Genomic DNA, 243,793 nt, shown 5'->3' with positions numbered 1-243,793 from the left:
TGCTACTATTTTGGCAACGGCAGGTAGAAAACAAATTCCTCTCCAGTTTTCGCACTTTGTAAGATCTCCTTTTTTGGAAGCTTGACGATAATTCCCTTCTTCCACTATCTGTGGTCCAGGCTTCTTTTATGAGCAGTTCGCTTGCTGACGTTGGCGCTGCTTGTAAAAGCTCTGCGGGAATTCCATCAAGTCCTAACGCTTTGTTGTTCTTAATATTTATACCTTACCATAATATTTATGTTGTAATATAATTAAATTTTATACTTTTATAAAAACTATTTATATTATTAGAAAATGCTTTTAACAAAAGGTTGTCCATACTAACAAAGAAAACAATTAGACATTTTCTGTTTTTATTCGAATGTTTGGTATTTCTAATGTTTCGTAGAAACCATTTTTCGTAATAGTTAAGTTTTTGGAAATTTAGCTAAAAAGGCGATTGGACAAAATAAAGTAATACCTTAAATAATTTACAGTCACTGAAGGGGTTATTAGTACCCCTTATATGTTTATTTTTAAATACAGTGCGAACGTAAGCAAAATAGTGAAGTATTTAAGAGCAGATACCGGTGAACATTGGTCTTAATGTTCTAAACATCAAAATGGGAGGGAAAAACAGAGTTCGCCAAATTATTCCACATCGATGTGCGGTTTAAGAAGGAATCTCTATACTTAACAGTGAGGACGAAATTGACCTCAAGGATGAACTGATGAGCATTCCTGGAAATGCAAGCATTACTGCTGAACCATTTAAGGTGTGAAATACAACTGGCTAATTCGACAAAACATTGTTTGTAAAAATATCTGTAAAATAACGAAAGGCATGAAACATTGCGGTTGTGTTCGAGGGATGTAAATTTTTCGGTTATAGCTCTTTAGATATCATTTTTAAAGTTATTTTTTGGATCCTATCCGAAAGACTTACACTTATTTTAAGGGGCACTTGCCAGATATGCAAATTGTATTCAAGCTTTTAATGGATGAAAGCTTTTTAAATCACAGTCAGATCAGAAGGTGTGAACATTCCTTTCATAGTCGGGAAAATCCGAAGCATCTAGCAGCGCTTTTGGCAATGTCGAATATGGGATCATTCCATAAGAGGTGATCTGTGATACACATACAGGGTATTGAAAATTCATTAGGCAGTAAAGGCAGAGTGCATAGGATCATTGTCTTGTTAAAAAACAAAATAATTACTAAGGCCATGCTCTTCAACACTGTCCTTTAAACTACAATTAAAGTTATATTGGCCACGCCATTTGCCACCATGAACCCCAAACCTAAACGCTTTCATCACTATGATAGTAGACACGAAGCAAACATTGCACGATTCAAAGTATTACGGAAGTTCTGCGAGAAAAACGCAATTCATTCCGGAAGTGAATAGAATATGGAATTTTCCAAAACGCATTTCAACAAACCAAGATAATTTTAAAAAAGGGTCTGCGCACTAAAATTTTTACCGATTGTATTTGACATTTCTTCGGTCAAGTTTGGAGCACTTATTTTGTTCTTCTTTCAGAATTTAACCGTTAAACCGGTGATTTTAATTTTCTTAATAACATAACGGTTCTAAGTGTAAACTTATACAAGTTATCAACTTTTTTTAAGTTCTTTAACAGTTTCATTATATTTTCAGCCATTTGTACCAATTCTGAACAGATAACTTAACTCTTTGGATTAAGGGACATTTTGGTTTAGTTTTTATTTGCTAATGCTTGAAACGTTGATTAGACCTTAAAAAGTAAATTTGATCTTTTGAAATCTTAAGGTACTTCAAAACACAAAAAAGTTAAAAGATCAATAAGTATTGCTAATACTTTTTTAACCTGTGTTTTAGTTTTTTCGTGTGCCTATGTTTGTAGTGTAATCGAGGTAAATGCACTCAGAAGGTGTATTTTTGTTAAGTTCTTAAAATACATACATATAAATTAAAAAACCTTCAACAATTGCATGAAATTTGCAAAAACAAAAATGCATTTGCCAATACTTTTTGGATCTACTGTATTTCATAATTGACTTTGGGGTGTTAAGGGGTTTCATAAAATGCAATAAATACATACAAGTTCTTGGGGGGGTTTATTAACTTCCCATAAGAAGTTATTGTAATGGGTCCGATTTGTCAAATTGAAAATTTTGATATTTCTCGACGTTTCAAGGTCCCTACAATCGAAATAAAAGATTTTTAGAAAGCTGTCTGTGCGTGCGTGTGTACGTACGTTCGTACGTTCGAACGTTCGCGACGTTTTTTCGTCGTCCATAGCTCAAGAACCAGAAGAGATATCGATTTAAAATAAATTTTGTTATACAGATAATAAGGCAGAAAGATGCAGAAAGGGCTCTCAAGAAAATTGCGTGGGTGGTTTTCTTACCAAAGCAGTTTGAAAAAAAGGTGAACATTTTAGTTAACCCTAAATATCTTACGAACCAAAAACGCTAGAGACTTGACTTAAATTTTATATAATATATTGTAACGTGATATCAAAAAAATATATTTTTTGAAAAAAATGCAACCAATTGTTTTTTTATAAATCAAAAAAACTGAAAAAAAAAATGTGTCGTCTCCAAAATTTTACGACTAAAATATGATTTCATCTCCAAAACAATTTTGCGCAACGAAAAATAATGTTTTTGACATTTAGTAAAATTTTAAGAAAAATCGAATTGACAGTTTTTTTTATAAAAAATAAAAATCTAAAAAACTCGACTCAAATATCTTTTCAAAACTTTGAAATATTGGCTTCAAACTAATTTTATCTTATAAGAAATATTGCTTTCAACATTCAGTAGAATTTTGAGAAAAATCGAATTGACAGTTTTTTTACAAAAAATAAAAACCTAAACAAAAATTTATAAAAGTTGGTAAAAATTGATTTTCGGCTCTAATATCTTTTCTAAAATTTGAAATATTGGCTTCAAACTAATTTTATCTTTGAAGAAATATTGTTTTTATCATTCGGTAAAATTTTGAAAAAAATCGAATTGACAGTTTTTTTCCAAAAAATAGAACTCTAAAAAAACAATGCTAAAACTTGGTAAAAAATTACTTTCGACTTCAAACTTATTTTATTTCACATATTGTTTTCGATATTCAGTAATTTTTATATAAAAATCCAACAGTCCGTTTTTTCATAAAAATAAAATCTACAAAAAATGGCACGCAAATTTGGTAAAAATTGATACGAGTACAAATAGACAAACTTTTAAGCAAGACAAATCGACAGACGGGAAGTTATCAGTTTGGGTCGCATCCCAGCATCTCTTTTTATATTTTGTTTGGCGAGTTATTTTACGGAACTGACTGTGTCGCACGAAGTTTCTGACGTATTCATGTGTCTTTTTAGGCAAACAAATTGATATTATTCAATTTCAATTAGGGCATATATATATTCTTTTCTTCTTTACTCAGTGCAAAATAATACTAAAAACCGAGTACTTCGAGTTAAGATAGTGTTCAAGTTAATAAGAAAGATACACAAAAGTAGTCGATTTTAGAAAGACATATGCACATACTTCATTGCTGATATATCAGTTTTGCAAAAAAAAACTTGATTTCCATTGAACTCTACTTATGTTATGAATGCTACTAGCCTTTTCTACCGCAACGCCTTAGTTTCATCCAAAACCAAGTGCATAAATTAATCAAAATTCATGTTTAATTTTTTTTGCCTTACAGGTTTAAATATTAATTCCAAAAATGATAGCTCGTATATATTTATTTTCTTACAATGAGCGGTACGTTTATGGAATAGGAAATAATCAAAAAGTTGGCATTGAATGTTTCGAAAATATGCGTGTAAGACCTCCTAAATGTTGACATTGACATTTTGCATTGTTTTGAAAAAGACAAAAAATACTTTAAGGAAATAATATACAAAAATATTTCACATACCGTGACGTGTACATTTGAGTGAGCAAGTGTTACACTTTTGTAATTAAATAAATATTTAATATTAATTAAATATTTTACAACTACATCCTATAGAGCTATGTACATATAATTCTCTGTTAAACAATTTGTTCGGGTCGATCAAAAGAAGCTGTTTTAGTGTTATTAAGAGCTGATATGCTTTTATATTTTCAAATACATTAAAGATTTGATTTCTTATTATTTTATTTTTACTTTTATGACCTGAAATGTCAATTTATTACATACAATATTTTTTTCAAGAGGTAACAAATTTCAATTAGTAAAAGTTTACTTATTTTAACGTAAAGATAACGTTTCGTATAAATAGAAAAAACAATTGATTTTTTGGTTTTACTGCAAAACTCTACACAAAAGTAGTCTCAACCTGACATAAAGACTGAATGCGTAAACCTAAAATACTCGTATGTAATACAAATGAAGTTTAAATGCAATCTTGAAGTGAATTGATTTTTACTCTGATATTGGTAAAAATTGTAAAAAATTAAATTAAATAAGAGAATTAGTTTAAAGCGTGTTTTTGATCTTTAACCCAAAAACAGCAAAAGTGATATTTTTGTTAAACTAATAACTAATTGAAAAACACAATGAACGTTTCATATCTATTAAAATAAAAGCTTTGAATTTCTTGAGAACTGAAGTGTGTCAAAAAAGTTTCTTCTCAACTTATTTTTTTACCTTAATTGTTTTTATTTGATATTTAGAGAAATTATGCACCTATTTCCTTAAATTCAAGGATCAAAAATTTTTCTTTCTCCAATTTTTAAGTTTTGTTGAATCCTTTAACACAAAATATTTTCTAGCATCAGCTCACATCTACAAGTAAGCAGACTGAAAATTGACCTTGAAAAAATTACGTCAAGTAGCCATATAGTTCTTAATATCAGATTCTTTCTCATTTTCCGGGTTTTTGAATTCTTGTAGCGTTTTTCGCATTAATAGAAATGGCAACAAAAAAAGGATATAGTACTTTTGGAAAAAGCTACGTTTCAAAACATTTTCGCGAGAGAGCAACAAATACCCTTTAAACTATTGCGTTTGAGCTCTTAAATATGGCATACATATTAAGAAAGCTGTTCGAATCTGAGAATACTTTGAAATGTAGGAAATCGTCATTCTTAAATAAAATGAAAGGAGGATGGGATGCGACTCACACTGATAACTCCCCATCACGTCTGTCGATTGTCGATCTTGCTTAAAAGTATGTAGGTTTTTGTGTAGGGTTAAAAAAGTTGTCAGTCGAATTATTCTTAAAATTTTTTAAATTACCAACAATGTTTTTCATATAAAGAAATAGTTTAGTTCAATAATCTAGTTTTGTTAAATAGATTTTTATTCGAAAACAAATGTTTAACAATTTTAGTACCATTTCTTAAATTTTTATAAATTGTATGAATGAAATAAGTTTGAGAGATATCAAGAACCGAACATCAATTTTTACAAAATTTGAGTACTTATTTTTGTAGATTTTATTTCTTTATGAAAAACAAACTGTTGGATTTTTATAAAAATAAACTACTGAATATCGAAAACAATATTTTCTGTGCAATAAAAAAAGTTTGGAGACAATATTTTTAATTTTTGAAAAGCTATTTGAGTCGAAAGTAAATTTTTACCAAGTTTAAGTTTTTTTTTCGGTTTTTATTTTTTGTAAAGAAATGGCAATTCCCTTTTTCTCAAAATGCTTCAGAATGTTGAAAACATTATTTTTTAGAAGATAAAATTAGTTGGAAGCCATAATCTCAATTTTTTGAAAAGATATTTGAGTCGAAATTAAATTTTTACCAACTTTGAGTAATGTTTTTTTTTGGTTTTTACTTTTTATAAAAAAAAACTGTCAATTCGATTTTTCTCAAAATCTTACCAGATGTTAAATCATTTTGTATTCGTCAAATTTTCGAGGTGACAATTTTTTTTTCAGTTTTTTTAATTAATAAAAAAACTGTTAAATGGATTTTTGTCAAAAAAATATATTTGTTTGATATCACGTTACAATATATTATATAAAATTTAATTCAAGTCTCTGGCGTTTTTGGTTCATGAGATATTAAGGGTTAACCAAAATGTTCACCTTTTTTTAAACTTCGCTTTCTGCATCTTTCTACATTACGTTAAAAAAATTTATTTAAAGTCGTTATCTCTTCTGGTTCTTGAGCTATCGACGCACGACGAAAAAAACGTCGCGAACGTACGGACGTACGAATGTACGTACACACTCACGCACAGACATCTTTCTAACATACTCTTATTTCGACTCTAGGGACCTTGAAACGTCGAGTAATGTCAAAATTTTCGATTTGACAAATCGGACCCGTTACAGTAGCTTCCTATGGGAAATTAATAATTTTATAACTCATAATTGTCACTTTAGCTCTTGATATGTTTAAATTTAATTTTAAGGTGAGTAAAAGAACGGTGAGTAAAAACTCGTCTATACGTTAAAAGTGTGAACCTCCCTTCCACCCTTGATTAAAAGTCTGGATCCGCCCTTTTTCTAGTTAAGACAAATGTGGTATTATGAAATATTTTTAATTATTTTTTTTGTAAGTGAAAAGAAATTGAGCCAACAACTCAGCAAATTTCGATAAAATATTTAGCATAACTGAGAGCACGTTATTACAAAATAGTGTGTTCTTTACAAATGGTAATATTATGACGTCTTCCGGAACAGCTGCCTTTTAAGAAATGAGTTTTTAATTTTTTTTAAACTTCTCTTTAATAGAATTTTGTGGATTTCTTCAATTTTTCTTTTTAAAGTTAATTAAACCATTTCAAAGGCTTTACACTTTTAAATTTAAAATTTTTTACCGTGCTCCAATTTAAAGTTAAAAAAGTCCTGATTTTGTGATTTTGCAGTACGAAAAAAGCTGGATTTCAATAAATCATAAGAGATCAATTTGATAAAATATTCAAAGATCAAAAACCTCTCTAGTCATGAACCAATAGAATTTCAAAAGGCAATACGATAAACCTATATTTATTTATTCGCCCCAATTTTTACCTTATCAAATTTAATTTTTATTTTCTTAAAGGTTATTAAAAAAAAACATTGCAAAAAAAGAAAACAGCTGTAAAAACAGCAAACAACAGCAATAAAACCATGATAATAAATATAAAAATTAATCCACGAACTGTTTATCAAAATTTAATTACTCGTATCCAAAATACGTTAACATTTCACAAATCAATTACACATTGTTAACATTCATAAAATAAAGTTCACAGTGGTTTTATATTAAATAAGTCATAACTTAATTCGTGTAATTTATTTGATATTTCAATAATAATTAACTACATTTGTATATCAAATTAGTTTGATGATGACAAATCGCCGTCGTTGTTACTCTGATAAATCAAAAGCATCCAATCAAATCACACCTGTTGATCAAATTGATATTAACTGGGCTGACACATGAGATAAAGTCGCAAGCCCCTTTCTTTACTAAAAACAAATAAAAATATGCTTGATCTATAAAGCGCTGAACTTCATGTGGTCCGGTGCCGGTGGTGGCGGTGGAGGTATCAAGACAAACTTGTTCAAACTTATCAAACTTATTCAGCTTATTTCGCTAAGCGACTTCAGTCGTGAACTTATAACGGCTGGCACAACTTGTGCTCCGAGTCTCAATGTTGTGAAGTAGACGATCTTTTTATTAAAACCAACAACTTTGAGACTATCTACTCGTTTATTAAATTATTGGATTAAGTGAACCAAAACAATCATGACTGGTGTTAAAATAAGTGCTTCGGCTGGGACGCCTACGGCCACCATAACGACAACATCTTCTACACCAACAACGGCACCTAATACTTTTCAATCAGAAGATTTCAGCTTAGACGCGATTCTAGTTCGAATCGGACAGTTCGGAAAATTCCAATTAATCAATTACCTTCTAATATGCATTCCTATGCTCTTCAATGCTATATTCTCCGTAACATACGTCTTCACTGCCAGCACAGTGGTTCATAGGTTCGAAAATTCTGTGTTCTAATCAATTTCTGCAATTTCTGTGATCTTGATGATCTTCTTCATAAAATTCATATTTTATTTTGTGTTCATTTGGTCAGATGTCGTGTTCCAGAGTGTGACGGACCTGATAGTGCTTATCTAGAACCATGGACGGAATTTTCAATCCCAACTAAATCAGGAGGTGATTTGGATGATTGTAATCGCTACGTGCCCTACAATAGCAGCTTCCAAGCTGATTTCTGCTACGCGGAGAATTTCGATCGAAATAACGCTGAGAAATGTGGAATTGATTTTATATTTCGTGATAAGGAAGTGTCCATTGCTAATGACGTAAGTTCGGTTCCGTCGCTCGTTGGGGTTCGATTGACGATCAAAGTGCAACCATTATTTTAACTAAAAATAGAATTATTGATAAATCTTTATAGTTTAATATTTATTGCTCGGACGAATGGAAATTATCGATGGTTGGGACGATCAATAATGTTGGACAATTTATTGGAATACCATTGGGTGGATATTTTGCAGACAGGTGAGTGAGCGAGGAATTAAAATCCAGATGATGGTTAGTTCAAGATCCGAGAGAAATCATATTCCGGTTATTCAATATAATTTATTTATTTTCGTTTTGTTTTCGTTTCTGTTTGTGCCATTTAAAATAAGTTTGTGAATTTTATGCAAATTAGCAAATCGTTTTGCTTGTTATACCGCTTTTCAAATTTTGTTTCCGGTAATTAACTTTGAAGAATGTGTTTTAGTTGATATACAAAAAAAAATAAGAGTATCGGTGATTTTTGTAGAATTGTATAAAAGTGAATTTCAGCAGGTTTCTATATATACCTAATTAGATTTTACGATAATGTGCATGTCATAAGATATTTGTAGCAATTAGTTTTATAAATAACAAAGCAATTGTTAAATTTTCATAATGTCTGAACGAAAGTTACTTTTTAACACTTGGGTGCAAAAATAATTATTTCATTATATTTATTTGTCCTGGATAAATATATAATGCCGTGAATTAAAAATTTGTTTCTTTTTGGGAAGCGTATTGAAAGTTGAAAACTATTCGTCTGAAAAAACAAGCAATGAATTTTTAACTTTTGCATTGAAAATTATTGTATTGACATTGAAGGTCCCTAAAATCGAAAGCCATAGTTTCAAAAAAATGTAAGTGTGTCTTTCGGAATACGGTTTTACCGTCGGTCATATTTTAAGGGACAGTAGAGACGTCAAATTCAATGAACTTTATTAAAGAAATAATAAAATCAAAATGTGCAGAAAGGACTTTCCAAAGGTATTTTACGAGAAAATTGATATTGCCCCTACACTTATTTTATGAAACGAAAAATAAAGTGGTCGGTATGTGGTAAAATGTTTACAAAATTCTGTTTTCAATTTTCAATTCAGATTTTTTAAAAGGTTATTTATCGTGAGGCTTTTTTTATAAATTAATAAATATAACCTATCATTTGAAAGTGAACTTGAAATTTGTATTATCGGTTAAAAGAATTCGTGGCATTTACTTTTTGAAACTGTTATAATGTAAATTTTTACCACAATTACGTCGTGAGGTCAAGTTTTAGACAGCTTTGTGTAATGTTAGCTTTCATTATGCCAATCTTAGCTATTTTATTCCTCAAGATCTGACACTTTACATATCTCCAGAGAAAATAGTTTAAAGGTGCAATATTGCACTAACGATATAGCAAATTAAAAGAAGGAATATGTGAAATTACGTGATTCCCAAAATGATTTCTGAAGAAACCCATTCTTTTGCTAGCTGAATATCTTGCAGTGACTTTTTGTTAAAATCACAATTTACTAAGCCCTTAGTCAGATAACAAAGAGCGAAAATCGTAAACATTGAAGTAAACATTCTGGTTTGCTTTAAGAAATATGGACCAATGATTCCAATAGCCCATAAACAACACTGTTTAGTTATATTTAATGGACCTCAGGTTGCTCATTCGGCAATTTTGTTTATAAACTTTCCATAGGAAATTATTGTAATGGGTCCTAATTGTCAAATTGAACATTTGACATTTTCAACGTTTCAAGGTCCCTAGAGTCGAAATAAAAGATTTTTAAAAAAATGTCTGTGCATGCGTGTATACGTACGTTCGTTTTCGTCCATAGCTCAAGAACCAGAAGAGACATTGTTATACAAATAATAAGGCAGAAAGTTGCAGAAAGGGCTCTCAAAAAAATTGCGTAAGCTTTTTTTTTTTACAATAATAGTTTTAAAAAAAAGAGAACATTTGGGTTAACCCTAAATATCTCACGAACCAATGACGCTAGAGACTTGAATTCAACTAAATATTATAAATTGTACGTGATACCGAACCAGCATATAAAATACAATCAACGGTTTCTTTTTATATATAAAAAAAGAGGATGGGATGCGACCCACACTGATAACTTCCCACCCGTCTGTCGATTTGTCTTGCTTAAAAGTTTGTATATATGTACTAGTATCAATTTTACCAAATTTGCGTTTTTTTTTTAATAGATTTTATTTTTTATGAAAAAAACGGACTGTAGGATTTTTATATACAAATTACTGAATATCGAAAACAATATTTTCTGTAAAATAAAATAAGTTTGAAGCCAATATTTTTAATTTTTGAAAAGCTATTTGAGTCGAAAGTAAATTTTCACCAAGATTTAATATTGTTTTTTTTAGAGTTTTATTTTTTGTAAAAAAACCGTCAATTCGATTTTCTTCAAAATTATATCGAATGTTGAAAACAATATTTTCTATAAGATAAAATTAGTTTGAAGCCAATATTTTATAGTTTTGAAAAGCTATTTGAGTCGAAAATCAATTTTTACCAACTTTTTTTAAATTTTTTTTTAGGTATTTAATTTTTTGTACAAAAACTATCAATTTTACTAAATGTTAACAACAATATTTTTTGAAAGATAAAAGTAGTTAAAAGCCAATATCTACAATTTTTGAAAAGATATTTGAGTCGAAAATCAATTTTTACAAACTTTTATACATTTTTTTTTAAGGTTTTTATTTTTTGTAAAAAAAACTGTCAATTCGATTTTTCTCAACATCTTTCAGAATGCTTGAAGCAATATTTCTTATAAGATAAAATAAGTTTGAAGTCTAACTTTCAAGTTTTTTAAAAGATATCTGAATCCATATTCAATTTTTACCAACTTTTGTTAATTTTTGTTCGGTTTTTAATTTTTTTATAAAAAAAACTGTCAATTCGATTTTGTTCAAAATTTTACTGAATGTTGACAACAATATTTTTTGAAAGATAAAAGTAAATTAAAGCCAATATCTCAAAGTTTTGAAAAGATATTTTAGTCGAAAATCAATTTTTACAAACTTTTATACATTTTTTTTTAAGGTTTTTATTTTTTGTAAAAAAAACTGTCAATTCGATTTTTCTCAACATCTTTCAGAATGCTTGAAGCAATATTTCTTATAAGATAAAATAAGTTTGAAGTCTAACTTTCAAGTTTTTTAAAAGATATCTGAATCCATATTCAATTTTTACCAACTTTTTTTTAATTTTTTTTAGGTATTTAATTTTTTGTACTAAAACTATCAATTCGATTTTTTTTAACATTATACTAAATGTTAACAACAATATTTTTTGAAAGATAAAAGTAGTTAAAAGCCAATATCTACAATTTGTGAAAAGATATTTGAGTCGAAAATCAATTTTTACAAACTTTTATACATTTTTTTTTAAGGTTTTTATTTTTTGTAAAAAAAACTGTCAATTCGATTTTTCTCAACATCTTTCAGAATGCTTGAAGCAATATTTCTTATAAGATAAAATAAGTTTGAAGTCTAACTTTCAAGTTTTTTAAAAGATATCTGAATCCATATTCAATTTTTACCAACTTTTGTTAATTTTTGTTCGGTTTTTAATTTTTTTATAAAAAAAACTGTCAATTCGATTTTGTTCAAAATTTTACTGAATGTTGACAACAATATTTTTTGAAAGATAAAAGTAAATTAAAGCCAATATCTCAAAGTTTTGAAAAGATATTTTAGTCGAAAATCAATTTTTACCAACTTTTATTAATTTTTTTTTAGGTTTTATTTTTTGTAAAACAATTCGTCAATTCGATTTTTCTCAAAAATTTACGAAATGTTGAAAACAATATTTCTTATAAGATAAAATAAGCTTGAAGGCTAAATTTCAAGTTATTGAAAAGATATTTGAATCGATATTTAATTTTTACGAATTTTGAGGAATGTTTTTTTTAGATTTTTATTTTTTATAAAAAAAACTGTCAATTCGATTTTTCTCAAAATTTTATCAGATTTCAAAAACATTATTCTCTGTTGCTCAAAATTGTTTTGGAGATGAAATCATATGTAAGTCGTTAAATTTAGGAGGTGACAAATTTTTTTTTTCAGTTTTTTTGATTTAGAAAAAAAACCGTTAGATAAATTTTTTTCAAAAAATATACTTCTTTGAGATTACGTTACGGTTTATTATATTAAATTTAATTCAAGTCTCTGGCGTTTTTGGTTCGTAAGATATTTACCGTTAACTAAAATTTTCAACTTTTTTTTAAACTGCTATGGTAAAAAAACCACCCATGCAATTTTCTTGAGAGCCCTTTCTGCATTTTTCTGCCTTATTATCTGTATAACAAAATTTATTTTAAGTCGATATCTCTTCTGATTCTTGAGCTATGGACGACGAAAAAAACGTCGCGAACGTACGGACGTACGGACGTACGGACGTACGAACGTACGTACACACGCACGCACAGACATCTTTCTAAAAATCTTTTATTTCGACTCTAGGGACCTTGAAACGTCGAGAAATGTCAAAATTTTTAATTTGACAAATAGGACCCATTACAATAACTTCCTACGGGAAGTTAAAAACTGAAAAAAAACTTGTCACCTCGAAAATTTTACGAATAAAATATGATTTCATCTCCAAAACATCTGGTTAAATTTTAGTTAAATCAAACTGACAGTTTTTTATAAAAAATAAAAACCTAAAAAAACGTTACTCAAATATCTTTTCAAAACGTTGAGATTCTTTATACTACTTTTACCTTCTTAAAAATATTTTTGTCAATATTTAATAAAATTTTGAGAAAAATCGAACGAATATCTTTTAAACAATTTGAGATTATGGCTTCCAACTAATTTAAACTTATAATAAATATTGTTTTCAACATTTGGACAAATTTTGAGAACTGAAAGTTTTTTACAAAAAAAAGCCTAAAAAAGCAATACCAAAACTTGGTTAAAATCTCAAATAATTTTTCAAAAATTAAAAATATTGCCTTCAAACTTTTTTATTTTACAGAAAATATTGTTTACGATATTCAGTAGTTTCTTTTATAAAAATCCAGTCCGTTCAAAAAATAGTACACAAATTTGGTAAAAATTGATGTTCGGTTCTTGATATCTCTCAAATTTATTTCATTCATCCAATTTGTAAAAAATTAAGAAATGCTATTTAAATTGGTAAAAATTTGTTTTCGAATAAAAATCTATTTAACAAAACTAGATTTTCAAACTAAACTATTTCTTTATATGAAAAACATTGTTGATAATTTTAAAATTTTTAAGAATAATTAACTAATCCAACACGAAAACCTACAAACTTTTAAGCAAGATAGACGGGATGGAAAGTTATCAGTGTGGGTCGCTCGCAGCCTTTATATCGAAAATACATTTTTACCAATTTTTAACAATGTTTTTAATTTAGTAGTTTTAAAAAATGTCAATTCGATTTATCTCAAAATTAAAACAGTTGTCAAAAACGTTATTCTTCGTTGAATCAAATTACTTTGGAGATAAATCAGTTTTTCTTCGTAAAACATTCGAGTTGACAATTATTCTTTTCAGTATTTTTGAATTATACGAGTAAAAGAACAGTTGATTGATTTTTTTGCAAAACTTAAAAAGTTTGGTATCATGTCACAATATATAATATAAAATTTAAGTCGCTAATCTTTTTTGCATCTTTCTGCATTATTATCTGTACAACAAAATGCATTTGAAGTCAATTTCTTCACAGGTTCTTGAGATATGGACGACAAAAAAAGCTTTCCGAACGTACACACTCACTTACAGCCATCTCTCTAAAAATCATTTATTTAGATTCTAGGGACCTTCGAACATCAAGAAATGTCAAAACTTTCAATTCCACAAATCAGACCTATTTCAATAACTTCCTATGGGATGTTAATAAAACAAATTCGATTCAAAACAGATTTTGTACTCAAATGTCTTGAGAACACGAATAAAAATATTGACCTTAGACTAATGTCATCTTCCAAAAACCATTTGTTTCCATTTTGCTAAACATTTTAGAAAAATAAAATTGTCAGTTCTACCAAAATCCAGAATATCTTGACAAAAATCAGTTAAAACTTCAGTTTATTATTGTTTACTTAACGAAATTATTTAAATGATAACTTGTGTTAAAGTAAATAATAGAATATATTTTGATAAATAAATATAGCATTCTCATAAAAAAAAGGAATAAAGGTAAAGCATTCTACATTCACGAAGTACGGGTAAATATTGAATCTATTTATTAAACAGAACACAATTGCTTTAAAGAAGACTTGTAACCGTCTTTTTAAATTTTCTTAATTCATTTTTCATTCGTTCTAAAACTTTTATACTAAACCGAAAAGCGTCATTCGTTTTTGAATTAAATTCTTCAAAATTAAGAAACATCTTAAAATAACACTGATGGGAAATTTCACTTTCCTATGGGTTTTGATGGCCTTTATTCAAATCCAACTTGAAAATCACTCTAACATATCGGGTTTTTAAAAAATCAATAAAATTCGTAAAGGTTTTGAAAATCTATCTTCAATATTCATTTCAAATAATATCTTAAGTAACGAATCAGTCGTTTAGAAAGAGCTATTATATCAAGTTTTTGAAATATATTGATAAAATATAAATATATTTCTAGGGAAAAGATAGTTTAAATGAAAGTTGGGATGCGAAATCTTCATTAAAAACTAACTCCAAAGCGTATTTTTAAAAACCACGAAAACATTCAAATTCAAATCAAATGAATAGTCATTTTAATGAGAATCTACGAAAAGTTAGTCATATACTAAAATGGTTTTAATTGTATCTAAAAGAAAAAATGTTCACTTTTAAAAATCATCATACAACTATGTTGTAATTTACCTTGACTAAACATCCTTTTTAATCGGCACTAAAAACAAATTGTGATAGAAATTATTTGTATAAGACGAGATACAGATTCACGAGAAGTTAATCCTTTGAAAACGTTTTATTTTGTTTACGATTTTTTTATCACACCTCGCTGTATTTTTGTTCAGGAAATATTTTAATTAAGAGTTTAATCCGTAAGCTCTGATCTAACTGACACTCTACCAATGTCAATGTCAATGTTACGAATTATGCTTCTATGGGAAGCTAAAAAATACGAGTATACCTATTTTTTCTCATTATTTTATTGCAAACAATAAACTAAGAACAATGATTGCAAGCAAAAGTATTTTTAAATGACTCGTGTTTCGTATACCTACTTATTATTTGATCTTATTGAATTGTTTAAGTCGCTTGTTTTAATTTAAGTTAGTAGTGCGATAATTCGAAAGTGTTTCTGAGAAGTAAAGCCACTTAAGAACAAGCATCTATAAGATAAGTGGTTTAGTTTAATTTTAAACTTACAAGTGGAAAACGTGCACTTATTGCGTGTAGCTTGGTAAACGATTTTTCAATTAAGTAGTTTGTTTTCATTTAAGATAAAATTTGCCCATTAGAATGCATCTAAGACAAAATCTGCATCCAAATATCTGTTTTTTGAATTTTTATAATAACTAAACAACTACGTTTTTTGCTTTGTTTAAACCCAGAAGTGTTTGATTAACAAAATTCTAAAATCGCGAAAATCTAAAATACAACAAATAAATCATTCACAAGATCCAAAACCCAAAAATGAATTGCATGATATTTCACACATTATTTCAGTTTTTCTCCACGTAGTATTTTTTTTAATTATTTTATAAAAATCTTAAAACTATCTTAAAGCTAAACAAAAATTCTTAAAAAAATAGCTTAAATTTCAAAAACTTAAAAAAAAAATATCTTACTGGCACTATGCGGGTGTTCTAAGTCAATCCATTATCTTATAACTACTGCTTTCGTCCTAAGAACAAGTTTAGTACTAAATAACGAGAACTTGATCTAAAACCAAAATAAATTAATAAAAAAAGTTGGTATCTTTATCATTGTTTTTTATTTTATATAAAACTTAAAACTGAATAAAAAAAAAAGAAAACCGAAACCCATTATGCTTAAATTATTATAAATTAAATTAAATTATAATACTAAATCTACTTTAAACTAACCAAAACCAATAAAAGTACTTAAAATTACTTAAAACTACTTAAAAACTAGAACAGCCACACTGGTGCCACCCTGACTGTCCCTAACCTAATCCTTAAACCTATGTAAGCCGGCCAAGCCCAAACGCCCTAGACAACTCTAAATGACATTCTCAATTTCAAGCCACCAAAACTGGTTCTCCTGCTTCACCCTATCTCTTCGGTCCCTATCGGAAACAGTCCTACTGAAGGCGCTCGGCTCCGTCCAGTGCGAGGACATCTCGACTGTAAAGGAGTCGCCTAACTACTGTTTTACGGCCGACGTGGTAGATTAGCGGAGCCACCTCCCTATCCCATATCAACACTCGATTGTCTAAATAAAGAAAAGCTTCGGATGGAATGTTGCCACTTGAACGTGCACTTTCGTAGTACTCATTGTTGGGGTAGTTAGCTCCAAAAATTAAGCTGTTAGTCGACGACATCGCTCTCGCAATGTGACACCTACTAAGCTTCAGCAACAAATTATCTATTCTGTTTATGTTGGCTCTGTTCTATAGAACCTGGTTGGAATAGTAATGTTTGTACTCCGACTCTGGCGTTCTGTGTAATCCAAGGCGACGTTGCAGACATTGTTTCTCAAACACCCGAATCTTTTCCATTTCAGATGGGGCAACGTTGACCCATACCGGGCTCTCATAGGCAATCATCGGCCGGATAATGGTCATGTAGCAAATCACCTTCACCCTGCTGTCAAGACGGCTGCTAAGAAATAACCGTTTTGTCAGAGAAAAGGCTCCCCTCATATGTCTGTCGAAATACAAGTACTGATCCAACCAGATGCCAAGGTACTTTACTACACTTTTAGGCTACACTTAGAGGCTCCATATACGGCGTAGTCCTTAACAGAATAGTTTCGCATTTCTGAATGTTGATTTTCAACTTCCAGTCATCGCAATATTTCTGAATCTTGTGCAAGTCACCATGCAAAAGTGTCTTGATAACCTCAATTTTTGGGGCCGTTCTGTATCAGATTTAGGATTGCTATTAGATCACTGGTGTAAATAATGAATAAGATCGGCAAGTTAATCGCTCCCTGTTGAAGACCATTTTTAATATTAAAGATTTTGGTAGATTTGACATTGCCAATTTTTACAATAAACCGTCCGCCATTAAGTATGTCATAAAGCATAATATACAACAGTGGCTTACTTATACCGAGTCTGTTTACCTTTAGATACAAACCCTCTAACTATACGGTGTCGAAGGCCTTCTCCAAGTCAACCAGACAAGCACCCATACATTGCCTTTTAAATTTGTTCTATTAGATATCAGAAACAAGCTTAGACGCAGCATGAATCGTGTCATGTCCAGCCTTAAAGCCGAACTGATTATCCGGAATTATTTTGTTATTCTCAGCCGACTTGGACAGAGCTTACTGATACTTGGCAGAAGACTCATCGACCGGAGATTCGCCGGATTGGAGTTGTCCTTTTTCTTTTTTCGGGAGAGGATGTACCATAGCTGTTTTCCAACGGACCGGATAATATACATTTTTCAGAACGTTGTTGAACAGAGTGGTATAAATGTCCACAGCTTCCTGCGGTAAATGTCGTAGTACAATGTTGGATATACCATCGACCACTGCTGACTTCTTTTTCTTCAATGAATCGATCCCCACGTAGTATTTTTAAGGTGAGATCAACAGAATCTCAAAATTTGAACTATATATAGTTTTTCGGGAATTCAATTTCGGGTTTAAGAGGTTTCTAGTTATTTAATTTAAGAGTTTTCGTTATTTCTATGGATAACTGACTTTAGGATTTTAAGTTTTTTTTCTATTTTGGTTTTCGAGATTCCGTCCCCAACACATTTTTTAAACGAGTTCCTTAAAGTAACATTTAGTAATCAAAAATGTCTAAATTTTGGTTTGATTTTTGTTATTTTTTTAAATTTATAAACCTCAATATAGCGTAAATAAAATTATTAACTTATTTTACAAGAATGTTTCTAAATCTGAAAATATAGGTAAATATTTGTTGTACCTTTTCTTTTTTGTTACAGGAGCAAGTTAGTTGTACGAAGATGTGCATTTAATTTAAGTTACAAATTTGAAATCTTAAAATGACAATTTTTGTATTTTTTTAGGTATGGCCGCCGAACCATGTTGGCAGTGGGAGGTTTTCTGAGTGCAGTGATGGGAATTATTCGCTCCTTCTCAACGGACTATTACATGTTCCTGGCGTTTGAGTTCCTTGACAATGTTTGTGGCAGCACTCTGTACGCAACAGTATTTATCCTCTCCCTAGAACTTGTCGGTCCAAAGGTACGAGTTCCGGCCTGTTCGATTATTACAATATTCTATGCCATTGGTGAGGTGCTACTTGCAGTGGTCGCTAAATACTATCCAAATTGGCGAACTATCCTCCGAATACTATACATTCCTGCATTGGCCCACATTGCCTTCCTGTGGATTCTTCCTGAAAGTGTTCGATGGTTATTGTCACAAGGTGAAGAAGAAAAAGCCACAAAAGTTCTTCAGAAAGTAGCAAAAGTTAACAAGCGCAAACTATCCGATCATAGTATTGAAAAACTTCTTTTGGCAAATAAGTTCAAGTTAGCTCAAGCTGATGAAGGAAAGTTTCCAATTAAAGAAGCCTTCAAAACACTTTTCTGGCGGATTGTCAATTGTGCTCTTTGTTGGTTCACACATGTTCTAGTCTACTATGGACTGAGTTTGAATGCTGTTTCACTTGGAGGCAACAAATATGATAATTTCATATACATCTCCTTGGTTGAGATTCCAGGATTTTTAATACCGTTTCTAACAATGGATCGATTTGGCAGACGATATTCCTTGTTTGGATATCTTGTAGTGTGTGGAATTTGCATTGGAGCTACGATATTTCTTCCAGTTGGTAAGTTATACATTTTTAAGTCTTGAAATGTGTTTCGTTACAAGTTTTTTTAATTTGAAGGTATGTATGGCATTCAATTGACACTGTTCCTTCTTGGAAAAATGGCAATAGCTGCATCGTTTCAAGTTTTGTATTTTTACACTTCGGAAATATTTCCAACAAATGTTCGAAATAGTTTGTTGTCATTTTGTTCGATGTTTGGGCGGATTGGCTCGATGGTGGCGCCACAGACACCTCTTATGGTAAGTAAGGAGTACTTTAGTACTAAGAATTTTGGAACACATCGAAAAGTTTTGATAATTGATGATAACTAATTCTATTTTTTTAAAGGCAAAGTATTATGAACCCTCGCCTGCGATTCTTTTCTCGGCATGTGCACTCATTTCTGGATTCATGGCATTACTATTTCCCGAAACAACTGATGTCATTTTACCTACAACAATGCTCGAAGCTGAAGAAATTGGACAGAAAAAAAAAGCTAAGGAGGTTGAAACAGGAAACACGTAGCTGTCCATGATATTATTAATATTATAAACATTTGTTTATATAGATTTATGTTAACTTAGATTCCTTAAAAACATATACATATTTACATGTGAATATATTACCTAACTATATTTTAAGTTATTTAAATAAGCTCATTTAATGTAAGTTAACTTTTAAGTAATTAAAGTAGTTTTAAGACTTTGTTAAACAATTATTGTAATTTTTTTGACTGGAAACAGTTTTGTCAATCACCGAAAATTGTACATATTTTTGTTAACTAATTTAATCTTCATTTAATCTTCAAAGAGCAGTAGTATGGAAGCCAACTGCTGTAAAACATCCATTTCGTCAGACCAAAGGCTAATCTGGCGCAGAATTTATATGTCTGTAAAAATATAAATACTGACCTAACCAGATCCCGAGGTACTTCTCTACACTTTTGCTCGTTAATCTCTGCCCGTGGAGATCAACGATGACCATCGTGCGACAATTCTTGCAAGTATCCCTTTGGGCCCTAGCCTACAAAGCCCAGAACAAAATTCTCTTCCATTGCTGGACGTTTTGTTTCAGTTTTTAGTTTACATTGGTAATAGGATCTACACCTGCTGACTTTTTGTTCCTTATTGAGTTGAAGATGAGCTGGAGCTAAATTGAAGTTAATCACAAGAGACTTGGCCCCGTTTGCTGGGCGATTATGACATTTGCCAAGAAATCGTCAATGAACCGCAATCAATCGAAAGTGATGTATTAAGGCTCTGTATTCCAGGTCTTGGTTGGGGAGAATCTTATAACATTCAACTTGTACACTTGCAGAAAAGCACCCCACTGCCTCTACCTTTTCCTTTAGGTGCAACTATTTTCATGAAAAAAGTCACTCAAAATCTTAAAACCAACAACTTCTTAATGTTCATTCTAAAAACTGTGACATACAAACATATGTTAGTATTCTGTACTTTAAAAATAATTTTGAATATTCAACTTTGTATTCATATAGAATTTTGTGTCAACAAATTTTGACATCGAGAATTTTAAATACCCCAAACCCCCAAACCTTAAAAAAAGAGGCTGGGATGCGACCCACATTGATAACTTCCCATCCCGTCTGTCGATTTGTCTTGCTTAAAAGTTTGTCTATATGTACTCGTATCAATTTTTACCAAATTTGCGTACTATTTTTTGTAGATTTTATTTTTTATGAAAAAACGGACTGTTGGAATTTTTTTTATAAAAATTACTGAATATCGAAAACAATATTTTCTGTGAAATAAAATAAGTTTGAAGCCAATATTTTGAATTTTTGAAAAGCTGTTTGAGTGGAAAATAAATTTTTACCAAGTTTTAGTATTGTTTTTTTAGAGTTTTATTTTTTGTAAGAAACCTGTTCATTTTTTCAAAATTTTATCGAAAGTTGAAAACAATATTTCTTGTAAGATAAAATAAGTTTGAAGCCTAAATTTCAAGTTTTTGAAAAGATATTTGAATCGATATTCAATTTTTACCCATCTTAGCAGACTGTTTCACTTCTAGAAGAAATGGGGAATAAGAATCAATACCACGAAATCGGAACTAGTCTGCTTCCGAAGGTTCAACAACGGTAGAGGTCGATCAGTGACAAGGTGCAGAAGCATTGCTATCTCACTTTTAGATGAATCAGTGATACCAGCAAAAAGAAATGCCTAATATCTGGTTATTCAATTCAACCCCTACTCGAGAGCTGTCTTAAGAAAGGCTAATTTGGCACTGCACCGCCTTAAACCGTTCCTCAAAAGAAGAACGGGACTCAGCCATCCAACCTAATTGCTAATTTACAAGCAATTGTAACGTCTCATCATCGTCTACAACTTCCCGGTGTGATTTACAATTTCAAAGACAGCCATGAAGGAACTTCTCGTTTTTGAAGGAAAATCCTACGGAGGTGCACTGGACTCTGCTTCAACTTCCAGAAGCACAGACACTTCAGCAACAAAAGAGTCTACGACGAAGCCAAAATAATCCCCTTGAACAAGTATCTGTTCCAAACAGCCAGAAAGATCACAGGAGGCCTGAATAACCACCAAAACGAGCTAATTAGAAGAGTGAACTCTCAGAAACTTCACCCTGAACCCAGATATCTGTGTCCTATGGATATACTGAACGAGGAAATTGATCCCACCATCGAAGAAGGTGATCTTCAATATTACGCTGACACGGAGTCAGCTTACCACCGCTACTAACAGCCCAACAAACAGACAACCGGGCCTGGACACCTCAAGGATTTATTCATTTTTCATTGATTTATTTTTATCTAACAACAGTAATATTTTACTTTATTCTTTAATTTCTAAGAACACTTAATGTATACAGTTAGGCGCTTTAGTGCCAACAAAATATTTCATCATTTAATATTTAATTAAACCTAAATTTAGAATTTATTTCGCAGCTCATGTTTCAGTTGAAATGAAAAGGGCTTGTAAGTTTAATTTAAGACAATTGAAATTTATGAAAAGTTCAATAAAAATAAATAAAAAATGTAAAAAAAAAATTTTTAACAAAACAAACAAAATGTAAAAAGAATAAAATAGATACAAATATACTGTCGGCACTTTGATTTTATTTTTCGGCGGGATTTCATTATGTTTGAAGATAAATTCTTTAGATACAGAAGAAAGTTCATGAGACCCAGCTCAGTTATCTCCGAAAGCTGATTTTTAAATCGGATGTAAATAGTTGAGAATATATAACCTAAAACTGTGAGTTACTGCTCATATTATAAATATGCGTCGGTTTTCTCAGTTCGGATCATAGATTCAGAAAGAACAAATAAAACTACCGTAGAATTACGTTCTAACTCAAATGTATTTACTTTTTAAAATGATTATTTTTTGATCTTATGTGTTATTTGGTTTATTTCCACCTCAATGTCTTATTCTCATTATTCCTCATTTACCCCTTCCTCACTTCTTACCAAAGAATATTTTAGCCATCCCAATATAGCTTCTAATCAATCCTATAAATGATTGTAAAAAAAAAGTTTGATCCCCAAAATTGATAAATTGCCAATTTTATCAATACATATTTGTTTTACAACTTTAAGATATACAATTTTAAAATGTTAGTTCTTCTCTTGGCTCACCTATTTTCAAAATGGCTGTGATCGAAGACGGTTGTGTAAATAGTTCGGACAAAGATTCCCAGCAATTTACCTTAGATTCGATTCTAGAACATATCGGACAATTTGGAAAGTTCCAAATACGTAATTTTGCACTACTAATTCCACCGATGTTATTCAATGCATATTTTATGTACTCATATATTTTTGTGGCGAGTCCCGCAGTTCATAGGTTTGAAAATAAAGAGTGTTTGTTTTGTCTTGTGTTCAAATTTTGTTTAACCTTAACCAGGTGTAGAGTACCAGAATGTGATGGGCCTAACAGTGTTTTTGAAGAATCTTGGATAAATTTCACAATTCCCAGAACTATCGATGGGGACTTGGATAAATGTAAACGATATGTGCCTTACAATAGAAGCTCTGATATGTGCTTTGCGGATAACTATGATAAAATGTCCAAAGAGGGTTGTGGTAAAGACTTTATATTTCGTGATAGTGAAACTCCTATTTCAAAAGACGTGAGTGATTTTGTATAGTAAAACCCGGATAAGTTCCACGCCTTAAATGCTCTGCTTTGATGGAACCGCTTATTTGTACTTTTTTCATAATTATATTTAAACATTTTTTTACAAAATTTATAACAAAATATAATTTAGGTAATGAATCAAAAATTGTTAGAATATCAAGATTTTTGTGTTTGAATTTGAAACAAGTTCTCTTTTCTATAGCTGATTTAAATGTGTCCTTCCTTAAAAAGTGTTTAAAAGTAAAATTCCTTAAAATCATACAAAATAAAAGGCAGCTAAGTGAAAGGTACTTCTAAGATAATTTGTATATACAAAATGCTTTAAATTTTGTTTTTTCAAAAATAGGAGGCATTTTAGGTGGTAAAGGCACTTGAGCGAGAGGGAACTTATCCGAGTATTATAAAGGAAATCTTTATAACTTTTATTACAGTTCCAGATTTATTGCTCAGCTGAATTTAAACTATCACTGGTTGGTACTGTAAGTGTTGCAGGACAATTTATTGGTGCTCCTGTTGGTGGATATTTTTCAGACAGGTTAGAAAATAAGTAAAACTAGGCTTGTTTTAAAGTAAGTTTACACTTTATAAGTCTTATTTATTAAAATTCTGTATTACTCATTTGCAGTTTGGAATAAACCTTATTTATAAAGTATATTATTATAAGTTTAAGATTCGCCATGTTTATGTCAAATATTTAACATAAAATGCAGGATTAGATCACACCAATTTGTTAATGTATCCGAAGAGTCTGTTCAAAAACGGTAGTAAAAATAAAACTATGTTCGAAAATTTGAATACCACTTAACTTAATATATCATTTTTTCGAAATTCCTTAAAGTAGTATTTATAGGAAGGTTGCACAATGAATATTTGATCATCGCTCATTGTCATGGGATTAAACCTCGTTTTGCATTGCATTTTCTTTTTTCCTCTTGTAGTTAAGGAGTTCAAGGAAGCTTAGGGTGTCAATTTAGTTAATATTTTCAGTACTAAAGGTGTTATAACTTTACTCAGTCGATAATGCAATTTATTAAATCAGGCTGTAACAATTTGATGGATTAACAATTTTGGTTTTTAAAGAAAATTCATAACAAGTTTCTTTAACAGGTACGGTCGTCGAACAACTGTAGCCATCGGAGGTTTCCTCAGTGCGTTTTTGGGATTAATACGTTCTTTCACCTCGAACTACTATTTCTTCCTTTCGTTGGCATTTGTGGAACACGTTTGCGGTGGTGTAATTTATGGAACTCTCTTCATTATTGCACTCGAATTGGTTAATGAAAAAGGACGGGCGCTTAGCTGCTTATTTCTAACAACATTCTTTTGCTTCGGTGAAGTTCTTTTGGCCTTGGCTGCTAAAAATATTTCCAATTGGCGATGGATTCTCCGAATTGCCTACATTCCAGCTCTAGGCCACATATCTTTACTATGGCTTCTTCCAGAAAGTGTCCGTTGGCTTCTATCGCAGGAAGATTATGAAAAAGTTGCTAAAATTTTAAGAAATGCTGCCAAAACCAACAAACGCAAACTTTCCAATTCAACAATAGAACATTTATTTATAGAAAATCAATACCAATTGGGAAAATCCAATAAATGGGAATTGGAGTTTCCAATCAAAACTGCATTCAAGACGTTTCCCTGCAGAATTTTGAATTGTGCACTGTGTTGGTTCTCCAATATTTTAGTCTATCATGGACTGACTTTAAATTCACAGATCTTAGGGGGAAATAAGTATGATAATTTTATGTACTCAGCACTGGTAGAAGTTCCAGCAAATATTTTACTGTATTTCACGTTAAATCGATTCGGAAGAAGGTATTCACTTTGTATATATTTGCTGATTTGTGGAATTTGCTTGGGATCTTCAATTTTTCTTGATAGTGGTGAGTTTTGTTGAAAGTAACTTTGACACAAATCAATTTTGGTTTTGTTTTATTGACAGATTTCTACATACTACAACTTTCACTGTTTCTTGTTGGAAAACTGGCCATTTCGTTGTCATTGCAAGTTCTGTATTTCTTCACTTCTGAAATATTTCCGACAAATGTTCGAAATAGTTTGCTGTCATTTTGTGTGATGTTTGGAAAAGTTGGTTCAATGGTAGCACCTCAAACTGCACTTTTGGTAAGTTCCGTAGTTTTTAAAATGTCTATGAGCCTTGTATAAAATATCTGTTTTTGTTTATTAAGGCAAACTACAATAAATCTGCACCAACGATACTTTTTTCAAGTGTTGCCATTGTTTCGGGACTCATGGCCTTGTTGTTTCCTGAAACGACTAATGTTGTTCTTCCTGCAACACTGGATGAAGCTGAAAATATAATTAGCCATTCAAAAAATAACAAGTGATCAAACTTCAAGCCCTGTGCCACTAAGCGTAACTTAAAATTATAAAATTATTTAATCGATGTGGAAGTTAAAATACTCGTCACTAAATGTTTTTTTTCGTGCTTATAGCTCTAATTGATATTACGTATCTTATCTCAATAAATCAAATAAAAATAAATTTTAATAAAGAAGTTCGTTTCGTTTAAAATTATCGTTATAAATATCATTTTTAATAACATGTTTGTTATTATATTCATTAATTTTTTAATGTAAGGTGTTAGTAGATTTAAGTAAATAACAGCTATTTAAAATTTTTTTGCGAAGTAAAGAAACTATATGGCATGTATTTCATTTGTAAAAAAATGCGAACTTGAGGTTATTTTACTCAAACATAATATCACGATGGTTGAAAAAAGTGGGAACACTGATTCCGTCCATCTATCTTGCTGTCAGCCCTCGCCCTGACACCATAAACCATTATTTTGATTGAGTTTAAACTTGAAAAAACAAAGTTATAAACAGATTTGCATTAGTCGTTTTTTAACTTTTCTTAACATCAAAAATAACATTAGCCCCCATACAACTTTGTTGGTTTAAAATCGATAATTAGATAGATATTAATGAAATATTCTCTAGTTTCTTTTCTTAACTTTGCTTTTAAAAATATATTTTTGCATTGCTTCAAAAAGGTACAACGCATAGAACAATTGTTGCGTTTTAAATTTTCTCATGAATTAATACACTGATTTAAACATTTTTTTTTGTCAAAAATCGATTTCAAAAACTGGTCAAATAAAATAAATAAAATTAAAACAAAATCTATGCAAGCATTTTACAAAATACTGCACCACAAAATCCTGAGTCACAGAATATTGAATCATAGCATCACGAATCACAAATTGTGCCGTTTCAATTGTAGATCAACATGGATGGATTTTATGTTGTTTATTCACACGCTCAAAATTAATTTTATGGTTTATTTTATACAATTTAGAGAATAGAAGATCTGTTCTATAAATTGTATTGTTTGTGAGCACAGAAGGGGCCTCTGCTTAGATAGTTTGCTAGTGTTTATTCAAGTATATTTTTAAATATTCTTACTGGGGCTAACATTTGAAGTTAATTTAAAAAAAAATTCGAGCTCGAGATTTTAATCAAACATGATATTGCGATGGTAGAGAAGTCGAAAAAAGTGTGTCCCGCGATTCCGTCCGGTCTGTTTTTTCTGTCTGTCCACGCTCCTATAGCCTAAGCCATTGGGTCGATTGAGTTCAAACTTGAAAGTTAAGTTTTTTAAATTCGTTGTTAAGGTCAAAACTAACAGTGGCTCCTATACAATTTTTTTTTTCGGTAAAAAAAAGGAAATTCGAATTTTCTGAAAAAAAACAAAGCGATAAATTTTTTTTTAATTTTCTCTAAAATTTTATTTTTTAACTTGGCTTTAATAAGAAAAACATATTTTTGTATTGCTCAGGAAAGGTACCGCTCATAGAACCGTTATTTTGTTATTTAATGTTCTCAGCAACCGATTTCAATAATTTTTTTTTAAATAAGCTCTTATATTTATAACAACATTTGATTATCAAAGATGCAATTTCTAATTTTTGGATTTTTAAAAAAATATTGAATTTTTTTTCAAAATTCTGTATCTCAAGAACGGGTCAACAATTTTTTACGAAATTCAAATGTAGAGCGTAACGATTTTCAAAAAAAAAAATTGAAAAATCAAGTTTTTTTTTAATTATAAAATGGCATTTAAATTTTTGAAGACAAACTTATCTTTCAAGTAAAATTACTTTAGCTGTGTCAAATGTAGCCCCTTCCCATCTCACCAGATCAAATCCTGTGCATCAGCTCATAATGTTGACAAAATTTTAATTACAGTCCTATATTTTATCGAAATTAATATATTTGGTAGACATTTATCTATTTTTATAACTATAACTATTGTAAATACCAACGATGGCCATCTAGCGCCACTGCATCGGACTAACGAATATAATATATATTGGTACGTTTGGATATACGAAAAAAATAAGCTGAACATAATAAGGAATGTGATTGGATTGAAGTAAGTACCTTCTACCTACCAATAACATTCCTTCATTATCATCATAAACATGTCTTTATTTATCTATCTGCAAAAAGCTGACCACGCCAATGAACTATTCCTTATCAGTTTTAGACACCTACCTAACTACACAACCAATAGGCGATATTAAGCTTTACAATTTAAACATACAAGTTAACATTCTAGCTCAAACATTTCATAAATAGCATTCAGGCAACGCAATTCTAAGGGATACAGACCTGTCATAAAACCGATCGTCAAACCGGAAAACAGTTTTACGATATCCTTAACCAACAATATGAAAAACAACATCCGGCACCGATTCCAGGAAGGACTAATTATTATCAGTATTCAATATTAACAAACCAACCCCTAAGAAAAACGAGAACGCACAACAGCGGGGTAGAATATGGATTTTATCAGTGATCAGTTAGAATTCGAACACCAAGCTGATCACAGTGTTCTTGTAAATTTGTGTATTAGTATTTTAAGTTGTAATAAAATTATTTTAAGTAAAATGTAAAAACTCGTTAAATTAATTAACATGTTCTTCATCTTTCTTATCTTCAGATAATTTATTTTCCTTTAGGTTCTTCCAATATGAAATTAAAATGAAGCTATCCAAAGGAAAAAGCTTTGAAGGAACTAGTTGAATACACAAATAACTGTTTTCGTTAAGTATGCTTACAAGTATTTCTCATTTCCACTATGATTTGTCATAGGATGAGTTGTGTCTTGGGATGAATCAAAAGTTTTTTGACAAATCAGTTGGCATTTATATCTGAAGATTTATTTTACAGGTATATTTTTAAATCTTATATAGGTACTTTTTTAAACAGACTCTTTGCATACAGGAGCAAGTTTGTGCTACCCAGTCGTGCATTTTATTTATTATAAGCGCATAGTTAATTTTGGTTATTTTGTACAATTTGGGGAATGGAGCTATGACATTGATAATAATTTTCGAGCACAGAAGGGCTCTGCTTAGATAGAGATTTTGTGTTAAATTTTTAAAGTATATTTTTTAATACACTACCTGGGAGTAAAATTGGAATTAAATAATTTTTTTTGTGATGATTTGCAGCGGATACGTTCTTGAATTTTATTTTCCATTGTAATAGTGACATCTGCTTATGAGAATCAACGAGAACGATGTTTCCTACTATATCAATTGAATATTCATAATATTCATTACGAAGAACATTGCTTTGATTCCTTTTATTTTTAACGATCTTTGATTGGCTACACGTAAAGCCAAATCTTTCCTGTTCAAACAAAATTTGAAATAAATGTTTGTTTTAAAAATGATTAAGAAGAACTCGCTTGAAGTAACATTTCATTAAGAGATAGAAACTTTTAATTTCTTTGGTGCGTTGTCGGTTTTATTGTGTTACTTGAAGGGGGCTGTTGCGTATTTGAGCATATTATTTTTCAAAATGATTTTTATTTTAGCAATTCAAGAAAATTTATTTTTGAGGACATAGTTGAATATATTTTAGTTCCTTAAAATAACTTTTAGCAATACAAACAAAATTTAAGAAGTATAAAATATATAAAAATCCATTTTCGGTACTTTTATTAACTTCCCATAGGAAGTTATTGTAATGGGTCCGATTTGTCAAATTGAAAATTTTGACATTTCTCAACGTTTCAAGGTCCCTATAGTCGAAATAAAAGATTTTTAGAAAGATGTCTGTGCGTGCGTGTGTACGTACGTTTGTATGTCCGTACGTCCGTACGTTCGCGACGTTTTTTTCGTCGTCCATAGCTCAAGAACCAGAAGAGATATCAACTTCAAATAAATTTTGCTATACAGATAATAAAGCAGAAAGATGCAGAAAGGGCTCTCAAAAAAATTGCGTGGGTGGTTTTTTTACCAAAGCAGTTTGAAAAAAAAGTAAAAATTTTGGTTAACCTTAAATATCTTACGAACCAAAAACGCTAGAGACTTGAATTAAATTTTATATAATATATTGTAACGTGATACCAAAGAGGTACATTTTTTGAAAAAAATCAATATAACGGTTTTTTTTTTTAAATCAATAAAACTAAAATAAAAATTGTCACCTCGAAAATTTTACGACTGAAATATGATTTCATCTCTAAAGCAATTTTGTGCAACGAAGAATAATGTTTTTGACATCTGATAAAATTTTGAGAAAAATCTAATAGAAAGTTTTTTTTTAAAAAAATAAAAATCTAAAAAAAACATTACTCAAAGTTCGTAAAAATTGAATATCGATTCAAATATCTTTTCAAAAACTTGAAATTCAGGCTTCAAACTTATTTTATCTTATAAGAAATATTGTTTTCAACATTTTGAAAAATGCTGAGAAAAATCTATTTGACAGTTTTTTTACAAAAAATAAAAACCTAAAAAAAAATTTATAAAAATTGGTAAAAATTGATTTTCGACTCGAATATCTTTTCAAAACTTTGAGATATTGGCTTTAATTTATTTTTATCTTTCAAAAAATCTTGTTGTCAATATTCAGTTAAAGTTTGAAAAAAATCGAATTGGCAGTTTTTTTACAAAAAATAAAAACCTAAACAAAAATTTATAAAAGTTGATAAAAATTGATTTTCGACTCAAATGTCTTTTCAAAACTTTGAGGTATTGGCTTTAATTTACTTTTATCTTTCAAAAAATCTTGTTGTCAACAGTCACTTAAAGTTTGAAAAAAATCGAATTGACACTTTTTTTACAAAAAAAAAAACCTAAACAAAATTATAAAAGTTGGTAAAAATTGATTTTCGACTCAAATATCTTTTCAAAACTTTGAGATATTGGCTTTAATTTACTTTTGTCTTTCATAAAATCTTGTTGTTAACATTCAGTTGAAGTTTGAAAAAAATCGAATTGACAGTTTTTTTTACAAAAAATAAAAACCTAAAAAAAAATTATAAAAGTCTGTAAAAATTGATTTTCGACTCAAATATCTCTTTAAAAATTTTAAATATTGGCTTCAAAGTAATTTTATCTCATAAGAAATATTGTTTTCAACATTTGGTAAAATTTTAAAAAAATCGAATTGACAGTTTTTTTTACAAAAAATAAAACTCTAAAAAAAACAATACTAAAATTTCGTAAAAATTTACTTTTGACTCAAATAGCTATTCAAAACTTAAAAATATTGGCTTGAAACTTATTTTATTTCACAGAAAATATTGTTTTCGATATTCAGTAATTTTTATATAAAAATCCAACAGTCCGTTTTTTCATAAAAAATAAAATCTACAAAAAATAGTACGCAAATTTGGTAAACTTGATACGAGTACATATAGACAAACTTTTAAGCAAGACAAATCGACACACGGGATGGGAAGTTATCAGTGTGGGTCGCATCCCAGCCTCTTTTTTTATTTTTTGATTTCATTTGTTTGAAGATAAATTCTTGAGATATAAGAGAAAGCTCATGAGGCCTTGTCGGGCACTTTTTTTTGTTGAGGTACACATAACTTTCAGCTGTTTTAATAAAAGACAGTCACTTTTTGGTTAAACAAAGCCATTCCTGAAAAAAATATTATGACTTGATGCAGTGAATGTAAGCTTTAGATGTGATTTCGAGGGAACATTAATTAAATCAGCTGTAGAGTTTTGATTTTCACTTTCGATAAAAATTAGGATTGCAATTTTCTATTATTTTGGGTATAGGACTCGATAACGTGATAAATACAATTTTAGATGTTGTAGAGTTAAACCTCGTTACTTTTATGGAAACGTACTCTAAGTGTTTAATATCTGATGGAACTCACTGTATCATAATTTCTTTCATTCATTAAAATTGTATATTATAGCCAATTGTTTTCTAAATAATTGTGTATAAATAGCTATTTAAAAAAAAAAAACAAAATTTTGATCACAAACCTTGATATCGCTTGACTACCTTTGTATATGATTATCAACACCGTGTATTTTTTGACGTTGTTGTTGGAACAATATCAACTTATCTGGCCTTATGATAAGCTGCATTTATTTTTATTTTAAACCGAATTGCAAATACAAGTAAGAAATTTAATCACGTATGGCTATATTCTAACTTTATGACCGTACCTACTTATTTAGGTATAAACCCAATATTGCTATAACAAAGTGTTTATACAGATTTTGGATTATTTTATTTATTTTAAAAATGACTGAGGTTGAGAACGGTTGTGCAAATGGAACTTCAACTCCGGAAAATAAGGATTCAGATAGTTCGGGCTTGGACTCGATATTACTTCGTATCGGACAATTTGGAAAATTTCAAATACGTTCTTATGGATTAATTATACCGCCGATGATTTTTAATGCATACTTAATGTGTGTTTACATTTTCTTAACCGGTTCGGTTGTTCATAGGTTTGAAAAAAAAAATAAAAAAAATAGTGTTAGTGTAAAATGTTGATAATTTTCCAATTCTCACTTTAGATGTAGAGTGCCAGAATGTGACGGACCAAACAGTACTTATGACGAACCATGGACGGAATTTTCAATTCCCACGATGAAGTCGAGTGGTGATTTGGATAAGTGTAATCGTTTTGTGCCCTACAATAGAAGCTCTGACATGTGCTTTGCTGATAATTATGATCAAAATTCCAAGGAAGGTTGTGGCATAGATTTTATTTTTCGTGATAAGGAACTTTATATTTCGAATGACGTGAGTTTAAAATCCATACAAAATACCGGTTGTATATAAAATGTATGTTTTTTCTTTTATAGTTTGATATTTACTGTTTGGATGAATGGAAGTTATCATTGGTTGGGACGGTAAGTGTTGCCGGACAACTCGTTGGTTCTCCACTTGGTGGGTTATTTTCGGACAGGTTAGTCAAAACTTTAAGTTTTAAGAGAGACAATTAGAATTTTTAAAGATCAATTAAACCTCCAATAGAAGAAGCAAATTTGTCATAAGCCAAAATAATTAGGAAGTTAAAACTTAAGTTCAAAACCAGCATTAAAAATTAACTTCAAAATTTATTTTTCAAAAGCATAAGAGAAATTAATTCAAGCGGTTCTTAAAACTAATGAAGATTATTATTAATGAGAATTTCAGGAAACATAAATTGACTGCGTTTAATCTCAGGCAGATAGGGTATCCGGATACCTTTTTGTTAGTGATTTACGTGTAAAACAACATCTGATCAAAAACAGTTGAGATGTCAAAAAAGGAATCCAAAGGTATCCGAGAATTTCTGAGGTGTGTAGGTATCTGATAGAACAGCTGATTCAACACACTATTGAATTTCAAGAAACTTGAAAATTAATTTCAGCTTTTTGTATTTGTTGGTAAACAAAAAGATACAAAATGTTAGTTGAAGTTGTATTTGAGGATGTTCTGTACATAATAGACAGAATAGACTAAATGTTTTATCTTACAACAATTTTGCCTTCTAAGCTAAAATGTTTCTCTTCTTTTTGTGAACAGCTAAAAGTTGTTTTTATTTTTTGACAGCTATCCAACTTTTTCAACAAGGTATCTATAAATCCACCTATCCAACACGATATTGAACTCAGCCATAGTTTGATAAGAGTTTTTAAGAAGAGCTTTTATATTATTTAAAAAGCCGCAGCTTTGGTAGCTGTCAAAATTGCAGCTGTCAGACAAGTAAAAACTTCGCATTACTAAAAATTAAATCAATATCAATAAATTTATTTTAAGAATATTATCATTTATCAGTCATACTTCGCAAAACAACACCCGTGTTTTTTTGGCATTCTATAAAAAGTATAGAAGAAAATTCCCAAGGAAACCCATCGGCAGTAGCCAGATTTTTGTATTTTTAAATTGGTACAATTGAAAGAAGAAATGTCAGAATAATAATAGAAAAAACAAAAATAACTAATTCCTAATATACCTGAATCGAGTTGAAATAAGCATGATTCAACTCAATTCCGCTCGGGGATTGGAATCGAGTCAAAATTTGTGAAGAAAAATCTGTGTGGAGGAGTTGGTTTTACAGATAATGCATTATAGTCTATTTATTTGCATGTTTGTGTACAAAAATTATAGTTTTGTTTTAATCAAATTAAATAAAAATTGCACATTAGTAGGTACTAGGTACCGTATATTCTTATATGTTTCTGAACTTTTCACTTCTTCATTGTTTAACACGAATCAAACTATCCCACTTGCACTTCATAAGAAACATCGAAACACCATTTGCATTTAAGAAAGTGCTGTCAAACATAATCGTTTTTAAATCTTATTGTGCGGTGGAAACACCAAAAAAAATTATTTAATCTAAATTGAGAAAAGCCTTTGGTTAAAACATAGCAAAACTTTATTATCTTTTCTATCGATTTCTCTTGCAAAATAAGCCCAGGTAGTCCATTTCATTAACAAAACTAAATAATATCAACAGTAAGAGATTGATTTTGTTCCTCATTGGGAAATACATGATTACAAATGCACAACTATTCAACGAACACAACCATAGAGCTACAAATGCAATATCAATCGAACCAACATTTGAGAACGAAATCACATAAGATCCATTCGAGACTCGTATTAATGTCAAAAACCCATCGGTAGTAAGATTGTACTCTAACTTTTATCGGTAGTATTCATACTGCGGATATTGTTTTTGTTTTTCGTGTAAAATTCTACTATACTATTGATAGATTTAAAAAAAAAACACGGGTAATGACTGTTGAAAAGCCTTCCCAGACTATTGGCTAAATTGTATACAAAACTATTAAAAACGTTTTTGATTTTAAATGGTTTAGACTGTGTTGAGAAACAAAGGTTTCCGGACCAAGCTATCTCTCGAAATAGTGAACACAAATATAATTATTAACATTCAATGTTTTTTCCTAAGAAATATTCACTTTTAATTTTTATAAAAGAATTCTCTTATTAGAGAGCCTTCATTCCTTATTGCTTATCATTTGGCTTTGGCAGTCCAAACTTCTTTGAAATATTTAACAATGCATTGTGGAATAGTGTTGTCTTGAAATTCATTGAATAAAATAGATGCATTTTAAAATTTTCTTTTCGGAATACTTTGTTTTTGAAAATGAAACACATTCAGGTTTAATAAATAAGTAAATTAAATTAAATTAAAACAATAACAAACAAAAATTACTGATAATAATAAAAATAATGAGTATCTATAGTTCAAATTAAATTCCGATGGCTACATCCACTTCATGGGGTTCGCTATGGTCAGCTTTCATGTTGTGTTCAACATCAGTTTTATTTCCTTCAATAATATCCTTATAAAAATTCAGCATTTGTAAGGATTTTCAATTCCATCCAAAGTGTTTTTGGAGTAAATTATCAACATCATTAAGCTTTGCATCCTTAAATTTTACACCCTAAGGAAGTCTTTTTGGAGCCATGGAAGAAAAAATGTTGCCCTTCTTTGCGTTTGGTTTTGCTTCTCCAATATCTGACTTATAAAAGGGTTCACCCCGAACGCCAATTAAGCCTAGTTTTCCTCTTTTTAAAAGAAATGTTTTTGATGCGTTGAATTTAAAATGGCAATTGTATGGTGGCTTTGTAAATTTTAAAATTTCATCTTTAAAGTCTAAAACCGGACAATCATCAGATCCCAAGTTTAGTACAGTTTCGTGTTCCTGGTAAATGGACAAAAAATACTCATCAACAGCCACGATGGTTTCCTTAGCCTTATTTTTTTTAATCGATTTGAGCAAACACTCTATCAGGTGGTATGTAGGAGTGTCCAGGAATGTGGAAAATCAATTCGAATCACACATACCTATCATAATCAAGTTTTTATTTATTCTGCAACCAAACGAATAGTTTTAATGCCTTCCAAATTTGTAAAGCAAAGCTGGTAAAATAAAAAATGTTATATTTTTCTGACAGCCGAAAGACATTGTCAACAAATCTTCTTTTTCCTATCTTAAGAGGTTAAAAAAATGCTTTTCCCCGCAACTTATGAATTCGAAGTTTTGTCATTAGTTGAACCTTTTCTTTATCTTCTCTTTAAATTTTTAAAAGTTCCTTAATTTGAAGACATGTCGAGCAGACATTTGATGAAGGAGGTTCAAAACTAAGATTAAAGCATATGCTTAGTTGAGTTGATAGCTTTGAATGTAACCTTTTCACAATTTTGTAATAAAAGGATCGCCAGGTAGCTACCTACTGTCGTTTTGCGGTTCTGCTCCTACAATAGTGCACTTCCATGGTTTAATATTTTTTTATAAAATTAATTATGAGTTTCTTAGTATCTCTTAGCTAAGAGCTTTTGTGGCCACTACCACGTTTCTCCGAAGGAACTATTCCTGTTTTGAAATGATTATTGAAAATATTTCTTACTCGACTGTAACTCCAATAATATTTAAAAAAATACTTCTGGCAAACTTTAATGGTATTTTTTTGTTAAGTTACAGAGAACGGTTTCTTGGCCCGTTCTTAAAATTTCGGTCCCAACGTTCAGGCTTTTAAATGTTGCAATAGCTTTAAAATAAAATCATCCTGGAAAACTTTTGACGGTATTGTATACAAACCACTTGAAAAATATAATGCATCTGCTGTTGTCAATTTTCTACATTTATAAGATCCACCTTTATGGTTGCATGCAGGCATTATTGGCAATTGTTTTCTTTTATACCTACATAGTGAAGAAAATGATAAACATGCTTAATTTTGTCTTAAACGATTTACTTTCCGCTCTACTTTAGCTAGCTGACGCTTTGTATTTTTTCGTTTTAATTTTTTAACATCTTAATATATCGAACTAAAAATAATTATTAAATCCATGCGCAATAGTTTGACAGTAATCGATTTTCGCAGCAAAACTTGGAATACAGCTACTTTTTTTAAAAACAGGAATAGAGTCGTTTTGATGCAAAAATGCTTACGGAATACGTTGTTTTTGATTCTAAGCCTAGTATTCAAAACAAAATATCTGTGGAATAAGAAAACTTTTGAAAGTTTCAATCACATTGAAAGATAGATTAAAAAAAAATAAGATAACTTTGTTTTCTAGAAAAGTAGAATACGTTGCTTTTGATTTTAGGAGACACAAGTGACCTATGGTTTCGTACTGAAAAATAGGTCTTTTGATAATAGATTTTTTTAAATGTTATTACAAAATTATATGACATTAATATTAAAAATTGTATTCTATTTAATCTTAATCAATTTTATCAGGTTTGGTCGTCGATCAATGGTTGCCATTGGAGGATTCACTAGTGCAGTTTTTGGTATAATACGATCCTTTTCCCCAAGTTACTATATGTTCCTGATCCTGGGATTTCTCGAGAACGTTGGCAGTGGTATCATTTACGCTACTCTCTTTATTATTGGTGTCGAATTAGTCAGTCACAGAGCACGAGTTCTCAGTTGTTCGATATTACCGATGTTTTTTAGTGTTGGCGAAATTCTTCTAGCTATTATTGCTAAAAGTGTTCCCAACTGGCGTTGGATTTTGCGAATAGGCTATACTCCAGCTTTGGCTCACATAGCTTTGATATGGCTCCTTCCGGAGAGTGTTCGATGGCTTCTGTCGCGTGGGGATGAGAAAAAAGCCGCTGAAGTTCTGAGAAATGCAGCTAAAATGAACAAACGCAAAGTTTCTGAAGCAACAATTGAAAAACTTATTCTGGAAAATCGCTACAAACTGGAAAAAGAAAATTTAACAACACAATTTCCCATCACAAAGGCATTCAAGACATTCCCCTGGAGGATCATCAACTGTTCGATTTGTTGGTTTTCCAATGTCTTAGTCTACCATGGGTTGAATTTGAATTCTGTACTTTTGGGCGGGAATAAGTATGACAGCTTTATGTATTTGGCGTTGGTTGAAATTCCAGCATACGGTTTGTTGTCTTTGACACTAAATCGAATTGGGAGACGATTTTCACTGTTTGGATGTTTACTGATCTGTGGAATTTGTTTGGGAACCACAATTTTCATTTCGAAAGGTAATGGCTTTAAGAAAGGTGAACATTTTCATAGTTTTTAGTTGATCATGATTTTTTGTATTACTAACAGAGTTCTACGTTCTTCAGCTTTCACTGTTTCTTGTTGGAAAGATGGCAATTACGATTTCCTTCCAATGTCTGTACTTTTACACATCTGAAATATTTCCGACAAATTGTCGAAATGGCTTGTTGTCATTGTGTTCGATGTTCGGACGGATTGGTTCAATGGTGGCACCTCAGACGGTACTTCTGGTAATATAAATGAAAATTCATTTGAAAATTTAAACGATACTTTAATTTTTAAATTCTTACTTTTTTAATCAAGGCAAAATTCAATGAATCTGCCCCAGCGATATTATTTTCAATTTGTGCTTTAGTGGCGGGATTTTTAGCTTTATTGTTCCCTGAGACCACCGATGTTATTCTTCCTTCGACGGTAGATGAAGCCGGTGAAATTGGTCACAAAATGCTAGATGTAAAAGATAAACAAGGAGCAAGCTGAGAAGGAGAGGGTTATAGTTGTTATTTAAATAAGTTATATAGGTACCTTATAGAAGTGTACAATACATTTATTTTTAGTTAAATCTCATAAGAAAACATTATCTTAGGAAAATTCTTTAAATAAATACATAAATACATTTTACAAAAGTCTTTGCTCTCCATTAGTAAGGAGTTATTGGTAAAGGTTCTCAACCTTATAATATGGGTTTTCTATGGTTTGACAATTGAAAAGTTAGAGTCAGAACATTTAAATTTGCTTAAAAAAAAAAAACTGTTCGCCAAGTTTATAAAGCACTTTAAGGGTGCTAAGTGATGAAACGAAGATAATCCTCAAAGCCATTAACCAGTCACCATTAAATCTATTGAAATTGACTGTTTGGCGTGGTTTGCATGCATAGTTCGAAATTAAAAAGAAGCTGAAATTACGGTCAATGAAGAACTCTTTTTCCAGTCCTAAAATTAATCATCTCTTCATATACTACACATTGTTCCAGCAAGACGGTGCAACCTGTCATATCAATTTATTGCTAAATCCTTTTGGTGACAACTGTATTTCCACACTCTTAGATACTTTTGTGGGTCTATGTTGAGTTATTTGTCTATTCCGACAAACTAGCAACTCTTGAAGCATTGAAAGTCAGTAGTCAATGTACCATCATTATTTGAGTCGTTCTTCTTTTACATCTTTTCAAAATTTTACAAAATCTTGCCTAATTTTTGTACATGTATCTGCATTTGATTTCTGTAAAGAAAAGATATTCACTTCTGCATTAAAGAAAATTCGAGAAATGCAGGATTCAAAAGTATAGTAAAGACTTAAGACACTCTATATAAAGACCGGAAACCAATCTGCCATTCTGGTTTGTCTACAAGTTGAAACACGCTTGCCACTTGAAAAAAATTTGCATGACCAAAACTGAAAATAAATATGACCAATCGTACTAAAAAAGGAACAAAATAAGTTATTGTAATCGGTAAGATTGGTCGAATTGAAAATTTGAGAGGGTGTTTTCTTAACCGCAGCAATTAAAAAAAATGTGTTAACCCAAAATTACTCACGAACCAATAACGCTAGCTACTTGAATAAAAATTTGTATTATAAAATATATTGTAACGTGATAATAGAGATGTATTTTTGGATAAAATAAAAAAAAAACTGACACAAAAATAACTGTCACCTCGATTATTTAACGAACAAAAAATATTTATATCTCTGAAATAATTGTATGCAACGAAGAATAACGTTTTTGACATCGGGTAACATTTTAAGAAAAATCAAACTTATATTTTTTTTTTAAACATACAAAAACTTTAAAAAAAATGACTTGAAGTTAGTAAAAATTTACTTTCGGCAGATATCTATTCAAAAATATTGGCTTCAAAGTAATTTCTTTTAATAATATTGTTTTCGACGTTCGGTAATTTTTTTATAAGAATCCAACAGTAAGCTTTTTCATACAAAAAAAACTAAAAAATTTCGTTAACAAAACTAGATTTAATCATATTCAAAATATTTCTGGTAATTTTTAAATTTGTTAGAATAATTCAACGGATAACTTTTTTAACAAAACACGAAAGCCTGCAAACCATTTGATCAAGACAAATCGGCAGACGGGATGGAAAGTTATCAGTGTGGGTAGCATCCCAGACTCTTTTCTTTAACATCACAATATGTTAACATTATAAGGAGATCGAATATTATCACTTAATAAAATGTACATAAAATTGTTTAAAAAAATGTTTTTGCGGTCCAAACGCAGTTCTCATCTTGAAGCTCTTTGGCCAGCATTATATTTTTATTTATTTATTTATTTTATTCAGAATGCCTTATGAGATGAATCTCGTAACATTCAAATTATTAATGGTATTAAAATTACGTCTATCTTTCGTTTTAATTTAATTAATTAAAAAATGTCCACTTAGCAGCAGCTGAGCTGTGAGGAAGTAACATGAAGTTATAAACGAACTTGCCTAATTTTCGAAAAAAATATTTATTTAAACCGTTTTGATGACAAATGGAATAAGAAATGACCATACGACCAAGTAATAAAATTATGACCAAATTGTCAACCGTGGCTGAAACGTCTACCTCTATGCTAATATCAATTCCCCGCTGCTAAATTTAATTCACAATGAACAGTGCTTACCTGGCCCAAAATGGACAATTTGCCTTTCTTATTTTTATATTTTTTTTAAATTTATATTTTAAAAGAAGAATGAAGTAATATTGGCGAAGTATTTCGGAGACAGTTATGACCACCATACGTTTTCAAAAATATACATTTTTGGCGTAAAATAACCATAAACTATGTTTGTGATTCTTAATGAGGCGGCACCTAGTGGCTTCGGTGACATTAGGTGTTGCATTTGTTTGCTTAATTTTTTTATGTCAATGCCTAGAGGTTTTTCTGATTGAAAGTGGCAAGAAATTGTTAATTTGTAACTTAACTACATTTAAAAGTGTGTACTTAGTATAATACACTTTCCAATTAAATAAAAAGTTTATAATTATCTGAACAAGACATTTGTTTTATTATGTAAAGAAAACTTGAACAAATATTAGCAAATATATATAACATTTTTTTTTTAATTTTAAATGTAATATAAAGAGTTCTGATCCAGGTAAAATGATACGTTCAAAAAATTATCTTTTTTGAATATTTTAATAATTCTTTTTTTGATATCTATTTCATATTTATATTTTGATAATTACAAAAAAGTTTAACAATTTTACTATAATTTAAATTTTTCAAATAAAAAAAAACAAATAAAAGTGTGACATCACCTGAATTAAGAAAAAATCCCACATATCATCAATTCTAAAATCCTCATCACATCACTTTAATAAAAACAAAAAAACAGCAGCAACTGTCAAAACAATTAAAAACCCCGCATCAGAATTGTTATTGGATCTCACATTATTTATGGACCTAATGTTAAAATTTCAAGAAATTGTATTGTATGACAAATTTAATGAAACTTAATATTTAAACTGCATCGCATTAAAATATTATATAACATGTATACAATAATTGTTTTATAACTACATTTGCATTTGAATGTTTAATAAGCTAATTTTAAAAATAAGAATTACTTCTGCTATTTTTTTTGTATAATCAATGAAATTACACAAAATTAAAAATTTGGATTCAGATGAATGTAAGCCCACCATAATAAACGTCACACATGAAGTTTGGTTACCAAACTCATAAAAGTATGCAACGTTTTAATGAAACTCAATACTTTACTAAAGCTATGTATACATTATTGGAAGATAGTCCAATATTTTCAGATTTGTTGTAAACATTTTTAATACAATTTAAGAATTGTTAATTGGATGATTTTCTTACCAACAACACCAACCAATTTTTAATTGGCAGACAAACTTCGAGCAGGAAACAAAATTGAAAACTACAAAAATGGAAAGAAATAAAAAGTCACCGTTTGGTAAAACAACGAAAAAGAAGTCATAAAAAAAAGTTGAAAAGGTTTGGACGCATTAACAAAATTAACTTCATTATTGATTCACTTTTTTACATTTTTACTTGGGACATATAGGAACTATATATATGGCAAGTTTTACATTCGTGCAAAATTTCGAACTCGAGATTTTAATAAAACATAATATTACGATGGTAGAGAAGTCGAAAAAAGTGGGTCCCGCTTTTCCGCCCGGTCTGTTTTGTCTGTCTGTCCACGCTCCTACATCCTAAACCATTGGGTCGATTAAGTTCAAACTTGGAAGTTAATGTTTGAGCAGATTTGCGTAAGGCGTTTCTATCATTTTTTTTAAGATCAAAACTAACAGCGGCCTCTTTTTTGGTCAAAAACCGAAAATTCGAATGTTCTCAAAAACAAACTGATAGATTTATTTTTAATTTTCTCTAAAATTTTATTTTTTAACTTGGCTTCTTTTCAGGAAAGGTATCGCTCATAGAACCGTTATTTTGTTTTCAATTTTCTCAGCAACTTATGATCTGATTTCAATAATTTGTTTTTTGAATAAGCTCTGATTATTTTTTGTATTTTTAAAAAAAAGTTAATTTTTTTTTTTAATATTATTACTAAAGGAATAAGGTTGTTTCACACATATTATACTTGCCTTTGCCTATATAAAAGAATAAATACTTAGTACAAGTTAAAGATACGGGCCAGAACGAGTATATGTATTTTCTATTTTATTCCACCTGCCAATAACATTCCTTCATTATCATCATAAACATGTCTTTATCTATCTATCTGCATTAAGTTGAGCACACAAATCAATTATTCTTTATTAGTTTTAGACACCTACCTAACTACACAACTAATAGGTAATCGCTTTACAATTTAAACAAACATGTTCTGCCTCTTTCATATCTTCAGATAATTTATTTTCTATCCTGGTTTTTCTTATATGAAATTAAAATAAAGCTATCCATAGGAGAAAGCTTTGAACGAACTAGATGAATACACATACAATTGTTTTCGTTAAGTATGCTTACAAGTATTTTTCATTTCCATGATGAAACGCTCTAGAATGAGTTGTGCCTTAGGATAAATCGCGCGGTTTTTTTGACAAATCAAATTGGCATTTTAATCTTTGAAGACAAGCTTATTTTACAGGGATATTTTAAAATCTTATATAGGTACTTTTTAAACAAACTCTTTGCATACAGGAGCAAGTTCGTGTGACCCAGTCGTGCATTTTATTTTAAATGGTTTTGCATAAACAGTTTCTTTCACTTCTAAAATAAATGTTTAAATTCTCTGTATTCCAATGTATTGTATGTCATTTTTTGTTTTCTAAAGTCTTCCAACTGTGTAAACAGACAAATTTGATTTTGAAGAAAAAAAATTGCCCAAAATTTTGATAAAATCATTCAACTGTATAAACGGCCAATTTTTACTTCATACAACTTTTCACAATTCAGACAATATTGGATGTTTTTCCAATAGTGTGTACTTTGCTTAAAAGTATTAATTTCCATTGACATGTAGGCAATCTAATATTACTAAATGTTATTTTCGTTTTTCATTTAGAATGTGCTTTTAATATTATCATTTTTAACGGAACTTAAATTCAATATGATGACTATTTGAAACTTAATTTATTACATGTTACTACTTTTTAACCAATGAATTCAAGGAGTTTAGTAAAAACTAAAAGAGTAGTTTATAAAATGGAAAGCTTAAGTTTATTTGTTTATTGGAACAAAAATTATACTTTGTGTTAAAGCAGAAAATTACTTACTTTTATCTTACTGAACTGATATATGAGTTTGATTTGAAAATAAGAATTAATGTTAGAGAATAAAGACAATTTTCAAAATTCAAAATGTGTTATTAAATAAAAGAAATATATTCTGTTCGTTGTTGTAGTATAATATAGTATAAGAAATATCTTTCCTCTCAACCATAATCTTTTTCTTAAGCGTTTGAACATATCGAGCCCTTCCCGCAAATTTATGGTAAGCACCAAAATAAATTTTATCGTAAACGACAAATTAAAAGCTTACTGCTGTTTCTTGAAATAACTTGTACCCATAGTCGGTTTTGGAAATTATTAATTTTGCTTAAGTTAAGAGATGACAATAGCCTTTAAGGCTCTATTGGTTATAAGCAAATTTTAATAATTAAGTTTTCTTTTTGATTGAAAATGTTGCTTACGATAAAATGGCGGGAAGGGCTCGATATGTTTGAGAATGTACGGAGATTTGTAACACAAAACCATGTTGCTGTTCGCAAATGAGATTCTTACTAAAAAATGCAAGAAAGCTTTACAAATTGCCTGTAGTTGCTTATATCCGACATGTTACCTTTCTTAAAAATTGGTGTTAAAAACGACTTCTTCCATATACTGGAAAAATTTGCTTGTTTTTAGAGAAAGTTTAAATAAGAACGTAGGGGGTTTAACTAAGGCATTACTACACTTTTTTAATACTATCTGGGGAATACCATCGGGACCAGCTAAACAGTCATCATTCAACGCGGCTTAAAGATCAAGGACCGTACTCTTTAGCACAGGCATGTGACTACAGCTAGTTTTCGAAAAGGAGTGAAGATTATGTAAATATACTTCATCAACTTCTTTAGGGCTATTATCAAATGACTCACGAAAATTTTTTGCGAAAGCGTTACAAATATCAATTAAATTGGTTAAAGAGTTCAACATTTGGTTTCTTTTTGTCACATTTTAAATTAAGTATTCAATCTTTGACGACGTAAAGTATACAATTTAAATGTTAGCTTGTTTTTTAGTTCTTAATTTCTTTATGTTTTCTCCATTTGAAAACGTCTTTCTTTTCATGGCATTAGCATTTTTGGATCAAGATGGTTTCTTACAATGTAGACTACGTAATTTTCCTTAAAAAATAACTAATAAGAATGTTTGTACGAGAAATATAAGTATAATATTTCGCCAACAGTATATTTTCGTGTTATTGAGTGATTTTCCTATTTAAAGTTATTTTGTAAAAGAAAAGTTCAGTTAAGCCGATTTGACTGTTGAAATTTGTACGTAAATGTGTCAAACCCTCTTCAATTATATACACTTATTATTTTTGCTCCAAAACATATTTAATTTATTCTACACTTGTCAACCAACCACTTTTCAAATAACAGTATTAATGTCGTTTTATTTTATTTATTTAAAACGCTCTTCAGTGCACATTTAATCAGCCCCACAAATAGAACGTTATGTTTTGGTTAACTCTTATTGGTTAATAAAAACAGTTTAAGTAAAAAATCTAATATATATTTTGTTTTCTAAAATCTAAAATATGAAATTTTATATTATATCTAAAACTGAATTTTTCTACAAGCTGAAAACAATTTCAGCCCGTGATACTCAGAAAATTTCATCCGTTTTAACTCAAAATTGTATAAGTTTTGCCAAACTTTTAGAACATAATGTTTGTATTTTATTATGTAAACTAGTAATTTAATAAAATCCGTACAAAATCAGATAATGGTATGTTTACTTTTCTAAACATGCAATTAATTATAATAAAACTATTAAGGTGAAAATAATAAACTATTAACACATGAACAATTAACCAAAAAATGAACAACATGTTTAAATAATATAAGTTGATATGATACTGCAAACTAGTATATATTCGTACATGTAATTTTTTGAGGCAGAAGATTTGAAATTTCAAGTGCATTAATATCAAATAAGAGTTGTGGCTCATTCTTTCGGTGAAATATTTTGATCATTCGTGAAACAACTGAAAGCAGTGATAAACCCGACTTTAACTTTAATGGCACTGAAAAACTTTGTTAAAATCCACATCATTTGACTATTTTTCTGTGAGAACTTAATAATCACTATGGAAAAAAAAAACTATTAATGTGTTATAAACTTTTATAATCAGCTTAAACAGTGTGTTTGAATCTTCAAAGGTATTACGAATAATTACTAAATTACCAAACAACAACATCTTAGTGCAGAATATGAAAGAATTGAATTCTTGAGTTATGAATTTATTTGGTAGGAGAGCTTGTATTTTTTTTCTTAGTCATTTCAAGACTTCAAAAAGAATATTTAAAAATGACGGTGACTAAAAGGAATAGTATTTACGCTGATAGTATTCGTAAGAGTTCCGGAAGAGATTCTCAATCAAGTTTGGATGAAATATTAGTTCGCATTGGAGAATATGGTAGATTTCGATTGTTTAAATACTTCCTATAATGTATTCCTGTGCTTTTCCGAGGAATCTTCAGTGAATTTTATATCTTTACAGCAAGTTCAGTTGAATTTAGGTATGATATTGTCTCAGTTAAATGAAAAACAAAAATCTATTTATTATTAATCAGGTGTCATGTACCGGAATGCGATGGCCCTAATAGTACGTCAAGAACCATGGACGGAGTTTTCAATACCGACAACTTCTAGCGATATGTTCCATTCAATCGAAGTGCTGCACAAGACTTCTGCTTTAGCCAGAACTTAGATCAAAGTTTTAGAAAGAGATGTGGAATGGATTTTATATTTCATGACAAGGTACAAGGAAGTGACAATATCCAATGATGTAAGTATAAAATTATTCTTAATGGTTTTTTAAATGATAAATGTTTGCTAGTAGTTTGGAATTTATTGCTCTGAAGAACTAAAATTGTGAATGATTGGAACAATAAACAACCTTGGCAAGTTCATTGGAATTGCTCTGGGTAAATATAGAAGAAGCATGTGTTTAAGAAAAAATATCAAAACTCTAACCCAGTTTTTATTATAAGGTATGGCCGTCACACAACAATGGCTATTTGAGGCTTCCTAAGTGCCTATGCAGTACTCATTCAATCTTTCTTAACGAATTACTATATGTTCCTCAGTCTTGAATTCTTTGATAACGTATTTAGTGGAATACTCTACGGAACAATTTTTATTTTTGGCCTCGAGTTGGTTGGACAAAACGCTCGTATTCGTATTTGTTCATTACTGGCAATATGTCTAATTTTCGAAAAAGTTAGTCTCGCAATTGTTGCTGAAGTGTATCCCAATTGGCACTACACTCCTGCCTTGGCTCTTATCATTTTCTTGTGAATTCTCCCCGAAATTGTTCGATGGCTACTTTCACAAGGTGAAGAAGTTAAGACAGCCCAGGTTCTTTAAAAAGATGCCCGAATTAATAAAAGAAAGCTATCGAAGAACGCTGTTGAACAATTGATCATAGACAATCGTCAGAAATTATCCCAAGAACAGGGTACTTTTCCGATCCGAGAGTGCTTCAAAGTATTGTCTTGGCGCATTTTACTACGGACTTAGTTTGAGTTTGATCACACTGGGATGGAATAAGTATGATAATTTTATGTTAACGTCGTTAATAGAAATTCCTGGACTTTTGGTACCTTATTTGACAATGAATCGGTGTGGAAGGCGGTATTCGCTATTTGGTGGTTTGATCATTTGTGGAATCTATCTAGCAGCAACAGTTTTGGTCGATTCAAGTGCACTGCAACAAATTGTCCACAACTTATTTAATTAAAAAAAAAAAAACAATCTTTCAATATTTCATTTCAAATATGTATAGTTTACAGTTTGTATTGTTTTTGATAGGAAAAGCCGTTTCAAGTTTTTTTTTCTTCACTTCCGAAATATTTCTGACAAATGTTCGAAATAGTTTGTTTTCATTTTGTTCAATGTTCGGAAGAATCGGTTCTATAGTGGCACCTTGAACACCACTTATGGTAAACATTTGACAAATATTGTAGTTTTCTTAACTTATAAACAATTTTTCGTTTCATTCGGCAATTCTATTCTCATCATGTGCCATATTATCGGCTTAAATGTCTTTGTCATTTCCTGAAACAACTGATGCTTTTTTACCAACAACCATGCAAGAGGCTGAAGATATTGGATACAAACGAAAGCATGACGATTATGAAAACAATAGTCTACCACATCAAAAACAGAAAATTTATAGCGTGTCTTGATAGATAAGTTTGTGGGTTAAATAGGAATTTCGATTTTTATTTATTAAGTAAATTTATAAATCGATAGAACCACACAATTATAATGAGGTCGAATTGGAGCGTTATCATGTTTAATTTTGTTGAATTAAAATTCAGTGCAGATAAGCGAATTTGACTGTACACGAATAGTTGTATGTTAAACTCTCTTCAGTTAAATTCATTTATTATTATTTTTTGTTCTATTTGTTGTTGTTCCAAGTCCCATTTATTCGCCGCTTGTCAACGAAACCAACACGCAGTCACAGTTCGGTGTTGTTGTCATTATATTTTATTTATTTATAGTCTCGGACGCAAGGTTGCTCGAAGATCAGTTAAAAAATGCCACGATTTTTCTTACTACAAGCTTATGAAAAGACTAAGTCCATGAAATCAAGTCAAGAGATTAATAGTGGCCTAACCATATCTTTATTAAAACTGTATTTATTGGAAAATAAACGAAAATTTGTCCACTTGTATGGCAGAATCACAAACAAGCTTCAACTTCGGCTTCACTTGACCTTTACGAGTTCAACCATATTAATTCAATGCATGCTATCATTGTGTGGTTCGACCTCACTTTTCGTTTGAAAATCGTTATGTTATGTAATGTCACTCCAAACGGAAGCTCTAGTTCAATTATCTGAAAATTTGCTTGGTCTGACAGCTCAAAAAAATGTCAACAAACAAAATATTTGCTCTTTGGAGGGATGAAATAATAGAAATGTCATTCAAAACAACCTCGAAGCAGGGCCACCGTAACCCAGACGAAGCCGAAGCTGAAGCGTGTTTGTGATTCAGCCATTACTCTCACACATATTATTGTTGAAACTCGAAGTTAGGCCAGATGTTTTATAATTTTACTTCAGATGACATCAATTAATTTATTTGAACATGAATTTTACAATTTCTGAAAGTTAACAAAGTTTTAACTGAAATAATTTGTTTAATATGTACACTGTGATGAACCTCAAAGAAAGTGAAAGTGTGTTAATGAACTTGTTTTCCCTTTGCACGTATTTTTATTTGTTTTATTTCTTTACGATGAACAACAGCGTATATATTTATTATACTTTTTGTTGAATAACAAAAATTAAATAATTTGTTGCAATTCGGCAACGTTAAAGCTAAATTAATTAAGTAAGCCAACAACAGCAAAAACCGTAAAAAAAGAAAACATAAACCCAAAAATTTTCTGTTTGCTTTGTTTAGTTTGAATTAATTTTAGAACCTACGGTTTCCGTAAAGGCGGAACCTTATTTAAAAATATGTTTCGCCTACCTTACCATATTTATATTTTCTGAAACTAGGCTCCGCTGTTAACGCAGAAAACAACACCAGCGCTGAGATCAAACGCGGAATGACTCTTGCTAACCGCTGTTTCTTTGGACAATTGAGTAGTAAAGTCCTCTCTCGAAGGACCAAAGTGTCGCTATATAAGACCATTATTATCCCCATCCTGCTATACAGTGCAGAAGCATGGACGAGAGAAAAGTAGTAGTAGAGGAAGACCGTGGATCAGGTGGCGCGCACAAGTGGAAATTGAGCTCACCCAACTTTGAGCACGAAACTGGAGACATCTAGCTAGGACCCGAGCTAAATGGAGAAGTTTTTTGGGTGAGGCCCTAGTTCACACATGACTTTAGCGCCACCTTAAGTAAGTAAGTAAGTAAATTAATTTTCTTCTATTAATTATTTGTGACGGAATTTAGAACGATGATGAATATAATATAACAAACCTGTTATTTTTTAATCGTATTGCGAAAAAAAATCAAGCTATGAGCCTTTGTTTTGAATCTTAACGTTTTTGAAAATGTCCTATTTCTTTTTTTCGTTGTACTGAAAATAAAAAAAATGCAATTAGTATTTAATTTAATAAACGACCATATAACGCTGAAAAGATATTATTTGAAGATTTTAATACACGAATTAAACTAAAGTCACTTTTGTGAAACTTAAATGTTTAAAACCTAACTTAATTTCAGCTTTAAGAAATATGTTGTAAGTGATTCATTATTAGTTTATTTTTAAAACCATGTTAAAAATCATTAAACTTACTTTATTTGTGTCATAAGAATCAGTTTAGTAGATACAAACGTTGGAGACGGAACCCTCAAATCCGTATTCTCAAAAACCCAAAAATCCAAAATCTCAAAAATCTAAAATCCATAAAATTCGAAATAAATCAAAAGTTCTGATATTCCAAAATCGCATTCTACGTTTTAAGCAAATTCCAGAATTAGATTTTCGGGATTTTTTACGCCTACCGAATGATATAATATAATGAACAATGTTTTTAAGCTAAGTGAAAGTACAACAAAATCCCTCAGACTATAAAAGTTTATTTAAAAACAAATTTGAGAAAGAAAGTTTTATATTTAAATAAAGCCACCAAATTACTTAATACGACGCGTCAGTACACATCGGATCAACCCGACTAATAGAACGTTTACTATAGTTTACTCTTATCGGTGAATTAAGAAAAAATTAAAATCTTTATATTGTTTATACTTGAATCTACTTTGGTTGTGCTTTGTTTTTGTTTTCTTCAAATAGATAATGTTTGTTTTATTCTCTGAGGAACTTTAAAATAACTCACCTTCACCTCAACCTGAATAAGATTGTTTTGGTTATTTGTTGTTGTTAATATTTATGTTTGGATAAATATGTTTCATTGTTTAACATATTGTTCAATTGGTCAACTTCAAAAGTAAAGTTTGAAACGAATTAAGGTTAGTTTTGTTGCATGATTTGAATATATGGCACAGTAATTTTATTAAAATTAAATTGTATAGAATTCAAAAGACTGTGGCGTGCGTTTCTGTTGTATTGCTATGAATGACAGAGGGTCAAAGAGGCCAGAAAGAAGTTGTGATAAAAAACAAACAAAAAGTACCTAAGAAATGAGCAATTACATTTTATTAATTTAAAGTCTAATAAATCATTTTACAGCAGTTAGATTAAAGGAGAAATCAATAAAATACATGACTTATGGGTCAATGTACCTGGTTTTCTTGTGGTTCAATAACCAATAGCACACAAGAGTTGCTAAATTTTACTTAATTTATAAGACATTAATCTTGTGTCACGGAAACAGTACTCTTTTCATTATCCAAGGTGGCGTTTTCAAGAAAAGACTGGTAACTAAATTGTGTCCACTTGTAAATATTGTCAAAGTCTTCTTTTAAATACATTTTCAACTTTGAAGGGAAGAAGGTACTTTCGAGTTTCTTAATGTTTTGTATTGGCCGTAAATGGTGCTAAGACGTCTTTCGTATTTTATACGTACTACAAAGTTTGATCAAAATATGGAATTCAATTATTTATGCTTAAATAAGTATATTTCTATTGCAACATATAGAGAAATATAAAAAAGATTCGCTTCGACGTTCCCGTCCTTTTGTCTGTCTGTCGGTCAGTATATCCTTGGCCCTATACAAACTAAATCATTGGGTCGATTTAGTTCGAACTTGTTCATTAAAGTCTTAAGCAGATTTGATTTAGAAGTTTTCTGCATTTTCAGTTTTAATAAAAAAAAAGGTTAGGATGCGACCATCACTAATAACTTTCCATCGGTCAGTTTGTTTGAAACTTTAACAAAATATTAATAACAATATTTAAGTTTGACTCATTAGTTTTGTATCATTTTCTTTTTGCTTTTTGAAGGTTTTCGTGTTTTGTTAAAAAAGTTGTCAGTTGAATTAAATTAACAAATTAACTAAAAACTTTCCACAATATTTTCCATATGATGAAATAGTTTAATTTCAAAATCTGTTAACAAGATTCTTAATTCAAAACTATTTTTTTTTAAATTTTAGTATCATTTTACTTTTACTAATATTTATGTAGGTTTTTATTTAAAAAAAAACTGTGAATTCGATTTTTTTCAAAGTTTTACCAGATGTCAAAAACGAACAAAAGAGCTTCTCGAACGTAGGGACGTACAAACGTACGTACACACTCACGCCCAGAAATCTCTCCAAAAATCTTTTATTTCGATTCTAGGGACCTTGAAACGTCGAAAAATTTCAAAATTTTTAATTCGACAAATCGGAATGATTATAATAACTTCCTATGGGATGTTTAATTATTATTCTCATTAATTAATATGTAATTTAAATTAAAAGGGAAATTTATTATTAAATAAAGTACAGGGTCAACCACGATATCTAGAAATTAATTATCTAGAAAGTAAAAATCTCGAATATGAAAATCTCGAAAACAAAAATCTAGAATAGAAAAAATCTCGAAAACAAAAATCTAGAAAATACAATCTCGAAATGCCAAAATCTAGAAAAAAAAATCTCGAATGCAAAAATCCAGAATGCATTTAACTGTTAAAAAATTTAAACATACATTCTGGATAACTTACTTCTCCTTAACAAACTTAAAAATGACAAGTAAAGTTTTCAATCATATAATTGCACATTGCTACTCATGCAACTATTTTTCTTGTTCAGAAAATAAAATATTGGGTAAACTGATGTATTTATGTTTTATTGATTTTTAAATGTTAAAAATGCAAAAAAAAATCGATTTTTTATTTTTTTTAATTTTGGATTTTTGTGGATTCGAGATTTTTGCATTCTAGATAATTTTTTTTTATTTTCGTCATTCGATATTTTTGGCATTCTAGATTTCGTCATGATCATGGTTGTGAAGTTCGGGTTTTTTAAAACATAATAAATTGACATATTTTGAAAAATAGAAATAAAAATAAGTCTTGAAAGCTTGGCAATTTTTCTAAAAGATGTGGGATATATACATATTTTTATTGTAGGAGGTGCATATCGGTGGGTAAGTTTTGGTGAGTAGATGTTGGTGAGTTTTTTAGGTGTGCCTGAGCCTCAGGCGAACAAAGTTTGAAATTTTGTGCTTGGATTGATTTGTTGGATATATTGGTTTGAGTTTTTTTCGTGTACTTTTTGAAGTGATCGTGGTTAAGGCTCCATTCATATTTGTGTATGATTTTGAGGTTTTTATGTACCTATACATGCTTAGTGTAGTACCCGTGGCATGATGGTTAGTGCCTTGGGCTGTCATGCAAGGGGTCTTGGGTTCAATTCCTGCCTGTGCCACCTTAATTAAAAAAAAAAATAATTTTCGCGGTTACTGCCTTTTGCGAGGAATTGACAAATCCTTCAAGAGTAATTCTTGTCATGAAAAATTTCTTTCTCAAACTAGCCGATCGGATTCGGCATAAAATTGTAGGTCCCTTCCATTCCTGACAACAGTACTCGCACACAGGAATGGTTGAGAGTTGTAAGTCACTAGGCCCTGGTTCACAACGGACTGTTGCGCCACCCCATTTGATTTGATTTGATACATGTTTAGTAAATGCATTGAATTTGTAAAGTGGTGCGTCTTTTGCAGAATGTGCAGCATACTCATTACCACGACTTGGAGTGTGACCAGGAGTCCACGTAACCTTAATTTTGTTTGGCATCATAATAATCTTGTTTCTTATACCAGAAATTAGTTCAGTGTTTTTACTAGGGTTTTTATTGCATTTAAAACCGGTATACTATCGGAGAATATAACCTATTTACTGTGGTTTATAGATCAATCATTTTGGTAAAATATGAAAGGGTATTAATATTGTGTACATGACATTTTTTATTTGAAAGGTACTTAATAATATTGACTCCCGCAACTAAGGTTTTTCAAATTTACCTGTGTTTTTTTCCAATTCTATTTATTGCTTAACATTAATCTTAGGTAGGTAGGTAGGTAGGTAGAAAGGGTGATCTCAAGGCAACCTAGCCTGAGATACAATTAGCGCTGTAGTGTGCCGTTTTGACACCAAACACTCATTTAACCTGTGATAGAAAGGGAAAGATTTATAGAGAAGCTTCATACCGATTATGTTAGAGCCATTTTGTCGCATTGAGAAAAAAGATTTGGTCTCTAATCTTTGTCTCATCAAGTTCGTGAAAGCATTCTTTTGCAAAGTATTTCATTCTTTTGTTTGCCAGAGCAGGACATTTGCAGAGGAAATGGTTTATCATTTCACTTTCTCTTTAGTCACTTCAGATACCCAACTTCTCTGCATGAACTCCTATAGGCCAATGTCCGGTACAAACCGCAACAATCTTGGCTATGTCTTGCCTTGGCCTGCATAGAAGATCGTTTGTACTGGTTTTATTATAGGTGGGCCATATCTTCCTAGATATAATGCAGTTGGGTAAATTGCTCTACCTTCGGTTTGATTCAGTTTGGTAGATAGTCAGCCCGTTCATTTCCCACGATACCACTATGTTAATATTCAAGCTTGCAAGCTCATAGCGACATTGCTGGACCAATTTAGATGAGGATATGGCCTAGTTAATGGCTTTGACAGCTGCCTGACTGTCTGTAAAGATAGCCGCATTTCGGTTTTGGTTTGGACTTTGTTTAATTATCTTACATGCCTCCCTTATTGCCAGCAGTTCAGCTTGAAAAACGCTAGCAAATTCAGGAAGCTTAAAGGATTTAGCTACATTTAGGAACTCAGAAAAGATCCCAGAACCAACTTCGCACTTAATCTTTGAGCCGTTAGTAAAGATGGTTGTGTCTAAACCTATCGACACGATGTCATCCTCCCAATCTTCTCTGGATGGGAAAATAACCTTAAAACCATTACTAAGGTTCAAAGTAGGAGTGCAGTAGTCAGTGTCTACCGAGATAATATCTGAGGAAATCAATTTCGTTTTGTTACTGTGACCATAAGGTTTTGACAACCAGCTGTTTGATTCATTCAGCCTAAGAGCACTGTAGGAAACTATGTATTTAATAAAAAGGTCGATTGGTAGAAGATCCAAAATAACGATTAAGGCGTCCGTTGGGCAAGTAGTTGGGCCCCTGTGGTGCCCACGCTGTTATAGCCTTAATGATTATTAAAATGTGTTAGCTATTTGGTAGCACTTGTCTTTAGCAATAAAAGTGATGTACTTATCTAATATGACGCAATATCCTCCTTCTGGCTTAGACATCCAACGTGGTAACATCATTGCGAAATAAAAGCAACCATTTTAAAATACAATTGTAGACGTGTTCTTTTCTTTCACACCACGAGTACAACAACTTGGCGACGAGGATTCGAATTGAAAGAAAATTGATACAAATTTTAATTTCATCGATTGAGTACATACATAATCATACATAATTACGAAATATGATTGGTGGTGGTGTTGCTGCGGGTGCTGCTGATGTTGCTGCGGGTGGTCTTTCTGCTGTTGCTGCACCTACGTACGTCGGCGGAGTGCCGCCTAATTTCTCCATAGAATTCTTTGACGAGACTAAAAGTAAATTCGAACGCTGGTTGCAACGTCTTGAAGGAGCGTTTACAATCTTCAATGTCAAAGATTCGGTGATGAGACTCAATTACTTGCTACATTATATTGGGCCAAATACTTTCGATTTACTTTGTGATGGAATCTCCCCAGCAGTACCTGAAACCAAGACCTACGACGAGTTAGTCAACGTGCTCAAGGAGCATTACAATCCGCAGCCTTTAGAAGTAGCGGAGTACTACAAATTTCACCATCGGGAGCAGTTGGAGGGAGAGTCCGTCCGTGAGTACGTAGCCTCGTTGCGTAAAATGGCCATACATTGTAATTTTGGTACTTATTTGACAATTGCACTGCGAAACCAACTTGTTTGTGGCATTCGAGACAAACGAATAAAGGACCGATTGTTGGAAACAAAAGACCTAACGTTCGAGAGAGCGATCCAAATTGCTACGAGCCTAGAAATGTCACAACAAAATTCTACTCAATTAAACGAGACAGCAATTCATAAAAGTTCAATACATTCAATTAACTTTCATAAAAAAGATCGGAATGCTAAGATCCAGAGCAACCAGACGACGAGGAACAACAACAATCAACACTCATCAGAGAAGTTACACGTGTCAAATTTTAATAAAGGCCAAAGCCAAAAACAAATACATTGCTTCCGTTGCGACGGCCCCCACCTTGCGAACAATTGCTCTCACATAAATACTATTTGTAACTTCTGCAAGATTCGCGGTCATCTGTCAAAAGTGTGTTTTAAAAAACAAAAAAAGAATAAGAAAAACGGTACAGTTAACCACTTAGAAGATGATTGCGAATTGATCAGTGAAGAACCAATAGTTTATATTAACACAATATGTGAGAGTAATGATTGTACAAAAAAAATGTGGATTAACGTGTACATTGAAAATAAATTAATTAAAATGGAAATTGATAGTGGGGCCGGCGTATCGGTTATTAGTTATAATGAATTTTGTAAGAACTTTAGTGATATTCCGATTAAAAGTACTAACATTAAGTTAAATACATATAATAATTCTTCTCTTAATGTTTTAGGTGTTGTTGAGGTTGTTGTTGCTCCGCAGAACTTGAAAATTGAAAAGAGTTTGCAGTTGTATGTTGTTGAGTCAAATAAAAACGCGCTATTTGGAAGAGAGTGGCTGTATGCATTTAATGGTTTACCATTGACGGAGATATTTCGTGAAGAACGCGATACAAAAAATGAAAATTGTTACCAGGTAAATGAAAAAAATTTTAATGTTCAAAACAACTCCAAAGTTTCATATTTACCACCGCAACTTTCAATATTAATTCAAAAATACAGTGCGATATTTGGCGAAGATGTAGGCGAAATTAAGGGACAGCCGGTTTCAATTGAATTAACGCCAAATTCGAAACCTGTGTTTGTTAAGCATAGGCCGGTACCGTTCGCGCTTCGGGACTCCATCGCGGAAGAAATAAATAATTTAGTTGCTCAGGGTATTCTTATTCGTGTTGACCACAGTGATTGGGCAACTCCAATCGTGCCGATAGTAAAGGCAAATGGAAAAATACGCCTCTGCGGAGATTTTAAAATTACTTTAAACAAATATATGATCGCGACTGAACATCCTCTCCCCACAATAGACGAGCTTTTTAATGCAATGAATGGCGGTGACAAATTTTCGAAGGTTGACCTTCGCCGTGCTTATTTACAGTGGAAGGTGAGGGAGGAGGATCAGGAAAAATTAACTTTGTCTACGTTTTTAGGTCTGTTTAAATGTACGCGATTGTGGTATGGTCTTAGTTGTGCACCTGTAAAATGGCAGAAAAAAATCGAAGAAATACTTGCTGGGATCGAGGGTGTGGGAGTTTTTATTGACGACATTTGTATCACTGGTCCGGATAATGAGACACATCTCGCAAGATTAGAAACAGTATTTTCGCGTTTGTTTTCATTTGGATTACGTGTAAATTCTGAAAAATCACATTATTTTCAAGACTCGATTGAGTACTGTGGTTTTAAAATTGATAAAGACGGAATTCATAAGACCGCAAGTAAAACAGAAGCGATTGTTAAAGCCCCTTGCCCAACAAATGTATCTGAGGTACGATCTTTGCTAGGTTTAGTAAATTATTATGGACGATTTTTTCATAATCTGTCAGAGATTCTTGAGCCATTGCATGCATTGATTAGGAAAAATAATAAATTTAAATGGACATCAGAATGTGAAAGTGCTTTTAAAGCAATAAAAAAAGAAATTATTTCAGATAATTTTTTGGTGCATTACGCAAAAGATAAGCCGTTGTGTTTGTCGACAGATGCTTCGCCAGTGGGTGTGGGGGCAGTATTGTCCCACATATATCCAGATGGCACTGATAGACCCATCCAGTTTGCTTCACAAACGTTGTCAATTTCACAACGTAAATGGTCTCAAATAGACAAAGAGGCCTACGCTATTATATACGGTCTTAAGAAATTTTATCAATTCCTTTTCGGTCGTCATTTTATTCTATTTACAGACCATAAGCCACTGGTACAAATTTTTGCGGCCGATAAAAGTTTGCCACATATGTCTGCTACACGTATGCAACACTACGCGATTTATTTGCAAGCATTTAATTATACAATAAAGTACAAACGTTCAGAGCAAAATGGCAATGCTGACGCCATGTCAAGACTGCCGATTTCAACCAATGATTCTTTTAAGCTTGAAGAATCTGATTTATTTGAAATAAATCAGATAGAAACATTACCAATTACGGCAAAACAGATTGCAGAGGAAACGTCTAGAGATTTGTTACTGAGTAAATTATTGAAAGGGATTCAAAAGGGGACTCAACTTCAAGCTCACGTACGATTTGGCGTTGACCAAAATGAATTTTCTATACAAAGTGGTTGTATAATGCGAGGTTTGCGGGTCGTTATCCCAACTAAATTTCAAAAAAAAATTCTTGAAGATTTACACTCATCACATTTTGGGGTAACCAGAATGAAAGAACTAGCACGTAGTTTCTGTTGGTGGCCAAAAATTGACCACCAAATTGAAGAATTTGCAAAAAATTGTTCAACTTGTTGTAAATATCAAAATAACCCACCAAAAGTAGAAACCCATCATTGGAGTTATCCATCAAAACCTTGGGACCGGGCCCATTTGGATTTTGCAGGTCCGTTTTTGGGCGTTTATTTATTACTTTTTGTCGATGCGTTCTCCAAATGGCCTGAAGTCCATATCTTGAAAAATATAACGACCGATACAACCATTCCAATTTTGAGAAAAATTTTCGCTACTTTTGGGCTACCAAAAGTCATTTGCACTGACAATGGCAGTCAATTCACGAATATAAAATTTAAACAGTTTTGCGACTCGAATAATATCGTACACAAACGAACTGCACCATATCACCCTGCCACAAATGGTCAGGTAGAGCGTTATGTTCAAACGATAAAAAACAAATTGCGTTGTCTTAAAAACAAAAACGAAGATTTAGAAGTCAAATTAAATAATATTTTGTTCCAATACCGAATTACACCGCACCCTGTTACAAAAAAGTCCCCATCTGAAGTATTATTTAATTATCCTATTCGAAATAAATTTTCGTTATTATTGCCAGAGAAAAAAGATAATGTTCAACCATTCAATGAAGATATTAGTAGTAAAAGTTTTTCAAAGGGAGAAAGAGTGGCTATTAGAAATTACATTGGCAAGGAAAAATGGAATTTTGGAGAAGTTAATGAAAAAACTGGTTTATTGCATTATAATATTAAACTAGAAAATGGTAAAGATGCGTTCCGGCACGTCGATCAAATCAAAAATGCAGGCAGCCAGGTCGTTGATGGTAATCCCCAGTTCCCGAGTGAAAGTTCGGAGGAGCAACAACAACTTCCGGTACCAGTAAATCAAGAAATTGATACTGATATAAAGGAAAAACAATCAGACCCTGTTCCAAACGTTTCCGAAAACAAACTACCATTTATACCACGAAAAAGTAATAGAATTCGGAAACCTGTGGATAGGCTGACATATTATTAATGATTTGAAATAATTAAAATGAATCGTGAAATAATATAATTAAGTATAATCATAAAGACTTATAAATTAGAACTAAGTTTTGCTGTTACTTGTATTTAAATTTGAAATTATCTCATTTAGATTTGTAAGTAAGTTTTTAAATTTGTTGAATTATGATTTTGAAATATGTTCAGTTAAAATAATACCATTTGGATGTATAACGAAGAATGTGTTTCTCTTGAAGAGAGAAAATTGTTATAGCCTTAATGATTATTAAAATGTGTTAGCTATTTGGTAGCACTTGTCTTTAGCAATAAAAGTGATGTACTTATCTAATATGACGCAATATCCTCCTTCTGGCTTAGACATCCAACGTGGTAACATCATTGCGAAATAAAAGCAACCATTTTAAAATACAATTGTAGACGTGTTCTTTTCTTTCACACCACGAGTACAACACACGCAAGCTGTTCTCTGCACCTTCTTTAGCTTATCAAAATTATAGGCTTTGCTAAGAGCAGGCCACCACACAATCGAGCCATATGTTAAGATTGGACGCACTACGGCTGTGTACGTCCATAAAATCATCTTCGACTGAAGTCCCCACTTTTTTCCGAAAGTTTTGCTGCAGGCGTAGAAGGCAACACAGGCCTTCTTAACACGTACTTCAATATTTGGTTTCCAGTTTAGTTTAGGGTCAAGTATAACTCCCAAATATTTTGCACTGGAAGACAATGATAGGATCTAACCGTTGAGTCGAGGTAGCGTGAAGGGCGGTACTTGAGTTTTATTCTAAAAGAGCAACAGTTCAGTTTTACTTTGGTTAACTTCTAGTCCACAACTCGTTGCCCAGCTGATAACTTTCTTCAGAGCTGACTCCGTGATTTCACTAATCATAGAGGTGTATACTTTCCTGAAACCAATAGCACCAAATCATCCGCATAAGCTACCGCCTTTACTCCACATCTCTCTAATTTAACGAGAATTGTATCCATGACCAGAAGCCATAGAGTTTTGTTACGATTGTATTGCCTAGAGTTGATTGCCTACATTTATCTTAATATGCTAAAGTTTTTTTACATTTTCAATTTTATTTACTTAAAAAAAGTTCAGGACAATTAGTTTGCTGAATTTTACATTTTTAACTTCCCATAGGAAGTTATTGTAATGGGTCCGATTTGTCAAATTGAAAATTTTGACATTTCTCGACGTTTCAAGGTCCCTAGAGTCGAAATAAAAGATTTTTAGAAAGATGTCTGTGCGTGCGTGTGTACGTACGTTCGTACGTCCGTACGTCCGTACGTCCGTACGTCCGTACGTCTGTACGTCCGTACGTCCGTACGTTCACGACGTTTTTTTCGTCGTCCATAGCTCAAGAACCAGAAGAGATATCGACTTCAAATAAATTTTGTTATACAGATAATAAGGCAGAAAGATGCAGAAAGGGCTCTCAAGAAAATTGCGTGGGTGGTTTTTTTACCATAGCAGTTTAAAAAAAAGGTAAAAATGTTGGTTAAACCTAAATATCTTACGAACCAAAAACGCTAGAGACTTGAATTAAATTTTATATAATAAACTGTAACGTGATCTCAAAGAAGTATATTTTTTGAAAAAAATCAATATAACGGTTTTTTTTTCTAAATCAAAAAAACTGAAGAAAAAAAATTTGTCACCTCCTAAATTTAACGACTAACATATGATTTCATCTCCAAAACAATTTTGAGCAACGGAAAATAATGTTTTTGAAATATGATACAATTTTGAGAAAAATCGAATTGACAGTTTTTTTATAAAAAATACAAATCTAAAAAAAACATTACTCAAAGTTCGTAAAAATCAAATATCGATTCAAATATCTTTTCAAAAACTTAAAATTTAGGCTTCAAGCTTATTTTATCTTATAAGAAATATTGTTTTCAACATTCAGTAAAATTTTGAGAAAAAACGAATTGACAGTTTTTTTACAAAAAATAAAAACCTAAACAAAAATTAATAAAAGTTAGTAAAAATTGATTTTCGACTCAAATATCTTTTCAAATCTTTGAGATATTGGCTTTAATTTACTTTTATCTTTCAAAGAATATTGTTTTCAACATTTAATAAAATTTTGAGAAAAATCAAATTGACAGTTTTTTTATAAAAAATTAAAAACCGAACAAAAATTAACAAAAGTTGGTAAAAATTGAATATGGATTCAAATATCTTTTCAAAAACTTAAAATTTAGACTTCAAACTTATTTTATCTTATAAGAAATATTGTTTTAAGCATTCTGAAAGATTTTGAGAAAAATCGAATTGACAGTTTTTTTTACAAAAAATAAAAACCTTAAACAAAAATTTATAAAAAATGCTAAAAAATGATTTTCGACTCAAATATCTTTTCAAAAATTGTAGATATTGGCTTTTAACTTTTTTTATCTTTCAAAAACTATTGTTGTTAACATTTAATAAAATTTTGAAAAAAATCGAATTGATAGTTTTTGTAGAAAAAATTAAATACCTAAAAAAAAATTTAACAAAAGTTGGTAAAAATTGATTTTCGACTCAAATATCTTTTCAAAACTATAAAATATTGGCTTCAAACTAATTTTATCTTATAGAAAATATTGTTTTCAACATTCGATAGAATTTTGAAGAAAATCGAATTAACGGTGAACTCTAAAAAAAACAATACTAAAACTTGGTAAAAATTTACATTCGACTCAAATAGCTTTTCAAAAATTAAAAATATTGGCTTGAAACTTATTTTATTTTACAGAAAATATTGTTTTCGATATTCAGTGATTTTTATATAAAAATCCAACAGTCCGTTTTTCATAAAAAATAAAATCTATAAAAAATAGTACGCAAATTTGGTAAAATTGATACTAGTACATATAGACAAACTTTTAAGCAAGAAAAATCGACAGACGGGATGGGTCGCATCCCAGCCTCTTTTTGTAATGGTAAATAGTTGTACTCATGAGGCAGATGACCATTTTAAAATGTCATTATATCAATATTATCGAATTGAGTTTTACATTTATTCAAATAATTTATTTTACTTGACATTTACATAAATGTCGTCTGCAAAAAGTTTATAATTATTAAATAAAGTTGAAATTTCATCAAAATCAATTATGAATAATACCACCGATAATGGAGACCTTTGGGGGATGCCATTATCCAATGAGTATATATCAAAGAAAGAATCGTTAGCCTTCTTAAAAAATGTCTGTTGGTTACAAATTATGTGACTTAGCTTAAGATATATTTCCAATGTTCCATGTTTTAAGTTTACTGAGCACTATATTTAGACCAATCCGGTCGAACGCTTTTTCAGAGTCAAACTAAAGTACTGACACATGACTTTTTGAGGATATTTCTTTAGAGATGTAATAATCTAAATGGAGATGGTTTTCAATCTGGTAATACTTTTGTCGGAGTGGGTCGTTTTGACAGCTGTTACTTGATTTATGCTCAGTTTGGTTTACCATTTTATAATTTATTAATAAGCACAACTTTCAAATCATGCAAATTTTTTACAAAATTAAAAAATTAGTGCGGTGGACTATAGGCATGGTGGCACAAAAAAAAATTAAAAAAGAAGAAAAAAAATAAAATAAAAACATGGAATGTAAAAAAAAGAAAAACAAAATTAAAAAAAAAAAACATAAGAAAAGACAATAAAATAAAAACAAAAAACGTTAGATTTGCTGCTGTGGTTGTTCTAGATTTAAGTATATTATAGGTAGAATAGGTAGTTTAAGTTAGCTTTAAGTTTTATATTAAGGACCTTATTTTAAGTAGTTTTTAAGTAAAAATAAAAAAGAATGTTGATATTAGTTTTTTCAAAGTTTTCTAATAAATACAAAAATAAATGAAATTTAAATTGAAGTAAAATAGATCTTAGGGCCGAAAGGCATTAGTAGTTAGTGTTATAGTTTAACTTAGAGTGTCCGTATGGGACCATTAGGTTAGTTGTAAGTTATGGATAATTGGGCTAGTTTTATTAATTTTTGTCTAGCTAAGATAGGTTTAAGAATGAATTTAATTTCGACTTAAATATCTTTTCAAAAATTTGAGGTTATGGCTTTCAACTAATTCTTACTTATAAGAAATATTGTTTTCAACATTCGGTAAAATTTTGAAAAATCCGAATTGACAGTTTTCTTACATAAAATAAAAACTTAAACGAAAATTTAACAAGAGTTGGTAAAAATTGAATTTCGACTCAAATATCTTTCCAAAAATTAAAAATATTGGCTTTAAACTTATTTATCTAATGGTAAAAACTGGTTTTTGACTAAAAATCTTGTTAACGAAAAAAAATTTCCAAATCAAACTATTTCATTCAATGCAAAATATAATTGGTAGTTTTTAAAATTTTCAAGAATAATTCAATTGAGAACTTTTTTAACAAAACACGAAACCCCACACGCTTTTAAGCAAGACAAATCGACAGACGGGATGGGAAGTTATCAGTGTAGGTCGCTTCGCAGCCTCTTTTTTACATTTTTGGGTAATTATTTATTTTTTAGTCATTACCTAATGACATGTTATTGACACTTTTCAATTACATGTAAAAAGTTTTTTATTTCTTCTTGGAAATATCAATTACCTTAATATTTCAAATATCTTCTTTGAAACCCCAAAGATTTCTGGGTATCATTTCGTAATTATCAGTACTTATTGGTAGTATCCCAGCCTGTTTTTTCTACATACAATAGTTTGATTGTCAAAATCTCTAAGTTAAACTCAATATATAAAATTAAGCTCATAACACGTTTTGTGGTTAATTAAATTTGACAGCTCAAAGATAGAAAACACTTAAAATGTAAAATAGAGAACTAAAATGAATTAATTCATTTATAATAAACAAGATCTTATCTTTACGAGGAATAATTGAAGACTTGGGTCATTTCAGACTCGTCAAATGATAATTAAATCTGAATTATGATGTGTACCTATGTATGAGGGCAATTCGGGGCAGAATTACCCGGTTAGGCTTTCTTTGATGATTTCATTTTGTTTGTTTTGTTTAGTTTTCAATTGTTTAAGAAGACATAATAACAAAATACAAATATTTATTTGATAACAAATGATTGCCAAAAATATAAGTTGACTTATCAGTCGGTATAAATTAACAATTAAACAATAATCTGGCTTCGTTATCAAAATGAAAAGCTTTTCAGCTTTTGTATACATATTTAAACATAATTTGATTCATCTACTCGCAACTACTTTACAATATTTTAACTTTATGCTCATTTGATAGCTTCCCAGTGCTTGAAGACTTGACGAAGAATAGTCCCAAAAATGACTGAGGCCAGAAAAAATAGTGTTTGTGCGGAGAGCACGAGTTCAATTGGATCTTTTCAATTTGGTTTGGATGCTATTTTGGTGCGCATTGGGGTATTTGGAAAGTTTCAACTATTTAACTATTTGCTAATATGCATTCCTATGCTATTCAGAGGAATCTTCATTGAATCTTATATCTTTCTGGCAAGTTCAGTAGTTTATAGGTAATAAAATTCTGCTGATTTTGCTTATGAGATGTAAATAGTTTTGAACATATTTTTATTGATCAGGTGTCGAGTACCGGAATGTGATGGCCCTAATAGTACATACCAAGAACCATGGACGGAGTTTTCAATACCGACAACTTCTAGCGGGGATTTAAGTGATTGCTTGCGATATGTTCCATTCAATCGAAGTTCTGTTCAAGACTTCTGCTTTGCTCAGAACTTTGATCAGAGCACCAAGGAGAGATGTGGAATGGATTTTATATTTCGTGACAAGGAAGTGACAATATCCAATGATGTGAGTATAAAATTGTTCTCAATGATTTCTTGAATGAAAAATGTTTTCAAATAGTTTGGAATTTATTGCTCTGACGAATGGAAATTGTCGATGGTTGGGACGGTTCACAACCTTGGCAAGTTCATTGGAATTCCTTTGGGAGGATATGTTTCTGACAGGTGAATATACAAAAAAGTTCAAGTTTCATATTCAAGCTTCCGAAATGAGTTCCAAAACAATTTTGTCTACCATTACTAGTTTCTATTTATAGATATGGTCGACGCACAATATTGGCTGTAGGAGGATTTCTGAGTGCCATTGTTGGAGTCATTCGATCTTTCTCCATGAATTACTACATGTTCCTGAGTCTTGGATTCCTGGATAATGTCTTTAGTGGAACACTCTATGCAACTATTTTCATTCTGGGCCTCGAGTTGGTTGGTCAAAAAGCACGGGTTCTAAGTTGTACGCTGCTCACGGTATTCACTGTTTTTGGGAAAGTCAGTCTCGCAATTGCGGCTAAAATGTATCCGAATTGGCGAACAATTCTTCAAATATTCTACACTCCTGCCTTGGCTCATATCATTCTGTTATGGATTCTTCCCGAAAGTGTACGATGGCTGCTTTCACAAGGTGAAGAAGTGAAGGCAGCTCAAATTCTGCAAAAAGCTGCCCATGTCAATAAACGAAAACTATCGGATCTGACTATAGAACGATTACTCGTGGATAATAGGCAGAAATTATCCGAAGAAAAAAGTACATTTCCGATTCGGCAATGCTTCAAAGCATTATTTTGGCGAATTTTTAACTGTGCATTATGTTGGTTCACTCATGTTCTAGTGTACTATGGATTGAGTTTGAATTCGATTTCACTTGGAGGGAATAAGTATGATAATTTTATGTTAATGTCACTGATTGAAATTCCTGGACTTGTGATGCCCTTTTGGACAATGGATCGATTTGGAAGGCGATATTCATTATTTGGTTGTTTGATCGTTTGTGGAATTTGTTTATCAGCAACTATTTTGGTTGAATCAAGTAAGTTCAAACATCATTGTTTACACTTGGTTTGATTAAGACGAAATGCTTTTATTCCAGATGTGTATGGTCTACAGTTGGCGTTGTTTTTAATTGGAAAATTATCCATCACAGCATCTTTTCAAGTTTTATATTTCTTTACGTCAGAAATATTTCCGACAAATGTTCGAAATAGTTTATTATCATTTTGTTCGATGTTCGGAAGAATCGGTTCGATGGTGGCACCTCAAACACCACTCATGGTAAACATTTGCCAAATATTGTAATTTTCTTCACTAATAAACTCTTTTTTCGTTTATAGGCAAAATACTTCCAATCTGGTCCAGCAATTCTTTTCTCAGCATGTGCCTTCATATCGGCTTTTATTGCGCTGTCATTTCCTGAAACGACTGATGCTATTTTACCAACAACCATGCATGAGGCTGAAGATATCGGTCAAAAACGAAAACATATAGATTCTGAAAATAATAGCATACCACATCAGGAACACAAAATTTATAGCGTGTCTTTTTCTAGTTCTAGTTCGTGATAAAATTTGTCTTTGTACATTAACATTGAAAGTGAGTTCAAAACATAGTGAAATAGATAAAATAAATTATATTAGACAATAATTTGTTATTAAATGTATATATAAATTGACCTCTTTACTAACAATAAAAATTACCCTGTTAATGTTTTCCAAAGCTGTGTTTTTTCTAAAGCGGCCCATACAAACCGCACTTGTGTGGACACCGGTGTACACACAAAATCAAAAGCTTTTAATTAAACTCATTCCGTATCTGACACGGAAAATTGGCGTGTGCTCCAGCCCAATACTTAAGCTTTACATTTTTTAATTTCTAACCACTTACTCTATTTAAATAAATTAAAATAAAAACCTAAACGAAAGAATTAATAAAAGTTGTCAAAAACTGATTTTCGACTCAAATATCTTTTCAAAACTTTGAGATATTGGTTTAAAACTACTTTTATCTTTTAAAAAATATTGTTTACAACATTCAGTAAAATTTTGAGAAAATTCGAATTGACGTTTTTTGTACAAATAAAAACCTAACAAAAAAAAAACAATACTAAATCTTGGTAAAAATGTACTTTCGACTCAAATAGCTTTACGAAAATTAAAAATATTGGCTTTAAACTTTTTAATTTCACAGAAAATATTGTTTTCGATATTCAGTTGTTTTTTTTTATAAAAATCCAACAGTGCGTTTTTTCACAAAAAAAAAATAAAATCTACAAAAAATAGTACGCAAATTTGGTAAAAATTGATATTCGGTTCTTGATATTTCTCAAATTAATTTCATTCATACAATTTGTAAAAATTTATTTGTAATTGGTTAAAATTTTTTCGACTAAAAATCTATTTAAAAAACTGGATTTTCCAAATAAACTTTTTCTTTATATGAAAAATATTGTTGGTAATTTAAAAATTTGTAAGTTGTTATTCAACTAACAACTACGAAAGTTGTCGTCTAAGTGGTCAATCGTTTTAGACTTACCAGCAACGTAGACTTAAGACTTTAAATATATGCCATTCCATTTCATTCCACAGAAATTGGTTCTTTCACCAGTTATAGGTATCATTGGTTTTCATCATTGAGAACAAACATTGGAATTTTTTTGACAGGTTGTTTAAAGCTTTCATTACAAATTTCTGTCATTGAACTGACAGAAATCTGTTATTGGAGTTGTGTAAAATTGGAACACAAATCAGTGGAACGATTGCTTTCACTTTTGAACATAAAAATATCAGATGTTCAGGAAAATGAATTTCTGTCTGGAAAATAGAAAACTACATTTTTAGAGGAAAAATTAATGCGCAATTACACTTTTTTTTTTTCTTAAAAAAATCTTTGTATGATTTCCGGCCGCTGCGCGCGCCGTCTTTTGGAAACCAATGAGGGAAAAAGTCAGTAATTACGGCTCCATAGGTAAATTATTACGCCAACTATAAAACACAGAGCCAGATTGAGGGGAGGCCAAAAGGCGCGGAACCGGGCCTCCACAAATTGAGACTTCGGAAAATTTTTGTTTAAAATTCCAACACTAGTAAAAATATTTTGCTTTGATATGTACCTTTTTGTTTGCTCTTTTACCTTTACCAACAGCCTACAGTACTTTTTACATGCATGATTATTTATTTATATTAATCTTAAATAAGAGAAATCATTGATCTATATTTGTTCACTCCAATCAGACAATCAGTGAAATATCAATATCTCAAATGTTCCTGATAAGAAGCATTCCAATTCACTAACCACCTTGAGGGAGTACACCAATCGCGTTATGGCTGAGTGGGGTGGAACAGGACACATCGATCAAGAGCTAGCGATCCAAGAGGATCGAGTATTGGCAAAAAATCTTGAGAATTATCGTTAGTACCATTAAATTCACTGCGAACTAGCCTTTCGAGGTTACAATGAAATTATTGGCTTACCAAGAAATGGAAATTTCCTGGACATTATGAAATTGCTAGCCGAGTATGAACCAATCCTGGCAACCCATTTGAAAAAGCATCCAAAATAAAAAATTCGAAATACTATTCCGTATCAGTGGACTCTACTCCCGATGAAGCTCACATTGATCAGCTTACTATAGATGTTCAATATGGAACGATCACGCCAAAAGAAAGGTTTCTCACCTTTTTACCAAACTGCGGTCATATTAGTGAAGCCACAGCAAACGTTTTGCTCAAATTTGTAGGTGACCATCAAATAGACATCATGGATTGCCGCCGCTAATCACATGACAATGCTGCAAACAGTAGTGGCAAAAACAATGGGATGCAGGCTCTTATTTTGGAGAAAAACCATTTATCGGCGTTCGTACCTTGTTCTGGCCATTCTCTGAATTTAGTGTGAAAGGTAGCTGCTAACTCTTGTCCATCCGGCACCGAATTCTGATTGAGATATTATCGGAGAAAAAAACCGCCAGTTTTTAGTGTTGAAAAAGCTCAGCGAAAGCATTAGTCGACGGCTATTCGGAAATCGAATAACCTCTAACCAGCATCTCTTAAAATAAAGAGCAAAAAGACATCGTAAGGATGAAGCAACGCACCTTCTACAGAAGATGAGTGGTCTCGAAACCACTTTGTTTACAACATTTTGGAACGATATCTTGGAGCGATTCAACGCTACAAACAAGATGTTGCAAGATGTTTTTTCTTGAATCAGTAAGCATGCGTGAGGTTGAATCCGCTCGAATACGGGAAAGCACAAGACGCAAATCTTTTACCCTAGGAAAAATACAAAGTATCCGCCTTCATCCCAGTGATTGACAAGCTACCCGTTTCTCTTACTGAAAGATTGCATGTCTATGAAGCTGTACGTTCGAAATTTGAATTCCTGAATCACATCAAAAAGTGGATATTGAAAATTTGCAACTCCAGCAGAGGCATTGGTGAAAGTGTATCCGAATGATTTAGAGCGTAGCTCTAAAAATTGGTTAAATTTGTTTCTTTGATTGAATCATACAAAAAGGAAAAGGACTATGGAACAGATCAATCGCCTTAATTATTTGGTTTTGATAACAAATTGCACTGGAGAGCGCTCATTTTCAAAAATAAGAATTATATTTATCCAAGCTTACTCTCCTAAAGCGATTTACTCCGAGAACTGGATTTCAACAAAATCATCAACGATTTTTCAGCTAAAAAAGCTTGAAAGGTTTCGTTTTTTAACCCTAAAATTTAATTTCAGATGATTCTTTTTTCCGTTTCTTGTTTCACAATAAATTATTTAAAAAATGGTTTACTTTATTTTGAGAATAACTTAGGCCTCCGCTCCTTTATTGCCCCGAGGCCTCCTGACCTCTAAATATGGCCCTGATAAAGCACACCAGTTTGGCTTCCATTGTTAAAATGTTAAACCCAACTAAAAATAAATCACTTGACAGCTGTCAAAATGGCCGTCAGTGAAAATAGAGATTTAAAAAAGAGGCTGGGATGCGACCCACACTGATAACTTCCCATCCCGTCTGTCGATTTGTCTTGCTTAAAAGTTTTTCTATATGTACTCGGATCAATTTTTACCAAATTTGCGTACTATTTTTTGTAGATTTTATTTTTTATGAAAAAACGGACTGAATATCGAAAACAATATTTTCGGTGAAATAAAATAAGTTTGAAGCCAATATTTTTAATTTTTGAAAAGTTATTTGAGTCGAAAGTAAATTTTTACCAAGTTTTAGTATTGTTTTTGTAAAAAAACTGTCAATTCGATTTTTTTTTTAAATTATATTGAATGTTAACAACAATATTTTTTGAAAGATAAAAGTAAATTAAAGCCAAATCTCAAAGTTTTAAAAAGATATTTGAGTCGAAAATCAATTTTTACCAACTTTTATTAATTTATTTTAGGGTTTTATTTTTTGTAAAAAAAAATATCAATTCGATTTTTATCAAAATTTGTCCTAATGTTATAAACTATATTTCTTATAAGTAAAAATCAGTAAGAAGCTATTATCTAAAATTTTTAAAAAGATATTTGAGTCGAAAATCATTTTTTACCAACTTTTGTTAATTTTTTTCGGTTTTTAATTTTTTGTAAAAAAAAACTGTCAATTCGCTTTTTTTAAAAATTTTACTGAATGTTAACAACAATATTTTTTGAAAGATAAAAGTTAATTAAAGCCAATATCTCAAAGTTTTGAAAAAATACTTAAGTCGAAAATCAATTTTTAACAACTTTTATTAATTTTTTTTTAGGGTTTTATTTTTTTGTAAAAAAACTGTCAATTCGATTTCTTTCAACATTTTTCAGAATGTTTAAAACAATATTTCTTATAAGATAAATAAGTTTGAAGCCTAAGTCTCAAGTTTTTGAAAAGATATTTGAGTCGAAATTCAATTTTTCCCTTTTTTCTTTGAGTAATGTTTTTTTTGGTTTTTATTTTTTATAAAAAAAATGTCAATTAGAATTTTCTCAAAACTTTGTCAGATGTCAAAAACATTATTCTTCTTTGCACAAAATTGTTTTGGAGATAAAATCATATTTTGGTCGTAAAATTTTCGAGATGACAATTTTTTTCAGTTTTTTTGATTTATATGATTTATAAAAAAAAACGTTAATTGTATTTTTTTCCAAAAATATATTTGTTTTGTATTACGTTACAATATATAATATGAAATTTAATTCAAGTCTCTAGCGTCATGGATTCATGAGATATTTAGGGTTAACCAAAATGTTCACCTTTTTTTAAACTGCTATGGTAAAAAAAAACACCCACGCAATTTTCTTGAGAGCCCTTTCTGCATCTTTCTGCCTTATTATATGTATAACAAAATTTATTTGAAGTCGATATCTCTTCCGGTTCTTGGGCTATGGACGACGAAAAAAACGTCGCGAACGTACGGACGTACGAACGTACGTACACACGCACGCACAGACATCTTTTTAAAAAAATTTTATTTCGACTCTAGGGACCTTAAAACGTCGATAAATGTCAAAATTTTCAATTTGACAGATCGGACCCACTATAATAACTTCCTATGGGAAGTTAATAACACTTGGTGCAACCTCGGCTAGATCAAATAGTTTTTCCAACGCAAATATGTTCAAGTATTGAATCACCTTGATGAACTAATTAAACATTTTTTTGGAGATATTGGCTAGATGATTTCTGATATTAAGGTTTTCTCTTCTGAAATTTCGGCCCAACTAGCCTAGACCTACCCTACCCCATACTCTCTTGCGAAACCAAACCAAAAATAAATTTAAGAGAAAAGTAAAGTTCGTAGAGTTTGGTCCCTGATAGAACCACTGATCTTTCCAGCAGCAGAGTTTGATTTTACAAGCCAACCCATAAGGTCTGATTTTGTCGAAAAGAATTTCATCATAAAATCAAATAGATTGTGGAAGGTGAACAAAAAGTTTAAGTACAATTTTCGATTGTAAACATTTTATGAAAGATTGCAACAATTTAATTAATTTGATATTGACACTTCATAAAAGAATCAGAGAAGATATCTTTAGACATACAAATAAAATATTTCTTATTCATACATTGATTAAATGATATCTACACATTTTGCCGGCAACACACTAAAACAATTGATCATAATCAAAATATTATAGTAAACTTAAAAAGCACATGCGTAATAATAATAAATAAGCTCTCAATACTTTCTTTTCTCCTTGAGACTTATTTTGACAATACTACGTATGATACTCGTATCATTATTCAATCATTACCGCTATTAAGTCACAATAAACCAATAATAATCAGCTTATCTCTGAAGCTTAGAGCTTATGTGCGAACTTATATATTTGATATTGATATAATAATTATTCTATTGTCACATTTGTCATAATAAACCAAAACTATTTAGTATTATAAAATACTAAGTTATAAAAAAGCTCTTCGCTCAAAATAATGCAAAAGAAGGTAAAATAATGATTAGTTAGACCTTCGAATGCTTAGTAGTAGAAGATTAAGGCAAGAAGACTCACAACTTCATATTCGCTAGTAAATTATGCCTCAAGTTGAAGACGGTAGACCGAGGACCGATTCATTCAGTTTGGACGTGGTTCTAGTTCGTATTGGACAATTCGGAAAATTACAAATATTAATTTATATCTTGATATGTATTCCGATTCTGTTAAATTCCTTCCAAGCTGTTTCGTATATTTTTGTTGCGAGTACAGTTGTCCATAGGTGTGATTTTAATTTCTTCTAAAAAAACAGTGAACTAAAAAGTGAATATTTTTGTTTCTTTGAAGATGTCAAATTCCGGAATGTGATAAGCCCAATAGTACATACCAAGAGTCTTGGATTGATTTCGCGATTCCGAAAAAACTCAATGGTGATTTGGACAATTGTCGGCGATATGTGTCTGTTAACAAAAACCTTGACCCTTGCTCTGCGGATGCTTTTCATCAGAGCCCGATAGAGGAATGTGGCACGGACCTCATATTTCGGGACAAGGAAGTGACCATTTCCAATGATGTACCTAATAGTTCAAATGGATTTTAAGGAGAATAGTTTTTTTATTTTCTAATGAACGTCTTCTATATAGTTTGACATATTTTGCTCGGATGAATGGAAACTAGCAATGGTTGGTACGATCAACAATGTGGGGATGTTTATTGGGATACCCCTTGGTGGATATTTTGCTGACAGGTGGGTTTTTAAATGAGGATAAGCAATCAATCAATTTGTCAAGTGTGAATGATAACAGAAAGCTTTCAGCTATTAACTGATCATGTATTTTTAAACGTTATCGTCTTTTCGTGTAGATATGGACGTAAAAATATTTTGGCAATCTTTGGGTTTCTAAGTGCTGTCACGGGAGTAGCTCAATGCTTTACAACGGACTTTTTTACCTTCATGTTCTTTGGACTGCTCACTAATCTATTCGGTTCTTCGATCTATTCGATAGTCTTCGTTCTTGGACTGGAAATGGTTAGCCCGAAGCTTCAACTGATAGGCTGTACTATTATGACTATAGTCTATGCCATAGGACAAACAGTATTTGGTCTTGTTGCCAAATACTTCCTCAATTGGCGTCTCATACAAATGATCTTCTTTATTCCAGCATTATTTCAAATTTTCTTCCTCTTCATTATTCCCGAAAGTGCCCGATGGCTTTTGTCCCAAGGCGAAGAAGATAGAGCCGTTAAGGTTGTTCAAAAACTAGCTAAATCCAATAATCGCAAGCTATCGCAACCGACATTGGACAAACTTGTTCTAACTTATCGCTATAAATTGGAAGAATCGAATGAGGGAAAATTTCCAATCAAGGAAACTTTCCAGATTTTATTTTGGCGAATTGTCAATTGCTGTCTTTGTTGGTTCACAAATGTCCTGCTCTACTATGGACTGAATGTGAATATGGTCCTTCTGGGAGGAAATAAATACGATAACTTTATGTTGGTGTCATTGATTGAAATTCCTGGAATTTTGCTGCCATTTTGGACAATGAATCGTTTTGGAAGACGGTATTCCCTCTTTGGATTTATGATTTTAAGTGGAATTTGTATTGCAGCGACAGTTTTTGTTCGGTCAGGTGAGATTTCTAAAGAAGAACTGAAATTGGAAAAGAAGTTAATTTACAAATCTTGGGTTTGTAGAGCTTTTTTATGTTCAAGTGGCACTGCTTCTGCTTGGAAAGATGTCAGTTGGTGCTTCCTTTCAAGTATTGTATTTCTTCACTTCGGAAATATTTCCAACAAATGTTCGAAATAGTCTTCTATCGTTCTGTTCAATGGTTGGACGTTTGGGATCGATGGTTGCTCCTCAAACACCAGTTATGGCAAGTTTACAAATATTTTTTAGTATCGAATCAAATTTATTTTGGATTGTTGTTAATATTTAAAGGCTAAATACCATGAATCAGCACCTGCAATACTTTTTTCTGCATGTGCTCTCCTATCGGGATTCTTGGCCTTCTTATTTCCTGAAACAAATGATACAGTACTCCCGTCAACCTTGAAGGAAGCTGAAAAGATTGGTCAAAAGAAGGAACTGGAAGCTGACGCTGAAATCCAACTATTAAAGACAATTTCTTGAGAATTTACACAAATAAAACAAAATCAAGAAATTGTTAGTTTTAAGCTTTATATTTAATAAATTACAAGTACAAGTAATCTTGGTTTGTTTAATTTATAGGTTAAAGGTATGACTGGCACGCTCAGAAACGTGTGCTGTGATCTTATCTTTGAATTTTTTTTGTCTATATGTACAAGAAAAGTTAAGGAAAATTTTTATCTTTTTTAAGCTAATTAAACTACTAACCTTGACTATTATTATAATTTTAAGTCTTAACCAAATATTCCAAAAATAATCATATTTTCTTTTGGAAAACATTGCACTCTAAACTTAAAATCTTGTTTACTTGTGCAACCTTATCATTAAACCTACCAAAGTGATAACAAGAATTTATCATAACATATCTTCAAAAGCATCTCAATTATCAGAAGAATCTTTACAGAATCTAAAAATATATAAAACAATAAATCTTCTGCTGACAAGTTTGAATAGCTAGATAGCCTGTAAAACCATCATAGCTTCTACGGCTGCTTAAAAAAAAAACGCCTTGTCTTGAAAGGTGTGCAAATAGATATCTAGAGATGAAGATAATGATAAGGTTAGGTACCAAGATTGTATTCAAACTTCTTAAATGAATAACGACAATGGCTTCGGATGGAAACAGTTGTTGCGGGAAAGATTCAACAGAAGAATCTTCACATCCATTTGGCGTGGATGATATTTTGGTGAAGATTGGACAATTTGGAACGTTTCAACGATTCATTTATGTCTTCATATTTAGCATAGTTATATTCAATGCAATAATATCGGTGGGATTTGCTTTTACAGCCAGTACAGTCGTTTATAGGTGGGTTTTTAAAGTTATCTAAGAAATTTATATCGAACTAAAAATTTTGTGTTTAAGGTGTCGAATTCCAGAATGTGACGGTTCAGAAAATACTTACGAACAGCCATGGACAAAGTTCTCTATACCGAAAGCACCTAATGGCAAGCTTGATAAGTGTCATCGATATGAGACGTTTAATGCAACTAATGGACAGAATTTTTGTAATGCTTCAGAGAACTTTGATCAGGAATCCGAAATGCACTGTGGAAATGATTTCATATTCCGGGACAAGGAATATACCATTTCAAATGACGTAAGTTTGAATCTTTCTCAAGAAATTAAGTAATTTAAGTAAACATTTATTTTTTAGTTCAAGATCTTTTGTGCAGACGAATGGAAACTCGCCATGGTTGGGACAATCAATAATGTGGGACAATTTGTTGGGATTCCATTGGGTGGATATTTGTCTGACAAGTAAAAATATATCAGTGGAAGGAAGTACTTAACTGATCAGAAAAATATTCTCCCTTATTCCAGATATGGTCGTTGTGTTGTATTAACATATGGAGCGTTTATCAGTGCAGTTTTAGGAAGCGTGCGCTCTTTTGCACCAAATTACTACATTTTTGTGGTATTAGGATTTTTCGACAATTTCTTCGGTGCCACTCTCTATCCAACTGTTTTCATTCTTGGCCTTGAACTTGTTGGGCCTAAGGTTCGAGTAATTGCATGCTCTCTGATATCAATGTGTGGAGGAATTGGAGGTTTCTTGCTTGCTTTGACAGCTAAAAACTTCCACAATTGGCGAATGATTGAGCGAGTATTTTACCTTCCCGCCCTCGGATTCATAGCTCTACCATGGATAATGCCAGAAAGTTTTCGATGGTTGCTTTCTCAGGGAGAGGAGGAGCGAGCTGTTGAAGTTCTTCGGAAAACCGCCAGAATCAATAAACGCAAATTATCCGAATCGAGTGTTGAAAAATTGCTTGAAGCCAATAGACAAAGTCTTGGAGGTGTTGAAACAAAAAGTAGCGGATTTCCTATTGGTGATGCTTTCAAAATATTTCCCTGGCGAATTATCAATTGTTCATTGTGCTGGTTCACTAACGTTATGGTGTTCTTTGGATTGAATTTGAATTTGGCCTTTCTCGGTGGAAATAAATACAACAGTTTTATGTTTGTAACTTTGATCGAGATACCCGGGATGTTGTTGCCATTTTTGACCATGGATCGATATGGAAGACGAAGTTCGTTGTTTGGATTCATGTTGTTAAGTGGAATTTGTATTATTGCAATGACTTATGTGGATTCAGGTAAGGAAAATCATATAACATCACAAAATTTCGACACATTATTGACATTTTTATTACTCTAGAATATGTTAGCCTTCAATTGGTCCTCTATCTTCTCGGAAAGATGACTATTTCTGCATCATTTCAAACTCTGTACTTTTTCACATCGGAAATATTTCCCACAAGCGTTCGAAACAGTCTGTTGTCATTTTGTTCGATGGTTGGACGATTCGGTTCGATGGCAGCACCGCTAACCCCATTGATGGTAGGTTTCTTGAATTGTGTTCATTATATTTTAAAAATAAATTGTGATGTATAATTCCTCCAGGCCAACTACTATGCATCAGCACCTCAAATTCTATTTGCCAGCTGTGCTATTCTATCAGGATCAATGGCTCTGTTTCTTCCGGAAACAAAAGATATAGTTCTACCAACAACTTTGGAGGAAGCTCAAAAGATTGGACAAAAAGAAACCAATGTTGAACCTGAAACCGAAGAAAAACTCTTGGAGTCAAAAGTTTAGATTGATTTTAATAAATTTATATGAAATTTTATTGTTTTTGTTAGTGATTTTATTTAAGACATGTTTAGGACGTTATCAATAAGTTTTTACAAAGTTAGATTTAACAAAAGTTTAAAATGAACGCAGAACTTAAATATCAGACAATAAAGAAAAGTACTGGAGGGCGCTAGGAAACGACACCTCGGTGGTCCTAGGTTCAATGAAAGAAAAATCCCTATGTACGCCTCCTCGCGGTAGAGAGCGGTTAACGCTAACGCACAATGGGGACCAAATGGCTGCCGGTATCCGCAAACAAACCAGCATTGCTGGTCAGGGAACGTAGTACTAAAAGCGCCCTAAGATTGGAGGAACTGCATATGGCAGTCAACGGTATGAAAGTCTGTACTCATAGTGGGCCGCTGCAAAAGGCGTCTTTTTGCCATAGTGGGCGGCCTATTGAATGTATTGTTTTATGAAATATGACAACGAACGGTAATTATTCCCCAAGAGGTAACCCAGTTTGCGGCATCTTTCATACAACAATGACAATCGTGATGCTATCAATAATGAATCAGAAACAAGATTAGGAAATCCTTCAGATTCAACAAAACGGACTTTCAGCTACAAAACAAGGACCGCCAGGCAGGTACAAGCAGGTAGAGCGTGAAATGCTTCGGCATAAAATCAGCATTCTGGGAGTGAGTGAAACCAAATGAAAAGGCAGAGCTGAATATACTGAAGAATCGGGCCAAACGCGAATGTTGTACTCTGGCGAAGAGGAGGCAGACAGAGGTCCAGGACTCAACTGTGTGGGCATCACGTTGACTAAAGAAGATACCAAAATTCTTTATCCTAGAAACCAATTTCGGCGAGGAATTTAACGGCGAGGTTTAGAAAATCAGAAAATCAGAAAAGTCACCATTATTCAATGCTACTTTAGTGGACGAAAAGACCTTTTTTATACTCATCTGAATTCGGTGCACAACGGTGCTCCAGGGGGCGATATCATTATCATCATGGGGGACTTTAATGCCTAAATTGGTTCTGATAACGTAGGCATTGAACGAGTTTTGGGTAAGCATGCCTCAGGTCAACGTTACAAAATAACTTGGGAACCTCCTGATGGTCGAACCAAAAATCAAATCGATCACTTCATTATACAGCAGAAATGGAGGAAGTCACTGTGCGATGTTCATAACGAAAGAAAGGCTGATGCAGGTAGTGACCATCACTTGCTGCTGGGTTTGCTTCGCTTGAGAACAGCTGCTGTACAGCGACGCTAAGAGGGTATAGCAAGGAGACCAAGATTCAACACAAGCGGTTCTAAAAGACCCTAACGTACGCCGTAATTTCGTCACCACACTCGGTGACAAACCATCGAACATACAAAATGCTGGCTTATTGGTAGATGCTTTGTGGGGTCAATACTGAAACTATACTCAAATAGACAAGAGCTAGAGATTATTGAATATCCCAAGACATCTGATAGGACAAAATCACATATCGAAGACTACTTTAAATTAGAATCAATTCAGAAAGTGATGCTCAGCGGAAATTGTTTCTACAAAACGAGTAAAGAGCATCTCGTAAGACAGTGCAACGGTGTATGAGACATGACAAGAGGGCAAGGTTGAAAAAACTTGCGGAACATGCTGCAGGAAGAGGGGACCCAAGGGAGCTTTATAAAATCACTAAGGACATTGTCGAACAGCGTAGTAGCACTAACACTAACCATCCCGTGTTAGATTTGAACAGCAACCTTTAAGTGACGATAGAAGATCAGCTACAAAGATGGAAGGAGCACTTTTGTGCGCTCCTAAATGATGACCACAATGCAGAATTGAAACCACAATTGAACAACATGCGAAGATCGTCTAGGGTATTGACACCAGTCCCCCAACAAGTGCAGAGATAAGTAATGCGATACATCTTCTAAAGAAAAACAAAGCAGCTGGACTTGATGGTATTCCCGCAGAATTCCTAAAAGCAGACACTGAGACAGCTTCCCATATTTTGCGTAAACTCGTGCAGGTTGTCTAGGTGAGTGAAACTTACCCAAGGGACTGGAGGGATGAAGTTATTGTAAAGTTACCAAAGAACGGAAACCTCAAAAACTAACAGTACAATAAACAAAGCCCATAGTGCATTTGGGATTCTTTCTCCTGTGTGAAGCTCTAGCAAAATATCGCTGAGCACCAAGTTGAAACTCTTCGAATCTAACGTTAAATCAGTGCTGTTATACGCTTCTGAAACATGGAAATGCTCTGTCAACATCTCGAGCAGACTACAAGCTTTCGTTAACCGTTCTCTGCGCTCTATTCTGAAGATCCGGTGGCCACAAACCATTTCTAAAGTTGGAATAGGACCGGACAAAACAAATTGGACGTAAACATCATGCAAGGGAAATGGCGTTGGATTGGCCATATACTGAGGAAACCGGACGACAATATAGCAAAACAATCGATCCATGGAATCCCCAGGGTAATAGACGCGTTGAAAGACCAAAGACAACTTGGAGTTCATCAATTTTGAAGGAGGCTCGGTCTCAAGGTATTCAATCGTATCCACAGCTGAGGTCAGTTGCAGTGAATCGGAATAGGTGGAAGGATCTTGTTGCTGCCCTATTCTCGAGGAGGAGTTAAAGCGCTGTTGTACTTGCAGCTGGACAACATATACAAACTTGTAAGATGCTTTGTAGGTTAGAAAAGATTTATAATTAAAAAGCCGTCACACTAAAGCAATACTGGTTATTTTTGAAAATAAGTAGAAGAGTAAATTGAAGAAAGAAACATACATTTCTTCAAGTATAAAATGTAGAGGCCTCAATTCTGTTTTTTAATATCCCACTATAGTATTTTTTATTGGATCTTTAACTTCAAAACGCAGATTTCCTGAAAATAATACAAAAAAAAGTTCAGAGTGTGGGATAAGCAAAACGAGATTAAGGCTGCCAATCTGAATAATTAGGTTTCAGAGGAAAAATAAGTTCTTAAAACAGAAAGTAAAGCAACATAGTTAAGTTCTGTAGGGAAAGTACTTTCGTTATAACACAGAACGGTATAAACACTAAGTTCTTAAGATCATTTAAGAAAAGAATCATTCTTTAATATTTATGTTTATAATCTTAGTTAACATGTTCGAAAAATAATATTCCAGTTATTAAAACATCCAAAACCTTTTGCAATAAATCTTTTTCGCTGACAAATTTCAACACCAAGCTCATAAATTTAAATTAAAAAAAATGCAAATAAACATTTAACGTTAAAAAGATTTCTATTATTTTTTTAAAATGCATAAAGATAAGATGGCTTCCGATGAAAAAAGTTGTTGCACGAAAGATTCAACAGAATCTTCACATCCATTTGGCGTGGATGATATTTTGAAAAGTATTGGAGAGTTTGGAAAGTTTCAGCGCTTAATATACCTATGCATTTTCTGTATCGTGATATTCGCCTCAATAATATCGCAGGGATTTATTTTTACCGCTAGCAGTGTCATTTATAGGTATGTGATATTTAAAGTCTATATTTTTGAATCAATAATTTGTTTTAAGGTGTCGAATTTTAGAATGTGACGTATTAGAAAATTCATATGAAAAATCATGGACGAAGTTTTCTATACCAAAAACTACGAGTGGTCAGCTCGATAAGTGTCATCGGTATAAGTCGTCTAATTTAACTACTGGATACGGACAGAATGTTTGTAATGCTGAAAACTTTGATCAAGGCTTTGATGCTAATTGTGGTGAAGATTTCATTTTCCGGGACAAAGAAGTAACCATCTCGAATGATGTAAGTTTGAATATTTCTAAAGAAACTGACTTAAACTGAGTATTGGTTCATTTTTCAGTTCAAAATCTTTTGTTCAGACGAATGGAAACTCGCTATGGTTGGAACTACCAATAATTTAGGAAAGTTTTTTGGAATCCCTTTGGGTGGATATGTTTCTGATAGGTTAAGTTCTTAAGACACAGTGTGTGAAAAATTATTTTCATTATTGATTATTATTTCTTTCAGGTACGGCCGACGTTTTGTATTGAAGTATGGATCATTAATTAGTGCCGTTTTGGGAAGTGTCCAATCCTTTTCACCAAACTACTACATTTTCGTCATATTAGGATTTCTTGATAATTTATTCGGTTCCATTCTCTACACGACTGTCTATATTCTTGGCTTAGAAATTGTTGGCCCAAGAGTCCGAGTCCTAACTTGCTCTCTAATTTCAATGTGTGGAGGAATCGGGGGTTTTCTGCTTGCTTTGACAGCCAAAAACTTTCGTAATTGGCGTTTGATTCAGCGAATATTTTACTTCCCTGCTTTTGGATTTATAGCACTACCATGGATAATACCAGAAAGTTTTCGATGGTTACTTTCTCAGGGAGAAGAAGTAAAAGCTGTGGAAGTTCTTAAAACAATTGCAAGAACTAACAAACGCAAACTTTCCGAATCGTGTGTTGAAAAATTGCTCAAAAGTAATAGAAAAAGTCTAGCGGATATCAAAACCAAAAGTATTGGTTTTCCCATTGGTGATGCTTTTAAAATATTTCCCTGGCGAATAATAAATTGTTCACTGTGCTGGTTCTCAAACGTTATAGTGTATTTTGGATTGAACTTGAATGTAGCTTTACTCGGTGGAAACAAATACAACAGTTACATGTTCGTGAGTTTGATTGAGATCCCCGGAATGTTATTGCCATTTCTGACCATGGATCGATATGGAAGACGAAGATCTTTATTTGGATTCATGGTCTTCAGTGGAATTTGTATTATTGCAATGACTTACGTGAACTCAGGTGAAAAAATAAGGATGGAATTTAAAATTTTGAAAACCTTCTAAAATATTTTATTCTAGAATTTGTCAATCTTAAACTGGTGCTGTATCTTCTCGGAAAGATGACTATCTCTGCATCATTTCAGACTCTGTACTTTTTCACATCGGAAATATTCCCAACTAGTGTTCGAAATAGTCTGTTGTCATTTTGTTCGATGGTTGGAAGATTAGGCTCTATGGCAGCACCACTTACACCGTTGATGGTAAGTTAACTAAACAACAATCATTATAATCAAGATGAAATCTTGGTATTGTATTCCTTCCAGTCAAACTACTATGCATCAGCACCTCAAATTCTATTTGCCAGCTGTGCTATTTTGTCGGGATCAATGGCTCTATTTCTTCCGGAAACGAAAAATAGTGTTTTACCAACGACTTTGGAAGAAGCCAAAAAGATTGGACAAAAAGAAACGAATATTGAACAAGAAACCGAAGAAAAACTCTTGGAGGCAAAAGCTTAAAATAATTTCTAATTTTGAATTTTATGTATAATTTTGTTCCTTATTGCATTTACAATTATTTATTGATTAAGTTAGCAACAAAATGTTGTACAAATTGTATCAAAAATGAAAAATATTGTAAGACTTTCTGAGAAGCTTACAATATTTTATTTAGTTAGGTACGTTATTCTCGTTATGTTAAAATTAGAAGTCTTAATCCAAAAGTTCGCGACTATCTATAAGAATATTCCTCATAAAACGTTTAGGAAAAATTCAGTCTTTTAAGCTTATTTATAACCTTAGACAATCTTTTCAAAAAAAAAATCTTATTTTCATTCAGAAAGCGTTGCACTCTAAAGTTTCTTATCAAGTAACATATCTTCTAAACATCCCCAATACCAAGAGCAGCTTTGCAAATGCAGATTATAAAACAATAAATCTCGCTGACAAATTTGAATATCTAACTCGTAAAAGTATTAATTTCTCCAGTTTAAGATTTGTCTTTGTTGTTTAAATATAATTTCTTTAGAAAAAAGTGCAAAATAAATATTTCAAGGAGATAAAAATGTTACTAAGTTTGTACTTGATTTTTTTTCCTCAAATGAATAAAGATAAGATGGCTTCAGATGGAAACAGTTGTTGCACGAAAGATTCAACAGAATCTTCACATCCATTTGGTGTGGATGATATTTTGGTGAAGATTGGACAGTTTGGAAAGTTTCAGCGGCTCATATATCCATGTATATTTTGTATGGTTATCTTCACTTCGGTAATATCGCTGGGATTTGCTTTCACCGCTAGTAGAGTCGTTTATAGGTGTGTCATACTTATAATTCAATTGTGCATCTAAATTAAAATGTTGGTTAAGGTGTCGAATTCCAGAATGTGACGGATTGGAGAATTCATATGAAAAATCATGGACAGAGTTTTCTATACCAAAAACTCTTAGTGGCCAGCTCGACAAGTGTCATCGGTATAGATCGTCTAATTCATCGAGTGGACAGAATTCTTGCAATTTGGAAAGCTTTGATCGAGTTGCCGAAACAAATTGTGGTGAAGATTTCATATTCCGAGACCGAGAAATTACAATATCGAATGATGTAAGTTTGAATATTTATGAAAAAACTGATTTTAACTAAGAATTGCATCGTTTTGCAGTTCAAAATCTTTTGCTCAGACGAATGGAAACTCGCTATGGTTGGGACTATCAATAATGTTGGAAAGTTCTTCGGAATATTCTTGGGCGGATTTATTTCTGACAGGTTAAGTTCTTGGAATACAGTTTGGGAATAATTCTATTTGACTATTTGGATTTTTCCCCGCAGATATGGTCGACGTTTTGTCTTGACGTATGGATCATTAATGAGTGCCGTTTTGGGAAGTGTCCGATCCTTCTCACCAAACTACTACGTTTTTGTCACGTTAGGATTTCTTGACAATTTATTCGGTGCTACTCTCTACCCTACAGTGTTCATTCTGGGTCTCGAAATTGTGGGCCCAAAAGTTCGAGTAGTTGCAGGTACTTCGATACCTTTTTGTGGGGGCATTGGGGGATTTCTACTTGCTTTGGCAGCTAAGAACTTTCAAAATTGGAGATGGATTGAGCGAGTTTTTTATTTTCCTGCCTTGGGGTTTATAGTACTTCCATGGATAATGCCAGAAAGTTTTCGATGGTTACTTTCTCAGGGCGAGGAAAAGAGAGCAGTTGAAATTCTTCAAAAGGCGGCAAGGATCAACAAACGTAAACTTTCCGATGTCAGTATTGAAAAATTGCTTCAGTCAAATAGACAAAGCCTAGCGAGTGCGGGTTCGGACACTAAAAATAGCAAATTTCCCATTGTTGAAGCATTCAAGGTATTTCCTTGGCGTATAGTTATTTGTTTACTATGTTGGTTCACAAACGTCATGGTATTCTATGGATTGAACCTGAACTTGGATTTTCTCGGTGGAAATAAATATAACAGTTTTATGTTTGTGAGTTTGATTGAAATCCCAGGAATTCTGCTGCCATTTTTGACCATGGATCGCTTCGGTAGACGAAGATCATTATTTGGATACATGTTCTTTAGCGGAATCTTTATTCTCGCAATGAATTATGTGAATTCAGGTAAGAAGAACATGGATAGTGATTGAATATGATATAAAATTATGCTTTCTATCTTAGAATTTGTGAGTCTTCAATTGGCGTTGTATCTACTTGGTAAAATGACCATTACTGCGTCATACCAAACTTTGTACTTCTTCACTTCGGAAATATTTCCAACTAGCGTTCGAAATAGTCTGTTGTCATTTTGTTCGATGATTGGAAGATTTGGTTCAATGGTGGCACCATTAACTCCTCTTTTGGTAAATTAAAATGGAATTATAAAAAAATTTGTGAAGATAAAATTTATTAATGCAATTAATTCAAACAGGCAAATTACTACGCATCGGCACCAGCGATTCTTTTTGCAAGCTGTGCAATTTTGTTCAGTTCAATGGCTTTGCTTCTTCCAGAAACAAGAGATATGGTATTACCAACAACATTACAAGAAGCTCAAAATATTGGACAAAAAGAAATCAATGCTGAATTAGATGCAGAAGAAGAACTTTTGGAGACTACGACTTAGATTAATTTGATAAACAAGTTTAATGTTTAATTTTTTGTATTGATTTTATTTTTGTACGATTATTTTACATACAATTTAATAATGTTTCCAAGAATTACGTTTACGAAATAGTGTAACATGCCATAAATGAGCAAACATTGTGCGTCAAAAATAAACACATTTATACAATTCTGGTCCGTTGAGAAATTATTTTAAAACTGAGTTGAAGATAGTTCCTGTGATCAAGAAAGAACATATTCTGTTAAAGAACAAGACTTTCATTAATCAGAGAACTTCGAGAAAGTTATCAATGGAAAATAAAGATTAGGTTGCGTTTAAAGAAGCAGCTAAAATAATCCAGAAAAAGAAACCTGGTGTTTCTTACATACATTTTGTGAAACCTAATGGTGAAAGTTCTGATTCTGGCGTCTTCAAAATATTGCCTTCTAAAAGGACAAAAGCACAAAATGTATCTAATTTGTGGATCGATATCGAGAATCCAGCGCATCCAACAAACAAGCAACTTGCTCCATCTAATAAATTCTGAAAGCAGCTCTTCAACTCACTTGGAATAATATCTGCTGAATTCTCATATTTTTCCCAAACCCAGCTGCCAATTCCTCCCACTTTCCAAGATCAAACAAGGTTCACTTTCGATGTGACGATGCTTTTCAGGAACAGCTTGGGTAGCCTTCCTTGTTCCAACTCCAAAACATTGATTACATAATCTAAATGCAATTTAAAAACGTCCAAAAACGATTGTTTTTTTCGATTTTCTAAGTTAACTGACAGATTCCAAAGACTGCAATGGTTTTCGAGATGGTTAATAATTCGCTGCATTCTTTTTACATTGTTTGCCAGAAAAACGATGTCGTCAGCAAATAACAGACATGGCGTTCGTCCAACTAAGGTGTCGATGTATCCTCCATAAAATGCTTTAAACTTGTTAAAAAAGATGCTACGAATTTAAAATGTATAAACTTTTAAGTTGGAATTCCAGCTTATAACTTTAAGTTAGCATTGATTGGATCAAATTGGCTGAAGAATACTGTCGTGAGGGATTTCATTCCTAGAGATTGAGCAAAAAACGAACAATTTGTGAAAATTCCAGGACAGAGGGAAGTAGATCAGGGACAAGGAGTGATTACTTATTAACTTAAGGTGGCGCTACAGTCCTGTGTGAACTAGGGCCTTACCCAACAAACTTCTCCATCTAGCTCGGTCCCTAGCTAGATGTCTCCAGTTTCGCGCTCCAAGTTGGGTGAGGTCACCTTCCACTTGTGCACGCCACCTGATCCGCGGTCTTCCTCTACTGCGCTGTCCTGTGGGTGCGGATTCGAAGACTTTCCGGGCCGGAGCATTGGTTTCCATGCGTTATACGTGACCCAGCCATCTTAGTCGTTGGACTTTTACTCTTCTTGCTAAGTCTACGTCGCTGTACAGCCCGTACAGTTCGTCGTTCCATCTTCTCCTCCAGTCCCGTTCGATGCATTCGGGACCGTAGATCACACGAAGAACTTTTCTCTCGAAGCGACCCAAGGTGCTTTCATCCGCTTTTGCCATGGTCCATGCTTCTGCACCGTATAGCAGGACGGGGATGATAAGGGTCTTATATAGCAACACTTTGGTCCCTCGAGAGAGGACATTACCACTCAATTGATTTCTTAGTCCAAAGAAACAGCGGTTAGCAAGAGTTATTCTGCGTTTGATCTCAGCGCTGGTGTTGTTTTCTGCGTTTACAGCGGAGCCTAGGTAGACGAAGTCCCTGACTACCTCAAAGTTACGTCTGTCGATTGTGACGTTTTGACCAAAACGTCGGTGTTGTATGTCCTTTCTAGACGACAGCATGTACTTTGTTTTGCCCTCATTAACCGTTAAACCCATTTTTGCCGCCTCTGCTTCAATACCCACAAAAGCCCCAATGACATCACGCTGAGTTCTTCCGATTATGTCAATGTCATCAGCATATGCCAGTAATTGGACAGACTTTTGAAAGATTGTGCCTCTAGTGTTGAAGTGTGAGCTCTGCACTATTCTTTCAAGCACGATGTTAAAAAAAATCGCATGACAGCGCATCACCTTGTCTAAAACCTTTTTTGACATCAAAAGATTCTGTTAAGTTGTTTCCAACCTTTATGGAGCAGCGTGAATTCTCCATGGTCATCCTGCACAAACGGACGAGTTTGGCAGGGATGCCAAAACTAGACATGGCTCTATACAGTTCGTCCCTGTAGATGCTGTCATATGCGGCCTTGAAATCGATGAAAAGATGGTGGGTGTCGATTTGGTGCTCTTGAGTTTTTTCCAGGATCTGCCGTAATGTGAATATTTGATCAACTGTGGACTTTCCTGGTCTAAAACCACACTGATAAGAACCTATCAGATTGTTGACGATGGTCCTTAGACGTTCACATATTACGACAGTAGTGATTTTATAGGCGATTTCAAGGGTCTCCTTTTTTCAGGATCTGGCAAACAATACTGAGGTTCCATTCATCGGGCATGTTTTCTTCCGACCATATCTTACAGATTCTCAGCATTGACTGCGGTTCCACTATGATGTTTCCACTTTCGTCTTTGCAGCCTTCGGTTCTAGGTTTATGTACCTGTGAATTTCGTTTCACCTGTTTATAAAGGTTTCGAACCTCATTCCTGCTTTTATACCTCTCAACATCTTCGACCGCACGCTTCTCATACCCTCTCTTTTTCCTTCTGAAAAGTCGGCGTTCCTCTCGCCTCTTCTGCTCATAGAGCTCATAAGCAGCACTCGTCCTTTTATGCAGCGCCGCTTTGCGTGCCTGTTGTTTGGCTGCATTTGCCTGCCGACATTCCTCATCAAACCAGGGGTTCCTTGTTGGTGGCTGTTTGAAACCCAGCGCATCAGAGGCGGCTTCTCTGATTGCATCTTGGCAATGTTGCCACTGGTTTTCGATACATTGTGTTGGCGGCAGAGAACTTCGAGAAAGGTTACTTGTCACTCGGTCGGAAAAGAATTTGGCGATCTCTGGCGATTGTAGCCGTTCGACGTTGTATCTTCTCCCAGCACCTCCCTGTTTTGCCTTGGATCTGGAACCTGGCTACAACGAGGTAGTGGTCCGAGTCGATGTTAGCTCCTCGGAAAGTTCGTACATCCATAATGCTGGAAGCGTGTCTGGCGTCGATCGCAATATGGTCAATCTGGTTGACGGTAGATTGATCTGGAGAAGTCCAAGTTCCTTTGTGAATGTTGAGGTGTGGAAAACGCGTACTGGCTACCATGACGTTTCGCCCTTCAGCAAAATCTATGAGCCTGAATCCATTGTCGGAAGTGTTGTCGTGCAGGCTGTTCTTCCCGATTATTCCACCAAAGATGTCTTCCCTTCCTAGCTTGGCATTAAAATCGCCCAGGACTATTTTAATATCATAGCTAGGACACTGCTCATATGTTTTGTCTAAGAGCTCGAAGAACATATCTTTGGTGTTGTCGTCTTTCTCTTCTGTGGGGGCGTGGTTAAGGAGTGATTGCATTAATTTAAACAGCAATGAATTTTCAATGTATTACCAAAACATGGGCGGAATAAGAAGAAAACTCAAAGACCTCTTTGCTATTGTTGATTCGTCTGAATATGATATTTTTGCGTTTGTGGAAACATGGTTATTTAACGAAATAAGTAACGAGGAGATATTGGATGCGTCAGAATTTTCATTATTTCATCGAGATCTTTCATCGAAGAGTTTACTGGGAACATACATATGATACTAGATTTTTATATATTAAGATATTATTCTATTCATATTATATTATATTGCACCTTATTATATTAAAATATTGTATATTATATTGTATTAAGCTATAAAACGAAATCTGTGGATGTACGATCGTAGATTGAAGTAAATATATTCCTCCTCCAAAAGCTTCCACGATATCATCGATGAATAAAATAAAGAGTAATGTGCTCAATACACAACTTTGTTTGACACTCATTTCCATTGCGAAGTCTTCTGAAATTAGTTCACCATCCCAAACATACGAGACGTCACTTTCCTACATCGCTTTTAAGACATTCACAACTTTGCTTAAAATCAAATTTTATACAGATTATAGAAAAGTTCTTCACGTGCTATGGAATCAAAAGCAGCGCGAAAATCAACAAAGTAAGCATACATTTTCTTGTTCCTTCTTTTGTAACTCTCCGCAATATTAATCAACAAGAATAATTTTGATGAAGTTGACAGGTTCCGCCTAGAGCTCGCTTAAAACTCATTAAGAGTTCTTTTTTTTCAATCAACTGCGTCAATCTATTAACCATCAGAGCCCTGAATAATTTTATCGAGGTATTCAAGAATGTAATACCACTGTGATTCTCTGGGTTGTTTAAAGATCCTCTTTTAGATAGTGGATATATTATTACTTTTTTAAAGTCCTGCGGAATGTTTGTTGTTTCGAATATTCTATTGAATTCATTGGCTCATGCAGACATAAATTCGATCGTACAATTCTTGTAGAATTAAATTGATCATCTCCCGAAGTTTTTCCTGCTTTGGAATTTTCAATCACATTCATCACTTCTAAAGATGTAAACGGTGAATCAAGAAGCTCGTTCGTGAGGAAAATAGCTGCATACTGTGAAAGTGGCGAAAACCGCGGGGTTCCGAAACTTGTAATCCCTTTTTGCAGCTGCATACAATTTCTTGAAAACAGAAGAGTTGAATTTTCTCAGAAGTTGTAAAAGTGATGATTTCTTTCTTCCTTTAAGGCACTCTGTATCAAACCATTTTTGTTTAAATTTGGTCTAATAATTGGATAAACAGCTAGCTGGTACCGAATCTCTAAATTGTTGGGTAAGGTTTTCCATTTGCAGTGGGTTGTTTTATGCCATCAAAGTTCCATGTTTATATTCTTTTGAATATAACAATTTGTATCAAAAGTTTCTTCAGACTTTAATACAGAAGAAAAAATCTCTAAAGGCATGTGGTCCGAAAAGTTTTCGTAGCTACCTTCAAATTTCTGAAGAATTATACTCCAAGTCCCAGATGTAAAACAGTAGTCTATGTCTGAACAGTAGACCGGGGCGATTTCCAAAATTTTGCAAAATCAAAATTATACCCCCAGCAAAAGTTGCATATGGTCTTAAATCTAATTTTAAGATTTTTTTTATTTTTTATTTCCACCGCTATGGGTCGCGCAACGCAAAATAAAAACGTTCGATTTCATGATATTTTTTTTTGTTTTTATTTTTTTTTTATTTTTTTTCAGCGTCAAAGCTGTTAAATCTATACAAAAAATTACGGTTCCATTTTTACTACAAACTTTTTGGAATATCGGTGAACCTTAATTTTTTGTAATTTAAAAATGCTTAGGTATATATTTTATTCGGCCCTTCTAAACAAATTCTGTTAGTAAATTAAATAATTTAAAATTGACCATTCATTAATTCAAATAAATGTTTAAGAAATTAGTAGGCTCTGCATTGTGTGCAAATTTTAAACCAAATTATTTAATTTTGTGTCTCTGTTTGGTTCTTCAACGTTTGTTTGCCTAGTGTTTTGTTCAAGACATTTTTATATTGTTTTAAATAAAATACTTTATTTGTTAAAAGGTAAGTTAGTAAATGTAACATTGTCTACAAAGAACGCCAAACTGGAGAAAATTTAATAAACTTTTTTTTATTATCTTTTTTTCATTAATAAACCAAAGTGAAATGGAAACGCGTTCCCAAAACAAAGCCTGTCAAATATTTGGAATGGGACAAGCAATGTCGACGCGTAATCGACTTACAAAGATATTGCGCTTCATCTTACTTTTCCAGAAAACTGAGAAATTTCATCGAAAAAGCGGATATCACTTACAGCTGCAAGAGTGATGGAAATGTATGACTTGTCTTCAATTCCGACAGTTAGTAAGTTCTGTGTTGAAAAAGCCATTATAAAATTCAACGAAAGAAGAACTAGTCTTCTTAAAACGCCCAAGGGTAGATGAGTGCCCGGAGTTTTTGAACTTAAAATGGATAAATTGAAAAGAGACGGAGAAAAACGGTTTAATATAGCTGCTTGTAATTGCAGTGAAAATAGAGTTTGTCGATGCCCTAAGGAAAAAAAATGCCAGTATAAGAAAGTTCGTTTTTGAAAGACCAAAGGTCTCAAAGAAAAATGGTTATCGGGAATATCGATGTTGCGGAATCCACCAGGCTTCAAAAGTCACTTAAAAGAAAATTTCCATGCACCAGCCTTTCATCTTCAAGCACACTTGAAATTTCGACCAACGCACACGCACACACAGATAACAACGAACAAGAATATATCTTTTCCGATGCCGATGAAGACATTGATACTGAAGCTTCAACAAGGTTACTAAAACGGAGTGAATCCTCCAGTGCTTTTCTTGGCCCAAATGCAAAATACCTATTTAATGTAACGAAGATGGCAGACAGATTCAAAATATCGGACAGAGCAACTGCAACACTTGTTACAGCGGTCTTTCATGATTATGGTCTAATAAATGATACAGATCAGTCAAACATAATCGATAGAAGTAGAATTCGAAGGGAAGGGACAAAATCAAGATCACAACAAATAGGTGCGTTTGAGGTGGACTATTTAGGTCTTTATATTGACTGCCGCAAGGACGTTACAAAAAATGCACAAGGCTTTTCTACTCAAGAACATATTGTCCTGTTAACAGAACCTGACTCGCGATGTCTCGGGCATGTTACACCACCAAATGGAAAATCAGAAACCATAGCAAATACTATACTTAATTTTTTTACAGAATCTAAAGTTTCAACAAATAATTTAAAGCTTATTGGGTGCGAATGGTACTAACGTTAACACCGAAATAAGAAATGGAACCATCTGAAAAATCGAAACAAAAATTAAACGACCTTTGCAATGGTCAATTTGCTTCCTCCACGCCAACGAATTACCATTACGACACCGTTTCGAAAAATTGTATGGAAAAACATCTGGTCCAAACACATATCCTGGTGATATTGATAAGGATCTTAAGAACTGCCGGAATCTAACCGTGGCTGATTACAAAACCATTTAAGTAAACCTACCTGATATATCTTTACAATGCCTGAGTTCAGACCAAAAATATCTGTATGAAATTTGTGTGACCATTAGTAATGGTATCAAACAAGGACCAAATTTTTCGAGGAATCCTGGAGCAATGGTCCATTCAAGATGGTTGACGACAGCTAACCGCATTTTAAAAGTCTATTTTTCTAAACAACACCCAGAAGAGCCATTACAACATATAGTTAAGTTTATTTGCCAAGTTTATGCAGTGATGTGGTTTGAAATCAAATCCAAGTCGTCATTTGTCTACGGTGCGAAACATTTTCATAAGGCCATTGAACTAACAAGATATTTGAGATGATCTGAAAAGAGTAGTCGACCCAGTTTTCGCTCGCAATGGATACTTCGGACATTGTGAAAATATTTTACTAGCCATGCTGCTGGGCGCATTCTAAAAGCAAGGGCATTAATCATTAATGTTGAAAATCCGAGACAGTTTGAACTTCCAAATTTCAATTTTGAAGCCTCTAAATATTTTGAACTTATTGATTGGTGGCAGATTGAGAAAAGTCGTTTAACTGAACCTCCGTTGGTTATGGAAGAGCTTTGGGATATTGTCAGCCAAACCGACGGTAACAAATCAAATTTGTTGTCAAGTTTCCCATGCCGCAGCCAAGGCTTCTCAAACAGTTTGCGGATTCATCAACAGAGATGGATTGATAAAGAACAATCGCGAAAAGAACTTCCAAATGTTGAAACCAAAAAAGATTATATAAAATAAACTATTGTTGGTATTCAAAATAAAAAAAAACTTAAACGAGAAAATCTGTTTTATTATAATTTTTTTAATACATCGTGGATCGTTATTTGTATTTTTCGCTTGGTGTTATTTTTCAATTCAACTTGCAATTTCGAAAAACAAGAGTTGGGTTCGAAGCAAATATATTTGGTTTTGGCCGAAACCTACATCGAAAACTCAAGTTTTCCCATACATTTTTGGTAAACCACAAGTTTTATATAAAACCTCTCGAAAACTTCAAAGTTGAACTAAACAAACAAACCTTTCGAAACATTCAGCGCTCAAATTAATGTAAACAAAACAGCTGATGGCTGCTGTCAAAACAAATATTTTATTTTGAAATAAATTTGGTCGTGGTAATTAATATTATTTATACAATTTCCTTACAAAATAAGAATTATTGCTTTTTTTTTATTTACAGAATATGGAAGAGAAAAAAAGGAAACTTTGGGGAGCTGCGTGGCAACAAAAAAAACGTCGAAAATAAAATCCCCGGTGGCAATTTGCGGCACTGGCGGTTCTTTTATGATCCTCCCGAGTTTCAAACGGTCTTTGTTAAGCGAGGAACCGGAATTCACTATGGCTACTGGCGTTACGACCCCAAGCACGAGGAAGACTTGTTCATAGTTCGTAATAACGTTTCCAAGGGATACGTCTTCGAACTTGTCGCCACAAATATGATGGACTCTTTCGCTTATTACCTGGAGAAAGACTTTCCGGTAACTCCGTTCAATTATACAAGTGTTTGGGAGATATGAGAAAGGCGATAAGTTAATTTGTGGAGGGATAAGTATGAAAGAAAATCTCGTTGTTCCAGTAAATAAAACCACAACAGTGGACTATCACAACTTGATGGTAAGCGATGCTTACATCAAGAAGATCCTCTGTTCTTGAGACAAGTTAGGCGAATCCTCAAAGAAAGAAACCAAAGAGATAGCGATGGAGAAATTGGAGCCCATCATAACAGCTTCAGTGATCGCTCTGGATTTGGTAAGAATCTTTAACTAGGAATTGACCTTTTCTGGTCCGGCTCTTCTCGAACCCTCCTATAAGTTGCTCCGACGGCCGCAATAAATTGCGATCCTGAAGGGACATTTGGCCAGCAGAAGTAATAGTCATAAGCTCAGTATTTTGAATTGAATTTGTTTTAAATAAAATTAATTTTTAATGTAACAGTTTTGTTTGTTGTTCATTCTATGATATATTTTTTTACACAATTAGCTTCTCCGTAGTAAATTGTTGGGACCAGTTAAAGTAAATAATGAGGATAGCTGCAACCAAGCGAGCTTGTAGTTCTTGTTGGTTCATTTCGTAAGCCCATTCAACTCGTCACCAGAACTCAGTTTGAATTGGTTAGAATTCATGAAAATGTGTAAATGTTTGGTGTGAAGGACTTTCGAGTTTTCTTAATTTTTTTGCCGAAAACCCGGTTTTGAGTTTGGTGTGAAGAGGCTATAAGAATTACAATAGCTTCCATTCAAAATTCTTGCATCGAAAGACAGCGGAAGTATTCTCTAAAAACTTTCCACCCTTTCCCATTTACCGAATCTACACCTTGCTAGGTGATCCCGTGGGTTCCATTCTTGAAATGACAAACCAAACTAAATCCAATAAGTAGATGCCTCTAATCTTCGGACAAATTTTGTACATATGTACGTCATGCATCCGATTATGACTGAGTTCACTGCACTCGTATTTTTGAAATTTACTTTATTTTACCAAGCGGCAACACTGGAATATATAGAAGTACAGGGCTTAAATAAGACGTTGATAGATAAAGAAGCATAGCAAATATTGCTAAAAAGAGCATTTATCTGTGATTAAAAAGCAAATACATACATAAAAATAAGATTGAATGTAGTCATGGATGTCACATTCAAAAAAAATTATTTTTTCTAAGAAAATAAAACTTGAAATACCAAATAAAATTTAATAATGAAACTCCCAAAACACTACGAAACAGTTACAATTTAATTTTTATGATTGTTTTATTTACTCTTCAAAACTCATCTTTCATCAGAATTTATATTTGTATCTCCTTATGAATACAAACAGAAATCTTCTAAGCTTAAAGATTATAAAACTATAAATCTTCTCGTTAGTTTACACAACTCCTGTCAAAATTTATCAGCTTCCTATAATGTAGAAGTCTTAGAGAAAGATATGGAAATAATAAGTTAGTAACGTGTTGGTACTAAAATGTCTTCGAATGAAAACGGTTGTGTTACTGACAAAAAAGAATCCATTCCAACGGAATCACGACCGTTTGGTTTGGATGATATTTTGGTAAAAATTGGAGAGTTTGGAAAGTTTCAATTTCGATTTGTTGTGGTTATAATATTTTTAATTGCATTTCATACCATTGTAAAATATGGATTTATTTTTACTGCAAGTACAGTAGTTTATAGGTGCGTATCCGTACTCCTAATTTTTTGCTGTTCAAATGTTTGAATTGATCGAAAATTTATATTCAGGTGTCGGGTACCAGAATGTGACGGAACAGAAAATTTCTACCAACAACCATGGACTGACTTTACAATACCAAAAACTGCTAGTGGTCAGCTCGAGAAGTGTCAAAGATTCAAGACATTCAATTCAACCAATACCAGTTCAGAGAATGTCTGTTATGCAACAAACTATGATCAAGAATCAAGAACAGGTTGTGGCACTGATTTTATATTCCGTGATAAGGAAGTCACCATTGCACATGACGTACGTAATTTTGGCCTTACAGATATTTAGAAAAGACTATTTTTAGTAAATTTGAATTTTTTGAAGTTTAAAGTATTTTGTTCGGACGAATGGAAACTTGCGATCGTTGGCTCGACCAATAATTTGGGACAAGTTATTGGAATACCTTTGGGCGGATATATTTCGGACAGGTTTTGAAAAGAAGTCAATTTGGGAATTTGATCTTTAGTAATATTTTTCTTTTTTTGTTCAAGGTATGGTCGTAGTAAAGTCTTGGCATGTGCTGCTCTCGCCAGTGCCATCATCGGAGTCGTCCGATCTTTCTCAATAAATTTGTATATGTTCGCTTTTCTCGGATGTTTGGACAACGTATTCGGATCAACTATCTACGGAACGGCATTCGTTCTGGCCATGGAATTTATCGGTCCGAATGTCCGATCATATACTGGTACCTTGTTACCTATGTTTGGAGGAATATCACGCTTTCTCCTAGGCCTGGCTGCTAAAAACTTCCTCAATTGGCGTTTGATTGAGAGGATTTTGTACATTCCAGCCTTAGGATTTATAGCACTGCCTTGGATACTTCCCGAAAGCGTTCGATGGCTGTTGTCCCATGAGAAAGAAGAGGAAGCTACGAAAATTCTTCGAAGAGCTGCGAAGATCAACAAACGCAAACTTTCCGATGCCAGTATTGAAAAATTACTTCAAGCCAATAGGAAAACCATATCAGGTGTCGAAACGAATAAGTCTCAACTTGTCGAAGCATTCAAAGTATTTCCCTGGCGAATAATGAACTGTTCGTTTTGTTGGTTCTCAACTATTTTCATTTTTATGGGATTGAGCTTGAATTTGTCACTGCTTGGCCGAAACCGATACAACAGTTTTATGTACTTGGGTTTGATTGAAATCCCAGGAACTTTGTTGCCACCGATGACGATAAATCGTTTCGGAAGAAAGTATTCGTTATGTGGATTTATGTTTTTGACAGGAATTTTTATTACTGCAATGACGTTTGTTCCTTCTGGTACGTACTAGAAATTAAATACATAGTTTTAAAAAGTCACCTTTTTCGAAAAAATTATAATTTTCATAGATTCTGGTACAACACGATTGGTGTTGTATCTTCTTGGGAAGATGTTCATCACTGGAGTATTTCAAATAATTTACATTTTCACATCGGAAGTATTTCCAACTAGCGCTCGAAATTCTTTATTAGCGTTTTGTTCGATGTTTGGACGATTTGGATCGATGATAGCTCCACAAACTCCACTAATGGTAAGTTTACTGAAAAAGTGTTGTTACAAGTTATTGATGGTTTTTATTTAAAGGCAAAATATTATGCATCAGCACCGGGAATTCTTTTTGCAAGCAGTGCTTTTCTGTCGGGTTCGTTGGTCCTATTCCTTCCCGAAACAAACAACGTTGTGTTGCCAACAACGCTTAAGGATGCTGAAAATATTGGACAAAAAGAGATCAAAATTCAACCTGATACAGAAACAGAAGCACAAGAAACGCTATTGACGTCAAAAGCTGAGAAATAGTTAACAACGATAAAAAAAATGTATTAGTGGAAAAATACAAATTTTAAATATTTAAGTAAGCAAGCTTAAAAGTAGTAAGATTTGTCATCGCTCATCTCAAAAAAAGTGATTTGATATATTAGTCTTTCTACTGAAACATTATCTTATGTATTTATATGTATTTACTATTTATATAAGAAACATTCCAAATTAAATTACAGAAAAGATAAAAGATAAGTGAAAATATACAAAAATAACTGACTAACAACCTTAAGGTGTTTCTACACTTAAACTTTGTTCATAAAATAGTGAGTAAATGATTGTGAGTTAATAAATAAATTAGTAAATAACGTGTTGCAATAAAATAAATAAATAGGAAAAATTTACAATTAAATTATTTTCGTAACGTAAATAAATTGTTTTGAATTTACAGTACTTGAAGTTTATATTATTTGATTTATTGTTTAAGGTCGACTTAATGAATGAATGAAAATTCTTCATATCAATGTTTTCGTAATAACCCAAAATCTACATAAAAAAGACCATGAGAATGGTTGTCATTAGTTAGCTCTAATATTTGACAGTAGTTAGCTCTTTTAAATAAGCTTACTTGTTTAAAGAAACAGTCAGTGGTTAGCAAGAGTTGTTATTCGTTTTATCTCAGCGCTGGTGTTGTTTTCTGCTTTCATAGCGGAGCCTAGGTAGACGAAGTCCTTAGTTACCTCAAAGTTACGTCAAACGATGGTGACGTTTAGACCGAGACGTCTGTGTTGTACTCGTAAGTCCTTTCTTGATGGCAGCATGTACTTTGTCTTACCCTCATTAACCGTTAAACCAATTTTTGCCGCCTTTTTGCCAACGAAAGGTAAAATTAAGACAAGGAAAGATTAATTTGTTTCCAACCTTTATGGGGCTGCCCGAATTATCCATGGTCTGGTCATCCTGCACAAACAGATGAGTTTGGCAGGGATGCCAAAACTAGACATTGCTCTATACAGCTCGTCCCTGCAGATTCTGCCACATGCGGCCTTAGGTTAGGTTAGGTTAAAGTGGCTGTCCAAGATGGAAACGGGCACACTTAGGCCAGTTTAACTGCCCATTGTGATACCACATGAATCTTGAGGCTTCCTCCTTTGCTCAATGGAATCAGTTTAAGTCCCTTACGAAACGTGAGAGGCTGATTATGCTGATGTGATTTAGATCGTTAAAGAAGAATTCTCCTAGGTAATTCTTGCGATTCCGAGCCACAGCAGAACATGTGCAGAGAAAGTAAAGAACTGTTTCTTCCTCTTCCTCGTCCATACAGCTTCTGCAAAAGCCATTTGAGTGGAGTGCTTTCCTATTAGACAGTGTCCGGTTATGACACCTATTATTGATTTTATATGCGATCTGCTTAGAGATAGAAAGTACCTTGAACGTTTTAAATCTAGTGTTGGCCAGATGTTTTTTGTGACCTGACACGTGGTGATGTTGTTCAACCTAGTACCTGCCCTCCTCACAGCGTCTTGGTATGCCTTTCCTGGCGAGTTCATCTGCCTTACAGTTACCTGGAATGTCTCTATGGCCCGGCACCCAGCAAAGGTGAATATTTCCCATTATCCTCACACTGAAATCGTCATTGTGGGCGATTTCAATGTACACAATTCTTCTTGGCTTCGTTATTCTGGCCAGTCAATAATGGAAGGAAGGTATGTTGAGATCTTTGCTGAGTTAAATCAATTACTCAGCTAGTCGCTGAGCCAACTCGAATCCCTGACGTTGAAGGTCAATCCGCCAACACCCTAGACTTGTTTCTTACCTCTGACCCTAATAAATACACAATCAGTGTATTACCGCCTCTAGGTACATCAGACCATTGTATCGTATCTGCAAAATTCTCATGTCTAAAAAACTGAGTTAAAGAAAAAACTCCTATGAGAACCGTTTGGCAATATGAGAAAGCCAACTAGGACGGTCTCAATGAATTCTTCAGGAACTTTAATTAGTCACTATGCTTTCTCGGTAGCGCAGATATGGTTACAAATTTAATTCTTTGTGGAATGAGAAATTTTATCCCGAACAGGGTAAAATCTATCAAACCCAAAGAGAACTCATGGTTTGATTCGAGCTGTAAAGAGGTTATTAGGATCAGAGATGTAAGTATCCGTTGTTACAAAGCCAACCCGACTGAGGAAAACCGGAATAAGCTCAAACAAGGTAGTAAGACATGTAATGGTCATATTCGTCGAACCAAATTTTTGCATGATCAGAAATTAAGGCAAAAAATACTACAATGTCCCAAAGGTAGTAAACATTTCTGGTCATTTGTAAAAAACGTACGAAACACCACGTCATCCTCAGATCCAACGCTCGTCCACAATGACACTCCCTATGTAAGCTCGATTGATAAAGTAAATTTGCTTGCAGCACAGTTTGCTGTTAATTCGACGCTACCGGAAAGTGTCATGAGTCCTCCTGTTCTTGAGAGCGTAAATGATTCTATGGGACGAATCTTTTGTCCAGCATGTCCCCAAAAAAGGCGAATCCTCCTCTCCCTCAAACTATCGTCCAATTGCACTTACGCCCCTTATTTCTAAGGTCATGGAAACGCTGATTAATTTCCAGCTTAAGAAATATCTTGAAGAACGGAAGCTTCTTAATGACCGACAGTATGGCTTTCGTAGCAATAGGTCCACTGGTGATCTCATAGTTCATCTCACCGAACAGTGGAACAAATCTTTACATCGTTTTGGAGAAAGTAAGATTATTGCACTTGATATTTCAAAAGCATTTGATAGAGTTTGGCACAAAGCTCTCTTATCGAAAATGCATGCTTTTGGTATTGTAAATCTCTTCTTCGTTGGATTAAAAATTACCTTTCTAACCGTTCGATACAAGTTGTATTGGATGGTTTCAAGTTTGAAATTCATAAAATAAATGCTGGTGTCCCCCAGGGCTCCGTTATGTCTCCGACTCTCTTCCTTATATTTATAAACGATCTTTTGTCTGTCACTTTTAATCCATTAAACTGTTTCGCCGACGACAGTACCCTCAGCTTTTCATATTCGTTTCTAGATTCACATCCTCGTCCTTCGGATGTGGAATTTCAACGGCACCGTATGATAAGCTCATTAAATTCTGATCTTGACTGCATTGTCCAATGGGGAATCAAAAACCGTGTAGAATTTAATGCTTCGAAAACTCAATGCTGTCTTATGTCGTTAAAGCGTAACCCACACCCGATGCCACTAAGCATGAGCGGCACTTGCATCCAGGAAACTAATCAACTTTCAGAACTCGGTATGAATATCACAGATCACCTCTTATGGAATGATCACATATTCGATATCGCCAAAAATGCTACCAGGTGCATAAGATTTCTCCAAGAAATTTTTCACCCCTAGATCACCGTCGCAATGCCTTTCGTTGTTTTATCGATATTTTTACAATGTTCTGTTGAACTAGCCAGTTGCATTCCACCCCTTAAACGATTCAGCCGCAATACTCGTACTTCCAGGAATGCTCATCAGTTTACCCTTGAGCTCAATTTCGGGCGTACTATCAAGTATAGAGATTCTTTCTTAAATCGCACATCGAGAATGTGGAATGCTTTAGCCAAGTCTGGTTTTCCCTCTCATTTTGATGTTTAGAATTTTAAGACCAATGTGCACCGGTATCTCCTTTTAAATCCTTCCCTATTTTCCTAATGCTCGCACTGTGTTTAAATATAAACATATAAAGGGTACTAATAACCCCTTGAGTGCCTGTAAATTATAAAAAAAAAACTGTTGTGCCATCGCCATTAGGGATGATCGACAGTTATGGACTGTTATAGAGTTTGTACAGATAGAGTCCAGTGATTTGATAGCAGCCTGACTACCTGAGAAAATACTGATATCAGATGTTGATATTACGTTTTCTTTAAGCCAGGGCAAGACTTCTTTTATCTCCAAAAGTTCCGCCTGCAACACACTACAATGATTGGGAAGGCGGAATGAGAGACTTAATTTCAGTCGTTCAGAGTAAACACCTCCACCAACCCCTTCTTTTGTTTTGAACCATCTGTATTAAAATGGATTGACCCATCTTCCAGGAATGTCCTATCCTCCCAGAAAGATCTGCAGTTGGGGGATGATGTATTCTGTGTGCTTTGGGATTGATTCTAAATTACGGAGTGGCCAATGTTTTTGTTAGTCCACTGCGACTAAACTTTGAGACGAATAGCAGAGCTTGCAGCTATTTGTTTGCTTAATATGTCAAGAGGTGTTAGGTAGAGTAAGGAAGTGCCGCAGATGGGGTCGTGCGAAGCGATCCGCTTATATGTACATAGGCAAGCTGTTTATACCTTTCATTATAGCCTGTTTATACCTTTCTCTAAAAAAGTCCACCATACTTCCAAGCCGTACATTGAAATCGGTCTGATTACCGATGTGTATAGCCAATGCGTGATTCTGGGTTGTAAGCCCCATTTATTATCAATAGCTTTTTGCAAGAAAAGAGAGCTGTAGTAGCTTTGTTGACTCTTTTCTGTACGTTGCGTTTCCAATTTAATTAGCTTAATAAGACAAGACCCAGGTATTTAGCCTCGACTGAGAATTTTAATTGGATTCCTTTAATAAAGGGTGGTTGACAAATGGAATTTTAAATCCCCTCGAAAATTAGACTTAATCGGTTTTGTGTGGGTTAACACTCAGTCCACATCGATCAACCCAAAGTATTAGTCTGTCCAAGGCATTTTGTAAGAGTTCTTTTAGGGTGTTAAGATGCTTTCCTGAAACTGCTTTAGCAACGTCGTCCGCATAGGCTATCGCTCTGAAGCCCTCCGCATCCAGACTAGTTAGGATTTCATTCACCACCAGGTTCCAGAGAAGAGGGGATAGAATACCAGAAGAGTTGCCCAGTTTAGAGTTAATTATTCTGCTAACCAGCATTAAATGAATGAACTCCCCAAGCGAATTCTCTACATTTAGAGATGTTAGTGCAGATGTGATTGCAGATGTGTTCTCGTTGTTAAAGGCCCCTTTAATATCAAGGAAAGCAACCATAGTGAACTCTTTATAATGGAGATAATATTAGGCGGTGCGTACTAAGGTGTGTAACGCTGTTTCCACCGATTTTAATTTACAGTAGACATGTTGAGACGAAGACAGAAGTCTTGTATCAATACTTGCCCTTAAATGTATATCAATTAATCTTTCCAAGGTCTTAAGAAGGAATGATGATAGACTTATAGGTCGCAAATCTTTAGGATTGACTTGCGAGCATTTACCTACTTGGGGTATAAAAACAACTTTAACTTCTCTCCATGCCGAGGGAACATGGACCAGGTAAAGACAGCTTGTAAAAATTGCCTCAAGGATTGGTGCTATTATATCAGAAGTCTTTTGTAGCTCGGCTGGTATTATTCCATATGGTCCTGCAGATTTAAAAGGTTTGAAGCTGTTGAGAACCCGTTGTAGCTTGTCCCTTGAGATCGGACCTATTGAATATGCTGTGTTGGGACTTGAACTTATATAACTGTTGTTAGTTTCGGTAAGAGAACTACCAGGAAAGTGAGTGTCCAATAGTAAGTTCAGCGATTCATTACTTCAATTTTCCCAGGAGCCATCTGCATTTTTCAAGCAACTTGGCATCGCTGGATTAGTTAAAAGAATTTTCCGTAACCTAGAGGCTTCAGAAGTTTCTTCTATCGTGCCACAGAAGGATCGCCAAGAAGATCGCTTAGATTTCCTTAGTGCCTTCTTGTAAATTCTTAGGGATTGCTTGTAACAGTCCCAGTAAAAGGCTAGTCTTGCAGATTGGGCTCGGTTGAAGAGTTTTCTGCATTTTTTTCTGAGCGAGTCAAGCTCTGAGGCCCACCATTGTGGTTTCCTCTTTCCTCTTATGTGTATAAGTTAGCAAGAAATTTCCAATATTCTGTTCATAGCTGACGTGAGGTCATTGACTTTTTTGTCAAGTTCATTAGCATTAGAAAAAGGACTAGATAGTCTAGGTTTAAGTAAACTTTGTAATGAGTTCTTGTATGAAGCCCAGTCAGTTTTCCAATAATTTCAAAAAGTAAATGGACTCGGCTTTTCATCCATATTGATATTGAACTCGATATATATATGATCAGAGAACGAGTACTCTTTGGATACTTTCCAGTAGAAGATCATATGGTGTACAGTATCTGAGACAAGAGTTATGTCTAGGACTTCTTGTCGAGTTTTAGTGACGAAGATTGGTTTATTTCCAACATTACTTACTAAGAGGTTAGTACCAAGAATATAATAAAAAAGAGACTCACCTCTGTCGTTGAGATTCGTGCTACCCCATACAGTATGATGAGCGTTAACATCGCTCCCAATAATTAGGTGGATCCTATGCCTTTTCGCTTCAGCGACGATTTTCTCCAGTGTTTTTTTCAGGGGGAGGGCCAAGGTGGTAATGTCCAAGATACGCCCACACTAGCCAGAAACTTCCTTTTGTTGTTTCCAGCCTAGCTACGGTGGTATATTTTTCACTGAAATTATGGAGTAAAAATACAATAATGCTACGTTTTACTAGTTTGCCAGATCTAGGTTCACTTTTATCTGTCGCACACAGTGCGTAGGACCCAGGAGTCCTAGGTTTTTGAACAACGGATTCCTCAATCCTGGATCAAGGCAATGTCTTCCCCATTTCTTGCTAGACGGAGAAGAAGTTATGCGGCCTTGAAATCGGTTAAAATATGGTGGGTGTCAATTTAATGTTTTTGGGTTTTTCCACGATCTGCCGTAATGTGAATATTTGATTGACTGTGAACTTTCCTGGTCTAAAATCACACTGATAAGGACCTATCAGGTTCTTGACGATGGGCTTAAGACGTTAACATATTACTGCAGAAAAGATTTCGTAAGCGATGTTGAGTAGACTGATGCCTCTGTAGTTGGTGCAGTTTATCTTCATTTCATTAACCGGGCATGCTTTCTTCTGACCATATCGTACAAATAAGTTGGTGCATGCTCCCAACCAAATTATCTTCAATTTCTTTGAAAAGCTCGGCATTACAGCAATCTGTTCCATTGGCTTTGTAAGAATTCAGCTTAGATATAGCAATCTTTACTACGTCCAAGTTGGGAAGACGAAATTATTGGAAATCGTCTGTTGTCTATGTCAAATGAATCATCCTGCCTAACAGCGGAATTCGGTTCGTCGTCGCTGTTATATAATCTGCACTTTCGTATTTGCAGCCTTCAGTTCAAGTTTCACGTACTTGTGAATTTCGTTTCACCTGCTCATAAAACTTTCGAACTTCATTCCTGTTTTTGAACCTCTTAACATCTTTCACCGCACGCTTCTCATGCTCTCTCTTTTTCCTTCTGAGAAGTCGATGTTCGTCTCGAATTTCTGCTCAAACACCTCGTGAGCAGTTCTTCTTCTTGTAGTCTTCAACGCAGCGCCGCTTTGCGTTCCTGCTGTTTGGTTGCATTTGCCTGCCGACATTCCTCATCAAACCAGGGGTTCCTTGTTAGTGGCCAGGGCAATTTTAATATGTTACATTAAAATGCTTATATGTTTTGTCCCAGAGCTCGAAGGACTTGTCCTTGGTGTTATCATCCTTCTCTTCTGTGGGGGTGTGTGCGAATATTAGGCTAATGTTGCCGAATTTATCCAATGACAAAGCATCCAAATAAGCGTTCTTGGTTTTCTCGGTTGCAGTCACCGTAGTTAATATCGCAGTTTGCATAACAGAAGTTCGTTGTCCTTAATCTCCAGTTGAGGTACTAGGCACCCCATGTGCACAACGGGGAGGTGAGAGTAAAAGTTGATAGACAGAGGTGGATTCTGAGACTAAAATGTGGACGCTTATGTTGTCTTGAATGCACATGTCTACCATTTAAAAATCAAAGTTCATCCACGTTAAAAAAAATCCCTTTGCAAGCTTTTTCATCCACCTTCCGGGTCATTCTGAGTAGTTGGAAACCGACATTGGTTTAGACCCCAAAAGGCGAATGTTCTTCTTCCTTAAAGTATCGACCGACTAAACTTACTTCCCTTCTTTTCAAGGTCATGATAGTGATCTGGTAATTTAATTCACCGAACAGTGGAACCTTTAGGTATTTTGTTTTGAAATAAGAAAGATTACAGCCTTGATATTTCAAAGTCGTTTGATTAAGTCTGATATCTTGCTCTCTTATTGAAAATGCATTGTGGTTTAATCTCTTCTTTGTTGAATTATAATTTTTCTTTCAAACCATTCAATAAAAGTTGATTAGGTGGATTCAAGTCTGAAACCAATAACACAAATGCTGGTGTGCCTCAGGGCACTGTTCTTTCTCCGACACTCTTTATTATTTGTACTAATGATCTACTTTCTGCAACATCTAACCATAGTACTCTCTGATTTTTCTTATTCGTTTTCAGTCTCAAATCCATCTTTCTCAGGTGTGAAACTGCAACGACAAAATATGAGGAGCTCATTAAATTCACAACTCGAATGTGGAAGAATGCAAAACAAATATACACCGACAATTTTGTTTCTAATTCCTGTATTTTTGCTTGTGACGCCACATTATCATAAAAGTTCGAACTTTAAATTCAAATCAAACTTGACATTTCGATATTAGAGAAGTCGACAAAGTGGATCCAAGAAAGTGGTGGTTTGAAATGAGGTGCTCTGAGTATTGCAATGACTTTAAAAAAAAACAGAGAGTGATAAAATATTCCACATTCACCAAGTACGGCTAAAGAAAGAACTTCTGAACTTGGCAGATGTAACCAGAATCTTTACAACGATTTAACCGCCTTTAACAAATTTAGTAAATATAAACTATTTATTTTCAAGAAAATTTCTCTGAAGCATTCAATCCCTCTCCTAATTTTGTGATGAAATACAAAAATGATTTTTATTGTTTTTTTCAAACAATCTATTTCATAATTTGAAATGAGATTTAGTTATGCTCTCATATCTTCAGACCATTATAAAAGATATTTTTAAAAAATCTAAAAATTATTGTTTACCATAGTAAAACAATAAATCTTCTTCCTTTACGTAGCTTAAACCAACAAAATTATTATCACAATTAGATTTGTTAAAAGTCTTGAATAAAAGTGCGAAATCCCGCAAGAATCTGAAGAATTTATCTTTCTAGTACCTTAGACCAAAATGTCTTCGAATGAAAACGGCTGTGAAAATGCCGCAAAAGTTTCAATAGAATCACATCCATTTGGTTTGGACGACATTTTAATAAAAATCGGACAATTCGGAAAGTTTCAGCTTCGAGTTTATTGCCTTTCATTTGCTTTGGTGATATTTCATGCAATTCTTAAATACGAGTTTATTTTTACTGCAAGTACAGTCGTTTATAGGTACCAACCTAAAGCTACCCGAACGTAGAGCTTAAATTAATACCTGTAGTGATATGAAATTCATATAATTGAAGGTGTCGAGTTCCAGAATGTGATGATGGATTAGAAAGTTCATACGAAAAACCGTGGGTACCATTTTCAATACCAAAGGCTTCAAGCGGTCAACTCGATAAGTGCCACCGATTTAAAACATTTAACTCAACCATCGATGATGGATCTGGACAGAATTCTTGTCACGCAGGAAGCTTTAATCAATCTTCCCGAATAGATTGTGGAGAGGATTTTATATTTCGAGATGAGGAAGTGACAGTTTCCAATGACGTAAGTTTGCTTTATTTCGACCAGATTTGTTGATATTTATGTTTTAAGCAAAGTTCAAAGTGTTTTGTACCGACGAATGGAAACTTGCAATGGTTGGGACTATAAACAATTTTGGACAGTTTCTAGGCATACCTCTAGGCGGGTACCTTTCCGACAGGTTAGAACAAAAGTGGGTCAGGCATATAGAGACTTTTTAAATTTAATTTTTAGGTATGGCCGCAGTACAGTGATGGCATGGGGAAGTGCTTTGAGTACGGTCATGGGAATTCTTCGATCCTTCTCACCGAATTATTACATTTTCGTCCTTCTCGGTTTCTTGGATAACTTATTTGGTTCAGCCATCTTTGGAATAGCGTTCGTGCTTGCCCTAGAATTTGTAGGCCCCAGCATTCGGGTACATGCTTGTACTTTGGTCCCCATGTTTAACAGCCTAGGCCGTGTTCTACTCGCATACGTAGTTAAAAGCTTCCATAATTGGCGTGTGGTTGAGCGAATTTTTTACATTCCTGCCTTGGGATTTCTGTCACTCTCCTGGGTACTTCCCGAAAGTGTTCGATGGTTATTGTCTCGAGAAGAAGAAGAAAAAGCAATACAAATTCTACGAAAAGCTGCAAAGATCAACAAACGTAAGCTATCAGATGCCAGTATTGAAAAATTACTTCAGGCCAATAGGAAAAACCTATTGGGTATCGATTCAAAAGCTCAAAAATTTTCCATTGGCGATGCATTCAGAGCGTTTCCCTGGCGAATTATGAATATTTCCTTATGTTGGTTCACAAATGTTTTCACATTCCTGGGACTTAGTTTGAATTTGGGACTGCTCGGCGGAAATAAGTACGACAATTTTATGTATTTGTCGTTTATTGAAATCCCAGGAATTTGGCTGCCAGCTGTCACAATGAATCGTTATGGAAGGAAGGCTTCGCAATGTGGATATTTGTTTTTGAGTGGAGTCAGTATTATGGCAATGAATTTTTGCGCTTCAGGTAAGTAATATAAATTACGGTAAGAGTCTGGCCAAGTGACCTACATAAAACTTTCGTAGCCTCAAATGATAGTCTTCGATTGATATTGTATCTTCTTGGAAAAATGTCAATCACTGCTTCGTTTCAAGTATTGTATATCTTCACCTCGGAAATATTTCCAACGAATTCCCGAAGCACTTTGGGGTCGTTTTGTTCCATGATTGGACGATTTGGAGCAATGGTAGCTCCTCAAACACCACTTTTGGTAAGCTTATAGAACTAAAGGGTGGTTTTACAAAATTATGGAACTTTTAATTTATTCAAAACTTTTTCTTTCTACTATTCTGATTTCTTGATCATAGGCAAAATACTACACTTCAGCACCGGCAATCCTGTTTGCATGCAGTGCCTTCTTATCGGGCTCTTTGGTCTTATTTCTTCCAGAAACAAACAACACTGTCTTGCCGACAACTTTACAGGACGCCCAAAAAATTGGTCAGAAAGAAATAAATGTCAAACCTGAAACAGATACAGAATTAGAAATACAGGAGAAGTTATTAACGTCCAAAGCCTAAAACTACTCTTATATCAAAGAAAGCATTCGGCATTTTAAGTAAAACTTATATTTAAATTTATCTTCTTTTTATAACACTTTTAAACCTCTTCTTTTCAAAATCTATTACAAATCGGGCAGTATTTCATCTTAAACCTATTTTTAAAAAATATTGTATTTATAGCTATTTTATTATATTACAGTTGTAAATTATAAAAAAAAATTATATATAAAAATGTATTTAATGTATTAAAACAATACCTTTGAAATAAAGGTATTACTATATACTACGTTTTGGTACTATTTTAACAGTTTTACTACTCGGCAAGAGAACTTCGCCATCTTTAGACTGATGATCAAGAACTTCATGAGTACTATTCGTTTCTAAGCTGGAATCCTTTGGACCGTTTTCCAATAGAACAACATTTAAAGGTTGCATTTCGACTGGGGGATGTTTTTCAACCTCTGGCGGAATTAAACGTTTTCTGAAATGGAACAACACAAAACAATTTGTAAAACTTCATGGAATTTTTTGGAAAGATTAAACTCACTTAAAAAGTAACAGCCAGACCATTGAGATCAACATCATAATAGTTGTCATTCCAAACGTCCAATAAGTCCCAAAACGTGTGTATATCGAACCTACACAAATTGGCCCCAGAACTCTGGACAGGCATCCAGCTCCAGTCATCATTCCCATCCAGACGCCTTGGGGGCGCGGACCGAGAATTTTTGAAAATATCGTCTGTATAAGGGTCACACCAATCGGATACCCGATGGAAGTGAATCCGAAACCGATAAGGAACTGATTCAGAGTTAGAGCATTAGTTGTTGCACACCAAGTCTGGGTTTTCGGACATCCTAGGTATATTTCACTATCTGGATCATTATAGAGCGAGTTGTTTGATCCATTGGGACCCAGAGGAATGGTAATGTTGAAGACTTCTGCTACCTTTGGTGGTGCATCACCCCAAGGAATGTAAAGCACACGTCCCAGGACCATCAACGAGAATCCACCCCAGATAAGGACGTATTCCTCGCGGAACATCTTGCAAAGGGGTTTTATGCCTACAAAAGTCACGCAGGCTATAACCGCTCCCACCGACAGAAGAATGCCCATATAATAGAGGGCTTGTTCCTTGGACCATCCAAATTGATCCATTGTCAGAGATGTGCCCAATCTGTCAAAAAAAAAAAACAGTGTCATATATGCATTTAAAAGCTTTTTTGAAAAAAAGTTGCGTGGATGGAACTTACGTCTCAAGAAGAACGAAATTAAAGACCAAAACGAAGAAAGCTACTATCAAAGTCCAAGCTGAAACATAGTCCGGTTTCATGGCTTTCCATGTCTCCTTTTCGGAAGTCTTGCCCTGCATTATCATCACTTCCCGGGCTGCAACTTTTCGTTCCTTCATGTAAAATTAGTTTAATATTGAAACATTGCATATTTTAAGGAGTAAATTACCTCAAAAATACTTGGCATACACATAACTATGTTTGCTATGCCCATCAAAACATTGATCCATCCAGCGGCTGTGTACATATTCAAGATGACAGCTCCTCCGAGTATCCTAAAGCCCTGACTACCCAAAGGTGTGACAGCGGCTTGCAACGCCGGACCAACAATGAAACCCAAGACTTGAGCCAAGGAAATCATTGACACCGCCCCGGTGCGTTCACTTAATCTCGTCGCTGATGATAAGTACGAACGGCATACAGCAATATTGGCTAAGGGAGAAAAGGAGTGGAAGCACTGTTAATACTGCTTTTAATGCCTGTCATTTCAAAATTCTTACCCGAACTGACTCCAATCAGGAATCTCGATCCCAGCATCCAATATTTCACGTGACTTGGAACCAATTCCAGGGACGAATATATTGCACTGGCAATGGAGAATGTTGTGAGAGAACAGAGCAAAGGTATCCTCATTGATCCCGACTTATTCTGCCAATAGCCAAAAAGTGGACTGAAAATCATTTGACCCAGAGGATTGGCAGCCACAACAAGGCCCATGAATTCTTTACCCGCTTTCGGATCTAGCTGGTGAGAGAAATAATTAAGCATTTTTGAGAATTATAAGCCCCTCCTCACCAACACACTTACCTTATCCAAAAATGGCCACACCCCAGTTAGGATGATGCTGAAAGCCAGTGACATTAGGAACATTGTGAAATAGATAACTCGTATCGATAACCAACGTTTGTTGTATTCATCGATTGTTTCCAGGCCATCGTCAACATTTTCGGGTAATTTAGAGGGTTTGAGGTTTTCACGGACTTTGCTAAAGCATCCCATTGTGATGGTGATAGTTTTGAAGTGAAGTTCAGGAGTATTTTAAAGTTGTTTGCTTTTGGTTTGGTTTTTATTTTTTTGGGGAGTAAGTATTTAGTTCAGTCTGAGAATTTACAGGTTTCTTGAATGCAAAGAGATCAGTTTTTTGTTGTTGTTGCTCTTTTTATCACATCATTCTGCAAAGACAAATTTATTAATTTCAAATGGATTTCAGAAAATATTTGTTAGGTAAAAATATGTTAAAAGTTTTTTAAGATCTGTTCTTTAAACTTTTCAAAATTGTCAATTTTGTTTGTCTCACAAACAAATCAAGTTGTTAAGTTGTTCTAAATTCGAGTCACAACTTTCAATTTTTTTATTACATCAGGTTTTTGAAACATGTTTTTCAACGACAACCTTGATTTTTGCTGATTTCGAATCCGAACTTCAATTTAAAATAAACTTCTATAGAAAAATAACTGTTTTCAACATTATTTCTATATTTTTTTCACTATAATTCAAAAACGTTACAAGAACAAAAATTACCTTCAAATCATTTTGTATTTATCTGTTAAACCGTTTTAGTTAAAAAGGGTTAAGATTCCCTTAAGATTAATGGAAAACAATCAAACTCTAACAACTTTTGAAGATTTTTATAAAATTTTTGAGAAATACTTTAAATATTTAAACAGAATATTGAAAATTTTAAATATAAGAGCCATCAAAACTCTTTGGAAAAATGTGGAATTTAATATTAAGGAACAAAACCTTGTCGACAAAATGTAAACAAAGCTAACTTTTAACCTTGCTACGATATAAGATTGTTCAGTTTTTGATGATGACACCATTCATTTCATGTTTAAAAAATCAATAATCCACTAAAAATGCAAGCAAAATAAATAATGTCCTTGCCCTTTTAATGCGGTGTGGGAATGTATAGATGCTAGAAGTTGCATAGTACAGTGCATAAGAATGAGGATTCATTGTTAGGTCAATGTCAATTCAAAAGTAAATACGTTTAACCAACTTTTGTAGTGAGTTTTCAGGACATTAAAATATTGAAGTGTCACCCTTAAAAATTATTTGATGAAAAGTCACAATATATTGTAGTTTTTTCATTGTTATCTACATTTTTTTCTCTCTTTCAAGGATTGTTTTGAAATAAAAATACATGCACATTTTTTTTAAACAAAAGGAGAAGAATCCTATTAAGCTTAAGGTACGATATGTTTTTACGAATATTCTCTTGAGATTAGGTGTGAGTTTTATTATGAAGTTTTTAATCATCAAAATTAATGATTAAGTAAACTAATTGCAGAAATTTTAAGCACGCATAGGAAAATACAAGACTTGCAAACTTTTTCAGTTGGCAACTAATTTAACTAAACTCAACAAATCAATGTTGAATTATTAAAAAATTGAACAAGAATTAAATATTTCACAGATGTAAGTCACACAATTTGCCATCGATTCAAGTTTTCTCCAATGTTCTTATTTATAAGACTGTCTATCAAACAGATTTGACAAACTCCCCACTAGAAGTTTTTGTATTCGGTCCGATCTGTCGAATTGCAAATTTTGATGTTTCTGGACGTTTCAAGGTTATTAGAATCCAAATAATTTTCATTTCAATAAATATCTTAAAAAGAGACTGTGGCACTCCACTGATAACTTCATGTCTGTCGATTTGTCTTGTTTAAAAGTTTATAGGTTCTCGTGTTGGGTTAAAAAAGTTGTCAGTTGAATTATTCTTACAAAATTTAAAATTACCAACAATATTTTTTCATATAAAGAAATAGTTTAGTTTGAAAATTTAGTTTTGTTAAATAGATTTTTAGTCGAAAACAAATTTGTACCAATTTTAGTAGGATTTATTAAACTCTTACAAATTAGATGAAAGACATTAATTTGAGAGATATCAAGAACTGCACATCAATTTTAACCAAATTTGTGTACCATTTTTTGTAGATTTTATTTTTTTTATGAAAAAACGGTCTGTTGAATTTTTATAAAAAAAACTACTGAATATCGAAAACAATATTTTCTGTGAAATAAAAAAGTTTGAAGACAATATTTTTAATTTTTGAAACGCTATTTGAGTCGAAGGTACATTTTTACCAAGTTTTAGTATTGTTTTCTTTTTCAGGTGTTTATTTTTTTTTTGTAAAAAAAAACTGTCAATTAGATTTTTCTCAAAATTTTAACGAATGTTGAAAACAATATTTTTTATATTTTTGTGTCGAAAATCATTTTTTACCAACTTTTGTTAAATTTTCATTTAAATGTTTATTTTTTGTAAAAAAAACTGTCAATTCGATTTTTCTCAAAATTTTACCGAATGTTGAAAACAAAAGGATAAAAGTAGTTTAAAGCCAATATCTCAAAGTTTTGAAAAGATGTTTGAGTCGAAAATTATTTTGTACCAACTTTTATTAATTTTCTTTAGCTTTTAATTTTTTGTAAAAAAATCTGTCAATTGGAGTCTTAGCAAAATTTGTCCAAATATTGAAAACAATATTTCTTATAAGTTAAAATTAGTTGGAAGCCATAACCCCAAATTTTTTAAAAGATATTTGTGTCGAAAATCATTTTTACCACCTTTTATTAAATTTTCATTTAAGTTTTTATTTTTTATAAAAAAAACTTTCAATTTGATTTTTCTCAAAATTTTACCAGATGTTAAAAACGTTATTTTTCTCTGCACAAAATTATTTTGTAGATAAAATCATTTTTTATTTGTACAATTTTCGAGGTGACAATTTTTCTTTGATTTATAAAAAAACCGTTAATTAGATTTTTTTGAAAAAATATACTACTTTGGTATCACGTTACAATACACAATATAAAATGTAATTCAAGTCTCTAGCGTCATTGGTTCGTGAGAACTGCTATTACCATAGCAGTTTAAAAATAGGTGAACATTTTGGTAAACACAAAATATCTCATGAACCAAAACCACTCAAGACTTGAGTTAAATTTTATATTGTATATTGTAACGTGATACCAAAGTAGTATATTTTTTGGAAAAAAAATCAAATTATCGTTTTTTTTTTATAAATCAAAAAAAAAACTGAAAAAAAAAACAATTTGTCACCCCAAAAATTTTAAGAATACAAAACAGTTTCATCTCCAAAACAATTTTGTACAGCGAAAAATAACGTTTTTAACATCTGGTAAGTTTTTGAGAAAAATCGCATTGACAGCTTTTTTTATAAAAAATAAACAAAAAAAACATTACTAAAGTTGGTAACAATTTATTTTTGACTCAAATAGCTTTTCAAAAATTAAAAATATTGTTTTCAATTTTTTTAATTTCACAGAAAATATTGTTTTCGATATTCAGTAGTTTTTTTTTATTAAAATCCAAGAGTCTGTTTTTTCATAAAAAAATAAAATCTACAAAAAATAGTACGCAAATTTGGTAAAAATTAATGTTCGGTTCTTGATATCTCTCAAATTAATTTCATTCATCCAATTTGTAAAAATTTAAGAAATGTTACTTAAATTGGTAAAAAACTTGTTTTCGACTACAAATCTATTTAACACAACTAGATTTTCAAACTAAACTATTTCCTTATATGAAAAATATTGTTGGTAGTATTAAAATTTTTAATAATAATTCAACTAACAACATTTTTAACAAAACACGAAAACCTACAAACTTTTAAGCAAGACAAATCGACAGACGGGATGGGAAGTTATCAGTGTGGGTCGCATCCCAGCCTCTTTTATTTAATTAAAATTTAAAATTTATTAAAAAAAAAAACAAGATTTCCTTGAGAAATTAAGTCGCATGAATATTTGAAGATATGTACGTTGATTTTGGAGGTGTATTTTTAAATCTTAAAATATTAGCACTATTTTTAAACAGTCTCTTTGGGTACAGGAGCAAGTTCGTGAGACCCAACTTCCCATAGGAAGCTATTGTAATCGGTATGATATGTCGAGTTTAAAATTTTGAAAAATGAGACTTGATTGGTTATATATATCTGGGCTGTAAGTGAAAGTGTTGACGAAGTCCCAAATATATTGATTCCTCCTCATTCTCAGAAATTTAGAATGTCTTACGACACATTATGACGTATTTTGCATTTAAATCTAAATCTCCATTCATGTAAAGTCCAGCTCGCACAACATCTAAAGCCAGTTGACAATTCACAACGTCGTGCTGGGTGTTTTTTTTGAAAAAAATTTCTTCAGCGATGAAGCTATACTCTATACTGAGAAATGACTCGGTGAGTATAGTAATAAACAAAATTGTCATTTTTGGGGATCTGAGAATCTCTTTTTGCCTGCTATTGAAGAATACGAGTTGGAGAACTTGTGGTTTCAATAAGACGGTGACACATGCCACACAACTCTTGTCGTGGCTATATAAACTGGCCACCAAGATCCTGCGACTTGACATGGCTTGAATTTTTTTTCAGCGCTAAGAAAAAGATCATGTTTTTGCAGACTCTTGAGCACATAAAAAACCAGTATTCGTCAAGGTTTGGCTGAGATACTGCCCAATATGTGTCAAAAAGTGTCGAAAACACCTAAAAAAGTCGATGCTTTGAACAATTAGCGTGGTGTCCATTTAAATGATGTATTGTTTCACACATAATTATTTCAACATTCAATTTTTATAATAAATAAAATGCATGAGTGGGTCGCAGGAACTTGCTCCTGTATGCAAAGAGTCTATTTAAAAAAATACCTATATATTTTTTTAAAATATACCTGTAAAATAAGTTTGTCTTCAAAAATTTGAATGACATTTGATTTGTCAAAAAAATCGCGTGAATCATCCTAAGACACAACTCATCCTAGGACAACTCATCCCTGAAATGAAAAATGCTTGTAAGCATGTTTAACGAAAACATTTGTTTGTTCGTTCAAAGCTTTTTAATTTGGATAGCTTTATTTTAATTTCATATAAGAAGAACCAGGATGGAAAATAAATTATCTGAAGATATGAAAGAGGCAGAACATGTTTGTTTAAATTGTAAAGCTATCACCTTTTGGTTGTGTAGTTAGGTAGGTGTCTAAAACGGACAAAGAATAGTTCATTGGCGTTCTAAGCTTTATGCAGATGGATAGATAAAGACAATGTTTATGATGATAATGAATGAATGTTATTGGTGGTAGAAGGTGCTTACTACAATCTAATCACATTCCTTCTTTCCTACAAGTTTTAGCGCAAACATGGAGTCATTACGTTCAGTTTATTTTTTTTGTTAAAGTTTAAATGAAAGAAGCATACGAACAGGTACAAGAAATTGCTATTCTTGTGTTGTTAACAGTCAGGCTCTTGTGCGTTTTGGATTTTAGTTACGAAGTGACACGTAAGCAATAGTTGTAGATAGATTGTACGTAACACCTATACAGGTATAATGTGCATACATACGTTGAAAAAGTGATTTTAATAGAAAACACATATACTCCTAGCCCGTTTCTTAAACTTGTACTAAGCATTTATTCTTTTATATAGTGCGAAGGCAAGTAAAATATGTGTGAAACAACCTTATTCTTAAGGAATAATACTTTAAACTCATATATGTAAAGGTACCAAAATACTTTTTGATAGACAATTTAAAATAGATTGTTGATTAAATTTACAATAGTTATAGTTATATTTATAAAAATACATAAATGTGTACAAAATGCATTAATTTGGATACAAAATAGGAATGTAAATACAATTTTGTCAAAAAAATGCGTTCATGCACTGGATTTGATCTGGTGAGATGGGAGGGGGTTACATTCAACAGCTAAAGTAATTTTAAAAAAAACTATTTTAAGATTCAAAATTTTACCTGAAAAATAAGTTTGTCTTCAAAAATTTAAATATTATTTTGTAAATCAAAAAATCTTTGATTTAAATTTTTTTTTTTGAAAATCGTTGGAGCGGTTTTTTTTTAAATTAATTTTTTATACATAAAATTTTTCAATTTTTTTCTAAAGATATTTTTGGTATGCAGTTGTTTAGTGATTGTAAATATACGCTCTAAATTTGAATTTCGTAAAAAAATGTTGATCCGTTCTTGAGATATAGAATTTAAAAAAAAAAAATTAATATTTTTGTAAAAGTCCAAACAATAAAAAAATGGCACTTTTGATAGTCAAATATTGTTAAGGCAATATAAGAGCTTATTCAAAAATAAATTATAGAAATCAGTCCATAAGCTGCTAAGAATGTTAAAAACCAAATTAACGGTTCTATGAGCGGTACCTTTCCTGAGCAATACAAAAGTATGTTTTTCTTAAAAGCCAGGTTAAAAAATAAAATTTTAGAGAAAATTTAAAAAATATCTATCGGTTAGTTTTTTAGGAAAATTCGAATTTTCGTTTTTTGACCAAATAAATTGTATGGGGCAACTGTTAGCTTTGATCTAAAAATATTCTCCTAACGCGAATCTGCTCAAAACCTTAACTTCCAAGTTTGAACTCAATCGACCCAATGGTTTAGGCTGTATATGTAGGAGCGTGGACAAATAAGGAAATCAGACCAGACGGAATAGCGGGACCCACTTTTTTCGACTTCTCTACCATCGTAATATCATGTTTAATTAAAATCTCGAGTTCGAAATTTTGCACGAATGCCAAACTTGCCATATATGTACATATGTAGTTCCTATATGTAGCAAGTAAAAATAAATACCTTGCAAAAATGTATTTTATTCACGTTTGATATTGAAATCACAAAATGGATAACTCTGTGGAATCGTGTTGCACAGTAGGCTATGGAAAATTTTGTTTTCTCTACCTACGAAAAACCCATAATAATGCCCTTAAAAGGGCAAAGTAGTGGCTATCAGTGACAAATTTTCACCTATTCCCGAATTTTATTCTTCAGAATTTCTAGTTATAATATTAATTTCAAGGTCTTTCCCAGAAACTCAACCTCATCACACTTGAATGCAAATTCTATTGTTTAAATTAAAGTTAAATGATGAAGAAAAAATACCAAATCACACTTTTTTCTGTAAAATTTGTTGCATAAAACTTTATAATTTATACTTGTTGATTATATTACCTACCTAACCTATACAAATCCAATACAATTTTTATTACAATATTTGCATTTACTTGGAATGTTTAAATAATAACTAGTATGCATAATGTCTTATATGTAATTAAGATTTGTTTTCAATAGTTAAACAAAATAATAACATTGCGAACTGCAGAAAAAAACACACCCACTTGTAGCCACCACAATGACGTTATGTCGTCGCGTCAGGCTTGAGCTCGGGGCTATCTGCCTCCAATAATAATTTAAATCAATTGGCGTTACTAATTTAATGCAGATACATTACAGGGTGCCTTTTGGGATTATCAAACTATGTCATTGAATTGTACTAAAGCTTAATAATTGTAGTGTAGAGTTCACCCACTACTAACCCTCTGCTGAAAAAAAGAGAACATTCGTGCTAAAATACGGGCACTGAGCCTAGTAAAAGAAAAACCGCGTCCCTCTGGACATGAAGCTAGTGCTTATTTGAGAATCATTATATTCCAAACTTTGGCATATAAAATCCATTAATAATATTTTGTTTTTCTAAAACAAAATTTAAAGAATTAAATATATAAAAGTTACTTTCACTTTAAATGACTTCCTGGTCACATTTGACGCACCCTGTATAACATACAACACAGAAACTGAATAACGATAGATAGACAGATAGATAGGAAAGTATCTCATGTGACATGATATTTCTACATTTCAAATTGCACAATATTTTTTTACCTTTATACGATCCGACGAAAACCACAATGTCTACGCGAGCTATTTACATTCTATTGGCTTGCAATTTTCAATTTTGGCACAACGACTTTTTAAAACGTGAAAATTCCTAAACAACATCTCACTTCTGCAGCTGGTTTTTCTAATGTAGTCTTAACCTTAAAAAATGTGTTCATTTTAAAACATAAAACAGATCTCTTTTGTGTGCCATAAACATAAGTCAAATCCATAAAAGTAAAATTGAAACTGCACAAATTTGTATTCAGTTTATTTTTCATTTAAAAACACTCAATCTAGATTTCGTACTACTTACTGTATCGGGCGTATTTACCCGTCTTATGTTTATGATGATAAATTCAAGTTGAATTTTATCAAACAACTGTCAGTTGTTCAAGCAAACTTGTCACATTATAAAGTCTATTTAATTCTAAAATGATATCAAGTAATGATATTTTTTAAAGGAGATAACAAACACGCGTTGATAAAAATAATTCCCAAATAGAAGAATTTTGAAGATGACGATGATGTGAAGATGATGACAAAGGAGGTTTTATTTCACATAATAACCGGAAACGTGTTTTTCTCGAAATATGTTTTTATCAATTGTTCGAGAACTATTGTTTTTTTTTTATTTTGGTGACGAAACTCTCGCAACAATACAGCACGGCGGCGGTCGGTGCAGTGTTTTGAGTTAACCGGAATAATTTAGAAGTTGTTTCTGCATTATGAGGCAACGACCGACTACTTTTTGAAGGCAACAAAATAGTGAAGAAACCAGAAGCTGATGAAAGGAAAACAATGTTTTCCAACATTTCTATACAAACATTTTTGCTGACCATTACGACGCATGCGAAAGAATTTGACTTTTTCTATGCTCTCTTTTCAGCTGAAAGTGCTGGGATTTTTGTTGTGCTTATTTCTTCGGGATTTGCTTTGACATTTAGTTAAAGGTTTTAAGTGATACACTTACATGGAGTGAGTAATTAGGTTTTCTGTTTACTGTAATATTGTCCACTGTTTCACTAAAAACTTCAAAGATCGAATATATAACCAACGAAGAAACAAAGAATTCACATGTAAATCCAATTACCTAAGAATCCGAACAAAACAAAGAAGAACGAGAAGAAGTAGAGAAACGTGAGAATCAAAACAAATTGATTGGTCCATGACCTGGAGCAATTTGTGGAGAATTGAAGTGTCATTATGAGAAACTAAGAGAAGACAAAATTTCTTTAGGTGAAGTGAAACAGCAGGAAGATACTTAGATACAAGTGAAGCGCATCATCAACATCATGAAACATGGACCGTAGTCCCGCATCACTAAAAACAGATGACCTTGAAAACCGATTAGATACAATTGCTTGGGGTGTGTGTTGGGATGTCACACAATTATTTTATAAGTGCCTTAAAAAAATCGATACATATTTTAAGGCTCTTGGATGACACCTTTTGAAGAGTGATGAAATTTTTTGAAACTACAAAAATGTTTTAATTAACGTTGTAGGTACTCAACAATAAAAGAAACATTTGAAAAAGAGGTTGGGATGCAACCCACACTGATAACTTCCCATTCCGTCTGTCGATTTGTCTTGCTTAACAGTTTGTCTTTATGTACTCGTATCATTTTTTACCAAATTTGAGTACTATTTTTTGTACATTTTATTTTGTATGAAAAACGGACTGTTCGATTTTTATATAAAAATTACTGAATATTGAAAACAATATTTTCTTTGAAATAAAATAAGTTTGAAGATAATATTTTTAATTTTTGGAAAGCTATTTGAGTCGAAAGTAAATTTTTACCAAGTTTAGTATTGTTTTTTTTTAGAGTTTTATTTTTGGTAAAAAAACTTTTCAATTTTTTTCAAAATTTTATCGAATGTTTAAAACAATATTTCTTATAAGATAAAATTAGTTTGAAGCCAATATTCCAAATTTTTGAAAAGATATTTGTGTCGAAAATCAATTTTTACCAACTTTGGTTTTTTTAGGTTTTTAATTTTTTTACAAAAACTGTCAATTCGATTTTTTTCAAAATTTTACTGGATGTTAACAATAATATTTTTTGAAAAATAAAAGTAGTTTTAAACCAATATCTACAATTTTTGAAAAGATATTTGAGTCGAAAATCAATTTTTACCAACTTTTATACATTTTTTTAGGTTTTTATTTTTTGTAAAAAAACTGTTAATTCGATTTTTCTCAAAATTTTTCCTAATGTTAAAAACAATATTTTTTATAAGCAAAAATTAGTTAAAAGCCAATATCTCAATTTTTTGAAAAGATATTTGAGTCGAAATCAATTTTTTACCAACTTTTGTTAATTTTTTTTCGGTTTTTAATTTTTTGTACAAAAACTGTTAATTCGATTTTTTTCAAAATTTCATTGAATGTTGACAGCAATATTTTTTGAAAGGTAAAAGTAAATTAAAGCCAATATCTCAAAGTTTTGAAAAGATATTTGAGTCGAAAATCAATTCTTATTTTTTTTTTTAGGTTTATATTTTTTACAAAAAAAAACTGTCAATTTGATTTTTCTCAACATATTTCGGAATGTTGAAAACAATATTTCTTATAAGATAAAATAAGTTTGAAGCCTAAATTTAAAGTTTTTGAAAAGATATTTGAATCGATATTCAATTTTTACCAAATTTGAGTAATGTTTTTTTTTAATTTTTTTTTATAAAAAAAATGTCAATTCGATTTTTCTCAAAATTTTATCAGATGTCAAAAACATTATTTTTCGTTGCACAAAATTGTTTTGGAGATGAAATCATATTTTAGTCGTAAAATTTTGGAGGTGACAAAAAATATACTTCTTTGATACCACGTTACAATATATTATATAAAATTGAATTCAAGTCTCTAGCGTTTTTGGTTCATAAGATATTTAGAGTTAACCAAAATTTAAAACTGCTATGGTAAAAAAACCACCCACGCAATTTTCTTGAGAGCCCTTTCTGCATCTTTCTGCCTTATTATCTGTATAACAAAATTTATGTGAAATCGATATCTTTTCTGGTTATTGAGCTATGGACGACGAAAAAACACATATTCAGTACTTTCAGAATGTAATCGACTTGCAACTTAAACGTTGTTATGAAGAGTGGGGATAAGCCTGTTTCTAACATTATCATGTAGTTTTTGGTGCATGAAGGAAGGCAGAATGTTCGTTTTAAATAAAATCTCAGGAGTTTTTTCAGTCTCAAATTTCTGGATTGATTGATTATATTTACTGCTATGCAATGTTTTTGCTGTTGAAACATTCTTTTCATGCCACGTTAATCGCGGTTTTAGCCTTAATAAGTTTTTCGTTGAGGTGTTTTTTCATACTTAGGTTTTGGGTAAAATATACTCCTAAGTATTTGTATTCTTTCACTTTCATGTTTTCATTGTTGAAGTACCATTGTTCACTTGAGCTTAACCTACATTCACCTTTCTTGATAACCATCACCTTCGACTTGTTCAGATTCACTACCAAGCACCATCGTCTACAGTATTTCGAAAGTCGATTTATCATAACCTGTAGAGATTGCTGTGAGTTTGCCAGCAAGACTAAATCATCTGCGAAAAGTGAGGCTTTAATGACCTCTCCAGCATATCTAACACCTCCTGGTAATACGTCAGTGATGTCATTTATAAATAATGCGAACAAGCTAGGACTGAGAGCACAGCCCTGTCTTACTCCCAACTGCGTCTGTAACCATACCTGCTTTCCATTCCATACCGCTGCTCTCACGTCTGCGTACAAGCTCTGAATAACTCTTCCAAACTTAAACGACAACCCGAAACCAAACAACTTGCACATAAATACGTTTCGATCAATTGAGTCAAATGCAGCTTTAAGATCAAAAAAAAAGTGTATAGCTTCTTATATGTTTCCAAAAAACACTCAGCAATCGAATATATGATCGATGGTCGAGTAACCCGACCTGAATCCGGCTTAAGGCTCACATAATAGATTATTCGAGTCAATCCACGTGTTTAGCCGCTTTGGTAGAATCACAGTAAAGATTTTGAAATTAAGCGTTCAAAAACGAGATTCTTCTATAGTTGGCTGGATCTTCGATGCTGCCTTTTTTGTGTATTTGAAAAATCAAAGCATCTTTAAACTGCTGAGGGATGATTCCAGTTTCAAAAATTTGATTATTATGTTTGCTAGGTTCTTAATCAGTTCGTCAGTGCCATATCTGTGAAGTTCCGCTGGTATCCTGTCTGTACCTGCCGCTCTTCCAGCTGTTAGTGAAATTGCACTGTCTAAAATCTCGTCATGAATAGGGTTGGGTATAGTAGATCATGACTGGGTCCAACAACGCTAGGTTCAGGAGTTGATTAGAGTAGAAGTATCCAATCCACGACTGATAATATACTTCGATCCATTTAGTTTTTGGGCCAAGTTCCAAAATTCAGAGGGATTACTACATATAGCTAGCTTTTCTGTTCGTTTTTTTTTTTATTTGTAAATAAACCGTTACTTCATTTTTTTTCAAAATTTTACAAGTTTGAAGTTGCTGGAGTCGCTAGCGTTATTGGTTCGTGAGATAATTTGGGTTAAAAAACCACCCACTCAATTTTCTTGAAAGTACTTTCTGCATCGATATCTCACTGGTTCTTGAGATATGGACAACGAAAAAAGCTTCCCGGAAGTGCGAACGTGTACTCACAGATATTCCTCTAAAAAAATCTTTTATATAGATTCTAGGGATCTTCAAACGTCGAGAAATTTTAAACTTTTCAAATCGACAAATTATACCGATTCAAATAACTTGCTAAATCTTGGATTTTTTTCAAATCTGAAAACATGAAACCTTCAATTATTTTGAAGGCTTAGATGCAACCCTTGTTCAACCCAAGACCCCTTGCATGACAGTCCAACGCACTAACCATCATGCCACGGGTACTACAACTGAACTTGAGTATTAGCCAGAAAACAGCTCCATTAGTTGTCAAAAAGAAAGATCGCAAAGGCTACTTGACAAAGAGCTTGAAGATTTGGATACAAGAACTAACAGATCTAGCAAAATATTCCTTAGATAAAAAAGATTAACTTCTCAATATTTTCAAAGCACCAAAATTCAAACAAATATTTTTTACCGATATTTTTGATATGAATGAAAAGTGGCTTAGCGAAGATTTAGCACTACTTATTGGTATAATTCCTTGGAGGTCTTAAGTTTGCTCAAGCAAAATATTCGAGGAATCAACTAACCGTTAAAAATGTCAAAAAACAGTGGAACTTCAAAAGAGTGTACCTATTGATGAACTTGGATACGTGGCACAGATGGGTCTATAAGCGGCGGGCAATAAGGTATTTATTTTTGAAAAAAATCCAATTAACGGATTTTTTTTAAACCAACAAAAAAACTGAAAAAAAAATAAAATAAATAAAAAATGATTTTATCTCCAAAACAATTTTGTGCAACGAAAAATAACGTTTTTAACACCTGGTAAGATTTTGAGATAAAATCGAATTGACAGTTTTTTTTCTAAAAAATAAAAACATAAAAAAAAACATTACTCAAAGTTGGTGAAAATTGAATTTCGACTCAAAGATCTTTTCAAATATTTAAGATTATGGCTTCCAACTATAAAAAATTATGGCTTTAACTCATAAAAAATATCAATATCGAATTGACAGTTTCCTTATAAAAAATAAAAACCTAAACAACAAAATTAATAAAAATTGGAAAAATTGAATTTCGACTCAAATATCTTTTCAAAACTTTGAGATATTGGCTTTACTTTTATCTTTTAAAAAATATTGTTGTCAACCTAACAAAAAAAAAACAGTACTAAAACTTGGTAAAAATTTACTTTCAACTCAAATAGCTTTTCAAAAATGAAAAAATTGTCTTCAAACTCACTGAAAATATTGTTTTCGATATATAGTAGTTTTTTTTTATAAAAATCCAACAGTCAAGAAATAGTACGCAAATTTGGTAAAAATTGATAGTCAAATTAATTTCATTCATCCATTTTGTAAAAATTTGAGAAATGCTACTTAAATTGGTAAAAATTCGTTTTCAACTAAAAATCTATTTAACAAAACTAGATTTCCAACTAAACTATTTTTTTATAGGAAAAATATTGTTGGTAATTTTATTATTTAAGAATAATTCAACTAACAACTTTTTAACCCAACCCTACAAAATGTTAAGCAAGAAAATTCGACGCCTGTTCGCATCCCAGCCTATTTTTACTTGCGAAATATAGGGACTATATGGCAAGTTTTGCATTCGTGCAAAATTTGGAACTGGAAATCAAACATGATATTACGATGGCAGAAAAGTTGAAAAAAGTGGATCCCGCGATTTTGTCCTATCTGTTTTGTCTGTCTGTCCACGCTCCTACAGCCTAAACCATTGGTTGATGGAAGTTAAGGTTTTGAGCATATTTGCGTTAGGCGTTTTTCTCATTTTTTTTAAAGATCAAAACTAACAGTGGCCCCCATACAATTTTTTTTTGTCAAAAAACGATATTTCGAATTTCCTTAAAAACAAACCGAGGTAGATTTTTTTTAATTTTCTCTAAAATTTTAATTTGTAACTTGGCTTCTTTAAGTAAGAGAAACATGTTTTTGTATTGCTCAGGAAAGGTACAGCTCATTGAACCGTTTTTTTGTTTTTCAATTTTCTCAGCAACTTATGAACTGATTTCAATAATTTTTTCTGAATTAGCTGTTATATTGCCTTAACAATATTTGATTATCAAAAATGCAATTTTGTATTCTTTGGATTTTTAAAAAAATATTAAATTTTTATTTTTCAAAATTCTATATCTCAAAAACATGTCATTATTTTTTTACAAAATTCAAATGTATAGCTTATATTTACAATCACTAAACAACTACATACCAAAAATAGAACACAATTGAAAAGTTTTATTCATAAAAAGGTAATTAAAAAAAAAACTCTCTAACGATTTTCAAAAAAAAAAAATGAAAAATCAAAGGTTTTTTGATTTATAAAATGACATTTAAATTTTTGAAGACAGACTTATTTTTCAGGTAAAATTTTGAATCTTAAAATAGTGTTTTATTTTTTAAATTATTTTAACTGTGCAGAAGCCCGAAAGAGCGCATTATTTTGACAAAATTGTAATTCCATTCCTAGCTTTTATCCAAATTAATGTATTTGGTACATATTTATGTATTTTTATAACTAAAACTATTGTAAATACCAACGATGGCCGCCCGTGTAGCGCCATCCACTGTATCGGATTAACGAATATGATAGATTTAATCAACAATCTATTTTAAGGAATCTATCAAGAAGTCTTATCTTAGTACCTTTGTATATATGATTTTAAAATATTATTCTTTAAGAGTAAGAGTTGTTCCACACATATTATTATATAAAAGAATAAATGGCTCAACTTTCCATTACCGCAGCATAGATATGTGCAAATAAATAGTAACTATAGCAATTTTAGAGCGAGGAAACATTTATTTCTATTTTTAATTAATTTTTAAAGTTCACTTTTTTACATACAAAACACACAAAAATGGTTGATTTTGACATTTCTTCCCTGTTTTTTGTTCAGTGTTGCCATACTTCTTTTTTTTTTTGGTAATTTCTTTTATTTTAGTGCTCAAATGAAAAAGTTATTTGCATATAACCAAACTCGCACCCACCCCAAATCCTATAGTGACCCCAAGCAGGGGGGTTGCATACCTAGCTGTTAGTACGCCGCCGCCGTGCTATCAATTAAAAAAAAACTTATTTTAGGCTCTAAAAATGCAATACAAAAAAAGTAGGGTTAAGTCCGAAAAAGAAAATATTTTTTTTTATGACTTAAAGTTGTTTCCTCGCCCTAATATTTAAAACATGTTCTATTGAGATACCTACCTAACTGTACAAACAAAATCAGAAGGAAATTCGTGCTGCGGTAATGGAAAGTCGCCCCGAATAACTACTTAGTACAAGTTAAAGAAACGGGCCAGAAAGAGTAAATGTATTATTGTTAGAATCACTTTTTCAACGTACCTATACACATTATACCTATTTATAAAGGTATACAACTTCTACAACTACTGGTTAAGTGTCACTTCATAACTTAAATCCAAAACGCAAAAGAGCCTCACTGTAAACACACATGACACAATTTCTGTTTCTTTTAAAATTTAACGAAAAAAATAAACTGAACGTAAAAACTCCATGTTTGCGCCAAGAACTTGTGGGAGATAAGGAACGTGGTTGGATTGTAGTAAGTACCTTCTACCTACTAATAACATTCCTTCATTATCATCATCAAAAACACTCTAGTAAAGATGTTAATCCTTCGTACGTATTACCCTCCAAAACTCATTTGTTTACATTGTTGTATTTGTAATATGCACGAATTCAACGAGAAAAATTGACGTGTTTTCACGCATACATAGAAACACTTACTGAGTTTTTTGGGGAAATTTAATAAATTAGAGGAGAAATTACACGCACACTATGAAAAAGTTTATGAGGCTGATTTCCGGTTTAGCTTGTAGGCAAACCAAGATGTCTACCGAGGATTTATATCTTTATATAGAGTGATCATCATAACATGGCCGAGCACGCCAATGAACTATTCTTTATTCGTTTTAGAAACCTACCTAACTACACAACCAATAGGCAATTTAAACATACATGTTCTTCCTCTTTCTTATCTGCAGATAATTTAACTTCCATCCTGGTTCTTCTTATATTAAACTAAAATAAAGTTATCTAAAGGAAAAAGCTTTGAACGAACTAGTTGAATACACAAACAATTGTTTTCGTTAAGTACTTACTTAAGTGCTTACAAGTATTTTGCATTTCCGCGATAAGCTGTCCTAGGATGAGTTGTGTCTTTGGATGAATTGCGCGTTTTTATTGACAAGTTAAATGGCATTTATATCTTTGAAGAAAAACTTATTTAACAGGTATATTTTTAAATCTTATATAGGTACTTTAAACTCTTTGAATACAGGACCAAGATCGTGCGACCCAGTCGTGCACTTTATTTTATTTGTTTTCAAGACATTTCAGTCGAAAAACAATATCAATTTAATTTCGCATAGTTAAAAAAACTATTTTTATTTTACCAATATGTATAAAAGCAAAGTAGTTTATAAATTGAAATAAATTTTAAGCGAAGGGCTAAAATTTGGGTATATATTTTCTTACTGTGCAGTTTTTTATTTTTTGTAAGAAATGTTTTAAATTAATTTTTCAGAAAATGTTACTAAATGTCAATGTTCTTCCTGGTATAAAATTATAATTACCTTGCTAAATATATTTTGTTGTCTTAACCCAAATATTTCACGAACCAATAATGCTATTGATTTTAAATACATTTTATGAAGAGTTGATTTTGACAGCTGGTTGCGACCATATTTTTCATTTATTTTCTGTCAAAATATTTTCGCTTAATCAGCCAAATAAAGTGGCCTGGCACAGACCACAACACGTCGAAATTTGCGTCGTGATTTGGGCCTGCATTTATACAATACTCAACTGATCACGAGCTGAAACCAAACGGCCATACTCAGCATCGTGTGTTCGCTAATTGGAATTTGGAGCAAAACTGCTGGATTTGGGAAAACACCAAGCCACACAGCTCAACACACAATCGATATTTTGCCCGAGCGGTTTCTCGCATCAAGGCGATGCGGCCAAAAATATCATATGATTTGAACCCTTTTGACATTTCCTTCTGGGGCTTTCTTAAGTCGCAAACCACCGACCGCTGCCCTCAAAGACAACATAATCGATGCCATTCGAACATACGTTGTTGTATCTAATATTACTCCATTTTTACTAACCTTCAACTGTCAACTGTCAGCTGTCAATTATTTTATAATTTCATAGATTTTGGAACATCCTTTAATAGACAGAACAAGGGTATCATTAAAAATCAGAAAGAAACACAAATCAAAATAAAATATTTAGTCACTTCTGGATTCATTTATTCGAAACACAACAATTGTTTCTAAAACTATTCAAATTGGCTCATGTTTATTCGCAACTTTATTTAATGCAAGCTTAAATAGGGTGAGAGAAGTTGAATTATTTTCATTCGTTTTGCATTTTTCAACTACATAACAAACTTAGCTATAAACAAAAGCATAATATAATTTAAAGTTAGCCTCTGATGAATCCAATTCAAACTAGTACAAACCACAACTTTAGCAATACATGTAATTGAATAATCATGATTTAGGTACTAAAATTAATTTAATACTTCTCAAGTCATAACACTATACTTTAAAAAGCTTTTTTGAAGTAAACACTATAAAAAAACAGTCTGTAAAAATCTTATCATTCAAAAAACAACACCTGTACACTGTACAGTGATTAAGAGTTTAAGCGTGATAATATTTATATCGTTCACAAATATACAACCTTGAATTGTTGAAAATTACTTCAGTACTTATAACTATCTAAAATAAGTTGTTATACATATAAATTAATCTAAACAAAAGATTATAGAAATCATAGGTTATTAAACTTTCAAAAATAAAAGCTCTAGAAACAGAAAGGTTCATTTAATGACAGATAACTTTGAGGTGACAGTTTGACAGCTCTGTCAAAAAACTGCTTTCAATTAATGTTCCTTTCGTAGAAAAACAGGGGTTAATTCGAAACAAGATCAATCCATTGAACCTGCTCAACTCAGTGTGGTGATTTATATTCTATTTTTTTTCTAACAATTAACTTTGAAACATATAAAGTTCAATACCCGCCTGAATAAGCTTAATTAATTTAATTATGATGACCGGCACTTTAATATAGATATGCCATAGGTTATTTGTATTATGTAAAATATTTAATTGAACGAAATTGCCGGTCTTTTCAACAACAGAAAACACTTTTATTATTTTGACGGCAAACAAATAAATTTATTAAAGAATGGCTGACTTTGTGTGCCTCGTTCAATCTATGTCTTGTCTATAATGTTTTATTAAATGGTGGAAAGAAAGCAAATCAATTCACACTAAATAGCACGTGCTATTCAAGTCGATTTTGTATAGTACACTGAAAATAATGTTGATTATTTAATTTATGAAATTATGTAAAAGTGTAATTTTGAAAATTCGAAATTATGAGATTTATTTAGATTTAATTTTATAAGAATAATCGATTAAAACAAATTTTTTAAGGGCCGTTTAGATGTTGACAGTTGAAAATATCAAAATATGTTGACATTTCTGTTCTGTTCGTTTAACGCCAGAACAACGTTTCTAAATAACAAAAAATCCATTCGCGAAGTTCATAGGAAACTTTGTCACTTTTACGCTGTCAATTATGAAGCTAATTTCTGATAGAAGAGCTTCGTAAATATGAAAAATGTCTGTTTATGGAACGAAGATAACACTCAAGTCAATAACGAGTCAAAATTACATCCATTTAAATTGACAGGTTGATGCAGTTTATACTCTTTGAATTCTATCTGTCAAAATTGAAATAATAAAAAAATGATTATCACATTGAAATTTGACCAGTTAATAACTTTTTCTCCATTCCTGACAACATTACTCGCACACAGGAATGGTTGAGAGTTGTAAGTCACTAGGCTCTAGTTCTTAACGGACTGTTGCGACACCCAATTTAGTACATTTTTATTATAAAAACTTTTTTTTGCAGTGTAAGCAACAGTATTTTGTTTTCTATTGGTGAAATTAAATGTGACGTTTTTCTTAAACTTTGAAACTTTGCCAATAAAGATTCATCAATCAAAACAACGAAAGCTATTCATTAATTTGTAACCGATCTTTTTAATTTGTTTGATATTGATTGACGATGGCGATGGAAGCGATCTAATTGCGTGATTTCTCTTTTTGGCTTCTTTAAATTAACTTAAGTTAATATGTACTCATATAATATGCATTTTTATAACATTTATAATTTTGATAACATTTTCTTAATATATATGGCATTAAGGACAACATTGGCAGAAATGTTGATGTTCTTAATTGATTTATTGATTGATTAATAATGAAACAAACTTATTTTGACTCAAAATTTGACAAATTTAATCCAATAATATGTCATAAGTACTCTTAAGCTACGAAGAGTTGATGAATGCAAAATTGATCATACAAAAATTATTTTGTATAACAATTGTCAAAACAAAATGGATTTACATAATAACTCACAAGTAACAATGTATGAACTAAAATGAACGGGCCTAAAATATCTGTCAACAAAATATATAGAATAACACATTTGAAATGTCAATAAAACGTTCTTGATCCCTGTCAAATCTAACTGACGCAATTATAAATGCATTCTTTATTTATTTATAAATATGTGACGTACGACACGGTCGTTGCCATTTGAAGAAACGAGAACAATATAAGTTCTGTTTGTACTTGTCATTTATATCTTATCATTTAAGCGTAATGAATTGCAGATTTGAAGTACATAAGTAAATAAATATCTAAACCTGTACTTACATTTTTGTTTTAAATTTTGTCCCTAACAATCACGATAACCAGAACTTCCTAATTGTATGGTTTAACTGCAAATGAAAATTTATAACTTAAGTGAGATTCCATTTTATGGAACACAATTTCTGTCTTACATGAACTTGCAGGTGTGTATTTAAATTCATACTACCAACATACGTTTTAATACCGCCATTAAGTTTGCATCCGTCAAAAATTAATCTACCAGTATAAAACATTGGGTAACATAATCACTTAAATCGCAGTATACCTTTGATATTTTCTGTAAATGCGATGTGAATTAAATTTGTATAATGAAAGTCATTGTAATAAAAGAAAATGACGTTTATAAATACATGATGGCTTTCATATGTATGCATGCTTTTAAGTGATAGATCACGCTGTCACGAAGATAAAGTATAGTGTAAACCAATACCTTATTGAATGTCAATCAAATTTGTTTTAAAGATAAAAATACGAATAACAAGCAATAAGTTGAATTCAAAGCAAGCAGAGAATCAAATAAAGAACTTTTAAATATAATTTTATACCAATGTATTATGCAATAAAATATAAAATCATTTCTGCCATGCGTTTGCAGTTTGCGTAGGCTTTATTAGATCTGTTTATTTTTTTCATAAATGTGACCTGATCCTGATAGTTAAATCACACAGTATTAAAGTGACAGTCGAAGTGATATTTTTATTTGTATAATTTTATCAGTTTTCTGTTTATTTATTTATACAAGTCGAGAAAGAACTTATTGATTTCGTTTTGCTTCAATACATCAAGATGGAGAGCAGAACTTTTTTTTTGAGTCATTGACTCCTTCTTTTTGTCTAAGAACTGTCAAAATAAAAGTTTAAATAAAAAAATATTTTCGCAAAATTCCACCAAAATAATACAAAATCCCTTACAACGTTCTCATTATTTGTACATCGTGAAGAATGATGACAATGAAAAACTAAACAAACATCTTGATTTTATCTTAGGTTAATTTGACATTTGAATTTAACAAATTTGATTAAAAATCGTAATTAAATCATAACTGAAATGACAAATTTCTTATCTCATTAAAAAAAAGAACATAACATAACTTTCTGGCACAATAAATTTTTCAGAGCTGTAGAAGGTTATTTTTGATTTTCTTCTTCTGTCAAAAATAATGACATGGATTTGACAAGAGTTAGTTTATAAGTGGGATTTTGTATGTACATCTATAACAGTCCAGTAGGGTGCAAAGGGAATTATAGGCCAAATTTGACATTTGAACCATAATAAGATTGTAAGAAAATCAGTTTCTACTTTGTAGGATTAGCTATAAGCCCGTATTTGCTCTAAATAAAGCCTTTCAGCATCCTGCACATGAGCTGCGAACTGCGAACTGTGGATGTTCGCATATTTTGACTTTTCTTTCACATTAGTTTTATTTCTATTCGCAGACAGCAACGAATTGTCAATTTATAATTACCCTTTTCAACAAATAAAACAAGAGTGGTATAATTTTGAGGTTAAGTTGAGAGCGAATAATTTATTCGTTGCAGTGTGGATGGTAAATGGAACGCGAATAGATGTTGACAGTTCGTACTAACCAAACTGCAATTCGTTACTACCAAATTGTTTTTACAAAATTGTCTTATTTTAGAGAGCAAATTTGCAAATTTTATTATCCTAAAATAAGTGTTAATTGGTTTCTTATAACTTAAATGTGTTTTTGTTTGACTTTTTGAAATGTGTAAAATCACGTTTCTTCGTCCATTCGTTCATTTTTTGTTCGCTCTCATGTGCAAGGACAGCTCTATTACTGGCTTAACAAAAGGGTGATGTTGAAGCTTGTTATACTGTCAAAGTTGAAAAGTACGAAAACAACACACAACGCTACAATGCGAAGTTGAAGCCGAAGCTGAAGCCCAATTTGCGTGAATTTTTACTTTTGACTTCCAGCTGCACAGATTTTTGACATTTGTATGGTGTACATCGATAGTTGAGCGATCCAGTTTAAAATTTTGACCTGATGCTGTGCTTCATATTGGCTGCGTTCAATCTCGTGTTCGAATGGGTATCTTGGATAAGTAGGTGGATTTTAAGATACCTTGTTGAACGAGTTTGATAGCTGTATTGAGATAGCTGTCAAAAAATAAAAACAACTTTCAGCTGTTCACAAAGGCAGAGAAATATTTAAACTTGGAAGTCAAAATAGATCATAATTACCTTCTAAAATTCGGAGGCAAATAGCTTCATCATTTTCTATTATGTACATAACATCCTCAAATACAACTTCAACTAACATTTTGTTTTTTTTTTTGTTTACCAATAAATACAAAAAGCTGAAATCAATTTTCAAGTTTTTTTTGAAATTCTTGTTGAATCAGCTGTTCTGTCAGATACCTTGATACCTCAGAAAATTTTGGAAACTTTTGGATTCCTTTTTTGGCACCTCAGATGTTATTTTACACGTAAAACACTGACAAAAAAGGTATCTGGATATTCTATCTGCGTGAAATTGAATGCAGCCATTATGGACGTCTTTTACTTCAAAATCTGCGTTTTTGATAACAGCCTCTGCTTCAAAAATAATCCATTACCAAGATCGGAATCTCAGACTGGCATTTTGGTTTGCCTACAAGCTAACTGCACGCTAAATGTGAGCAAATGTGCGTGAAATGATGCAAAAACCAAACACATTCTCCCATTTAGTGTTCCGGCCCATCAAAATGCTTCATTTTAGTCCTCTGACACATCTAAATGCCTCATTTTCGCGTTCGTTTAAAAACGAAACAATCCGAACCAACAGAATCTGAAGTGCTGACATGGTCTTAAATTGAAAGATTTGCATAGCTTTTTAATTTCAATCCAAATAAATATTGTAAATCCATATTAAATAAAATAAAATTGACCAAATAGATATTTATTGATTTATTAGTGCTGTATTTTGTTTACTTAAATTATTTGCGAACGCAATTTGAGCTGCATTTGGTGAAGTATAATTGGAAATGGACAAAAATGTAACTCAATACTTTATAAAACAACAAAACAGAAAATTTTTTCAGCTATAGATTGCTTAGAGCAGCTTCTAGGAATTTTTTTTTTTTTGGCGAAGTTAGAAGTTCAGGTGGAAACAATAGGCGGGTGCCTCCGTATTTTTGTGTACAGACAATGCTACGAGAAGCATACTTGTGAAGTTCTATGCCAACTTTAGCTAGTTCAGATTGCTCAATTAGATTAGTATTTTCATCATTTAAGCAGTTCGGTAATTGCAAGACCAAATTTTAGTTTTGTTTGTTGCAGAAATATTCCTGAACATTTCTTTTTGAGGGACGATATTAGAGTTAGAATTTTGTTTGTAGTTAGATTTTGGAATAAAAGTTTGTGGGAATTCTCTAAAAGATAGTTCTGTACGTCAACAATAAACATTCATGTCAATTACATTATCTATTGAATGATTTGTGCATGAATTCAGAACGATTTTTTGACGTTTTCATTTTGTGATAAACGTCAAAATTTGCATTCTATTTGCTCTGTATTTATTGAACAAGTTCGCTATAATCGTTCTGATTATTTTTTTTAGATATTGGTGTTCCTTTGAAGCATATTTTTTTTGATTGCAAATTAATGTATGCTTCCATCAATCAAGAATGTTATGGATGAGGTATTTTTCGATTATAACTCTTTTCTTAAATGTAATAATTATTATTAATCAAAATGGAATTGAAAAATAGTTGCAAGCTTAAATCATTAAAAACAAACTATAAATAATATACTTGGATTAATTAAATTGATGGAGATTTTAATTACTTGCAAACTAAATATTTGAATTCAATAAATTACGCTCGCACCCTTAACTTAATGGTTCTTCGAACGCATCCTCCATACAATAATCCGAAGTTAATTATGAAATTTAAAGAATTTCGTAGTGATTGCTGTAGATGAGTAAATAAATTATATTAAACTAATATTGAACATACTTTTTTCAAGACAAAAATGTACATTGGTTTGCTATCAACAAAATGACTGCAAAACTAAAGCTAAAAACTGACTTTTTTATCGAAAAAAGTAAAAAGAAAAATGTGAAAAAACTTATTATTGTTTTGCAAAGCGCCGCTAGCCCAAGCAATCGTTTTTTAACTTCCCGTAGGAAGTTATTGTAATGGGTCCGATTTGTCAAATTGAAAATTTTGACATTTCTCGACGTTTCAAGGTCCCTAGAGTCGAAATAAAAGATTTTTAGAAAGATGTCAATGCGTGCGTGTGTACGTACGTTTGTACGTTCACGACGTTTTTTTCTTCCTCCATAGCTCAAGAACCAGAAGAGATATCGACTTCAAATAAATTTTGTTATACAGATAATAAGGCAGAAAGATGCAGAAAGAGCTCTCAAGAAAATTGTGTGGGCGGTTTTTTTACCATAGCAGTTTGAAAAAAAGGTGAAAATTTTGGTTAACCTTAAATATCTTACGAACCAAAAACGCTAGAGACTTGAATTAAATTTTATATAATATATTGTAACGTGATATCAAACAAGTACATTTTTTGAAAAAAATCCATCTAACGGTTTTTTTATAAATCAAAAAAACTGAAAAAAATTTGTAACCTCCAAAATTTTACGACTAAAATATGATTTCATCTCCAAAACAATTTTGTGCAACAAAGAATAATAATTTTTTTGACATCTCTTTTTTTTTATAAAAAATAAAAATCTAAAAAAAAAACATTACTCAAAGTTAGTAAAAATTGAATATCGACTCAAATATCTTTTCAAAAACTTGAAATTTAGGCTTCAAACTTATTTTTTCTTATAAGAAATATTGTTTTTAACATTTTAAAAAATCTTGAGAAAAATCGAATTGACAGTTTTTTTTATAAAAAATAAAAACATAAAAAAAAATGAATAAAAGTTGGTAAAAATTGATTTTCGACTCAAATATCTTTTCAAAAATTAAAAGTATTGGCTTCAGACTTATTTTATTTCACAGAAAATATTGTTTTCGATATTCAGTAATTTTTATATAAAAATCCAACAGTCCGTTTTTTCATAAAAAATTAAATCTACATAAAATATTACGCAAATTTGGTAAAAACTGATACGAGTACATATAGACAAACTTTTAAGCAAGACAAATTGACAGACGGGATGGGAAGTTATCAGTGTGGGTAGCATCCCAGCCTCTTTTTTTTTTGTTTGTTTTCACATCTATTCATGAACTAATTGTCAAAATTACAAATGCAACAATGTAAACAAATGGGTTTTCTAGAGTGAAACGTACCAAAGATTCCGATCTTGATAAATGGAGTATTTTTGCTCTGCTCAAGCACTTCTTTAAGCTTCAAGCTTCACCCATTGTGTTTAGGCGGTTAAAAGTACTTACTTGTGGCACCCCACCACCAGAGCGAGCATTATATCAATGCCTACTTCAAACCGGCATTCTATAGTTTAATGTGTCATTATGACATTAGTTGCTGAACCAGCTTTGAATTATTTTACTAATTCACAATATCCACCTAATACGTGCTAAAATTCACTTAATTAACAATAAAATCACACTCACAGTCACTATTATGTTAAATTTCTATTTTAAAACGTGGCTTTACGAAACATTAATACAAAAAAAATAAAATTTTGCATAACAGCGCCTGCCCTCATCGAATCATCACGTTTCATAAACAACAAAAACTTCAAATAAGCAACAACAACAAATAGAAAGATCATTTTGTACATTAAACTTGGCATGGGCATTCCCCATAACATCGTCACATTAACCACAAAGGTATTTTTATACAAAAGTCATGAGTCTAGATACCTATGGATGGGTATAGGCGATGGTGACATAAATTTCACTTTCATGGTTCAAAGTCCACAAACCTTAATCAACTTGCTGCTTAAAATAATATGTCCAAGGATGGTAGATGGCAGATATGAATTTGTAGAAAATTCGAAATAATTTAAATTATTCTACAGTTCATGAGTAGAATGAAATTGTCATACTTGAAGTTTTAGTTTTGATATGAAATTCTATGTTCTTTGTTGAAATGTCATTTTTTCGGTCAGTTCGAAAATAATTTTGAAAGTTCTTCGATGGTTTCATGTTAACAAAAGAATTCTTCTCACAAGTTATCTCTTCTAACATCTGGGTACATACATATACATACATGTGTGGACAACCTCCTACATATTCTATTTTTATATCAAAAAAGAAAAGAACTGTTGAGATTATAATTCTTGTTTATTCGATTTTTTTCTTATTCTGGGTTCATAATTTCCTGTTTTTCCTCCTTTTTTCTTTTGTTGTTCTTCTCTGTTTTACACTATTCAAGTTTTAACAAAAATAAAAGAAAACAATCTCCCAGCTAACACAAGAGAGTTGCCATGTGAATAGTTTGATGTGTCAATCAAAAATTCTCTCAATTTCAATAACATCATATTATAAAATGGCGTCTTCAAACGTCAAAATCAACTAATTTCTTGTCAAGAATTTGTCAGGATTGTTAATTATTTCACTGTGAGTGTTCTCTTCTGAACAAGACATTCAAATTTGTTTAGTGTGGGACAGCACCTGGCAACGATTGTTGTCAATTTACAGTTTTGGTCAAGTTTGGGAACTGACCTATTATGCAGTCCCATGAGAAACTTTATTCGAAATTCGAAGCCGATAAGAACTTCGAAAACGCTACTTGTCAAACCAAAAGATATGAATAAAATAGAATCGAAACGATAAGGAATTTTTGTGTAAATGGTGGCAACTCTGTCTAGTCACATTCAAACTCAGCGTGATCGCGGTCACTCACTCTCAACTCTCATTCATCTGCGACAAGAATAACAAAACAATGTATAAAAGATAGGTACGCGATCTCGTTGTCGTTCCCCTCTTTCATTTTTTCTAAAATTTAAAAACAAAGAAACACAATAACGATATTCTCAAGACAATTGAATCAACAAATATAAGAGAAAAACACAAAACTGCATGAAAAATAAACAATGCTATCATTCTGCTGTCACCCAGATAAATATATGTATTTTTTATTCACCATTTTCTTCTCACCTTTTTAAGATGAATTCATCACTTTAGGAAATTTTAAATAAATTGAATGGATACAAAAAGCAGATCACCCAGCGCCAGCTGTGCGAATGATAACGATCGAAATAATTTTATCAACCAATTAAAATATGTTATCAGATCACTACACTACACTTCTATTTTTGTCCACAAACTTTCCGACAGCATACGCTTGATTATTGTGTTGTTACCACGAACAGTCCCACTATGCGAATTAAAGTGCGCTACTTTATCACGATGTGCCACGCCGCAGCCGCCGCCGTTCGTCGTCGCCTCAATCGACGCTGTTGCTGATATGCGTTCGGTTTTGATAGATCGCACGCAAATAAATGGTGTAGTTGTTTAGATCGTGACAAGTGGAGCACTATACTGTCTCACTCGACTGCCTCTCTCTAAATCGAAGACAAAACAAAACACTGGGAGTTGGAAGGCTTTCAAAACTATACCAAGCCCAACAAGAATATCAACATCATCGAATAACAACAACAACCGAATTCGCGAAAACCGGCAGATTCAACCCTCGCGTTTCCCTTCTCCCGATCACAAGTGGTTATAAGAACAGCTCCACAAGCGTTTTTCGCTAGAAATTTAAAAGTTACGGTACACACGCCAAAAATCCGTGCGATAGCAATGAGTATTCAACAGATACTGAATAAGACAGAGAAGTTGTGTTATAGAATGGGCTAGCGAGCTGCATTTTTACAGCTGTGCGAAGAAATTGAAAAGGCAACGATAACTCTACTGAGAACACAACAAATCAAGTCAGAGAAAACAAATGGTCGATCGAAAATAAGATATTGAGCCAACTGTCAAAAGAGAAAAATTAAATGTGTGCATTTGAGAATTTTAAATTTATTTTCGAAGTTAGATACTTTTGAATATTTTAGCTGTTCAAATTTTCACTTCCGCTTTGCTTTCAAAAACAGACGCCATGTAATGTTTTTAAGCGGAGACAACATCCAAATCAAGTTCGAATTCGAAGATGAATTACAGTGGGAACCAACATTCCAACATATGTTTCTATTTCGTATTCAAACAGAGCCTGAACATGAACTGTCAACCGTCAAGTTCTGTTTGCTTTTCAATTCAGTTTTTTCAGAGCTTTCAATTTTTTTCACTTTTCAAAGACTTCTAAAAGTTTCGAGGGCAGTCAATAAGTTCGAAAAAAAGACAGAAATAGGGGAAGAAACAGGATGTACTGGCAACTAGAGTAGATTATGTGATAGTTATAAGATTATTATTATTATTTATTTATAAAAAAACAGGTAATTCCAGTCTTCTAAAAGAACTATGTACAAATTCAAAATTTTAAAAGCTTTTTTTATTTAAATGATTGTCTCCATAATGCAGAGTTGTTGATTTGGAATTCAACTCATATTTCCAGTTCCTGAATATTAAAACCGTTTTAAAACCAAACAGGTTAGGTTTCGCGGTAAAAATATAACCTAAGAAGTAATATTATATTATTTTAAGTTATAATAATTTTGTTTCACATTATAAAATGACTTCTTTATTTTAATTCAAAGAAAGAATGAAAATATTACAAATGTTAGAAAACTTAACACCTCGTTATTGAAAGTTATATGAAAATCTGCTATGATATATAAATAATGACATAAGTATTACAAAGGTTCTTGGTTTTTTTCCAGGATCTGCCGTAATGTGAATATTTGATCGACTGTGGACTTACCTGGTCAAAAACTACACTGATAAGGACCTATCAGGTTGTTGACGATGGTCCTTAGACGTTCACATATTACGGCAGAGGAGATTTTATAGGTGATTTCAAGGGTCTCCTTTTTTCAGGATCGGGCAAACAATACTGAGGTTCCATTCATCGGGCATGCTTTCTTCCGACCATACCTTACAGACAAAGTTGGTGCATGTTCCTAACCAACTTATCTAAAGCTGCTTTAAAGAGCTAGGCATTCCTAGCTCCAGCGGCTTTATTAGACTTCAGCCTAGATATGGCAATTTTTACTTCGTCTAAGTCGGGAGGAGATTGTTGGCTTTCGTCGTCTATGTTGAATGGATAATCCTGCCTGACAGCGGAATTCGGTTCTTCGTCGCCGTTATACCGTCTGTAGAACTTCCATATCCTCACCATTGACAGCGGTTTCACTGTCATTTTTCCACTTTCGTCTTTGCAGCCTTCGGTTCTAGGTTTATGTAACTGTGAATTTCGTTTCACCTGTTTATAAAAATTTCGAACCTCATTCCTCCTTTTAAACCTCTCAACATCTTCGACCGCACACTTCTCACGCCCTCTTTTTTTCCTCTTCTGCTCATACCAGTTGCCACTGGTTTTCGATACATTCTGTTGGCGGCAGAAAACTTCGAGAGAGGTTACTTGTAAATCGGTCGGTAAAGGATTTAGCAATTGTAGCCGTTCGACGTTGTACCTTCTATCAGCATCTCCCTGTTTTGCCTTGGGTCTGTAAAGCCGAAGTGCTACCTTGGCTACAACGAGGTAGTGGTCCGAGTCGATGTTAGCTCCTCGGAAAGTTCATACATCCATAATGCTGGAAGCATGTCTGGCGTCGATCGCAACATGGTCAATCTGGTTGACGGTAGATTGATCTGGAGACCTCCAAGTTCCGTTGTGAATGTTGAGGTGTGGAAAACGCGTACTGGCTACCATGACGTTTTGCCCCTCAGCTAAATCTATGAGCCTGCATCCGTTGTCGGAAGTTTTGTCGTGCAGGCTGTTTTTCCCGATTATTCCACTAAAAATGTCTTTCCTTCCTAGCTTGGCATCAAAATCACCCAGGACCTACGTGGACTATTAAGAGACCTAACATTCCACTTGCATATCCGAATTTCATTGTCCTTAATTCGTTTGCGTAGGTTGTCAACAGAAAATCCATCCGTATCCCAGGTGCTTCGCAACTATGAGAACACCAAATCGACAACCACCATCTTTTCATCGATTTCAAGGCTGCATATGACAGCATCTACAGAGCCATGTCTAGTTTTGGAATCCCTGCCAAACTCGTCCGTTTGTACAGGATGACCATGAAGAATTAAAGTTGCTCCATAAAGGTGGGAAACAACTTAAAAGAAACTTTCGATGTCAAAAAAGGTTTTAGACAAGGTGATGCAAAGGTGCAAGGTGTGATAGTGCAAAGCTCACACGTCAACACTAGAGGCACTATCTTTTAAAAGTCTGTCCAATTACTGGTATATGCTGATGACATTGACATAATCGGAAGAACTCAGCGTGATGTCAATGGTGCTTTTGCGAGTATTGAGGCAGAGGCGGCAAAAATGTGTTTAACGGTTAATGAGCGCAAAACAAAGTACATGCTGTCGTCAAGAAAGGACTAACAACACCGACATCTTGTTCAAAACGTCACTATCGATAGGCGTAACTTTGAGGTGGTCAAGGACTTCTTTTACCTAGGCTCCACTGTAAGCGCAGAAAACAACACCAGCGCTGAGATCAAACGCAGAATAACTCTTGCTAACCGTTGTTCCTTTGGGCTAAGAAACCAATTGAGTGGCAAAGTCCTCTCTCGAAGGAGCAAAGTGTCGCTATATTAGACCCTTGTCATCCCCGTCCTGCTATACGGTGCAGAAGCATGGACTATGACAAAAGCAGATGAAAGCACCTTGGGTTGGTTCGAGAAAAAAGTTCTTCGTGTGATCTACGGTCCGATATGCATTGAAAGGGAGTAGAGAGGAAGATGGGACGATTTCTTCTGTACGGGCTGTATATAGACTTAGCCAGAAGGGTCCAATGACTAAGATGGCTGGGTCACGCAGAGCGCATGGAAGCGTTTCTCCGGCATTTCAAATTAAAAGGTCTGTTTGCTATATTTTGCTCATGAAATGTCATTTTTAAGACGTTTTAAAGTGCAATAATAGATCCAAATCAATATTGTACTAGTTAGGAAAGCATTAGTATTGTTTAAAATTTTGAGCCTCCCAGTTATAAAATGTTTAAATTATTTAAAGGATCATCAAACTTTAATACACTGACAGCCGTACTGATGGCGCTGGTGACACTAGAATTTAAATCTGCACAAATGTTTTGTGTAGTGTTGTCACTATTGTCATTGCATATAAACAGTTTATATCGCTAAAATCAAATAGACATCTATAGCAATTATTGAAAATAATTTAAATCAAAGTCTGTAGATCATTATAATTAAGAAGTTAGAAGAGCCCTTTGTCCGGCCTTTGATCACTTAATAAGGACACTTTATCAAAAAGACGCTCCATTTGAATATAAATCCCTCAATAATCCTATGCACATAGCATAGAACTTAGCTGTCAAAAAAAGATCTTACAAATGTGATGTAGAATGACTTAATTTATTTAACAGGTAAAGATGGCTAATTCTATAACTTTCAACACATTAGTTTTTCAGTGTGTTCAACTTATAAAATCTCTGAAACTCTGATCATAGCATAATCGACGAAATCAGGCTCTGTTCAGTGTTCTGCTCTGAGCATAAAAAGAAAAACCCTTAACACAATGGAGCATATTCATAGAGAATTACTAAAGTCGTAGTTTCTTGATCTATAGTTTAAGACTTGTTTGTTAAATAAACACAGCTCTTATTCTTTGTCAATTTTCCAGATGTGTTTAAAAAATCCCAGGTTGATTCCCCACTATTGTTTTTTTTTGTTTTTTTTTTTAGTTTTAATTTTAATTAAATAAATTTTACTTGAATTTAATTCAGTTTATTATTATTTTTTTTCTCTTTAAAAAAACTATGGCAATACTATTTCAACCCGCATGCTTCATGATTTCTTTTCAGAATCTTCAAAAAAGGTCTCGTCTTGCCAAAATCCTGATATCAACGGCCTAAAATCAAGAACAACCACCTTCACACTTGCCGGTAAATAACATTACCCTTGTTTTGTTGGGAAATCTATCCATAGTAAAGTAGGATTTTACACGAATAACAAAAGCAATATCCATAGTGAGAATAACACCGATAAAAGTTAGAGTAGAATCTTTCCATGGATAGGTTTTTGACATTTATACGCGCCACGAATGGATCATATGTGATTTCGTTCTCAAATGTTGGTACGATTGATATTGCATTTGTATCTCGATAGCTGTGTTCGTTGAGTAGTTCTGCATTTGGAATCATGTGTTTTTACCATTGCGGAAAAAACGAATCTATTACTGTTGACATTATTTAGTTTTGTTAGTAAAAATGGACTAACTGGGCTTATTTTGCAAGAAAAAACAATAGAAAAGATATTTATATTTTGCTATGTTTCCAAAAAAGGTTTATCTCAGTTTGGAATAGATAAATCTCAACTCGATTCAGGTATATAAAGAATTGAGGCGAGCTTCAAGCTCGCTTCAACACCACATGTTAATGTAGTAGTCTACGAACTAACCCCCTTTTTGAAGTTTTTTATTATTATTTTGACAGATCTTCTTTCAGTTGTACCAATTTTTAAATACAAAAATCTGGCCACTGCTGATCGTTTTGTTGGGAGTTTCTCACTTTGCTATATATGAAATGCAAACATAACGCACGTATTCAAAAGCTCTAATCGTATGACCAACCTAACTGGACAAAACATCTTCCGATTCGCATCACTAATTCTTACCACATTTATTCTAATTGGTGAGCAAAAATCACCGATTCTGTATTCATCTTTTTCTAACTTCGAATTCGAACTTCATTCTGATGACGTTCATGTACTAAAACTAAAAAAAACCGATAGATGGTGTGTAAGGTTAAGGGTCTAACTGCATTGATGTATATTCAATTTAGAATTGGATGTTTAACTTTGTTTGTACGTAAATCAACAAGAATAATTGGAGACCTGATTATAACAAAAAGGACACATTGAACAAATAACAACAAAAGGTGTAAACGTGAATTATTGTACGGTGTCCATTTTTATTTGTTTCTTTAATTTCACACTAAAACTCTAGATATTTTAGTTTTTTTTCTATCATTCATCTCTTTCCTTACAAATCTCTATCTAGGTCCAGAATTGACATTTGACCAAAATGGTCTATTTCAACTCGACCCGTATAACAACGTTTAAAGTACGAAGTTTTAACAACTAGTAGTCACTGTCATTCAAATCCAAACCAATTCCAGAACTCAATAATCAATATGGTAGGTAAATAATTCTTGTTTTGTTTATTATTTATGCTTCATTTTATTATTTATAAACCTTATAATAATTGTTTTTTTCTCTTTCAGGATATACCTTAAATTTCTATTTGGAGTCCTCATCTAAAGATTTCCTCACAACCAATAAGTATGTTTTGAATTTCCCTCTCGGGGAATGTTCAACTTATCTTCTTTTTGCATTCTAAGTCTAGGATGCAGTTCACCAGGCGCCCGCAACATCCTCTAAGAAATCCATATCTTTTTCAATCAATCAATCAATCGACATTTTTGTTTGATTTAATTTACTTTTTCAGCTTTTCAATTCACAAACAAAAATCAAATAGGACATCTGCTTGTGATAATAACAAATTAAACACAGCAATTGCAATGTTTATAGTTAAACCACAGATTAAGCCCTAAACTTGGGTATATATTTATTTATAAATAGCCTTAACTCTGGACTTGATTAATAACAACTTAGCAAAACATTAGCTAACATCTATGAATATTCCCCAATATTATTAAAAGTTTTTGCTTTTGTGCCCAACCAAAAATAATCCTCTTCTCTCCGTTTGGTGAACAAAACTTTAATTTATTTAATTTATTCTATTACTAAATTTACAGTACAAAAATAAAGGAATTTAATTTAAAAGTACAATTCTTTTTCTGGGATGTCCCAATGTGGTAAAGTGATGCGGTCGCAGTCGAAACCAGAATGCCAGCCTTTTTTTACCGCCACACAGCTAACAAATAAAATAGATAATTTCTTACGGTGCTTTACTTTGGAAGAGTCGCGTTGCCTGACACTCTGGTCATTTCACTCTCTCCGAAAAATGTGTAAAAACTAAAATGCGTTCCGGGATTAAGTAAATTATTTAATTGATGGTGTGATAGCATGTGGAGGTCCGTCCGCCACAAAAGCAGTCGCTCACATGTAGTTAAAAATCTCATTTCTGTAATATCCATTTTTTGTATAGAATAGCTGAAAAAATCCTCAAAAAGTCTTTTTTATAGGTTGAAAGAAAAATAAATACTTTATTCGAGTTAAATTTAATAAAAATGGCTTTACAGCTTAGCAAAATACTTCTTCAAGGGCGGTTATGTTTTGAATCTGTTCAACTTGAAGTAAGTGTTAATTCGTTTCGCTAATTGTTCATGTTAGTGAAACTTAATACATTACATAATAAATACATTTTTTGTAATTTATTGCTATTCTTAAATATCCACAATTTTAACAGACTAAGTTCCTCAGTAGTTGCACAAGCACAACATTGTACGTTCCCTTGTTTTTGAGTACTATATAACATATAATTACTTTTATTATTATATAATATAATATGTTAGTTATTTTCCGTTTTTTGATGTTCTCACTCATTTAACAAAGACTTTAGTTTCACGATCATATTTTTACTTTTTTACTTACACAAAAAAACAATGTTAAGCTTTTGGAGACAATGGGCTCTACCACTTATCAAGTTGAAAGTTCAATTTAAAATTTTTGAAACATAAGCATATATGTTAATAAGGTTATAAGGATCACAAATAATAAACCATTAATGTTCAGCCCGCTTTCTCTGTTTTCAAACCATAAATAGTTTACTTTTATGAGTCGACTTAGATATATATATCGTTTATTCATAAGAATCCATAACATGAAGGTCAATATCACACATGTTTTACTTCCAAATTAAATTTTATTCTTGGTAATTTTCAACAGAACACATTCAATTTAGTTTTAAGAGTGTTATATTGCCATGCATAACTTATATTTTCATTTTAACCAATTACTTCCACATTACCATCCCTGTGTATTAACCGCCAAAATATCATAGAATAACGTCGCAACCTCATGCACCAACCTGAAATTCCACATTGTTTCATTTCTTCACAACCAGTTGGCGACAAAACATCTGATAACTGTCACTTTCATTTGTAAACAAAATTCGTGAAATATTCCAATTTGCATTAAGCAGGCCTTGCTTTCCGACCGGCAAACTTGATTTCTGTGTAAAATTTAAACAATACCCGTGTAATTTAAAAAGTTTACCTAAGTAACCGTCTTTCTGTGAGTGTTAAGTGTATTTCGATTAGTTTCGGCGCGCGCGATAATGGAAAACAAGCAATCTACTCCGAGTACAACTGCTGCCATTGATATGGACTACATAACGTTGATAAGCGATGAATCTGATAACGGTGGTGGTAACGAAGACAGCTCCAAACTTCGCACCCCAAAAATCAAAGACGACGAAGATTCCAATGATATTTCGAATGCAGACGAAAGGCGTACAAGTCGCCGACGAAAACCAAAGGTAAGAGACTCCTTAACAAAGTAGATGAAGACGAAAGCTTACAACCTAAAACTTGCATTTTAGGTTGAATACTATGTAAATAGAACAGCTGGAGATGGCATGGAAAACAAACCATCCTCAGAACGCCGTGCTGATGGCTTAAACAAGCCCAAGAAGTCTGATTACTCTCGCAGTCCCCATCCAAAAGACATCATGGATGTGCGTGAAGCATCTGCAGCTGCCGCCGAGGCATACAAAGAGATCCTCACTGGGTTAGAAGGAGCCGCCTTCCAGTCCCGAATTCCATTTGACAAGATGACCTCAGCTGAAGCCGCCTGCTTCACTGACATCACTAAAACTGGACTCGTTGCTCAACGCGTCTTCCTCAACATCCGCAATCGCTTGCTACAGATGTGGATCGAAAATCCAAAGCAGCAATTGATTTTGGAGAATGCTCTCAAGGACATGGAACCTCCATTCGATAGTGACCCGAATTTGGTGAAACGCGTTCATGCCTTTTTGGAACGTCATGGATTCATCAATTTTGGCATCTTCAAGAGACTTCAGCCCATTCCGACGAAAAAAATCGCCAAAGTTCTTGTTATTGGCGCTGGAATCTCTGGCCTTGCTGCTGCCCAGCAACTGCAGCAGTTTGGCATGGATGTGATTGTGTTGGAGGCACGAGACCGAGTTGGCGGCAGAATCGCCACTTTCAGGAAGAATAACTACATCGCAGATTTGGGCGCGATGGTAGTCACTGGAATCTGGGGCAATCCGATGACTATTCTAAGCAAACAGACAGGGATGGAAATGGTGCCCATCCGACAAGCTTGTCCACTCTACGGAGCTGGCGGAAAACCAGTCCCGAAGCACAAAGATGATATGGTAAGCTAGCAAAAATCATACAATCCTTTTTCCAAATTATAATGAACAGTAGATTAATCCTAATTGGGTTTTTTCTGTGTCCCAATAAGATCACATTCCAAATATGAAACAACTGATTTAACCAAGAATTTTCAGCGATTTTTGGTAACTTTAAAAAAAATTACAAATCTTCAAGTCCACATAAAGAAATGTGTGCTATCAATATTTTAGGATTTCTTCGTGAAGATGAAATAGTGCATGTTTTTTGTCCCACAGTTTAGATGTTTTGAGTTCGACTTTTGACTCTAAATTTTCCATAACATCAGGTTTTTACAATCTCATAACCATAAGCTATAAGATGACTACTAAGTCTTTTCTTACCTCCGTGTAAAGTTTACAGAAACCCTGAATCTTTTGCTTTTATAGTTTTGAGAAAAACTTTTTCTTGCTGATTTCAAATTCGAGTTTCGATTTTAAAATTTAAAAAAATTCCTCATTTCATAATTATTTTAAAGTTTATCTTCAATTTCATGTTTGTTCTTGATCTTGAGCCCTGTTTAAGAGAACGGATTTGTTATGGGTTATTACTTTGAAACCATTTTGCCTTTTTCTGTTAAACACCCCTTTTTGGTATTAATTGCAAAACGATTTTATATGATTTTTCGGTTTTTAAGAAATACTGAAAATATTTTGATTTTATTTTGAAGATATCGATACTAAACTTCTAAATTCTGTACAATTTTTTAACGTGACTTTTTTTTAATTTTGAAAGATTATTTCTCCAAATCTGAGGTATCAGAAACACTATAATTTACTTACTTAGTTACTTAAGGTGGCGCTACAGCCCGGGGCAGACCTGGGCCTCAACCAATATGCGTATCCAGCCAGCTCAGTCCCTAACTAGCTGTCTCCAGTTTCGCACGCCAAGTTAGGTGAGGTCTTCGACCACCTGAGTGCGCCACCTGAGTCGCGGTCTTCCTCTACTGAGCCGTTCCTCGGGATTGGACTCGAAGGCCTTCCGAGCTGTCCATTCCCTCTACATGACCCAGCCGTCTACATATTACACTTTGATCTTCCAATTATGTCAATATTATCTGCGTATCCGAGTAATTGGATGGACCTTTAGAAGATTGTGTTGACGGTTGAGTTTTGCACAATTCTTTCCAGAACGATAGCCTTGTCTAAAACCTTTTTTGACATCTAATGCATTTGTGAGATCTTTTCCGACCTTGATAGAGCAGCGTGCATTCTCCATCGTCATTCTGCACAAACACGTAAGTTTGACGTGGATGCCAAAACTAGACATTGCTCTGTAGAGCTCTTCTCTATAATTTTATTGCCAATTAAAAAATCTTCTCAACCAGTATTATAAGAATACACACAAACATGAACTTAAAATACCTTTGAAGCCAAGAAAGTGACAATTGAAAAATAGTCTCTTTAATACGAAAAGTTGTGTTCATCAGTTTTTTCTTTTTTATTTAAGTTTTCTTTTTGTTATTATTAATGGTGCAGAAAATTAAATATTCCCTAAAGAAAACTGAATTAAGCTGTAGAGCTTCACGTTAACAATGTCCTTAACATTGTTGAAAAACCCTCTTTTTCGGACCGGAGCAACAATTTTTAGGTGTTGAAAAGAGGTCAATTGCACTGCTTTGCAAATTTATCTAAAACTGTAATGTGTTTTATTTTGTGAAAAAATGAAAGTACTTATAGAACCCAACATTGATGACTAAAATTTGACTTTGATTAATGGTGCCGGTGACGAGGCGGTCTCACGGACCGTTTTTTTCACCTGCCGATTTTTCGACATGTATTACAAATATTCCGTAGTTTTTTTTTAAAATATATACTCCTTGAGAATGATATTAAATCAACAAACCTCTTTTATTACAATACACAAATTCAAATTCAACAAAAAACAATAACGGAGAAAAAAGTTATTCTCATTTTTTCGCACACCCGGTCTAACAGACCAGTAGGTCACAATTATTGTATTTATTTGTATTATTTATCTATCAATACATGCACATAACACATTTTTAAATAATTGAACTTTCGTGTCTTGTCTGGTCTTGTCTGGTCTTGTCTGGTCTTGTCTGGTCTTGTCTGGTCTTGTCTGGTCTTGTCTGGTCTTGTCTGGTCTTGTCTGGTCTTGTCTTGTCTGGTCTTGTCTGGCCTTGTCTGGTATTGTCTGGTCTAATCAATCTGTACACTAGCAAAGTGTAATAAGGCATTTCATATTGGCGTAGTACTGCTAATGAACGAATCGCTATACTTGACAGTACGACCGAAGTTCGATGCTAGCAATTCTAGAGCCGTCCCGTGGAATACTATTGTAATCTACTAATGCAAAATTGAGTATTCCCGAAACATTAAATCAAAACAAATTAAATTAACTTGGATTTATTTTAATTTTTAAATGGATTGTATTTAATATTCGCCTACGTATTTTTTAACTTTTTGGGAAGCGACGACTCCAGTGTTAGGGTGAGCAATGCCGTAAATCGTTAAAAAACGAAATTTTACGGCATTGTTCAACCGACGAAAATAATCCATTGATGAAATTATCACCAATCCATGAGCCATGAAACTACCAGGGAAATATTAAAAAGCTTTCGAAATTTAAGTTTTTTTTAAAAATAATAAATAATCAGCGTTTCCACGACCTTGAAAAAAAGGACGTATGTACATAAATGTGATCGGTTAAGAGGAAGGAGGATTCGCCTTTTGGGCATTGGTTAGACAAATGCTGTTTTCCATCTGCTCAGAACGAGTCCTTAGGAGTAGGACAGATGAAAAAGCTTAGGCAATTGTTTTGTCTGCATTAAAGGACATCTCTTTGGAACAATAATGGGAACACTATCCGCACCAGAGGATTTATTGAGAAACCCCTCAAGATTAACGCCAAAGTACAAGTGCGATAAAGGATCGGTCCCATAGAATCATTAACTCGCTCAAGTACAGGCGGAGTTATAACACTCACTGGCAGTGTTGAATTGGCTGCGAACTGCCTGCAAACTAATAAGCTTTTTCTAAACGTCTAACAAATGTAATATTTTAAAGAAGAATGCTCCCTTTTCCTAAACGGCCAAGATAGAACCCCCTATTATAGTAAAAACAAATACTTTTTTTTAGAAATACTGAAGTTGCACTTAGAGTTTGAGTTTGACATAAAAACTGTCCAGCAAAAGTATCATAAACACCAACATTATTGTCTCCCCTTCTTTGTTTCTTCAAAAATGAGATAGACTTAAGTATTTCGAACATCTTCTTGTTTGATAAATCGAATTAAATCAAAAACCAATTCCCTCAAACATTCATCTCACTTAGAAGCATCGATGATAAAAGAAAATCAAATTTCCCACCAATCAAAGAACACTTAAAGTCATTCTCATGATCACCGATCCATTCAGCAGTTAAGTCATAATCATAAACAATTAAAAAAAAGAGACATAGAAGAACACAAACTCTTAAAATATTTATAGCACTCCAATCTTTCGTCGCCGCCGCCGTCGAAGCCGCCACAGCTTGTCTTTCCTGTGCTGTCCAATTGCCTCATAAAGTAATTCGGCTGTCATTTATTCTAGCATCCATTTGATTATACACACATCTGGATATCTATGTATGTAGATTGCACTCCAAAACAAGGTGGTGGACGCATGATGGCGTTGTAGGTACATACTTCCTTGGAACTTGGAACCATCTGACACACTCAAGACACATGAAATGATAATTCCCTAACTCAAACTGTCATAAACTCTATCAGAAAAGGGTTAACTTCTCCTCCCCTCTTCCTCACTACCTTTGTTCTCCTTTTCATTTTTATTTCTTGAGCCCTTCTCCATGGCTAATTGATCTTCTCTGCCATTCTCCGGTTCCGATTGAGAAGTGCTGTCATAATCCAATAAAACTGAAATTCAAATATCTTGGCTGTCAGTTTTATTTTTGAAATTCTCTGAGATGCTAATCCTCCCTACCCGTTCCGTTCCCTTGTTGGGCGATCGAACTCGATTGAGATGTTAAAAATGTGCGTGCTTGCGTGAGTCTACCCCCGACGCGCCGCTGCGCCTCCCTCCGCGCCGATAGAGTGGGCTCAGGCCCACAAAGCTTAAACCTATCGCTTCGTTATGAGCATGGCATGTAATTAATTGGCTCTGCTTTCGAGCTCCAACTGGAACTCATCTCCGGGCCAGATCTAAGAACCATGGCCAAGATGGTCGTTTGCTTTCTTTGTCCGATGTCGATGTGGTTAATTTTAATTAGATGGACTTCTCTGATGTTTACGGGTTGTGTTCAGTGGAATCGGGCCAGACCGCCAGACCAGTGTGGCACAGTGTTGCCCATTACAATCAATAATTTCTTGTTATTAATTACTGACGAATTTTTTAAACTTGTTAACAACTTGTAATGGTTCGTTATATTTTGCAGGTCAAATAACATACAAGACTGAAATTTGTTTTTCTGGGCATTGGATTTTTGGGAAAAAAAAATAAACTTCATACTGGGAGTGGTCCAATTTTAAAAGTGGAAGCATGGCGACGATGTTTTATGGCCCAACTGACAGACAATCAACACACGAAACCTGGAATTTTTTACCAGCCAGAAATAATTTAAAAATTTTGTCTGAAGGCGGTAAAGTTGTAATTAGTTTGTGTGGGCGATTGATTGGTTGTTGTTGGGTTTTTCAATAAAAGAAACATATTCAAAGGGCAATGTGATGAGGAAATAAATCCTGGACGAATACAAATTATCCATGAGAACCAAATTGGATATTACTTAAAGTCATCAATATTGATTGCTTGAGTTTAAAAGATCGTTTGGAATCTTTTTTTTTTGTTGGGTTAAATTGAGTTTGAATTAGTTTTGAACTTTTAACCTTGAATTAAAGTTCTATGATTTTTTTTTCAAATTCATCATATGAAATTTGTCACAATTCAGTGCTTTCCAATAAAAAGTTTCAATTCTTTAATTAAAAAAAAAAGAGTAACAAGAAGCTACAATGGCCGCCACTGCGACAGTTGCAACAAGATATCCTTTGCTTGACCAATAAGTTCTTTTAGGTCTTTAGGTTCTCGATAAGAATTCTATTTTTAAGGTCTCGAATCAACTTCTACAGCTCTAAAGAAAAGATGTTAAATCACGAGATCAATTGAGAAGTCTTCGTCACTTGGATTTTTAAAGATCTGAAATAGATTAATTGTTTAACTTGAGAGATATCATGAAGAACGAAGCTTCTTAATGACGGGCAGTATGGTTTTCTTATAGAACAAGGTCCACTAATGATCTCATGGTTTATCTCAACGAACATTGAAACAATTTTTGCTCTCTTATCATAAATACATGTTTTAGGTGTCGAAAAATCTCTTCTTCATTCGATTAGAAATTATTTTTCCGACCGTTTAATATAAGACGTATAAAACGGATTCTAAACTATTATCTATAAACGCTGATGGTGTGCGTCAAGACTCTGTACTATCGCTGACACTTTTTCTCATTTTTGAGAATTCCTTTATGAAATTTCTAATCCATTAACATAGTTGTTTTACTTACTTACATTCCTCTTCTTTGGATGTAGAACTTCAAAGATAAATTGGAATAAGTAAATAATTTAACCATACTATTTAAACTGAACTTATCGGCCTCACAATCCATGAAGGGTCTCAGCCTGAGATACTGAAGTCTTCCATGATCCCTCGCATGCACTCTCCAGTCATCGAGACGAAGCGCTCTGGCATCCGCATTCACTTGGTCCCTGTACCGTAGGTTCGGTCTTCCTTGTCGTCTTGAACCTGGGGGCTGGGCTTAGAAGACTTTCTTGACTGGAGCGTTGTCGTCCATTCGCTCGATGTGGCCGATCCAATGTAGTCGTCTTTTCTTGGCCTTATGGACTACATCCACATCTTGGTACAGCTCATACAGTTGTCGGTTGTATCTTCTTCCCCAGTCGCCATCGTCGCATACGGGACCAAAAATCCGTCGAAGAATTTTTCTTCCGAAAGTGCCCAGTATCAATTCCCCTATTTTACTTATCGTCCAGCACTCGGCGCAGTAGAGCAGGACTGGTAAAATCAAAGTTTTGTATAGCAGACACTTTATCTTTCGAGTGTTTTAAACCCAGTTGTTTGGCCAAACCGAAGTAGCAGCGATTAATTCTTCTTCGGATCTCCACTAAGGTGTCGTTCGTGGGATTGATGTTTGTTCCAAGGTAAGTGAACTCCTTAACTACCTCGAAATTGCTGCTACCAACAGTGACGTTTTGTCCTTGGCGTTGGACAGATGTTGCTTTGTTTGTTGATAACATGTACTTTGTTTTGTCCTCATTCACTTCAAGACTAACTAAATCCGCCTGTTCTTCAATCGCTGTAAAGGCCTCAAACACAGCTCTCTTGAATCGACCGATTATGTCTATGTCGTCCGCATAGTCTAGGAGCTGAGTGGATTTGTTGAAGATAGTGCCCTCCGTGCTCACACCTGCCTTACGCACTATCTGCTCCAGGACTATGTTGAAGAAGTCACATGACAACACATCGCCTTGTCTAAACCCTGCGCAGGTTTGGATTATCGGATTAGCTGTTACCCATTTGCACACTGCACTGCGTATTGTTTGGCGTCATGCGACACAGTTGGATCAGTTTGTTCGGGATCCCGAATTCAAACATCGCCATCATAAGCTCTTGGCGGTGGATGCTATCATAAGCAGCTTTAAAGTTGATGAAAAGATGGTGGGTTTCGACTTGAAATTCGTTGGTCTTTTCCAGGATCTGCCTCAGTGTTAATATTTGGTCTATCGTTGTTCTGCCTGGCCTAAAGCCTAACTGGTACATACCGATATTTGAGTTCAAGAAATGTTTAAGAAGCTCACACAGTACGTTGGATAGGACTTTGTGTGCAAAATTAAGCAGGGATATCCCACGGTAGTTTTTGCATAACATCGGGTCGCCTTTTTTGTAGATAAGGCATATGAAGCTTATCGACCAGTCAGTGGGTATGCGGTGGTGCATGCGGTTTATCAAAACACTTCCTCCATGTTTAAAGAATTCCGCGGGTAAGTCATACTACCCGGCGGACTTGTTATTTTTTAGCTTTTGGATGGCTCTTTCTACCTCTTCTCTGCTGGGGGCTGGGACTGGGTCTTCATTGACTGTTCTTGCTTCTCTTTCGTCATTATCTTGCTCGACATTTTGCGCATTCAGCAGCTGTTGGAAGTGCTGCTTGAAAACATCTACAATTAATGTGCTTCGGTGACTAGGTTTCCTTCACTGTATCGAAGAGCTTGTGTCCCGGTTTTAAAACCAGAAGTTAATTGCTTCGACCTTTTAAAGAAACGTTGGCTGTTGTTCTTGACTCCTCTAGATCTTTGAGCTGAAAAACTGCGGATGATGTTTTCTTCCTTCGCAGGGTCTTTTTCTCATTTCTCCTTTTCTCTCGGTACTCTTCCCTTGCTGCTCTTGTTTTCCGTTGCAGCATCTGCACACGAGCATTTGCCGTCTCTCTTTTCAATATCACGCACTCATCATCATACCACGGGTTCTTTTTCGGGGGGGCTGGTAACCTATGGTGGTCTCGGCTATATTTTTTATTATTTCGCGATATTGGTTCCACATTGTGTTGACGTCTATAGTATTTGGGAGGACTGCGGCGGAGAGTCGCACGCTCACACGCTCACTGTAGTCTCTGGCATTCTCCAATGTGCTAAGGCAACCGATGTTGAACTTCTTTCTTTGGGCCGCACGTGTTTTTTTGTCGTTTGATATTCGAGCTCTAAACTTAGCCAGTACCAGAAAGTGGTCAGAGTCGACATTTGCTCCTCGGAAAGTGCGCACGTTCAGGATGTTGGATACGTGCCTTGCGCCGATTAGCACATGGTCGATTTGGTTGGTGGTTCGACCATCCGGAGATCGCCAGGTTGCTGTGTAGATCTTCCGTCTTGGAAACCTAGTGCTACTTATCACCGTTTTACGAGCTGCAGCAAAGTCGATTAGTCGGAAGCCGTTTTATGTTGTTTCTTCGTGGAGGCTGTGCTTTCCAACTAATCCGCCAAAGATGTCTTCCTTCCCGATTTTTGCATTGAAGTCTCCGAGTACGATTTTGACGTCGTACTCTGGACTATCCAGGAGGTCGTAGAAATCCTCCTTGCTAGACTCCTCAGCATCATCGGTAGGGGCGTGTGCACATATTATACTGATGTTCTGTAATGTGGCCTTGATGCGGATCTTAGCCAGGCGATCACTTATTGGTTTGAAATCCATGATTTTCGATCATTTTCCCACGACGAATCCGCATCCAAATACTCGTATATGCAATCTTTGATGACAGCTATAATAAATGTCGCAATTCTTTCTCTTTATTGTCCCTGATCCTATCCATCGTATTTCCTGGATTGCAGTAATATCCTCGCACTAACCTCCAAATTTGTTGGGCCGTTGATAAGGTGTTTTTTATTTTTGTTTTCCCGATTTTGCACCCGCGCTTACAACACTCTACCACCGTTTATAACAAAAATACCAGAAAATATTTTTGATTTTATGTGTTGTCAGGCCCGGATTGAAGAAAATGGGGGTCCGGGGCTATTTTAAATTTGAAGCCACCTAAAAAGATAAAGAGGAAACTCTAAGAATCTATCCCCTAAGTGCTCCAACCCCCGATAAGATTAGAAATTTTTTGTACCCGGGGCTAATTATTCATCAGGGCTCTTTTTAACGTTTTTGAAAAATTAAATGTGTTCATTTCGCAAAAAATTGTAAACCCGTGAAGGTTATGAAGGTACTTCCTTTCATTTGAAGAATTTTGAGGTAAAATCTCAATTAAACTTTGAGGTAAAATCACAGTTGAACTTTGAAGAAAAATATCAGTTGATATTCTCTCAACATCGTCTGCAATAGTCGTCGCCTGTTGCTCTTCCGAATGCCCTTGAACTTGGGGGGTCGAAAAAAAGCTGTTTCTTTTGGTAACTTTATTTCTGTCGTCTTTTATTTTCCTTATCATATTATGACCATAACGCTCCGAATAAGTGACTTTTTGTGGATATAATGAGATTTCTCAGAACCCCAAATACCACAATTTTGCTTATTAACGTAAATGTGCTTCGTGGCTAAAGAAAGTTTTCTTCGAAAAATCGCCGTCCACCACCTGCAGTTCAAGCATTCATTCGAAGTATCTACGGTGATGTGAATAGTCAGCTGGCTTCACTTTCTGTGTGAGCTGGACTTGCCAATAGCTTCCGTTGTTAGACGATTATATTAACCATAATCTCTTAAGGCACGATATTTAGCTGTAGCAGAATCACCATTTTTGAAGTAGGTTCTAACAATTTGTATGCGTTTTGCGTTAGATAGACAGATTTCGAATTCCAGCTCTATACTTTACCTTTACAACAAAGAAACATTCATTTCCAGACCAAATTATTTGAAATTTTGAGATCACATTGCAATTCGTCACAATCAGTTTTAAAGATTGTTACATCGTCCGCATTAACGATGCATTCAGAGGAATTCAACTCAGACTTTATATTATATAAAAACAAAATAAACAGAATAGGACCTAAGTGACTACCTTGCGTGATTTCAAGACAAATTTTGAACTTGTTTGATTCGAAACTATGATTGAAGCCATTTCATGAAATGTTCGTTAAATCCCATCTTTTTTTTTATTTCAAAACTAAAACTCGTTATAAGAGTTTTTCAAACGCCTTACTGAAGTCAGTGTTATATTCCAATATGTCTTTTCTTTTAAATAAGGTTATTTTATAGCAAACTCTTTGCTCACTTCGAAACAATCTGGTTTCCGAAAAAAGTAAAGCTGTACAACTCATTTCGACGATCTAAGTTTCTTAATTTTACTTGATTTTTCTAAGACTTTCGAGAGTGCCAACCATGTGTAAAAAATCTTACGCAGCAGTTAACTTTGTCTGTAAGTTCTACTAAGCTTGTATATTCTTATTTGGCTAACAGGAAACAAGCTGTTCAAATTGGGGACTGTTTGTCCAGGTTTTTACCTATTTCGTCTGGTGTTCCTCAAGGGTCAATATTGGGTCCTCTACTATTCTGTATCTATGTCAAGAGCTTCCAAGTTTGATCAAAAACTCTTAATGTCATTTGTATGTTGAGAACTTTCAACTTTACTTCAGCTGTCCTCTTGGAATTATTAATCATGGCGCTTCTAATATCAATATCTACCTCTTATTGAGAAAACCGTACTTAGTTAAAAGCTTGTGCAATCTCAGAAACTCTAACGAGATACGTCACTCAAATATTTGCTCTTCTAGCTTCTTCTTCTTCTTCTTCCATTTAAATGTTTAAAGATTTATTTACCCACATATGTCATAGATTTTTATATACCTGGTTATTTTCCTAACTACCCTGCATTCGATTCTGATTACATAATCTTCCACCAAATATGTACCTTCAACTGTAAAGTGAGGTTAGATACGGGTTCATTGTATGTATCTCTCTAAAATAGTTTTTCTTTAAAATAATAACAGTCTTTTAAATTGGTATCTTAACACAATACACAACTCGATCTGAAAAAAATATACCAATTATTGAAACCTTTTTCTCTGAAGTCTTCTCAACCCGTTTTCGACATCCTCTTAACCTGTTATTACTTTTTATTTTCCATTCAAATTCAAATAACTATGTCTAACCAGCCTAACCGCTTTCAGTCAATTGAACAATTTTGACCTTATATATAAATTCCAACTCGCTAGAACCATAATTTATCTCAAAACTATTTTTTAAACATCTGCACACGCCTTTAACGATTTGATAAATGTATACATTTCCATTTTCAAACTTAAAAAAAGGAATAAGAAAAACAATACATAATTTGTACGTTCTACAAATTTCCTCCACCAACCCTCAATCAATTTCAGCTTCGTTTTTATTTCGTTTTGTTTTTCAACTTACCCCTTCACGGTTCATTCGCCAAGGGCAAGTTTTAATATTTTATATAGTTTTCCTATATGCTTCCGCATTCAATGTCCTAATTTCAGAAAGTTTTGATCCTTTTTAGTACCACGAGGGTTACAGAAAAAAACCTGCATACTTCTTACTTCATGGTTAAAAAAAAACAGGATCAAATTCGAGATTAATTTATTATCCTTTTTTGCGAAATTAATGGTAGTGCCGCGCAGAAGTAGCGCAGATCAACTATACACAAAACTATGATGGTAGTTCTTCATTGTTTTGATTAGGAACCCTCTTCAACATATGTTGCATTCCCGAATAACTTGCACCACCAACCATCCCATCAGTTTTACCTTCCAACACGGATTACAACAACAACAACCAAAAAAGGACGAAAAATCGATCGTAAAGTGGCTGACAGGCATCAGGAGAGTCGTGAATACGTCCTTTAATTGGGCAAAATTAAATTTTCAAAACTCGAGGGTTACCTTTAACGGCAGACGCACCCTTTGAAAATTCCCTTCTTCAACTCGAAACCTCCCTTATCTCTTTGATTATGATCTCGAATCTGCGTAACCTGAAGCCAAAATGTTGAGGTTTAATCTGAAGAGGTGTAGGCTTTCAAATCCAATATGATTATTTTTTTTTATTTCAAATTATTCAAGGACCTATCAAGGAACCAACCCCTTTTTGTTTTGTTATGCAAAGAAGGGTGTTCCTTTTTTTTTTTTTAAATCTTCTTATATTGTGATCTCTATTTATAACTTGTCTATCAATCTCATATAATTTTGTGTTTTTAATTTTAGGTTGAACGTGAATTTAACCGTCTTTTGGAATCAGCAAGTTACCTTTCCCATCAGCTGGATTTTAATTATGCTGGCAACAACCCTGTCTCGCTGGGACAAGCTTTGGAATGGATTATTAAATTACAAGAGAAGCACGTCAAGGACAAACAAGTTCAACATTTGACTAATGTGACAAATGCTCAAAAGAGCATAATTGACAATCAAAATAAAGTTGCTGAATTGTCGGAGAGAATTCAAGAATATAAAGCAACTGTGAAGCAGTTGAGTAAGACTCGGCCTGCGAAGACACCAGAAACGGAACAAGCTTGGATTGATCATGAGTTTAAAATTAAGAATACTCAATATGAATGGAATAAGGCTTTCAAGGAGTTGGAAGCTTTAAATAAGGAGGAAGAAGTGCTGCAGGCCAAGTTGAAGGAGATCGAAATGAATCCACCCAGGTGAGAAAGAAAGGAAGATGCATGGGTTCTTAAAAATAAAAATACAATTCTGTCTAACAATGTTGTAAAATGAAATTTTTGAACGTAATAGCTTTTCACATCATTGCTTATATTATAAGGCTGAAGAGTTTGCTCGTTTGTTTGAACGTGCTAATCTCAGGACCTTCTGGTCCGATTTTATTGATTCTGTTAGTTTTAAATAGCCCGTTTTATAAAGATAACTATAAGGTATATTACATTAAGCTAGGACTAATACGAGCGGAGCGGAACATGAGAGCTTTTTACGTCCATTCTATTAGTTTGTTTGTTTGTTTGAACGTGCTAATCTCAGGAACTTCTGGTCCGATTTGATTAGTTCTTTCAGTTTTAGATAGGCCGTTTATTGAGGAAGATTATAAGCTATATCACATCGAGCTAGGACTAATATGAGCGGAGCGGAACTTGAGAGCTTTTCACGTCCATTCTAAGATATAAAGATTAAGAGTTTGTTTGTTTGTTTGAACGCGCTTATTTTAGGAACTTGCACGAAGAACTTTTCTCTCGAAGCGAATCAAGGTGCTTTCATCCGCTTTTGTCATAGTCCATGCTTCTGCACCGTATAGCAGGACGGGGATGATAAGGGTCTTATATAGCAACACTTTGGTCCCTCGAGAGAGGACTTTGCCACTCAATGGTTTCTTAGCCCAAAGAAACAGCGGTAACCAAGAATTATTCTGCGTTTGATCTCAGCGCTGGTATTGTTTTCTGCGTTTACAGCGGAGCCTAGGTAGACGAAGTCCTTGACTACCTCAAAGTTACGTCTGTCGATGGTGACGTTTTAATTAAGTTGTACGTCCTTTCTTGACGACAGCATTTACTGTGATTTGCCCTCATTAACCGTTAAAACCATTTTTGCCGCCTCTGCCTCAATACTCACAAAAGCCCCATTGACATCACGCTGAGTTCTTCTGATTATTTCAATGTCATCAGCATATGCTAGTAATTGGACAGACTTTTGAAAGATAGTGCCTCTAGTGTTGACTTTTGACCTCTGCACTATTCTTTCAAGCACGATGTTAAAAAAATCACATGACAGCGCATCACCTTGTCTAAAACCTTTTTTGACATCGAAAGGTTCTGTTAAGTTGTTTCCAGCCTTTATGAAGTAGCGTGAATTCTCCATGGTCATCCTGCACAAACGGACTAGTTTGGCAGGGATGCCAAAACTAGACATGGCTCTATACAGCTCGATCGATAAAAAGATGGTGGGTGTCGATTTGGGGTTCTTGGGTTTTTTCAGGATCTTCCATAATGTGAATATTTGATCGACTGTGGACTTTCCTGGTCTAAAAACACACTGATAAGGACCTATCAGGTTCGATGGGCTTTAGACGTTCACATATTACGGCAGAGAAGATTAAGGATATGCGATGTTAAGTAGACTGATTCCTCTATAGTTGGTGCAGTTAGAGGGTCTCCTTTTTTCAGTATCGGGCAAACAATACTGAGGTTCCATTCATCGGGCATGCTTTCTTCCGACCATATCTTACAGATAAGTTGGTGCATGTTCCTAACAAACTCATATGCAGCTGCTTTAAAGAGTTCGGCATTCAAGCCATCCGCTCCAGCGGCTTTATTAGACTTCAGCTTAGATATAGCAATCTTTACTTCGCGTTCGTCCAAGTCGGTAGGACGGTATTGTTGGCTTTCGTCGTCTATGTTGAATGGATCATCTTGGCTGACAGCGGAATTCAGTTCGTCGTCGCCGTTATACAGTCTGCAAAAGTGGTCCTTCCATATCCGCAACATTGACTGCGGTTCCACTATGATGTTTCCACTTTCGTCTTTGCAGCCTTCGGTTCTAGGTTTATATACCTGTGAATTTCGTTTCACCTGTTCATAAAACTTTCGAACTTCATTCCTGATTTTAAACCTCCCAAAATCTTCGACCGCACGTTTCTCATGTGTCATCTTTCTCTTCTGTGAGGGCGTGAGCGCATATCAGTCTTATGTTGCCGAATTTAGCCGTGATGCGTTTGGTCATGAGGCGCTCATTGATGCACCTATAGCTCAAGACTTCTTGCCTAAGTCTGGCTTCAATGACGAAGCCGCATCCAAATAAGCGCTGTTGGTTTTAGTGGTAGCAGTCACCATAGTAAATATCGAAGTTTTTCATCCTCTTTTTACCCGGCCCATCCCATCGTATTTCCTGGATGGCGGTGATATCTGCTTTATAGCGGTCTAACATTCCACATGCATATCCGAATTCCATTTATCATACAATTTAATTCTATATGACGAGAAAAATTAGCTTAACCACAGCTTTAACCCTCAAATTTGAACATAAAAGCGTTTCTTAAGCACTCAAAATCCTCCAATCTGATTTACAAACAGTGATCCTCATCTATTTCTTTTAAAAAAAAACACCATGTATTAATTATTTCAAGTTTATTGAATAAATTTTGTATAATTGATTTCTTTTTTTCAGTGATGTTTATCTCTCATCGAAGGACCGTCAAATTTTGGATTGGCATTTTGCAAATCTTGAATTTGCTAATGCAACACCATTAAGCAATTTATCTCTGAAACATTGGGACCAGGACGATGACTTTGAATTTATCGGCAATCATACAACAGGTAAGTGTTGTGGAAAAAAAAAAATAAAAAAACAAAAACAGAAGTTGACACTTCTTGAATTAAGTGCATCTCGCGTGTGCCCTTTTAATATTGATATTGATACAATTAAGACCTTTTTTCCCACAAATACCCCGCAGCGGGCATAAATTAATTAAGTTCCACTAAAAAGACTGATGATCATGGTTTTTGTTCTGCCATTTTTGTCTTGTGAGTGTGTCGTGTGAGACTAAGCATAAATTAATATATATGAAATGAAACCCATTGGAGTTTTATGGCTAATGTTTTAATTAATTCATTTGTGAAGCCATGGTTAAGTTAAAGTGGAAACAAAAATTGAAGACTTTATCTTTTTTTTGTTCACCCTTGATGTGAAGCGAATGATGGCGATGGTGATGAAGATGCATTTCAGCAATCAGCTGAATGAAAAATAGGCTTCTGACTTTTTTTAAGAGCCCGATAAATGCCCCCAACTGTGAGTTGTTTCCTTTTTCAAGCTCTGTGACATCAACAATTTTTTTTAATAATTTATCGTTTAAGTATTTCATTAGTTGTTATTTCTTGAGACACCTTTTTAAGATCTTTGAAAGTTGGTTATGGAGTGTTGTTACTTTAGGTAACTCTTAACTATTTCCTTTTTCTTATAGTAATTATAAAAAAAGTGTGAATTGATGAAATTACTTCACCAAAACAATTTTGGAGACATTAAAATACTAGCTCGTCATATACTGTATAAAATATAATAACCTACTTTTGGAACCGTTTTAAATTATACAAATCTATCATGAATAAAGGGACCTCAAATATTTCGCATACTTACTTTGCAAAAGTAGTCACATTGCACTATAACTTAGAGCAATAAGATTAAATTAATTTGGGAATTAAGACCACCTTAGCCTTAACTTCATGAAAAATAGAACACTTTTTATACACCCAATCTCGTGCACAACTGAAATCTTAAAATGTTCCAGACAGGCCAGGTGCATAGCAGTTAACAGTAGTTTTCAAAAAAAAATTTATCTTCATCAAAAGAAATGAGATTTGGCTTTAATTCCCTTTGCAAAGTGAAATGAAGACAAATTAGTTTCATTTCATCCCGCTTAATTTCTTTATAGGAATTCACTATGTTAAATTGCAATAAGGCCGAATGAAATTACCAATATTGAAATTCGACATTTCTGGTGTCGTGAAATAAAGCCAAGTGAAATAACGCCACATTTCAAGTAATGGCCTTTATTTCAGCAATGGGACTCCCTACGTCTTGCGACATAGCCTTCGAAGGAGGTTGTGGAGGCTCGCATGAAGCGTCTGCCTCATCTTTTTTATATACGTGGAGCGTGACTGACTCGAAGCCGTATCTTATCACGCCCTTATCTCGCGCCAAAGAAGCCACAAAATCTTTATTGATTACGATAATCGCACTTCGATAAAGACCCTTTGGCTGCTCCAGTTTCGCGATCTTCCAGTCGTGACAAGGGAAGTTCGGGTTGCTGATCCTGATCATTGCACTAATGTCATCTGGACAAGAGGGCTCTATCGGGATCCATGCGCGAGCTCTCGGCCTGCAAGGAATATCTTCCTTTGCAACGACCTCGAGTTTTGCGCCTGGCCAGACTTCGCCCAGCATGCCGACAGCAAGCGTATAGAGATCGCGCGACCTCTGATCGTTACAAGCGATAAGTTTGACATGACCTTGATGCCAACCCCAATCGCTTGTTACTGGTGGTGGACCCGGATGCTCCCTCATGACTGAGAAAGACAGCCGAGAGCCCCAGTTTCACTATCTGCCAACGGTCAGAAATAATCGTGCCATCAATATTGCTCCTATCAATGACCTCGTCTATGATCTTTTTAGGCTCTTTAAGTACATCACTAAATGGTTTAGTGAGAGGTGCTCTGGCCATGTTGGGAGTGCTGGTGTTCTGCACTTTGGGCTTTTTAGGGACGGGAGTGGGCTCCTCCAAAAACCTTTGTCGTTTTGACGTGGAGTCATAGCGACTACTTTTATCTAGAATGGATTTAGCCCACTTCTGCCTCTTGCTAAGGATGGGATTACTTCCATCCCCCAATGTTGAACCAGAGGATTTTAGAATCCTCATCGCATAGCGCCGTTTTGTATAGGAGCTGCTAGAAGCATTCTGGAGAGGTTTGCTCTCTTTGGTAGTGGAAAGATTATTATTCACGAACTTTCCACTACCGACCTGAGAAAGCGTTTTCGTCAGTGAAACATCCTTTACCAGACCGGAAAATGGGCAGTGACTTGACACAAGTCCTTCTCCTGTGTTTGGCACAAGAGTAACGACAGCCGACGTTGCCGCCGAACTGCCGCCCGGTGTAGATAGAACCTGTACCGCACACGAAGAAGGGCAGTGACTTGGCACAATCCCTTCTACGATGTTTGGCACAGGTGCAACGACAGCCAACGTTGCCGCCGAACTGCCGCCCGGTGTAGATGGAGTACCGGTACCGGTTTGACGTTTTTGCTTCGGGTTTAGTTTTTGTTTTTGTTTGTACATTTGGATTCCCACGAGTAGTCAAAGTAAAAGGGGGGGTTCATCTGTGCAGAGATTCGCTTACGCCTGGTATCCGGATACTCCGTTAACGACAGAGCTATTTTTATAAATTGGGCCCTCAACCTGTCTGATCATTGGCACGGGTCGTATAACACCTTAGATCCAGCCCAATTGGGAAGTTAAAGGGAGGGATATGTATTGGAAAAGGAGAGACGAACAGCAATTAAGCCATAAGCGTCCCAGGAATTAAACAGGGTATTGACAGACAGTGATGCACTATACAGTCAGTGAATAAGGAGCCATCCGCCAGCATAGTAGAACAAAGCCGACGTAGGAGGTGGTAAGGATTGGGAAAGGGAGGGGCGAGCGACCTTTAGTTTCAGGGCTCTTCTGGAGAAATAATTCCCGAGAATCATTGACCTTACTCAGCTTTTACAACTCGACAAGTTCGACGCTCAGGTACAAAACTCTGTCTTTCCCAGTCATTGCAATATTCAGATTTCAAAACCAACAAATCTTCCGATTACAATAATTTCCTATGGGAAGTTAATGACAGTTCAGTAGGAGAGTTTTTGAGAAAATTTTAATTTTGACCAAACAAAATTGTATGAGCCCTACTATTATTTTTGGTCTAAGAAAAAGGCCCTTTACTCTTGCCTAGAACCTTAATTTCCAAGTTTAAATTAAATCATTAAATCAAACCCAAAGGCTCAAGTTGTATTGGCGGGTCAGAAATACAGACGGACGGACCAAAGGAATCACCAGATTCACTTTTTCGACTTCGTAATCTCACGTTTGATTAATTCTTGTTTGTCATAATTTGAGCTTATACTCTTAGGGGGCGTGGTATACACCCATCCTTGGTGTTTTTATTTAATAATGACATTTTTCATACGAAGGCCTGAAGTTACACCAAAAACATAGATGTAAAATAAATAGCGACAAGTTCTCCTATTCCAAAAAATCTGACTAATAATTTTGACTTAAAAAGCGACAGTGTGGCAGACCATGTTAAAGTTGGAAAGATGGCCTAAAACAGAACGCCCAACCAATGTCTTTTTACAAAACGAATATTAATCATAAAATAGACTCAGATCGATTTTCATTTTTTGTTTTACTTGTCATCTAAAGCCTCTTAGAGTATGAAATATGTTTTAAGACATTTGGAAGCAGAAGTTACATTCTGATTTGTATTCATCTCTATCAAAACCATTCTAGAGCCTTTTGTTCACTTTCAATGTAGCCCAAAACTAACTTACAAAACCAAGTATCAGGTGCAAAAGTCTTCTAGCCTTACCTCAAATCTAGGATAACCTTGCACCGAAAATCGTAACAAAACATCAATTTTCTTATAAATCAATACTAAAAGGTATTATTCGACTTATTTTTGAATATGAACTTGAAAATTGTAAATACCTAAAAACTTAAAATCTGAACCATCTGGACCCGGCACGTGTGTCTAAAAGAAAAGGAAAGTTCAAAACCATAAATATGTCATAATGAATTTCCTTACTTAATAATAGCTTAATCAGTATGCAAATCAGCGACGAGACAAGTGACTGTGGCACGATTTCTTACAACAGTTAACACCAATCTACGGACTTGAATTGAAGCCCACATTTAAATCGCCTTTAAGTCAATCATACTACCAAATCTCAAATGTACTAAAATCATAAAAAAAATCCCCGCTTTGCATTTTAAAATCATATTAATTTTGATTATAAATTAAAAATTGATATTTTGAATATTTTTCTAAAAACAACAACAACAACAAAACAAAACCTAACCCACGTCGAATGCGTGATGAACTTATTCATCTTCTTCTCAATTAAAAAGCTGTTTTTATATCTCAAATGATATTTAAACGAAAAAATCAACAACAACCATTTTTTGTTCTACTTTTATTTGTATTCATTTTCGAAAATTTCTTTAAGCTTCGTGTGAATATCAGAAGAAGAAAAGAAAAATTTTCAAAATTTCCCGCATATCATTTTTTGTTGTAATATGCCATTATGTGTATAATTTATAAGCCCATTAGGGAGCACAAGTTTTCGTTTATGTTCCATTACCAATCTTATCAGCAACCAGCGCCACAATAAACAAAATCTCAATTCTGAATTAATTCTCTTGCACCTACTAATTAGTTTTTTTTTAAGTAAAAATATTCTTTTCTTCTGAACTCAACTCTTTTGAGGAAATAAATTAGATGAACAGAAAAAAAAATAAAAGAAAAACAACGAAAAACTTTCATCGTTAACCTTTTGGTTAATTTCTTTTGTTCAAAATGATAGATTTGTTTGTTTCAGTTTTTGGAAAATGCAAATTTGGATCTTGAATAGGCTCGACGACACGACACGACACGACGGATGTGTCACACATATTTCTGTAAGAAGAAGGATTTATTCAAATTTGAACCATGACTTTCAGTGGAAAAGAAATTTTAAGCTTGATTTTCAAAACTTTCAGCCTACATAAGATTTTGTCTTAAAAAAAGAACAACCTAATTGTTTAAATTTATAGGACAGCAAGTTAGTCGAGAACTTTCTTACACAGGTGTTCATGGTGTTAGCTCTTGAAATAAATTGTTTTCGTAATTTCAGTCTTAATTGTTAATTTTTGTAGTACCCGGGCGTGATGGCTTTGGATTGACATAAAGTTTTTTCTTTCGCTGGTACTGCTTTTGCGAGGAATTGATAATTCTTGAATAAAGAAGAAAAATTAAGCATTTTTTAGAAAAAATAATAATAAATTGTTGTACAGCTTTTTTCCATCAATGTAATTTTTCAGTTCCTGATTTACAAAACACGTAAAAAGCTTGAATTATAAATCTTTCCTTTAAAAGGTCAGGTTTTTATACAAATCTTTTTTCTAAAGTTTAAACAAGCTGAACCTATCACGCGTTGCTGTGGCTAACGCTTTTTGCCATATTACGTTGTCGTAAACTGTATATGGGGAACGGTAGGAGAATATCAGACATGGGCACCACCATCCTTTTTTTTACATATGTAGATGCCATTTGTAAAAAACATGGCGACCTTCATGACTGATTTTCTACTACCGTAACCTCTTATTACAATGAAATTATTATTAACGAATGAAGACGGAAACGTTGAAGGTGGTCTAAAAGTTATAGTTCACTATATTTCGTCTATTACAAAATAAATTAAATTAAATTGAAGCTTATATAAAACGTTTATAAGTTTGACATAGTTCCATCTATTGAATACCTACTCAAATCAGTCAACAGATGTTAGAATCGTCTTTAGCTAACAGATAATTGTGTCTGTCAAATGATAGGCACATATTTTTCAATAAAATAATATTGAGATCATAAACAGAGATGTAAGCTGCCCTATCTTTCAAGTTGGATCAAACATCTCACGGTTTGCAAAGTTTATTAAAATCGGTTAAGTATAGTTTAGGAGTCCATCGAGGACAATTACAGTGACAAGTAATTTATGTATATATTATTTTAAGTGTTGTCCTAGAACCTCAAATATTATTCGTCAAAAATATTACGTCTGGCTAGGTTAGTTTAGCTTGTAGCGGCTGTCCAAGATGGAAACGGACACACTTAGGCCAGTTAAATGACCCATTGCGATACCACATAAATCTTGAGGCTTCCTCCTAAGCTCATTGGAACCAGCTTGAGTCCCTTACGAAACGTGAGAGGCTGATTATACCGATATGATTTAGATCGTTAAAGAAGAATTCTCCTAGGTAGTTCTTGCGTTTTCGATCTAGAGCAGGGCATGTGCAGAGAAGATGAAGAACCGTTTTTTCCTCTTCCTCATCCATACAGCTTCTGCAAAAGTCATTTGAGAATACGCCTAGTCTCGTGGCGTGCTTTCCTATTATACAGTGTCCGGTTATGACACCTATTATCGAGCTTATATGCAATCTGCTTAGAGAGAGCAAGCACCTAGAACGTTTTAAATCCAGTGTTGGCCAGATGTTTTTTGTGGCTTGACACGTGGTTATGTTGTTCCACCTGGTGCCTGCCCTCCTCACAGCGTCTTGCATTAGCAGCAGTTTACAAGAAGCGATTAGTATGCCAGTATGTGCCAAACGTGGTAGGATGGGCTGTACTGTACCGTTCCTGGAGAGTTCATCTGGCTTACAGTTACCTGGAATGTCTCTATGGCCCGGCACCCAGCAAAGGTGAATATTAAACTGTTGCGCCATCTCCATTATAGATGATCGACAGTTATGGACTGTTATAGAGTTTGTAGAGACAGAGTCCAGAGATTTGATAGCGGCCTGGCTGTCAGAGAAAATACGGATATCAGATGTTTATATCACGTTTCCTTTAAACCAGGACAGGAATTTTTTGATCGCCAAAAGTTCCGCCTGGAACACGCTACAACGATTGGGAAGGCGGAATTACAGATTTAATTTCAGTCGTTCACAGTACACACCTCCACCAACTCCTTCTTTGGTTTTTGACCCATCTGTGTAAAAATGGATTGACTCATCCTCCAAGAATGTCCTATCCTCCCAAAAAGATCTGGTATTTATAGAAATCTGGAAGTTTCTGTTGAATTGTAGTTGGGGGATGGTGTATTCTGTGTGCTTTAGAATTGATTCTTAGTACCTTAGAATTACGGAGTGGCCAATGTTGTTGTTAGTACACTGCGACGAAGCATTAAGGTGAATATCAGAGCTTGCAGCTATTTGTTTGCTAAATATGTCAAGAGGTGTAAGGTAGAGCGAGGTGTCCAGTGCCGCAGACGGGGTTGTGCGAAGCGATCCGCTTATACATAGGCAGGCTGAACGTTGGACTTTATTTAACTTATCCCTGTTTATATCTTTCTCTAAAGCAGTCCATCATACAGCCACACCTTAAGTTAAAATCGGTCTGATTACCGATGTGTATAGCCAATGCGTGATTCTGGGTTGTAAACCCCATTTATTACCAATAGCTTTTTTGCAAGAAAAGAGAGCTATACAGTAGCTTTTTTGACTCTTTCCTGTACGATGCGTCCGGCTAAGACCTTTAAGAAATTAGGTTTCGTATTTCATTAATTGTATTGCAAAATTTCTCATGAATTTCTACTACTCAAAATTTCAAACTCGTTTATCTCAATACTGTATTTTCTTAATTTTACCGAATTTAGACAATTTTTGACCAATTGAACTAAAATTTTTAACATATCTTGGAAAAAACATTATTTTTAGAAAATCGAAGGTATTTTCTTAGTTTTTTTTTTAGTTCGTTTGCTATTAACAACTATCTGACGATTTTCTACTTGAATTATGATTAAAAAATTACAAAAGCTGTTAGTCTACTGATACTGAAAAAAGGAGACCTTTTTAAATGTACTAACTATAGAGGAATCATTCTATTAAACATCAACAACTTGATATTTCCTTATCAGTGTGGTTTTAGACCAGGAAAGTCAACAGTAGATCAAATAGTCATTTAACTACAGACCCATCTTTTCATCGATTCCAAGGCCGCATATGACAATATCCACAGGGATGAGCTGTAAAGAGCCATGTCTAGTTTTGGCATCCTTGCAAAACTCGTCCGTTAGTGTAGGATGACCATGAAGAATTCGGTTGGAAACAGCTTAACAGAACCTTTCGAAGTCAAAAAGGGCTTTAGACAAAGATATGCGCTGTTATGCGATTTTTTTAACATAGTATTTAAGAGAAAAGTGCCAAGCTTCAACGTCAACACCAGATGCATTATCTGTCAAAAGTCTGTGCAATTACTAGCATATGCTGATAACAATGGGAATTTTCCGAGCATTGAGGCAGAGGCGGCAACAATGGGTTTAACGGTTAAAGGCAAAACAAAAAATGACTTACAACACCTACGAAGTCTCTGTCAAAACGTCATCATCGACAGACGTAACTTTGAGGTAGTTACTGACTTTTTATCCCTAGGCTCCGCTATGAACCCAGAAAACAACACCAGCGCAGCAGTGAAAACAAAGCATTACTCTTGCTAACCGCTGTTTCTCCGAGCGACCAAACTGTCGGTATATAAGAGCATTATCATCCCCTTCTTGCTAAACGGTGCAGAAGCATGGACTACGACCAAAACCGGTGAAAGCACCTTGGGTCGTTTCAAGAGAGAAAAGTTCTTTGCGTGATCTACGGGCCCGTATACATAGAGGGATAGCGGATGAGTTTATAGGGGCTGTAAAGCGACGTATACTTAGCCAGAAGGGTAAAAGTCTAACGGCTGAGATGGCTGGATCACGTAGAGCGCATGGAAACCAATGCTCCGGCCCCGAAAATCTTCGAATCCACGCCCAAAGGACAGCGCAGTAGAGGAATACCGTGGATCAGGTGGAGCGCACTAGTAAAAAGAGGCCTCTTGCAACTTGGAGTGCGTAACTAGATGGTGAGGCCCTATCTCACACAGGACTTCAGTGCCACCTTAAGTAACCAAGTAAGCTGTTAGTCTGACCAAGACCCTTAACACAATTATTGTAACCAATGCACGTATCAGTGTTTTTGTGTAGTATTTCTGAAAAAATCCTAAACAAGGCAATCTTTTCGGCCTCATCCTATAAGTTTTATTTTAAGATGATAGTTAGAGTTAGGCTAAGCGCGCACATGCAACTTTTAGTTTCGCAACTGTTTGGTTTCTAAACTAGACTTATATGAGAGTCCGCGCACATGCAGAAACTATTTAGTCGCCCATTCGAGCAACTTTTTAGTTTGTGTTTTGACACAAACTAAACGATCACCTCAAACCAATTCCTTAGTTTGTGTCACAAAAAATGAAAGGTTACTGCGTGGACATTCAACTTAATCGTTGAATAATTGTCTGTGGAGGTGAATAAATGTTTCCTGTGCGTTGGTTTATTTCGTTACTTTCGGAGTTGCTTATGTGTGCGATGTTTGGGCAACTATTGATCGAACTATGTATTTGGTTTCGAAAAAGTTGCATGTGCGCGCATGGCCTAAGAGTTTGAGTTTTAACAAATTCATAGCATGGACATTTTTTTTGTCGAATACATTGAGGAAATTGCTCCTGACTCCAAAATTACATATACACGTTCTTAGAAAAAAAGAGCTTTTTAATTTTCAGCTAGAGTTGAACCAAACTTTTGCTAGTCTCGGTCTCGTGAAAATCGAAATGTTTCAGTCTCGCCTGGACCTTTTTATTAAATACATAGTTTCCTGCAGCGCTATTAGGCTGAAGGAATCAAATAGCTGGTTATCAAAACCTTATGGTCACAGCAACACAACAAAGTTGATTCCCTCAGATATTATCTCGGTAGACACTACTTTGAGCCTTAGTAAGGGTTTTAAGGTTATTTTCCCATCCAGAGAAGATTGGGAGGATGACATCGTGTCGATAGGTTTCTACACAACCATCTTAACTGACTGGTCAAAGATGGAGTGCGAAGTTGGTTGTGGGATCTTTTCTGAGTAGCTAAATCCTTTAGGCTGGCAATAAGGGAGGCATGTAAGATACTTAAACAAAGTCCAAACCAAAACCGAAATGCGGCTATCTTTACAGACAGTCAGGCAGCTGTCAAAGCCATTAACTTGGCCACATCCTCATATTAATTGGTCCAGCAATGTCGCGATGAGCTTGCGAGCCTGAATATTAACCTCGGTGTCATCCTAACTGGGTTCCCGGCCATAGTGGTATCGTGGGAAATGAACGGGCTGACGAGCTAGCCAGGCAAGGATCGGCCCTTCATAGCTCACTTGCGGAAATGGTTAACATTCCTCTTGGTGCTATGAAGGGTAAAATCTTTTCTATCCACCAAACTGAATCAAACCGAAGGTGGAGCAATGGCCCACCTATAACAAAACCAGTACAAACGATCTTCTATGCAGGCAAAGGCAAGACATAGCCAGGATTGTTGCGGTTTGTACCGGACATTGGCCTATAGGAGTTCATGCAGAGAAGTTGGGTATCTCTTACAACACCTTTTGCCGTAGCTGTAGTGACCAAAGAGAAAGTGAAACCATAATCAATTTCCTCTGCAAATGTCCTGCTTTGGCAAACACCAGAACTAAATGCTTTGGAAAAGCATTCTTTCACAAACTTGATGAGCTATCTGAGACAAAGTTTAGAGACCTAATCTTTTTTCTCAATGCGACAAGATGGCTCTTACATAATCGCTATGAAGGTTCTCTATAAATCTTTCCCTTTCTATCACAGGTTAAACGAGTTTTTGGTGTCAAAACGGCGGCGCACTACAGCGCTAATTGGATCTCAGGCTAGGTTGCCTTGAGATCGCCATTTCTACTTACCTACACAATCAAGCAATCATAATCCCAAATTTGGTTACAAAACCAACAAAATATCAAAACATTTTGATATCCAATATATTTGACCCTTCGTTTTCTAAATTGTACTTTTTAACTTCTGTTAATTGTCTGCTAGAATTTTGAATCATTTTTATCTAAAATTTTCAACATCCAATTTTCAAATTCTTTCTAAACTAAAATTACTGCTATCGTTTTTCTTTCTAATAAAATCCACACAAAACTCAAGTACCTATACTTATAAGCTTATGGCTTTTAATGATCTTTTAAAGAGAAAATTAAATTTCCTATAAATGGCTTAGAAGGAAAACATCATCTCTTTCCTCTAAAATCGAATTTCGCCAGACAAATTTCTTAGATTTATATTTTGTATCTCAATAAGTAGAATTTTGCTCTTTTGGTATTTTAAAGATAATTTTCGGTACAAACCAAAAATCCATAATAAAATACCAAGAAATTAAAGAACATAATTGCTTTAATGTGTTAAAAAAAAAAAACAAGAAAAGAAAAGATATTTTTCAATTTTCCACTTTTTCCTAAATTCAAAATTATTTACCAAAGGAGAAAAAAAAAACTTAAAGAAAAGAAGAAATAAAATTAAATATTTACAAGAGTAGAAAAAAAAAAGAAAATTTATACACATTCAATAAAATATTTTTATGGAAAAATTATGCATTCATTGGAATTCGAATCGACTACGACGAGCAACCGGGACGCTGCGCGATGAGACGAAACGCCGAGAAATTCGTGTGATGTGATTATTGTTATTATTATTATTATTATTTTATTTATTTTTTTCTTCTTTATTATTTTGTATTTATTTTTCTTATAACAAATCTTGACATCTCACACAAGATTTGTTTGCAGATTTGCATTTAAATTGTCAACGGAACACGTTTTATTTGTCAAAAAGTCGACAAATGGCGGTGATTTTGATTTTGATTTCGATTTCGATTTGAATTGAAATTGCAGCACATGTCTATAGTCTATGGGTTTGGTTGATTGGAATGAACGTATTTAGCGCCGTTTAAGATTTTGTATATTATATACTTTTCCATCTTTTGCATGAAATCAATGTGTGCCGTATTGGGATACACGACACAAAATTATTATAATGTGGGAGGTCGCATGAGAAGAAATTATTGTTGTTTAAATTTGTTGACACAACCCGTCGTCGTCGTTGTCGATAGCGACGCAGTCAAAGCTATAGAAGACGACGACGGAGCGACCACTGAAGACGTGAAGATGCACAGACAAGAGAGGATCATTACCAGAAATTTATGGCAACTCATTGCGGAGCGGCAGAGGCGGGCGGACGCATTGGGCCCGCGTTCGCGTTGTCAAAATAAAGTGTCGACTTATTGGACGTTTAAGCTTTAAATGGAAATTTCTTTTTTTTCCCCGTCTCATCTCCTCCGAAAGACGAACAAGACGAGATAATTTAAATTAAGTGGTTGTTGATTTTTATCGTTTAGATATTTATACAAAAAGTAAAGAAAAGAAAAACTCATGACTACATTTTTATATTGATAAAATATTAAAATTCGTTTGATTGGTTTTTGTTTTGAATTTGGAATTGGAATTGGAATTGAATGCGATGCATGGCGATGAGTCGATAAAATGTACTGAAGTGATGCATTTGACACCTTTGAGAATTCTTTGAGTTTAGCTTAGTTTGTTTTTTTTTTCTACCTTAAATGTGCTTTTGTTAGTTTATTGTGTGTTTAAGATACATTTTTTGTTTTTGAAAAAGAAAGGTGTGTAGGATCAAATGTTGGGAACATTGTTTTTGGGACATTTCTAGGAGTATCAAGTTACAAACATGCACATGTTTTGATTTTGTTTGATTTTTTGGGTTTTGAATTAAATCATGATGGAAAAAAAAAGAATTTAAATTGTATTTTTAATTTTTACTGTAATAATTACCTTGTGTTAAATTATCGATTGTAAAGACGGTGGGGGTGATAGGTTTAAGTTGGGTTAGGATTAGGGCCGACAACGAGACAATACTACTTTTGAAGCTTCCGAGACGAGACCGAGACGCGATTCAGTTTTACGAGGCCGGGAGATGAAACCAAATTACACTTATACAACCGTGCATAAGCTTTAAGATTAATTGGATCTTTTTCAATTAAAACGTTTTATTTTAGGATGGAATAATCAAAATCATTAACTATTTAGATTTCATTCAAGATTTCAGCACCTATTTGTGACAGAATGTAATAATTTATTCCATTTAAGTATGACTACAATCAAGATAAGATTTGACGCAAAAAGGTATCTACAAAAATAATAAGCTGCATATCTGTCAACCGATAAACTGTCAAACATCTACAACATTGCCTGATTGGAGGAGTTTGCATTTAAAAAAGACATAGTCGAGACGGGGCTTCCGAAGAAACAACTGACGCCAAAAAAGCGAAACCGAGATCTCAGTTTTACGAGACCAAGACCGATACCGAGGAAACTATGTATTTAATAAAAAGGTCGATTAGTAGAAGATCCAAAATAACGTTTAAGGCGTCCGTTGGGCAAGTACGCATGGCCCCTGTGGTTCCCACGCAAGCTGTTCTATGAACCTTCTTCATAAAATCATCTTCGACTGACATTCCCACTTTTTGAAGAAAGTTTTGCTGCAGGCGTAGAAGGCAACACAGGCCTTCTTAACCCGTACTTCAATATTTAGTTTTCAGTTTAGTTTAGGGTCGAGTATAACTCCCAAATATTTTGCACTGGAAGACAATGATAGGATTTGACCGTTGAGTCGTGGTAGCGTGAAGGGCGGTACTTAAGTTTTGGTGGTAAAGGACAACAGTTCAGTTTTACTTTGGTTAACTCCTAGTCCTTCACTTCACATCTCTCTAATTTAACGAGAATTGTATCCAGAAGCCATAGAAGAGGCGAATCACCTTGTCTAAAACCTTTTTTGACATCTAAAGGTTCTGTTAAGTTGTTTCCAACCTTTATGGAGCAGCGTGAATTCTCCATGGTCATCCTGCACAAACGGACTAGTTAGGCAGGGATGACAAAACTAGACATGACTCTATACAGCTCGTCCCTGTATATGCTGTCATATGCGGCCTTGAAATTGATGAAAAGATGGTAGGTGTCGATTTGGTGTTCTTGGGTTTTTTCCATGATCTGTCGTAATGCGAATATTTGATCGACTCTGGACTTTCCTGGTCTAAAACCACACTGATAAGGATCTATCAGGTTGTTGAAGATGGTCCTTAGACGTTCACATATTACGGCAGAGAACATTTAGGATTGTCGATGTTAAGTAGACTGATTCCTCTATAGTTGTTGCAGTTTAGAGGGTTTCCTTTCTTCAGGATCGTGCAAACAATACTGAGGTTCCATTCATCGGGCATGCTTTCTTCCACCCATTTTTTACAGATAAGTTGGTGCATGCTCCTAACCAACTTATCTCCAGCTGCTTTAAAGAGTTCGGCATTCAAGCCATCCGCTCCAGCGGCTTTATTAGACTTCAGCTTAGATATGGCAATCTTTACTTCGTCTTAGTCGGGAGGACGGGATTGTTGGCTTTCGTCGGTTATGTTGAATGGATCATCCTGCCTGACAGCGGAATTCAGTTCTGCAGAAGTGGTCCTTCCATATCCTCAGCATTGACTGCGGTTCCACTATGATATTTCCACTTTCGTCTTTGCAGCCTTCGGTTCTAGGTTTATGTACCTGTGAATTTCGTTTCACCATAAAAACTTTCGAACCTCATTCCTGCTTTTATACCTCTGAATATCTTCGACCGCACGCTTCTCATGCCCTCTTTTTTTCCTTCTGAGAAGTCGGTGTTCCCTTCGCCTCTTCTGCTTATAGAGCACATGAGCAGCTCTCGTGCTTTTATGCAGCGCCGCTTTGCGAGCCTGTTGTTAGACTGCATTTGCCTGCCGACATTCCTCATCAAACCAGGGGTTCCTTGTTGATTGTTTCTTGAAACCCCAGCACATCAGAGGTGGCTTCTCTGATTGCATCTTGGCAAAGTTGCCACTGGTTTTCGATACATTGTGTTGGCGGCAAGGAATTTAGAGAGAGGTTACTTGGTCGGAAAAGGATTCGGCGATTCGTATCTTCTCCCAGCATCTCCCTGTTTTACCTTGGGTCTGGAATTCCGTAGTGCTACCATGGCTACAACGAGGTATTGGTCCGAGTCGATGTTAGCTCCTCAGAAAGTTCGGACATCCATGATCCTAGAAGCGTGTCTGTCGTCGATCCAAATAAGCGCTGTTAGTTTTCTCGGTATCAGTCACCATAGTAAATGTCGCAGCTTTTCATCCTCTTTTTGCCCTTCCTTTTTGGTCCTACCCTTTGGCGTCTTGAATTATCAAGAGTTTACATCTAGCGAAAGCCAAACGTTGTAGAACTGTTTGTACAGTACCATTTCTGGCGAGATTTTCTGCCTTACAATTTCCTGGAATGGATATAACCCGGCACCTAGCAAATATCAGATGTGGATATCACGTTTTCTTAAAGTCAGAATAAGACTTCTTTTATCGCCAAAAATTTCCCTATAATGATTGGAAAGTCGAAATAAGAGTCTTAGTCGCCTTCACCAGCCCCGTTATTTGATAACATACAAAAGCATGTTTTAAAAAGTCAGCTATAATAAAGAAAATATTATAAAATAAATAAAACAAATCATCGTAAATTATCTTCGAAATACAAACTTAACCCTTAGAAATCAGTGAAACAAAAATCCTTGCAATTCTTCGTATTGTGCACCCAAAAGCACCATTTTTAAAACCATAAGAAACGAATTATCTTCCAGAAAAATCTTACAAGAAGAGAATACATCAAGTTAAAAGAATAAATTTTCCATAAGTATATCGATTGACAATAATTGAGTCAGTCGTGGATAAAAATGTTCAACTGAAACAGTTTCGAAGTAATCAATGAACATGTAATTTTTGTTCGCTTCTTATTCCCAGATGTGTAAAAGTTTTGGTTCTTTTTTTCGTTTTATAATTTTTGCATATTAAATTTTCCACCATCTTGGTTTGTTTTTATTTGAAAGAGCAAGCAGAATGTTAAAGACTTGTGAGAGTCGAATGAACTTGCTTGTAGGTTTAAAAATTACGACTTCCTATCTCTTAAGCCACCCATAGAAACCATACTTGTGTGCACAGCGGTGTACTGACACCCGGTGTAGCAGTCCGCCACACACAGCACACCAAATCGTACACACATTAGTTGCGAAAGGGATCTCAAAGACGAAAAAATAGAATGAGCGACGTTGAAGCTTGAAGCTTTTATTGAAACAACTTGCGACGCTCCGTACTCAAGACACCAGCACACAAAAATCAAAAACATTTAAATTTACTTTTTTCGTGTCTGACACCAAAATCGGTGCTCCAGCCAACACATAGCACACTTTTCTACACACAGACACAAGTGTGAACTCAAGTGTGGTGTCTATGGGCCGCTTTAATCTACTTGCTCCAATTTCCAATAGGAAGTGAAGTAGATTCCTTTTTCAAGTTCTTCTAAATGTTGTTTAACTTCACTCAAATGTTTCCATCATTCCAAAAGTAGAAACTTATAGAAACGAAGTTACTTGCCTCCAAAAGTAAATACCCAAAAAAGAGTACTTTTTTGGAAGGGATCCATAAGTGGCCTTTAGAATTTATTACCAGTACTCGTATAAAATATTCAAGATTTGTCTTTTTCCATAAATAAGTCCCAAGGAAGTAGTTAAATAAACATTTACGTTGATGAAAAGTGCATAAGCAAAAGTTGATGAGACCATTAAAATCCTGACAGGTCTTCTAGGATTCAAATAAAAAGTAATAATGATTTTTTTTGGTCGGAATTCTAAAATTGGTCTTTTATTTTCTTTTTTGGTCGTGAGGGGGAAGTTTGAATTATTTAAGTTCAAAAACAAAACTTTGAAAACAAAAAAATATATGATAACATAATATTATGCTTATCTCATTGAAAGAATCAGAAAACAAAAATTTCAGTATGTAGATTTGAACACAGACTCAGATGGAAGGGGGAGGTGCAAATACGAGTGTTGATTAAAAAGATAGAATTTGTTATATTTTCTTAACACATTTTCTCAAGATTGAATGGCGATTACTTTTTTTACGACATTTTTGTCAGAATTTCAAGTTTTATGTAGCAGAGTCTCATGAAAGTTCTATTTTTAGTACAATTTTTTTTGAAAACAAAAATTCTGATACTTTAAAGATGAGGGGAGAAAAATTAAAAAAAAAACACCTGGACTGAAAATATAGCCTTCGAATAAATGTCAACTGAGTTCATTCTCGTTTTTTTTCTTAAAATATCCCATCATCACTTTAATTATGGAAAGTTTTCTAAATTATGATACAACAAAATATTTCAAAAAGCGTGTTCCTTAAATACTTTAACATAATAACTGTCAAAAATGCATTCTGTTTAAGTTTTGAAATCCATAACATCTCTAGGGATTAATTTTCCTGCAAATATTCAATTTATCAAGTATTTTTTTTAAATTTTATTTTATTAATTCGAATGCATTTGTCTGCTATAAATTTGATGTGTGATATTTTTTAAATTTTATAATTTTCCTGTGAACTAATTGATTGTGTTGAGTGATTTTTATTTGTTTGTTTTCGAAAAAAAAAATAATAAATAAATTCTTGTATGTACCTGGGGACAAATTATAATTTGGTTCCTACAAAAAATGTTTTTTCGGAAGTTTATTAATGAAACTGATGAGAGACATAAAACTACAAAATATTTAACAAAATTAAATTTAAATTGTTTTCCATGAATGTATTAAAAAAAATTAAATAGAATTATTTATTTATAGACTATTTTTAGTTTTGTTAAAGGGTCTTGTCTCGGGCTCTAAAGGTTTGACCTAAAAGAAATAAAAAGGGGTCATTAGTTTTACTCTTAAAGAAGTGATTTTTTAGAGTTCCTTAAAAGTGGTGTATTTAGCCTGGAATAAGGTGACGCTTAGCTTAAATTTCACTCAAGATTGAAAATTTTAAGCTTTCTTTGTGCAAACCCTTTTGAAGTGACTTGTTATCAGACCAAATAACATATTAACCTACCTATATTTTAACCTCAACATTTTGAAGAATAAAAATAACTGTCGTTTGGTCGAAAATCGAATATTCTAGTTTGCTTATAAACGGTCCGAAAGATTTTTCCGACATTTTCTCTAAATTTGTCTTAACTTAGCTTTTTGTATTGTTTCACACAACCCTTATTTTGCCTTTTTAACGCCGCTGATTGCAGAATTACTTTAAGGTATGTTATAAATCTTCAAAACTCTCAAAAGGATAAAAACTGTATATCTAAAGGGTGATTTTTTTGAGGTTAGGATTTTCATGCATTAGTATTTGACAGATCACGCGGGATTTCAGACATGGTGTGAAAGAGAAAGATGCTCAGTATGCTTTGACATTTCATCATGAATAGACTTACTAACGAGCAACGCTTGCAAATCATTGAATTTTATGACCAAAATCAGTGTTCGGTTCGAAATGTGTTTCGCGCTTTACGTCCGATTTATGGTCTACATAATCGACCAAGTGAGCAAACAATTAATGCGATTGTGACCAAGTTTCGCACTCAGTTTACTTTATTGGACATTAAACCAACCACACGAATGCGTACAGTGCGTACAGAAGAGAATATTGCGTCTGTTTCTGAGAGTGTTGCTGAAGACCGTGAAATGTCGATTCGTCGCCGTTCGCAGCAATTGGGTTTGTGTTATTCGACCACATGGAAGATTTTACGCAAAGATCTTGGTGTAAAACCGTATAAAATACAGCTCGTGCAAGAACTGAAGCCGAACGATCTGCCACAACGTTGAATTTTCAGTGAATGGGCCCTAGAAAAGTTGGCAGAAAATCCGCTTTTTTATCGACAAATTTTGTTCAGCGATGAGGCTCATTTCTGGTTGAATGGCTACGTAAATAAGCAAAATTGCCGCATTTGGAGTGAAGAGCAACCAGAAGCCGTTCAAGAACTGCCCATGCATCCCGAAAAATGCACTGTTTGGTGTGTTTGTACGCTGGTGGAATCATTGGACCGTATTTTTTCAAAGATGCTGTTGGACGCAACGTTACGGTGAATGGCGATCGCTATCGTTCAATGCTAACAAACTTTTTGTTGCCAAAAATGGAAGAACTGAACTTGGTTGACATGTGGTTTCAACAAGATGGCACTACATGCCACACAGCTCGCGATTCTATGGCCATTTTGAGGGAAAACGTCGGAGAACAATTCATCTCAAGGAATGGACCGGTAAGTTGGCCAACAAGATCATTCGATTTGACGCCTTTAGACTATTTTTTGTGGGGCTACGTCAAGTCTAAAGTCTACACAAATAAGCCAGCAACTATTCCAGCTTTGGAAGACAACATTTCCGAAGAAATTCGGGCTATTCCGGCCGAAATGCTCGAAAAAGTTACCCAAAATTGGACTTTCCGAATGGACCACCTAAGACGCAGCCGCGGTCAACATTTAAATGAAATTATCTTCAAAAAGTAAATGTCATGGACCAATCAAACGTTTCAAATAAAGAATCGATGAGATTTTGCAAATTGTATGCGTTTTTTTTTTTTTTTTAAAGTTCTCAAGCTCTTAAAAAATCACCGTTTAGTAAACATGTACATTTTGTTAACAAAGACCGAATTAAAATTTTAAGAATAGGAGATTGATAAGACTCAAACTAAGGGATACGCTCTCATCTCGTGTAAAACGGCTTTTGGTAATAAATGGGGCTTACAACCCCGAATTACGCATTGGTCATATACATGGGTAAGAAGACCGATTTTATTGCATTTTGTGGCAGTATGGTGGATTTCCTAAGACAAACCTATTAACCGCGACAAACTAAACAAAGCCCGTTAAGCTTGCGTATGCATCTAGCTATATTTAACAACCAATAGCTGCCAACTCTGATATTGGCCTTCCATCTTCATTGTGGGTTAATAACAACACTGGTCACACCGTAGCTCTTAAGCATTTAGAATCAATTCAAAAGACACATAATACACCATCCTCTATCCACTTCAAATATCTTCTCCACAGCGACTCAAACCTTCAGTTTTCCTACGCTCAGCCATCAATCTATGGCCATAACACTTGAGGAAATAGAAGCAGTGATGAAGAAAGCGAAAAATTGAAAGGCACCAGGTGAAGATGGGATTCCCTACGAATTTTACCAGAACGCAACTCCTTCATACTTTACCTTTTTGTTAAAGTTTTATAACAAGATCTTGGTTAACGCCGTTGTTCACAAAATCAGTTATCTTCCCAATTCATAAAAAAGGCGCTTTTGATATTTCTGACAACTGTCGAGGCATATCATTTATGAATGCATTAGCCAAAATATTCTGCGGTATACTTGTGAGAGACTTGAAAAATGGGTGGAGAGGAAAAGTATTCTTTCAAATCTTCAAGCCGGTTTTAGAAAGAAGTATTCTACAACAGACCAGATTTGTACACTTTGATCAATCGTTAAAGCCTTCCAAGCACGTGATAAGAAAGTATATTCTTTCTTCGAAACTTCAAAACAGCTTTCGATTGGGTGAATCGTAATGCACTGTTATATAAGCTCTCGCAGTTGTGATTAACCCTAGAAAGATAACCATATTTCATAGACCATAAGTGATACACATGATTTATACGTCAATTCGACGTATTGAACTTCAACAACCATCTAAGAGAAAAGGCTAACACTTCAAGCTTGTTGAATTCTACATGGAGAAAAGTGTTTACTAATAGTAGAATAATTGTTTCCGCCAAGTATAAGATATACGAAGCGGTAGTAAACTCAACGCTCTGTTACGCTTGTCAAGTGTGGGGTGCAGATGAATATGAACAAATTGAACAATTCCAGAGAAATTTCTTAAAAAAAACTCTTCAACTTACTCCGAAACCAAACTATGCAATCTACTTGGAAACAGGATTACCAAAACTGCTAACAAGTACCCTTAAAGCGCAGGCTGATTTTATTCTTAAGACTTTAGCCCATGACGACTCAAGGATGACAAAAAAAATGCTCTTATACGAGTTGAGGAATAAAGACTGGTTGACTGCTAAGTGGGAAAACTTAGGTACTTCTTGTGGTGAAACACTTCATATTGACTTTAATAACCCCTAACTTTAATAACAACTACAAAGGAACAGCTGTATTGTATAATTAGAAAGAATGAGGACTTGCCTCAAGAAACATTTGTTCTAAATGGTCCTAAATCCGACAGTAGTTTGTTATATTGAGAGTTATTGCTGAGAGCTTAACTACAATCTTGAGCAGAGAAACTACTTTAATCCAATCCACTTGTATGCAGATGGATCAAAAACAAATGAAAGGGTCGGTGGAGGCGTGTACTCTGAATGACTAAAATAAAGTCTTTCATTCCGCTTTTCCAATCATTGTAGCACGTTCCTGGCGGAACTTTTGGCGAAAGAAGAAGTCTTGTCCTCTTTTTAAGAAAACGAGATATTAATATATGATATCCGTATTTTCACAGATAGTCAAACCGCTTTCAAATCTCTTGACTCCGTCTCTACAAATTCTATACCAATTCATAACTTGGCAGACATTCTACCACGTTTGGTAAATGTTGGCATACATGTCAACTATTGCAAGACGATATAAAGGTCAGGTTATAAAAACACATCTGGCCTTCACTAGATTTAAAACGATCAAGGTGCTTGCTATCTCTAAGAAGATCGCATTCAACCTTGATAATCGGTGTCATAACTGTCTAATATTCTCAAATCACTTTGCAGATGCTTTGTGGATAAGGAAGATGAGGAAACAGTTCTTCAACTCCTCTTTACATAACCTGCTCAAGCTCAAAAACGAAAGAATTGTCTAGAACTCTTATACGATGATCCTAACAATCTAAATGTTATTAGTATAATCAGAATCTTTCGTTTCGGAAGGGACTGAAACAAGTTTTATTGAGCTTAGAAGAAAGGCTCAAGATTCATGTGGTATGAACATTTTTTACTCCATCACGGACATCCACTTTAACCTTACCTTGTATAAGAAACTATCTTTTTTCGGTTGAGAGTGATTTAAAATCAAACTGCAAGCATTTTTGGAATTTCATATGCTCGAAGCGAAAATCAATTTTAATACTTAGTTGTATGAATTATCTTGACACCTCCATTAGTGAGATTCCAAAAATATGCAAGTTATGCGCCAATTATTTTCAATCTCTGTATTCATTAGATGCTTCTTCCATCCAGAAGATGCCTATTGTATATAGAATTCTCGACAACAGCTCAGTTAACCTTAATCGTTTAGAAATCTTAGAGGCTCCATCTGGATTATATCGTAATAAAGGTGAAGGATCCGATGGAATTCCTGTTAGTCTTTTAAAAAATTGTGCATTTGCGTTTGATGAACCATTTTCGAAAGTTTTGAATCTTTAACTGGCTGAAGCCAAAATTTTGGATACCTGGAAAATCTGAACTTTTAAGTCATGATCGATGCCGGAAATCACTGATTATAGACCAATATGTACAATTTCTGCATTACCAAAATTATTCGAGAAACTTGTTTGTAACAAACTTTCAGATTTGTTTCGTAGCCATACATAAGTTTTTCAACAAAGTCTTATGTCAGGTAGGTCAACCGCTACAAACTTAGCTTCAATTTACTCATGACATAATATCAAATATGGAAAAGATGTGACAAACTGATATTATTTTTACAGACTTAGCGAAACCCGATAAATTATATTCTTTAGGTATCAATTATTCTTTATTGAATTGGCTTAAATTATATTTGACATTTAGAATCCAAAAAGTTAATAATAAACATCACTGTTTCATCCGGGGCTCCGCAAGGAAGTCATTTTAGGCCTTTACTTTTTTTTGTAAATTATATTCCTAATATTTTCAATGATTCAAGTTGCGGATGATCTCGAACTATATTATTAAATAAGCTGTGAATCTGATTGTTTTTTTTTTTAAGGTCTAGCAGGATTATAGGATTGGTGTCAACGGTATAAGGTTTCAATTACTTTTAGTACGAAAAAGTGAGAAAAAGAAAGAATTAGGAGTTCTCTTAGATACCAACTTGTCATGTTTACTTCACTATGAACATATGATAGCAAATTCTTATAAAATGCTTGGATTTACTAAAAGAAACACTAGGGAATTCTCAGATGCCTATACAATTCTTTAGTAAGGTCGATTCTGGAGTATTGCAGCATAGTCTGAAATCCTTATTATAATAATTCAGGGGATGGAATCGAGAGAGTTCAAAAGTTAAAATGGACGATTCCACGAAATTTCTGTATTCGGTGTTTGCTGTTTGGAATACAATCTCTGTATCAGCCCTCGATTGTCTAAATAGAGAAAAGCTTCGGGCGGAATGTTGCCACTTAAACGTGCACTTTCGTAGTACTCATTCTTGGGATAAAGAGCCCCAAAAATTAAGCTGTTAGTCGACGACATCGCTATCGCAATTTGACCCCTACCAAGATTCAGCAAGAAATTATCTATTGTGTTTATGTTGGCTCTGTTGTATAGAACCTGGTTGGAATAGTAATGTTTGTACCCCGACTCTGGTGTTCTGTGTAGTCCAAGGCAACGTCGCAGACATTGTCCCTCAAACAACCGAATCTTTTCCGTTTGAGATGAGGCTACGTTGAACCATACCGGTCACCCATAGGCAATCATCGGCCGGATATGGGCCATGTAGAAAATCACCTAAAAAACAACCGTTTTGTCAGGACAAAGGCTCCCCTAGCTCTGTCCAGAGCAGCACTCATATGTCTGTCGAAATACAAGTACAGATCCAACCAGATGTCAAGGTACTTTACTACACTTTTATTCGCCAGTGGCTGTCGACTTGGCCCAACGATCACTAGATTTTTCCAATTCTTTTTCGTAACCCTTGAAGGCTACATACAGCGAAGTCCTGAACAACATAGTTTCGCATTCCTGAATGGGGATTTTCAACATCGAGTCATCGCAGTATTGCTGAATCTAGTCGAAGTCACCCTGCAAAAGTGTCTTGATAACCCCAAATTTTTGGGGCCGTTCAGATTTGCTATCAGATCACTATTGTAAATGCTGAACAAGATCAGCGAGTTACCAGCTTCCTTGTAAAGACCATTTTTAATATCCAAGATTTTGGTAAATGTTACATTGCCAATTTTGACAATAAACCGTCTACCATTAACCATGTCATAAAGCATATACAACAGTGGTTTACTTATGCCAAGTCTGTTTAACTTTATATACAGACCCTCTAACCATACGGAGTGTCGAAGTCCTTCTCCAAGTCAATCAGACAAGCACCCGTACATTGCCTTTTAGATTTGTTCCACTAGATAGATATCAGAAACAAGCTTAGACGCAGCATGAATGGTGTAATGTCCCGCCTTGAAGCCGAACTGATCATAGAAAATACGTTTCGGTGATGTTTATTGTATTCTCTTCTTTAATTATAAACTGGAAGAAATGCTCCAGAACAACACGTTTTAGATTTTTAATGCATGAACAGTTTCATCGTAGCAATAATGGTCGAAATGAACCTATTTCCCCTTGCATCAGGGAGGCAAATTTATTTTTTAAAAATCCATGACCTTTATTTCCATTTTTTTCAGTCTTAAGTTCCAAATAAATAAGATCTTATGATAGATAAATAAACGACTGATAAAATGAAGAAAATCCCACATTTTAAAGAGAACACCAAAAGTCATTTAAGATTTATCTGTTGGATGTAAAGATATCTTGAAAGTTACAAACATACTTAAGCACTCAAAATTTATGCATCGATCTGATAATATATTAGTATTTTTTGAACTTGAGATGTTTAAAACTTTTTATTTAAATATAACACGATTTTAAATGATTTTTCCAACACTTCTTTTTGGACATTTATCTCAAAGTAATGTTATAGTTTTTATTTTATTAAAGACGAAAAAACGATATAAAAACGAAACTCCCATAAACAGTCAATAATCGAACCATAAATGAAAGCTTATACACAGCTAAACCATTTTAACCAAATTCAATGAAACCTTCCACCAAAAACTAACAGATCATCATCTAAAACAATAAAATTAAAACACAAGATTTTAAACGCTTACCGCCCAAGCTGTACAACCGCTATATACAGAATTTATAGATTTATATTCATTTTGAAATATTTTATTAGTTATTTATCACCAGAAAATCACTTACCTAGCATTAAACTCGGAGATTCAAAAGCGAGTAATAAAACCATTTTCTTCTGCATTCGAAAACCACAAAATTTTAACAATTTTTTTTTGTTTTATTTGATCAAGAAAACATCTTACTTTTTTCAACAATTTAGCTGTCATCAATGTAGTTTTGAAGATTAAAATTATTGTAAGAATTTTTATTGCCAAAAAGGAATACAATTCCTAAATAGGGAAAAAACAATAAAACAAAAAAAGCTTTTAAGATCTTTGTTTTTTTTTTATTAGATTTTATGAGAGATCTTTTATACGGAACTGAATGTTTTACAGGCTTACATGCATTCGAAATATAGACGGAGATAGAGGAGGTAATAAAATTGAGATTTAGAGAATCGGTGAAGCGAGTGACATTGATGATATTTCTAAAAAGATCATAATGATGACAATGACTATAATATAATCGTTTTTGTAACATCTAGAGCTGTGTGGTATTTATGGATTTGTTATGTGGATTTTAATGGCCATAGAATTCCAAAAAAGTCTTTTAGATAGATCTTTAAGTTTTGACTTAGAATAGGCACATAAGGATGCAATAGATCAATTGAAGTGCCTATAAAGTTTCCCAAAAAGTCGATATGTAGAGTTCCGTTTCACAGTTCACGCAAATGTTTAGATTCAAGGTCTAAGGTGGAACCTAACTGGCTAACATGCAAAATTTATGTTCGACAAAGTTGGGTATATCTGTATATTGTGGAATTTTGTTTTTGTATTTCTTCATTAAATTTAGTACAATTAGTACAATTACAGTACAGCCTCGCTAGTCCGGACACATAAGGTTTCTACCGTTTCCGGAATAGCGAAATGTCCGGACTATAGAGAAAATATTAAATACAATGGACAACCGAAAACTTTTCAAAACCTTTTTATTACAAATAAAACTACATATACACATAATTTAAAAATATACATGTAGGTATGTAAGAAATATGAACGCATTTTAATTTTTTAGAGTAGAGAGGCACGTGTTAATTTTTGGTTGGAACGCTTTATCTAAAAACATCTTTTCAGCTTTTTCGCGTAACCTCTTTAGGAGAAGGATATTCATTTGAGATGCATTATTTTGTTCGGCCCATTGAATGCCCTTGGCAAATATCTTCCTTGCTTCATTGTTTGAAATTTTTGAAAATTCTTTGTTTATATTTTCATCTTCACTGTCTTCTTCTTCAGCTTCAGTAATATTTTGTTGGATTTGTAAAGCGGACTGAATAATGTCATTATCAGAAAAGTCGTAGGAGACATTTTGACCAGTTGCCCATTTATTGATTTTATATGTGGATGTGTCACCTTTCGGATCAATTATTCTTATCATGGCATGAATTCTATTTAAATCAGCAAGCGAAGATTTCAAGTCAATTTGTTGGCGTTACTGTGAAAGTGGTATAAGGTCTTCATTATTTCATTGGGATGCTAGTTCTGGCTATAATATTGACCAACTCTTTTTAATATTTTTCTCTCCGATACCTTTCCAAGCTGAATCTAAAAATAAACAGCATCTCGCAAATTTAATTTTTTTAAGACTGCTGCAATGTTTTTATCATCTTCCAGTAGAATGTGGGTCAAAAGCTGCTTTCTATATGCTACTTTTATATTCTGAATTAAAAGTTGATCCATCGGCTGCAATATTGCGGTACAATTAGGCGGCAAGAATAAGACTCTGAAGTTCGGATCAAAGTTTATTTCGTCTTCGTTAGGATGAGATAGGGCATTAACCCAAACCAAAAGTGCTTCCAACGGCAAGTTAATCTCAGTCAAAAACTTTTACACTTCTGGAATAAAATTATTCTTAAACCAATCAAAAAAAATCGTTGTAGTCATCCAGCCTTTTTTGGTAGTTTTGTAAGCTACTGGAAGATAAACGTTTTTAAAAGCCCTCGGATTAAATGATTTTCCGATAACTAAGAGGGGTAACTTATGAGTTCCTGCAGCGTTAAAACATGGAAAGTAACGCGATCTATCGATATTTTTCTGTCAGGAGCAGATTCTTCTTTCGCATGAACCCATGTCGTCCCCGGAAGAACCCTCCAAAAGGCAGCTGACTCATCAGCATTATATACCTGTCCTTCACTTATGTTCATTTCTTGAATCAGTTTTAAAAATTTTTCTTGAAAAGGTTTAACAGCAGCAACGTCGCTGGATACTTTTTCACCACAAATCTAAAGGCAATGAATTCCATGTGGCAATTTAAATTTGTTCAACCAATCAGAACTTGCTGCAAAATCATCCTTACCTATCATCTCTTTTTAAAAGAATTTGGCTTGGGTTTGAATCATATCTGTTGAAATTGGCACATGATGATCTCTTTGTTGCATGAACCATGTCATCAATGCTTCTTCTACCACTGGGTGTTCACCTTGTCTAATAATTCTTCTCTTGCCTCAAAGCAATTGCTAAATGATCTTAGACCTTAAATTTAAGACCTTTTGTAAGCTTACTTGATCCTTGGAATGTGTTAGATAAAATGTCTAGATTCCAGAGCCAACTACATGCGTCAAAACTAGAAGGGGATTCCCCGTAATCGTATGAACACACGTTTTTTCCAAGCCACAGAGCTTATGTGTATTGTACATAAGCATTTTAATACGCTGTCCGGACTGCAGAGGTAAACTTTCGAAAGTGTCCAAAACATAGAGGTGTCCGGACTACTGAAGTGTCCGGGCTAGCGAGTGTCCGGACTAGCGAGGCTGTACTGTACTTTAATATTAGGCTGGTCAATACAAACCCAACTTTTAAAAAATACAAACATATATTTTTTAGTCTTACTAAAATATTTCTAATATTTGGTAGCGAAGCCCTTGTTTTTAATCACTCCAGCACATCTTCGAATCATGGAATCAATTAAAATGCTTATAGTGCTGTTTGGGATACTTTCCCAAGCCAATTTAATGAAAGAGATCGTTTTATTTTTGCAATTAATCCTTACAATTCGTCGATCTACAATTTCCCATAGATTTTCAATGAGGTTGAGATCTGGGGACTATGTTGCCCATTCAAACCACGTCTTAACCGTATTACACGTGAGCTTTGAGTCGTTGTCCTGCTGAAATATCAATTTCGGAAGCAACTGATCCTCAGCATGTGGCAGCATTATATTTTGCAAAATGTCACGGTACTTAAAACGATCCATTGTACCTTCTTTTTTGGTGAATCGGTCCCAGTCCCCAGACCATTACGTTACCTCTTCCGTGTTTTACAGTAGCTTTGGTGTAACGTGGATTTAGTGACTCTTTGGCTGGGTTGCGAACATGACGGAAACCATCGGAACCCTTGAAATTAAATTTGGACTCGTCCGAACGGTCCAGTTGATGTGGCCATTTGGAAATTTTAATATCGCCAGCTTTTTTTTGGAGGAAATAAAAGGATTTTTTACAGCTTTGAAATATTTTAGTCTACCATCAACAGCTTGCCTACGAATTGTTCTAGCGCTAACGTTCAGGTCAATTTTGGTTTCTTATTTTTCTTGATGATATAAAAGTTTATTTTTTACTTGATTGTATAAATGCATAATCCCCTCGTTTTGTTGTTTTTCTCGGTCTGCCACTTCGATAAATCATTTGGAATGATTTGGATTTGTAAAATTTTATTAATCGGCAAATCACTGATTTTGGAATTAATTATTTTTCCGATATTTTAATTTGACTCTTTTTCTTTTATATTCTTTTATAATTTTGTATATTATTTCCTTAGAGTATTTGCTTGCGGACATTTTACAAAAGTTAGCTAAGAACACTGATTAGCTTGCCCGAGAACTGAATACTACTGAATAAATAGATTCAACTGCAATCGTTTGCCGACACCTTTAATATGAGCAATGGAATTTGTAGTTAACAGAGTAACGTTTCTCTATAAATAAGAAAAAGGGAGATAGCAATAAACAGTTGTTTTTATTTTGACTAACAAAAAATTGAGTTAACTGTCCTACTTACAGCTAGTGCCAAAACAATAAGAACACTAAACACGATTGGTTACTTTTATTTGATGTTACTTTTGTTTTGTGTTGAATAAATATATTATATTTTTAGAAGATATTTATTTTATGTGAAGTTTAAATTCCAACCGTTACTACTGGGTATTATCAATTTATTTATTATTTTCAACCGGAAATTATTAATTTAATATAAAAAACCTGGTCATAAAAATAAGAGCACTTTGACAAAATAGTAAGTAAATACCGTTCTTATATTTTTAATAATGTGTTTGCATTTTTTTTTGTTCATTTGATTACTTAGTTATTAACTTTAAATTCTTCTGGATTCGAATCCGGAACAAGGTTCACTGGTAAACATCAAATCAACTTTCCTCAAACCTAATTTTTGTTACTTTTGCCGAGTACTTGGACTCGTTATCCTGTTAAAATTGCGACATAAGTTCCCTTGGTCAATATTCCATCAATGAGAAATACTGGACCTATTCCCCACCAAGCAAAACAACCCAATACCATTAGACCTTCAATTCTATGATTCACAGGCGGCTTGTTGCACCGTGGATTGTACGCTCCTTGTAGACGAATAACAAAATGTTTTTCATCCATCCCAAATAGATTGACGTTTGTTTCGTCACTCCACCACAAATTTTGCCATTGTTTTACCTCTTTCAATGGATCATGTAAAACATTTTGTCAAAAGCCAGGCGATTCTGCATATGACCTGGTTTTAATAAGGGAGCATTTCTTGACCATCGAGCTGGTAATTTGGACACAAGCAAAACTCTCCAGATTATCCTGGAACTTATTGCTTCAGCAGGCTCATGTAATAGTCCTGCGACGACATACAATTATTTTTTTAGCTATTTTCTCTTTTTCTGATAATCTCGATGGGACACTTCTAGTTTCAATTTTTTTCTTCGTCGTAACGCTTTAAAAACTATTGTAGAGAAGCATTTGACTATTCTTCCAATTCTCCGAATTGACTCACTGTGCTCACGTAACACCAAAATATATACCTATTTTTTTTTTCTGTGAAATCTTTATTGCAAATTGTTTAAAATAATGTCTTGGCTGTTCTTATTTTATTGGCCAAACAGAAATAGCACCGTGAACAAATGAATTGCAAGATTGCAACTGATTCCATTGTTCTTTGTTTTAATAATTAAAAAAACATACAACTAAAGAGAAAGTAAAGAACATTTATTTTACAACGATTTTTGTTTACTTCTCTAAAATGAAGGCATAGATTTTTTGTTGTTTCATTCAAACGTTGTGTTGTAACTGCTCTTATTATTTTGGCCATAGCTGTATGTCATATTTCAAAATAAAAAAAAATTTTAGTTTTTTTTTCATTAGTTCCTGAGAAAATAAAAAAAATAACGGAGATACAGTTCTGTTCAATTGATTAGACGCACACATTTTTTTCATAAATTTGATTTTTTTATAAGTGTGTGCAAGAATTATCAAGCAATTGTAGAAGGTGAGTGGTAGATAACAGATATTTTTTCTCTTCCTTGTCTATGCTGTAAGAAAAAGTGCATTTTTTTGATCACATGATTAGACGCACACTTTAAATTATTTAATTGGTCGCGATCTAGTACTTGGATTTGAGTTCACTTCAAAGTTTAAATTATTTTTAATCAAAAATGAGGAAAAAAAAAGTTTTAACCGCGAAAGAAAAAGGAAAAATTGACGCGTTCCATTCCGAAGGGTTTGCCATGAGATGTATTGAAAAAAAAAAATTTACCGAAGTGAGCATGTTATAAGAAATTACATAAAAAACAGTTCTTTACATTTAACGAATTATAAGGGATGGACAAAAACCGCTTTAACTCCTCAGGACAAAAGAAAAATTATAAGAATTGTGTCAATTTCAGCTGCCTCCACCAGAAAAATAAAGGCAAAAGCGGGGATAACTGCAAGCATATAGCCTGTTCGGCGGGCTATTTTGAGCGCAGACCATCTGAAATTAAAAAAAAAAAACTTTAAAAAAACACCACTAAACGCCGTACGAAAAGAATAGCGGTTGGAATTCGGCCGCCTTCACATGACGTGGTATACCGACCTTGGAAGTGTGCTGATTTTGCGAAATGTCGTTTTTTTCAGATGAAAACAAATTTGATTTGGATGGCCCTAATGGGTACAACTACTATTTCCATGATGTAAGAAAAGAGGAAAAGTTTCTGACACGTCACCATTCGAGGCAAAGAGGAGTAATGGTTTGGGGAGCCATTTCGTACTACGGGGCGTTCGATGTGGTGTTTGTTTTCAACAAAATGACGGGACTTTCCTAAAAAGTTCTTTTGGAACCAGCGTTTCCCGCTATGAAAGAACTATTTGGAATTATTGCTTGGATTTTTCAACAAGTCATAACCATTCTTGCTGCTGAAAATGTAGAATTGTTGTCATGGCTCTAAAAAAAAATCAAATTTATGTATAAAAAAATGTCTAATCCAGTGAACAGAGCTGTACTTGCGATTTAAACTTAAGAAAACAAATTTTAGAGAAAATGTCATTTAAAAGTATTAAGCCGTTTTTGAGACACTCCGAATTTTCAATTGACCGAGAAATATGTTTGGTCTTAAAAACATGCGAACATTAGATTCTCTACTTTAAAGCTAAATTTTCACGTTTTAACTCAATCGACTCAATTTTTCATATCCAACTGTCTCATATTTGATTAAAATTCTGAGTTCAAATTTGTATCCGTCGCAAGTAAAAATCAATACAAAATTTATTTAAAAAAAATTATACAAATACATCAAAAAAATCTGTGTTTGTAAAAAAATGTAAAAACATATTTCTTGAAAATAACCTTATATCGATGTTTAAAAAAATTTTTGAGTATCAACTGATTTAGAAAGTCTTTAGAGTGATGAAACAAAAATAAAACTTTTTTGGTCTGACTGCGGAAGGAAGTTTTCAAGGAGTTTCACTTGTAGTAGCATCATGGTTGCTTTTCTTAGTTTAGTGTTTTACCTAATTTCCAACTTCATCATAATTAAGACCCAGAGAACTTATCATATGATTTTTTAAAATTTATAATACCTCTGTCAGCTGAAGACAATGTGCTTCATAAAGATGGCACGATAAAGATCGCAAGCACTCTTCAAAATCGATCGTTCTATCTCTATTAGACAACTGAGTCCCCCCATCTCCACCAGATTGAGAATTTGTGAGCTGATTTGAAAAACTCTTTAGCCACCAATGTTTTTAAATACAAATAGAACACCATTCCGTTAAAAGAAAGTAAAAAACTTGTTTAGTTCATGCTACGTTATATATTTAGGCCTTAAACAAAATAAAAGGGGCCATTCTGGCTTTTAAAAATTTGACTTATTCCCCCCACACTTAGTTTAACATTTACTAATATTTTGGGTACTCCAAAACGAAAAAATGAAAACAAATTTAGTAGAAAAAGCGATTGTTTTAGAGAAATGTGAAAATTGGATACAATTTCGAAATTTGGACCGTTTATTTTTTAAAAATAATAAAAAGTTCGATATTCACTCCTATAATTTTCAAATTCTTTACAAACTAACTATGGTTGTTGTTGCTTCTTATTATTTTGAACGACTAATTAATTTTCACTATCTTTTAGACTTTAGAGAGTTCAAATTGTAGAGTTTGATATGAAAAAAGTCAAATTCACATCGAAAACTTTAAATATTGTCGTCAAAACGCCCTTGAAACCAGAAGTACCATTTTATTTTAGACAATTATAGGTCAATATCCTAAACCACGAGCATTATGACTATAATTTAGAATATTATGGACATTAGAAAAACTCTTTTCGGGCTAATTTTCTAAGCTATTTACAGATACTTATCTATTGCTCAAAATCTCATTGAAAAAAGCCCAAAAGAATTGGCCCAAAATTATCCGAAAGTCCTTGTTGAAATTACTTTGGACGATCATTGGAAATCGAACATTCCTTGAAATTGAAAACCATGATATTCTTTAGTTTGACCAAATCGCATACAATTTTCGACGCTTTTTAAAGATAAGTTTTTGGGCGTTATGGCATTTTAAGTTAAAGGCCTTCCGTAGTTGCGTGATTAGATTAAACATACATAAAGCAGCCGAAGTGTGTCAGAATGATTCAAACATAAATAAGAAAATATTTTTAAAAATATGTAGAAGTAATCCAATTTTTGCTTTAACTTTTGACATTTTTCGAGCTTTTTCCTCTTCGCAAGCCTATAAATGAAAAGAAAACCGAAAATAGAATTTCGTTCGAAGATCTATTTGTTCAGTGCAGTTCAGTTTTCTTTATTGATACTTAAAATTCACAAATTAGTTCTGATTTCAATATTTTTAAATTATGCTGCCGACTTCATTACTATATCTGTCATATAAATTAGCAAAGGTTTCACTATTGTCAAATTATACAATAATAGTTAGAAAACCATTTTTTTATTAAGTCTACGATATTTTCCACTACAAAATCGTAAGATTGTTCTTTAAAACTTTTCTAATTCTTTTGCTGCCGTTGGAAAAATAGAGAACCAGGTACTAGAACCATACGAGATTTGAGGTCTTATCAATGCTTTATACATCAGAATTTTAGTACTTTGGGATAGATGCTTTTAAGAAGTAATTGTTTAAAAAATAGCAGTAGCCATTTTCGTTTGTTAAATTTTAACTTATTTTGATATTGATTCGCTAAGTACTTTGTTTCTGTTTTTAATGAAACTATCTTATCATCAAGACGCAAGGATAACTCCTTGCTTTCTTTAACAGCCTTTCGGTGCCCTTTTCCATAGGAGTTCCTGAAACAGATTAGCCCACATTTTTCAGTTTTTACTTTCAATCCCCAAGATTTCAAATACGAGAGTAAACTAGGTAAACTATTTTGTAATTTTTCTAGTGCATTGTTTGGCCTTACAGCAGCAGCAAAAAGTTGTGTGCTTCAGGCTCGGATTCAGAGTCATATAAAAATACATTAAATAGTTTTGGTCCAAGTAATGTTCCTTGAGCAACTCCTAAGAGTATTGAGAAAGGATCTGAAAACTACGACCCAATGACAATCGACTCTCTTCTTGAATTAAAAAAACTGCTTATCAATCTAATGAGAGCCTTAGGACAGTTCAATCTTATTAACCTAAAGATAAGAGCTTTTATGCCAAATAGAGTCAAATGCTGCCTCTAAATCAACATCCAGGACAATTTTGCACTTTTTTTTGTCTCAGATTTTGAATAATTTTATCATTAAGCACTAAAAAGCAATGCTCCCTTAACTAGTTTGTCTTAAACCCAAACTGGATGTTTGGTATAACATTTGAGTTATCGAGGAAACTATCAAGAAATTCTGCTATGACTTTTTCCAACAATTTTCCTATGTTAGAAAGAAGAGATATGGGTCGAAAATCTTTTATATTTTTGGCGTTATTTTTTTTTTCAGTTAAAGGCATAATTTTGGACTGTTACCATGCAGTTGGAAAGTATCCGTTGTTTATACAATGATTAAAGAGACAAGTTAAAGGGAAATCGGACATTTGCTTAACACAAAGTATGAAGTTTTGTCAAGACCAAATGACTTTTTGTTATTCAAATTCATTCTAAATGTATTGACTTTTTGATGTGTAGTGAAAGGTATGGAAACTTGGTTACATCCTGTGTTTAATGGTGTAAATGTCGTTAAAGGGTTTTTTAAATGAGTGTTACAAAATTCATATGCTTTTAATAATAATTTATTATTTAAATTTACATCAAAAGACGGCGTTCGGTCTGCAAAAACATTAGCATACATGGCCCTGAGTGCACTGAGTTTAGCTTCAATATCAACCAACTCCCGTCCATCGAAATTCAAAACATTCTTGACAATATCTGACTTAAAGACTTTTCTTCCTGAAATTTTATCAATCCCCTTAAAAGCATGGGGAGAAGGTCTAATTTTATTAATACGTGTTCTGAACTTTTGCTCAAGATCATGTTTTACTCTCTCTTTTATCATTTTGCTAAGACACTCTGATTTGCGTCTACTTAAATGCCTATGAAAGATTCCTTTGAAATTTTTTGTAAAATCGGAAATAATTTTGTATTTAACTTCTTTTTGTATTTTGAATAGTTAAGTTATTTTCAACACAAGAAACTATATTTTGATTTATTTTGTCTAAAATTACATCAATTTTTTCATATGTAATATTTATATCTAGGCAGAACGAAAAAAGTCATCTTATTGACTATTTTGGTAGTCAATATGACTACCAATAACCGCGATAGTCACTAGAAAAATTTCCGGTTGTCAATTTTGGGATCCGAAATGTTTGTACAATTTGGTAGTCAATATGACAACTGCGGCAGTCAATATGACAACTGCGGTGGTCAATATGACAACTGCGGTAGTCAATATGACACCTGCGGTAGTCAATATAATAATTCTGGATGGTCAATTTTGGTAGTCAATATGACAACTGCGGTAGTCAATAGGACAACTGCGGTAGTCAATATAATAATTCTCGATGGTCAATTTTGGTAGTCAATATGACAACTGCGGTAGTCAATATGACAACTGTGGTAGTCAATATGACAACTGCGGTAGTCAATATGACAACTGCGGTAGTCAATATGACAACTGCGGTAGTCAATAGGACAACTGCGGTAGTCAATATAATAATTCTCGATGGTCAATTTTGGTAGTCAATATGACAACTGCGGTAGTCAATGTGACAACTGCGGTATTCAATATAATAATTCTCGATAGTCAATTTTGGTAGTCAATATGACAACTGCGGTAGTCAATATAATAATTCTCGTTGGTCAATTTTGGTAGTCAATATGACAACTGAGGTAGTCAATATGACAACTGTGGTAGTCAATATGACAACTGCGGTAGTCAATATGACAACTGCGGTAGTCAATATGACAACTGCGGTAGTCAATAGGACAACTGCGGTAGTCAATAAATAATTCTCGATGGTCAATTTTGGTAGTCAATATGACAACTGCGGTAGTCAATATGACAACTGCGGTAGTCAATATAATAATTCTCGATGGTCAATTTTGGTAGTCAATATGACAACTGCGGTCGTCAATATGACAACTGTGGTAGTCAATATGACAACTGCGGTAGTCAATATGACAACTGCGGTAGTCAATAGGACAACTGCGGTAGTCAATATAATAATTCTCGATGGTCAATTTTGGTAGTCAATATGACAACTGCGGTAGTCAATGTGACAACTGCGGTATTCAATATAATAATTCTCGATAGTCAATTTCGGTAGTCAATATGACAACTGCGGTAGTCAATATAATAATTCTCGTTGGTCAATTTTGGTAGTCAATATGACAACTGCGGTAGTCAATATGACAACTGCGGTAGTCAATAGGACAACTGCGGTAGTCAATATAATAATTCTCGATAGTCAATTTTGGTAGTCAATATGACAACTGCGGTAGTCAATGTGACAACTGCGGTATTCAATATAATAATTCTCGATAGTCAATTTTGGTAGTCAATATGACAACTGCGGTAGTCAATATAATAATTCTCGTTGGTCAATTTTGGTAGTCAATATGACAACTGCGGTAGTCAATATAATAATTCTCGTTGGTCAATTTTGGTAGTCAATATGACAACTGCGGTAGTCAATATGACAACTGCGGTAGTCAATATAATAATTCTCGTTGGTCAATTTTGGTAGTCAATATGACAACTGCGGTAGTCAATGTGACAACTGCGGTATTCAATATAATAATTCTCGATAGTCAATTTTGGTAGTCAATATGACAACTGCGGTAGTCAATATAATAATTCTCGTTGGTCAATTTTGGTAGTCAATATGACAACTGCGGTAGTCAATAGGACAACTGCGGTAGTCAATATAATAATTCTCGATGGTCAATTTTGGTAGTCAATATGACAACTGCGGTAGTCAATATGACAACTGCGGTAGTCAATATGACAACTGCGGTAGTCAATATAATAATTCTCGTTGGTCAATTTTGGTAGTCAATATGACAACTGCGGTGGTCAATATGACAACTGCGGTAGTCAATAGGACAACTGCGGTAGTCAATATAATAATTCTCGATGGTCAATTTTGGTAGTCAATATGACAACTGCGGTAGTCAATGTGACAACTGCGGTATTCAATATAATAATTCTCGATAGTCAATTTTGGTAGTCAATATGACAACTGCGGTAGTCAATATAATAATTCTCGTTGGTCAATTTTGGTAGTCAATATGACAACTGCGGTAGTCAATATAATAATTCTCGTTGGTCAATTTTGGTAGTCAATATGACAACTGCGGTAGTCAATATGACAACTGCGGTAGTCAATATGACAACTGCGGTAGTCAATATAATAATTCTCGTTGGTCAATTTTGGTAGTCAATATGACAACTGCGGTAGTCAATATGACAACTGCGGTAGTCAATAGGACAACTGCGGTAGTCAATATAATAATTCTCGATGGTCAATTTTGGTAGTCAATATGACAACTGCGGTAGTCAATATGACAACTGTGGTAGTCAATATGACAACTGCGGTAGTCAATATGACAACTGCGGTAGTCAATATAATAATTCTCGTTGGTCAATTTTGGTAGTCAATATGACAACTGCGGTAGTCAATATGACAACTGCGGTAGTCAATATGACAACTGCGGTAGTCAATATAATAATTCTCGATGGTCAATTTTGGTAGTCAATATGACAACTGCGGTAGTCAATGTGACAACTGCGGTATTCAATATAATAATTCTCGATAGTCAATTTTGGTAGTCAATATGACAACTGCGGTAGTCAATATAATAATTCTCGTTGGTCAATTTTGGTAGTCAATATGACAACTGCGGTAGTCAATGTGACAACTGCGGTATTCAATATAATAATTCTCGATAGTCAATTTTGGTAGTCAATATGACAACTGCGGTAGTCAATATAATAATTCTCGTTGGTCAATTTTGGTAGTCAATATGACAACTGCGGTAGTCAATATGACAACTGCGGTAGTCAATGTGACAACTGCGGTATTCAATATAATAATTCTCGATAGTCAATTTTGGTAGTCAATATGACAACTGCGGTAGTCAATATAATAATTCTCGTTGGTCAATTTTGGTAGTCAATATGACAACTGCGGTAGTCAATATGACAACTGCGGTAGTCAATAGGACAACTGCGGTAGTCAATATAATAATTCTCGATGGTCAATTTTGGTAGTCAATATGACAACTGCGGTAGTCAATGTGACAACTGCGGTATTCAATATAATAATTCTCGATAGTCAATTTTGGTAGTCAATATGACAACTGCGGTAGTCAATATAATAATTCTCGTTGGTCAATTTTGGTAGTCAATATGACAACTGCGGTAGTCAATAGGACAACTGCGGTAGTCAATATAATAATTCTCGATGGTCAATTTTGGTAGTCAATATGACAACTGCGGTAGTCAATGTGACAACTGCGGTATTCAATATAATAATTCTCGATAGTCAATTTTGGTAGTCAATATGACAACTGCGGTAGTCAATATAATAATTCTCGTTGGTCAATTTTGGTAGTCAATATGACAACTGCGGTAGTCAATATGACAACTGCGGTAGTCAATAGGACAACTGCGGTAGTCAATATAATAATTCTCGATGGTCAATTTTGGTAGTCAATATGACAACTGCGGTAGTCAATGTAACAACTGCGGTATTCAATATAATAATTCTCGATAGTCAATTTTGGTAGTCAATATGACAACTGCGGTAGTCAATATAATAATTCTCGTTGGTCAATTTTGGTAGTCAATATGACAACTGCGGTAGTCAATATGACAACTGCGGTAGTCAATAGGACAACTGCGGTAGTCAATATAATAATTCTCGATGGTCAATTTTGGTAGTCAATATGACAACTGCGGTAGTCAATGTAACAACTGCGGTATTCAATATAATAATTCTCGATAGTCAATTTTGGTAGTCAATATGACAACTGCGGTAGTCAATATAATAATTCTCGTTGGTCAATTTTGGTAGTCAATATGACAACTGCGGTAGTCAATATGACAACTGCGGTAGTCAATATGACAACTGCGGTAGTCAATATAATAATTCTCGATAGTCAATTTTGGTAGTCAATATGACAACTGCGGTAGTCAATATAATAATTCTCGTTGGTCAATTTTGGTAGTCAATATGACAACTGCGGTAGTCAATATGACAACTGCGGTAGTCAATAGGACAACTGCGGTAGTCAATATAATAATTCTCGATGGTCAATTTTGGTAGTCAATATGACAACTGCGGTAGTCAATGTGACAACTGCGGTATTCAATATAATAATTCTCGATAGTCAATTTTGGTAGTCAATATGACAACTGCGGTAGTCAATATAATAATTCTCGTTGGTCAATTTTGGTAGTCAATATGACAACTGCGGTAGTCAATATGACAACTGCGGTAGTCAATAGGACAACTGCGGTAGTCAATATAATAATTCTCGTTGGTCAATTTTGGTAGTCAATATGACAACTGCGGTAGTCAATATGACAACTGCGGTAGTCAATAGGACAACTGCGGTAGTCAATATAATAATTCTCGATGGTCAATTTTGGTAGTCAATATGACAACTGCGGTAGTCAATGTGACAACTGCGGTATTCAATATAGTAATTCTCGATAGTCAATTTTGGTAGTCAATATGACAACTGCGGTAGTCAATATGACAACTGCGGTAGTCAATAGGACAACTGCGGTAGTCAATATAATAATTCTCGATAGTCAATTTTGGTAGTCAATATGACAACTGCGGTAGTCAATACGACAACTGCGGTAGTTAATATAAAAATTCTTGATAGTCAATTTTGAGTAGTCAATATGACAACCAAATTGTCGTATTGACTACAGAAGTTGTTCTATTGACTACCAAAGTTTTCATATTGAATACCCAAAATTGACAATCGAAAATTGTTCTATTGACTATCCAGTAGTCAATTTTTAAAAATAAGATTGTTATAATGACTATTTTGGTAGTCAATGCGACAATTTGGCCAAATTTCAGGTTGACTATCGACGATTGTTAATATGACAACCTTTTTTTTCTGTATATGGGTGCTGTCACGCTTAAGGTCCTGTTGTGAAGTTGCATTCTAAACACATCCCAATCAGTTCTTTCGAAGCTGGTATACGATTGAGGTGGTATAAATACCAAGTAAACATCAAAAATGTTAAGATTTAAATTAAATCAAGGTCGAAATATGGTCCATCATTATACCATTTGTATATAATGTTGCCATTTGAATTGCTCACTGAGTCTACCGAGGATGGATGGCGGGCATTGATCTATGTGTTGATATCATGATTTTTTACACTTAGCTCCTGTAAACATTTAAGAAAACGGTTTTTTTGTATTAACTTCCCAATACGTGAAATTAAAAAAATTGACATTTCACGACTTTATTGTTCCCAAATATTTCACGAAGAAATAAAATATCGCCTTTAAATAAATATTGTACTAAATAAGTATTAAAAAGCGGTCAATAAGATTGTACCAGAGTCAAAAGTAACGGGCAATAAGTTCTGTATCATTCCCAAGTATTTGCTTTCCGTCATTAGGAGAGTCAAAGTTCAAACATAGCTTTAAAATCATGACTAGTTATTTTTAAGCTTTTTTTGGAAAATTCTATGTTTAAAATATACGAGCGATACGAAAGAAATTCCCAAAATGTTTTTTTTTTAATTTAAAAACTAGTCGGAAAATATTCCGACCTGATAGCGAAGTAGTTTCTGAATTGCAATATTTTTATTTAATTTGCTCATTGAATTGAAATTCATTTGATATTTATCGATTCTTATTTTGAAAAACTTGTAAGTAAGGTTTATTGTTAATTTAAAAATTAAATGCTATACTTGGAATTCGAACAACTGACGCTTTCTTCTATTTTTCCAGGAACATTCCTACTCGTGAATGTAATTTAAAAAGTAGTTATAAAAACATAGGGTTAGGTATAAATGACAATTAATCCCAATATTGAAATTGAGAAGGAGTAAGCCTATCCCAAAAATTTCGTTTAAAAAAACAATTTTTAAATCAACATTCTTCAAACGAAGATTCGACAGGTGGATATAGTTTCCATTCCCCAATCTGTTGTCCTTATTATAAGTAGATCCTTTTTCTTCCTAACTCCAATCAAAAAATTCTTAAGAATTACATACAGCTCAAGAATATACCTTCGTATGTATAAACCTACGCAATTCGACTCTATTATTTTGTTCGTTGTTTCGTGTCTCACGACTCTTAACAGATGTCAAGGTTTCATCTTCAAAAAAAATCGAATACCTTCATATCTCTTAAGAAAATATTCCCTTTTGCCGCCAGATTGTCTATACTCATATTCATTTACGATGACACCCTGCGCTACTGTTTTCTATTCAAAATTAAATAAATTCAATTAAATCTTTTTGAGTCTCTGATAGATAAATCCAATCGAACCCGTTTTCTTTTCAATAGCAAGGCATATGCCTCCTTAATGTCGGTCTATTAAATTCCTCAGAAAACAAAACATAAACCTACCTACTTACATTTCCCAAAATATTTATTGACATCTATCTACTCCTTGTCATGTTCTCTTTTCTTTCCTCCTTCCTCTTCCCTCTTTGAATTTTCAAAATGGTTAAATTTTATTTTTTCAATCCTAAAACAACACCGCCACAACAAAGCACCACTCTGCCCCTCATCATAGCCCTCAAAACGTAACATTTCAACATTTAAAAAAAAGGTAAAAATGAAAAAGGATCAAGGTGATCCTCTCTTCGATTCCAGAATTGATCTTACCGATCGATGGTTTTTATTTTTGTTTAGAATTTTAATGTGTGTGACGTGACGACGATGAAGATCAATTTCTTCTACCACCGCATTTCCAAATCCAATTATGATCCAACATTCAAATACTCAATACGAGTCTTAGCTACACTTGGATGGTTAATTGTTTTTTTGTTACTTCTGAAGGTTTGATCCCTTAACCGGCCGTCAGGCCCGATCGGACCGATCTTGTCGATTAAAAATGATAAAATGTCCCGTAAATGTACCTTGGACAAGAATACAAAAAAAGCATTAGATCATGAGCGCCAGATCGGTGAAAAATTCCTGTGATCTCAGTCGAGAGAAGGTACATGATTAAAGGCGTTAGCTAACCATAACTCATCCATTAGCATTGTCACCTGAGAGTGAACAACACCAATAAAAAAAAGCGCAACTTTTCCATTTGGACGGCTCCATGCTGTGGGATGATGACGATGAAAGATCGGTGATCCGCAAAAACTTCAAAAAACCTCGAGATGCCGTGTAAAATTGATGTTTCCAACACAACCACCATTGAAGCCTATTGTTTTGGAAACATCAATTTTACACGGCATCTCGAGGTTTTTTGAAGTTTTTGCGGATCACCGATCTTTCATCGTCATCATCCCACAGCATGGAGCCGTCCAAATGGAAAAGTTGCGCTTTTTTTTATTGGTGTTGTTCACTCTCAGGTGACAATGCTAATGGATGAGTTATGGTTAGCTAACGCCTTTAATCATGTACCTTCTCTCGACTGAGATCACAGGAATTTTTCACCGATCTGGCGCTCATGATCTAATGCACATTATAGAGGTCTAGTCTAGAGGTAAGGTAGTTGAGTAGATTCAAAGTCGACAGAAACCGTGCAAAATTCATTCGAACAGATCGTTTATCTTCTTTGCAATGTGAATTAAGGAACTATGTAGAATGTACCTTCTATAAAGAATGTGTTTTTCGTTTTGAGACGAGAAGATGAAGAAGAAGAAAACCACTCCCTGAAATAGATTCTCAAGCTAAAGCTTTAACTATTTTTTGTTTGTTGTTGTTGTTGGTTTTATTGCGGTGTTTGGTGTTTTTCTTGTTAGTGGTACTTTCGTGTTTTGTTTGTCTTCCTATTTTTTATAATGGCAATTAAATTGAAAATGTGAACAAAATTTCTGCTGGTCTAGATCGTAAAAAAGGCGCAGACCCTCCTTTTTTTGCTTTTGGTGTTGTTGTTTGAAAATTAACTTCTGCAAAGATCATGTTTTAAATTAATAGTCTAGGAGTTAAAGTGGCATTTTAAAAATCGTTTTCATATCAATATACTTAAAATGAAATTTTAAGGTTAGTTCCTTGGAAATTCTTTTGACTTAGAGAATTTTTTTGATCCGTTACATGCTTTACCTTGTGTGATAATTTAAAGTTTTGTTTTGTAGTCTTGAGTTACATTGAACATTAGAACACTGTCGTATGTCTCTTCTTTCATCTTTTTTTCACTATGATGTTGACTATAATCCAACTGCATTCCACCCTTTAATTAATAGTCGCTACTCCGAGAATGCTCATCACTATGCTCTCAGAGATTCGTTCCCTAAGCCGTACATCTTAAATATAGAATGCTTTATCATACCCATACAAGTGATTGCATTATAAAGAAATTCATAACTAATGTGGACCGGTAGCTCCCTTCCAACACAGTCTTCCTCTCTTAATGTTTGCACATGGTTTTGAAAAGGAGGCATTGATGCGACATACATTGATAGCTTCCTATTGGTGCCCGCTAAAAACTTTCAAATGATATTATTTGTATCAAGTTAATGTCTTAAGTCAATTAGTAAAAGAAACACTGCAGTAAAAAAAAAATACATTAGGTCCTAGTGACCTACAACTCTCAACTATTCTTGTGTGCGAGTAATGTTTTCAGGAATGGAAGGGACCTACAGTTTTTAGCTTTCGATAGAGTCGGTCGCGACATTTTAATAGCTTTACTATCAGTTTTAGGATTTCATTGGAGTTTTTTGTTATTGTCGAAATCTTGTTTGGTGGATGGAACTCAATACATCACCATAAATTCGTCTTAATCACTTCCAACGTTTGTGACCTCCGGCGTTCTACAAGGAAGCCACCTTGGACCTTTACTTTTTCTTCTTTTTGTTAATGATATTTCTCACATCATTTAATCTTCTCTTTGCTTACTTACTTACTTGAGTCCCAGGTCCGCTACAGTCCGGGGCGGACCTGGGCCTCAACCAAAATGCATCTCCAGCCAGCCCGGTCCCTAGCAAGCTGTCTCCAGTTTCGCACGTCAAGTTGGTTGAAGTCTTCACCTAAACCGTTGGCTTCTGAACGAATTATTCTTTGATCCGAAACTAACTTTTTGTCTTCACGTCGACTTCATTGAAGCGAAAACTAACTCCTTACTTGGTTTTATATTTCCTTAAAGGATCATTTCTGTGTAATATGGATTCTCATAAAGAGGGCGGTTATAACGATCAGACCATGGTAGCTCTCTTGAGGAGAAACGTATTCTATCCGTTGAACAGATTCTATCCTATTCTTGTGGATCTCGTGAAAAGGAGTCCATACCTAAGATGCCTGCTGAAAATGGGGGCGGACCAAAATATTATATAAAGCGAGAGTAACATAGGGATCCTGAAACTCTTAAAACCAAAGTTTAAAAAATCCTAACATAGAGTTGGTTTTACTAACGATCGGATTAATATGCTCAGTGAAATTGAGATTAGAATTAAAAAGAACTCCAAGATCTTTTGAAACTATGATCGCGATGTATAGAGTAATACGATATTTTATAATCAAACAAACTAAAAGTAGGTTTTTTGGAGAAAGTCGTTGCTAGGTATTCAATTGAATTAAGGTTTAGCCCATTCTTTCTGCACCAAATAAAGAAAAAGATTAAAATCCTCTTAGAGTTATAACCTATCGTTTATAGATTTTTTGGTTTTGAAGGTTTTCATATCATCCGCATAGATAAAAATGTTATTATATCGTACAAAAGAGGTGCATCATTGATGTCGTAAGATAAAGAGTATAGGTCCTAAATAACTACCCTGAGGAATTCCGGATTTGGCAATGAAAAGGTTATCCATGTGATAAACTGAGGAGGCAACTCCATTTCCTTAAGCTTAAATGTGATGATATCATGAGAAATTTGGTCAAAAGTTTTAGAATAATCAGTGTAAATACACTCGAGCATAGGTCAAATATTCCATCTCAAACATTGTAGGCATTGTACAAGGACTCAACTAATGGCAGACAGTATGAGTAATGTAAGTTTCTTCTTTGAACAGATTTCTGACCTCGAACTTTATATAAAATTATAAATTCGTTAGATAATTCCTATTCCTGCGGTTGTGATAGTATCTCAAATCTTACAATTAATAAATAGCACTAAATATTGTAGATATACTAGCACACATTTTTAACTTGAGTATTCTCAGTGGTAATTTTCCTGACAAATTAAAGTGTGCTTATGTAATACCTCTTTTCAAAATGGTAGTAAATCTGACAAGAATAATTATAGACTTATTTCGCTATTGCCTAAGAGTGTACGGTAATGAGCTACCTGACAAAAATAAAGTTTTTAAGTCCAGCTCAGATTGGGTTTAGAGGGGGGCTTTCTACTGTTCTTTCATATATAAGGCGTTGGATGAAAAAGAACTCTGTGCTGGCATCTTTGTAGACATAACCAAGGCATTTGACATGGTAAACCATAGTGTCCTATTAGAAAAATTATATTACGTAGGTTTCCCGGGTTTTATTTATGATTGGTTTAAGTCTTACCTAAAGAATAGAAATCAAAAAGTTAAGGTCGGAGATATACATAGGCACTTAGTAACTCAAAGATTATAAGTCAAGGTGTACCCTAAGGTTCAGTCCTGGGGCCTATATTGTTCCTAATTTACATTTACTCTCTTTTTAATCAACTGTCTAAAGGTAAGGTTACAGCCTTTGCTGATGATCTTGGGATTGCTTACCGTTCAGATAGTGCTTTAAACCTTAGTGCTGAAATCAATCGTGATGTTCATCTTCTTCGAATTTAGTTTTCTGACCGCAAATTACTTGTGAGCAGGAAAATAAAACTAATGTTCTTCAGCGATAGTAGTCCGAGAAGCTCTGGTGGAGAAATCTATTTTCATGCCAACAACTGTATGAGGCAAAACTTGTTAAGTTGTTTGTGTTCTTCTGATACACCTGATAAAATGTTCAATAAACATGCAACTTGTGACATTAACTGCTTTAAAATTGAAATATTATCAGACTTTAAATTCTTGGGTATATTTGTATTTATTTATTTTTATCAGTAACATATTAAAATATATTACAAATAATACATTTAAAAGCACTAGCCGCTAGACTATCGGCTCTTACTTGGGCATAACTATTGATAATAATATGAGATGGCTCGAACATGTTTCAAATCTAAACAAATATTAACGTTATAGTATTCGTAGTTTTTTTCGACTCAGAAATTTCTGTGACTGTAAAACACTTAGAATGGTTTATTGTGGAATATTTCAATCAAGATTGCAGTATGGATTGAGTTGTTGGAGGGGTGCTTACGATACAATACTCCAACCAATCCTTGTTTTACAAAATGCGCTATAAGAAAAATACTCAGAGCAAATCGTTTGGCTCATTGTATGGTTCTGATTAGGACATTTGGAATTCTGCCACTAAAACACTTATATTATTTCAAAGTCTCAAAAATATTTTTCTTGAGAAGTGGTTATATGCAGAGTCTAATTTCGGGCACTAGGTATTTGCGTAGCAATTCGGCTAATTCTGTTTTCGCACCGTCATTTCGAACTACACATTTCAGAAATTTTTTTTCCGTTGTATAATTTAAATTGTTCAATCGTCTACCTATGAACTTTCGGTTTATTAGATTTCTAACTATTTTCTTAAATAGAATAACAAGTTGGCTTCTAGATTTCAATCACCATGAAATCAAAATTCTGCTGCTTTAATAATTTTTTTCTTTTGTTCTAAGCCTTCTGCTCATTAATAAAATTCTTTGCCTTTCATTTCATTTTGTATTTCAACTTGGTAATAAATTGTTGTACACCCCACATTTTGAAGGTAATTTTTGTGACATTAACACTATTTTATTTTCACACAAATGTCTATATTTTTGAATTTGTTATATTATTATATAAGCACAAAATTTGTAAGATAAGAATCTGGTTGGGAATTTATCTTAACTTAGAGATAGTGTGAATATAAGAAGAAGTGAAAGATGCCACTACTAACTTACAATTTTTTTAAGACAATTGAAAGAATTCCATCTGGACCAGAGGAATAATGATCTTTAAGCAATGCCAAGTAAGCAAGATTTTGTCTAACGTCATTTAAATATTAAAAAAGGTAGTCGGGGGTCAGTCTCGAAATTACGGAAAGAAATTCTCATCTATTTTTTTAAGGAGTGTCAATAAAAGATTGCTGAAAGTTTTTAGCAAACGAGGTACAAATTTCTGAAGTACTAACTTTATTATGAGTAACATTGACTAAGAAGCCATCAGATTTCCGGATCAAGCTTAAGGGAACTTCCTATATCTAAAAGATATTCGGTATAGAAATAATTAGAGAGAGATTTAAACTTTTCAAAAAGTCTAACATATACTTCATGATCTTCAGCTAACATGCTTTAAATCTGATTTTTCCAAGCCTTGTTTCTCTCGTTTCGAATCATTTTAAGCTCTTTCATATACCAAAAATGACAAAAACTGGAATATTTGGATATTTAAAAAGGAACAATATCTTTTATGTAGGATTGCAATACATTTTAAAAGTATGAAACTGTCACGTCAACGTCATTTAAAATTGACATATTGTCAATAACAGTAGATAGATGATCAGAAAGTTCCTGAAAATTAGCTTTCCGAAAGTAAATAGAATATGAACAGTCTTGCGTATTACTATTTTTTAGTTAATGGCCGTACAATTCAAGAAAAACGTGGGAGACGGTTATAATCAATATTCTACATAGAAGATTTTGATTGACCTACTGCCTCATATAGCGTTAGATAAAAAAAAAATCAAGTTGCTGATTTAAAGAACTTTTAATGCAGCTAACTTGCTGTAAGACGTAGAGATATTCGTCTGCTGAGACGAACTCGATGATACTTCTAAGTAAGACTCGTCTTTTGATGTCACCCAGACAATATGTTGGTTAAAGTCACCTAAAAAAGAATAGGGCTATCCAAACCAGCGATGTCCATGATATGACCAAGAGCAGGAGAGAGTTCAACAAAAGCTGAGGCTGGGTTTTTTTGGAGGAATTTAGACATTTAAGCCATATAAATCTTTTAACTGCAGCAATATTTGAACGCAAATAATTTCAATTGTCAGGTTAAAAGAGTATGTTATAGAAGCCGTACAAAAAGTATTAACATCCCATAGGAAGTTATTGTAATCGGTTCGATTTGTCAAAGTGAAAATTTTGACATTTCTTAATGTTCCTAGGTCCCAAGAGTCCGTACGTCCGTTCGTTCGTTACTTTTTTTCGTTGTCCATAGCTCAAGAACCAATAGAGATATTGACTTCAAAAAAATTTTGTTATACAGATAATAATGCAGAAAGATTCAAAAAGGACTCTCAAAAAATTGACTGGGTGGTTTTTTACCGTAGCAATTTGAAAAAAAGGTAGTACCCGTAGCGTGATAGTTATTACGTTGGACTGTCATTCAAGGGTTCTTAGGCTCAATCTTGCGAGCAATTGAAAAATCCTCCAAGAGTAATTCTTGTCATGAAAAAGTGCTTTATCAAACTAGCCATTCAGATCCGGCATATAAACTGTAGGTCCCTTCTATCTCTGAAAACATTACTCGCACACAGGAATGGTTGAGAGTTGTAAGTCACTAGGCCCTGGTTCTTCATGAACAGTTTGCCCCACCTAATTTATTTATTTATTTTAATTTTTAAAAAAGATACAAATTTTGATTAACCCAATATATATCACGAACCTATAATGCCAGAAAATTGTCTGAAGTTATAAATTAAACATTGTAACGTTATACCAAATAAATATGTTTTTGGAAAAAATCCAATTCACGATTTTTTTTATAAATCTAAAAAACTGAACAAAAATATTTGTTATCTTGAATATTTTACGAACAAAAAATGATTGTATTTCCAAAATAAGTTTTTGCAACGAAAACGTTTTTGACATCTATTAAAATTTGGAGAAAAATCGAATTGATAGTTTTTTTAACAAAAAAAAAGAACCTACAAAAAAATTACTACAAGTTCGTAAAAATTGATTTAAGACTTAAATATATTTCCCAAAATTTGAGATATTGACTTCAAACTAATTTCATTTTATAAAGAATATTGTTTTCAATATTCGATTTTTTTAATTTTTTTTTATAATAAACACACTCAAGGGGATATTACTTCCCTTATTATGCAGATGCACAGTGCGAGCATATTGGTTTTGAATTCCTGAATATTGGATTGACTTGGAAAAACAGAGTGTTGTAAGGTACTCCACATTCCTGTAGAATGGCTAAGGAACGAATCTCTGTATTTGACAGTACGGCCGAAGTTGGGCTCGAGAGTACACTGATGAGCATTCCTAGTAGCGCAAGTGTTATGGTTGAACCGTTTAAGGCGAGGAGTGCAACTGGCTATTTCACTAGAGCATAAGCCGTTAAAATAACTATAAAAAAAGGTCAGACAAGAGACCTTAAGACGATGTTCAAGCGAATTAAATGAACTTATGATGATATTATCATGTATCAATTTAAATGCTCTACGTTCAATACTATGCAAGAGGCTTAAGTAAGTTGCAGGAGCACTAGCCCAGAGATGGGAGTTATACTCAAGCTTTGGACGTATGAAAGTGTTGTAGATAACAGCCAGTTTAGAAGGGGTGAAATATTTCTTGCATCGTCTAAGGAAACCAAAACACCTTGCAGCATTTTTGGCGACATCGCGTATGTGATGGTTCCACAAAAGGTGGTTGAAACACATACCGAGAATATCCAGGTGCTCAGTCTCAGTGATGCAAGTTCCATCCATGGATTATAGTAACGCTCTAACGATACAGGACAGAAATGGGTTTCCGAAGCATTAAATTCCACGCGGTTTTTTATTCCCCATTGTACAATGCTGTTAAGGTCGGAATTTAATGAGCTTATCATATTTTGTCGATGCAGTTCCACATCCGAAGAAGAGGGATGTGAGTCTGAAAACGAATATGAAGAGCTTAGAGTACTATCGTCAGTGAAACAATGTATTGGATTAGATTTTGCAGACAGAAGATCATTCATAAAAATGAGAAAGAGTGTTGGAGATAAAACAGAGCCCTGGGGCACACCAGCATTTATTTTATGGTTTTCAGACTTGAATTCATCTAATACATGTATTGAACGATCCGAAAGATAATTACTAATCCAATGAAGCATGGATTCATGCAAACCGAAACACGCATTTTCGATAAGAGAGCCTGATGCCAAACCCTATCAAATGCTTTTGAAATATCAAGTGCAATAATCTTACTTTCTCCAAAACGATGTAAATATAAGCTCCACTGTTCGGTGAGATGAACCATGAGATCATCAGTGGACCTATTGCTACGAAAGCCGTATTGCCGGTCATTAAGAAGCTTTCGATCTTCAAGATATTTCTTGAGCTGATAATTAATCAGCGTTTCCATGACCTTGGAAAGAAAGGACGTAAGTGCAATAGGTCGTTAGTTAGAGGATGAGGAAGATTCGCCTTTTTTGGGAATAGGATTGACAAATGCCGTTTTCCATCCGCTCGGAACGAAACCTGAGGAGTAGGACAGATGAAAAAGCTTACGCAGTGGTTTTTCCAGCGTTCAAGAACACCTCTACAGAACAATAGCGGGGATACCATCCGGACCAGCGGATTTATGTGTGTTCAGATCTCTTAGGACTCTTGCCACAGTACGGGTGCAAAAAAAGATTGGTCTCATAGAATCATTAACTCGCTCAAGTACAGGCGGAGTCATAACATTCACTGGCAGCGTTGAATTGGCGTCGAACTGCATAGCAAAGAGATTAGCTTTCTCTTAAGAGCTAACAAAAGGAGTTTCATTGACAACGAGCGTAAGAATCGAAGAAGAGGAAGAATTCCTCATGTTTCTTACAAATGACCAAAAATTTTGTCTGCCTTTGGGACATTGCAGTATTTTTTGCCGTAACTTTTGGTCATGTAAAAAACACTATTGAGGAAGCATAGTGACCAGTTAAAGATCCTGAAGTAATTATTGAGACCGTCCCAGTTGGCTTTCTCGTATTGCCAAACGGTTCTATTAGGAGAGCAATTTGCTGATATAACACAATGGTTAGATAAGCCTAGAGGAGATAGAACACTAACAGTGTACTTATCAGGGCCAGGGTAAGAAACAAGTCAAGAGTGTTTTCTGCTCGACCTTCAACGTCGAAAAAAAATATAAAAATCTGAAAGTAACAATACTAATACTTGGTAAAAATGTACTTTCGACTCAAATATTTTTCAAAAACTAAAAATATTGGCTTTAAACTAGTTTTATCACAGAAAATATTGATTTTGACATTCAGTAATTGTTTTTTTTTATGAAAATCCAACAGTCCGTTTTTTCATAAAGAAATAAAATCTTCTAAAAATACCACGCAAATGTGATAAACATCAATTTTCGGTTCTCGATATTTCGTGAACAATAGAAGATATTGATTTTAAATTAATTTCATTCATCGAATATAAGAAATAAAAATTTTTAAGAAATGCTTAAAAAATTGGTATTAGTTTTCGCCTAAAAATCTAGTTAGCAAAAACAGATTTTGAAATCAAACTATTTCTTCATATGCAAAATATTGACTGACTTTTTTTTTAAATACGAAATAAGTACAAAATCAACACTTTAGTAAAATATTTTGTAACATCGTCTAAAATGTGATTGACGAGAATAATATTTAATTACTTTTTTTGTAATAGACAATTGTGTAATTCTTGAATTAGTAATTGAAATTCTTCTTTTTATTCAAAAGTATGTGATTTTATTTAAAAGTTTGTGACTTCAATTCTTAGTAATTTTCAAATATTCTATAATTACAACTTTATTTTTCCGACTATACCTAATGGCCTTTCCGCTAGAATAACAATTTTCCTGATGCTAATCTTTCACTCTAGTTTATTTATTTTTATTTTTTATTTAAAAAAAACTCTAAAAAACAAAGGCCAACTAAAAAAAAAAAACAAAAAAACGAAAATAATGCCTCATTGACGACGCGTGTATGTGCGCAGAATATGAACACTGAACAACACTTCCAGTTTTATGATCTTAAACACGTCCGCGTCCACTGTTCAACAATGGACTAGAATAAAAGTATAAAATAATAAAAATGAGAAATTGAAATTAAGATAGAAATCTGTTATACTCGAGTGTATATTTTTTGTTTAATTCAAACTTCAAAATTTTTAGGGAGTCACGCATTTAGAATTTCTTAGTGAGATGGAGATCTTCTTCTGCTTTCTTTAGGGCCATGTGAAAAATGTCCCAATTTAATAAAGAAAACATAAACCCAATAAAGTATAAACTCTAATTTTCACTTAATTTGAAAATAGAAGGCTTTTATATAATTCCACTCTAATGAAAGCCAGTTATCAGCGGTTTTCAAATCTAAGGTCTTATTTTTTCGGGAGTTAAATTATGTGAAAGGATTAAAAAAAAAGGCGCGTAGTGTTGGGGAGCATGCGCAGCTCAAGGCAAGCATTTATTCATAAATTTAAAAATATAAATTAAGTTATGTGTTTTAATAAGTCAGAGTAAATTGTGTGGAAATGAGTTATAAATGGGACAAGGTTTTGAACGGAAATGAGCACCTCTTCCTACCTTTTGATACGCACTTAATCCTTTTATTAATATTTACCAAGGAATCAGTGGACATTTATTAAGTTATCTGTATGAAGCGCCGGCAGCCGCAAACAGCCTTAACCATGCATCGTGAGTCGCGTCGTCGTCAAGAGATCTTAATTGAATTTTATTAATCGTTTTCGATTTAAATGAAATATTTTGTTTTTTCATCTTTCAGGCAGATGTTTGTTATAAGGTGTTGCTTTGAGGTTATATACGAGAAGGTTCTTGTAGAGAATCAAAAAAGAAAAGGGGTTGATTGTTGAAAATGAATGCGTTTTATTATTCTTTATGCACTTTAACAAATAAAGAGGGATATTTGCATATTATATCAGTCGATCAACGATTTCCCTGCTTTTATCTCGAGCATACCACAAGGAAACCATGTTGGACCTGCATTGTTTTGTTTTGTAAAGTTTTTTTTTTGGAATATTTGAATTGAATTAATTGCAACCTACGTGCTTGGAAAAGCAATTTGAAAACATAATCCATCATTTTGATACTTTTTATTTTTTGAAGAGGGACAGTGCAGCTGCAGCAGAAATGCTGGGAATTCAAACTTTAGACCTGAAGAACTTTTTGCTATAGTACACAATTTTTAGAGTTTTAAGATATTTTTAAATTTTGGGACTTTTTTCAAAGTTTTATCAAGTTGAAGGTTAGTATTAGAAAGTGACGTTGTGATGGGAATAAAGGTGCTAAAAAATGTCAAACCAATGCGACTTGAAGCATTACTTTGTTGAGCTAAATTACCTGAAGAAATAAAGCTGCGAAAAGGTTACCTCATTTGATTGATTTGACAACTTCAAACCAATTTTTGTGTGAGTTCGTATGCTTGTTTCACTGATCAGCAAGGTTAATATTTCTGGAAAAAAAATTGCAGTTTTCCGATTGGCTTTGATGGACTTTGATTCAAGCTTGATTCCGAAATCAATTAATCACGTCATTTGTTAAAATTCACAAAAAACTCGAACATTCATTTTGTAGTTTTTAAAAAATAAAATTTATTTTTTCAAATCTCTAATCTCTGTCTTTCATATTCTGTTCTGGTTGAGTTTATCTCCCACTTGAGTGCACCATCTGAGTCTCGGTCTTCCTCCACTACGTGTGATTGAATTCGAAGAATTTCCGGACTGGAGCGTTGATGTCCACTCCATCTGCATGACTCAGCCATCTAACTCGTTGGACCTTAATACTGCTACCTAGGTCAGTGTCGCTGTACAGCGCGTACCGCTAGTCGTTATATCTTCTCCTCCATTCTCCATCAATGCATACCGGACCAAAAATCACCCGAAGAATTATTCTCTCGAAGCATCCTAAGACGTTCTCATCCTTCTTTGACAGGGTCCAGGCCTCAGCGAAATAAATGAGAAACATGATGATGAGTGTCTTCTAGATGGTGATGTTAGATGCTCGAGAGTGGACTTTACTTCTCAATTGCCTTCTAAGTCCAAAGAAGCAGCGATTTGCAAGAGTTATTCTTCGTTTGGTTTCAGCGCTGGTGTCGTTGTCTGTGTTAATAGCGGGGCCTAGGAAGACAAAGTCCTTAACTACCTCAAAGTTATATTTGTTCATGGTGACGTTTTGTCAAAGACGTCGTCGTTCAGTCCCCTTTTTTGATGACAGAATATACTTGGTCTTGACCTCTAAACCCATCTTCTTCGGTTCCGTCGCAATGCTCAAAAACGCTCCACTAACATTACGCTTTGATCTTCCAATTATGTCAATATCATGTGCGTATTCGAGTTATTGGATGGACCTTTGAAAGATTGTGCTTCTAGAGTTGACGGTTGAGTTTTGCACAATTCTTTCCAGAACGATGTGGAAGAAGTTGCATGATAGTGCTTCCATCGCCTTGTCTAAAACCTTTTTTGACAACAAATGCATCGGTGAGACGTTTTCACGAAATTTTTTGGAGCAGTGTGCATCTCCCATATTCATTCCGCACAAATGGAAAAGTTTGACAGGGATGCCAAAACTAGACATTCATCTGTAAAGCTCTTTCCTGTAGTGACTGTCATACGCGGCTTTAAAATCGCTTATGATATGGTGGGTATCTATTTGAAGTCCCTGGGTTTTTACTAAGATCTGACTAAGCTACCATTTCGTCTACCTGATCATTGTAGCGTGTTCCAAGCTGAAATCCTGGCTATTTAAGAAGTCCTATCATGGCTTAGAAAAAACGTTATATCAACTAATTATATGCGCATCTATTCGGATAGCCAAAGTGCGTTCAAGTCCCTAGACTCTGTCTCCACTAACTCACTAACAGCCCTAAATTTTCGATCATCTCTTACGGAGATGGCTACACAGTTCAACATTGACCTTTTCTGGGTGCCGGGCCATAGCACCCATTAGCGACAAAAGTAATTTGGCCTTATATAAGAGCCAGGCGCTCAAAACAATTAATCTCGGTATAAGCGTCCTGACTGGGCACTGCTTAATAGGAAGGCATGCTATTCGACTTGGAGCTCTTGCAAATGATTTTTGTAGGAGTTGCATGGACGAGGAGGAGGAGTGGACAATCTCTCATCTTCTGTGCATCTGCCTTATCACAATGACGTAGAATCCACCTTGGAGACTACTACTTCAATAATACCAGCGATCTACAAAATTCTGACAAATATTTATCTCCTACGCTTCATCCGGAGCTCCAATTGGTTCGACGAGTTAAGCTGATCAACTGATCCATGTGGTATCACAACGGACCATACTTTGGTCTAAGATTGTTGGACTTCCCAACCAACAGACACTTTAACCTAACCTACTAAGATCTGCCGTAATGTAAATATTTGGTCAAGGATGGACTTTCCTGGTCTAATGCCACTCTAATAGGGACCTATCAGGTTGTTGCCAAACGGCTTCAGACGTTCACATAATACGACAAAAAGGATCTTATATGCAATGTTCAAAAGACTGGTGCGTCTGTAATTGGGGCAATTTATAAGGCCTCCTTTTTTGTGTATTGGACATTCATACGATTTCGTAATAGGGCATGTTTTCTGACCATAGTTGTAGATGCAAGTCATCGTCTGCTGCTTTGAATAATTCGGCAGCGCAGCCGTCAGCTTTGTGTGACTTCAGTTTAAAAAGAGCTATCTTCATTTTTTCGAGGTCGGGTAGGCGGAATCATTGCTTTGCGTAGCCTAGGTTCTATATATCCCTTGCAGCGGAATTCGATTTGTCATCATCATTATATAATTCGGAGAAGTGATCTTTCCATATTCTTAACGTACATAGCAGTTCATAGATTGCAGTTCTACTACGATGTTCCCCTGATTGTCCTTACAGGCTTCGGTTAGTGGCTGTTACCCTTGGGAGTTTTTTACCTTTTGGTAACAGTTTTTTTTACCTTTTGATAAAATTTACGAACCGTTTAATCTTAAAACGGGTTATAAAATTAATAAAAGTAAAAAGGTTTTAAAATAATTTTTGTTTTCACAACGAATCCCGCTTCTTAACAAAACTGTCAAGTTGTAATACATTTAAGAAAATTGTGAAAATGCATATTTCTCAGATCGGAGCAAATTAGTAAAAGTTGAAGTTCAGATTAGAAAATAGTGGTAAGAATTAACTCCAAAATGTTTTATGTGCCAGAATTCAATTCAATGTTTCTCAAGACTTCATAAATATTTAAATAAAGACTCATAAGTAATGAGAATTTCCAGAAACTAAGTAAGACACTATAATAATATAAGCTGAATCTAATAGAAGTTATTCGTGCTTTAGAGAATCATTATAAGATTAATTGTTAGATCTTTGTATATCAAGTCTTTTACCTTAGCGTTAAAAACATGGTTTTTGGTCATATTTTAAAAACTTAATGTTTTAGAAAATTGTAATGCAAGGTTCGAATTTAGGACAGCTTAATTCTTCAAAAAATTATAAGAAGTATGAGATTTTTTGCCAGCATTTGACGCACTATTGACACATTACGAACAAGTATGCTTAAAAACTTGACATAAAAGGTACAGTAAACCATATGCCACAAATCATTTCTAAACTTTAAATACCATCAAATTTATGACCTTATTAAGCCAAAATGTTTTTAATTCCATTGAAAATGAAGTCCTAAAAGATTATGACCGAAAAAAAAAAACTTTTAAAAAGTTGATCGGGCTTATAACTTGACACTTTTTAACCTATTGACTTTAAATTTTAAATAAATTCTCTTGTAGAGAACGTAACATTTTTGTATATTTCACTTAATTTGCTTTCAACAATTATTTCACCAATTGTTGGTCAGTTTCTAGATTAGCCTAACACCTAAAAATAAAGTTTTACTAGTATGCCTTTAAAACAAAAAGATAATCATAAAATGTCTGCTATTCTGAGGTAGAATTTTTTCTTTTTGAAGTCAAAAACTTTGCTTTACCTTGAAAATCCTGAAACACACCAACTCCCCATAATCATTTTTCATTAAGTAAGTGAATTTATTTTCACATTTTGGTATGAGTGTTAATTTCGTCCTTGTTTGAACGTCCAATTCTCCCTCATAAGGATATACGAACACCCCATTCATCATCAGTCTAATGAAAATCCTCGAAAAGTTTGCCTCTTTTTGAAAAAAAAAACAAAAAAAGTCTTCATTTTGATGATGCTCTGTCAACATGTTTATTGTGTTGTTTCGTGTTGACCAACTTCAATAAACCTCATTAAGCAAAAAATATATATATTTTATCTAATTTCAAATAGAAACTTTAAAAATGGTGTTATAACGACCAGAGACAGTAGCATTTAGTTAGGCAGGTAGTTTGAAACTTATTGCAAAAAGATAAATAAATTAAATTATGGACAATAAACTAACTAACGATTATTATTGTTAGTTCATAAAATGTTTAGAAAATGTTGCTATTTGTATGTTTTCCTAATGATAACATAATTATGTTCCTTGCTCTGAACTTGAAAGAGAATGTTTTTGCTTCGTTTCAAAATTGGTGCAGTATGAACAAATCAACAGGATTCTCTATTTTAGGCCTGATCTATAGCAATAGCTACCTTTTTGTTGGGTTTTGGTAAACATTTCAATAGACGTTTAATGTTGACAGTATTTCCGTAAAAAAGTCGTTTCAATCCCTAATATGAAGCTTTTTCAATAGTTTTGTCACTGTCGTTAAAAAAATCAGACTTCATATCGATGGTGATGTCCACGTATAAGTAAAGCCTTAGTCTCTTGTTTTTCTCGTGAATAGATTAATTAACGGGATCTTATCGTCTCGTTAAGGAATTTTTCGTTGGTTTGCTTTTACATAGTTTTCGAAGAATATATACAGTGAATGATAAAAGCATAGACACATTTTCGATTTCAATTTTCCGTTGTGTTCACTAAAACCGCGCCAATAAATGCTAAACCCGTCTCTCGAACGCCCCAATTAATTTTTGCTTCAATCCTTTTGAACAATGATTTAAACTTCTTATGACTTCTGCAAATTTTTGGATCGTTTTTCCTTCGTTTTCGAACAATGAATGGTATGGAATGTCGTTTACCTACTTACCAATTGTCACTTGGATGTTAAACGTGGTAAATTGTGTTTTCTTTTTGGCGTGAGGTCTAGAGGCCCGTTTGACAGATTTTCCAAAAAACTAAAAATCGTCAAATCTTTCTGTAAAGTGCATAAGTTGTGATCCTTATGTAATAATTACCCTTCTCTAAATGAGTACCGACCTTCAGAAATCTTGATTAGAGATTTTACTGCCTACAAGTGAATATTTTTAAAAATTGTATTTCACTCTTTTTATTTCTAAAAATGGAGAAATTATGTTTTGGACCGTTGAATAAAAGTAATATTGGATAAATGCTGATGTGCCCCAAGGCTCTATTCTGTCTCCGATACTCTTTTCCGCACTCAATAATAATATCCTGTCTTAAATTTCTAATACACTTCGTTGCATCGCTAACGATAGGACCCTCAACTTTGTTCATTCTTTTCTTGATTCACAACAGTGGATGTGGATTTTCAACGTCATTGAATTCTAATCCAAGCATCATTGTTCAGAAATTGAATATCTGAATAACTGAATTTTTTGAAGCGATTCAAGAAGTTTTTCGCCTCTCTGATCTGATTTATATAAAGGGCTTTCCAATACGGACGGGTTGATTTTGACAGCTTCAGAAGGCCATATTGTTTCTTTTACTTACTTACTTAAGGTGGCGCTACAGTCCTGTGTGAACTACGGCCTCACCCAACAAACTTCTCCATCTAGCTCGGTCCCTAGCTAGATGTCTCCAGTTTCGCTCTCCAAGTTGGTTAATGTCACTTTCCACTTGTGCGCGCCACCTGATCCGCGGTCTTCCTCTACTGTGCTGTCCTGTGGGTGTGGATTTGAAGACTTTCCGGACCAAGGCATTAGTTTCCATGCACTCTACGTGACCCAGCCATCTTAGTCGTTGTACTTTTACCCTTTTGGCTAAGTCTACGTCGCTGTACATCCCGTACAGCTCGTCCTTCCATCTTCTCCTCCACTCCCCTTCGATGCATACGGGACCGTAGATCACTCGGAGAACTTTTGTCTCGAAGCGACCCAAGGTGCTTTCATCCGCTTTTGTCATAGTCCATGCTTCTGTACCGTATAGCGGACGGGGATGATAAGGGTCTTATAAAGCAACACTTTGGTCCCTGGAGAGACGTTCGGTGTTGTATGTCCTTTCTTGACGACAGCATGTACTTTGTTTTGCCCTCATTAACCGTTAAACCAATTTTTGCCGCCTATTCCTCAATACTCACAAAAGCCCGACTTTTGAAAGATAGTGCCTCTAGTGTTGACGTTTGAGCTCTGCACTATTCTTTCAAGCACGATGTTAAATAAATCGCATGACTGCGTATCACCTTGTCTAAAACCTTTTTTGACATCGAAAGGTTCTGTTAAGTTGTTTTCAACCTTTATGGAGCAGCGTGAATTCTCCATGGTCATCCTGCACAAACGGACGAGTTTGGCAGGGATGCCAAAACTAGACATGGCTCTATACAGCTCGTCCCTGTAGATGCTGTCATATGCGGCCTTGAAATCGATGAAAACATGGTGAGTGTCGATTTGGTGTTCTTGAGTTTTTTCCAGGATCTGCCGTAATGTGAATATTTGATCAACTGTGGACTTCCTGGTCTAAAACCACACTGATAAGGACCTATCAGGTTGTTCACGTTCACACATTACGGCAGAGAAGATTTTGTAGGCAATGTTAAGTAGACTTATTCCTCTATAGTTGGTGCAGTTTAGAGGGTCTCCTTTTTTCAGGATCGGGCAAACAATACTGAGGTTCCATTCATCGGGCATGTTTTCTTCCGACCATATCTTACAGAGCTCAGTTCGTCGTCGCCGATATACAGTCTGCAGAAGTATTCCTTCCATATCCTCAGCATTGACTGCGGTTCCACTAAGATGTTTCCACTTTCGTCTTTGCAGCCTTCGGTTCTAGGTTTCTGTACCAGTCAATTGCGTTTCACCTGTTCATAAAACTTTTGAACTCCATTCCTGCTTTTAAACTTATCAACATCTTTAACCGCACGCCTCTCACGACCTCTCTTTTTCCTTCTGAGAAGTTGGTGTTCTTCTCACCTCTTCTGCTCATAGAGCTCATGAGCAGCTCTCGTCTTTTTATGCAGCGCCGCTTTGAGTGCCTGTTGTTTGGTTGCATTTGCCCGGCTACGTTCCTCATCAAACCAGGAGTTCCTTGTTGGTGGCTGCTTGAAACCCAACACATCAGAAACGGCTTCTCTGATTGCATCTTGGCAATGTTCCCACTGGTTTTCGATACATTGAGAGAACTTCGAGAGAGGTTATACTTGTAACTCGGTCGGAAAAGGATTTGGCGATCTCTGGCGATTGTAGCCGTTCAACGTTGTACCTTCTCCCAGCACCTCCCTGATTTGCCTTGGGTCTGGAAATCCGAAGTGCTACCTTGGCTACAACGAGGTAGTGGTCCAAGTCGATGTAAGCTCCTTGGAAAGTTCGGACATCCATTGTGGAAGCGTGTCTGGGGTCGATCGCAATATGGTCAATCTGGTTGATGGTATTGATCTGGAGAACTCCAAGTTCCTTTGTGGATGTTGAGGTGTAGGAAACGCGTACTTGCTATGAGCCTGTATCCGTTGTCGGAAGTGTTGTCGTGCAGGCTGTTCTTTCCGATTATTCCACCAAAAATGTCTTCCTTTCTAGCTTGGCATTAAAATTGCCCAGGACAATTTTAATATCGTAGCTAGGACAATGCTCTTATGTTTTGTCTAAGAGCTCGAAGAACATATCTTTGGTGTTGTCGTCTTTCCGCTAATTTTTCGGCCGCACGTGGTCTATTAAGGGACCTAACATTCCACGAGCATATCCGAAGTTCGTTGTCCTTAATTCGTTTGCGTAGGTTGTCAACAGTAAAACCGTCCGTATCCGAAGCCTGTTGGTGATTCGCAACTATGAGGCTTTTAAGTGGCCAGGAAGTCACCCCGACGGCACAACCCACAACCTAGAGGGCCAGATCCTAAGTACAACTCCAAGGATATGGAGCCGGATAAAAACGCTCCTTACAGGCCTGGGCTCCGAATATGTATGAGAAGCCCTATGAGGTGTTCACTAAGTAGTTCAACCTTACTGGAACTGTAGACGCCACCGTTGATTCCATCTCGGGAATTCCTCCGCTGCCGTCTGGATAAGGAGAGGTGCCTTAGTGGAAACACCTCTCCCCATCTCTCTTGTTTGTTGCCCCCAACAACTTTTCACTGGGGTTGGAACCCAATCTTCAGTTGAGGTACTGGGCACCCGATGTTCACCACGGGAGGTGAGAGTAGAAGTTGATAGACAGAGGTGGGTTTTGAGGAAAACCTGTGGACGCTTGTGTCCTCTTGAATGCACATGTCTACCATTTGAACATCGTTTCTTTTACTTATTTTACTTATTTTAGATTGGTGATGTCATTTGTCTGTACTTCGAAAATGATGCTAGCCAGGCCTTTAACATCAACTTCGAACGCAACAAATGATAAAGCCTGGAAAACCCTTTGCGTGACAAGCTTAAGTATAATTCCCATTATTTCCTTTAAACAATACAACCGTGCCTCTAGGAATCGGAATACCAATCTTGGGACGTATTCTTAAATACAGAGATATATTCTTAAGCCGTACTTCGTGAATGTAGATAGTTTTACTACACTCTTTCTTTCCCAGTTATTGCAATACTCCAGAATTCAAAACCAATGTGCTTCGACACCTTCTTTAAACACTCCCTCCCTTTTCTAATGCTCACAGTGTGTGATTTTAATAAATGAAGAATCTAACGGTGAAAAACTGCTCCAAAAGCTCAGTGTAAACTTTTCTCCAAAATTCTTACAAATTATTTTGCACTTGAACGTGTAAAGCTCTGATTGTTTTTTTATTTTTGAATTTTGTTCTGTTTTGAACTCTAGTCGATCCAATAAAAATAAAAACCTTTAATGACAGGTTTTCGTCAATTTATATCAATTTCCAACATGGTGAATGACACTACCTACTCTGCATTTGATGGTCATCCTATCATCACGACTTTGTTTTAATTTTCTTATTTAAGTTAAGTTTAGTTGACAATAATTTTCTCATTAATTCAAATTACAATCGAAATGACAGTGGCGCGTTGGCGAATAACACAACACTATACGCGACGCCATCGGCACATCCATTTTCACCTCCACCTTTACCCCATCTGCTGGCGGCAGCGGCGTCTGCCTCTGCCTTCTCTGTCAATTTGGAAGTGGAGAACACTTATTTTTATGTCACTTTGAAATGGAGAAACATAAATTGTTGGATTGTAAATATGTTTGTCAAGTCAACCCATCAGGGAACACAGAGAAGGGACAGAGAGAAGCCAAGAGATGATAATCTATAAATTCGGACAAATGTCAATTTGATTGTAATTGAGCACATGACACTTGTAAATGAGAGTAGGTATGAATAATCTACATATATCTGAGTTCTATGGAATATTTGCGTTATGACGTTTTAGTGTGTTGGGTATGTTTGTTTATAAATAATGTTAATATGACAGCAAATGTAAAAGATCGATGACAGTTTAATGTGAGTTATTGGTTTTTTAGTAGTCGATTTGTCAATGAATTGGCAAATATGAAACATACTTACGAGTAAATTTTAACGTTCAACGTTTTGTACGCAATAATAATAAACTGACATGACATTGGAATGTTTATTAAAATGACAGCTAATTTATGAGAGGAAAGAGAGCAACAGTCATTTATTGGAACGTAATTTTGTATTATATTGTTGCAGTTCGCAGTTAAAACTTGGGAGTGACAGTCAAACATAAAATTCATACGAACTGACAGATGATGAATGTTTTTTCTTTTGTATTTTACGACTAATAAAACAAAATTGGTGTTTTTGATGTCAATAATAAACAGAAAGGGTATTAGCTTGTTGCATATTTGATGTTATCCCTTTCCACCAGATGTAAGAAATTGGTTGATAATTATTTAATAAGGCTTAAATGGTTTTTCCAAGTTTGCTGTCAAATAGAGACACGTATTAGAAACATCGCATACAATTTTTAATGGTGCAATTTTGATGCAAAGCAAATAAAACTTTTATAGGGTGACAATAAGTGTGATATTATCTTGTATACAAAAGACAATTGACAATCTGTAATAAAATAACTTGTAAGCTTATTTAACGATAGCAAATTAACAAGTCCTTAATTTTTGCAGTGAACTTGTTAATTGTTTTGATTAAATGAATTAAAAAAATAAACGATGGGATAAGGCTCACGTTGATAGCATCCATGCTATTTTTTTGTATTAGTCCAAAATGACATTTGAAGAACCTCAAAAAGTATGAAATTAATGATTGAAGTTTAGAAACATTGGCGCACAGTTTTAAACGATTTAGTAAATTTTCGAAATAGATCTCTTAAAAATTTGCTTAAGAAAAATAGCGTTAAAATAACTTTAAGCAATTTTCTAAATCAATACAATTATTTTTATAAGAGCAGTGGTTGGAATGGTCCAGTCAACAGTTGGGAACTCTAATAAATAGGTCCGTTTAAGCGTATTTGCTTTGTTTATTTTCACGAACTGTCACTTTTTAGACATACAGTCGACTCCCTCTAAGTCGAATTTGCACGGGATGTCAAAATTAGTTCGAGTTAGAGGGAGTTTTTGAAAAATTCGAGTTAGAGAGATTAATATTTTTTTTTCTTGAAAGCATTTATTGAATATAAAAAAAGATAACAAAAAGTAAATGGATAGATTAAATAAATAAACAAAAGCTTCTAGCTTTTATGGCACATTAGTTCATTTTTATATTTTGTCAAATTACTGTTTCAACACAATTTTTGATTGATGCATCAAAGTGGCTGGAGTGTTCACTCGTTTAAAAAATTACTATTTTGAAAAGGCAGTGTTGAACCTCATCTGGTACATTTTCTGTCATTTCAATCGCAGATTGCAATGTTCCAATTGCATTATCGATTTCATTCTTTTCTGGCACTTCAATATTTATTGTTTCGAATTCTTCATCTTCAGCTCCACTATCATCATCGTTAGCAGCAGCAGCATGATTTATGATTACTGATTCCAGAATTGATTCGCGCTCAGGTTTTTCTGTGGCCACAATACCGTCATCGACTTCCACATAATCCCTCCAATTCAAGCCTTCAATATTGTAATCAGCTTCAGTTAGCCTGTTCCAGATGCTCTCGATTTGATTTGCGTCGTCGGTTACACATATAAGTTGGTTAAGTGGAACATCATCTTCATCATTCCATGTATCGTCCTTGAAGCCGGCTTTTTTGAAACAATTCTGTATCCACGCCCTCAAAACTTCGCGTACACAATCGAGCAGAGTTATTTTATAGTCCTCTTTTTTAGTTTCCCAAACCTTTAAGATGGTGGTTAAAATACGGCGTTTATAGTGAACTTTTAAATTTTGGATTATACCCATGTCCATCGGTTGCGCTATTGAGGTCATGTTAGGTGGAAAATACTCAAGTTTTATAAATCTTAATTTATCTTTAACTTGTTTTGGGTGAGCCGGGCAGTTATCGATGATAAACAACACCTAGCGCTTTAATCTTCCAAACTTTGCATCTAGCTGCAAAAGCCAATTCGTAAAAAGATCTGCCGTCATCCAAGAAAGTTGGTTGGCTACATAATCAACCGGCAATGATTTAATTTTATTGAAACAGCGAGGATTTTTGCTCTTTCCGATTATTAAAAGCTTAAGCTCTTCCGATCCAGTCATGTTCGATCCCACAAGGCATGCCACTCTTTCTTTACTGTGTTTCCCTCCAAAACATTTTTTTCCTTTAAAAGTCAAGGTACGTGTCGGCAGACATTTAAAAAACAATCCCGTTTCATCAACATTAAAAATGTCATCCGATTTGAATCCTCTGGCAACCTCTGAGATCTGTTTTTTCCATTCATCGACCTTAGTCTTATCAACAGAAGCACTTTCACCAAACAAAACTTTCGCAAGGATACTATGTCTGCTTTTAAATCTGGTCAGCCAACCATCGCTTGCTTTGAAATTAGGAAAACCTAAGCTGCCTGCATATTCCAGCGCTTGTTTTTTTAAGATTGGACCGCTAACTGGTAATGAATTGCCCCGCATACTTTCGAACTATTTGAAAACAGAGTTAGAGAGAAATTTGACTTAGAGGGAGTTCGACTTAGAGGGAGTCAACTGTATTTGGATGCTCGTTTTTAACAAAAGGGAACTATAAAATTTTGTAGTACCCGTAGCATGATGGTAAGTGGTTAGTATCATGCAAGGGGCCTTGGGTTCAATCCCTGCCTGTGCGACCTAACTTTTTGCACGGGTACTGCCTCTTGCGAGAAAGTGACAAATCTTTCAAGGATAATATTCTTGTCATGAAAAGTGCTTTCTCCCCTTGCATGACAGTCCAACGCACTAACCATCATGCCACGAGTACTACTTTCTCAAATTAGCCGTTCGAATTCTTAAATACAGAGATATATTCTTAAGCCGTACTTCGTGAATGTAGATAGTTTTACTACACTCTTTCTTTCCCAGTTATTGCAATACTCCAGAATTCAAAACCAATGTGCTTCGACACCTTCTTTAAACACTCCCTCCCTTTTCTAATGCTCACAGTGTGTGATTTTAATAAATGAAGAATCTAACGGTGAAAAACTGCTCCAAAAGCTCAGTGTAAACTTTTCTCCAAAATTCTTACAAATTATTTTGCACTTGAACGTGTAAAGCTCTGATTGTTTTTTTATTTTTGAATTTTGTTCTGTTTTGAACTCTAGTCGATCCAATAAAAATAAAAACCTTTAATGACAGGTTTTCGTCAATTTATATCAATTTCCAACATGGTGAATGACACTACCTACTCTGCATTTGATGGTCATCCTATCATCACGACTTTGTTTTAATTTTCTTATTTAAGTTAAGTTTAGTTGACAATAATTTTCTCATTAATTCAAATTACAATCGAAATGACAGTGGCGCGTTGGCGAATAACACAACACTATACGCGACGCCATCGGCACATCCATTTTCACCTCCACCTTTACCCCATCTGCTGGCGGCAGCGGCGTCTGCCTCTGCCTTCTCTGTCAATTTGGAAGTGGAGAACACTTATTTTTATGTCACTTTGAAATGGAGAAACATAAATTGTTGGATTGTAAATATGTTTGTCAAGTCAACCCATCAGGGAACACAGAGAAGGGACAGAGAGAAGCCAAGAGATGATAATCTATAAATTCGGACAAATGTCAATTTGATTGTAATTGAGCACATGACACTTGTAAATGAGAGTAGGTATGAATAATCTACATATATCTGAGTTCTATGGAATATTTGCGTTATGACGTTTTAGTGTGTTGGGTATGTTTGTTTATAAATAATGTTAATATGACAGCAAATGTAAAAGATCGATGACAGTTTAATGTGAGTTATTGGTTTTTTAGTAGTCGATTTGTCAATGAATTGGCAAATATGAAACATACTTACGAGTAAATTTTAACGTTCAACGTTTTGTACGCAATAATAATAAACTGACATGACATTGGAATGTTTATTAAAATGACAGCTAATTTATGAGAGGAAAGAGAGCAACAGTCATTTATTGGAACGTAATTTTGTATTATATTGTTGCAGTTCGCAGTTAAAACTTGGGAGTGACAGTCAAACATAAAATTCATACGAACTGACAGATGATGAATGTTTTTTCTTTTGTATTTTACGACTAATAAAACAAAATTGGTGTTTTTGATGTCAATAATAAACAGAAAGGGTATTAGCTTGTTGCATATTTGATGTTATCCCTTTCCACCAGATGTAAGAAATTGGTTGATAATTATTTAATAAGGCTTAAATGGTTTTTCCAAGTTTGCTGTCAAATAGAGACACGTATTAGAAACATCGCATACAATTTTTAATGGTGCAATTTTGATGCAAAGCAAATAAAACTTTTATAGGGTGACAATAAGTGTGATATTATCTTGTATACAAAAGACAATTGACAATCTGTAATAAAATAACTTGTAAGCTTATTTAACGATAGCAAATTAACAAGTCCTTAATTTTTGCAGTGAACTTGTTAATTGTTTTGATTAAATGAATTAAAAAAATAAACGATGGGATAAGGCTCACGTTGATAGCATCCATGCTATTTTTTTGTATTAGTCCAAAATGACATTTGAAGAACCTCAAAAAGTATGAAATTAATGATTGAAGTTTAGAAACATTGGCGCACAGTTTTAAACGATTTAGTAAATTTTCGAAATAGATCTCTTAAAAATTTGCTTAAGAAAAATAGCGTTAAAATAACTTTAAGCAATTTTCTAAATCAATACAATTATTTTTATAAGAGCAGTGGTTGGAATGGTCCAGTCAACAGTTGGGAACTCTAATAAATAGGTCCGTTTAAGCGTATTTGCTTTGTTTATTTTCACGAACTGTCACTTTTTAGACATACAGTCGACTCCCTCTAAGTCGAATTTGCACGGGATGTCAAAATTAGTTCGAGTTAGAGGGAGTTTTTGAAAAATTCGAGTTAGAGAGATTAATATTTTTTTTTCTTGAAAGCATTTATTGAATATAAAAAAAGATAACAAAAAGTAAATGGATAGATTAAATAAATAAACAAAAGCTTCTAGCTTTTATGGCACATTAGTTCATTTTTATATTTTGTCAAATTACTGTTTCAACACAATTTTTGATTGATGCATCAAAGTGGCTGGAGTGTTCACTCGTTTAAAAAATTACTATTTTGAAAAGGCAGTGTTGAACCTCATCTGGTACATTTTCTGTCATTTCAATCGCAGATTGCAATGTTCCAATTGCATTATCGATTTCATTCTTTTCTGGCACTTCAATATTTATTGTTTCGAATTCTTCATCTTCAGCTCCACTATCATCATCGTTAGCAGCAGCAGCATGATTTATGATTACTGATTCCAGAATTGATTCGCGCTCAGGTTTTTCTGTGGCCACAATACCGTCATCGACTTCCACATAATCCCTCCAATTCAAGCCTTCAATATTGTAATCAGCTTCAGTTAGCCTGTTCCAGATGCTCTCGATTTGATTTGCGTCGTCGGTTACACATATAAGTTGGTTAAGTGGAACATCATCTTCATCATTCCATGTATCGTCCTTGAAGCCGGCTTTTTTGAAACAATTCTGTATCCACGCCCTCAAAACTTCGCGTACACAATCGAGCAGAGTTATTTTATAGTCCTCTTTTTTAGTTTCCCAAACCTTTAAGATGGTGGTTAAAATACGGCGTTTATAGTGAACTTTTAAATTTTGGATTATACCCATGTCCATCGGTTGCGCTATTGAGGTCATGTTAGGTGGAAAATACTCAAGTTTTATAAATCTTAATTTATCTTTAACTTGTTTTGGGTGAGCCGGGCAGTTATCGATGATAAACAACACCTAGCGCTTTAATCTTCCAAACTTTGCATCTAGCTGCAAAAGCCAATTCGTAAAAAGATCTGCCGTCATCCAAGAAAGTTGGTTGGCTACATAATCAACCGGCAATGATTTAATTTTATTGAAACAGCGAGGATTTTTGCTCTTTCCGATTATTAAAAGCTTAAGCTCTTCCGATCCAGTCATGTTCGATCCCACAAGGCATGCCACTCTTTCTTTACTGTGTTTCCCTCCAAAACATTTTTTTCCTTTAAAAGTCAAGGTACGTGTCGGCAGACATTTAAAAAACAATCCCGTTTCATCAACATTAAAAATGTCATCCGATTTGAATCCTCTGGCAACCTCTGAGATCTGTTTTTTCCATTCATCGACCTTAGTCTTATCAACAGAAGCACTTTCACCAAACAAAACTTTCGCAAGGATACTATGTCTGCTTTTAAATCTGGTCAGCCAACCATCGCTTGCTTTGAAATTAGGAAAACCTAAGCTGCCTGCATATTCCAGCGCTTGTTTTTTTAAGATTGGACCGCTAACTGGTAATGAATTGCCCCGCATACTTTCGAACTATTTGAAAACAGAGTTAGAGAGAAATTTGACTTAGAGGGAGTTCGACTTAGAGGGAGTCAACTGTATTTGGATGCTCGTTTTTAACAAAAGGGAACTATAAAATTTTGTAGTACCCGTAGCATGATGGTAAGTGGTTAGTATCATGCAAGGGGCCTTGGGTTCAATCCCTGCCTGTGCGACCTAACTTTTTGCACGGGTACTGCCTCTTGCGAGAAAGTGACAAATCTTTCAAGGATAATATTCTTGTCATGAAAAGTGCTTTCTCCCCTTGCATGACAGTCCAACGCACTAACCATCATGCCACGAGTACTACTTTCTCAAATTAGCCGTTCGAATTCAGCATACAAACTGTAGGTCCCTTCCATCCCTGACAAAATTACTCGCATACAGGAATGCTTGAGAGTTGTTAGTCACTAGGCATTGGTTCTTCATGGACTGTTGGGCCACCTAATTTATACATTTATAACTAGCAATTTACTAGATACGTTGAATACCTTACGGGCTGGAGTTTCGATGTTCATGCGCTGGACGTGCCCTAGCTATCTTAAGCGTTGTACACGCAGTTCTTGGCAAGTCGCTGTACAGCTCGTATAACTCCTGATTAAATCTTCTCCGACAGATGTTACTTTGCCTGTCGACACAAACCAGACCAAAGATCGTACACAGATCCTTCATCCTTCTGGGAGAGGGTACATTCATAATGTCGATGTCATCTCCACATCCAAGATATTGTGTGGATTTTGAAAAATGGTGCCACTTGTATTGGGGTTGGTGTTGCGCACCACTCTTTGAAGAACAATATTGAAGCAGCTACATGACAGCGCATCGCCTTGTCGAAGTCTTCTGGTGGTTTCGAAGGTTTCGGTCGAATTTCTTACAATTTTGACACAGCAACGAGCATTTTCTAGCGTCATACGTCGTAGGGATACCAAAACGTAACATGGCACGGTATAGTTCGTTTCTGTCTACACTGTCATAAGCTGCTTTATAATCAATGAAAAGATGGTGTGTTTCGATGTTATGTTCTTGGGTCTTTTCCAGCATTTGACGTAGAGTGAAAATTGTAGATTTTCCAGGCCTGAAGCCATACTCTTAAGGGCCATAGGCGTTCACATAATACGCTGGACAAGATATTGTATGCGATGTTTAAAAGTCTAATGCCTCTGTAGTTGGCGCAGAGAAGGCGGTCACCTTTTTTATGGATCGAGCAGATGGTTCTTAAGTTCCACTCGTCGAGCATGCTTTCTTCCGACCAAATTTTAATAACTAGCTGGTGCATGTCCTTACCAGATCTGCTCCAGCGTATTTAAAAAGCTCCGTCTGCAGACCGTCATCACCGGCTGTTCTACTTCAGCCTGGTGATGGCTAGTTTGATCTCACTCTGGTCGGGTGGGTGAATCTTTACATCGTCAACCAAATGGATTTGACGTAGCTGATAGCTGGCGGAATCGTTGACTTCATCACCATTAAGCAGCTGGTTGAAATGATCTCTCCAGATTTTTAGCATTGACTGCTTCTCGACTACGGTATTCCCCTTCTTGCCTTTGCAGGCTCCCGTTGTTTTCTTTTTGACTCCTCTATAAAAGCTCCGCACCTGTTTACTGTTAAAGCATCCCTGGATCCCCTCGACTTCAAGCTGCTCATGGGCTTTTTCTTTCTTCTGAGCAAGCGGTTCTCATCCCTTCTCTTGTCGACGTAGAGCTGGCGGGAAGATCGTGTCCTCCTTTTCTGCCACAATCTTTATGGCTCCGTTTTGGCTTTGTTTACCTGAGCACATTCAGAATCAAACCAGGGATTCCTTGGCGGCTGTGATAAACCTAGCACCTCTTCTGCAGCATCCCTGATGAGTTGTTTGCAAAGCTGGCAGTGGGTCTCTGTACACATCTCGTCCGTTGTAGGGTTGCTCGTAAGCTCTAGGGATACTCGGTCGGCAAAGGCATTGGCGGTATCCTCTTGCTGCAGTCTTCCAAGGTTGAATCTTCTCCACGAGTTTGTTGTTCGCCTAAGACCTTCTATGGATTTTCGTACACGCAGTTTAGCACCAACTAAGTAGTTGTCGGAATCTATGTTGGCTGCTTTGTACGTACGAACGCAAAGTATGATAGAATAGTGTCTTCCGTCAAAATCAACATGATCGATTTGGTTGCATGTTCGATCATCGGAAGACCACCAAGTGCCTTTTTGGATATCTGGTGCTATTCAACACCATGTTTTTCTCGGCTAGGAAGTCGATACGCTTGAGTCTGTTTCCAGATGTGATGTCGTGTAGACTATGTCTTCCGATTGATCTATCAAAGATGCCCTATTTACCAATTTTGGCGTTAAAATCTCCCAGGAGAATTTTAACTTCTTTTTTGGGACATTGCTCATATGTTTTGAAGAAGAGCTCATGGAATTCTTCTTTGGTATTATCATCCTTCTCTTCCGTCGGGGCTTGCGCGCTGATAAGGTTCAGTTTATGGAGTTTGACTTTAATGCGGATTGTCCTACTACCTGGCCCATTCCATCGCATCTCCTGGAGGGCTGAAACATCAGATTTGATTTTGGCGAGGGCATCGTCTCATTCCATGCACATCACGTAAATCGTTATTTGCGGGGGGGGGGGACGGGGGGCGTTGTCAGCATCATAAGTTCGTTCATCCGAGGCTTTTACTTGTGTTTTCATCAAACTTTTAAACTTCCTCTCATGGCCAGCTGGTGAGGCCTGCGTATGTCTGAGATCGTTAGAGCTGGTTCTTCAGAGCGATATCTGGTCTTTTTTTCTCCTACTTCCTGAGAAGGTTAGTCAGGTGACACAGCTCTGGATCCCATGGATCCAAGGTTTGTCGTTAGTTCACCTTTCCGCTGTCCAGCGGGCAGCAGATTCGATACTTTTTTTAAACATGCAAGGTCGTATTATACTGGTGACATTACATTTATCCACAGAAAATTGTCAAGCGGCGTTAAATCGCACGATATTAGAGATCAGTTCATTATCTTTCAATAAATAGCAAATAAAACTACGGCTCTTGTACATCATGGTTCTTGAATTGATGAACGAAAAAGTCAGTAATAATAGCAATAATCTGTAACGTTTTGGCCAGCATCGTTTTCCAAAAATACGGACCGATTATTCCACAAATTCATGAAGAACACCACACAATCAGTTTCTGTGGATGTAACAGTGTCTTTACATACATCAGTTTGTTTACTGTCACATCCATTGAACCAAAAGTGAGTTGACAGTAAAATGAACGAATCGAACAGAACCAAGATTTTAAAAATAAACGTGACGAATTTGAAAGCATAATTCAGGCGTCAGTCTATTCATGTTGAAATGTCAAACCAAATTAAAAATAAATAAATTAACAGCTGACAAAATGGCCACCAGTGAAAATAATGTTGCCAATCAAAGTTTACTTACTTACTTAAGGTGGCGCCACAGTCCGGGCGGAACTGGGCTTCAACCAACATGCGTCTCCAGCCAGCTCGGTCCCTAGCTAGCTGTCTCCTGTTTAGCACGCCAAGTTGGTTGAGGTCTTTACCCATCTGCGTGTGCCACCTGAGTCGCGGTCTTCTTCTCCTTCCGTCCCTCGGCATTGGATTCGAAGACCTAGCCATCTAAGCCGTTGGACTTTAATTCTGCTAACTAGATCAGTGTCGCTGTACAGTTCGTCTTTAAATCTTCTCCTCCATTCTCAATCAATGTGTACGGGACCAAAAATCACCCGAAGAATTTTCCTCTCGAAGCATCCTAAGACGCTCTCATCTTTGTCTGACAGGGTCCAGGCCTAAGCGCCATAAATGAGAACCGGGATGATGAGTGTCTTCTAGATGGTGATTTTAGATGCTCGAGAGTGGACTTTACTTCTCAATTGCCTTCTAAGTCCAAAGAAGCAGTGATTTGCATGTGTTATTCTTCGTTTGATTTCAGCGCTGGTGTCGATGTCTGTGGTAGTAGCGGTGCCTAGGTAGACGAAGACCTTAACTACCTCAAAGTTATAGTTGTCCATGTTGACGTTTTGTCCAAGACGTCGTTTTTCAATGTCCTTTTTTGATGACAGCATATACTTGGCCTTGCCCTCATTGACCACTAAACCCATCTTCTTCGCTTCCGTCGCAATGCTCAAAAACGCTCCACTGACATTACGCTTTGAACTTCCAATTATGTCAATATCATCTGCGTATCCGAGAACGATGTTGAAGAAGTCGCATGACAGTAAATCGCCTTGTCTAAAACCTTTGTTGACATCAAACGAATCGGTAAGATCTTTTCCGACCTTGATAGAGCAGCGTGCATTCTCCATCGTCATTCTGCACAAACGGATAAGTTTGACAGGGATGCCAAAACTAGACATTACTCGGTAGAGCTCTTCCCTATGGATGCTGTCATACGCGGCTTTAAAATCGATAAAGAGATGGTGGGTATCCATTTGAAGTTCCTGGGTTTTTTTTCCAAAATTTGCGGTAGTGTGAATATTTGGTCGATAGTGGACTTTCCTGGTCTGAAGCCACACTGATAAGGACCTATCAGGTTGTTAACGAACGGCTTCAGACGTTCACATAATACGGCAGAGAGTATCTTAGACGCAATGTTAAGGAGACTGATGCCTCTGTAGTTGGCGCAATTTAGGGGGTCTCTTTTCTTATGTATCGGGCAGACTATGCTGAAATTCCACTCATCGGGCATGCTTTCTTCCGACCATATTTTGCAAATGAGTTGGTGCATGCTCCCTACCAAGTCATCGCCTGCTGCTTTGAATAGTTCGGCAGTGAAACCGTCAGCACCAGCAAGGTCAAGGTCGGGTAGGCGGAATTGTTGATCTACTTCGTATAGGTTGAGTGATTCTATCTCCCTTACAGCGGCATTCGGTTCGTCATCGTCGTTATATAATTTTTAGAAGTGGTCTTTCCATATTCTTAGCATACACTACATTGTTCCTATTGTGCAGCGCCGTTTTGTATGCCTCTTGTTTCGCTGCGTGCGAAAACCGGGAGTTTCGCTGTGGTGGCCGTGTGAAACCTAGCCCTTCAGAGGCGTCATCTCTGATGGGCTGCAAGGCGCTGTTGCCACTGGTTTTCAATGCTTAATGCAGGCAGCATAGGACTCCTTAAGAGGTTACTAGCGACTCGATCAGAAAAGGACATGGCAGTCTCATGTGATTGTAGCCATCTAACGTCGAAACTTCTCACAGCACTTCCATGTTTTGGCTTGGACCGGGATATTAGTAGCCGTACCTTGGCTACAACGAGGTAGTGGTCCGAGTCAATATTGGCCCCTCGTAAAGTTCGGATATCCTGTATACTGTAGAAGTGTCGTGCGTCGATCGCTATGTGGTCAATCTGGTTAACAGTTGATTGATCAGGAGATTTCCATGTCCCCTTGTGGATATTGCGATGTGTGAACTGCGTACTAGCTACCAGAACGTCTCGCCCCGCAACGAAATAGATCAGCCTGAATCCGTTTGCGGAGGTGGTGCCGTGCAGGCTGTCTCTCCCGATTGTGCCATCAAAGATGTCTTCTCTTTCTAGCTTGACGTTAAAATCTCCTAAGACAATTTTAATGCCATACCCAGGGCACTGCTCATAAGTCTTGTCCAAGAGCTCGAAGAATAGGTCTTTGGTGTCTTTATTTATCTCCTTTGTTAGGGCGTGAGCGCATATTAGGCTTGATGCGGATTGTCGTGATGATTAAAGTATATATACCTCTAAAAAACACCCATAATTTGTATTCAATTTTCTCAAGCTCTTTAAATCCGTTATCAAAAAGAATGTTAAACAAAATTTAAATGAAGTCAATATCTCTACTCGCTCTTGAAATATCGCAGATGACAAAAGGTATCCCAAACTTTAAGCACCATATCAATAGGTAGGCACTTTCAAACATCAGGAAATAGGTATTCAATTTTTTCAATTTGAGAACATGAGGCCTATTGCAATAATTGTCGATGTTCAGCAAAGAAATCAATTTAAAAAATGCATAAACAAATATTAGATGAAAAAAGGGTCTTCCTAAAAATAAGCTTTAATTCAATACAATTTCTTAAGGTTCCAAAAGCCGACAAGAGACTAAATATTTTTGAACACCAACAACTCTATATTTATACAAATCGATTTTTAAATTGAATAAGATTTTTAATTGTATACATTTATGTTAATCTTAAAATGCTCCAAATATTTTCACCTATCCGGTTTTTGAAGGCAAATTTTTCAAAAAACAAAAATCCTTTCAAAAACTCTATAAAACAAAATCTGTATATTTACCAAAATAAATATGTGCACATATTTTTCAATTTATTCTCGTTGATTAATTTTGAATAAAAAATATCCCTAATAAAATGTTTGTGTTTAATTATTATTCCGAATTCCCAAAATCCACTTGAATCTAGAGGCATCACTGACTCACGCCCCTATAATTTATCTTGAGTCATATGAAAATGAAAAATAAAATGTGTTACCCATCATAATATGCTCTCGTATGTATGCAAACTGAACACCCATAATAGCCTCAGGTTATTTAACTGAACTTCCTCATCCATTAATCCACAAAATTTGCCCTTATTCCTGTAATTATCCAACCATACGACCGTACACGTTCCCTTTTCAATGAGAAACAAAACAAAAACATAAATAAGTACGTATTCATAAATTTTCCCACAAAAATTCCAGATATTTTCACATATCACAAAATTTTGGTAAAAAAAATATGCATTATGCTCGAAATATGAAAAAGAAGAAAACTCAAACACAAACAAAAACTGTGAAACAGAACTGGTCCCTAAGGTATCCCCTGCGGCACTTTTATTTCAATATTCAGGAGAGAAACACAAAATGGAAAAGTATGATGAAGTTTAAAATTTTAAAAGATCGCACAATTTCCGAAATATTTTTGTGAATGTGGACGTGAAGTAGAAGATGCTTCTAATAACTTGACAACTTCAAACACGGTTAACCGGAAACACCAAAGAGTGACGCACGGCAGGTCCATTCCTATACATAGTGAACGAACCGCCCGAGCACCGTTTATGTTTTCGCCGGATTTTTTTTAGGGAAATACAGAAATCATTAATTACGCTGCTAATTATCATCGTTATACCAACAGATGAGCGAGGCAAACGTACTAATTTTGATTTATGGGCCAAAGTCGTTGTTTTTTTTTATTGTGTGTATTCTCGTTTACGTTAGGAAGACTGGTATAACCTTCGGTACCTCTCTTTTAATTTCTGAAGTGTTCTGTTCTGTGCATCTGCAGAAGAGCTTGCTTGTTTGCTTTTGGCGGATATGATGATGGTAATATTGAAAAGAACAAAATGAACCTAAGGGGGGTTGCTTCTGCTTAATTTTTCCCTTTAACACTCCGGGCAAATGGATTGTTGTCAAGAGTACTTTTGTTTGGAAATCAAATTTTCTTTGGATATTTTATTTTTTTTTTTTAAATGGTTAAGTGTTTTATAGAAATCAATCAAGTTAATAAAAAAAAGTAAATCTGTTTCGAGTCTTTAGTAATATTGAAAATATTTCGTTTTGGAAAATCGATATGAATTTGCTCTAAAAATTTATTTTTTCTTCCTGGCTATTAATTTGCACTTTTCAAACGAATTTACTTTGTCACAGCAGATTTCTTCTTTATGTCACGAACAAAGACTTTTTGAGGCTATCTAAATTCTTGAAGTAGTTTTTCTTTTCGAGAAAATTCGTGATGGTTCTCCAAATATTCAATATTTAGTTTAAATACAGGGTCCGGCGAAAAAACCTCCCGTATTTTTAGACGTTTATATTTAAAGATATTTATAGATACAATGGTATTCCGGGTATAGATAGATAGAGGTCTACGTGCCGGTTTTAGTAATTATAATGGCGTGGTACGATGACCATTGCGCATTTGTCGCAAAGGAATATATCAGTATTGGTGGTTCTGCGATTACTACTCAGCGAGCATATCGCATTCGATTTCAACTTGGAAGACATGATCTTGTTCCGGATAAAAAACAATTCGAATTTGGTTATCAAACCTTAGAACAATGGGTTCTGCGGTTTATAGAAAATTGTCTGGCCGACCTTTAACCGCAGCTTTAAAAGAACTTAAGGAGGCAATCACTCAGGAAGTAACAGCCAAAAATGACTCGGTCAATAGTTAAATGTCTCCATTTGCGTACTCTAAATTGGTTGAGTTCACTCTTCACTTGTGCGTGCCACTTCCTTGATTCGGGGCCTTCCTCTAACGCGCTGTTCTGTAGACGTGAATTTGAAGACTTTCCATGTACTGTGCGTGATTCAGCCATATCAGTCGTTGGACTTTTATTCTTCTAGCTAAGTTTACATCGCTGTACAGCTTGTACATCTCGGCGTACCATATCGTCGACCCAAGGTGTTTTTATCAGCTTTTGTTATTTTACATGTTTCTGCGCCATATAGCAAGGCGGTTATGATAAGAGTCTTATATAACTACACTTTGTTTACCCTAAATGGGGCTTTCTATTACTCAATTGCTTTTGTAGCTTATTGCTTCATTACATTTTTTAGCCCAAAGAAACAGCGGTTAGCTATAGAAATCTTTCTTTGGTCTCGGTGCTGGTGTTGTTATCTGCTTCAATAACGGATCCCAGTTAAATAAAGCCCTTAACTACTTCAAAATTTCGTCTGCTAAGGTTAGAATTTTAACCGAGACGTCGCGCCTTGGATCGTCCACATATAATTAGACGTAAAAAAGTCAAGGACTTCAATTGCTAAAAAATCATTTTTTTATCTACATGGATAACTGTTAAGCCTGAAAACACTAATTTTGCTCAAACCATTTTAGTATGGAATAAATGACCTCCAAACTTGAAAGTGAAAAAGTCTTTTTTTGATCTGATCCCTTTAAGTTTTTTAGTTTTTATGTGCTTGTTTTGGGAAATCTAAATACGTATGTTCCTAAAGTTTCTTTAAAAATAAATGAAACCTCAAAAACATTTGCAAAAACCGTATTTTGCCCACTGTTTATTAAAGGATTTCTGGGTCCCAAGGAAGGAATTTTTTGAAGTTTGGTGTTCGAATTCCTAATTGACACTCAGACAAAAAAGTTTGTATTTCATTCATCAGAATGAAAGAAACTGTTTAAATGCTGCTAAACTTGAGAGAATTATCAGTATAAAATCTGTCAATTATGATTTAAAACGTAAGTGGGCTGGAAATCTCAGGGAGGAATTTGGCTAGTGGAGTTCGAAATTATTAAAGACATAAACAATAAAAAGAGAAACTGAATATTACAACCCAGCGAAAACCCTACCAGCCATTTAACGTCTGGAAGGCCAACAAAAAGTTTTGGGGCTTACGGAGAGTACTTAAAGCGTTCCAAAGTGCGTCAACTTGTAAAAAATGAGTCTCCAATGAATAATGCATATTATCCCGAAAAATTAAAAGGACAACTCCAACCCGTCAAATCTTCGGTCTATAAAGCTTTTCCGAGCATCAGCAAAGTTTTCGTAAAAATCATTAATAAGGTTTTGACTAAGTGGGCAGCGAAAGAAAAGTGGCAATGTAATGGTCTTCAACAGAGAGCGGTGAATTCGCGGATTCCCTTTAGCATTTACACCAGCGTTCTGATAGGTAGTCTTACAAAGGCAATTGCGTACGTCGACGATCTAATTGCGTACAGAATGGCACGAAAGGTTGAGGTTATTAGAATTCTCTTGCAGCGTGATTTCGAAAAGATTCAGCAATATTGCAACGACTGGAAACTGAAAATAAGTGTCCAGAAGTCGGAGACAATTCTGTTCCGGAGTCCGTTGGCTAGGGCCACGAGGGATACTTACAAAAATTGTCATTGTTGATCTTCACGGACAGCGATTAACGAGCAAAAGTGTAGTGAAGTACCTTAGTATCTTGTTAGATCAGTATTTATATTTCGACAGACATATAAATGTTACTCTGACCAGGGCCAGAGGAGCCATCGCTCTGACGAACAAGCTGTTTTACAGCAGTCGGCTTGACCCCAGAGTAAAGCTAATTTGCTTACACGGCCGATGATCGTTTATGGTTGTCCTGTGTGGTTTAGCGTTTCTCCTTCCGAGATGTAGAAGTTTTGGGTATTCGAGATTCAGTGTTTACGAGGCTGTACCGGCTTATATCGAACAGCCGAATCTTCCTACATGCATTACTAGTCCAACGAGGTCATATACAACGGGGCTCGAATCAACAGAATTGACAATTTCGTGATAAAACTCGTTCTAGGTCACATTGCATTGCAAGAGCTATGTCTTCGACCAACAATTTAATTTCCGAACGACGAGTATTTTGAAAGTGCACGCTTAAGCCCCTTCGGTTCAGTAGGGCTGTGTCCGAATGGGACCGAACTGATAGGGTGAAGCAGCAGAACCAGTTTTGGTAGCTTCAATCGGCACTTGATAGTGAGTAGTGAGTAGTGAGAAAATCCAAAAAAAAATAAAAAAAAGACAACAAAATATGAAAAACGAAAAATGTTTTAAGTAGTTTATAGTTAGAATAGGTAGTTTAAGTTAGCTTCAAGTTTTATATTAGTTTTTTTTTTTTTATTTTTTCTAATAAATAAAAAAATTCAAAAAATTAATTACAGTAAAATAGATCTTATTGTTATTGTTTAACTAAGAGTTTCCGTATGGGACCATTAAGTCAGTTGTAAGTTATGTTTCTTTGGGCTATTTTTATGAATATTTGTCTAACTTTCAGATAGGTTTAAGATTGAAATAAAAATAAATTTACAAAAAAAAAGTGCGTTGGACTGTCATCCTAGATGTCTTGGGTTTCATAACCGCCTGTACTATCTAAAGTTTTTTTCACGGGTACTGCCCTTTTGCGAGGAATTGGCAAATTCTCCAGAGTAATTCTTGTCATGAAAAAGTGCTTTTTCAAATAAGTCGTTCGGATTCTTCTTAAAAGTGTAGGTGCCCTCCATCCCTGCAACTACTCTCACACAGGAATGGTTGAAAGTTGTAAGTCACTAGGCCCTGGCTCAATACGGATTGTTGCGCCACCCAATTGACAATTTGAAATAAGTACTGCAGACGTTTTAGCCGTTTTTTAACATTTATGAGCTTTTAAGATAGAAACAGATTTGTTCTAACTAGATTAGAATTTTTCACGTATAGCTTCATGGAGTCGATCTACTGTGCGTCGTTAGATTTGTAGTCCCGCTCTTAATGACAGACTTAGCATTTGCCCTTAATAAATACTAAATCCATTTTTGTTACCTCTGTCAATTAACACGCATTACCTGTTAAAAGCCTTTTGTTACTTCAAAAGGTTTGTTTAAGTTAGGGTTAACATGTATGAAGCAATGCAAATTCAAAACTTAACATGGCTCTAAACATTTCGTCTCTGCGATTTGTCTTTGCGATACTGCGATTTGTTTAATAATGGAAACATTAAATTCAAAACTTCGTATAAAGTCAAATGAAGACTCAAAAATGTAGGTGATATTGTTTTGTGAGTGAGAGAGTCTCGTCAGGCCAACTTTCTTTTAAGGTATTTTAATATAAAAACTACTATATTATTATCTTTCATCTAAGGCTAAGTTAAGTTAAGAATTCCAATAATTGAAATAATTTGAAGTTAATTTTTCACATGACCCATTTCATCCCAAAAAAACATTCACTAAAAACTTTTATCGTACCGACCCTAATCAATCGACGCGCAGTGTGTATATTTATTCTTTATTTTTGTATGGCAAATTGTTTTTAGATTTTTATCATAATTACATGTTTGAGTAACGAAAAGGTAATAATTCATCGCTTTTGACTTTAGGATTCACTTGAGAAGTTATCTCTTCTTTGAAACAAAAACAAAACAATAACAATTTTAAATAAAACAACCCAAGAGGGAGTCTCCTTTTTATGTCGTCCGTCCCATCTTCGTCTTGCGTCGTCGTCGTCGTCTTCACACAAAGTGCAAATAGAAAAAGATATCTTTTTTTTTTTTTGTTTTCTTTAACCAACAAAACAATAAAAAAAAATATACATTAAAATAAAAACTTCAAAAAACAAAAGAAAATTAATCAATCTTGTTTATTTTTTGTTTCGGTGGCGTTGAATTAAAATGATTTTGTTTTTCTTACTTTTTGATTTAGATTTTAATTATTTAATTTTTTTTCTTATAATATTTTAATTTTTTATTCTCTTTTTCCCATATTTTGTATTTACAATGGAAAACTGAAAAAAAAAATTAGCAAACAAATTCCGGATGTCTATTTTAACATCCGGTGATAAGTTGTGAATTTTTATGGCTTCGTTTAGGTTAGAAAATTAATTGTTATATCAAAAAAGACGATTTGTGTGTTTAAGATTTTGTTTCAGTTTTCCGTTTCTTTTGAATATAATTAAGTTCGAAACTTTTGGGGCGGGAAGTTAAATTTTATACTAATTGATTAATAAATGGATTGTGGTTTGGATAGAGCCCCGAACGGAAGAAAAAGAAATGATTGAGATGGGAGTTGATTTTGGTTTGGATTTTTGATTTGAATTTAAATGTTGTATTTTTTATTCATATAATACACACACACATATGTTTATGCTCTTTAACATTACAATCATATTAAATTAGAAGAATTAATTAGTTTATCATTTTTTAGTATTTCAAAATGAAAAATCAACAAATGGTTTAATAATGAGGTGAGTGTCATTATCTGATGTGGATGTTGTTTTGGTTTTCTTAAAGAACTCAATTCCGTCTTATGGAGAATTTTTGTATTCGTTTAGAAATTGAAGGCAAAAAAAGAGTTTGTCCCGTGTGTTACCACTCTTGGTAGAAGACGGTTGCATTTTGTATTTCTGGCAACACAATGACAACATTTTATATAGTCTTATCGTTTTCCAACATCTTCAGAACCTTAAATATATTTTTCAAAGTGATCCCATAAATGTTGGACCTCTTAAACATATTTTAGCTTCTTTCGGGGTGTCGGCCGGCGTAGAAAATGATTGTCCACTTAATGAATTTCTGATATTATGAAATAAAAAATGTCTTAAGTTTCAAATTGTCAAATAAAAGCTGTACGAGTAATTGAATATTTTGAGTTTTCAAAAATTCCTTAATTTCAACCGATTTGCGATTTTATAATGAAGATGAATTCGGCGTCTTTTGAAGATTTTCCAATTTTACCAAGGAAATGTTGACAAGAAAATACTTGTATACTTGCATAGGTCCTCAAGTTTTCCGTACAAGACTTGGAAAGAGGCATTGGGAGAGGGCTAAGCTTTTGCGACAGAAGAGAGCGTTGAGTTTGAAGCTATTCTACACTATTTTTTATTCTTCATTGCTTTCAAGATCAGAATTTTATGAGCTTATCCTATGCTGCCGTTGTATTGGTATTCCATATCCTAAAACCAAGGCTGACAATATTAAAACCAATTGAAAAACTGAGGGTATTGCTATCAGCGAAACAATTAAGTGGGTTAGAAGATTCAGACAAAAGACGATTTATAAAAACAAGGAGACAAAACGGAGCCCTGCGGTACACCAGCATTTCAAGGGTAGATATTAGATTTGAATCAGTCCAATACCACTTAAATTGAACTGTCCAAAACGTAATATCTAACCTAACAAAGAAAATCTTGGTATTGATTTTGATTGGACGCATTTTTGATAAGGAAGCTTGTTGCTATCAAACGCCTTTAAAATATCAAGTGCAATAAAATTACTTTCTCGAAAACGATGTAAAGGTTTCTTCCACTGTTCAGTGAGATAAACCATGAGATCTCCAGTGAATCTATTG

General features: G+C 34.0%; 14 protein-coding genes, 1 long non-coding RNA gene and 1 pseudogene across 19 annotated transcripts; 13 read left to right on the top strand and 3 right to left on the bottom strand.

The window, feature by feature from the left end:
* The first annotated feature begins 7,436 nt into the window (after positions 1 to 7,436).
* On the top strand, positions 7,437 to 20,906 carry LOC129942161 (solute carrier family 22 member 3-like). Its single transcript, XM_056050980.1, has 6 exons — positions 7,437 to 7,898; positions 7,997 to 8,228; positions 8,324 to 8,427; positions 18,366 to 19,135; positions 19,196 to 19,377; positions 19,466 to 20,906. Exons 1-6 carry the CDS (start codon positions 7,651 to 7,653, stop codon positions 19,640 to 19,642), a joined length of 1,713 nt encoding a protein of 570 aa, XP_055906955.1. The 5' UTR covers positions 7,437 to 7,650; the 3' UTR covers positions 19,643 to 20,906.
* Positions 20,907 to 22,744: 1,838 nt separating this feature from the next.
* LOC129952045 (organic cation transporter protein-like) lies at positions 22,745 to 25,670 on the top strand. Its single transcript, XM_056064475.1, has 5 exons — positions 22,745 to 23,227; positions 23,667 to 23,770; positions 24,343 to 25,118; positions 25,178 to 25,359; positions 25,425 to 25,670. Exons 1-5 carry the CDS (start codon positions 22,745 to 22,747, stop codon positions 25,581 to 25,583), a joined length of 1,704 nt encoding a protein of 567 aa, XP_055920450.1. The 3' UTR covers positions 25,584 to 25,670.
* Positions 25,671 to 31,718: 6,048 nt separating this feature from the next.
* On the top strand, positions 31,719 to 38,118 carry LOC129942534 (organic cation transporter protein-like). Its single transcript, XM_056051515.1, has 6 exons — positions 31,719 to 31,975; positions 32,045 to 32,273; positions 32,336 to 32,439; positions 36,738 to 37,510; positions 37,581 to 37,762; positions 37,836 to 38,118. Exons 1-6 carry the CDS (start codon positions 31,767 to 31,769, stop codon positions 38,010 to 38,012), a joined length of 1,674 nt encoding a protein of 557 aa, XP_055907490.1. The 5' UTR covers positions 31,719 to 31,766; the 3' UTR covers positions 38,013 to 38,118.
* A 7,392-nt stretch (positions 38,119 to 45,510) lies between these two features.
* Positions 45,511 to 47,194, top strand: LOC129952037 (uncharacterized; annotated as a pseudogene).
* On the top strand, positions 45,699 to 46,166 carry LOC129942179 (uncharacterized). Of its 2 annotated transcripts, none has more exons than XR_008780983.1 (3): positions 45,699 to 45,757; positions 45,812 to 46,026; positions 46,081 to 46,166. It is a non-coding gene; the product is annotated as an uncharacterized LOC129942179 (long non-coding RNA). The 2 variants fall into 2 exon arrangements; XR_008780982.1 differs by having other exon boundaries at positions 46,078 to 46,166.
* A 2,666-nt stretch (positions 47,195 to 49,860) lies between the features above and the next one.
* On the top strand, positions 49,861 to 66,205 carry LOC129942157 (solute carrier family 22 member 7-like). Of its 2 annotated transcripts, XM_056050975.1 has the most exons (8): positions 49,861 to 50,175; positions 50,239 to 50,583; positions 63,967 to 64,213; positions 64,280 to 64,511; positions 64,566 to 64,669; positions 64,762 to 65,528; positions 65,589 to 65,770; positions 65,830 to 66,205. In XM_056050975.1, exons 3-8 carry the CDS (start codon positions 64,008 to 64,010, stop codon positions 66,055 to 66,057), a joined length of 1,719 nt encoding a protein of 572 aa, XP_055906950.1. In that variant the 5' UTR covers positions 49,861 to 50,175; positions 50,239 to 50,583; positions 63,967 to 64,007; the 3' UTR covers positions 66,058 to 66,205. The 2 variants fall into 2 exon arrangements, with proteins under 2 accessions (XP_055906950.1, XP_055906949.1); XM_056050974.1 differs by lacking the exon at positions 50,239 to 50,583.
* Positions 66,206 to 71,500: 5,295 nt separating this feature from the next.
* On the top strand, positions 71,501 to 74,113 carry LOC129940125 (organic cation transporter protein-like). The gene is made up of 6 exons (XM_056048376.1): positions 71,501 to 72,182; positions 72,248 to 72,473; positions 72,544 to 72,647; positions 72,764 to 73,533; positions 73,598 to 73,779; positions 73,845 to 74,113. The coding sequence occupies exons 1-6, from the start codon at positions 72,001 to 72,003 to the stop codon at positions 74,034 to 74,036; spliced, it is 1,656 nt and encodes a 551-aa protein (XP_055904351.1). The 5' UTR covers positions 71,501 to 72,000; the 3' UTR covers positions 74,037 to 74,113.
* A 516-nt stretch (positions 74,114 to 74,629) lies between these two features.
* On the top strand, positions 74,630 to 76,656 carry LOC129952018 (solute carrier family 22 member 3-like). Its single transcript, XM_056064443.1, has 6 exons — positions 74,630 to 74,862; positions 74,920 to 75,154; positions 75,212 to 75,315; positions 75,379 to 76,154; positions 76,217 to 76,398; positions 76,462 to 76,656. The coding sequence occupies exons 1-6, from the start codon at positions 74,660 to 74,662 to the stop codon at positions 76,654 to 76,656; spliced, it is 1,695 nt and encodes a 564-aa protein (XP_055920418.1). The 5' UTR covers positions 74,630 to 74,659.
* Positions 76,657 to 79,040: 2,384 nt separating this feature from the next.
* LOC129952012 (solute carrier family 22 member 3-like) lies at positions 79,041 to 81,926 on the top strand. Its single transcript, XM_056064431.1, has 8 exons — positions 79,041 to 79,185; positions 79,935 to 80,139; positions 80,189 to 80,426; positions 80,485 to 80,588; positions 80,652 to 81,106; positions 81,230 to 81,427; positions 81,487 to 81,668; positions 81,732 to 81,926. Exons 1-8 carry the CDS (start codon positions 79,041 to 79,043, stop codon positions 81,924 to 81,926), a joined length of 1,722 nt encoding a protein of 573 aa, XP_055920406.1.
* A 595-nt stretch (positions 81,927 to 82,521) lies between these two features.
* Positions 82,522 to 84,663, top strand: LOC129952002 (solute carrier family 22 member 3-like). Its single transcript, XM_056064418.1, has 6 exons — positions 82,522 to 82,721; positions 82,774 to 83,005; positions 83,064 to 83,167; positions 83,231 to 84,012; positions 84,070 to 84,251; positions 84,320 to 84,663. Exons 1-6 carry the CDS (start codon positions 82,522 to 82,524, stop codon positions 84,512 to 84,514), a joined length of 1,695 nt encoding a protein of 564 aa, XP_055920393.1. The 3' UTR covers positions 84,515 to 84,663.
* Positions 84,664 to 94,470: 9,807 nt separating this feature from the next.
* Positions 94,471 to 96,937, top strand: LOC129939877 (solute carrier family 22 member 3-like). The gene is made up of 6 exons (XM_056048056.1): positions 94,471 to 94,699; positions 94,766 to 95,003; positions 95,070 to 95,173; positions 95,237 to 96,006; positions 96,076 to 96,257; positions 96,311 to 96,937. The coding sequence occupies exons 1-6, from the start codon at positions 94,491 to 94,493 to the stop codon at positions 96,521 to 96,523; spliced, it is 1,716 nt and encodes a 571-aa protein (XP_055904031.1). The 5' UTR covers positions 94,471 to 94,490; the 3' UTR covers positions 96,524 to 96,937.
* Positions 96,938 to 105,632: 8,695 nt separating this feature from the next.
* On the top strand, positions 105,633 to 107,690 carry LOC129942144 (organic cation transporter protein-like). The gene is made up of 5 exons (XM_056050956.1): positions 105,633 to 105,811; positions 105,886 to 106,289; positions 106,343 to 107,118; positions 107,178 to 107,362; positions 107,460 to 107,690. The coding sequence occupies exons 2-5, from the start codon at positions 106,222 to 106,224 to the stop codon at positions 107,670 to 107,672; spliced, it is 1,242 nt and encodes a 413-aa protein (XP_055906931.1). The 5' UTR covers positions 105,633 to 105,811; positions 105,886 to 106,221; the 3' UTR covers positions 107,673 to 107,690.
* A 6-nt stretch (positions 107,691 to 107,696) lies between these two features.
* On the bottom strand, positions 107,697 to 137,751 carry LOC129942143 (major facilitator superfamily domain-containing protein 8). Of its 3 annotated transcripts, none has more exons than XM_056050953.1 (7): positions 137,088 to 137,751; positions 109,754 to 110,118; positions 109,447 to 109,690; positions 109,116 to 109,378; positions 108,908 to 109,059; positions 108,202 to 108,831; positions 107,697 to 108,135 (listed from the first exon to the last, which is right to left on the bottom strand). In XM_056050953.1, the coding sequence occupies exons 2-7, from the start codon at positions 109,943 to 109,945 to the stop codon at positions 107,931 to 107,933; spliced, it is 1,686 nt and encodes a 561-aa protein (XP_055906928.1). In that variant the 5' UTR covers positions 109,946 to 110,118; positions 137,088 to 137,751; the 3' UTR covers positions 107,697 to 107,930. The 3 variants fall into 3 exon arrangements, with proteins under 3 accessions (XP_055906928.1, XP_055906929.1, XP_055906930.1); XM_056050954.1 differs by lacking the exon at positions 137,088 to 137,751 and adding an exon at positions 117,961 to 118,280; XM_056050955.1 differs by lacking the exon at positions 137,088 to 137,751 and having other exon boundaries at positions 109,447 to 109,686; positions 109,754 to 109,895.
* Positions 137,752 to 145,103: 7,352 nt separating this feature from the next.
* On the top strand, positions 145,104 to 161,263 carry LOC129951994 (possible lysine-specific histone demethylase 1-like). Its single transcript, XM_056064405.1, has 4 exons — positions 145,104 to 145,505; positions 145,569 to 146,369; positions 158,062 to 158,501; positions 160,969 to 161,263. Exons 1-4 carry the CDS (start codon positions 145,305 to 145,307, stop codon positions 161,261 to 161,263), a joined length of 1,737 nt encoding a protein of 578 aa, XP_055920380.1. The 5' UTR covers positions 145,104 to 145,304.
* A 63,722-nt stretch (positions 161,264 to 224,985) lies between these two features.
* LOC129951986 (uncharacterized) lies at positions 224,986 to 225,582 on the bottom strand. The gene has a single exon (XM_056064393.1). The coding sequence runs from the start codon at positions 225,580 to 225,582 to the stop codon at positions 224,986 to 224,988; it is 597 nt and encodes a 198-aa protein (XP_055920368.1).
* Positions 225,583 to 228,837: 3,255 nt separating this feature from the next.
* Positions 228,838 to 229,434, bottom strand: LOC129951976 (uncharacterized). Its single transcript, XM_056064381.1, has one exon. The coding sequence runs from the start codon at positions 229,432 to 229,434 to the stop codon at positions 228,838 to 228,840; it is 597 nt and encodes a 198-aa protein (XP_055920356.1).
* Positions 229,435 to 243,793: the final 14,359 nt, after the last annotated feature.

Source organism: Eupeodes corollae, chromosome 1 (assembly GCF_945859685.1).
Source record: "Eupeodes corollae chromosome 1, idEupCoro1.1, whole genome shotgun sequence".
NCBI lineage: Eukaryota > Metazoa > Arthropoda > Insecta > Diptera > Syrphidae > Eupeodes > Eupeodes corollae.
This window is presented reverse-complemented; position numbering and strand designations above follow the sequence as displayed.

Bases quoted from the DNA above. Each gene is read 5' to 3' on its own strand.
- LOC129942534 (XM_056051515.1), top strand. From the start codon at position 31,767: ATGACTGAGGTTGAGAACGGTTGTGCAAATGGAACTTCAACTCCGGAA. The intron at 31,976-32,044 runs GTTTGAAAAAAA...TTCTCACTTTAG, and splicing joins ACCGGTTCGGTTGTTCATAG to ATGTAGAGTGCCAGAATGTG. The intron at 37,763-37,835 runs GTAATATAAATG...TTTTTAATCAAG, and splicing joins CACCTCAGACGGTACTTCTG to GCAAAATTCAATGAATCTGC.
- LOC129951986 (XM_056064393.1), bottom strand. From the start codon at position 225,582: ATGACCTCAATAGCGCAACCGATGGACATGGGTATAATCCAAAATTTA.
- LOC129942143 (XM_056050953.1), bottom strand. From the start codon at position 109,945: ATGGGATGCTTTAGCAAAGTCCGTGAAAACCTCAAACCCTCTAAATTA. The intron at 109,379-109,446 runs GTAAGAATTTTG...TTTCTCCCTTAG, and splicing joins CCTGATTGGAGTCAGTTCGG to CCAATATTGCTGTATGCCGT. The intron at 108,136-108,201 runs GTGAGTTTAATC...GTTCCATTTCAG, and splicing joins GTCTGGCTGTTACTTTTTAA to AAAACGTTTAATTCCGCCAG.
- LOC129942161 (XM_056050980.1), top strand. From the start codon at position 7,651: ATGACTGGTGTTAAAATAAGTGCTTCGGCTGGGACGCCTACGGCCACC. The intron at 7,899-7,996 runs GTTCGAAAATTC...TCATTTGGTCAG, and splicing joins GCCAGCACAGTGGTTCATAG to ATGTCGTGTTCCAGAGTGTG. The intron at 19,136-19,195 runs GTAAGTTATACA...TTTAATTTGAAG, and splicing joins TACGATATTTCTTCCAGTTG to GTATGTATGGCATTCAATTG.
- LOC129952045 (XM_056064475.1), top strand. From the start codon at position 22,745: ATGGCTGTGATCGAAGACGGTTGTGTAAATAGTTCGGACAAAGATTCC. The intron at 23,771-24,342 runs GTTAGAAAATAA...TTTCTTTAACAG, and splicing joins GGTGGATATTTTTCAGACAG to GTACGGTCGTCGAACAACTG. The intron at 25,360-25,424 runs GTAAGTTCCGTA...TTGTTTATTAAG, and splicing joins CACCTCAAACTGCACTTTTG to GCAAACTACAATAAATCTGC.
- LOC129942157 (XM_056050974.1), top strand. From the start codon at position 64,008: ATGACTGAGGCCAGAAAAAATAGTGTTTGTGCGGAGAGCACGAGTTCA. The intron at 65,529-65,588 runs GTAAGTTCAAAC...CTTTTATTCCAG, and splicing joins AACTATTTTGGTTGAATCAA to ATGTGTATGGTCTACAGTTG. The intron at 65,771-65,829 runs GTAAACATTTGC...TTTCGTTTATAG, and splicing joins CACCTCAAACACCACTCATG to GCAAAATACTTCCAATCTGG.
- LOC129952012 (XM_056064431.1), top strand. From the start codon at position 79,041: ATGGCGTTGGATTGGCCATATACTGAGGAAACCGGACGACAATATAGC. The intron at 81,107-81,229 runs GTAATAGAAAAA...CAAACGTTATAG, and splicing joins TGTTGAAAAATTGCTCAAAA to TGTATTTTGGATTGAACTTG. The intron at 81,669-81,731 runs GTAAGTTAACTA...TATTCCTTCCAG, and splicing joins CACCACTTACACCGTTGATG to TCAAACTACTATGCATCAGC.
- LOC129951976 (XM_056064381.1), bottom strand. From the start codon at position 229,434: ATGACCTCAATAGCGCAACCGATGGACATGGGTATAATCCAAAATTTA.
- LOC129940125 (XM_056048376.1), top strand. From the start codon at position 72,001: ATGCCTCAAGTTGAAGACGGTAGACCGAGGACCGATTCATTCAGTTTG. The intron at 72,183-72,247 runs GTGTGATTTTAA...GTTTCTTTGAAG, and splicing joins GCGAGTACAGTTGTCCATAG to ATGTCAAATTCCGGAATGTG. The intron at 72,474-72,543 runs GTACCTAATAGT...TCTTCTATATAG, and splicing joins AAGTGACCATTTCCAATGAT to TTTGACATATTTTGCTCGGA.
- LOC129952018 (XM_056064443.1), top strand. From the start codon at position 74,660: ATGGCTTCGGATGGAAACAGTTGTTGCGGGAAAGATTCAACAGAAGAA. The intron at 74,863-74,919 runs GTGGGTTTTTAA...TTTGTGTTTAAG, and splicing joins GCCAGTACAGTCGTTTATAG to GTGTCGAATTCCAGAATGTG. The intron at 75,155-75,211 runs GTAAGTTTGAAT...TTTATTTTTTAG, and splicing joins AATATACCATTTCAAATGAC to TTCAAGATCTTTTGTGCAGA.
- LOC129939877 (XM_056048056.1), top strand. From the start codon at position 94,491: ATGTCTTCGAATGAAAACGGTTGTGTTACTGACAAAAAAGAATCCATT. The intron at 96,007-96,075 runs GTACGTACTAGA...TAATTTTCATAG, and splicing joins AATGACGTTTGTTCCTTCTG to ATTCTGGTACAACACGATTG. The intron at 96,258-96,310 runs GTAAGTTTACTG...TTTTATTTAAAG, and splicing joins CTCCACAAACTCCACTAATG to GCAAAATATTATGCATCAGC.
- LOC129952002 (XM_056064418.1), top strand. From the start codon at position 82,522: ATGGCTTCAGATGGAAACAGTTGTTGCACGAAAGATTCAACAGAATCT. The intron at 84,013-84,069 runs GTAAGAAGAACA...TTTCTATCTTAG, and splicing joins AATGAATTATGTGAATTCAG to AATTTGTGAGTCTTCAATTG. The intron at 84,252-84,319 runs GTAAATTAAAAT...TAATTCAAACAG, and splicing joins CACCATTAACTCCTCTTTTG to GCAAATTACTACGCATCGGC.
- LOC129951994 (XM_056064405.1), top strand. From the start codon at position 145,305: ATGGAAAACAAGCAATCTACTCCGAGTACAACTGCTGCCATTGATATG. The intron at 145,506-145,568 runs GTAAGAGACTCC...CTTGCATTTTAG, and splicing joins GTCGCCGACGAAAACCAAAG to GTTGAATACTATGTAAATAG. The intron at 158,502-160,968 runs GTGAGAAAGAAA...TCTTTTTTTCAG, and splicing joins ATCGAAATGAATCCACCCAG to TGATGTTTATCTCTCATCGA.
- LOC129942144 (XM_056050956.1), top strand. From the start codon at position 106,222: ATGGTTGGGACTATAAACAATTTTGGACAGTTTCTAGGCATACCTCTA. The intron at 107,119-107,177 runs GTAAGTAATATA...AAACTTTCGTAG, and splicing joins AATGAATTTTTGCGCTTCAG to CCTCAAATGATAGTCTTCGA. The intron at 107,363-107,459 runs GTAAGCTTATAG...TCTTGATCATAG, and splicing joins CTCCTCAAACACCACTTTTG to GCAAAATACTACACTTCAGC.